This window comes from Canis lupus, chromosome 2 (genome assembly GCF_003254725.2).
Source record: "Canis lupus dingo isolate Sandy chromosome 2, ASM325472v2, whole genome shotgun sequence".
NCBI lineage: Eukaryota > Metazoa > Chordata > Mammalia > Carnivora > Canidae > Canis > Canis lupus.
In genome coordinates this window covers 51,578,830-51,867,187 of record NC_064244.1, presented here as the reverse complement: position 1 = coordinate 51,867,187, position 288,358 = coordinate 51,578,830, and the positions used below count along the sequence as shown (strand labels likewise).

Genomic DNA, 288,358 nt, shown 5'->3' with positions numbered 1-288,358 from the left:
TAGGCCCTCCTTAAGTGGTTGCCTATCAGTGCCAGGTGGGCTGGCACTGACACTATTCCATTTGAGGGTCTGGGGGGGGGTTCAGGTCGATGGGAGACCCCAGGAAGCCCCTCAGACTGACCCCGAGACTCCCTGCTGGGCTACAGAACCCCATCTCCGTGTCCTCCCCGAGGACACGTGGCCCTCCCTCTACTGAGCGTGGATCACTCCAGGGATAAGCAGCATGTTTTAAAAGCTTCATTCCTGTGTCCTAAATGTCTTCGTGAGTTGAAGGAACGTTTAAAAATAAAAGCAGACATTTGTTTCCCAATAGTCACAGTTCAAAATGGCATGTGCAAGTCTCCCTGCGGTCATTTTTGAAATTTAAAAAAGCTTTTCGTGTCGCTTTTAAAACAGAAAAGCCATCTGAATGCGAAGGGAAGCATTTAGCATTCCAAAGCGGAGTGCTGCCCCCCGTGGGGCCCCATCAGACAGCCAGGGCCAGAGTCTGGGAACGTGGCATCTGGTAAATGACCCACTCGCTCTGCTCTGCGGGTGAGGCCTCAGTTCTGGCGGCCACGGCGGGCTGCAGGGAGCAGGAGCGCAGGCACCAGGCCCAGCACGTCCTGCCCTTGGCATCACCGTGGAGGAGGACACGGCTTTGGCACCGGCCGGACGCTCGCTCTCGTTTTGGCTCCACCGCTAATCAGCTGAGGACCCCGATAATTATTTTGAGCCCCCGAACCTCCACTTCTTCGGAGCCAATGGCAGGGACCCTGGTCTGTACTCGGCGATCTTTGTGTGGAATGAGACGCGGGGCCATGGAGCTGCGCCGCGGGGCCGCTTCCACCCGGCCGTCCCCTCCGCGAGCCCAGCCCCGGCCCCTGGGGCCCGTCCTGGCCGCCCCCCCCCCACCCCGGCTCGGACCGTGGCTCCCCATGTGCGACCCCGTCCTCCGCCGTCGTGTGAGGCCGCCCAGACACCCCACAGGGTTCGTGGATCAGCCACTGGGGCCGGTGGGGGCGCCCCTCGCTCCGCCAAGTAGGTGTGACGCTCGCTAGAACCTTCAGGAAAAGGGTCTTACTCCAAAAAAAGGGCTGTGAGGCGGCGAAGTTCAGGCAAAGCAGCGATGAGCTTAAGAACGCCCCTGTGGGGTCATCCTCGGCACCTGCCCCCAGGCGCAGACACGGCCCTCCACGAGCCCTGAGGGCGGCGGGGCAGGCCCGGCGGCCACGTGTCTGCGCCGCGCACCCTGGAGGGCTCCCCCCGACCTCCCTCGCTTTCCGACCTACCTGGGGTCCAAGCCGGGAGAGCACCGGGTACGGCCTGTGGTCGCGGGGATTCCCTGTCTCAGGGCTCCGGCGGTTCTAGTTTCTCTCGGGGTGACGCGGGCGGGCGTCCTCACGGGGTGACGGGGCGGGCGTCCTCTCGGGGTGACGCGGGCGGGCGTCCTCTCGGGGTGACGCGGGCGGGCGTCCTCTCGGGGTGACGGGGCGGACGTCCTCTCGGGGTGACGGGGCGGGCGTCCTCTCGGGGTGACGCGGGCGGGCGTCCTCACGGGGTGACGCGGGCGGGCGTCCTCTCGGGGTGACGGGGCGGGCGTCCTCTCGGGGTGACGGGGCGGGCGTCCTCTCGGGGTGACGGGGCGGGCGTCCTCTCGGGGTGACGGGGCGGGCGTCCTCTCGGGGTGACGCGGGCGGGCGTCCTCTCGGGGTGACGCGGGCGGGCGTCCTCACGGGGTGACGCGGGCGGGCGTCCTCTCGGGGTGACGGGGCGGGCGTCCTCTCGGGGTGACGGGGCGGGCGTCCTCTCGGGGTGACGCGGGCGGGCGTCCTCACGGGGTGACGCGGGCGGGCGTCCTCTCGGGGTGACGGGGCGGGCGTCCTCTCGGGGTGACGGGGCGGGCGTCCTCACGGGGTGACGGGGCGGACGTCCTCTCGGGGTGACGCGGGCGGGCGTCCTCACGGGGTGACGGGGCGGACGTCCTCTCGGGGTGACGGGGCGGGCGTCCTCTCGGGGTGACGGGGCGGACGTCCTCTCGGGGTGACGGGGCGGACGTCCTCTCGGGGTGACGGGGCGGGCGTCCTCTCGGGGTGACGGGGCGGACGTCCTCTCGGGGTGACGCGGGCGGGCACCCCCAGCGCACAGCAGGCAGCAGAGCTCAGAGCAAGCCTCACGGCAAGGCACGTCCTCGGCAGGGGCAGCCGGCGGTTCTTTGGCGGCGGGCACGCAGGAACCCTGAAGAGATCTCGGCCGCGGACAGGGGTGAGCCCGCGATCGGAGAGGGCGACGTGAGACGGCCTGCATCCCTAAGGACACGGAGCCTCTGGGTTCGGGGGAACACTGGGGGCACCGGGGCTCCGGCGGCGCGCGGCTCTCGTGCACCCGAGGCGCGGCCTCTCAGCGAGGGAAGATGTAGCGAGGGAGCCGTAGCAGGCCCAGGCCCAGCCCCCCCCCCCCCCCACGCGGGCGCACACACACGCACACGCAGAATGGGCATTTGAGATGTTCGAAAACACCTGTATTTTGGAGGACCACCCCCTAGACCTCCGGAACTTAAACTCTTTGGCACTTCGTTTTAAAGTCGGCTCATGCCGGGCGTGGAGTCTAACGCGTGACCTGAACTCATGACCCCGAGATCAAGACCTGAGCTGAGACCGAGAGCCGGACCCTTAACCGTCGGAGCCACCCAGGGGCCCCTTGCTTGGCGCTTCTAATCCCAGATGTTTATTTTCTATCCTTTGTAACGACCCGACACCTCAGGGCCTTGGGGACCCGGCGGGGCCGCCCCTCGGGGTGAGCCAGCCCTAGGACCGCCCCCGCCCCCCCTTCCTGCTCTCCGGGGCCCGACTCGGCTTCCCTCCCGCAGCGGCAGCGGCCGCGGCAGCGGCGGGCACAGGCCCGAGAGCCGCCGGGAGCCCGGGGCCTGCGGGGATCCACACCCCAACCCTAAGCCCGCCCGCGCCTCACCCGGCCCCCTCGAGGTCTGGCTCCCCGGCTTTCCGTCTCCCCCGCCACCCGCTTCCTCTCGGGAACCGCAGACGGTAGCTTCCCAGAGGCACGGCCCCCTGATCTGTGAGCCTCCCCGAACCTCCGCAAGGACAGAAGTCCTGGTACGTTTTTAAACCACCCACGTCGGAGGAATTCGGGAATTGGTAAAAGCCTCCGGCTTGCGCCGGATCGGCTGGGGGCGAATCCCGGCCAGCTGGAGCCCACCTTCCTCATCCGGGAAGCCTCCCCGGGTCGGGCCGGGGCCCTTCCCCGACTCCGTCTCCCCGCTAGCCAGCTCGGCGACCCGTTCCCTCGACCCCCGGACGGCCCGGCCGCTCCCGGTGCCCTCAGCGCGACCCCGCCCCCCCCCCCGAGTCCCCGCGGGTGGCCGCCGCCCGTGCGCGCCGTCTGGGAGGCGCCGGCCTCGCTGGCTCCGGGACCCCCTCGGCCCTACCGAGCTCTCGGGCCGGAAGACCTCACGTTTTCGGCAGGACCCCGGGGAAAATACGCCTCTGGGGGCCGCGGCGAGCGGCCGGCGCTTCTGCCGTCACCCCGAAGCCGGGGGTCCCCGGGGCTGCGGCACCAGGATCTGAAGAAACCACGAGGGTCAACGGACGCGAGCGGCGGCTCCTGTGTCTGCAGACGCGGCCCTTGCCTCCCTCGGGCCACCGGGCTACGGTCACCGGAAAGACGAGTATGAGAGACTCCGTAGGCCCCTCCAGAGCCGCCCAAGAGGGGCTGCTGTCGGTTACAGGATCCCCGTGCCCTGTCCCTGCTTGAAGGAGCGAGCGGGGTTGTCTAAAAGCACAGGTTCTGGGGGCGCCTGGGTGGCCCGGCCGGTTTCGGACACCCCGACGCCTGCTTTCTGCCCCCTGAGGTCAGGATCGCCGGCGGTGGGTTCGAGCCCCACATCGGGCTCCACCGCGGTGCGGCATCTGCTTCAGAGTCTCCTCCCTGTCCCTCTGCCCTGTGTACCTGCTCACGCTCTCTCTCTAAAATGAATAAATAAAAAAAAAAAATTTTTTTTTAAAAAGCACAGGCTCTGAAAGCAGATTAAACAGGTTGCCATCCTGACTTTTGCTGTTTGCCCTCCACGTGCACTTAAGTGGCCTGATTTCTTGAATCCTCAGACCCCCTCCCTGCAAAACAAATAAAATAATAATAATAATAATGCCCAGCTCGCTGAGTCGTGGTAGGGGTGAGAGGAGGTCTGCAGACAAATCTCTTAGCACCCGGTCTGGTTCATAGTAAGTGCTCAATAAATAGTATTACCACCTGCCCAGCCTCCTCGGGTCAGTCTTCAGCAAAACTGAAGCCTCTGCTCCCCAGACAAGGTTTTCTGTAACCATTTGTGGGCCTGCTGACGTTAAGGGCTGGGGGTAGAGGCTGACCAGGCACTTCCGTCGGTTGGCAGGGCTGTTACCATGTTTAATGTCAGCGTTCTAATACCACAGGATACGTGATCCTGGTATTTCACATCTTGGGTCAGCACCGGCCATGAATTGTTCTACGGAGGTGTTGGACTCTTGAACTGACTTAATGAGCGTTGTATGGATTCTACACCTTGCCTTGGTGATTATTACCTAAATAACAGTGTACTTAACCATTTCTGTTTTTTATTTTATTTTATTTTATTTTATTTTATTTTTTAGTTCGTTAGTAGGGACACAGCATGGAATTTCTTCACACAGATTCACTCAGAGATTTTGATGGCAAGTGTGAGGGTTGAGGACCTTCCTAGTTTTTGTTTACTTTTTTGTTCTCTGTGGAAACAATCTGCCTACGATGCATGACTTGCACGAGGGCTATAGCTGATAAACCATGCCTCTCATTACCATCCACCTCAGTATAAGATATTCCTTTGCAGCAATCTTCATATATGTCTCTCTGAACCATGGAAATATTAAGAAAAATTAGGTGAAATTCCCTCTGACTTTAAGGAATTCCATATACTATAGGGTTTCAAAGTCTTGGAACATAGATCTTGATTTCCCCAATAATCATAGCAAAAAGTTCTTGAAAGTGTGCTTATTACTTTTTTTTTTTTTTAAGTTCTATTCTTTTCCTGCTTTTTCAGGCCCCTGAAGATCAACAATTTTGCAATCTATGCAGTACTCACTCTGCATACTTTTTGCTGTTGGAAAACACATCCGCTGTTAATTAGTTTGGGACAATGGTCACCTTTAAGCAGTTAAAATCCTCCCCACCAACCCAGGCAAATATAATCCACTGTATGTTTGTGAATAAGGACTCCAGGATCTGGGGAGCAGACACAATCAGGAGGTCAGGGCATCTGCTGAGCCAGGGCTAGGCCCCCACGCTGGGTGGCTGATTGTGTAAGAAAACCAGGAATTAGCATTGCCCCTGTAAGAGAAGGGAAGTGGGCTGGGTCCGCTGGGCAACTGGCTTTGGCCTATAAGGAAGACCTTTGTGTTCAGTGGCCAAGTTACATTCATTAACATGCTTGGAGCTCTAGAAAGGGTGTGTTGGAAGGTACCCTCAGGGCTACTTTACCTGCTGATATGATGGCTTTAGTGAAAACTGGTAGACAAAAGGATACGCAATAGAATTTAAAAACTGTGTCTAAAAAAAAAAAAAAAAAAAAAAAAAACCTGTGTCTAGATGCCCTTGGAAGGAAGAAGTAAATAGTAAATAGCTATAGTTCTCTGAGTGTTTCTGATCATTGAAAAACATTCAAATTCCCAATGATTTAAAAAAAAAAAAGAAGATCACTTCTAGAGAAAAGTTGAGAAACAGTACAATGAACACATCCACTGACTCTTCACCAAGGTTTTGCCATTGTTAACATTTTATGACATCTGAGCTATTTTTTCTTTTTTATTTATATTTAGTATCGAAAGCATGGGAAAGAAGACAGCTGATAAAATACCTCACTGCTGAACGTTTCAGTTTATATATCCTATGATATATAAATATGAACATTCTTTTCTAGCGAGGTACTATTATCCCACCCAGTAAATGAACATTTCTTCTACATTATTTAACGTGCTGTCCACATTTAAATTCCCCCAATCATCCTCAAGGTGGGTTTTATAGCGCTTTTGTTTGCTTTAAATCCAGGATCCAGTCAAGTTATCACACTGTATTTGGTTACGTTTCTTTGGTCTCTTTTAACTTAGAAAATCCCTATTTACTCCTGCCTTTTCTCCTTTTCATGACTCTGACTTTTTTGCAGAGTCCAAGGACTGTCTTGCATGTGTTTCAAATTCTGTATTTATTTGGCCCCTCATTATACTACTTGTAAATGTTTTAAGGAAAAATATTAGTGACATTGTATTTTAATGCTTCACACGAGGATCATAAAACGTCAGCCTGTCCCTCTGCTTGCAACTGCGATAACTTTAAGTCTGGCTTTTGCTAAGCTATCTTAGAGAATATTCTAGGGAGAACTGGCACCAAGACTTTGGCCATTCCCTTTAGCACACGGCCTTCTATGGCTCTCCACTGAGACACACCCATGCTGACAAAGCTGGGGACCAAGTGAGGCCATCAAGGAATGACAAGTAAGGGTAATGCTGGAGAAATCTCCCATTTGGCCTGAACCAATCCATCCAGGAGAAAGCTTGATTGGCATCCTATCAAGAATAGCCCATGTTAGGACCTATCCCCATAATACTGGGTTCCTCCTGTAAAGACAGCAGGTGATGTACTGGCTCCCAGTTCTGGACCTAACTAGGTGGGCGACTGACATGCCCCCTGTAGCACTACTAACATTTGTTTTTGGTCTACTAAAAACATTTATATGTCAATCAACAATTACAGCAACTAGATGACTGGAGGGCAGAGATCAACACTATACACAAAGGCAGGAGTTGACTTTCCATGGGCCACCGAGGCAAACACATAACCCATTCAGTGCCAGTGATGCAAACAAGTCATTCTGTGGATCCCAAAGCTCAGCCTGCATAAACCTTGTCAGAACACTCTAGAAACAGTTCCCATAACTGTTATTCAGGGGGGAAGGCCCAGAGAGTTTTTCTCACTATGTGTAGTGCGTTGAAATGGAATCCAAAAACAGTCTCAAATCGCTTACTCTCATCTTCCTGGCAAAGGGTATACAAAAAAAAAAGATCATTTCATTCTACTGGAAAGAACCCATCAGGATAGATTTGAACAAAGCATTATGAAGGTACACAGAAGACAGGATTTTGCCCCTTCCCCTTGGTTCTACTTGACAAAGGGGGAACGAGCACAGCTGTATGTCTTCCTCCAATTTAGCATTCCCAGTGCTTCCTAAGGGTCTCAGATCTGATTAGGAGGAATCCAAGAGAAACACTAAGTGAGAAAGGGCTGTATTAGCAGATTCACCGAGCGCAAAGGTATTTCCACAGTCCGTAGCGGTATTAGTCTCCTATCGCTGCTATAACATATTATCATCCATTTAGTCTTTTCAAGCAAGATAAATTCTTTCTCGTGCAGGCCAGAATTCTAAAATGCATTTCACTGAGCCAAGGCTAAGTGTCAGCAGAGCTGGTTCATTCTGGAGGCTCTGGGGGAGAATCCATTTCCTTGACTTTTGTCAGCCTTTAGTGGCCACTTCACCTGTCCTCAAAGCTCATCATTCAGGGTGTGCTTCCTTCATTAATTCATCTTCTCCTCTCCTGTAGTCAAATCCCTCTGCTGCCTTCTTATAGGAACACACATGATTATATTAAGACCCACCCAGTTAATTCAAATCATCTTCCCATCTTGAATATTCTCAACTCCTCACATCTGTAAAGCCCCTGTGCCACATACAGTTAGATAACCAGGATCTGGGGATGCGGATGTGGACATCTTCAGGGGCCATTATTCCGCCTACCTCAGTACCTTACAAGTAACATATACACCTTTCACCCATACGTGTTGTTGGGTTCCTCCACAATGTCCATGGTAGCTGATTATGAACTTCATTCTTATATGAGGAAATAGGAACTCAGGTTAAGTGACTTATGTTCAGGAAACCAACAGAACTTAGGTTTCATTCTGTCTTTTCACCCACTGCTCTTTCCTACTAACTCTCAGTGAAAAGGCAGGAAATGTCATGAGATTTAAGGATTTCAAGTAGGCTGGTGTATTGGGCCAGAGAACAGGATCCACATCCTAGACAGAATTCACTATAAAGAATTGTCAACTGGGTACAGACAGTCTTTGCTCTGTGTGGTAATGGGGGCTATAAACATGATTGTGTAAGCTACAGTCATGCAAAAAAGTTTTAATAATCAGAGAAATTTTAATTGTTCTATTAACTTTAGAAAGTTTTGTCAAAATATTAAAAACTTGTGAGTTACAAATGTGTAAGGAAATGAAAAATACGATAAAAGCAACATTTATTTAGCACATTACAAAGCATTGGAAACATGGAGATATAATGTGATTTATATTTTCATAAAAACAAGAATGATTTGAGCAGTACTTGCTTCTTTTTTGCTTTATAATTTACTATGCTGTGCAAACATCTTTTCTGTGCCTTGAACAAATCGTCGTACTCCTTTTTTAAGTTTGGATCAGCTCTCAAGTTTCAATGTCACACAAATACCTTCTCAATGTCTTTAATGTAAAGTGTCTTGCCAGCATCCCTTCCTCTGAGACATCTTCATTCTTTAGGCCAAACCTACCTTTTCTCGTTTGTGTTGGGAAGTTTGTGTCACTGCCTCCCTCCGGCTCCCCACCCACCGTCTCTGAGCCGACAATGATGTCCATGTTCCTCACCGTTAGCTACCTATCTCTTCTGTAACTCCATTTATGTTTCATTTGAATGTCACAACTAGCAACACCATTTTTCATTTCTCTGCTGCATTTTCTTTACTGGTCAGTTCCCTCTTTCAGTGACCTGTTTTTATAAAACATCCTGTGGGTTTATCACTGGGAGACAGGGAGCCAACATCATCACCTACTTTGCTGTTTGCGTGTGTGGCCCAAATAACAGATGCATAGAAACCATCCAGTGGTTTCTGGAAATAAATGACATGATTGGTCACCGATCACAGTGTGCATCTGTTACTTACCTAGTAATCTGTGGACTGAAGAGCTGGGAAGGAGGGGGTGCCTGGGGGACTCCATTGGCTAAACATCTGCCTTGGGCTCAGGTTGTGATCCCGGGGTCCTGGGATGAAGCCGCGCATCTGGCTCCCTGCTCAGTAGGGAGTCTCCTTCTCCCTCTGCCACTCCCTCTGCTCTTGTTCTCTCTCTCTTCTAGTAAATAAAAATCTTAAAAAAAAAAAAGCTAGGAATGCGGTTTGTCCTCATGTACTCACTCACAGTTAATACACGATGGTAACTAAAACTTGACTGTTTCTTAGGGGGCCGATGTCCTCCATGGAGCCGCGGCAGCTGCACCTGACCCCGTGGGCTGTGCAGCCAGGCCAGCCTGTGCTGGGGGGCGCCGGGCGCAGAGTCAGGGTGCGAGGTCCACAGGGAGGCTCCCAGATGCAGGGGTGACAGGCAAGGGGGAATGCCCGGATTGTTCAAGTTTGGAGACTTGGAGGAGGGGCCCGTGGGGACTGGAGTTGGTCCCCAGAAGAGCTGCTGGGGGAGGCCGCTCCAGCTGCTGCTCCTGCCTATGGGAGGGATGCGGCCGAGTCGACAACGAGCAGGGAAGAGCCGCACCGTCCGTCTGTCTGTCGGTCCACCTGCAGCCACAGGAGCGGAGCCGAGGCGCAGGGGGCGCAGAGGGCGCGACCCTGTGAGGTCGGGGGGCCCGCCGCCTCGGGCAGCGGAGAAGGAAGGGGGCAGGGAGCTGAGGCCAGAGCTGTGGGAAGAGCACAGTCCCGGCCTGGGGGCCTGGCCCGCATCCCCCTGCCCCTGCCCCTGGCCCTGACCTCTGCGGAAGCGCCGGCCCCAAGAAGCTGTTCTTGGAGCCAGCGGTGGCAGGTGCAAGCTCCACTGGCCCTGCTACCTGCGGGGGTGGCGGGCAGCGGTCCCGTTTGCAGTCGTGCGTTCAGGAGGGGCAGGAGGGGACAGAACAGAGCCTCTAACCCATGTCCCAGCCACGGTGCCAAGAGGGCCGAGGCATCACCAGGAACCGATCGCGGCCCATTAGGCTAACGGCTGGCGCCCCACCCGCTCCCGGGGAAAGCTGGCAACCTTCTCCCCAGCCCCGACTTCCACTCAGCAATAATAACCTATTTTCCCACAGTCGTTCTCTTTTACCTGGATAAGAAGGTTAAATATTTGGAAAGGACAGACTGTCTTTCAGAGTATTAAAATTCTTGAGCGCTATTCCATATGGCAAACCCGTGAGATCTGCAAACAGGAAAGAGCCTCTGTCGTTTTACATAAATTGTCCCCAGGACTTCCTGCTCCTAGTCCTGTGTCCACTTCTCTCTAGGGAGCTCCCCTCAAAATCTAATCCAGATCGTTCCTTCTCCACACATCAGGGATGAGGGCAGGAAAAGCTAATTCCTGCAAGCCCCTCTCTCTGTTTACTGTTTTGCTCTGGGTGGTTTATCAAGGTCTCTGGGACCAAAGGTCCTGCATGAAGTTGCAAGTGGTCTACTTCAAGTCCGGCTAGCTTATTTGTGTTAGTAAGGGGCTTTAAGGAAGATTGCTAGGGCTTGCTCCTGACCCTACTGGGTTTTTTGTTGGTGGTGGTGTTTTGTTTTGTTTTTTAATATATATGCTGAGCAGAGTCTTTTATTTGGACTTCCCAAGAGTTAGAATGCTATACTCTAATATGTTCATTTAGGTTCAGATTTTTCCCTGTGTATACACATATCTTGAATGACTGATATGTGCTAACTATAAATCCTTTACATTTCTAGAACCTTATTAATCTTCTACAGAATTAAATGAGCCCAGCTCTTAATGAGCGATTATCAGTGGAGACAATATTGGTTCGCAATGGTTCCCTTTGCGAACCATTTTCCGTTAAGAGAGACAAACGTCCACACTCCAAGCAGAAACTACTCCCAGCATCATTAGATCCAAGTGTGAGTGCACCAGTGAGCTAACCTTCTTTTGAGCAGGGAAAAAAGTCAGAGAGGTATCATCCTCTCCAGCCCCAGATTGTACCAAAAGCATCACCTGGTCAAATTCTGAAGATGAGGAGATGACGATGACAATTTTGGAAAGAATAGAAAGAAGTAGTAACATTCTCTCTGCGTTCCCACGGACAAAGAAAGCCACGAAGCCCAACTTTCCCCCAACAATTTAAAACCCACGGCTTTACAATTACTGGACAAAGTGCCTGGGTGTCTGCGGCGAAGTCAGAAATAGAACCCAGGTGCTGGCTCCCGTGCAGGCGCTGCCATCCTCCTGTCGTGGATGACACGGCGTCTGTCCTTGCTGTGTGCTCTCCCCAATGCTGCGGCTGTCACAGCTAGAAGGTGCAGGGTAACCCGCACCGATTCTGCTGGACACGATCCTCTGGACACTGGGAAAGCTCTGTATAGAATGCTGTGGCTCCTGTGTCCCGCGTGTTCCTGGAATCGGGCAGGCGCTTCCTGGTCACCACCAGGGGCATTTTGGCCGATGCTGACGCCCCTGTAATCAGAATAACTGCAGACCAGAACTCATTCTTAAATGGCCAGATAGGGCTTCTCTGGACTCAGATCTGAAGAGAAAGAGGATAACTACCTTCTGGACATCTGGGTCCTGCTGGATGCTGTTGCCGCACAATTTGTTACGTGGAGGCAAAGAACCCAGAGTGAAACAGTCAGCCAAGGGGGGCTTGCAGGAAGAGGTTTCTCACATCCGCTGACAGGCAGGGACAGTTCCAAAAGAGGCCATGGTGGTGGACACTCCATTTTCCATTGTCCATGTCCTTTCCTACTTTTCGCACTAGATTCTGGACGCTGCTTTGTGTCATTTCCATCATGGTAACTCTCTCAAGAGTTCAGAACTTTGATTTTTAGGACAGGTAACAATCAGTGGCAGTTTGGTCTGGTTTTGCACCTGGACAATCTCTTGGGTAGAAGCAGCCAGAGTAAAACCTTGCTCTTTGCCTCCTCTTCAAGACACCCTCAAACAGGCTTTCTTTAGGAAACCCTCCTCCTGTAACCTGACGGCTTTTCCTTTGAATAACCCATCTGAGTTGCTCACTAATTTTGCTATCTATGCAGAGCTGCATCCTGACTTCAGTCTATGGGTCCCACAGGGCAGAAATTATATTTAACATTTCTTTGTGTGCATTTAGCACAGTCCTGGGCCTGCGGAAGATGCCCCAGAAGCTCTTGTTGACAAGTGATGGATTGCTGGCTTCCTTGAAATCCCCATAATTGTATCTCAGCCCCCTTCACCAAGTTCCTGTATTATATTTTTATAGTTCCTTCACATATTTTTAAAATTTATTTACTTAGCATCTGCACTCCACTATAAATGTTTCTCTGCAATTTTGGACATTTATCACTTAGGGTTTTGTAAAGTATGTCCTGAATCTATCTACTGTTCTCCACAATACATAAGCTCCATGAAGGAAAAAAAGGAAAAACAAACAAATAAAAACTACCAAACCTTTTCTTTCTTTATAACACCAAAAATGACCAGGGCTCATGATGCAGCACAAATTCAAAAAATTAGTGAATTACTGGATTATTTTTGAATCATCCTAAAATGTAAACTCTTGACCAATAAGAAGATATGGCACAGCCTGCCCATTGCCATATTCCCCCCTGCCCCCACCCCACTCCATGGATATCTGCTACCCTCTATGGATTACTTAGCTGGGAAAGAGCGCTCAGCTTCTGAGAGTCATCTCTTCCTGGAAAATCCATATGCAGCCATTAAAACACATACACATCTGCACACATGAAGAACATTTACATTACGAAGGACAAACCCTAAAGCTTCTCCTGAGGACTAAAACCTATACAATCTAGAGTGTTCTTTCTAGGTTTCTAAACCATGTAATATCACTGGCATACAGTATGAACACCAATATAAATACATGTATCCACTTTACGGTGTTGGGTTTTTTTTTAATGTTCCTTTATGATCTGACAATGGTGATGTTTTCACAAGTATGCCATTTAAAAATGAGCAGATTCTAGGCAGCCAGATGATTCTCCGAATTTCTGCAAGACACCTGTCAACCATTTCAAACGAAAGGCAATTTTCAAGTTATTTTTCCCCCACTTTGTTTCTTTTGTTTGAAATTTTGTTTTGAAGTATTTTTGCATGTGCATGGGGGCTGGGGAAGATGCCTGCTGAAACGGAATCTAAAATAGAGTTGGGCTATTTTCTCTGGCAAAATTTCGCTTGGGTAAGGTCAGTGAATAGCACCTGCTTTTCTTGAGAATTTGCATGAGCAGCGCAGTTATGGATTTATTCCATACCTAATGTCAACACATTGTCTCAAAAAAATGCCCATAGGGAGGGCCCCTCGTCATTTGTCATCTGGGGTCTGTCCCTCTTCTGACTACTCTGGAAGGCCATCTGGCCGCTTAATAAAACCAGTGTATCTCTTGGGTCTGTTCAGTGATGCCTACAAGCAATTTAGCTTTTATAAAATAGACTTTCCCAGTGCCTGTCCTGACAAGCATACCATGCACTCCACAGAAAACGCCCCTCCGCTACGTTCTTCTTTCCCTGCTCTTCGTCTAGGAGAGTGGATAGAAGGCCTCTCTGTGCGTGTGAACATACACATTTCATGTGTATAGTAATTAACAGTGGGTGGAAGCTACGAGATGGTGTTATTGGTCAAGTGTGTTGAAAGCAGAGTCTGTACTTGGTGTTCTTCTGTTCATAATATGAACAAGGCTTCGGGTGGGGTGGAGGTTGGCCATGGAGCAAGTAACTGGTTCCAAGGACACTACACAAAGCCTAACTGTATGAGCCTCTTCGAACTCCCTGAAGACTCACTTCCTCTGAGGCTGGACTGCAACCTGTCTTCGTGGCCCAACACGAGGCCCATATTTATTCAACAACATTCATCAAATAGTTACTGATCACTCACTGTGTGCTGGACAGCAAGCTGAGCGCATTGAGGAGATAGTAAAAAGAATACAAGTTGTCTGGCCTCAGAGAACTGACATTCTGGTGGGAAATGTGAAAAAACAAAACAACAAATCAATCAATAAATAAGAATAGCAAGCAGTATTGGCACCTCCTCTCCTCTCCCCCTGCCTTCCAATTCCCTTTGGCATTCACCTCTACACACGGAGAGCTATTTCCTGCCAACCCTTGTGACTCTGCCTGAGGGCTTTTTTTTCCTTTTTTTTTTTTTTTTTTTTTCTGGTCAGGAGACCGTGCTTGGCCCACGCACAGTGCTGGAAGGGCCGGACTGTCAAAAGTCTTCAATTATGCCAGACTGGACTCAATGCATAAATACTCTAGCTTCCTTGCCATTCAGGTAGGACAACTCTGGGACATGTTTCATAGGCTGTCAGGAAAAGTTGTGGAAGATCTTGAAATGGACAAAAGAGATAATTGGATGTGTTTTCAAAGGACTGCTAGGTGCGGTCTGGTGACCCTTGAGGCTTTGTCTACCAGGCTGTGTTACTTTAATTGTCTTTGACCAGATAATTCTATCTGCCTGCCCAGCAGAGAGTATGCCAAATTTTCATTTGAACTTCAAATGTCTTATTTAGACAATTCCCTTAATAACTGATAAGTTGGACAAAACCTTGATACATATTCATTTTACATTGTGAGAGGCATGATCCTGCCTTTTGAAAAATTTCCTTCAATACTATCTTCCAGAGTTCCTTAGCACAACTAAGCTCTTGTTGGCTTCCTTCCTTTTCCTGTCTCACTTCTTCATTCCTTATTCCTATTTCCTGGGATTACATCCTAAAGAAAGCTCCTTTTTCTCAAGTTTGCTTGGGGGAAGAAGGGAGGGATCCAAGACAAGTAAATCCTACTCCTTACTTTCCTGAAGCAACAGAACCATCACCTCCCTGCTTTTTCTCTTAGAATACCTACACTGCTCTGTGAACCACTTTGTGTAAAAGAGAGAACATGCTTGTTACTTCAAAGGCTGAGTTAAAGAGACAGAAAAGGTGGGAAGGAAAGGAGGGTATAGCAGGGAGAAGTCAAAACATAGAGGCCCTCATGATGCAATCCCTCCTTAATCTTGTATGAAGTTACTAAAGTCAAAACATGCTTAGATGTGAGTCAATCTTTGACTTTGGAGGGACAGAGCTTTACGTCTGGGGATGGTGCAGGGACAGAATTGAAACTACGGGAATACAGAGAGAAAGATGAAGAAATAAACTTCATTTGGGAGCTGCAAGGCGAGTACAGTGAAAATCTTTAAGAAGAGGAAGGGCCGAACTAACAAAAGTATGGCCCTCTAACTGGTTTGTGTGCATTAGTGTGTCTTCTTCAACACACTTTAAGATGCTAGAACAGGGCTAATTTTACATCTAAGCCTGTCCCTTTTAGAGACGGGGCATGAAGTGATGGCCCCCAGTCCTCAGTGAATTACATCACACAATAAAGATCAAGAGCTAGTGGTATTGATATACCAGACCGATACAGACACACTAAGAGGGAGCCACCATCAATATACAGTCTTTAATCTAACAGGGGGCAACAATTTGATAAGGTATACCCCAAGATTAAAGGTAGAGAAAAAAGGTAGACTGGTTTTGTCATGAGAACCAGGTCACCTTTCAATGATTCACGTGGAGATTCTACAGATTCCAGGATTTTCTAAAAACACTGTGTCAATGTTCCATGGATGGAGATATAAAGTGGGAGGCTGGCAGACGGGAATGTAATAACTGCATTGCAAAGCCAATCTGCCAACAAGAGTGTCTATCTTCCTATTTGTTAAGGCAGGCAGCAGTACCCGTCCAATTTAAGAAATTAACCAATCATCAGTCGAACACAAACAGAGCACACTCAGCATTTACAGACTCTTTGGAATTGAAATTACATCTGCTATACGTCTGGTTTTACTTCAGCTCCTGCTAGTGATATTGATGAATCATTACCAAGTTGGAGTTCCTCCCAAGATTGAACATTGTAGAACCCACACTCTTTTTGCCTTGAAATAAAAGGCTGACTAGAGAAAGACGAAAACCTTTAAAGGAGCTGATCCTTAACACTCCTCTCAGTAGGATCAACCAGCCCCAACAACTGAGGAACATTTTGGCTTAGAAACCTGGGTATTCCTACCATGGGTTGAAAGGTTCAGAACTACCACCTGTAGGGTATACCGTCTCACTAAGGTGTTTTCTTGAGATTCCTTTGAGAATCTGACTGAAGGCATGTTCTACAGATTCACAGATGAGTGATATCAAGCCAAAAGGTCAGGGTTCTCTTTGTCATTTGGGTTGTACTTTATCACAGGTCTATATTTAGCAATCTCAAGAAAACACCTTGGCGAGACTGTATACCACAATTTATGATGACATATGATAGTTTTGGTTTCAAGAGAGCTTCCTTTGTTCTGTCTCAAAATTAAGTGATTGTTTAGAACACACAAGTCGGTAGATCAATCAAAAATTGTAAGACCAGGGAGAAATAAGAATAGTGTTAACCACCATCTCTCCCAGGTCGGAACCTAGCACAAAGTAAGGTCCAATTAATCTTTGCTGAATGGTTGACAAGTGCAGCACGGGATCTGTGACCCCGGGGTCCCGGGCATTCTACCCCAACATACGGTCCTTGTCATGCAGTCCCTCGACTAGCACTCATGGAGGAAATGTTTGGAAAACAGCTGCCAAATAAAGAACCATCCTTCTCAGCAGGGTAAAGAACACTCTTATCCTGCACTGGCCTCTCACTCTGGCCTTCTTTCTAGTCCTTAAATAGCCACACTCTTCTTGCCTCTGGATTCTTGCATGTGCTATTCCCACTGCCTTGAATTTTATCCTACTCCCACTTCAAGATTTGGTTTGAGCGTTGCTCCTTTGGGAGATCCCTGACCTGGTTGACTGAGAAAAATGTCCCCGTGCCATATATCCATAGCACTGAGTGCCTCTCCTTCGGAGCATTTAGCACAGTTGTGACTTTGATGCTTGGGATATGGTTTGATGTATGTCCTTTTCCTACAGTAGCTCCGTTACGGCGGGAAGCATGCCTACTCCCCTTACCACTGCATTGCTGGCACCCAGCACAATGCCCAACACTTCGAAGATACTCAAACACTCATGAAGTAAATGGCTCCATCAGGTTTCCCTTGCCTAGACACTCTTAAAATCTCCCAGACTTAGCCTTCCGAGTTCCACCCCCCCCCTTTTTTTTTGCAACCGTTCACTTCTACAGCCCCTTCCCTTGGGGTTTCTTTCAAAACTTCTTGCTCTAATGTTCTCTGACTTCCTGACTTCCTTGTCTCTACCATGAGCATAATTTCTCCTTCACTCAAGGAAATGGTATTTAGGGCTTATAGCGATTGGCTAGGTTCAAACATCCATCAGGCTTTGAATTTAATTTCTGGATGATTCAGAGCCTTACAAATACCAGCAATTTCTATCCTCTCACCAACCCAGCCCTCTGGTCTGAGATCCGAGTGATGGCCCAAGAAGAATCATCATCCCAGGAAAGTTAGTTTCAAATTCATCCTTTTTTGTATGTTTCTGTGAGTTGCTCCTGAGGCCATTAATGCCTTTCATTTGGTTTTAAGAATCGTAACAAAGAAGGTCACTTACAGTCTTTTTCCTGGGAACTCTGAAGGCCCTTACCTGGCATCGAAGTGAGAAAGTGTCACTTCTATTTAATGATTTAAAATTTAAATTTGCGCCATGGGCAAGAAGAGAAAACCAAAGGGTTGGGTTCATCTAATTCTCTTGATGTGTGCACAAAAGCATAAATGCTGAAAATTGCTGGTCAGAGCCTGGGGTTCTGGGGAAAAGGCAGGGATACAGTCTTCCCATTCATAGGTATACCCGCCCTTTGCAACTTGCCCTAAATTCTACATGTGGATAATCTCACTTCACAAGTGCCTTCTAAATGATTGCTGCTTGGTATCCATAAGCAGCAAAGGGAAGAAAGATCTACCAGAACTTTGTTGCTGCAAGGGCAGGTCTGGCCGACTTGAATTGCTGTGAAGAAAAGCTCCAGGTCCTTCCTAAGCATCAGTACCCAAATCCTCAGACCTTCTGATATCCTCCTTAGGCAATCAGAATGGAATCTCTCATCACACCCATGAGGTTAGGTTCTTATGGGATGGGGGATTATGTAGGGTGAGGGAGAGGAGGAACATGAGGGAGAGGAGGAACATGAGTAGTATATCCATGCAAAAGACCATTCTTCGCTCAGCAGTCCAAGAGTGGAGCTAAGTTATATCAACTTGACTTTGAGACAGCAGGGAAGATGGGAAGACCACAATCTTATGGATTAGCCACCCTCTTTTCACAAAAGGCATAATAAAAAGCAACAGAATTTAGTTGACTACAGTTGGAAAGTTTTTTTCTCCTATTTTAATATCTTCAAGTTCATATTTAACAAGGAATGGTGAAATATTTAATCACTTATTTTTAAGTATTTGATTCGTTTACTCTATTTTTTTAGTAGGTTAAGTTACACAGCTCCATGACAAGGTAGAGGGGAAAAGTCTCCATCCTACCTCTGTTCCCATCTGTCCACTTGTCATTTCTTCTTCAAGATTTCTCTGCCCACTTCCTAAAGACATCATTTAGTTTATCCCTCTACCTGCCATATTGCCTATAAACAGGAAGGGATTTACTACATTTAGGGACACAGTGCATTCCATATGATATAATTTATTTCATATCTCATAGCAAATGGATTGTCCCACCATTCGTAAAGCTAGACTGAGCATCTGTAACATTCTGATCCTTCCATTGCTAGGTTCTCTCCCATGAATAGGGGGCGTTTTGGGGGTACCACACCAATGTCCAGTACCTCATCAAGCATTCACCTGATGATCTCAAACTCAGGACCTTTGGGACATGATGGTGGTTGGAAAACCCATCCTGACAGAAAAGCAATTATTTCTTCTGCCTGAATGAAAAATTTCTTTTGTGGTTGTACCATGATGATTTCCTAAATCTAATTTTCTTCTTGTATATATCAACTGCCATTCTTTTTTTTTTTTTTTTTTTTTAACTGCCATTCTTCTGTAAGGTAGAGCAGTCTCCCCTATCAACTGGAACTATTTGGTAAACTTGAAATACAGTTTCTCCTGGAAAAGCAGGATAAATGCTTTCTCTTTCAATTTACCAGTCCCCTCGGTGGTGACATACAAATATATATATGCCTTTCTTTTGAGCATTCTTATAGACTCATGGATTTCCATAGATTCAATGTCAATTACAAAACACTGTCTTTCTGATGTCTAAGTTGTTGTATCTTTGGCCAGTTGAAGCCTCAACAAGTTAGATTCTGTGTCATTTGATAGAATCGCAATACTCCATGGAAGGTTTTTTGCTCATCACTGTGCCACCACTCCCCCAAACACACACTAAATGAAAAATCAGATATTTCTTAAGGAATCTAGGCTCTTTTGGTGGTGAGGGGAGGGCAAAGATATTAAAAACTAAATTCTGGGCATGAGGAGTGTGTATGTTCACAAGGTAACTTTTTCTAGGCAATTTCTGTGCCAAATAACAAATAACATTTTTAAAAATAATAGTTCACACTGATTTTTCTATTTTTAGCATTATTACTTAACTTCTTTGACTTTATAACTAAAATTTTCTTTCATGCCAGAAAATTTAATTCTAACAATATTAATATAATTCATCATTTGTTTTATATGAAGGACTATAGAAAAAATAATTTCAAAGTAGCAATACCAGTGCTACTAATCTAAAACTCTTGAATGTAGTTTAAAATTTGAGGTATGGAGGTTCCTCAAAAAATGTAAAATAGAATTACCACATGATCCAGTTTTCCCAGAGAAAACAAAAGCATTAATTCAAAAAGATATATGTACACCCTTATGGTTTGTGGCATAGCCAAGATATGGAAACAACCCAAGTGTCTATCCATAGATGAATGGATGAAAAAGACCTCTCTCTCTCTCTCTCTCTCTCACACACACACACACACACAGAATGAATACTACTCAGCCATAGAAAGAATGAGATCTTGCCATTTGCAACAACTTTGATGGAGCTAAGAGGGTATAATGCTAAGTCAGAGAAAGACAAATCCTGTATGATCTCAGTCCTAAATTAAATTCCAGTGAAATTTAAAGGAACAAACAGACATTTTTTAAAAAGATTTTATTTGAGATTGTGTGTGTGTATATGTGTGTGTGTGTGTGTGTGTGTGTGTGTGTGAGAGAGAGAGAGAGAGAGAGAGAGAGAGAGCATTCAAAGACAGAAGAAGAGGGAGAGGCAGATTCCCTACTGATCAGATAGCCCGATGCAAGGCTCAGTCCCAGGATCCTGAGATCATGACCTGAGTGGAAGGCAGACACATAACCAACTGAGCCACCCAGGTGCTCCCAAACAGACTTTTAAGTACAGAAAACAAACCGATAGTTGCCAAAGGGAAGGCAGGTGGTGGGATGAGTGAAACAGATAAAGGAGATCGAAAAAATTATTTGTGTTTTTTGCATACAGAATATATCCCACTAAAAATATACCCTCTATCCCATTTTCCTCTATCACCTATAAGAGTAAATATTTGTTTATACTGCCAAAGAATATAGAATTCACTGGAGAGAGCTGTGTTCCAAAATATTTGAATTAGAGGCAGATACAGATAGAAGTTCTCATCACCCCACTTTCTCACACAAACTGCAGCACTACGTAGCCATTCTGCCCCTTGCATCTTTAACATACTACATCCTGGAGAGATCTCACCACCTTAGTGCAATCTAATCCATTTCATTCGTTCTTTTTTTTAAGATTTCTTTGACTTACTTGAGAGAAAGAGCATGAGCAAAAGAGGGCTGGAGCTGGGGACAGGGAGAAGGATAAGCTGGCTCCCCACTGAGCTTGGTCCTAGGACTCCAGGGTCCTGACCTGAACTGAAGGCAGAGGCTTAACCAACTGAGCCACCCAGGCACCATTTTTTTTTTTTTAATGGCTGTATGTTACTACATTCTGAGAGTATACGATACTTCACACAACCAAATACCCTCCTGAAGTTACTTGTGTGGCTTCCCCCCTTTAGCTATTGCAAACAGTGTCACAGTGAATAATCTCCATCTATCACTTTACAGGTGTGCAGGGGGATCTGTAGGCAGGATTCTCAGCAGTGAGATTTCTGAAGCAAAGAGCAAAGGCATCTGTAATTTTGATAAATTTGATACTAAATCTTCCTCCCTCAAGGTTATTCAGGTTATTTCAATTTTGCATTTCCATCTGCAGTGAATTATAGTGTCTACTTCCCAACTGTCTCACCAACAAAACGTGCTGTTTGGGGGGATTTTCCCTTAAGCTTATAAGTACAAAATGCTATCTTGGTGTTAATTTGCATTTCACTCATTATGAATGAGATGGAGTATCTTTTATTTTTGTTTTGCTTCAGGCCACTCATATCTTCTTTTGTCTGTGTGTTAACTGTTCAAGCCTACTTATTTTTATTTTCATGAGAATTGTTTGCTTTGATTTCTAGATGCTCTTTGTGTGACTAGAGAGATTAGTTATTCCCCCTGTGATAGGAATTGCAAATACTTTTCTGAGTTTTGACTTTGCTTATGGTGTTTGTTTTCATGCTGAATTAAAAAAATAATTTGCGTGGTTAAATGTACAATCTGTGTTTGTCTGTTTTTAGTGATTCTGGATTTCTAATTACTCTTAAAGTTGCATACGTGTACTTCATTAGAAATCTAATACGTATTCATGGAGTTTGATAAAAAGTTACTTCATGTTTAATTTTTTGCCTGGACCTTTATTATCAATATTGCTCCAGAAGTTGTGTGGTGTTTTAAAGAAAATTATGTGTAAAACCGTATAGCTTGGAAGAACAAAGGAATCAGAGAAGAGTGTTGTGGCCCACCAAAGATAATAGAAATAAGGCCAGGTGCCTGTACAGGACGTGGAGGTCATCTGGAGAAGGGACAGAAAAATCGGATAGGAGGGTTAACTCCAAGTTTAATCAAACTCTTCTCCCTTGGGTCCTGCAGCTTCATTTTCTCTTGGTTCCCTCATACTTCTTTTTCTAGTCTGTCCTAGATTTTCTAGACTTTTCACAAATAATTTTACCCAACCCAAAGACTCCCTAAATTGCATCCCTAGTCCAGATTTGTTTTCAGAGATCCAGATCCAGCTCTACTGGTCTTCAGAATGCCCCATCTGTAAGTTCCCGGGTACCTCGAAATTCACACACCAATAAACTCACCTTCCCACCCTTCCCTCTATTTCTTATAGATCTTCTTCCTCAGCTTCAAACTACCACCCTGTGTCCTAGTTGCCCAAGTCACAAGCCTGGGAGACAGCAGAGAGCCTTCACCCTGCTGCCATGCAGTTCTATCACCTCCCCTCTGTTGTTACTCTCAAACCCTCTCTCCTCCTCGTGCACCTCATCTCACTTTATTTCCTCCTCATTCTCCATGCCAATTATGTCATGGCAGTGCCCTTCCTACCCTAACTTCATGGCTTCCCTCTGACCCTGGAGTCAAGACCAGACTTTTTCCACTAATGCCTGGACATCAGTAAATTCCCAGGCATTGAGAAGGTATTTTGTGTCAGCCACTGTTCTGTTTTAAAAGATTTATTTATTTTGAGAGAGAGCGAGTGAATGAGAGCATGTGTATGGGGGGGGGGGGGTCGAGGGAGAGGGAGAGCAAGAATCTCAAGCAGATTCTAGGACCCAGCATAGAGATGGACAAGGGGCTCAATCCCAGGATCCTGTGATCATGAACTGATCTGAAACCAAGAGTGGTATGCTTACTCAAGTGAACCACCCAGCGCCCATCAACCAGTGTTCTAACCTCTGAGAGTTACCACCTATGGTAGCATTTAGCACCCACAACAACCCCATGGCCTACGCACTACCACTATCCCCAGTTGACTTCTGAGGGAACTGAGGAACTCAGCACTGCTCCCTGGGGTGAGCACATGATGGGGTCAGAATAAAACGACAGGCCCACTCTCCCTCCTGATAGCCAGCCATGGCTGACTTCTATGGCTTCATCTGCTGCCACCCTCTCTATCTCCCCACAAGCCCCCTCTCCTTGGCCCTCCTTTCTGAACTGCCCTTCCTCCTTGGAATTCTTCCTCTGTGAATCTCCTCTGATTCCCAGGGAACTCCTCTCCTCATTTTTCTACCCAGGGAGTCCTGCCCCCTGAGTTTACCACCTCACTAGGGAGAGCTGATCTGACCTCTTACAATGAGCCCCTCTCACTCATCCCTACCATTAATACTAAGCTCTCTCTCAGGGCAAGAACTATACCCCAATAAATGTGCTCCACAGTATGTTTACCAAATGACTAAGTGAACAATGCTGGCCATCGTTTCACAGCACTAGGTAGGACTCTGATTCTCTCCTCTCTACTTTCAATACTATAGATAGAATTTTTAAGAACGCTTGGAAAATGCCAATAACTCTAATTCTCAGTCTTATACTAATCTCATTTCACTTTTAAAAAAATATTTTATTTATTTATTCATGAGAGAATGAGAAGAGAGAGAGAGAGGCAGAGACACAGGCAGAGGGAGAAGCTGTCTCCATGCAGGGAGCCTGATAGGGACTCGATCCTGGGTCTCCAGGATCACGCCCTGGGCTGAAGGCGGTGCTACACTGCTGAGCCACCTGGGGCTGCCCTTATTTCACTTTTCCCACAACATTCTCCATCCCTTGGAGAAAATGGAGTCATCTTTTCTCTCCTTTATTCAAATGAAGTACATTTAGTCCAATGACCCCTAGATTTTATCATTTCTGAAAAGATGGTGCTCATCTATTGGTAAGGATAAGAGAAAAAAGCCAAATCCTTCAAGCCTGAGGGCAATTTCTCCTCACAACAAACTCACTTTTTAATATCGTTACTTTATTTACTTTGTGCAGGAGCACCTTTGGACATATTGTTCTGTTTCTTACCCCGCCAAACAAACCAACCTAGTCTCCTTTTTCCCCTTGCCAAGCATTCCTTCAGACTGCCATCATCAAGAACCCAAAACGTTTATTCACTAAGACAAAAAAAAAAAAAAAAAAAAAAAAAAGTTTTCAACTAGTCTGCACAATGTTCCAGTGAGGTCAGCATGGATGGCATCATGCTTGTCATTTTAGCAGCAGGCAGACCCAGCACGGAGACGAGGCGGCTTAGCCCAAGGCCATAGCACAAGTCAGTACCAGAGCTGGAATCAGATGGGAGGAACCCTGGCCCTCAGCCCTGGATTCAGACCCAAGGTCATGTTAACCTAAGAGTTCTTTTTCCTTAGTTTCATGCTCTAATGAAGATAAGAGGTTGGGAAAACAATGCAGCTATTAAAGGAAGGGTCTCTTCCCTTACTGCCAAAGCCAACATGATCGAGAAAGTTGAGTTCATGTACAATGAAAGGAGATGCCTGTGCTCCACTGGTCTGCATTTTATTTTGTTTGATTTTCTTCCCCCAAGTGGTGGAACCAGCCATCTCTGAGGTCACCATAGAATCGACACTTCATGGTTTTGATCCTCCAAGAGCCTGTCCCTCAACAGAAGCCTTTCCGCTTGCCCTTGGGAATGTCTGAATTTGGAGCCTTTATGGGGGGAGTGGGGAGGAATTGGGTCCTGGGCTTCTACCCTCTCTAGAGAAATTATCCTTGGCCACTCCCCAAGCCAATGTCTCACCTAGCAGCTGTTCGCACCTTCTTTCTCAGAGATGAGAGCGGCATCTCTCTGTAGTTGCTCTGGGAACGGGGGCCCCAGCAGCCTGTTGAGGAGGCCAGTGTTCCCAAGAACCATTTCTTGGCAGCGAGCAAAATTTCCATAAAGCTCTTAAATATAATAAAATGTAATTAAAGTGCCACATGGAGTTAGCGCTCTTTGAAGTTTCATAGTTGCATAATAAACCAAGTCATAAACCAAGATTTGAATTGGAGATTGTATTCCTTTTTACAGATTAATTCTCATTAATTATCTACTTGACCCTCCTGTTATAGAGAAGTAAGTACCTGGTGCACCATAATTTGCACTGATAAAAGTTATAAAAGGTGCACTCCCCACTCAACATGGAGCTCTCACACACTTGACACTTTGTAGCCACTGAAAATTAGAACCTGTGTTTACTAATCATAGTCTCACAGCCTCATATATGACTTCAGAAATAGAAGTATATTCTGCCCCTTTGGAGTCTTTTTAAATCACTAATTCAATTTGTATACCAAGTGGTAAGTTGTCTGATGAAAAAGATAGCCCCTTATAAAGCCAATTTCTTGCTAACCTAAAGTACACAGCTCTTAAAGCTATGGATCCAGCCATGAGACGTGATTTGGGAGTTTGTTTTATTTTTTTTCCTCCACTGCCATGGAGAAGTAAGATTTCAGGGCTTCATTTCATCTTGTCATGCAATTTGACAGACCTGCTAATAACCACATGGACAAAGAAGGCTTTTCATCAAAACCAGTGAGAATTTACTAACTCACAGGTTATGTCACAAAGACTGATTACCTGTGACTCACACCCAGTGAAAGCTACTTTCACTGAACTCTGAGTCTCAGTGCTGAAAATTAATTTGCTTTGTGTGCAGGGACATTTATTGTATCCTGCATACCCGTGTGTGTTTTGGCTGTCTGCAAGTAGTTTATATATTCTTTCTTCCTGGGCTGCAGAGACTGAGGTAACTCCAGGGACAGGAGCACCTCAATATAACGAGAAGATTTGCAGAGGCTTATTCAGAAAACCATAAATGAATGATGATGTGAAGAGACAATCTAGGAAAGGTACTGAATTGAGTGGAAATAATATGCTTTTTTAAAAGGACAGAAGATAAACAGGTTTTTAAAAAAGAATTTATTTATTTATTTGAGAGAGAGAGGTCATGAGCAGGGGGGGAAGAGCAGAGGAAGCAGCAGACTCCCCACTGAGCATAGAGCCCCATGCAGTACTCAATCCCAGGACCCTGGTATCATGATCTGAGCCCAAGGTAGATCCTTAACCCACTGAGCCACCCAGATGCCCAAGACAGTCCAATTTTTATGTAGATTCTTCTTGGCTTTGGGAAAATGGCTGGCCTTGAACAGACAGAAGACACAGAAGAGAATCACACAAAAGGAGACTGCATCAGCCACAGGGTTAGCCAACGAGTAATTCAACCCAAACAATATTTTGTTGTGCTCCTATAGCAAAATCCTACTATGCCAGGTCTCAGGAATGAGACACCCTGACCATGCTCTGGGAGCTACATCAAGTTCATCAGACAACTTCGGCATCATAAAGAATAATGGCCACGATCAAGTCATAGAAGAGGAGGTGGTCACTGAAGGCAAAGGTATAAGACGGATTAGAATTCTTTGGGTTATGGAGAACAGAAACCAACCCTAGCAAATTTAATTCTGAAGGCAAAAGCATTATTCTAACACATGATTAGCTCATAGGCCCCTGGGGTAGGCATACAGCCAGGCTCTGAAAGGGATGAAAATCAGAGGCTGGAACCCTGGGAGTCTTATAGATACCTTCTCTCCAACTTTCATTCATTTATGTTTCTCCCTGTTTATCTGCTTGATTTTATACCTGTAGACCAGCTTTCTCACCTTCTAATGTGGTAGAAAATTTGATTCCTCCCCATAAAACTCAGGAGCCAACAGTCTGCAATGTTCTGTCTCCTTTGTCTAGGAGGGAGACCAGCATGACAGAGGCTGGAATCTAAATTCTCTGAGGAGAGATTCTGAATGGCTCAGGTTGAATCAGGTGCCCACTGCTGACAAATCAAGAGCGTCTGAGAGTAGGTGTGGAGTATGGGGTGAGGCCGGAGTGAGGTCATGAACTCACTGCAGAATGTCAACAGTCTTGGAGAAGCAGGAGCAGTTTCCAGAAATCAGGATTAGAGTGAGTTGGTTGGTCAGGCCAAACCCAGGCATCTACTACAGAGAAATCAGATAGATAAGAGGACTTGCTGGGGAAATAAACCAAACAAGAAGAAATGGAGGTCATCTACAGATAGCTATGTTAAAAAAAAAAAAATTCTGGATAGGGCTTGGTAAGATTCATTGGAAGGTGCATCAAGGCAAAGTAGTAACATTTCCGTTTAATATTTCAGTTATTTGTAGAATTTATGTTCTTGCCACAAACAAGTTGATGTCATCAACCAGCAACACAAAGCAACAGAATTGAAGTTGTAGGAGGGTGCTAGAGACTCTATGCTTCATCAGTTTTAGCTGGTGAAACCTGGTTCATCGTACTGGGGGTGGGGGGAGGTTGCAATGGGAAACAAAAGGATGATTTCCATTCCACTCCTACTTTCAGTAACTTCTCAAAATGTCACCAGAGCTACGGCAAAGGAAAGCACTGTGAAGGCAGTTTTGTTGACTGAGAGAATAAGTCTGCTTTCTTCACCTGCCAGTGAGTGCACCTTGGCTGGATCAAGTATTTCATGAGGCTCCACATCTATGTAAATGGTTTCCCACAAAGGGTACCAGCTTACTCTGGGGTAAAGGCCTCCGATGCCAATATTCTCATAAAGACTTGTAAAAATTAGTGATGGAAGAAATTTATGAGGTCATTCCCCCTTGTCTTTGCCAATCAAGGAAGAATTCTCCCCAAAATGTTCCCTGGTGAATTCTGTCTAGTCATTCTTTGAATAGAAATGAAAAGAACATGTTAGGACTTTCTTAGGTGCTAAACAGATCTATGCATAAGGCTGCCTGCTTTTGTATTCTTAAATCCAACCCTTTGCCTGCTTAAATTGAATTTCTTCTTCTTCTTTTTTTTTTTTTTTTTCATTTTTTCACAGTAATTGAATCTGGTTTTGGCCATGAGCATAATATACGAGTGGAGAATGAGGGTGAGGGGGAAGGGAGCTGCTGCAGGGCTGCATACCAGCAGATGATGGAAAATAGCAAGGAAGCAGAGAAGATGCAACTGTCTGTCCCTCTCACAATCTTTAGAGACCTTGGGCAGCTTAACAGCACATGGAGATAATGGAGGGAGCTTCTGGACATGTTTTTGCATCTAACAGGCCTCACACCAGGAGATCTCACCCTGCCGTACTGACTAGAAGCCTGACCGGGATCATGTTATGTCAAGGAACAATGTTTTTAACTCTTTCCTCCAATATACTAGACAGACAGGAATGGGCTTCCCTTTAACTCCTGGCATTCAAAGCTGCTTTTATTTGCTGAACAAATACTGAAGCTGAGACAAGGAAGCTCAGGGGAACACAGTGAGGAAAACATAGCCTGCTTTTTTATATACCCTTGATCACTTTTATAGCCATTTCTGTCAAGAACAGAGCATGACTCCATTCTACTAGCTGTTAGGATTCCACAACCAAAAATTCACTCTTGACTTTCCTAGGAGTGGCAATTGGTGTCTTCTTGTGCATTTGAACTGACATTTTCATTCTTAATCCACACCCTGACACCCTTTCCCCATGTCTTCATTCTCTTGACTCACAAAAATCCAGATTTTTTTTTAATAAGTCACAACAAGAAATAGTTGAGCAAAAGGAGAAAAGATTAGAGCAGGAAACAAACAAAACCAAACCAAAGCCCAGGATTGCAAGCCACTGCTTTCACATCAGATGAACGATCCATTTTGTAGGCAAAACAAACTGTACATGATATTCCAATGTGCACTGACTGTCCCTACATAGTCACTCATCTAGGCCAGAGGAGGCTCCCTGCTTGTTTTGGGTTGTTCACCTGAAAGAAAGCAAAGCAGGTGACCCTCTGCCCAAAGGCTTCTCCAAGGATCAAACTGTGTACACGACTTCTTGATTCCTCTCCAGCCTGGCAGAGAGCTGCTTGCTGGCATTGTGAGGAACTAAAGACTCTTGAGGAAACAGGTGCTTGGCAGCCTTTGCAGATCCCCCTAGTATCCACTGCACTGTTTCAAAAGAGGTGGCTGAGGTACTTCTGAAACTTTTGGGGGGGGCCAGTGATTGTCACAGCCTATAGAGCACAGCCACAAGACTCTCTGATGAGATGGCTATCTGAGACAAAGGCAGCAGAACCATTCTTTATTGTGGTGGTGAAGTCCATTATATACCTACCACAGGAAAATAAAGCCCATGTTCAAACAAATAATCTAAAAGAACAGAGTTAGAGGCAAAATGATAGTCTACCTGCTTCTCCCACTGAAGTAGTCTCCGAGCTAATGGGTAATTATAGAAGCCAGGCCTTCCATTTCCAAATTTGGATAGTAGGAGGCAGATGCAGACAAGGAGAGGCTCTCACGGCAGCAGTTCTGCATACCTGGCCGTAAGGCTGACCTTCAAAAATGCTCAGGGGTCCACGCTGCACTAAAGCCTGTAGGAATCAGTACTGCCAACCCAGTTAGAGTGTTTGAGATGTGGAGGCTGGTATGGGAGTCCCGTTCCTCCCAGGATGGGACCTCATTGCCCCTCTGGTCCTGAACCAGGAAGAGGCAAGGCTCTGGAGGAGAACATGGGATGAAGGAAGGTTGGAAGGGTTAGGGTGGAGAGGAAATAAAGCACCTCTTCTCACTCTGCTTGGGGAACACAGGTCCCCCAAAGCCCAGGGAGCTTAGGGCTTTGTTCACATCTGTATATACTAATGACAGTGAACTTAGCTCCATCTTAGGAGAAGAGCATGGTTGTCAGAGTGCAAGGGAAGAGTAGTCATACCCAAACCATGAGGGGAGTGGGTGAAGCCAGCTGCTTATTAGACTTGATAAATGTCCTGGAGAACTTTCCAATGTCTTTGGTTCAGCGAACCCAAAAACATATGTCACCAAGGAACTTCTTTATTTGCCTTTATTTTAAACCCTTGTGTATTTTTAAGACAACAGAGTCCATATGTTCCTGTTTCATTTACACTTAACTCGTTAAGTGATGTTTGGTGAGTGTCATTTGATGGATGTCCAGAGAGTCTCTGTTACCATTTTATATGAGCATTTTGAAAGGTTTGCATTCAGAATCCAGGAGCCAGCTAAACCAGATCTGAACAGGACCCAGTTTGGCTTGAAATTTAAAATTTTTGAGGCTCTGTTGGATCAGATTCTTGGCAAAAGCCCTTCTCCTGTCCCAGATTCATAGCCAAAAGGCTGCTGTGCAAGCCCAGCCCCGGAAAAAGGGTTAAGGGAAGTGTGTCAGAACACTTAATTGAAACAACAAACCCAAGAAATGTCTCAAACAAATAAAATGCCCAAAGGAAAAATTTCATTTTAAGGTTAGTTCCCACTTGCTCTCGTAAAATGGCAACTAGAAGAGCAACGATCAGATTGAATCAAGATAGAGAAGGCTTGATGATAAACAGCATTTGTTAGGATGTGAAACTCCAGTTTCTTTGCTCAGGGAGATCCCATCAAATGCTTTGCATTTTTCATTAAAGGAACCAAAGAAAAATATAAAGTGTTTGATGGGATGCGTATAAGCAATGAAAAGCAGAGAAGAGTATCATTGACAAGCCAAAGCAATAAATAATTTTTAAACATACAGTATGCCCTGGCTAGAGAGAAGGAAACGGGGACTCATCTGTGATTCACACATGCAGGGAAAGCAAGTGGTCTTTCCTTTCCGATACTCTTCTAGATATGAAAGAGTAAATGGTCAACAAATCAGGCATGCTCTCACAAGCAGCTCACAGTTTAGCGGGGGAGACAGAAAAACTAAATCAGGCACCGTAAGAGGCAATATCTGATTATAAATCATGATGGAGACATTGAAGAAAACAAGAGGATGATATGGGAGTGATGAAGAGGAAAGCTACCTTAGTGTGAGGGGTCTGGGAAGGTCTCTCTGAAGTCAGGAAATTTTAAGAGGATACAGAAGAAAACTGGTATGAAGTAGAAAATGGGCCAATTAGCAGGCAAAGGAAAATGTATGCACAAAAGCCCTGAGCTGGAAGTTGGTCAGAGAAGGCAGCTAGGAGCTGGAGAGGAAGAGCACAACCAGATGATGCTAGGTTTTTCCATCTTTAAAGCTGGTGTATTACATTTTCTGGACTCCTTTCCCCAAGCTATATTATCTGCTTGGCTAGTTGCTCTTACTTTGTTTTGTTTTTCCCCTGAAGCTCTGTACCCTTCCTTTCAAAGCTATCTTCATACTTTTTTTTTTTTTTTCTTGCACCTATTCTAAACACAGCTTTCAGATCTCTTCATCCTCTTAGACAGTGGTTCTCAAAAGCCTGGTGGTCTCTGGACTAGTAGTATCAGCATCACCTGAAACCCACCTGAAAGGGAAAACATGGGGAGGGGTGGTAACAAACATCTGAAAGCTGGGCTGGAGCTCACGGAAAACCTTCTCATTCTCCTAGTGATCACAACGATCTTGCAGAATAACAGCCTCATGCAAGGTTGCTCTGAGATCATGATAAAATGAGACAAAACAAGGTCACTTCATAATTTTATCTAAACACAGACAACAACAAGGTCATCGAGCAGCTCACAAAGGACCAAACACTTCTACTCTTGGCCAAGATGAGTGGCTGCTGCTTCACAACCAATTATAGCTTCTCCTCTTGCTAAAGATAAAATTTATTCTAAGGTCCTGTCATAAAACTTTCTTCATTTTCTGACAACATCCAGTATACACCAAGCTCCTGCTTGCTTAAACTTTCCCTTTCCTTCGAATCACTCAACCAAAGCGCAAATCCTATAGTGGAGTCTTCCTAACACCCTTACACTAAGACATCCAGGGCTCCCCAAGGTCTGTGTTCTCCCTCACTGCAGTGGATGAGAGACCCAGCTTGTTTAACTACGGGTATGTTCCCTGTGGTCTTTGGCTGAAGGGCACTGCCACACGGGCTCCACCTCAGATGTACTGAATCAGCAACGTGTGGGGTGGAGTCCAGCAACCTGTACTTCAAGAGCCCCTTCAAGTGATGATGCTCCAAAGCAGTGGTTCTCAGTCTTGGCTGCCCATGAAGATATGGGTGCCTGAACCTCTCAGATATCCTGAATCAGTTGGCCTGGAAAAGGGTTGAGAAATCTGTACATGTTTAAAACCTGCCCAAATGGATCCCTGGGTGGCGCAGCAGTTTGGTGCCTGCCTTTGGCCCAGGGTGCGATCCTGGAGACCCGGGATCGAATCCCACATCGGGCTCCCGGTGCATGGAGCCTGCTTCTCCCTCTGCCTGTGTCTCTGCCTCTCTCTCTCTCTCTGTGACTATCATAAATAAATAAAAGTTAAAAAAATATTAAAAAAAAAAAACCTGCCCAAATGATTCTGTTATTCAGCCAACATTGAAAACTGGTGTTCCAAAACAGTGATGTTGACAAGAACATCATTCAAGGCGAATGTCTGCACCTGCAAGGCAATCCTATGGGTCATTTAGCCAATTGCTGCAGTTTACAGACAATTGCTGCAGAAGTCACTGCAGTGCGCACCTTGCAATCTCTGACCTGACAGTGTGTCTTTCCTGCCACAGAGGGTGAAGGCTGTCCTAAGGGCCTCTGGTCTAGTGCCTTGGTTTCTCGGTCACACACCAGCAAACTTGGTCATGTGTCGTATCTTCTCTCATACCTAGCTGCCTCCCTTCTTTCTCTGATTGCACAGAACGCTACTCAGCCACACACATGGGATGATACACATGGGGTCTGTATGTACTAACCTGTCCACATCTATCTATCAAGAGGCATGCTATTTTTTTCAGTCTCAAAATAACCATAGCTAACATTTATCTTGCACTTAACTTTGTGCCAGTCATGAGGTTAACAATCCTTACCCCATCCTAATGGGGTATCGTCTGTGTTTCACAGATGAGGAGACCAAGGCAGGAAGAGGTCGTGTAGCTAGTCAAAGTCACACAGCTGGAGAACCGATGGAGCTAGCTTTCCCGTGAAGCTGCTGTGCTCCTGAACCCACACTTCTAGCCACCGGCTCATTTCCTCACTCAGATGGCCACATCTCCTTAGTCTGCTTCTCTCTAGCGTCTCCATAAACTTCTTTGTGTTTTTTGACTCCCCTCCTCAGCATGATGTTCCCAAGCCTTTGTGGGGTAGGGGTGGGAGGTTGAGGGGGGAAGGAAGGAAAAACTACTACCATGCTGAGATGTCTGTCCTCTCAAGAACAAAAAACTCTTTATCTAGGTCCCATCCCCAACCCCCCACCGCCATTCCCCTCCTCAAAGAAATGTCCTTCTCTGTCCACAGCTGTAGAGCAAAAGGAAAGTGGTCTTGCTTAGTATTCAGACAGTATGGCGCACATTCAAACTGCTGACCTGGCACAGAGGGCCCTTTCAGGGCTTGTGAATGTTTTAACTGTTTCCTGCCCCAATTTGTGGGTTATAGTAACATCTTGGAATAATTGTGAATAAAACATCTGCTTATTCGTTCAATATACTTTCTTAAATCCTGTCTATCAGCTTCTGCATTTATATCTTTTCAAATCTACCAGAATTACCAAGGGACTCACTGTCATGTCTGTGAGACTTAGCTCTCCATGAATATCGTAACTTGGAATGAATCCAAGGACTCAAAAAAAAAAAAAAATCCAAGGACTCAGACATAGTGGCCCTTCTGCCACCTAATAATAAGATTCCTTAGAGGCCAGTGGTAAAGATGAAATGAGTTAACTATTTAAATCATGCATAAAAGGGCATGACACATACTATTTTTCCAAATCTAATATTAACTTTAATTTCACATTTAAGTATCTGTGAGATTTGAATGTGTCTTGGCAATGCTGATTGGTGTTAAAATTATAACTGACTTGGGGGGGCATCTTTCAATCTTTTATTAGATACAAAAATGTTAGAAAATTCTCAATAAATGCTATTCATCCTCCTCTTCCTTCTCTTCCTCTCACTCCTACGTTATATCTAAAGATGACCAATCCTTATCTGGCATCGAAGGATAAAAAATACACAGAAAGTCCTTTCTCCAGGTTGGGTGACCAGGCTAGTCCTTTTTCTCATAAGCTTGGAGAATAGTATGCACCGGTCACTCTTAGTCCTGAGAGAGAAGGTAATGCTCATCCATTACCTTCTCTTGTAGGTAGGATTGTACCTATACAATCAATACTGAGAGTCTCCTACAGGCCATGAACTCTGCTCTGTATTAGGGATGTAACCAGCCTTCCAGAAGCACACAGAACAGGACAACAGTGCCAAGAAATAATTAAGAACAAGTGTCCGTACACCATACGTCCTCCCACCTCGGGAGTGTTAACAGCTCATGTACCTCAGAGTAGGACTTGGAACTTCCTGGGCCACCTTAGAAAAGCCAATACAATGCTATGGTAATGAAGACTTTTCAGAGAAAATGAAGAGAATGTTCAAAGTTATACTACAGAGGAAAACTCAACTAAAAAAAACCTAATTAGACCTCTTTAACTTCCTTAAATTATCACTTTAATTGCCAACGTTATTTTCCTCACAAACTTTTTCCCACTGATCTCTCTCCATTCTCTGGCTCCCACCCATTTCCTTCTACAGGATGGATGGACAGCCCCTTCCCAACATACTTTCAGGTCAGCACACACATATGTGCATGCGCATGTGTGTGCACAAGCACACACACATGCCTTCATCCCCCTGTATCTTTTCCTTTTCTCAAAGATCTTTAGCTCTGTTTTGATTCCTTCAAATTATTTACATCCTCACAACCCATCAGCTTTGTCCACCTCCTAACATTCACCTTCTCCAGTACATAAGAGGATTTTAAATAACTTTTCACCTGACACAAGTGTGTCTGCATGTACACACAGGCACATGAGCACACACATGCACTGGAGAGACACAGAGAAAATAGGCAAATAAAGGAAAATATAGTGAGTGCCACTATAATAGGTAGATACAGAATAACACAAGAGCAAAAGCACTCAAGAGCAGCTCCCTATCCTGATCCCAGGAAGGATCAAGCTCTACCAGTTGTTCTCTGTATCTGGGGATGTCCAGGGAAATTTTTAGTTGTCACAGAAAGGGCATGCCGTACACAACTAACATCATCTAGTGAGTAGAGAGATGCTAGGAAACATGCTACAACGCACAGGATAGACTCTACAACAGGGATTCTTCTGGCTTCATATGTCAGTTGTGAAATTGAAAACCCTGAGTTACGCACTTCAGCACAAGTAGCAGGTGGCTGCAGATTTGAAGGAGTACAAATTTCCCAGAAAAAAGAGTGGGGAGAAGAAGATGTTATCAGAAAAAAACTGCACAACGAGATTTTACCAGACCACTTGACAAGAATTTGTGAGAACGCTTTCAAACATTTATAGGAAGTTCATCTCTAAGATGTGGGAAGTCACAAGAAAATGTTGCTCCCACCAAAAAAAAATCAGACAATTGGAAAATCATTATCATTTTAAGCCCACCAGAGGGCTGAGATTGCAAAGCAACCTGATGAACTAAAAATCCAAAAGTGGACATACCCCTCCTAGGAGAGACGGGAACCATGGCTGTTTTTATCTCTGGTCAAACACAGAGAAAAGGAAAAAATAATCATAAATGAGGGAAAGAAAAAAATTGCTGAGTTTCTAAAGAATTTTTGAAGAGTGAAATATGAGAACTTATAATACAATCTGAGAGATTTCTTTTTTCTTTCTTACTTTCTGACACTACAAGTCAGTCCAGTCCAGGTTCATCTGGTATATTTCTCTAAAGATTTGGTTTCTTTTCATTAGAGAGTGGTACCAGAAAATAAGACCTGAGTGCTGATATTTTTTTTCACATTGTCATTTTATTTTCCTTTAATTCTTTAGCTGTATTTATAAATAGCTGTTTGACATCTTGGCTAATGTCAGCATTTGACTGATGTTTTTCCAGAATAAGGTTCATACTTTCCTATCTCTTTGAATGTCTCAATATTTTGTTTTTGAAAGTTACATATTATAGATAACATGTTAAAGCAAACCTGGATTCTGATGTTCCCTGATGAGGATTTTGATTTTTACTCACCTGGGTTTCATTTGTGGAATCTGTCTTTCCAAAGGTGTGCAGTCACTGATATATCTGCTCAGATTTTTTTTTTTTATTCTTTTCATTTTTTCACCTGGCTTGTTAGGGGTTGCTCTGGAGTCTACAGAGTGTCTCTTTTGGTGATTGATCAGCCGGTGATAGGGCAGATATTGTGCTTAGGTGTTTCATCCTGAAGATACCTACCCATTCCTGGTGGATCTTGTGGTGGATTGGGAAGTATACTCAAGGTTCAGCCTTCTGTGAAGTCTGCCCCAGCTTTGACCTTCTGCCAGGACCTGTCAGGTCTCCCCTGCATGTGTTAGGAGTTAGAGATGAATGAAGATGGGATATATAAAGAGCTTATACTTTATGACTGTCTCTAGGATCTTTTTGTTTAACTTATGGCTGGTCCGTCATTCTCACCAACTGAGGCTGCAACCTCGGGCTAGCAGAGCTATGCATTTCTCTTTTTTGTTGTCTACCAAGTTGATGACTTTTATTGACAACACTGCTTAGTATGGGTCTCCTTTATCTGCTCCAAATAATGGAAGCCAACTGAGATTACTGGTTTTCATTGCCCCACTGGGGACTGGCCCCCTCTCACGATATTCTAGTACCAAGGGAGATGGAGCCAGTAGTAGATGAGTACAGCTCCAGGCAAGATGACTAAAGACTTCCATTGTTCTTAAAGCTCTAGCAGTTTTGTGTTTTGTTTTAATGAAAAAACACCATTCAATTTGTCATTTGCGGGCATCCTGGGTGGCTCAGCGGTTTAGCACCACCTTCAGCCCAGGGTGTGATCCTGGAGACCCAGGATCGAGTCCCATGTCGGGCTTCCCTGCATGGAGCCTGTTTCTCCCTCTGCCTGTGTCTCCGCCTCTCTCTCTGTGTCTCTCATTAATAAATAAATAAAATCTTAAAAAAAAAATCTGTCATTTGCCTTTGCTTTGGTCAATTTGTCAGGCATTAAAATGGGTGTCTTTCTGACAATTTGGCCCAGTTTTATGCTTTTGGTGGTGAAGAATATTAGCCTGTCTCTTCACCTCACTACTGCCAGAAGTCTGTCCCCTCTGGTTTCCCAATAATTTTTGTAAGAACACAATTATAGTCTCATTTAGCAGAGGAGCCTTGGAAGACGTGGACTCAGTGAATGCAGTGTCTTATTAATAGCAGACACAGGTGACCTGATTATATCTTACAGTCTGACTGACATGGGCAACAGGAAAAGAGAATGGCTACATGAGAGAGAGGTCTTCTATAATTTTTTTCAGAGTATCTAGTGAGTAGTTTCTCTGTTGTATCCCAGATGAACATCTAACAAGAAGAACCCATTCACCTACCCTGGTTCACTAATAATCCCTAAGTCCCCAATTAATTACTCCTTTTCATAGTTGTGGAAAAGAGCAGCCTCAGTGCGTCTTATATCTGGGTCAAAGAAAAGCCACAGAATGGATAGTGAGGAGCCTGTTCTCTTAATGGGAAAATCCAGTGGTTCCACGAGTTTTGAATTTCATAAGCATGTTCTTGTTTTTTGTTTTGTTTTATAAAATCAGGGTCATTTTTACTTAACGAATTAAGCACATTTTTAAAAACGATACAGGCCATCATCTATCACCATCATTAAAAAAAGATAGCCTGTCTCCTCCAAAATAGGAAGTCTTTGATTTCAATAAAGCTTGTAGTTTTTTCTTATTTTTCCATGTAAGGCAAGATTTTCACCTGCAAATACCTCTCTGAGAGAGGAATAAAAACCTATTTCTGGGTTATACAACCAGAGATCATATTCAAATATACTTGCAGATAACTCCAGTGGAGTCCACCTTGCCTGAAGTTGGCATACGCATTACAGGTTATGTCGCAGACATTAGACATGGGATGTTACAACCAGGCCATTAGTCACAGCTCCCTCTAACATAAAGTTTTGTTTCACTTCCGTCTTATCCTGAGTCCCCTAGAAAACACAGCCTATGGCAAAGCTTACATGCTTACATTATGTAGGCATGATTGATGAAATCACTGGCCATATGATGAATTCAATCTCTAGCCACTCTGGGAATCAGTGAGTAGGGCTGAAAACCCCATCCTCTAACCATGTCAGTTTTTCTGGCAAATGACCCCATTCTAAAGATATTTAGGGACCCAGCTTGAGTCACCTCATTACTGTAAACTCATATGTGGTCCAAATGAGCTCTTTATGAGTAACAAAAGACCCTCTGGTGCACTCAGAAATTCCCAAAGGTCTTTGAAACTGTGCCAAAAGAATAGGAACCCCTGGAGTGAGCATGTGCCTCCTGGAGGACAAAGACCAAATAGAGTTTTTATTATATTACAGCATGGATGAGCACAGAAAACTGGGTCTAGTTCAGCTACCGAATGGGTTTCTGTGGCTCTTGCTTCTTCTTCATGTAACTGGCTTCCAAATAGAAATTTCAAAGGAACTGAGTGGTGAGACCAAGGGCATATGCCTGCCACTGGGCATATGGATTCAAGTATTCAAAAGTAGGGAAATTTCCACAAACAGGGGACATGTTCAAATGTGTCAATTTTCCACTGTACTGTGGATTGGCCCATTAAATTTTTATTAGAGTGCCCCCAAACTGCTTTTTTTTGGAAAAAGATCATTAGACCACAGAATCTTTTCAATGAATCACTTTGCTGTTCCTGCTATAAAAGGGACACGTTCTCTTCTTTGTGATTATTTAACTGTATTCATGTCTTCAAACAGGACTTCAATACAGTTGACTTTTCTTTAGACTCAGAGTTCAAACATAAATTATTTGAGGCAAAAGGTAATGATACCATTAATTTATCTCATCTATATGTGGATTTAGGAAAGAGAAGAATGCAAGCTAAGAAATAATTTGTATTTAACTATGAAGTTCATATTCATTGATAATGTAGTTAGTATCTAACAGATGTCTCTCTCTTACATTAATACCAAATTTCACTGCAATGCTAGCAGATTAAGGATTTTTATTCTCATTTTACAGATGAAAGACTGGAAACTCTGCTATTAAAAAGCTGATCACAAAGATGCTCCATGGAAGAACAATGATTCGAACCCAGGACAGATGACATCAAGGCTGGTGCTCTTTTTAATCTGTTACTTTTTGGAATGTTAAGTAGCTTCTAGATACTCTAGGAATCTAGACAGAGTTTTACAGCTCTGTCTTCTTTTAGGATTTTACAAAATCAAATACTCTCAAGATGGAAATAATCCTCTCAAATGCTCTTCTAGGAAGCTAAAGAAGGATTCCCTTCTTCCAGTGTGGAACAGAGTGATCTCAAATGCCACTTCTGTCCTGACTCGCACTTGATGCACTACTGTGTTTCTTGTTCTTATCAATATTAATAATGGAAACATTTACTAACCTCAGCTATTTTCTAGGCTTTGCACCAAATAGCTCTCATTGAATCTTTCTTTTCTGGTTCATTTTGGCCCTTGCCTGCATGCTACTTTATGGTAGGTTTGCATCATTTGGGAAGTGTGTGTTTCATCTCATTGAAAAGATGGTCCTTGAGTGAGGGGACATAACTTGTTGTCCCCACACTGTTAACCAATAGCTTGCATTGGACCAATATCTCCTTAATAAAGACTCAGACTGTCTAATGAATGACAAGGAGCACTGGCCTCATGTAAGAATTATCTGTTTGTCCCCTTTGCTGTGCAACCTTCTCAACCTGAATATGAAGTCACTTATCAATAATGCAAAAATTATGAGGGTGACTGGTTAAAAAAAAGAGTGCAAACAGGGTCACTTCTGACCTGGAATCAGTAGGTATCCTAGGGCTGTGGCAACAGGGTGACTTGGCACTGTGGACACTTTTTTTTTTTTTTTTTTTTCAGTGTAACTGTTTCTCTCTGCAGGGAACAGAGGGAGGATCACTGTAATACTGAGTCCTTTCTATGAAAACAAATAAATGCAAAGAACTTATAGTAAGAGCACTTTAGCTGTGCTAGTAGTTCCATTTGTGAAAAAAAGATTTAGCAACAGATGTGAGGCCTGGGGGTTGCCAGGGTAAGTTGCTTCACCTTCTTTCTAATACTCTTTAGCACAATATTGTTTCCATCCATTTTGGTTCTTGACTTAGCACATTATCTGATAGCAATCTCTCACTCTTGCAAAGGTCTCAACAACCGAAATAAGCTTTCTTAAAAAGTGAGTGAGAGCTGCTTTCAAGATAATGTCAATCAGTAGTGTCTTGCTTAGAACTGTCCACCTATCATATGTTAAGTAGAAAGAATAATACGGAATTGAAGCAATGGCTGCCATTTGGCTAAGGCCAAAGGATTTGTAGCTAAACACATAGGAAGACACTTGGTAAGGGAGAAGACAGTTTCAGCAGCTCCATGGAAATGTATCTCAGATCCACTTGTCCTACATTCTTTAAACTCTAGATACGTCAACAAGGCAAGACCAATGATTTTCATCAGTAAATGTGAGGATTCAAAAAATGTGCTTGAATGGTTAAGACAGTTCAAGAAGGAAAGAATAGTCATCACAATAAATGATGCTGAGGCAACTAGATACCCACATGCAAAACAATGAAGCTAGACTTCTCCTTAGAAAAAAAAAAAAAAAAGGAATAAAAATGTAGGAGTAAATCTTCATGACTTTGGGTTAGATAAAGACTTTCTACATATGACACTAAAAGCACAGACAAAAAAGAAAAAGAGATAAATTGGACTATCTTAAAATATAAAAGAATTTGTGTTCTAAAGGACACCCTCAAGAAAGTGGAAAGAACCTGGAGAATGGGAGAAATATTTGCAAATCACATAGTTGTTAAGAGATTTGTATCTATACTCTATAAAGAACTATTATAATTCATTAATAAAAACATAATTGAATTTAAAAATGGATGGGGCACTTGGGTGGCTCAGTGGTTGAGCATCTGTCTTTGGCTCAGGGTGTGATCCTGGGGTTCCATATTGAGTCCTGCATCAGGCTCCCCACAGGGAGCCTGAGTCTCTCTCTGCCTGTGTCTCTTGCCTCTGTGTGTCTCTTATGAATAAATCTTTAAAAAAATTTTTAAATGGATAAAAGATCTGAATAAATATCTCTCTGAAGAAGATATAATAAATGGCCTATAAGCACATGAAAAGATACTCAACATTATAAAGGATGTAAACATCAAAACCACAACGAAATACTAATTCACATCCACTGGGATGGTTAGTCAGAAAGACAGATAACAACAGATGTTGGTGAGGATGTGGAGAAACTGGAGCCCTTACACACTGCTAGTGGGAATATAAGATGATGTTGCTATTCTGGAAAACATTGCAGTAATTCCTCAAAACACAGAATTACTTTATAACCCAGAAATTTCTCCTAACCATAAACCCAAGAGAAATGAAAACATGACCACATAAAAATGTGCACACAAATGTTCAAAGCAGCACCGTTCATAATATGCAGAAAGTGGAAAAAACACAGAATGTCCATCAACTGAATGGGTTAATCAAAGATTATACATCTACACCACAGAATATTATTGAACATTACACCTTTAAAATTCTTCAAAAGACAACTGACTATTTAAAGCAAAAACAGTAACAATGTATTGTGGGCTTACACATTATCATTATTAAAACAAATGACAACAATAAGACAAAGTGAAGGGGAAGTAAACAAAAGATAGTGCTGCAAACTTTAATATTATTCATAAAATGGCATAATACTACTTTAAGTTAGACTGTGATAATTAAAGATGCATATTGTAATTCTTAGAGCAAGCAAGCATGTACATTCACACAAAATATATGATGGAAAAAAAAAGAAGAGATAAAGTGGAATAATAAAAAAGAACGGATGCTTAAAAGTAGAAAGAAGGGGGAGGCCAAATCAACCAGATTGGATAAATAAAAAATAAGTAACAGGGATCCCTGGGTGGCGCAGCGGTTTGGCGCCTGCCTTTGGCCCAGGGCGCGATCCTGGAGACCCGGGATCGAATCCCACGTCAGGCTCCTGGTGCATGGAGCCTGCTTCTCCCTCTGCCTGTGTCTCTGCCCTCTCTGTGTGTGTGTGACTATCATAAATAAAAAAAAAAAATAAAAAAATAAGTAACAAAATAGTATACTTAAACACAACCATGTGAATAATCACACTGAGTGTGAATGGATGACTTTTTTTTTTACCAGTAAGAAGAATTTTCAGACTATAAAGCAAGCTCCACTTACCTAAAGTGGAGTACTTTACATTTACAGCAGATGTGCTTGAATTAACAAGACACAGATTGAAAGTAAAAGATTTAAAAAGACATACCATGAAACACTAATCATAAGAAACATTAATGTCAGACAACACAGACTTTAAGGTGAGAAATACCTTTAGAAATAAATACAGACACCAAGAAGACATAGCAACCCTAAATGTGCAGGCACTTAAATAACAAAGCTTCCAATGGATGAAACAAAAAGTGATAAAACTGAAGGGGTGTCCATAACTTTCACTAGGGATTTTTAACATTTCTTAAGCAGTACTTGATAGAACAAGGGGACAAAACAAAAACAAAAACTCACAACATAATAGTATTTTAAAATACTGCACTATCAAATAAATTGACCTGGGGGCACTTGGGTGGCTCTGTGGTTGAGCATCTGCCCTTGGCTCAGGGCGTGATCCCAGGATCCTGGGATGGAGTCCCACATCAGGCTCCTTGTAGGGAGTCTGCTTCTCCCTCTGCCTATGTTTCTGCCTCTCTCTCTGTCTCTCATGAATAAATAAAATATTTAAAAAACCAAATAAATTGACCTGATACTTGCAGAACACTATATTAAACAACTGCATAATATATGCTCCTTTCACAAGCATTTATTATTTTCATGAACATGTATTTCTTTAGAGGTGCTCATGGAACGTTCATGGATTAACAAATTCTTATTAATAAAATAATAATAAATTGTTGAGGATTAAAATTATACAGAGTATGTGCTTTTATCTCAATTAAATTGGAAATTTACAACAAAGTTATCTGAAAAATCTCCAAATACATGAAAACTAAACAACATACTTCTAACCCATAGGTCAAGAGGAAAATTGCAAGGGAAATCATAATGCATGTTGAAATGAATAACAATAAAAACACAAATTCTCAAAATAGATGGCCTGCAATTAACAGTGAGTGCACAGAAACCTATATCAAGAATGTGTATATTAGAAAAGAATATTTAAAATCAACAAACTTAGCTTTCCTTTATTAACAAGGAAGAAAAAGGCAAATTGAAGCCGAAGTAGCAAAAGGGAAAGACTAAAGACAAAAAAAGAGAAGACTTAAGAAGGAGAAAATAAGAATTAACTTTTTAAAAAGATTGATAAAATTGATAAATCCTAGATGGCAGGGTGGGGAGATGACACAGAATATCCCCACACATGATCTATAAATTATACAGATTTAGATAACAATAAAGGGTTTATAAGAAATAAATGCTACAAAAATTGAAGTTTTAGATAAACTAAATTTCAATCAAGAATACATTTCAAAACTTACACAAGTGAAATACACAACTACAGGAAGTAGCAGTAAGAATAAGACACAAAGAGAAAGAAGAAATCTAAACAGCCCATTATCTATTATAGAAACTGAATTTGTAATAAACTTTTCACAAAGAGAAACTTCACACCCAGACAGATTCCATGCTGAATTCTAACAATGATACATATTCTGTTCAGAAAACAGGAAAAGAGGCTATCTCCCAACTGTTACAAGGAGGCTGGCATAATCCATTATTGAAACCAGACAGAGGTATTACATTGGAAAATTACAGGTGTAAAAATGCAAAACAACTTAGCAGCAAATTAAATCTTGTAATAAATGATAGGAATAATGCATCGAGGCCATGAAATGTTTTCTTCAGGAATGCAAATTTGCTTTAACATTCAAAAGTTATTATTCAACAATTTAAAAGAGAAAGAGAATAAAATATGATCTTAATGGATGTAAATTCACTACCTATTTATGTTTTTTTTTTTAAGTCACCAAACTAGATAGTGAAAAAAATTCATTCACAAGTCAATAAAGGAATGTACAAAGAAATTTTCCACTTACCATTGTACCTAATTATAAAAGATTAAAGATTTTCTCAAGATGGAGAAGGTAGAAATAAATTCCCCACTCCCCCTACTATTTTTGATTCACCATTGTGTGTGAGAGAGAATTTAAAGACAACCTACATAAATTGGGAGATATGCTGCATTCGTGTATTGGAAGACTTGAAACCACGAAAGTGGCAATTTATCCTAAATTCATCTAGAGATTATAAAGGCTCCAAAGTTAAATTTCAAGTTTATCCACCATCTTTGCTTAATCTATCTCCTCCAGCTGGTCACATTACAGATTTTTAACACTCAAGCTGGGGTGAGGTGAGGTCAAAATTCTCCCAAGGAAGGCGGCCACTAAAGGCATTCTTACCCAATGTGGTGGTAGTTTTTCCAAAAGTGAACACTTTCCAACGTCTTATGTACCTTTGGTCAGTGCCCTAAAATACTTTTCTTGAGTAATCTTGTCATGTTTTATTCTTTTTCTCTCAGAGAGAAATGAGCTAACACATGCCACCATCACTGGACATAACATTTAAGTATTTTTTTTTAAAGATTTTATTTATCTATTCATGAGAGACACACACAGAGAGAGGCAGAGACACAGGCAGAGGGAGAAGCAGGCTCCACGCAGGGAGCCCTATGTGGGACTCGATCCCCGGTCTCCAGGACCAGGCCCTGGGCCGAAGGTGGCGCTAAAACACTAAGCCACCCGGGCTGCCCAGTTTAAGTGTTTTCAATCATTAATTGAAATTCTACAAGCTGACCCTAAGGATATAATTAAATAATCGGTAAGAAAAATTGTTTTTTTAAGTGAGAAATTTTGTCTAAATATCTAGCAACAGGTTATTTGCTAAATATTTAGTGATGTATCTATAGAAAATTAGCAATAATGTGTAGCCATTAAAAATATACAGATAAAATTAACTGATTTGGCTTCATATTTATAATGATATATTGTGTTTATATCACTAAAAATATAACATATAAATATACCCATTCATGTGTGTATATATCCTAAAGGAAAAGTTTAGAACATGAAACAAATGTTAAAATGTTTTAAATTAAGTAGTCAGAATATGGGTGCATTTCCTGTGTTTTCAGAATAGTTCTCATTGAATATGTATTATTTTATACAAGAAAAAAAGAGTAAATTCATTATGAAAATAAATGACATACACAAGGAATCCTTTTCTCTATGATTCTAGCTCTCAGGTGACTCTTTTCTAGATACTCTTCACTAAACATATATTGGTAAAAATCCCTGTTTCTCCCTGAAATTATGGCATGAAAATATCTACATCATGAATCAACATGGTAAATCATATAAGAATTTTTTAAAATACACTATAAAGAAAGCACAAATGACAGTCACTTAAGTCAATTTCAAACTTTTATGAATCTCAGATTTACGTATCTAGCCCAAATCTGTCACTCAAAATCCAGATCTAATTGATACTAAGTATCTCTAACTACATAGCATCTAAATACCTTGATAACCAAGACTAACTTCATTTCCCCCATAAACTTGTTCTGATTTCCTATTCTTGGAAAATGGTTTTATGACCTACCTAGTTACTCAGTCCAAAAGTCTAGAAGGTTTCTTTTACTCTTTTCATTATTTTTCTTTATAATTGGCCACCAAATCTTATAGATTCCTTTTTTTTTTTTTTAATGATAGGCATGCAGTGAGAGAGAGAGAGAGAGAGAGAGGCAGAGACACAGGCAGAGGGAGAAGCAGGCTCCATGCACCGGGAGCCCGACTTGGGATTCGATCCCGGGTCTCCAGGATCGCACCCTGGGCCAAAGGCAGGCGCCAAACTGCTGTGCCACCCAGGGATCCCTAGATTCCCCTTTTTTAATACCTCTGAATCTAATCTTTTCTCCCCAGTTGCTAAGCTTATTGCCTTATTTCAGAATGTTTTTTTAATATTTTATTTATTTATTCATGAGAAACAGAGAGAGAGAGAGAGAGAGAGAGAGGCAGAGACATAGGCAGAGGGAGAAGCAGGTTCCATGCAGGAAGCCTGATGCGGGACTTGATCCCAGAACTCCAGGATCACGTCCTGGGCTGAAGGCAGGTGCTAAACCACTGAGCCACCCAGGGATCCCTCAGAATGTCTTTATTTCCTAACTGAAATATTCAACAGCCTGCAAGTTGGGCTCACTGACTTCAGTTACCTGTCCTTCAATTAATTTAGTATTTTATTAAAGTATAATTTACTAACACATAGATCTTAAATGCACACACCATAGATGTTTGATTAGTTTTGACAAATGATACACTGAGATTACTTCCACTTCTATCAAGGAAAAAACATTTTGTAACTCTAGAAAGTTCTGTTACACCCCTTTCCAGTAAATTATCTCCCATCAGAAGCAACCACTGATGTTATTTCTATTATAACAGATGAATGTGATATATCCTAGAACTTCACACAAAAGTACCTTTTTGTGTCTGATTTATTTTACTTCACATTATATTTTTATGAGCATCATTTATGATGTTGTGTTCATGAGTAGTTTGTTCTTTTGTTTCAGTACTCCACTAAATGAACATACCTAACATATTTATCCAATCTCCCTTGAATGAACACTCAGTCTAGTTCCAGTTTTTTTTGTTTGTTTGTTTGTTTGTTTTTTGCTGTATGAATGAAGCTGATACAAACATTTTTTAACAAGGCTTTTGGTTGATGTTTTCTTTTTGGGGGTCTGAGAGATGAAAAGCTAGGACTGGAATTGCTGAGTCATATACAAGTTTTCATTTACTTTTTTAAGACTGTCAGCTTTCCAAGGAGGTTGTACGTTTTATATTCCCATTGGCCATGTATAAGAACTCTAGTTACTTCACTACTTCAAAATTTAGGTTAGCCATTCCATTGGAAATGTAGTTTTGGGTGAATAAAGTATTATAAGCACTTTAAATTTATCTCTTCTACTGATCACTTACTATGCCTCCTTGTATTGACTTTTTAAATGGCTGTTATAGAGATTTCATTATGTATCTTAAACTTATCAGAGTCCATCTACAAAAATGTTCAAGTATTCCACAAGAAGCATAAGGCAACTCTCTGCAGTATACTTCCAACTACAATCCACCCATTCTTTGTGTTCTTTGTCATATATTTTATTTCCATATGTTACAAAACGGATATTAAAGAAACTTAATCAATAGTCTTCAAAAAATTAATGGTCTATAATGATATAAAGGACTTTTAAGCATCCTTTTAGATACATTTTGCAACATCTCACTCTTCCTGGTATTCCTCATTTCTTCTTACAGGGCTAGGTTTCTTTTTTTTTATTAATAAATTTATTTTTTATTGGTGTTCAATTTACCAACATACAGAATAACACCCAGTGCTCATCCCATCAAGTGCCCCCCTCAGTGCCCGTCACCCATTCACCCCCCACCCCCCGCCCTCCTCCCCTTCCACCACCCCTAGTTCATTTCCCAGAGTTAGGAGTCTTTATGTTTTGTCTCCCTTTCTGATATTTCCCACATATTTCTTCTCCCTTCCCTTATATTCCCTCTCACTATTATTTATATTCCCCAAATGAATGAGAACATATGTTTGTCCTTCTCCAATTGACTTACTTCACTCAGCATAATACCCTCCAGTTCCATCCACGTTGAAGCAAATGGTGGGTATTTGTCATTTCTAATGGCTGAGGAATATTCCATTGTATACATAAACCACATCTTCTTTATCCATTCATCTTTCGATGGACACCGAGGCTCCTTTCACAGTTTGGCTATTGTGGACATTGCTGCTATAAACATTGGGGTGCAGGTGTCCCGGCATTTCATTGCATCTGTATCTTTGGGGTAAATCCCCAACAGTGCAATTGCTGGGTCATAGGGCAGGTCTATTTTTAACTCTTTGAGGAACCTCCACACAGTTTTCCAGAGTGGCTGCACCAGTTCACATTCTCACCAACAGTGTAAGAGGGTTCCCTTTTCTCTGCATCCTCTCCATTTGTGGTTTCCTGCCTTGTTAATTTTCCCCATTCTCACTGGTGTGAGGTGGTATCTCATTGTGGTTTTGATTTGTATTTCCCTGATGGCAAGTGATGCAGAGCATTTTCTCATGTGCATGTTGGCCATGTCTATGTCTTCCTCTGTGAGATTTCTGTTCATGTCTTTTGCCCATTTCATGATTGGATTGTTTGTTTCTTTGGTGTTGAGTCTCTTCAATAAATGGTGCTGGGAAAATTGGACATCCACATGCAGAAGAATGAAACTAGACCACTCTCTTTCACCATACACAAAGATAAACTCAAAATGGATGAAAGATCTAAATGTGAGACAAGATTCCATCAAAATCCTAGAGGAGAACACAGGCAACACCCTTTTTGAACTCAGCCACAGTAACTTCTTGCAAGATACATCCACAAAGGCAAAAGAAACAAAAGCAAAAATGAACTATTGGGACTTCATCAAGATAAGAAGCTTTTGCACAGCAAAGGATACAGTCAACAAAACTAAAAGACAACTTATAGAATGGGAGAAGATATTTGCAAATGACCTATCAGATAAAGGGCTAGTTTCCAAGATCTATAAAGAACTTATTAAACTCAGGGCTAGGTTTCGATATGGTATCATTTCTTTTCAGGAATTCTAAGCTCTGTTCAATAATATAGTATTGGATTATAGCCCGAAGTAAAAAGTAAGTATCTCCATATACATACAAGTAAATCGTTGAACAAAAAATGGACAAAATAAACAAATCTCTCACATAGAATTTCAAATAATTTATGTAGATACTCTCACCTCAAGGAGGTAGAGGTTAACTCCCCACAATGTAAGTGTGAGATGTGCATAGTCATTTACTTCTAAAGTAGGAAAAGAATATAAAGTTGGAAAAGAATAACTATTCACTGGAGAAACCACATACATTGTCAAAGCCAAGTGATCAAAATTAATATAATCAGTGATTAGTTATGTTAATACTATATACCTTTGATATAAGAATAACAGTTTATGATCCACCTCCAAAAAGCCCATAATTTCACTCAACTATGAGAAAAACATAGGGACAAATTCAAATTAAAGAAAGATCTACAAAATCCCAGTATTCCTTACTGCTGTCAAGGTCAACTAAAACACAAAAAGACAGAGAGTCTATCATGGTCTAGAACGGTCTAAAGTGATGTAAAAAACTTAAGATAATGTGATTTCCTGGATGAGACCTGGAACAGAGAAGTAGAGACTTCAATGAATAATAATGCATCAATATTGGCTCAGTTTTGACAAATCCAATATGCTAACAATAGGGGAAACGGTATGGGGTTGTGGGCACTGTGTATTATCCTTGCAACTTATCTGTAAATGTAACACTGTGCTAAATGAAGAGCTTATTTTGATAAAACAAATGGAGGATCATAAAAGACATATAGAAAGTATAAAAAATGAGAATTCTCAAGGTGAAAAGTATAACTTAGATTAAAATGTATTAGGGAACATAACAGCAGAGTTAATTAAGACTGTAGAAGAATGGATCTGTGAACCTCAATATAGAGCAACAGAAATGATTTAATATGAAGAAAGTAGAGAAAAAAGACTGAAGAAGAGTGAACATAAAAAGAAAAGAAGAGTGAACAGAACATAAGAGACCTGTGAGACATCAAGCATGTACTGACATATGTGTAGAAGGAATCCAAGCTAGAAAAGAGAAATGAAATCAGTGAGAAAAAATATTTCATGAAAAACACTAATCTACAGATCCATGGTCAGTGAAGTCCCGGTAGCATAAACACAAAGAGATTAACACCTAGTCAAACTGCTGAAAGACAAGAAGAAAAAATTAAATGACAGGAGAAAAGTAATTCTTAACATATAAGGAATAACATTATGATCAATAACTCCTCTCATTAGATGCAGGACTGTGGAATGATCTATTTTGAATGAGGAAAGGAAAGAACTATCAACCATGAATTTTATAGCCAACAAAACTATCCTTCAAAAAATGAAGGCAAAATAAAACCCCACTATACTTCTAAATAAACAAAGACTGAGATAATGTATTGTTAGCAGACATGCTTTATAAGAAATTCTAGAGAAACTTCTTTAGGCTGAACGAAAATAATACTGGAGGGTAACTTGAATTCACATGGGAAAAATGGGAGATACTGGAAATGGTAAGTATGTCTTAAAATGTAAAAGACTGCAAAAGCATTTTTTATGACTTAAGAATGTAAAATTATAGAAAGCAAAAATTATGTCACCATATTGTTAAGTTTATAATATATAGAGATGTAATATATATGATAATGATACAAAATGGGAGGTAGAATTACGTTATACTGGGGCAATGCTGTTATACTTTATTGCAATCAAGTCATAATTAACAGAACATAGATTGTGATAAATTACGAAGCACATTTTAACCCCTATAGCAACCACTAAGAAGTAACTTTAAAAACAGATGGTTAAGGGCAGCCTGGGTGGCTCAGCAGTTTAGCGCCACCTTCAGGGCGTGATCCTGGAGACCCAGGACTGAGTCCCACGTCAGGCTCCCTGCATGAAGCCTGCTTCTCCCTCTGCCTGTGTCTCTGCCTCTCTCTCTCTCTCTGTGTCTCTCATGAATAAATAAATAAAATCTTTAAAGAAAAAAAATATGATTAAAAGTTAACAGAGGAATGTAAATGCTACTCTAACAAGTGTTTGTTTAACCCAAAGGAGGAGAGTAAAAGAGCAACAGAGAAACAAGAACATATGACAATATAAAAATATCTAGAAGAATGGCAATGTAAATCCAACTTGATCAATAATTACATTAAATGTGAATAGACTAAATAGTGCTATCAAAAACCACTAATTATCAAGCTGGAGAAAAGTGAGATCCAACTATTTGCTGTCTACATCTTTGATTCAAAGATACAGATAGTTTGAAAGTAAAAGGATGAGAAAATATATATTACGCAAATAGTGACCATGAGGCAGTTGGCGTAGCTATATTACAAAACAGTCCTTAAGATCAGAAACACTACTAGAAAAAAGATATTTTAAAATGATAATAGTGTCAATACATAAGGAAGACATAACAATTATAAATACATACGGATTTAAAAATAGAGCCCTAAAGTACATGAAGAAAAGAGACAATTTAAAGAATAAATGTACATTTAAGCATTATAGTTTGTAATTTCTTTTCAGTAACTGATAGAAAAACTACGCACAAAATTAGTAAGAATATAGAAGATTTGAAGAAGACTATTAATGAGCTTGAGGGACACCTGAGTGGCTTAGTCAGTTAAGGGACTGCTTTTAGCTCAGTTTATGATCTCAGGGTCCCGGATCAAGTCCCACATCAGGCTCTTTTGAGAGCCTGCTTCTCCCTCTCCCTTTGCCTGCCCCTCTCCCTGCTTGTGTGCTCACATGCTCGCTCGCTCTTCCCGCCCCATTCAAATAAGTAAATAAATAAGTAAATATCTCTTAAAAATAAAGACTATTAACAATTTGATTAACTGACATTTAAAGGACACTCTACCCAACAAAAAAATTTATTTTCCTAAAAGGAATGCAAAAAACATGCTTAAATAGACCACATACAAGAATAACCCATATGCTAGGCACTAATGAGTCTTAAATTTAGGAGGGTTGAAATCGTTCCAATTTTAGTATATGTGCTGCCGAAGCAAGCACAGGAGGGTTGAAATCATTCAAAGTCTACTCTAACCATGATAGAATCAGATTAGCTATCAACAACAAAGGAAATTTGGGAGATGTTCCAATATTTGGGAACTAACACATTTCTAAATGACTCATGAGTTAAGGAAAAATTTTAAGCATGAACTGAATGAAATAGAAAAGAAATAGAAAAGGCAACACATATCAGAATTTTGGGATGCAACTAAAGCAGTGCTCAGAGATAAATTATTGTTTTAAATCCCAGAGTAGAAAAAAAAGAATGGTCTCAAATCAATAATCTCAACTTTCACCTTTAGAAACTAGTAAAAGTAGAACAAATTAAACTCATAGCAAGCATAAGGAAAGAAATAATAAAGATCAAAACAGAAATCAGTGAAATAGAAAATAGAAAGCAGTAGAGAAAAATCAATTAAACCAAAAATTGCTTTTTTAAAAACAAAAATCAACAAAATTAACGTTAGCTAGATTTGCCAAAAAAATCATGAGAAGACATAAATTGTCAAAATCAGTAATAAAATAGGAAACTAAAATGCTAAGCTAAAAGAAATCAAAATGAATATAAAGAATTATGAAAAACTTGATCCCAGATTAGACAACCTACATTAAATGAACTTCATAGAAAGATATAATCAAAAGTAAGTCAAGAAGAAATAGAAAATGAAGTAAAAAAAATTGAATGAATAATGAAATATCCTCCCACAGTGAAAAATTTATGTCTAAATGTCTTCATTGGCAAATTTTATTAAGTAATACAACTTAAGGAATAATACAAATCCCCCCTCAGACTTTCAGAAAGAAAGGCTACTACATAGCAGTATCCTCGATGAACATAAGTGTGAAAATCCTTAACAAAATATTAACAAACCAAATCTCAAAACATAAAGAAAGGTTTTATACCATGACTTAATTAGATTTATCTCAACAATACAAATCTGGTTTCATATCTTAAAATCATATAATGTAATATATATTAATAAAGGGGGAAACCACATTATCACTTAAGTGATGCAGAAAAGGCATTTGACTCAAACAAAAACCCATTCATGATTAAAAACTCTCCACAAACTAAAAGGAAACTTCAACTTGAAAAAATACAACTTCTAAAAAAACAATTCCTTACAACTAACATCAGGCTTCATGGTAAAATAATGAATGCTTTCCTTCTAAGATGACAAACAATGCAAGGATGTCTGCTCTTACTACCTCTAATCAACCCTATAATGGAGATTCTAGACAGTGTGAGAGCATTTTAAAAGTAAATGGAGAGATATTTAATGTCAATTTTTAGAGGATTCAGTATTAAGATGGCAATTCTTCCCAAATCTGTAACTTCAAATAAATCCCTACCAAAATTTCTGCAGGTTTTTATTTTATTTTTTTGCAGAAACTGACAAGAAGGTCCTAAAATTTATATGGAAACAAAAAGGACTTAGAGTGGTGAAACAAATTTGAGAACAAAACAAAATGAAAACAAACTTAGATGACTTTTACTTTCTGAATTTGAAAATTTTTATAAAGTTAATTATACCAGTCATGACAGTATAGTATTGGAGTAAGGACAGACGCCTAGATCAAAGGAACACAATTGAAATTTTAGAAATAAAGTTTATTATTTATGGCCAATTGATTTTCACTAAAAGGGTCCAAAGTGATTTAAAAGGCAGTTTTTTCTTTTTTTAAAGATTTTATTTATTTACTTGATTGATTGACTGATTGACTGAGAGAGAACATACAAATGGGGAGAAGGAGAGGGACAAGCAGATTCCACACTGAGCTCAGGGCTCTATGTGGGGCTGAATGAGGTGGGGCTGGGGGCAAGGGTCTCCATCTATGATCTTGAGATTATGACCTGAGCTGAAATCAAGAGTCAAACACTTAACTGACTGAGTCACCCAGGCAATTCAGGATAGTTTTTTCCAATAATGGTTATTAGAGAAGCACTGAATATTCATATGGAAGGTAAGGGAAAGAGAAAAGGAAAGGGAAAAAAGAGCTTAGATCCTTACCTCACATCACACACACAGATTGACTCAAAAGGGATCACAGGCTTCCATGAAAAGCAAAAACTATAAAACTTCAGAAGAAATTATAGGAGAAAAATCTGTTATTGCGAGCACTGATGTAACACCAAAATCAAGATCTTAACGAAAAAAATAATTGGACCTCCTCAAAATTCAAAGCTTCTGCTTTTCAAAAAAACATCACCGAGAAAATGAAAAAAAAAAAACAAGACACACACCTTGAAAGACATAATACACATCATATAGCTGATAAATGACTTGTCTCTAGAATTTAAAAACACTTTCAGTATTATATAATAAGTAGACATTGTGATAATAAGGAAGCCAAAAGATTTAAAGATATTTCACCAAGGGAATATGAATGGGTAAATGGAACATAAAAACATGATCAACATTATTAGTTAGTAGAGAAAGGCAAAAATAAAACTTCAACTAGGGACCCACGTATACACACCAGACTGGATTTAATTTAAAAAAACAAAACTGACAATACCACTTGTTGGAGAGAATATAGAGAAAAAGGAACCCTTCCTTATACATTCCCGATGGGAATATAAATTGCTATTAGCCACTTAATAAAAGGGTGGATAGTTTCTTAGAATTTAAGGTAAATTTATAATATATACCCAGCAATTCCACTCTCTAAGCATCTACCCATGAGAAATAAACATGTGATATACACCCGAAAACCTGCACATAAATGTTTATTAAAGCTTTATTATATAGTAGCTCCAAACTGGAAGCAATTCAAACCAATGAACAAAATATAGAAACAATATAATGCTATTTATTGACAAAAAGAAATGAACTACTGATAACACGATGTAACACTGATGAACTTCAAAATCTTTATGCAAGGTAAAAGCAGCAGACTCAAGACTCATATTGTATTATTCCATTTTAAAGAATGAATAAATGGGGCAGCCTGGGTGGCTCAGCGGTTTAGCACCACCTTCGGCCCCGGGCGTGATCCTGGAGACCCAGGATCGAGTTCCAAGTTGGGCTCCCTGCATGGAGCCTGCTTCTCCCTCTGCCTGGGTCTCTGCCTCTCTCTCTCCCTGTGTCTTCCATGAATAAATAAATAAAATCTTAAAAAAAATGAATAAATGGAGTGAATGAATGAATTTATAGGATAAGCAGGGGCAGAGGGAGAGAGAGGAGTATCTCAAGCAGACACCTGCTGAGCATGGAGCCCTGAGACTGTGACCTGAACCGAAACCAAGAGTCAGATGCTTAATCAAATGAGACACCCATCTATCGAGAAAGAAAGAGTCAGGGGTACCGGGGGCAAGGGATGCAAGCTGGGAGTGATTGGGAAATGGCATGAGGGAACTTTCTGGTTAGTGGAAATGTTCTAAAGCTGGATTGGAGGGTCTGTTGCACAACTCTTTATATGGTTCCTGAGAATTACTGAATTGTGGGGCACCTGGGTGGCTCAGGTGGTTAAGTGTCTGACTCTTGAATTCAGCTCAGGTCTTGATCTCAAGCTCACAAGCCCAAACCTTGTGCTGGGGCTAAAAAAAAAATTATTGAACTGTACATGTGTGATGAGTGAATTTGATGGTAAATAATGCTTTAATAAGAATGTTTTAGAAATGACTGCATGGAAAAAAAAAAAAGAAATGACTGCATGTACTTCTGAGGTACACTGCAATGCAGGCCTCAGAGAGGATGCACAGTGCTTTGCTTCACCCAGCCACACTCTAGACGGAAGCTTCAGAACATTCATGTTCTTTCCATCCAAAAGCCATGCCTAGAATAAAAAGTCTGTGGGTAAGGATGGGAAAAACAGAATGGGAAGAGATATGAGAGGGAGACAAACCATGAGAGACTCTTAACTATGGGAAGGAAACTGCTGCTGGAGGGGAAGGGGTGGGGCATGGGGTATCTGGGTGGCGGCCACTAAGGAGGGCATGTGATGTGATGAGCACTGGGAGTTATACGCAACTAATAAATTACTGAACTCCACCTCTGAAACTAACGAAGCTCTCTGTATGTTGGCTAACTGAATTTAAAATTCAAAAAAATCTCATGTGGGTACATGAGAAGGCAATTCTAGTTTAATAAATGCATTTGAAAACAAATTCATACATTTCTCTAATAGTTCAATCTTTTTACAAACTAAAAGTTTCCTTTTTCTTGTTGAAGAAAGTTTTTTTAAAAAAAAATCAAACTAAAAAGCGTTTGATTTTCTAGCACACTTGAAGAATGAAAAATCTCAGAAGAAAAATGCTTTGGGTGTTTTGTTGCCGTTGTTTTTGATTATGTGTGTATTAAGAAGCTGAAAAAGAGCACATTTTAAAGGTAAGACATTCTTTCACTTCACTTCTCATTTGTACGTCCTTTACTTACTCCAACAACACATCTGTTTATATTTTCTAAACTCGGATTTTTCCAAAGTCTCTGCTTTCATTTTTACTGAATGTTATTTTTTGCTTGGGAACATTCTTACTATTGTATTAGTCAGAATTCTCCAGAGAAACAGAAGCAACAACAGAACAGAGAGGGATGGATTACTTAAGACATTGGGTCACAGGGATCCCTGGGTGGCGCAGCGGTTTGGCGCCTGCCTTTGGCCCAGGGTGCGATCCTGGAGACCCGGGATCGAGTCCCGCATCGGGCTTCCGGGGCATGGAGCCTGCTTCTCCCTCTGCCTGTGTCTCTGCCTCTCTCTCTTTCTCTCTCTGTGACTATCATAAATAAATAAACAACAACAACAAAAAAAAGACATTGGGTCACAGATCGTGAGGGCTGAAAAAGCCCCACAACCTGCCATCCGCAAGCTGGGGACCCGAGAAGGCCAGTGGGCTGATTCCAGTCCGAGTCTGAATGTCTAAGAACCAGGGGAGCTGATGGCGTAAATCTCAGGAAAAGGCTGATGTCTCAGCTCAAGTAAACAGGCAGGCAGGGGTGAATCCTGCTTTCCTTCACCTTTTTGTCTATTGACCTATGAACTGGGTGATGCCCATCCATACTGGGGATGGCGACGCACTCCACTGTCTACTGATTGAAACGCTAACTTCTTCCAGAAACACAGACGCTCGGAAATAATGCCTGGCCAAACATCTGGGCATCCTGTAGTTCAGTCTAGTTGATACACAAAATGAACCATCACAATCATCCTCTGCCTCCCTTCGTTATAAATAAGGACATTAATTCTAACAGGGACTCCCCCCAACTCTCTTTTTAGGATCTGGTTCTTCCTGCTTCTTCCTGCTATTTTCCTTTTCTTGCCATTCTCGTTCTTTGCTTCAGTGTTCTCATCTGTAAAATGATGGATACATCTAAGAATCTTTGAAGTTTGAAAGAGATAAAATACTTAAAGTACACAGCACATTCTTAGCCCTCAATGAAGACTGACTTCCTTTGTGTTTTCAACAAATGTTTATTGAAAGAAGCAATGTCAAGGATCAGCCATTGGTAATAAAATCACTCCATGGAAATAATATTGCACATAAAAATCATTTACATTTTTTAGAGAGACCTAAAAATTAGATTGTATCTAATCTAAAGATTAGATTGTATCATTCTATGGTTCTCAATCTGGTGTCTGTATATTGCCAAGATTAAAAAATATATTGGAAAGCCAGAATAAATGTGGCTCATATTTCAGAAGTGACTATTTTTATGCATATAACCTAAGAGATTTTCAAATTTAGATAAACACAGCAAAGGAAAGAATTAGAATGCTCAAAACTTTCATGACAAGACATAAATCTTCTAAAAAAATTCACAGAGGTATGGGCTTGTGAAAATGAGAGGGTTATAGGGCCTCTGCCCTTTGAGGGACACCTGGGTGGAAAGGCCTAATCATCTCCCATCTAGCTTCAGGATGGTATGTACAAAATGGTACCTGAGAACTAACCTTCCAAGTTTAATATTGTTGCTCTGGAACCATAGCAGACATTAGTTACAGAGAAATGAGTCTACACCGTTCTTATCCCTACCTTGGCTCCCTTTTCAGTGACCATAACACACCTTGACTTCTCTGTCTCCAAAAGTGGGTAAGGAAACCACACTGAGAGTCTCACACAGGAGGTAATGGGGAACTCACTGTTCTTGAATGAGGATTCTAGGTAGTAGGAGAAGGAATTGAGGCAGAGCTCTTGCAAGATTTAGAAGAGGATTCAAATTTTCTGTAAATAAGCTTGGGAAGTCAAGTCTTGAAGAGTGAGGATGGGGGAAGATGAGGCTGCTCAGTGGGTCCTCCACAAATGGCAGTGATGCCTGAGGCCTTCTTCAGCTGCAGGAAGCCACCCACGCCTGACGGATCTACAGCTTCAAGGACAGCCTGCTGACCCTCTGCCATTATAGGTTATGGGGCAAGAAGGGAAAAATTGAGGTAAAACAAAGTTAAGGAGGAAGGAAGAGCTGAAACGCTCCCTAGGGCAAAGGTTCTATGAGCTTTGGAGGCGACGAGTGGCACAGAAGGGAAGTGAGACCCTGCTGAGAGTGGCCATTCTGAGTGATCATCTCTACTGTGCCCCACGTCCCAAAGCTGGGGGCTTCCAGTATATACATAGCAGGAGATGCCCAGTGACAAGACAGAAGCATGTGACAGGTACAAATAAAGAGTAGGGAGCAAAGGTCATGAACTGGAGACCAGGAAGGCCCATCTGTCTCTCAGATGGACTGTGTTTGGCCTGCCCAGTTCTTTATAGACATATTGAGATTTCTGAACTTTATTGAAGAAAAACATCCCCATTTCGTCAAGGTGACAAGCAGCTAGAATAGGCTCTCCAGCTGGCCACGTCTCTCCATTGTTCCCTGTACCTTGCACTCAGAGCTCTCCTCACTCACCTGTTGCAAGGCCTGGATGTGAGAGGCCCACGGGGTTTCAACTCCTGGCAAAGATGGAGCATTCCAGAAGGCTCCAGAGCATTCATCTGTCCACTAGAACGGGTTAGGGAATCTTCCCCCTTGGCACTTTTTAGTCACCTCTCTCATCGGCCATTGTGAGATTCAATGAGATGTTATTTATAAAAGAGATGCTTAGAACCATGTCTGACAGAGCAGTTCCTAGAATAGGAAAATACATATTGAAAAACCTTTTTTGCCCCAATGATTTTTTTTTTTTTTTTTTTACTGATTTGGTCTGGCTAATTCTCACCAGCCAATAATACTTTTATTTTTCTTCTCCTCAGAATCCATTTTACTAAAACTCCATCAAAGCTGCACTTACCAAGTGAGTCAGTGTGAGCCTGGGTGTCCGTGCTGAGCTCTACAGAGTATGGTGTTAGCCTGATGTTACTCCTTAACCTGCTTACTCATGATCCGCTCGCAGAAGAGGGAGCCCGATGTCCAAACTGGACATTAGTGGCTCTCCCCGCCGAGACTAAGATTTAAACACAAGTTAACCATTTTTTAAACAAAGCCGACTGCCCCCCGCACCCCAGATGGCTTTCACAAGGATTCTTTATGGTATACTCAAGGAAGAAATGAAAACCCCTGCCTAAATATGAAACGCTGTCAGAACTGCTTGGTGCAAGCAGGGCCCTGAAAGATGTGAGTCTCACACAGAATCCCCAGGGTCCTGGGACTGAGTCCCGCATCAGACTCCCTCTGCCTGGGTCCCTGCCTCTCTGTGTCTCTCATGAATAAACAAAATCTTTAAAATCAATCAATCAATCAAAGAACCGAACTTTCAGAACCGCAAAGCAGCCTGAATGTTCTGCATTCAGATCCCTCATTTGATCTTTGATGAAATCGAGCCTCAGAAATTATTAGTGATCAACTTGCCTTAACGGTCGTGACAGATATGGGTCAAGGCCTTGGGACTCCTTAACTCCTCACCTTCTGCAGTCCCCCTTTATGAACCACTGCAAGTCATTTGCCAGAATGAAAAAAAAAAAATACAGGCCTGTGAAGATTAAGAAAATTGTCCAAATTTCCCCGTGAATAAGAGATGAATCACTGTGAAGACAAACGTCTACATTCCCCTGTCGGCCTGGATCACTAAATCACGCTTTTGCTTTGAAGCTCTGTTAAAACCTGGACTTTTCCAGACATTTTAAGCCAGAAAGAAACAACTGATCTATCTTGAACAAGGTTTCTCTGGCGAGTGGCACTTTGAACAAATATGCCCAAGTTGTCTCTCTTTAACAGATTTTGCTCCAACCCTGCAAAACAATTTTTTTTTATTTTTTATTTTTTACAATGAGAAGATCAGATCTCTTCTGATGGGATCATATTTTTCCTTCTTTTTCTTTTTTGGCTAGTGAGAATTCCAGCCTTCCATATGCTTGGTTGTACTCAGCAGTGGCAAGGAAACAATAACGTTTGATTTGACTTTTGTTTCTGCTCCCTGTAACTTGAGTTGACGGGTCCAAATTACCTTCATTTCCATAGCGCCTTCCGCCTTTCCGATGACGGGACACCCTTGCTGCCACACCGCACAGCTCCCTGGCTTGCACCCGGGAGGTTCCTCAGGCACAGCAGGCAAAGACAATGGCAGGGTCTTGCGCCTCGGGTAACGAGAACATCCTTCCAGCGCCCCTGCGGGAGGGCCCCTGGTGTGGAGTTACACGTCATGTCTGCAGCACGATGGTGCAAAGTTGTCTTTCTTTCCCTTTTCGTTGCTCTCCCCATCTACCGCACGACAGTCGTCCTCGGTGGTGAACAGGATCTGAATGTTTTCAGCAGGCTATTAGGCTTCAAACTAGAAGCAAATGACTCCTTGACTTTTTTTTTTCTTTCCAGGAAACACGGCCAATATGAAGCCAGGGCCCCACATATGATTCTGACGTCAGAGTTAATAACTCATTAGAGAGGGGACAACTGCTTCAGCTGGCCTGGACCCACAGGGGGTGCAGGGGGCACAGACATATTCTTTTCCCATCACTGGCTTGCAGCGAGCTGGTTACCAAGCCAAAGCCTTTCAGGCAGCAGGTACATGGAGTTCTTTCCCAAATTTATCTCCAGACTGCTCAAACAGCTCAGCAAAGGGTTGGCCTTCTATTGCATTATTATTAATTATTATTATTATTATTATTATTATTATTATTATTATTTTCAGTCTCTTTGTTGAGCCTGCAAGTGATTTTATAAAGACTACCAGCAATTTACATTAATAAGATCCTGGTATTTTCAAGGTTAAAATGAACCCACTACAGAAGTGATTGCTGGTGACTGATGGTGACTTTTGTCAACTCTGGGCAAACCCTTAAATTCTTAAGGCGTTACTAAGCAAAACAGCCTGCTGGTTATGTAAAATGATTTAAAAATAATGGGCCAGAAGAAAGTGACTCAGTTACTGTCAGCTCTTCTCTCCCAGCCCCGTCCCATCTGAGCACTGACCAGTGCTTTCCTTTATTTCTTGGGATAAGATCATGGCACCAGTGAGTGTTTTACTAATCAGTTATGTCAACTGTAGCATTTTTATTTTCTTAATTTTAATAAAACAGTAACATTTTTGAGTCAAAAGATATAATTTCTCTGTGTGCTGAAAGGTGATAAAATTCTGCTTTCTTATTTTTAGTGGCAGGGATTGTACTTCTGAAGAGCTCTGAATAGCAGACATGTTACCACTTTTATTTCATTCCTTATATTTCAAAAACTTTTTTTTCAGGAAAGCAATGTTACAGAGAAGATTCTAGATTTTCTGCTATAGATTATAGATTTTCTACCCTGAAAATGGCATACACTGAAAACAATACATATTTCAGTAGGAAAATACAATGGTAATTTCCTACTTCATTCATAGAACATGTATTAGTTTTGTATTTTCACATTTCTTAGAATGGAATGCATCTTAGTGATATATGCCCCTAACAAAATTTTTTTCCCTGAAAAGTTGATCAGTGATACTCTACATTTGATGGCATCTTGCAAATAAAGGCATGTGATGATTTTAGTACCTTTTATCATACAGCAACATAAAGCACTTTTAGTTCTCATTTGGCGGTGAGGTGTATGTTCTGTTTCTACATGTACCCAAATTCTATGGAAAAACTATGTTGGCCATGTTGTCTTTCACTGCCAAACAACTGGAATTCCCTAGATAGAGAAAGGAATCATGCCAAAGAAAACCCAGGACAGATTTCAGAAAAGGATAAATACAGAAGCAGAAAGCTAACCTCTTTAGGAATGCTTCTGAACGGGAGACCAACTTCTCTCTCTAGCCCCTTGAGCGAGTCACTTAACTTCTCGGACGCTGAGCTCTCATCTGTAAAAGCAGGCCAATAAAGCAACTCTGAAGACCACAAGGGACCTCTTGTGACTTCTTTAAGCTGAAGCTCAAAGGCAAAGAGGCATTGCTGAAAATGTTAACCGTTAATATCGCTCTTTTTAAACCAAATTTTACTGTTTGGCCCAATACTGATGATTGATGTTTCTCCTCAGTTGTCTACTAATATTGCTTCTATTGTCAAGCTACCCAGGGTGCTTGATTCTGATCTCCAATGCCAGAAACTAAAAAAAAAAAAAAAAAGACTGTTTGAAAAGAAGGATAATGGTTCTTTTTAGGACTCTGCCAAGATTCATGAGAATAATGGCGGGTAAAGGCAATTCCAAAAGCAATTTGAAATAATTTAAAGAGATGATATATTGCAAACCCAATACTTCCTTAGAAATCATACAACAAGAATATTTTATTGACCAGAACTAGACATGTCAATATGTGGTCCTGGGGACAACAGGAAGGGAGAGTCTTTTGTGTGGTATCAGTTGTTTTTGATTCTATGTTCTCATATTTAACTAAGTCATGATTTCTGCTTAAGTCTCTGTGAAGCAGACCTTATTACCATGCATATTATGATGTGATTTAACACCTATCAGCACTGCTATTCCTCAGGGGGAAAAAAAAAATGGGGAGTGCTGGGTGTCTATATGGCTAACACATTTCTCTAGCTGCTTATCACATTTCCTATTCTATAGTGTGATTCAAATCCCTGCCTTTTCCTTGGATGATCATAACACCCATTCAAATGAAAAAACGACAATAAAAAAAAAAAAAAGAAAAAACGACAATGGCTCACATGGTATACACAGGTTTCAAGTATTTAACATTCAAATCAGGATTTCCAGAAAAGCAGGAAAAATGCCCTGATGTGTAAGGCCTTCCTCAGTCGTGCTTCTGATGGATGCCTGATGCAGGTTTTTGATATCCCACTGGTCAATAACAGCTTTTCTAAATATCATCTGACATGGGGACTCCTAAGCAGTGGCATTTATAAAACCTGCCAAGTCAGCATCGACAGAAAAGTCCTCAGGCTGCCAGTTCGCTCATCAGTAAACTCATGTGTAGCAACTTTATCTCATGTGTAGCCCCTTCCAGAAAAGGCAGCTGAGTTTCCTTTGCATTTTGATCAAATTGTGCTGTGACAAGAACAGGAGAGAATGTTAATTTTGTTGATGAGAAGCTGGCTCCGAACACAGGAATTCACACCGGGGATTTATAAAAATAAGAACTGTGATGCAGAATGTTACCTTTCCACCACACTGTGTCCCCAGTAAATCTTTCTGTGAGTCTGTTAATGCTCTAGGCCGAAATAAAAAATAGTTTTTTCCTCTTGGGCTCAGTTATACTAACAGGGGATCCATTGTGCCGGGAATGGCTTCTTTCTTTTCCAAGAATCCCACCAGCTGAAAGTAGAGCAACAATGACCTAGAAGACCATCAAGTGCTGCACAGATGCTATGCCCGTAAGAAGTAGCTGAAAATGCCTTTCCTTCAGGAGATTTAGCCACTTCATTGCCATTCTGAAGAACTACAAAGGACTCCGCTACCACACCCTACCCCTCTACGTCTACAGGATTCGATGGCCGTTTCCCTGGTTACCTCTGACGACAGAAAGCGTGGAAGGACACAGAAGATGCGGCAAAGCACGTAAGGCCCTGTCTTCATAAGCAACTGATTCTCATTCTTTCCTTTGGTATTTTCACACATCTCCTTCTACAAACTTGATAATTTCTTTTTAGCTTGGAAAACAAAAATTCTCTGGCTGGCATGAGTGGTCAGGAATGTGGGAATTCATACACTGTGTGCATGTGTGGTTAGTGGTGTGTGTGCCATGTGTACACATCACTGACGGGGGAAGTTGAATCATTTTTGGATACGGTTTGTGGCAAGAGCATCCAATGTGCCAAAGCCAGGTCTTTGAAGTAACTTTCTGTACAACCTGTTATTGAAGCATCTCTTGCCAACTTGAAGTAGAGGAAGTACCCACTGAAAAGAGGAATATTTTCCTTTTCTTGCCATTCAAGCCACACAGAGACATTCTTTCAACTCATCTAAAAAAAAAAAAGGGCCTTCTAAATATTTCTTTATTTTCTTTCCATCTGCTGAGGACATAATGACTTTCGATATGAGTATTTTCTCTCTTAAGTCCTCTTTTACCTCTCATCCCTTCTCAAGTCAGATTTAAGAAGCAGATGTGTAAATGAGAGAAGGTGAATGTGGGCAGGCAGACCTAAGGGAAGGGCCCCCTGCAGGGGCAGGTGGCTGTGTGAGAGGTTAAAGCTTAGAGGGGTGAAGTCCACCCTCTTGCTGGGTTTGAAGCCCAAGTTCAAGCAGAAGCTCTAGTGATGCGAGCATTCCACTTCCTCTCCTCCCACCTGGTGGGTGAAGTGAAGAGAAGGACAGCCCCAGCATCAGCTCTTCCCGCTGGGCTGTCCTGACGCTGCGGCTCATGAAACCACGGGAAGAAGACTTCAGGAGCACAAGCATAAAGGAACTAAAAGCTGTGCCAGTTCCAGGTGTGGACACCGAGGACAGATCTTTACTACCACATCCAAAGGGTGCTGACCCTGCGCTCCAGGGAGAACAAAGAGGAGGTAGTCCGATCAGGCCGTGAGCTAGGTGGTTGTCGGAAGAGAAGAAACAAAAAGACGTCCATTGTTATTTGCTTCCTCGTCAGGTCAAAAAGGTGCTGGCTGGGAAACCTTACCCAGTCCCCACCTGGGGAACTGGCTGTTTCTTGAGCAAAAAGGAAATGCTCTCCCTAAGTATCATATGTAACAATGCTGTCAAGTGACTCCCAAAGGGCTCCTGACAGCTCCCCTCCTTCCTTTCACATCGCATTATCATAACAATATGTTTGTTTTGTTCTGCGTTTTAAACTCCCCAGCCCTGTAACCCCACCCCAAGGAGTTGTCCCTCGGGATTCAGAGAGAGGGGCACTATCAGCTGCAAGACGGGAGCACAGCCCAGGGTCCCCCTGGCCATGGGTTTCCTTCGCCACATCTCTCAGTGTAAGGGGAGCTCACAGCATCTGGATGCAATTTTAGAGGCACCTGCTAATGAGGTGTGTTTCCGTGTTTGCAAAAACCCCCTTCGACACTCCTGACAATGGCCAACAGATCCGCCTACCCCGAATCAGAAAGTGGAAGCCTCTAGGAAATTACACTGAACAGCCTACAGTGGCTCCAAAAAGAGTGGGGCTTCTAGCATCCGGAGCGAGGTCGTTCCCCAACTTGTACACATTTACAAATCACCACGAAAATGATAAGGTCCTCTTTCCAGTAGCACCCCATCCCGGCGGCAGCCTTAGGTGTCCTCGTACTTCCACTCAGGTGCCTGAGAGGCCTTTTGCCTGGGGATTCCTGCTGACAGTAAGAGAGGAGCCCGGCCAACCAAGGCATGCTCCGGAGCGCAGCCAGTATGCAGGTGTCACAGGTGGGGGGAAGGCCAGCTCTCCAGTGAGAAAATCTTGGTAGAGACACAAGTGAGCAGGGAAGAGAGAGAGCGAGCTTGAAAGTGACATGAGCTACTCTCTAGCAAGATCCATTAAGTGAATCTCGTCGGGGGTGATCTAAGGAGAGGATCGAGAAGCCTCCGTGCCAAGTGGGAGCCTCTTTGATGCCAAGAGGATGGATTCTGTTTGAGGGTGATGGGTTTCCGGGAAGGATGGGAAGGAGTCTATCGACTACTTATGATGTCAGGAACTATGCTAGACACTCTACCTTTGTTTTAATACTAACGACTCTGAGAAGTTGACATGGTCATTCCCATTTTAGCGATAAGCAAATGGGAGTTCAGAGAGGCTAAGGAGCTTGACCAACACTAGGTGAATAGCACATTAGTAGTACCAGTAGGGTAGGAGGCTCGGACTCCAGTTCCCAGCAATATACTGAGTCCACCAAACCAGTTCCTCCAGCACTTTTGCTTTGAAGTCCTTCTACAGACAGAGGAGAGAAAGAACTGGAACTCTGGTGGTGGTGGCAGCAGTGGCAGCTGGGTTGGGGGTGGGATCTACAGCTTCTGGTCCTAGAGCATAATGTTGTTTAATCCAATACAATCCAATACAATCCTTTAAAGGTTTTGTATTTTACCTTAAAATGAATAATGGTGTTGCAATTAATCCCATACTCTAATTGTCTTCTATTAAGTTATAATTTCTCTTCCAGCCCTTTAAGTATAATTGGCCATCCTGAAAAGGAAGCATGTTTAGCCTATAGCTTCGAGTCTTTGGGGTACAAATGGCTGGTAAGAATGCACATGCTCTGCTGGTAGATGTGTCCAGGGCTGCTCCCTTCCTGGAGGCTCCAGTCCCGGGTGGATTATCAAGGAGATATGCGTGTTCTGTCAAAGGTGGATGAGAGGTCTCACTGTTAATTTTCTACGTGACTAACGCAACATCACGACTAAGGGCAAGGCTGTGGGATCACACAGGTCTGGGAGGCACACTGCACTTCAGCAACTGCCAGCGGTGTGATCAAAGCATGTCACGTAATGTTTCTAGGCCTCAGTTTCCAAGTCTGTAAAAAAGCCATCTGCATGTTAGGATATAAAGAGGAGCAGGTTCCACAGCTTGTTAGCACTTTTAAGCAGAAGACCTTTTGAGCCTCAGCCTTCAGCCGACTGTCAGTGATTTACAAACCATAATCACTGAGGAACACGTAATTCCAGTGTCAGAAAACCTGAAGACTTGCTTATCGTTGTTTTAAAGCAAATTACCGTATTTTTGTGAGAGGAGGGAGAAAAGGCATTTACATAGTTTGTAATGGAGTGAAATACTTAAAAAAAGGAATGTCTCCTGTGTTTAGTAGAGACAAAGTAAACCAATAAATTATTTTTAAAAATTTGACCTACCTCCTAAAGGGTATTATAAGGATTAACTTAGAGAGTGTGCAGAGAGCATGCTGCTCAGGGACTGGCACACATCAAATATTCATAAATGATGGTTAACGTTATTATCACCCGGGGGCTTTGGACCTGTGCAAATGACCCCTTCAGCAATCTCCTTAGGCCTCATCCCATCCTGCGCTGCCCCAGGAATAGAAGATAATTGGAGCTCCTTCTGGCAAAAGATGATGGACTGATGGGAGCCACTTCCTCTGCAGCAAATAAAAATGTCTGGACTCCCTATTTCCTGCCTGTGGTTTCGCACACCCTTGGGGGAATACTTGTTCCTACTAATGTATTTCCTCCCCTCTCTCGCCGCTCTCTAGGTATGGGGTGATGGGTATATGGTTCTGGCTCCAGCATGAGGTGTTCACCATGGCTTTTCTCCTTAGTACAACGTAGCAACAATCCAACAGCTGACTTCCTTATGCTCACTGCAGATCCTAGGAGCAAATGATAATACATGCTAAGGGAATCTGGATTTTACACAGAGAAAAAGAAAAGCCAATGAGAAAGTACTTTTTTCAAAAAAAAATGAGTCAAACACTGTAACCGCATTTCTAGGCTAACTAGTCATTTGCAATGCATAGAAGTTTAGAATCAGGAAGAGCCTGTCTTCTAGGGTTAACAGAGCCAAGATCCATCAATTGTATCTGATGTTGCTTCCAAGACTGTCACGTCACCAGCCATGATAATGAACAGTCTTCCTGCCCCGGGCTAGATCAGAACATTCCCCAAGTGTATTTGTAACTTCTTGTCTTCATCATCATCATTATTCTCATTATCAAAAAAAAAAAAAACAAAACCCACGAACTTTGCTTTCTGTTTGAAAGAGCACTATAATGGGCAAAATTTGTGAACAGTCAGATCCCTGGCTCAAATGAATTTACAATTTAAAGATAACAGCAAGAGGTGGGCAACACTGAATAAAACCTAGTTCAAATAAGCAATGTTAGAATGACCGTTTAGGAGGAACGGTTCACAAGCTAATCAGACCCTCAGTGGGAAAACAGGTAAGCCAGTGAGTTTTGCGTTTGCTGACCAATTTGATTCACATAACTACCATTTATGTAGAGAAAAGAGGGGCCAAAAAAATCCCTTCCTGATGGAAGTTCATAAAGAGAATTATAGGAGTGACAAAATTGTTTAGTGAGTGGAGCTCCTTATCTTGGATAATGGAGTATTTCCTCTTGGTGGAAATCAGCTGTTCTGCCAAGAGAACCTGAGGGAGTAATTGGGAGGTTTTTACATGTTATGTAAGCAAGTTTATTTTGGGAGCTTGGGGTATGGCGTGCTGCTGCCTTTAACCACATCTGCTCTATTTCCATAATGACCACTTCATTCCTGGGCTGTGTGCAACATGGCCTACATTAGTCTTGGGTCATTAGGAGGCGGTGAGGCTCCCAAATTATCAAGATGTTCCGATGGAGTCGTTGAACTCTGCCCAGAAATCAATATATTGATTTGGTAATTTAAAGACACTACTATTAAACCAATCTATTGCATTTGTTTTCCCATTCTCAACTGCATCTGAAAGGGCCTAACTCTACTCAGTCTTTGAGTAAAAGTCTCCTTTTCACTTTATTCAGTTTAAGTATGGCCCAACATTTCTTAATGAATGCATAATGCAAATTCTGTATGCTGCAAAGTGAAAAGCCTCAATACCTAATGATTGGCTTTGTGTTTGGGAAGGTCACCTAGCTCCTTGGATTTTCTGAGCTCTGCTTGTACATTCTTCACTTCCTTTCTATGGCTCCGCCTACGTTTTTCTAAGTCTATTCCTTCCATCTTCATAACGCGGATGCTTGTCTGCTCTCAGTTCTCCTCTTTTCATCGACCTCATAACTATTCATGTATAATTTTCAAAAAGGTAAAAGTCATGAGTCAGTAGCACATGTAAAACAAACAGATCCCACTCTATTTAACCCATAAGTTAAAGGAGGAACCATAAGATGTTAATGCTGCCCCGAAGAGCACTCAAAAGGTTACCTAGGTCAAATAAACAAAGACACACTGGGGTAATACTCAGGGGTCAGATAAAATACTGGTTAACGTCCAACGGGTCCGTAAACCTGGTCCACACCAGTAGCCTATTCGCTGCAGGTAACAATAACTGGTAGCTCTACCAGAGAAGAACCTCCACATCGGCCTCTGCCACTGGAGAACCACACATCACAAAAAAACTGTAAAAAGTGCAGCTCAGCCTGCTACTGAAAGTACATTCAGTAATACCCTTTCCAAATATTGAGCATTTTTAAAGGTACAATGTAGATTCATAGTACAAAAACCAAAACACTATTAGATTCCTCCTCTCTAGTCGTCTCTTCCCTCTCTCTCATTCCTTGTCGCAGAGCACCAGAAAAAGCTGCCTTGTTTCAGACTCTTTTTTCCCCTCCCATTTACTCTTCAATCCAGTTCCAATTTCTTTTTCATCTGTTGCTCTGCTTACTAGCGACTACTTGTTTCTAGATACAAATAATATTTTTTACTCCTTATCCAACCTTTCAGCAGCTTTTGAACTTTTGACAACACACTCCTTGATACATTTTCTCCTTTTGGCTTCTGAGACCAGTACTCAAGTGACTTTCCCTCCCTTCTGCTTCTTGGGATGCTTCTTCTCTGCCTCCTTTGCAGGCTCATTCTCTACTTAAATGCTGCTGAATGTTGGAATTTCTCTAGGCTGAGTATTAGGCACGCCTCTGTTCTTCAAGACTTTCTTCTCAGACATCATTTGGGTTAATAACCTCAAGTTGTCCCCATTTGCAAGTGAAGCACAAATTTGTAGATCTAGGCTAGATACTTCAGCTCATATATCCATCTGCCTACTTGACATCTCTCTTGAATTCCCAGAGACATCTCAAGTTCATTAGGTACAAACCTGGTCCACGAAAGCTCATCTTCTTCCAGAGTACCTGATCTCAATGAGTGACACCACCAACTAGTCAGTTATGCAAGCAACAACCCAGGAAGCAACATAGGCTTATCACCTTCAACAAGTCCTGTCCTCTTCAGACCCAGGTTAGAGGTCTACCTCCAGGCAGAGCAGCTCTCCCAGGTTCAGTGAAACGGCCTTTGGAACTTACAACAATCCACCAAAGAAGTGTTCAATTCCTAAATGTGCCAATTATGCCCGAGAAGTGCCGGATAATTTACATTTTACTTATAGAGCCTGGAATACACGTCCCAATTCCAAAAAGATGTATATGGGAGTCAGAGTTCCAAGGAAGAAGTATGTCTGTCCAAAGAGGGACTAGAGAGGCATCTAGGGGGTAGACATATTCTTGGCTGGGCTAAGTTAGTGCTGCTTCTTTTGGTACAGAAAGAAGAGATGAGGATCATGTTCTCAAAAGAGCTGAAACAGACTTGCAGAGTTCCTTTATTTTTCCTTATTTTTAAATGACGTTTCCTTTTTTAAAAAATCATGATTATAAAACTAAATATTCACTGTAAACACCCTTTAGAAAGTATTGAAAAATACAACAATGCAAACCAGCCTTAAACTCATCACCCAAATGAAACCACTGTTAACATTTTGTTAGATATTATTTTAAATACTGCTCTATACTTATATACAACTACGTGTAACTAATGTGAGCTTATTTATTAAAAGTAGGTCCAGGGCAGTCCCAGTGGCTCAGCGGTTTAGTGCCGCCTTTGGCCCAGGTGTGATCCTGGCGACCCAGGATCAAGTCCCACATCGGGCTTCCTGCGAGGAGCCTGCTTCTCCCTCTGCCTGTGTCTCTGCCTCTCTCTCTCTCTCTCTCTCTGTCTTTCGTGAATAAATAAAAAATCTTTAAAAAAAAAGTAGGTCCAAACTATACATAATACTGGAGAAGGAATTTCAGTGTCAAATGGAGAATATCCTAATTTTTAGAACTAATCCATTTTCTTAGAGATTCACCTTTCCAAGGTCTAGATTTCAATGCCAATTTATGCATTCTAGACTATCACCTTTCAATGTTCTGTTTTCTGCTTGCCACTCATCTGCTTTCCAGTGTCACTGGTTTCCAGTCAAGAACCACACTAAGTACCTACAACATGGGTTATGACGACAAGGTTCTGCCCAGGAAGAGTTTCCAAAGAAATAACTATTCACAAGGGAACTGAGGGTGGACTTGAGATACAACAGCCACATGCTAACAATAGAACATACTTTCTTATTTTATGTATTCTTTCCCCTCAGTCCTTTACTTTCTGGTAGAGCTAGAAGATTATAGTGAAAGGAAGGGCGGAGGGGAGAGGCAGTGTGTGTATGGGGGGTGCAGAGTATTAGGACTGACATGCATCAAGCGTAACATTTTCTACCTTACTATGAAATTCCATTACGTGAATAGGTGGCATTACACAACATCGGATGATCCAAATTATGTAGCAGAAACTTCATTTCCAAGTGAGAAAAGCATGAGTCTAGGGAGTAATACCACATCTAGTGCCTTCTCATCACATATCCTCTTATATGGTCTCACTGGTGCCTAATAGAAATGATGGCTCCTCTAAACGTAGTTTAAAAATAATTTTATTTTTTAGTTTATTTTTAAAAGATTCTATTTATTTATTCATGAGAGAGAGAGAGAGAGAGAGAGGCAGAGACACAGAGGGAGAAGCAGGCCTGATGCGGAACTCGTTTCCAGGACCCTGGGATCACGACCTGAGCCAAAGGCAGACGCTCAAGCACTGAGTCACCCAGGTGCTCTAAGAATAATTTCAAAATAGTTAAAGAATATATCTACCCCCCAGAATTATTGGATAAACAGCCTGATTGATTTATTTCTGCCTAAGTGGGAAAATGTGTGAGAAAGCAGCCCTTACACTTAAGGATTACTGGTATTGTTACCTATTATTATAATAAGGATTATATGGATTGCCAGTACTTGAGTGTTTAGACTTTCAACTCCTTGTTGGTATTCATGGAACCATGTGCTCCTATGCAAAACGGTGGTGCACTGCAGGAGTGACAGCGTCAAATTTAACTATTTGTAAAACTTCCACAAGGAACTGTGTGTTAGACTGATTTCCTGAAGGTGCAGTATGTCTCCCTAGCCAGAAGGCCAAGGAGAAGAAAGTGAACACACTCGTCACCGGGTCCAGGATAAGCACACTCTGCCCCTGACAAATGCAGCAGAGACTGGTTAGGTACTCATCAAACCTCCCTCCCCTTTCTCCAGGGACACAGCCAGGCTATACTTCCTAGTCTTCCTCGCAGTGAGGTGTGACCTGTGACTGTGTTCTCGCCGTAGACGGTGTTCGAGGCTGACCTCATCACCCTGCCATGCTCTGGCGCTCGCCCTTCCCACTTTGGCTGGATGGAGGCATATGACTCTGAATATGTGTGGCTTAGAAGGGCCACATGAGGAGGGAATTGGTCCTTGAGTCGCTTCTAGAAAGACAATGTCATGAACACCTGCCTTCATCAACCAGAAAAGAACTTCAATCCTCTGAAGCCACTACGATGTGGGGGGCTCAGCAGGTTGGGGTACCTCGGTGTACACAATGATCGAAGTACCTAGCAGGTTCAGCAGCACCTGCCATAAGTAACACAAAGTCATACCTGATGAGGCCAACCTTCTTGTCGGTCTCTAATTTTGCCTCATCTACCACTTCCTCTTATCTCTTCATTAGACAGGTATTTGTTGTTTCCTCTAGCCAGTATGTATTTAAATTCCCTTTACCCTTATAAATTCTTTTGCCTCTGCCCAAGGTGCCTTTCCTCAGCGTATACATTCTGAAAGAAAAAAAATGCTTTCCCCTCCCCCCAAACAACTGAAACATCATTTTGTGTACAGAGAAAAATGGAGTCTCTCATGTCAAGCCCGAGCCTGTGTCAAGCAGTGATGCAAGCATATAAGATACTGGAGCCAGGAGATATCACAGGGACCAAGGTCAGCCAACACCCCAGAACTCACCACAAGCAGAACCAGAGGAGGTCCACTGGGACCCAAAACCGAGTGTAGCCCTTTAAAAAGGGAAGGATTTTGGTAGAAAACTGTCTGACCCCCCCTAGGTAGGACCACTTTAAAAAGGCAACTGCTTCTGAAAGCTCTGCCTGACTGATCTGAGAACCGAGATCCTTCCCTGCTGGAACAAGAAGCAGTAAGTGCCCAGAGTGACCCGGACCAGCCTGAGGCCTTATCTCAACTACTCGTCCAAGGACCAACTTCCAAGTTCATTAACTTCCTGCCCCCTGGTGTTATCTCATTTCTTGTGTGGCTTGTCTTCTGTCCTGCTCTGTGTGCTGTGTAAAGAAGCCAAGTTGCATCACATGGTGAAATGTCACTGAGTTTGGAATCCTGAATCTCCTTTATAATTGTGATTTAACTTTCCTTTATGATTGAATAAAGCTGACGTTGTGGAAAGACACAACTCATGTGCCCACCGTCTTAGTATGCTCATGACAGTCTGTAAAGTCACTCAAAAATCTCCACATTCTCTCTTTGCCTCTCCCTTCGTCCATCCATTTATCCATCCAACCCTTCACTCAGCAAGTATTCACTGAGCATGACAACGTGTCAAGCTCCAAGCAGTGGAAGCTTTAAGATGAAGGATGTGGTCTCCCTCCATAGGGAGCTCAGGGTTCAGTCTGAGAGGAGACCTCTAAGCAGATACTTAAGAGTAGAAGAGGTAAAAGCTTACTTATGGAGCAACACTGGGTACTATAAGAGCAAGAAGATGCCTTGATGGAGGCTTCTCCCTTCCAAAAACATGCTCTCCTGGCTCTGTGCATGACTGTACCCTCCTCTATCACCATCTCGGGTCCTTTCTGAATGTCAGGCTTATTTTCATCATCACTAATTAATGATCACGTCTACTTCACTCACTGGCTTGTGTGTTTTGTTTACAGCCAGTCTCACTCATTAGGAGCTGAGAACCCTGAGGACAGGAAGCAGCCTTTCTTTTTCACTACTGTCCCTCCACAGTTTGCACAGTGACAGATAAGCTATAGATGTTCAGAAAATGCTTGTTGCATGAATGGATACCTCAAGCCAACTTGCCTGGGAATAGGCTGTTTGGAAGAGTTTCCTGAAGGAGCAGACACCTGATCCAAATTATAAAGGGTAGGTAGCAATTTGCCTGGAAAACAGAAAAAGGGAAATTCCAGGCCTAGGGTACTGTTTAAGTGAGAGCACAAACCATGGCCAATGTTTGCGGACGCAAGTGTGATGCTAATGTGGCTAGAGCTAAGTGGGAGGAATGGTGGGTAAGGCTGGAAAAAAAAAAAAAAAAACCCAAAACAAAATACCAGGCACATCACTGCTTCTTCTTTATTCATCCAACAAGCACTTTCTGTAAATTCCAAAAGCATGTGACCCATACAATGCCTATTGCTGTGCTATTTCTAAACCTCTCTGAAACCTTGAAGGGGCAGAGACCGATTCTTAGGTCCCCAGCTCCCAATTTTCTCATCAATATGAACTATAGGCAATTGAGAAAGAAGGGGATTAATTCACAGTATTTTGGGCTATTCTTAGAACAGAGATAGATGATATGTAGCATAAAAATAGAATCACAATATATGCTGACACAGCTGGAGCACTGGGGGAAGAAAAGGACCCGGGCATCCCTTCCCGCTCATGAGGCCAGTAACCAGCGTATTTGGTATCTCCTCTTCCCTCAAAACAAAAGTAACGGAACTAAAGTCGATCAGAGTATCAAATCTAGAACAGACTTAACTGAGCTCCAGCCGAGATCCTGGTGTGCGTAGTGAGGAGGTAAGAAGACATTACCATTAGCAAACACCCTTGAGTGCAGTCATGGCAAGGAAGAAGCCCGAAAGGGCCTGATACTGGCTATCAAGGAAAGCTGAAACCAATGCACGTAATTTACAGCTGAGTCTTTAGGAGGAAGACCAAAGGAAGCTTCATCTGTAACATACGCCTGGAAACGCAAATACCTCATGACTTTAAATGATGTTTCTTTTCCCCTCCTTTGACTATAAGAAAATGCCATCCTCTGCACCCGGTATAAAACACCAAGATGGGAAAAAAAAGTACTCAAAGCTCACCAGCCAGCAATAAGCAGTTAATTTACATGTGTATCCTTCAGATAGTTTTAGGCACACACACACAAGTAGTTTATAATGGGATTCATATAGGTGGTTTGTGGTCTGCCTTTCTACCTTAATGTTTCAGACACTTTTTATAATAATTTTTAACAGTTATTTTTAAAGTTTGCATAGGACAAAGCCCAGTGTATGAATATTCTAGGATTATCTAGAACAGTCGCTGGCACAGAGTAAGAGTCAATAACAATGTGTTGATTGACATAAAAACACATTGTTTTGGCTCTTATTCTATGCCAGGGACTGTTCTAGATAATCAAATATACCATGAGATAAGAGGGAATCCTTGTCATGAAATTCTTCACCTTTCCCTGGAAGAGGAGGAACCAAAAATAAACACATGGATAATTAAGATACATTCAGGTACTGGTGAGTACTACAGAGAAGATAACAGATAATAATGTGCTCAAGAGAGACTGAAGTTAATGCAGTTTCCAAGGATAAGGTAAACTAGTCGAAAATAACCTTTTTTTATATGCCTCAACACACATGCACGATTTAGGAAGAGTCCAGATTTTTTTTTTCCTTGAGGCATGCGTAGCAAAACTAGCAACACAGTCAGGAAAACCCCTAGACACCAAATATAAAAAGCCAGCAATTATTTAGAACAACACGAGTGCTGAATCTCCCTGAGGCCATCCACCACCACGGTGTTGTAACTGCTTCACGAGGTGGAGGTGGAGGAGACAAGGACCGAGGAGCCTTTGCAAGGAAGGGCATGGGAAGCGAGAAGACACAGAACTCAGGGCCTCTGAAGCACCCCCTACCCGGTGAAAGGATGGGGAGGAAACATTCCGCCTACCTTCCAAAGGAGGATTTCTGTCTTGGCTTCAAATCCAGGAGGAAGAGAAAAAAAAAAAAAAATCTGTCCTGAGAATTCCTCGCCACGGCCCTGCCCTTGGGTGGAGCTGAGGTTTAAATGTGTACCACCTGCGCGAGCCGGGAAACCCAAAACCGAGAAACTAAGCCAGGATGGTCGAGGCCCCGGGCACCTGACCAACACCAGAGAAAATCCTCTGCTGGGTCTGAATGGAGGCCCTCCCGAATGCCAGCAGATTTAGGTTGCTCAGAGGACAAAAATACGCTGAAAGACACGTGAGACACAAGCCACCATGAGAGTAAGGTATGTGAAATCCGAGGGACACGTACAGCTGGGAAGGCTCTTAAAAGAAATGGAAAAACACTAGCAAGGATCTGCAAGTCCAACTGCATCTGGGGGCGCTGGGGGAGGAAGCGAGAAATGAAGTCAACCAGGGAAATAAACAGAAAACAAAGATCATACCAGAAAGTGGGTTTTTAAAGAACTAATTAAATAGATAAACCTCACAAGAATCATTGACAAAAAAGAGCGGGTGCAAAGAAAAAGAAGTGAAAGGGGCTCTAAGGCTGACAAGTGGAAATGAAACATGGATTAGCCTTACACCAGTGAATGTGTGCCTGCCAATACATTTGAAAAGTCAGGAAAATGAAGAATTAGCTTGGGGCTCCTGGGTGGCTCAGTCAGACCTCTGCTCTCAGCTCAGGTCCTGACCCTGGGATCCCAGGATTAAGTACCACATCGGGCTCCCTGCTGAGCGAGGTGGGGAGGGGGGGGCTGCCTCTCCCGCTGCCCCTCCCCCCCACACGGGCTCTTGTGTGCATGTTCTCTTAAATCTTTTTTAAAAAAGGAAAATGAATAATTATCTTTTAAAGAAAGACTGTATTTATTTATTCATGAGAGACACCAAGAGAGGCAGAGACACAGGCAGTGGGAGAAGCAGGCTCCATGCAGGGAGCCCGACACAGGACTCGATCCTAGGACCCCAGGGTCACGACCTGAGCTGAAGGCAGAGGCTCAACCGCTGAATCACCAGGTGCCCTGAATAATTATCTTAAAAGCCCAAACTGAAAACTGTTTGTAGAACAGGGACCTGAATAGATCTACGATCATTCCAAATATCGGATCAGTACTTACAAATCTCTTCTCAAACAAACAATGCCCATGTGCATAGGGGTTCCCTCCTCTAGACCAAACCTCTGTGAGGTGCCCAGTCTTAATGGAAACCCGAGTGGTGAGGAGGGAGCTGTGCAGAGAAATGGAGAACATTCAGATGTGAGGAATGTCAAGTGCAAAGTGTCTAAGACACTGAGAGGGAGAGAAAAAAAATGAAAAGGCAGAAATAAACTAAAAGGAGTCATTTCAGATCCCTAAACAGCCGTGACTTACTGAATTGTACTCTGGAAGTGACAGCACACATTAGACACAATATTCCCATTTTATAGAAAAGAGTGAGGTTCACTGAGGTTCCATCACGTGGCCCACAGACACAGAGCTGGTGAATGAGTGGCGGATCCAGTGCTTGAAACCAGTCCTCCAATCTCAATTTTGAGCCATGCTTGCTGTATCTATGGAGGAAGGACTCTAAACCAATGCCACCACTCTCCTCGTGTGGTCCCTGGGCAGCAGCATCCACGAACTTGTTAGAAATGCAGATTATCAAGTTCTTGTCTCCTCCCAGATGCACTGAATCAGGAGCTGTGGGGTGTTTTCAGGAGCCCTCCAGGCGATTCCGAAGCTCCGCCCTTGAGTAACTAGAAAGGTACAAGGTTCTAATAAAACGCCAAGGATTTCAGAGTCAGACAAGCTGGGTTTGAGTCCTTGGGGTGCCACGTCCTAGTATGTGAACTGTATACGTCACCTAAAATTTCTTAGCATCAGCTCTCTTCCCTATAAAGTGGAGATGATTATAAGCACCCACCTTTGGGTTTTTGTGAGGATTAAATGAGGTCACCTCAATATTGGTGCCTGACACAGAGAAAATGCTCACTCTCTATCACTTCTCCATTCTGTACCTTCACTGTCCCCAGAGAGGAGGAGTGGGAAGGATGCCAGGGAAGAGGCAGGGCACGAGGTCCAGGGAAAAGCTGACAGGAGCTGGGCTGGACCAGCGGCATTGGTCAATGACATCAAGGGAGGGTTCCTACGTTGTTTCTCTGGAAGCCTGGCTGGCTCCAGGTGCCTGGCCAGATGTGGGGAAGAACAAAGCAAGGAGTTACAGATGATTCTGGGCCTCAAGTTTGGCTGATGGGGCAAGTGTGATTCCAGGGGGGAAATGAATTCAGGAGAAAACAGGTTTGGGGTTTTTGTAATGTACTAACATAAGGGCATTCTAGAATAAGAGAGTGTGTGTGTGCATGAGAAAGAATGAGAGAAAGAGATTAGAACTGCAATGTCAGTGTGACAACCAGCGCTCTTTGTTCTTTGTAATTAAAATCGCTGCTTCCTCCCTGTGAGACCAGTGTGACAGAGCCGAGTGGTACTTGCCAGCCAGCAGGCCCTGCTGGAAATGCCACATTCCGTTGATACCCCACAATCATGGTCCGTGCTAATGACACAAAGAAATGTCATTCAGGAGACAGAGTATGTGGGAAAGGAATGAAGCCATCACTAATGAATAGGCTAATGGAACCCGATGAGCAGTGAAAATCAATGAGGCAAAAACCACTCGCCTCAAAAAAAGTGAGCGAGGTAAGGATGGAGCAGTGCCAAACCACAGTGTATCTCAAGTCCCTGCTACAGACTCTGCCACCCAGTGAGACACAGTTCACACTGATCGTACACCCTCCCTGGCATGGTCATGAGTCACGGGTCATGGGCACCAGTTCATTCGATTCTTTAATGTTAATAGGACATCCATGCAGGGCGATGTATGGAGCAAGATGCTGGGCATAAGGTTAGGAAAAAGGCCTGGCCCCTGCTCCTAGGGAGCCCTCCATTCCTATCCCAAAGATGAATTCCAGTTTGTTTAGCCTATTACGTGTAAGTTAGATTCTGCAAGTCTCCTCTTCCTCCTCCTCCCTTTAATTAAATCTACCACCCTCAAAAGCAGAAAAAAAAAAAAAGGATGAAATCAGAGAGCGAGACAAACTGTAAGAGAGGAAACACACTGAGGGTCACTGGAGGTGTGGGGGGGGACATGGGGTAACTGGGTGATGGGCGTTAAGGAGCGGGGGGAGGTGATGGAATGAGCATTGGGTGTTCTATGCAACTGATGAATCACTCAATTCTATCCCTGAAACTATTAATACACTATCTGTTAATTGACTTTAAATTAAAAAAAAAACAACTGCCACCCTGAGAACCATCACCAGATCATCATTATCAGTATTATTTGATCACTTAACATCACCCACAAACTACCTCTAACTCTCTTAAGCTGCTTATAAATGCCTATCATGCCAAATCATAATCACTGTGCCTAATTAAGGGACTTTTTTCTGTTATTCCTATCTGCTGTCCAGATAGCACAGACTGTGTCCAGGACAGTTTCCATCACTTTCCTGATACTGGCACACACGTGACATCTGGAGCTCAAGCTGTCTTGAGCATAAGTCTGGAGTTTCCGGTTGGCTGGACTTCATACTGGGCCTGGGAGTGCCTTACAAGGTGCTTAGGCCTGTAGGAATGAGGGCATTGGTGATGACCAGCATCTCCTACCCTGACTTCCCCTCAAGGGAAAAATAAGCCCTTTACAGATAGACCAAAAACTCTGCCACAGATGGATTCTCCTTCAGACATAGATCCTAAAGGATTCTGGGTTAACAGGATCAACCTAGCCTGGCTCAAGTCTTACATTGTGCCATGTGGGATAACATTACAGCAGGTGTGAAGCCTTATATTCCGTCCTGGGCTCTGCCTCCTTGGGTAAATCAGTGCATTCACCTGGGTCCTGGTTTGCTTAGCTGTAAATCTGGCCCCTTAGAAAGCCAGTCGTGGCACAGTAGTGTTTAGGCTTCTCCAGAATTTCATTACGTATTAACTGCTTTAAGAGGGCATGAATTCCTGCTTTGTATTTTCAGGAAGGTGTTTTCCCAGCCAAGGCCATATTCGGCATCACTGGTCCAATCTGCTTGTCTGCACGTGAAGGCTCCAAGGCAGGCTGCACGAGGCTATTGTTCCCTTGCTTAACAGAAGCAGTGTATCAACGTCCTTTGGCAGAGAGGTGGCCTCTGATACAGAAGCCAAGCTGCTCTCACAGTGGCTTTGTTGTGCTCTTCTGGCCACTGCAGGTGCCCTGATTTGTCCCACCTACTCAGACATCCGGCAGCCTGAACCACCTTATCTCTTAGCATCTGCGCCTCCTTGTTTGAAGCACCCCACTTCTCTTGTGGACCAGCGTCCACATACACCCGGACCTCCATGTGCCTGCCCGGATTTCTGACTTCGTTCTTTGACTAATCCATTGACTTAATGGTCCCTGGCCCCTGGTGGCTCCTCACACCTGACCCACATCCCGGAGACTGCACCCATTCTCAAACACCTGGTTATGTCAGGCCTGATACTTTGCCCTGTGTTTATGACTCACCTTCTTCCAACATCCAGATAACACCATGCAGATAGGATTATATGAAATGGTGCTCGACTGGGCTGGAAGAGGTTGTTTACCCAGTTGGATGCTGAAGAGAAGAGATGGCAATGATAATTACTAAAACTGTATTCATTTCTTGCCATTTGCTGTGTTCTAAAAAACCCTGCTGGGATACAGAAGAGGAAAGGGTTTGAATTTGCTCTGCCTTCTGATTAAGAACTTGCTTAAAGGAACTTGCTCCAGTGTAGACCTATGCATAAGGCCTAGCAGCTGCTGCCTTTATTCTATGTGGTGACTTGAGCTAAACGAAATGAATCAGAACTGCACCCTGTACGCAAGGGATATTATTTCTGTCATTTTGGGCTGTCAACAAAATGCCAAGAAAATTACAAAGTAATAGCTACCACTGTGAAGGAGAATGAGAAAGAAAATAAACTTTTCATGCCTAAGGAAAAGCTTTCCATTCCCTCTACTTTTACAGGGCAATCCAAGAGCCTTCTGTGGGTCTTGGCACCAGACATCCCATAAACAATCATTTGCACACACTAGGAATCCAAATGTGTTCTGTTCCTGGGGTCTGCATCCTTTACCTTGAAAGGAACAGAGAAAGAGTTTTAATCAGATTTATTTTATATACAACAATTGCCTCTTTTGTCAGCAAGAAAGAAATCCAGTTAAGTGGATATTCTTATAAAGAGCAGCATAAGCATTTTAAAAATTAAATCACACCTTATAAGGCTTGGCCTTTCTTCCCCTTTCCCACTTCCCCCCAAATCTACCACACAAACCTGGCAATGACCTGCCTTCTCATTGCCTGAAGTTCTGGCAGAAACCTACAGAGAAAGAGAAAAGCTCTTGTCCAGTGACATTCTAAATGTACATTCAATCCCTGCTGAAAATTTTTAAAAAGAAAAGGCCTTAGGTGGGAGTGCAATATTTAACACGTCTCCACGGCTTTTGCTACTTTCCTTCAGCATTGAAATTTGTAGGGTCCATGGATGGCTGGACGGCTCAGCAGTGGAGCGTCTGCCTCTGGCCCAGGGCGTGATCCCAGGGTCCGGGATCGAGTCCCACATCGGGCTCCCTGCGAGGAGCCTGCTTCTCCTTCTGCCTGTGTCTCTCTCTCTTTCAGTCTCCCATGAATAAGTAGATAAAATCTTAAAAAAAAAAAAAATCTGTAGGGTCCACACAGGCATTGAAGGGGGATCCAGGAATTCACAGAAAGTTTGTCTTTCTGTAGCCATGAAGGGTCTACAGACTGGAAAAAGACCAAACCAGGAGCAGAAGGGGAGGCAAGTGAGAAAATATAGAAAACAATTGCAAATTTACTGATTTCATTTCAATTTAGGACCCAAGGCATCCGCAGATGAGGAAGCATACTCAGAGAGTGGTATGGCTCCCCCAGACTGCTGTCTACCTCGGGGGGGGGCCATCACCCAACTGGCCAGTACTTCAGGCCACTCAAGCACATTTGCTTCATTAGGTCCTCAAACAATGAGAAGATTAGACTGTAAGATCCTCTAGGAGAAACAACACTGCTTTACTTTATTTTCGGCATCTGTAAAGGCCCTGTAGAAAAGCCCGGCTCTCCTGATTTCCAGCTCTGGGCTCTTCTTGTTGTGTCAGGTCTACTGGTCAGCACCATGGTCATGTCTGGAGAGAAGCAGGATGACAAGTTGAGTATAAAATATAAATGTTTGTGAAAGGTATGAGGAGAAGCTTGGAGGTTTCAGCAGATGATGGTGAGCATTTTCATGGGTAGATGACAAATGTCTGAACTCTATGGAAAAAATAGGGAATTCTACAGCAGAAAATGTGGATCTGAGTTCTCTTTCACTTCCTGTTATCAAGATTGTGAGTGTATCCCTTACCCTTTCTAAGGTGAGTTTTACTCATCAGTTAAATAAAAATAATACTTCTTTGTCTTCCAGTCTTACCTGGCATTTGAAAAGGTCAAAAAAAAAAAGTGAGAGAGATTTGTAAACAGCGTAGAATGTGAAACAAATCCATTTATTCAGCAAACATTACTTGGCCAAGATGAACTAAGCAGTTGTCAACTCTTAAAAATCAAATAATCATTGGTATGTGTGCCTGTATACAAGGGAAAGCATAACTGGTGAGGTCTGGGGATCAAAGGGAATTGGTAAAGGACACCAGAAAAGTCGTTTTCGCAATAAAATATATCTTTATGCCATGCCAGCTATGTTAAATTCATCTTAGATTTGGTATCACAAGCCAAGTGTAGGAGTTGGGTGGAGGGTTGGGAGGGCTTCTACTGGAAGCAGAGCATTCTATAGAGTATTGGGTAGGCCGTCCCATTAACTCAGATAAAACACTGAGATTGCAGCTCCTATGCTTCTGGTCTATTTTTAAAAATATCTTTTCTCATGATCACTTTCTAGGAAGACTAGTAGGGAGACAAACTGAAGGTGAGATTGAAAAAAATCCCTTGTTTTCCAAGGAAAACAAGATGGCCTGATGGTTTTCATGTATCCATAATTATTCTCAGTTCAACTATGAAATACAGATAAATTTAAGTTGTCTCAGAAATGTGACCACTCTCACAGCAATATACAAGTGTGTAGGGTCATTCCAAACTCCCATCTGTTCACTGACAAGACTGGTCTAATAGGCCCCTCTCTAAACACATCCAAGGAATCCATGGGGACACACTAATTTGTGCCTAAATCAGACTTTGCCATTTCCTTCAAATGCTGGCCAGCCAAACCAGTGCGCTGCAGTCTCTGAAGTTAAAACTCTATTTTTATAACTGTATTACTGTGACAATACTTCCACAGAGCAAAATCAGTGGTGCCCAATGTGCTGAAACTGAAAGATGGTGGCTATGCCTTAGGGCTGGAGTTCTTGCCACTGCTCTCGCAATGTGTGATGGAGACACTCCAGTTCTAAGCTTAGTGTGGTGCTGGGGCAGGGTACCCAGGAGGGATGTTTGGATCCCAATACGTCATGGTGTTTAGTGCTATGCATCTTCAGTGGGCACACCTACCTTTCTTTCAGGTGAGCAAGTACAACATAAGGATGCCTAGGTCAAGATGACTTATGGTGTCCTTTATCATTAACCTGGAACCTTCCCTCTCCTGCAGTGGTGCTCAGGCTCATTTCCGGTTTGGGCTCACATTTTAAAATGTTCTTCCATTGTTAAGGCCACCTCCATCTACCTAACACATCTGATGCCTGACTCCCAACAGTGAACAGGCTTCAATTCCAAGATGCTCCTCAGGCCCCATGTAAACCAGTGGATTAAAACAGAGTTGTGGGAGATGGCTGTTGCCTTTCTCCACTCACCAGGAGGAGGCAAGCCTGCCTCCAGCTTGGCCAACACCCCTGTTAACTATCCTCAAGCCTCTCCAGCTTTCATTTTGTCTCTTGAACGCAGTGAGCTCTTTTTTTGCTTCAGGGACTTTGCACCTGCTTTCCCTCTTCTGAGGGCTCTCTTTCTGTTGACTGCTCTTTTATGGAATTGCAGCTTCAGTGTCACCTCCCCAGAGAGGCATTTTCTCAGTCACTAGCACATGGCCATTTATTTTCTCCATAGCACTTTCACAATCTGCATTTATCTTGTTTATCTACTTGGTTTATGGAAGAGCCATGAAAGCAGGGGCCTCACCTGCTTCCCTGTTGCATCCCTAGGGCCTGGCATAATGAATAGCAGAATAATCAATGGCAACACTTAACTCTGGTGGCGCACTTACTACTCACGGGGTACTGTGCTCAGGGCTTTTATGTGTACTAACCCATTGTTGATCTTAACTACAAGCCTAGGTAGTTGAGTACTCTGATGCACTCCCTTTCTATAATAAAATAAAGGACATCGAGATTAGGTAAGGCAGTGGCTTGTCCAAGAGCAGAGCTACTGGGTACTGGTGGAGGGATGCAAACTTGGGCAATCTGACTCCAGGGTTCAGCCACTGAACAACAACGCAATATGGCCTCCTAAATTACTATAGTTTTTGGTCATTTTGTCCCATTCTGGGGATAAGGCAAAAGAACAGCATCCTCTGCTCATGCTCACACCAAGAACACACTCGGAAGGTGTGTCCACAGGACACTGGTTCTGGTGGGAAACAGACAAAGGCAACTAAATATCTCAGGGGTACCTGCCCTGCCAGACATAAAAACTTAGTATTTTTAAACATATACAATTATGATAATAGCACCCAAAGAGGTATGTGATAATGGAACCAAGCAGGGAGGAGAAAATAGATCCAAGTACTCACAGGAACTTACTATATGGCAACGATGACATTTTAATTCATGGCAAAAGTAACAATGAATACGCTGAAATATCTCGAAGGAAAAAAATGGGATAACTACAACATACAACATATAAAAATCAGATTATGTGTCTAAATTTAAAAAATAAAATAATAAAGGGGTGCCTGAGTGGCTCAGTTAGTTAAGCATCTGACTCTTGATTTCAGCTCAGGTCTTGATCTCAGGGTGGTGAGTTCAAGCCCTGCACTGGCCTCCACACTGGGTGTGGAGTCTACGTAAAAGTAAATAAATAAATAAGCATTAAAATATTACCAGAAAATTTGGGAGATTATACTTATGTAGTGTTGAGTTGGAAACAGCTTTTTAAAAAGATTTTCTTTATTTATCCATGAGAGACACACAGAGAGAGGCAGAGACACAGGCAGAAGGAGAAGCAGGATCCCCAAGGGGAGCTTGATGCAGAACTCGATCCCAAGACCCAGGGATCACACCCTGAGCCAAAGGCAGACGCTCAACCACTGAGCCACCCAGGCATCCCAACCTTTGAAGAGATAAAAATGCTGTTTCAGTAAGAGAAGTCCTTACCTGGACACATAAAATTTTAAAATACCTTGTAGGCAAAGGCAGAAGCAAATGTTAAAATACACTGGGAAATGTCTTTGTTATATGGTTACCTCAAGATCTCTAATAAACAAAAGTATTTGTGAAATAGTATCTTCATTTCCCTAAAATACCAAAAAGTCTCCTAAAATTAAGACCAGCACTCTGTAGATCTGAAGGACAGGTTCCACATAGAGGGAAATGTACCCAACTGACAGACGGGTTCTGACCTTGTTAGCAGTCAGGGAGATGCCAATTGAAGAAGTGAAATACCATTTCCCTCCTGCCACGTGGCCAAAACATTTTAGGGCTGGTGAAGATCTACAAGAGGGGCGATGTTCCTCCACTGCTGAAAGGGACCTTAGGTGGGCTCTGTTGGGTGCTCACAAAGATATCCAGGCCTTTGTTAGAGGAATGAGCAGGAGGGAAGGGTACACCTGAGGAGAGGAGATGAAAGGCAATATAACTAGTAGGCAGATGGAAATATTTTGAAGATAGAAATATGGATTTAATGCTCACTTAGGCAAAGCCTTCAGGCAGAGAACAGAAGGGACTAAAGATGCATCCATGAGAGTCATGAACACGTAATGGACCCACAGAAGAATAACCAGGAAGGAGACTGGCCCACATAATTAATGTTCATCCATTCCAGAGGTCATTTTAATTGATTCTTCACACTTATGGATTATCGAGTTATAGGAAGTAAACCTATCCTGGGAGATGGTCTTCTGTCCCCCCCCCCCTTTCCTCTCTGCGCCTACATGAGCCCTAATCCCTTCATCACCACAGCCCTATGTTAGGACAAGAATGCTGAAGCCACATCCGGCTGTACATCCTGGCTCACCACTTACTAGATACACAACCGGGGGCAATGAGCTGAACCTCCCTGTCTTTCACAGGACTATTAGGAGAAATACATGGGTTAACACATGCAGACCACTTAGTACCCCCAGTAACTATGAGCCAGTAATGTTAGTATTTGTGAGTCTTCATGCTACTAATTTTCAAATACTAAGACATTCGGCTTTATTGAATTTCACAAAAGGCCTTTAAGGTCGGTACTATCAGGATTCCCTTTTACAGAAGAGGAGGCTGGAGCTTAGAAGGGGTTTAAGAACCTGGCCAGACATCCAGTATGGGATGCAGCTGAGATCAGGCCCCATCCATGGACTATTCAGGCCACGCTCTCAGCTTTCCATTGCTCTGCCTCTCCTCACCTTCTGAAGATGCCCATGTTAGCATATACCAAGATTGTGATAAGATCCTATACATTTTTTTTTTCAAAAATTACTCCTATAGGGGTGTCTGAGTGGCTCAGTCGGTTAAGAGTCCGACTCGATTCCAGCTCAGGTCAGGATCATAGGGTCCTGGGATGGAGGCCGGCATCAAGCTCCATGCTCAGTGGGGAGTCTGCTTGAGGATGGTCTCTGCCTCTCCCTCTCCCCCTACTCCGCTCCAAAATAAATAACTACATCTTTTTTTTTAAGTTACCTCTATATTCATTTTGCCTGTAAACAACAACAAAACTCCCACCTACTATTTTCCCCTCTTTCCAGCATGATATCTTACTTCGAGGGAGGATGTCCCATGTCATCAAAGGCATTAAAAGGTGTTTCAGCCCTAGTCTTTAAGAGTTGTGTACATGGGATGCCTGGGTGGCTCAGCATTGAGTGTCTGCCTTCTGCTCAGGTCATGATCCCGGGGTCCTAGGATCAAGTCCCACATTGGGCTCCCCGTAGGGAGCCTGCTTCTCCCTCTGCCTCTGTCTGTGTCCCTCATGAATAAATAAATTACAAAATATATTAAAAAAATACTTGTGTGCATATATTCTCCTAGAACCACTGGGTCACTCACTGGTAGAAGGAAGATGGTCCTGCCTGTGCTCTCTTGCCTGTCCTCCAGTGCACAGAAGGTTGCCAGGGGCTTTTCTCCTCCACGTGACTAAGCCTTCTTTCTCCTCTATGGGTGGTGCCTTTTCTGACACGAAAAATAATTTCTTTTTCTCATTCTAAGGATGTGCATGCTCTGCATGCTGCAGTTCTCTGTGCCTGCCTGGCACACTGACACCATCTCCCTCTTGATGCCTCGGTCTTCCTCCCCACGTGACCGGGCAGCAGCCTGCCCAGACTTCAAAGGGGCTGGGGAAAGATGGGTCGTGCTCTTTTTCTCCTGTGGTGCATGACTGCCTTTCATCGGCAAGCAGTTCCTCCGACGCGGTCTCCTGGGGCCCCGTCGCTGCACTTGCCTGGAGCTGCCCTGGTTACTTGGTCTGGGCTCGTGTACAGCACTAATTCAATTTACAATGCACTTACATAACTGTTCCCAATCTCCAGTTGACCTTGATGTCAAGCAGCGGTCAAGTTGTACCAGCACAGAGAAAGGAGGAGGAATCTCTGGTCGGCCCTTGAGAACATTTTAGCTGGGGTTCTGGAATGGAATGTGGCACAGAAAGGCCAAACCAGACCAGTACATTCTTTGAAAGGGTGAAAAGCAAGGGTTGTTAATTTCTGTGAGATGGATGCTGTTGACTTTCGATCCTTTGTCACTCAGGATTATGTTAAGTGTCCTCTGACCAAAGATAAGGGGGCTGCCTTCTTTCCCATGGATTGCTGTAAGTAAATGAGCCTTCTGGCCTCATGGGAAGTGATCCTAGGAGTGTCCTCAGCTTGGAAACCTCTCAAGGGCAGACTTTCCGTGCATTCTTTTCCAGGGAGTCCTGGTTCTACTCAGTTCTAAATAGTGACAAGAACAGCTTCTGGTCTTAAGAAAGCCAGAAGCCTGAGCGAGTTAGTCAAAATTTCAGAAATTCAGTAGTGTGAAAGCTCTCTGAGAGCAGGGATTATGTCTATTTATTCTCCATTGTATCCTTATGCCATGAAAATTGTCTGGCACAGAGTAGGTGCCGAGAAAATGTTTGCTTTGTGATGCATAACATGACGTATGATATGATTTATGGATAGTGACAACTGATCTTATTCTAGTTAATCTGCCCGAGGCTCTCATACCAGAAGTTTTCAGAACTCCATGTTACATATTTATTCACATACATGTCTGTGTGAATGTAATGTTAGATAAATGTCCTACAAAGGCATACACATGCTGCAACTCTATGTCAGGATTCATGAGCATTCGCTGGTTGCTCATCCATGATCAGTATATTGGCTAGACAGGAAAGTTTTGCCCTAAACAGAGTCCATCCACACCAATCTGACTGTCTGTGCTGGCAGGTCTGGCTTCATCTGTGTGCGATTCGTGCAGACACACAGAGCCCCTTCCTGAGAATGCCTCAGGCTTAGTTCAGTGCTCTGCTGTCACTATCCCGGAATTCTTAATGATAAATTTGAACGGGGAAGGCCCCCCTTCACTTTGCACTGGACCCCACAAGCTATATAGCTGATCCTGTCAAGAGTTTGCAGAGAGGGATCCCTGGGTGGCGCAGCGGTTTGGCGCCTGCCTTTGGCCCAGGGCGTGATCCTGGAGACCCGGGATCGAATCCCACATCAGGCTCCCGGTGCATGGAGCCTGCTTCTCCCTCTGCCTATGTCTCTGCCTCTCTCTCTCTCTCTCTCTGTGACTATCATAAATAAATTTAAAAAAATTAAAAAAAAAAAAAAAAAGAGTTTGCAGAGAGCCAGCGCTGTGACACAGCATGTAATGTCACCTATGTGTGTCAACAGCCCTTGGGGAGAAAAATGGCTCCTCAATGAATGAGCCAACCACGAGGATAATATACATATCAAGAAAGGAAAAATCTACTATTTATGGAATGAGAGATACTAACTGATTAACCTCACTGATAACACACGCATGATCCATACATGCTTTGCAAAAGGTAATCAGGGATATAACCAATAAATTCACTGGTGGTTCTTCTCTGCTATGTATGAACCATGTATTTCTACTCCAGCTATCTACAGCTACCAAAGTTCCACCAGTTTTTCTGGGCCTTATAAATATTCTTAAATCCTCTATACTGCCTATCTAAATATTTTCTTGTAACATAAACCTCTCCACTGCTATCTCTATGGCTTTGTATCACATTTTAGAAATTGATCAAAATCAATTTGGGACTTTAATATATGCTATCTAGTGCTTAAAAAAAAAAAAAAAGAAAGAAGTGTTTTCATATCAGACTATGTCCATAATCTGGCTTCCCAGGAAGCACAGATAGGGCAACATATGTAATGCTAATTTTTCTAAAAACACATAGCCTGGGACTATGCTCATAGAGCTAGTAAGTAAATATCTAATGAATTAAAATAAACTATGTAGCAATTAGGAAATTTCCTGGGTACTGCACATTTACATAGGCATTAATAACTTTTACATATCTTTTTAAAGTAGAAGTTAAACTTTCTATTGAGTTGTTTTGGCTCAAAAAAATTGTTTAAGTTGCCATGATATTAGACAGTAGCCTCCACATGCTGCTTGCATAAAATGAATTCAAGGCTCTCTGTATTTCCAAACTAGAGAGCTGAAAAAATTTTAAGAAACATCAAGCCTTTGAAACAAATGGTGATGGTCTTTGGGTAGATTTAATTTTCCTGAGGTCTCAATTTGAAAGCACACCAACTGCTCAGACCTTGTGTTGCTGAGCCACTTAACATCCACTTGCATCTCATAAAGTTTCCTGTGTTTATAATTACAAAGGATATTTCACGACGGCTTGAATATTTACTTATTAAAATGTCAAGTCACTCAGCACATTGGCTGATCAGAGCAGGCTGATTCTCACGCACATCTTGATGCAAAGCAATGAAACTGTTGCTTTAAGTTGAGCTGGGGCTAGATCCTCACAGCCGGAGAGTTCTTAATTGCTTTATTCTCTAGATAGGGATTTTTCGGAAGTATATTTATTTTGCAGTAGAGAAAAAAGTTTTAAAACTTTGCTTTCACTTCACCCTGAGAATAAGAAATAAGCAGATGGAAAATAACGAGTTTCTTCAATGCTGTCTTGGCGGGAGAAATATTTTTTTTAGACTCCACATTTTTCTACATATTCCAGCAACACCAAAATCCTGCTTTTCATTAGTTTGACTCTCGTTAACTACACTTAAATCCTCACTGGGTAGAGGGGATCACAGATGGGGTGCTATCCTATCATGGTGCCCAGATAGCGAAAACGTTCTCAAACTTTGACATTGATAGAGAAGCTAATGTTTAAATTCGCAACACCACATACTTCTCAATGAAAGGAGTCTTCACATACCCTCCTCTTTTCTAAAGAGGCTCAAATCTTTTGTGTCTTCATTAAAAAACAATAACAAACTCCCCAAACACTAAAAGAATGCAATGAAATAATGACTTACCACATATAAATGGGCTAAGTTAGAATAAACAATCTTTGAAGGGAATCAACCAAAAGGGTTTAAATAGCTATTAATTTACTCATGAAAATAACATAAGCCACATATCCAGGCCGAACAAATTGGGAGGATCACGCTGGCATGAAGTTGGGAGATGGCTAAAAAATACCTACATCTCCAGTCATTCTCTAAAAGGTCTGCTTTTCATATAAATCATTGCTTTGGGGGAGATTCAATCTATCTTTTGCCACAGGCAGATGACTCTCTTAGTTTCAAACTTTCCAAATTCAGTTAACACGAGTGTCTTCTCTCCTGTCGTCCAGCTTTGCCCGATTTTAAAAACACAGCTTCTCCATAAACGTTCATCTACATTCAAAACACACTTTCAAGACATCTACATTCCCACAATAATGAATTATTACAGTCGACTCTTGAACAACACAGGTTTGAGCTGTGCCGGTCCATTTATATGTGGATTTTTTTTTTTTTTATCAATTTGCTGTGGTTCTGAAACTATATTTCCTCTCCCTTATTATTCTCTTAATAACGTTTGCTTTTCTCTACCTTACTTCATCGTAAGAATACAACATGGAATACATATATAAAATATGTGTTAATTGACTGTAGGTGTTATTGAAAATGCTTCTGAAGGTCAACAGTAGGCTATGAGTAGTTAAGTTTTGGGGGGAGTTAAAAGTTTTGGTTGAATAGTGGGTGGGAGTTCATGCCCCTAATCGCCACATCGTGAAAGAGTCAACTATACTTGATTAGGCACTCATTCTAAGAAGGAAGGGGAAAAAACACATGAGGAGCTTGAAGGCATTGGTTAATGCAGGTGATCCACTAGGATGCTAGGATTAAGTGATTCTCAGACCTAAAACCTTGAATGTATCCTTCCTTTCAAGGAAGTTAGAAAGGCTGAAGGGAGTTAGCTAGGAGGGTGTCATGGAGAAGTAGCAGACAGACTCCACAGAGTGCGTAGTGGTACAAATCCAGTATGCAACCCTGACTTCCTGCTAAGCAAGTGTTTCTAACCAACTGTGGAAAGGGCTGCTAACTTATCCTGTGAACTAGTATACATTTTCAGACACTGGTGCCATCATAGATAAATACAAATTGATGCTAACATTCCAAGATTTGGGGACATTAAATTGATTCTTAAAAGACCTTAAGTGAGAGTTCATGAAATTCTCAGGACACAATTTTAATTCATTTTAATTAGAAGGTTCTATCACCTGTTGTGTGGGGTGAAGTGGAGAAGTCAAGACAGTATCAAAAAGCCAAACTTGGGACGCCTGGATGGCTCAGCAGTTGAGTGTCTGCCTTCAGCTCAGGGCGTGATCCCGGACTCCCAGGATTGAGTCCTACATCGGGCTCCCTGCATGGAGCCTGCTTCTCCTTCTGCCTGTATCTCTGCTTATCTCTCTTTCTCTCTCTGTCTCTCATGAATAAATAAATAAAATATTAAAAAAAAAGAAAAGTCAAACTAAAGTAAGTTGAGTTATGACATTAAATAGAATGTAAACTACTTGCCAAGTATTCACTATTTCCAAAACCTTCATCTCTGACTATAATTGTAATGGACTCCCTGGCCCTATGGAGGCTTGGGCAGTCACTTTCGGTCCAACCTGGCCTGAGTCCCAAGAGAGCCCAGGCAACCTAGGGTTTGTTCAAAAATGAAAACCGAGGGGATCCCTGGGTGGCGCAGCGGTTTGGTGCCTGCCTTTGGCCCAGGGCGCGATCCTGGAGGCCTGGGATCGAGTCCCACGTCGGGCTCCCAGCATGGAGCCTGCTTCTCCCTGCTTCTCCCTGTGTCTCTGCCTCTTTCTCTCTCTCTCTCTCTCTGTGACTATCATAAATAAATAAAAATTTAAAAAAAAAGAAAACCAGAGTTAGATTTGTGTTGTCATTGAGATTATTTATAGATCTAAGTGAATACCTACTTATATTCCTATCATACATGCATCATTATAAAAAGAATGAACTCAAGAACAGCCAGATGGAAGAAATGCAGGAGGCAAAGTATGTGGAAAGGGTTGCAGAGCTTCCATGCCATTCTGGGTGTGCCACTCTCCCAGCAACCCACGAGCTCTCCTAACCCCAACCTTCTGGGTTTTTATGAAAGCTTCATTACATAGGCCTGGATGGTTACATTTCTGGCCATTATTTGATTGATTCAACCTTCAACCTTCCTCCTGTCCCCAGAGGTTGAGGGGCAGGCTTTAAAGCTCCAACTTTCTCACCATGGTTAGTTCCCCTATCCATCAGCCCCATCCTTGGGGGCTTCCCAAGTCACCTCTTCAACACAAACTCAAATGTGGTAGAGGGGCTTGTTATGAGTAGTAAGACATTCCTTTCACCTTTATCTCCTGCAGCTATTTCAGGAACCAAGAGACCAAATATTATAAACAAAAGATGCTCCCATTGCTCTTCTTAAAAATTTCCTTCCAGTTTTATTGAGATATCATTGACATATAACATTGTACTAATTTAAGGTGTATGACATAATGATTCAAACTATATATATAGTTTATATATGAGTGTGTGTGTGTGTATACATACATGGTGTAGTGAAGTGATTACTACAATAAATTTCGTTAACACCGATCACGTCATATAGTTACAAACTTTTTCTCTTGTGATGAGAACTTTTAAGATCTACTCTCTTGCCAACTTTCAAAGACACAATAGTGTATTGTTACTAGTTAGGCAAGCCCAAGGGTTTTAGGAGCTTGTACCAGAAATGGGATGAAGACCAAATATACAGTTCTTATTATAAATTATAATACCACAATATTATATTATTATATTATCATGTTATATATTTAATCCTATTTTAGAGAAAAGGCTAGATTTGTTATTCATGCTAAAGAAAATCTCTAAAGACAAACTGATAAAAAGCACAACTGTGTGGGAATAGTTTATAATACTTGTAGAAATATTCGTGCAACTGAATTGGACTGGTAAGTAGAAAGCATCCCAGGGATAATGGTAGAGAGGATGTATAACACCTCTGGGGAAGGGTGGGGAATGGTTATGGCATATGCAGTGTCTAATGAGCTCTGCCTGACTTGAGCAGGGAACTTCTTTCTACTGAGCAAGTGACAAGCCAGGTTACAGAAGGGAGGAGGAGAGGAGGTGTGTTTCACATGATAGTTTCTGAAGGTCAGAATGAAGAGACCACCCCTCTATAATGTTGAGACAATCCTTCCTTCTGCAAGATATTCTTCACATCTTGGCATTATTTCACAGGTTAATTTTAAAATTCTTTCCTGTTGAGATCTATGTTGGCAAGTACTGGCATATCCTGAATGACATCACTTTTAAGGAAAATGAAATTCTTTACAGAGCTCTTATGGGTATTTTCACCCCTAGAATAAGAAAATTGTGATTTATGGTAGAAAAAAAAAAGGAAGGGCTGGGGGGAAAGGACATCTGTGACCTGTATCTCACACCAAGGCAAATCATTTAACTTATGTTTTTAAAAGAAAGAAGGGGATCCCTGGGTGGCTCAGCAGTTTCGCGCCTGCCTTTGGCCCAGGGCACGATCCTGGAGTCCCGGGATCGAGTCCCGCGTTGGGCTCCTGGCATGGAGCCTGCTTCTCCCTCTGCCTGTGTCTCTGCCTCTCTTTCTCTCTCTCTCTCTCTCTCTCTCTCTCTCTCTCATAAATAAATAAATAAACCTTTAAAAAAATAAAAGAAAGAAAAAGAGCTTGGAAGGAATTCTTTAAGATTAGTAAAGCTATTTACAAAGAAAACCAAATAATAAAATTTGATGAAATTACATGTAGTAACTCTGTGCTTAGTAACCAGTTAATCATGGCATCGAAGAAGGTTTATCTGGCACCTGTTTTTTTGAGGTCTAAATAACAGACAAATAGAATATTGGAGAAAAGAGGGCTTGTGAAGGTTTTTTTTTCTTTTTTATAACAAAAGCAGTGATGCACTCAAGGAGATCTTAATTGAATTCATAAAGCCAGGCAATATATTTAAGTGTTTGTTACTGTAAAGCTATGTTAAGTATCAGATCAGCTTTTTTTGAAGCAAAGGTATTAGTATTTAAATAAAAAACAATTTAAAGAGGATCATGGTCCTGCAGTGGAAACCAGGGCTTTTCCTTAATCCAGCTATTTAGTAGATTATAAACCTAATAACCTACTCTGAGAGTAGGTTATGACAATCACCAGACTCACAGGCGCTGCTGAATTTTTACTAGATGTCAATGGCATGTCACAAAGGTGCTATTGGTGGATTGTGGGTAAAATGAATGAACCTGCAAAGATACACATTGTGATACTTAAATCTTCTGAGTCAATTTGCAAAAGCCACCCTCCCGTGCGTGGGAATCTTTAAAAAATGTTTCCTCCTCCTCACACTATCCGACCTCCATTATAAATTTTCTTGAACCGAACTGTCAACTAAAATGTAGACAGTGAAATACCACATCTGGGCTTGAGAGCCCAGCAAACCTAACCTCGAATCTAGACTTTGCCACTTAACAGGCCTCTTTCCTTCCTCTGCAAGAGGCCATGAGGATGCCTCCGGGCAGGGCAGTATTGTCCTTAGAATGAAACATGACAGCAAATTCAACATGACAGCCCTTTGCTTGGAACAGATTAATCTTCACAAATGAGATTTGTCTTCCCTTTCACTTTCCACTCTCCCAACTGATGCCCTTTTGAAAGATTCCAGGGGAACCTTCCTTTCCACTGCCCCTGCTACTGACAGCCACCTGAGCTGCCCTCGGTGCCTCTGCTGCTTCTTTGATTTCTAGGTGGAGAGGGCAGGAGTGAGAGAGCAGAACAGGAGAAATGAGGACTAATCCTGTAGCCTACAGAAGTGGACAGAATGGGGCCTACGCTGATGGAGATGGGTGGGGTCCACCGCTCCCCCTGCACCTCACTTGCTGGTGGGAGGGGCTACTGGCTTAACAGGCAGGAAATAGGCTACACCCGTGTCTTCACTGCCTGCCTCATGGAAGAGGTTATGAGAAGCCATGGACATTCTTCTCTTCTCAGCCATCATGTACATCATATACCTGGACTGAGGTCCAAGGCCTATCTTCCAGAGGCCCCTCTGGTGTGGCCAGGGAGGGTAGACGTGTCCCTTAGTCATGCACGGAGGGCACAGTGCCTAGGGCTGAAAATGCTTTTAGGGGCTATGGAAATGTTTTAATTGCTTTTGAAATGAGAAGGAAAAAAAATGACCTCTGAGGTCAAAAATAATGTGTTAATAGGTACTATTAATATACCAATGCCAACACAGTTATGAAATAGAATTTTTGATTTTTGCCTTTGTTTTGAAAGAAGGGGCCTACAAAGACCAAAGTACCCAAGAGCCCATGAAAGTTACAACGTGGCCTAGCAGTCAAATTTCATTACTCTTTTTCCTGTTGCTGTCCTGGTGGAACCAAGTCTGCAATCCCCATCCTGACAGTCTGCTCAGTAGCACCAACCTCTCCCGTGTGGGAAGGCAGATTAAGAGATAGCACCTTGATTTTAACCTAAGAAATAGTTTCCACTGGATTCTTCCTACATGTCCCTGGTGGCCACAGAGTGTTTGCCCATCATAACAAAGCTGTTTGGCTTTTCTGTTTTAGTTTTTTTTTTTTTCTTAATTTCACCTATCAATTTATTGTGTCCTGTTTATCAATTTAAAGCTGGTAGACAGTAGAGATGTCTTAGGTCTCCATAATCTCCAAAAGATTTCTCCAGCTGGTCATGATCTACTTCATTCCATTTTTTTTTTCTTAGATTTGCCTTCGAAATTACTTGGTCCTACTTTATTTCCATTAGAAAATGAAGATTCGTTTGGAATCTGAAACCTTTCTGATCAACCACGAGTTGTACAAATAAAAGGCGTTGGCTTTAAAAAGGAAGTTCAGTTGTAGCAATACTTCTCCTAGTACTTTCTGGCTCTAGGTCACAGGGATCTGTTGAGGGGCTCTTGTACCACAATTCTAAGGCATTCAACTATAATTTATTGAATGTTTACACAGTTTAAGTTGCTGTGCTTGAGCTCAGAGGTCATAAGACACAGACCCAATCCTTCAGAATGGTGCAGCACAGTATTTGATGACTGTTATGGGTTGAATTCTGTCTCCCCAAAATTCTTATGTTGCGATCCCATCCCCCAGGATTGAATGTGACCTTATTTGGAGGTAGGATTCACTGCAGATGTCATTAGTTAAGATGAAGTCATAAGGGTGGGCCCTAATATGACTATGTCTTTATTATAGGTCCAGTTTGAACAAAGAGACAAGCACACAGGGAAATGCCATGTGAAAATGAAGGCAGAGATTAGGGTGACACATCTGTAATCCAAGCAATGCCCAAGATTGGCAGCAAACCACCAGAAGCTGGGCAAGAGCATGAAATAAATTTTCTCTCACGGTTCTCAGAAGGAACTAACACTGCAATATACCTTGATATTGGACTTCTAGCCTCCAGAACTATGAGACAACAAATTTTTGTTGCTTCAGCCACTCACTGTAGGGCATATTGTTAGGGCAGCTATAGGAAACCAATTGAGTAGCTTTGCACAGTGGCAGTATCATAGCCAATGAGGTTTGTCCAAGGCAGGATTATTGCTAATTGGAAATCAGCTGATTAACTACAATAGAAACAAGTAATCATTCTCAAGCAAACATAAGCTTATAAAAAGACATTTCTTGTACAGAAAGAAATATGTAAAAAGACATCAAAGTGTAAAAGCCTAGTAAGTATTTCCATTCTGAAATGGGAATTGTCTTTTAAAACTTACCAGGGAAAGCTCCATTTTGGTTTTGCTCATCGTTACTGGAAGTAAAGAAAGTCAGATTTTTCTATTAACACTTCACACTGCCTTGCTCTCCAGCCTGGGTGGTGACCATGCGGCTGTCAGCCCTCTTCACACCACTCAGCTGTGGTCAGGGTTGGCCTATGATGCTGGGTTTGGTGTGTGCCTTTCAACAGACTCATTTATTGGCAGATATCCTTCTACCACAGAGAATTCTTGACCAGGTTGTGCCAATTTGCAATAAAAGGATAAACATAAAGGGAACTCTCTGTACTGTTTCATTGTAGAAATAGTCAATATTTGGTACCTAAATGATACATTGTACTCTCCTCTGAATTGCTCTGTGGGAAGCTATTTTAAAATATGATATCTAGGTCCCCAAATAGAACATAATGGCTTCTGATCAACTCTGAAGCTTAAAGGGACTTTGTAGAGCCTTATATAACATCAGAAGTAGACTGGTACATTCCCCACCCCAATACATCAATGATTACAGAATTTAGGGAGTTTATCTTGAGAAGTTTCTGAGAAATAACTTTCTCCTATCTTAAAAAAGGATTTTCAAACATTCTATGGGGATGTCCATCCTATATAGTAATCTACTATCATGTAGGCAGAAAAGAGTAGAGCAGTTAAATAAAAGGGAGGGTCTGAAAATGGGTGAACTATATAGAAACCCAGACCTAGAACCAGTAGCCGAAAAAGCTATTTGTGGCAAAGAGCCAATCTTAGATGAGCCAAAAGACAGTGTTAGAGAACTTATGTTATAAGAGCCAACCAAGGGATAGGTATCAGGATTCATTTATTTACTTACTTATTCATTCATTCATTCATTCATTCATTCATCTGCATGTTTGCTTACTCATTCAACACCACCAAATACATATAAATGTGGTGAACAAATGCACTTGGGCCTTGTCCTATATTGTCCTCACAGGATACGGGAGGAGAGGTAACACAATTAATCCAATATAGTGCAATATGAGAGAGTAGAGGAACTCATATTATCTTAGTTATGGAAATGCCCCCAGATTTGCCCTAGACCTTTAGGAACCAACTCTCTGCCTTCACCAGTTCCACTTCTACCACTTTGGAGTCCATGGGATATAAGTTATACAGAATAGAAATTTTCCAGATACCTGAGACATGATAAAGTGCTTTCTAAACTGCAACATACTCAACTACTAGAATCTTTTCTTTGTGATTCAGAAAGCTAAGACTAGGAAAATAGTGCTTAACAGTGGGTTCAATCCATTTGCTACTGAGTTCTCAATGGGACTTGGTGAGGAAGTGGAAAAAGAAAATAACATTCTTTCATTTAAAATGCTTAGGAAAACTTAGAGTTTAATGTGCATTTTCTCCTAATTTTTTTTCATTCATGACTCATCCCCCTCAGCTAATCTATCAGCAGGTCTTAAAGATTCTCTCATATGAAGCACATTCCAGATTCTAAATATTTCTCCACCTACAGTGCATCCACTCTACCCTAAGATGCCATCATTTTGCATCAAGATTACTGTGGTAGCTGCCTTCACTATTACCATCCCCTTAGTAATGCACCACAGAGTGAACTTTTAAAAACATGCATCATACCGTATCGGCCCCCCAGTTATAATCTTCACATGGCTTCTCATCAAGTTAGAATATTATTACTGGGGCATGCAAAGCTGTACGTGATCTAATCCCAACCTGCCTTTCCAACCTCCTGTTACAAAAGCTTCTCCCCTACTGCACTGTCATTCTGTTTCTCTAATATATACACTATTACCTTAGGGCTTTTCTGTTAGCTGGTCTCTCTTCCCCTCGCTGTCAAATGAACTGCTCTTGTCATTTGGGTCTCAGCTTAGGGGTAACTTCTTCAAGGAGATTTATCTGATCTCTCGATTCCAAAAACATTCACTAGGTTACTGTCCCATCACCACCTTCTACTTCTTTGCATAGCACTTACCACTCGGCTACATTTTTTACTCATTTTTTTACTGCCTTTCCCATAAAAGCCTAATTTCCATGATAGCGGATACCTTTGTCCTGTCTTGATCACTGGATCCCCAGCACCTTGTACATCCCAGGCCTACAGCTGCCATTTGTTAAATGACTAAACAAACATGTTCCTGTTTTACTATTTGCTAAGAGTATTGTGTCAGTTCTTTTCAGGCTGCAAGTAGCATAAGTTATGTTTAAGTTACTTTATTTACTGAGTACATTAAAGGACAATAGGAAAAAACCTTGAGCTGCCCAGCTGGGCCAACAGGGACTAAAGAGTTATTCAGATGTCAGAGCCCCAGTGACCCTATGACTAGCTTCCATCAGCCTTAGCTGATGCTACCCTCTCCATTGCCCAGAGACTTATCTCCTCTGTTTTTAGAGTTACCTGCTACTCTTGATGACTCCTATGAGAGTCCTTCATTTGACCTTCCTGAGTGAGGACCTGATTAGGACACTGCTGTTGATGGAGCTGCTGATTCAAGAGTCTTCACAGGATACTGTCCCACCTCACCTAGGTTAGTGTTCAGCCTCCATGAAAACAGCTGAGACCAGGATGACAGGGATTATGTGGAGAAGGGATCCTCCAAAGAGGGGTGTGAGTGATGAAGGCATTCTGAGCCTTCCCAAAGTGGAAACATTTTTGTCAAGTAACTGTCCTGTCTGCATAATATATTTAAAGTTTTAAAATATATAAACATAAAAATAGACAATGAGACCAGGGACTGGCTAAGTACCCAAAGTATAAGACAAATGTATTCCGAAGATTAATCCTATTTCTGATCATTTCCCCAAAATTTGTCATCAAAATGTGCAAGTTTGAACAATATTTTATTTTTTAATAAAATAAGTTGTTTGCAAAATATCTAACTACCAATCATAAATTGCCCTCATGTAAAAAAGTATGGTCAGCTACAAACTTGAATGTGGATATAGAATTGTAGACTGAAATAAACGTGCTAAATTTTAAGTGTTTTCAGTTTAGGAAAATGGTACATTTGTTTTTAAAGATTTATTTTGATGTAACCTCAGTGGAGAGCAGTTTGGCTCAACATTTCTCAATAAATTAGCATTAGTGAGCAAAACCGTATCTATAAGGATATTCACTGCATAATGATTTGCAGTAGCAAAAGTCTAGAAAAAGCCTAAATTCCTATAAATAAGGGACAGATTAAATTACAGTACACTCTTAGAATGCTCTCCAGCTATTAAAAAAGTCAATCTATGTATGTTGATACTGAAAAAAATCTCCAGGTATATGGTTAAGAAGTGAAAAGCAGGTATAGAAATGTGGATGCCATACATTTTTTTATGTGGAAAAAAGTGTGGCTTCTGAAGAGAAGAAAAGCTGCTTGGGGTGAGAGAGACACTTTCAATCTACAAGTTGTTTAATCATCTGATTTCTTAAAATTCCATTTATGTATCATTTAAAAATTGAAAAAAATAGGACCTCATTTTCATACTAAGCAACAATGCATAGTACTGGCTTTCCACTGAGTTTTAAAGAAATAGGAGAGAAAACTCTGAATATTCAGTATTTCCTACATTGAGAAAAATTTTCCTGTCAGTACCTAAGAATATACTCATTCTCTGCCATTTTGCCTATTCTGCTTATATAATTTACAATAGGAAGGCCATAGAAATAGAATACCCCTAAGTACAGTATAAAGATTAAAACCATTTGCTATATAGGAAAATGCCTACTACCAAAGTGAGTGTCCCCCAAAGAAGAACTAGTGAGACAGGACTCTCATCATGTCATTGGGCTCTCCTGGGCATGCAACACAAATTATATAATTCTCCAATTAATGTAAAGAATGCTGTACAATTTTTTTTCTACCTCAGCTATTACAAAAGAGTAAGTGAGATGCTGGGCTTTATACTGCTTGTACAACCTTCATCCTTTCTTCTCTGCTTTAATACTTGTATTATCTTAAGTGTTATTTAATGAATTAGGACAGAGTAATGAAGAGAAATTCATATTTCCAGTTAGGACAGCATTGCAAATTTACAATTTTAAACACCCCAAATCTTCCATACATCTAACAATGGCAGATTTTTTAAAAGAGGGAAAAAATTTAAAACACATGGGTATGATTTAAAAAATAAGACAGACATTTTCAAACAACAGAAGAGGGACATCCATTAAGTAGTGAAAAGATGAGGTGAATCATCAGTTGAAGTTGAGAGACATTGGTCTGGGGACCTTGGGTGCTCTAGGTCTGGACTGGCAGAGGGCACTGTGGATTTTGATGCTTGGGGGACACTGGAAATTAAAACTGTTTTATGTAAGGCTGAGGGATATAAAACTGAAGCCCAGCTTACCTCCTAAAATCAGAGGCTGGGGTGGATTGGCCTCTCCTGTAAAGGAGACTAAAATAACACTATTTGCTGGCATTATCTTCAGATAAAGCTTCTAGTATGCCATGTGCATGGGGAGACAGGATGGAGAAATGGAGCCTCCATGCCAGCAACTGCACTGAGCTGTTTACCAGCTTAGGGATCGGAGGTACAATTATTTTCAATATTTTCCAGCCTTGTACCCCGGATATCCAAGAGCAGGCCTGAATCTGAATTCTGAGTCTTGAGGAAAAGAGCAGAGTCAACCACAAAACCTATAGTCAGTGCTGGAGGGTTGTCAAAAGGGAAGAAGAAAATATATATGGCTGCTTGAGATGAGCCTGCCGACAGACATTCTATATGTAAGAGGACTGACTACAGATGCCAACAAAGTTAGCAGTTAGGAGATGAGTTTACCTAAGGACAAAGAGACAAAGACAGTATGGCCATCTGAACATGAGCTTAAAATTAGTATACAAAGGATGCTCGAGAAGTGAGAACACCTCTTCCTTAAGATACTAGAGACAGTCAAACAGAGAATTAGTAAATTAAAGCATAGTTCTAAGGAACTGATCCACAGCACAGTACAGAGAGAAAAAATAGATTTAAAAATGTAAAAGTGCTTGAGAGATATAGGGGATACAATATATCCAACGGAGGCCCCAGGAAAAGGGAATAGAGAAAGGATGACAGAAGAACAATACTCAATAGGGAAATGGCAAAAGATATTATCCAGAATTAAAAAAATACTTGCTTTTTCAGATTTAAAGTGTATGCATAAGACTGAGATAAATAAATACAGACCCAAAAATTGACTTGATATTTTATGTCAAGTATAATGAGGAAAAAAAAAAAAGTACCATGTTACCAGATAGAGAAGATAGATGACAATCAGAATAAAAGCAGATTTCTATCAGCAACAATAGATGTTTAGAAGCAATGGGATAGACGGATTCTGGGAAGACTGGATTCAGAAAAATGATAAGTCTCTCTCTCTCCACTCAGACAACAATGGCCCTGATAGAATATGTCTATTCAACTATTTTGGAAACCTGGCCTGTAAAAGGCTTGCCAACTTCCAGGGGAAGTATTCCCACTCTGCAGAAATGTAATGGTACAGCCTCTGTAGAAAAGAGTATAGCAGTTCCTAAACAAATTTACCATATGGTCTAGCAATTCCACTTCTGAGTATGTATTCAAAAAACTGATGGGGCTCCTAGGAGGCTCAGTCAGTTAAGCGCCTGACTCTTGATTTTGGCTCAGGTTATGATCTCAGGGTCGTGAGATCGAGCCCCACATTGGGCCCCATGTTGGGCTCTGCACTCAGTGGGGAGTCTGTTTGAGATTCTTGCCCTCTCACTCTGCCCTTCCCCCCTGCTCATGTGCTTTCTCTCTCTCTCTCTAAAAAAAAATAAATAAAAATGTAAAGAAATAAAGTTTAAAAAAATTGAAAGCAGGGTCTCAAAGAGATATTTATACATCTGTGTTCACAGCAGCATTATTTACAATACTGAAAAAATGGAAATAATCCAGGCATCCCTCAATGGATAAACGCAATGTGATAAATGCATACAGTAGAATATTATTTAGTCTTAAAAAGGAAGGGAAAAAAAAAGGAAGGAAATTCTGATACATGATAAACATGGATGAATCTTGAGGATGTTATACTAAGTGAAATAAGCCAGTCACAAAAAGGGCAAGTACTATGTGATTCCACTTACATGAGATACTTCCAATAGTTAAAATCATAGACACAGAAAGTAGAATGGTGATTGTCAGTGGCTGTGGGAAAGGTGATTGGAAGTTGTTATTTAATGGGTAGAGTTCTAGCATTCTGGAACTGGATGGTGGTGATGGTCACACAACAATTTAAATGTACTTAATACCACCGAACTGTACACTTAAACATGATTAACATACTAAATTTTATGTTAAGTGTATTTTACTACAATAAAAAGTACTGTAAGAGGGGGAGAAAAAGCAATAGGATGATATTTTCAAAGTGCTAATGAAAATATTGCCAATGTAAATTTTATTATCAACAAAAGTCTAAAACATTTGACCCAATATTTGTAAGTGTTGCTGATAAACTACTAATCACAGAAAAAGAAACCCAGGAGACAGACATGAAATGTAAAGAATAAAGACACCGGTGGAAATTCACAAAATATATGAGTGGGACAGACTGCATCTTTCAAGTATGGTCATAGCAACACTTCGGGCCCTTGCTATTGGAGAACCCTGCCACACCTCCACCGAGAGACTGAGTCTATTGTCCCTGCCCTTGAAGCTGAGGAGACTTTGTGGCTGCCTAATGAGCAGGACACAGTGAAAGTGGCAATGTGTGACTTCTGAGGGTAGGTGACAGGGCTTCTGCATGGCTAACCTCTCTCTTGGGGACTTGCCCTGGGAACCCAGCTACCATGTTGTGGGGAAGCCCACACTAGCCTACACGGAGAAGCCACATGGAAAAGAAAACAAAGGGAGAAACTGAGGCCCCCAGCCAACAGCCAGATTTTCAAAGGAGGCTTTAAGCAGTGTGAAACAATGACACGCTGTCTCTAATTTGCCCTGCTCCAATTCCTAACTCATTCCTTCCATGAGCATAATACTGAATTTGGTTCTTTAGGTCACTGAGTTTTAGAACAATCTGTCACAAAGCTATATTGATTGGAACCGTTAGTATAGTTAACTGTTAAAAAAGACTTTAGTAACTACTATTACTACTAATGATAATAAAATCAAGGGTAGTAAGTAGAAGTTGTTTAGTAGACAAGTTTCTTGCTTGATTTGGGAGGAAGGTAAGGATAAATAAAATTCAGACTTTGATGACATTTTATAGTTAAGTGTGTGTACAAAAAAAATTGAAGATAAACATTAAAAAGGAACAGAAATGGAATCTATAGTCTCATCTAATCTAATCCAGCAAAAAGAAAAAGGTGGGGGAGGTAATAATGAAACCTTCATAAATGTCTACAATCAGAGCCAAACAAGGTAACATAACAACAAGCAACTGACTACTTCTCATTGTTTTTCAAGTTCTCAGAATTCTAGTTGACTTAGGCTATGTTAATGTAAAAACCCACGGTGTAGTAGGAATAAGTTCCGTGTCTCAGATTTTCAGACAGTATAAAGTTTGGAAAGTTTTGGTGTTTTCAGTCTTTTTTTTCCCCCCCCAGTTATAAGACCTTTACACTTTTGGAAGAGCATGTACATACAAAGTCTAAGAAAAGAAAAAAAAAAACATGATTTTTATTATACCATGTATTGTGGTATTTTAGTTAGACTGCCACCACAGTGATTGTTAAGGTTGGCTTTTTCAAATCTCCTTACCAGAAGAACATGGAAGAGAATTATTCTAAATAGTTTATTCTGAACCACTCTCACTACGGCAGCGGATTTATTAAGGAAGAGAACAGCATTCGTCTCCTTCGGCTAGGCATGGCTGCTTGTTAACCAACCTCATTTTTATTTAAATAACACAACAATAATGATCATTTGTGACGGTCAGTATTTGGTTCTCTTCATCAACACATGTCGCCAGTTTTTGTGTTTGCCATGTTCCCTTGCCTCTGTCCCTCCCTCTGCGACTCCGTACAGGCCACTGATGAATGCCCGGTGCAGGCTCTAAGCTGGGAAGGGAGACTTAGAAGCTACAGCTTCCCGCCACTGCTAAGCTATGAACTCTATCCCACTCGTCTCATTTCTAGGCCTCTGGGATCCAGGCCCTGGAGCCAAAGATGGCCAGCAGAATGAAGGAAAGCAGAGGAGGCTACCAGACAGCGGCCATGAGGGCTTCCTTTGCTCCTTTATTTACCTGCAAGGTGAGAGAGCTTTCTCCTGTCCCCAAGGAACGTAATGGTGCTTATGGAAATTACCACTTGTTGTGTCTTGGTTCACATGTTGCTTTATATTGATAATTTCACACTAGTGTCTTACCTCTTTAATCAGACTGCGTCCCCAAGGAGAAAGGAATGTTCTCAGAATTCTCTCACAAATGGATTTTCTCTATAAAAGGAAATTGAGTCTGTCCAAGGAACATAGTGACAGAAACACCAAGAAGCGAAAGACCTGGCCTCCCCTGACCCCCTCAGACAGAGTAAGCGCTACTCACTTTAAAGACAGAAAGCTCAGACTTGGAAAGCTCCAGATTCCGTCCCAGCCAGCCTGTCATACCCACCAAGCTGTCGTGAGACAGTGTCTGCGGTCCCTGCTGGCAATAAAATGCCGGAACAATGACATGGTGCCTTTACCGTCTACAGACAATAATGAGTGCAGAGAGCAGTTTCGTGCCATAGGCACACTTGTGACCTTGATCCTCGGGTGGACTCCTTCGGTGCTGTATTTTTTTCTTTTATACATAAAGGCACCATTCCACCCCACCTACAGCTCTCTTTCCCCTTGACACAGTCCCAAATATGGGCCCTAAGAGATGGCCTCTTGCTTGCCATTATAGTAAGAGTTGCTCATTTAGTTATTTAACATGACATGCCATTCCTCTTTTTCCTACATTAACGATTCAATAATCCTAGGGACACTCACCCAAAGGTGAAAGGCACCAGTCTTCTTCCTCCTCAGAGCATTCCCTCCCTATTTTATCATCTTCCCAGCAGAGTGTAAGGATCTTTGGAGAACATGAGCAATCAGTTGTCAACTCCTTTCTAAGTATAAAGAATGTCAAAATTCCCAAGTCCTCTTCTCTGGGTAGGTTGGACTTTGTTTTCCCATTAGAAGAGACCCGGAGGCTCATTGATCTGGACATATATTTTTCTCCCTCTCAACTGTTTCTTTTAAAGGCTTGTGAAGTTAGGCTTGACATTTATTGCCTACCAGACTAGAAAGACAGGAGGCAAGTGACAGCAAGAACAGCTGAACGGAACTGTGGATTCTGACGGACAAAGGGCTGTAGTGTGTGAGAGAGACAGAGATCTTTGTGCTGGTGGGGAGCATGTGACCAGCTGCCCCAGTTCGGCCAGAGCAGTTCCATTCGTTAGTCTACTTTTCTGGATTTTCTTCAAGATTCTGATTGAACCTGCCCTTTACTACACCCCTGCCCACCTCCCAGCCAAAGTCATTAGAAGGGAGGAGAAAAAGAGGGACCCCTATGAACGGCCATATGGCTTCCTTCATCCTCTATACCCTTCCTTCTGTTTTCTAAAATACAGTCTCCAAATATTTTAATCATGGATTTAATCAGTAAAACATATGGCCCCATTTATGAATTGTATCACATGTGCTATTTATGATGATGATTTGTGCTAATAAATCTTATAAAATACACAAAAATAAATTGTAAGAGTGACACAAAAGGAATGTAATAGAATTTTTCTTAATATTTCACCCTCTGTACCCTAAAACATCATTTGTGCCTGCCTGGGGTGTCTTCATCCTATTTGGGAGGCCACTGGCTAAAAGACAGTTACAGGCTGACCAAAGAAAAGTGTAGATGATGTGAGAAGCTGAGTCCTTCTTCTGACATCATTTGGGGATGTCACAACTCAGGCAGCTCCCCTGTGTTTCTGGACATTTCTGGAAAGATCATGCAAAAAAGTATAGGCAAGTATGCAACCAGTACCCAAACCCAGGGTTCTGGAGACCTGAAATATAGTTCCAGCCCTTTTGATTAGGCAGCTCTGCAAAAAATTCATTTAAACTCTGAGTTTAATGTCACTGGTAAATATGGTAGCTTTTCTGCCCATTTCTCCTTGTTGTAAATACCAAACGAGGTAACAGATTTGGAATTTCCTGCCTATTTCTCCTAATTATTATATTATCAAATAAGACAATGGATTTGCAAAGTTAACATGGACTCCCTTCCTCTCGGCACTCCCCTACCATAGAAAGGATCATTGGTGAAAATCCAAGTTTTTACAGTTTAGTGAACAGTTTTCTAACTATTCCTCTCAAGGTACTAAAAACATAAAAGGTAAGAAGTAGAAAAAAATTTTGGAGTTGAAAGAACCTAAAACATGATCTTGGCTGATGTTCTTATTTTGTGGATGGAGATACTGATGCTTAGAGGGCTAAGTGAGTTTCCCAGGATGACACAGCTGGCGAAAAGCCTCACTGGAACCTAGGCTTCATGTTTTAGAATAGATGCTGCCTTAAGGGCATCACAGACCATCACAGTTCTCTAGTACATCACTTATTCTTCTGTTTCTCTCAGTAGCAAATCAGGTCCTGATGAAATCCCATCTATATCTGTTGTCCATCACCAAAGATTTCCTCCTTTTTCAGACCCTTGAATCTCACAAGTCAGTCCCAGCCCCCAAACTGTCTCCAACTTTTTCTTTTTTTTAAAGATTTTACTTATTTATTCATGAGAGACAGAGAGAGAGAGAGAGAGAGAGAGAGAGAGGCAGAGACACAGGCAGAGGGAGAAGCAGGCTCCATGCAAGGGGCCCGACGTGGGACTCGATCCCAGGTCTCTGGGATCATGCCCTGGACTGAAGGCAGCGCTAAACTGCTGAGCCACCCGGGCTGCCCATCTTTCCTACTTTTATTCGACTCCTATTCTAATTGCCATGTGAGCTACCAGTGGTAATTTCTTATCAGGAAAGGATTGTCAGTTAGGTGCCCAGAGGTAGCAAAGTTCACAGTCATGGAGTTGTATGTCCCTTTCAAAGCACTGGCAACTCTTGTGTGTGTCACTTAAGGTGAAATAACTGACTCATGGAGGGTAAAAATAAGAAGGTAAAAATAACCTTCTTACAGAAGCCTCACACCAGAAGAAGACATGGATACTTTTGAGAAGGGAATTTAGAGACGAGTGGCAGAGACCATGGGGCAGGGGCTGGTTAAATGGATATATATTCCTTCTGGACTCTGTTTCACGGCTCAGGTTTGTTTCCATAGCCAGGAAGGCCTCTCCTCATTTCTCTTCTCTCCTGCCTCTCCTTTGGCTCCAGCCCGCCGTTCCCCATTTCCAACCTACCCATCCTCAAGCAATCTCTGATTTAATGTGAAATCCTGCTTATATTACATGTTCAGTGGTCTTGCTTTCCCGCACCCAGGTTTTTGTGGGTATTTAATGGAAAAATAGTTCTCTATGAGTAATATATATGAAATCTCAGGGTCCACGTTTCTAATGGGGTAAAGATAAGTTAGTGAATTTATCTAATAACATGCTTAAAAATGAAGCCTCAATCCACATTGTTACTATACGATAAAGCACTCAGAGATCCAAGGTGAAGACCTGGCAAGATATTTTTGTGATTTCCATTCATTTTTGGCTTTGGTCTCATAAAATATTCACTTGGTGTCTAACAGGATCGGAACGCAAATAACCAGATCACCAGAGCAACTTTTGAGAGCAAAGAAAAATGTATATATACTGTGTTACCAATTTGTCTTTTAGGAATTATGTGTTTAAGTGTTCATCCCACACTGGTTTGTGTATGGAAGAAAGTCCAGCATTTTCTCATTTGCTTCCCCTCCACCTGACTGTTGTTTTATAGTATGTTTGACACCAAAGCACCCAGCAAAGACCCTAGAACAAAGCATTTCATAAATGTTACTAAGTTTAACTGACTGGTGTTCAGACCCAGGAAAAGCTCAGATAAAAATATGAAATGTTGTGAGAGTTTTTTATCTAAATGTTAACATTAAATGCAATATGAGCTCAAACTTAAAAAAATAAATTGAAAATGATGAGTTAGAGGAGGGGGTAAAAGAAAGCAGACAGCAGACTCAGAGCTTGCCCAAAACATCTCAAAAAGTCAAACAGATGAAAGGCCCATGTTTCCTGGAATGTGTCAAAATACTCCTAAGGCAAGAAGTCTGCTAAATAATCACCAAAAGAAGGAGGATGGTGAGCAGAAATGATGGAGGAGGATGAGGGGTAGGTCAGGAGGTACCTGGAGCAGCCTAGAATTGTCCCGCCCATCATCTCCACAAGTGGGCTCCCAGTCGGCGGTGGGGGGGGCATCTAGGACAGACTCTTGCCATGCTCAGACCACTGGAGTCCATGGCATGAGAGGCAGAAGGAAGGAGGGACTCCTTGCTTCTTCACCTCTCACTCCTCTACCCATACCAGAAACTCAAAATATCTGAGGGCAAGGAAACAATCCTTCTGACTGCTAAGCTCTGATGTAGCGTTCGATGCAGTTCCAACACTTCCACTGGTCTTTGTCAGGGAAGCTTTCTGCTCTGAAGCCACTCATGTCCTTAAGTATATACATGTGAGTGCACATGTATGTGTGTGATGTGTGTGCACATGCATTGGTATGGAGGTAATGAGCTTTAATCTTAGGTTACATTCATCACACGAAGAATTCTTACTTTCTGGGGTGTAATGAGGATCACATTGGAGCAAATTTTTTTTCTTTTTTTCAGTACAAAGAGTAATTGGTGAAATTTTCTAATCATTTATCTGGACCTAAAGTGAAACTAGCAACTGACTGACCAAGCTGACAAACAACAGCAGAAACCTTCTCTAAGGTCTGAAACTTACCTTCAAGGCAACTTTCAAATTACAAAAATCTTTCCCAATACAATTAATGTTTTAAAATGGGCAGAAATTTATTTTACAGGACACTTACTACACCCTTCCTCCCTGTCTTGATCAAATGCTTTTCTATTCTATTTCACCATCTCATGACCTCTTCTCCATCCTCTAAAGATCCTCTGGAGCCTGACTGAGCCAGTTTGAGAGCTCCATTAACTAGAGCTACCAGGTGAGATCTCAAAGGCTCAGGTGATTTGCAAACTTACATAAATATCTTCCAGAAATATTCAGTTACCTAAAGTTCATGTACAGCATGCAGAAGACTGGGATGAGAGGAAGGATAAAAAGTCTACCACTACTCTGCCCCACACAGGAGTCACGGGTGGCCACGAGCATAAAACACAGTGTGCAACTATAAAATTTTAAATAGGTTTAGAATAACTTGGGGGACACCTGGGTGGCTCAGTGATTGAGCGCCTGCCTTCGGCCCAGGTCGTGATCCTGGAGTCCCGGGATCGAGTCCCACATCGGGCTCCCTGCATGGAGCTTGCTTCTCCCTCTGCCTGTCACTTCCTCTCTCTGTGTGTCTCTCATGAATAAATAAATAAAATCTTTAAAAAAATAATAATTCCTTGGGTACACGAATGTACTTTTTCAAATTTAATTTCATGACAGCTAATACAGATCACAGGTTTCTGATGAAAACTTAGTATCTAAACTGAAATGTGCTCTAAGTGGAAAACACATACCAGAAACAGAACATTTTGTATAAAAAAATCAGCCTTATTAATAAATACTTGTACTGATTAAATGTGGAAATCATGATAATATTTTGGATATATTGGGTTAAATAAAACACTTAAAATTAATTATCTCTTTCTTTTTACTTTTTTATTGTGACCACCAGAAAATTTAGGATTATGTATTATGGCTTACATTGTATTTTCATTCCATAGTGCTAGTCCAAAGGGCAGCTTGACTTAAATCCAGCTACTGTAGTTCATCCACCTGCCTAATCACACCTCTGGCAATAAAACTTAGTATTTCTTTGTCAAGCATAATTTTTATGCTTCAAACAGAATTACTTAAATCTTCAAAGGAAAACTGAAGTTGTGAAGGAAGAGAAGGCCAAAGGGACAAAAGGTTATCGCTAGTGAACTTCCTCTGTAAACAAGCAAATGCAACCGATTTTTACTATAGTGTCAGAAATTTGTGAGTTCTAATTCTTGAGCGAGATATAATAGATAGATATAGATGTAGATAGTGACAGAACAACAGAAAGATTTAAAGAAATGGAAGTTACAACAAAGAGGATAGGAAACTGCATTCTGACCAATTTTCCATAATACCATAACGGAAAAGTCCAAAATGGGAGAGGTTTTTTTTTAAGATTATTTATTATTTGAGAGATAGAGAGAATCCTCAAGCAGACTCCCCACTGAGTGTGGAGCCTGCTATGGGGCTCAATGCTACCACCTTGAGATTATGACTTGAACCAAAACCAAGAGCTGGCCACTTACCCGAATGAGACACCCTGGCATCCTGGGAGAGGAATATTTTAAATTCTCATAGTTCTGTCAATGGAACTTAGGACTTACAGGACATTACATTACATTACGTTTCTAACGACATGGTGACTAAAGGACATCAAGGGGTGGATGTGGGAGAGCAGGGGTTCATGGGGAGAACAGCACTCGAAGTATTTCCAAATCAGAGATTCATCTCTGCATATTTTTACTTTGTTTTTTCTTTTTAGAAAGCTTAGCAAACTTCTAGGATAAGCTGCTTCTGTGACTTAAAAATCCTCTCCTTGAAATCTTTAACACTAGCTTGCAAATCACTATCAGAGATAATTTCCATGAACGGTACCTGTGTGCTTTGCACTCCCACTGCCTCTTACATGGCAAATGTACCTCCAAACACATTCATTTATATACCTAATCCAACTGATAGCTCCACTATCTACCCTGCCAGGGTGTGGAAACCCGAGTTACTTTCAACGTATCCTTCCTTCTTACCTCTCCAACACCTAGTCAATTAATCACCATGTCAACAATTTCTCAATTTCACCCTCTATCTCCAGGCCCACTCATCATCTCTACACTGGACTGCATAACTCATCTCCTGGAAGTATTACTCAGTATTACTCCCCTGGAAGCCATATGTCAAGACATTTAAAAAATTATCTAACATTTACATCTGACCACATCGTTCACTACTTCAATACATTCAAAAACTATATACCACGCAGAGAATTCAGGTTATTTTGCCTGGCCTGCAAGGTCCTCAGCGCCTGGCACTTTCCTACCAATCTCTTCAACTTTACCACCTGTTGCTTCTTGACTCACACTTTATGCTTAAATAATATCAACTATTTATGATTCTCTGCAGGCCCTATGCTATTTTATGACTTTCTGCCCTGGCTTAAACTATACTCATTCCTCTATCTGGAACACCTTTCCCATTTCTTTTAATATTGCTTATCCCTCAAGACCTGATTTAGTCATAATCTCTGACATGAAATCTTCCCTGAACTTTCAGGCTGAGCTGTGGCACTCTCTTCTCTGGGCTCCCACACCACAGGGGGCAGATTTCTAGTTCAGCACTTAACATGCTGTGCTGAAACTATTAACATTACCTGCTATGTGTCTGCCTTCTCCTGCTAGACTCTAAGATCCGCTGAAGCAGGGGTAAACTAACTAACTTTTGTTAGTCCCACTGCTAATACCAGCTGGCTTTTGGTAAATATTTGTTGGAGTGAATGGAACAAGAGGAAGTATCTAAAGGATTGGGGTCGGAGGCCTCTACTCCTGTAAAGTCAGAGCTTAGACTCTTGGTGGCCTCACTGCAGGGCAGGGGACTACAATTGTAGGAAAACAATAACAAGGTGGAAGAATGAGAGAGAAGTAGCCACAAGCTGTTGACATGAAAAACAAAATTCTTGAGGGAGGACTTTACATAATCAGTGAGCACATGGGGAGGGCCATGCTGGCAGCCTCTACGCTGTGCTCTTTTGCTTCTACTATCCACCAGGAAGCATGTGGCCTTACTGTAACACTGCCCATCTCTGGACCTTTCATTCTACCCCTAAAAATTGTTTTATTAGACTCTACCTGCATGAAAAAATTGGGGCTTCAGGGGGTATAATTTTCCAAAGTCCAAACAAATCTGATTGTGTTCATTATTAAAACAAGATATGGTAGATTTAAGAGCCAGCCCTTAGGAAACCAACACACTGACTCTCAGTATGAGGAACAGATGTAGCTGAGAGCAATATCCAAATGACTTACCCAATGACCATTTCAAGGAAGTTTTCTGATGACTTTCCCAGTTGGCAACCAATGCTTAGTGGGCCAGAGTGTGACAGCTGTCCATTTCCTTCCCGGGAAGATCAGTGGGACCTGGAAGACAAATCGGCAGTCTTAATTGCTGGCTCAGCACCAGAGGCTTTGAGGGGATGAGTGGCTAATGGCGATGCTGGCTTTCTTTTATGTTTTGTTACGGTTTCTCCAGGCTGGGTGTACTTGAAGTGTCTAGGGATTCTAACGTTTCACCTCCCACTTTGATGAGGTACCATCATCATCACAAATGGGTACCAGCAGCCTCTTCGTCCATGTTTGTATTCGGCTTTACTGCAGTGGCAAACCAGTCACCCTAAACAGAGCTGATCTTGTGGCTTGAGATTTTCCAAGCCAGATGTGCAGATGAATGTGCAGATTAACAACAGGAAAGCATATTTGAAAAGCTTTCAAGTCCACTTGAACTTTTGTAGGTCTCCCATGCACTCTCTGAGACCAAGGCTTAGGAAAGGTTCTGTGCTCTCGGATCACAGTGGCCTGGAGATCCTGCAAACAGGCAGGTATTTCCACATCATGACATTGAGACAACAGTACCCTGCGGATTGAGCAGAGCGGCCTCTCCCTCCTCTTCCCACACTTCTGCACAGAGGAATTGACCCCAGGAAAGTACAGTGTGATCTGGGACAGCAGGAAGAGGTAGGCAGAGTAGCAGTGACAAGAGAAAGAGCAGCAAGGTCAAGACTAATGGCAGAGTAGTAGAAGGGAGGTGACGGTCTGGGAAGAGAGGCAAGTCTGAGAACCCTGCATTATGCTGTCAAATGCTAAACTAAGTGAATCTTACTCCCTTTTAGACTGTGGGAAAGGGTGATTATGATTGAGACTGGTTTCCCACATCATTCTCTACTGATCATAACTCTCCAAATGTCAAGCAGATGAGAGATTACATCAGATATAAGACATGCAGTTGAGCCCAGCTAGAAAGGGCACAATAAAGGTTAAATAATAAGTGTTGCCCATTTACAGCCACATACAATCAGAAGTGAAGCTGTCCTCATACACATTTTCTTTATACCATTCCACGCATTGTGAAAGGCTTCCCAGCAAAGTCTTATGCCATCAGGTATTTGTTCCTGTATGTGACATCCCAAGTCTGAATGGCTAAAGTACACCCCTGTGTGCCAAATGCCTACTGCATGAAGGGACCAGCTGTTGGTCCTGGCCAGCTGCTGACCCAGACGGGTTCTGCACAGAAAACAAACACCTTGTATGGAATATGCTGTAGCCTCTACTGATGCCCGAATGAACTGGGGTTGGCAAGACCTCTCAAGGAAAATCTCAGCTGCTAAATTTCCTTCTGTCCAAACAAAGAACTCCTCCTACTTAGTCAACAGAGGTAGTACAGACAATGTCTTGGCCCCTGTAGCCATCCTCACACACTGGTTCATCTCTGTGACTACTCTGTGGTGAGGTCAGTCTGACCTTGTCACTTACCAACTTCTCCCTTTGCTTACCCACTCTAGCTATGCCAGCCTTCTAGATGTTCCTTCCTCAGCTGTGGGCCTTTGCACTTGTACTTCTACCTCAAGGCTCTCCCCTAGTCTTTCCAGGGCTAGCTCCCTGGGTTGACTTTTTGCTTGAATATCACAACCTTAGAAAGGCTTTCCTGACAAGGTCATCAAACAACTCTTCCTATCCACTCCCTTCCCTCCCTACATGTTCTATTTATTACCCTACCCTAAATTTTCTGCAAGCAGTTTTAACAACCTTACAGTTATATGAATCCTTGTTTGGTTATTTTGATGGTGCTGTCTGTGTCTGCAACTAAAATGTAAGATCTGCATCGGTAAGGGCTTTTTATCTCTACTGATTTCTAGTGCTGAGACAGTGCTTGATATGTGGTAGGGCAGCAATATATACTGGTTGACTGAATGAGTGAATGATGTGAAAAAAATGTACAGTTTACTGGCTTACTTCACATCATCCCATTAGACAGAGGGGGAGATGTGACTCAAACCAGGTCTTTGGACTTCAGATTCCATGCTATTTCCTGTACACAAGGTTGCCTCTATTGCAAAACTTGCATTTGGTTTCAATGTTTACTCAAGGGGGAAATAAACTAATCTAGACAGGAATCCTAAGGCCACTGTCACTGCTCTCAAGATTTTAACTATTTTCATGATATATTATTAGGCATTTTATTTTTAACCCTCTCAAAGCTGAAAGCAGCACCTTCCCTAAGAAAGGGCAAAGGCAGACACCTAAAAAAAAATCATTTCTGTAGGAGTGGGAGCTGCTAACCCTCAATAAATTTGGAGTGTTTCCAATGGGCTTCAAATAATGAGTGATAATAAGCTTTCCCAGAGGGCAGAAGGCTCACCATCTCAACTTCAAGTGAACAGATTCAAGCCCTGAGTATAGTGTGTTGCTCAAATGGTCACCTCAGGTATGGATAATAGTGACTTTCTTGACTCCCCAGGTCCCTGATAGAAAAGATCTCTCTCCTTGAGATTTGTGGTACTTGCTTTCTTCTTCTTATATGGTCCTCATCTCAAGGTCCACAGACATGAAAGACTATATCAATTCTAAAGACTTCATTATGTGCTTATTAATATGCATCAAACATTTATATTATCATTATTTATTATTAAGGTTTTTTTCAGATATAGAAGTGATATATGCTCATTCTATGAAATCTGGAAAATAAAACTCCTAAATAAGAGAATTATTTGTCATCTCACCTAACTTTACAGATGAACTACAGAATCATTTAATCAAGCCCAAAAATGAAAAATTCTATTGGAAATGTATTTTAGATTTCTTTTTATATTTCATTAAACTTGCACATTGACTTGTGAAGAATTAATATTTTTATAATATTCAGACTTTAATTCTGTAAGCATGATATACATTTCCATTTGTTTATTTTAGAAATATATCTGTGTATATATACATATGCAAAAATATCTCAATGTCACATACATTATTTGTAATATATGTACTATATGTACACACATTCTAGGTACAGATGCAGATATGATCAAATATATGCAGGACTTCTATGAAGAAACATGCAAAACTTCGCTGTGGTATATAACAAAAAGATGTATGTAGGTGAAAAACATATTTTGAGTAACATGGATCATTTTGTACATCATTTTATAATGTTTTTGAATTGAAAAATCATTTTTTAGGGACACCTGGGTGGCTCAGTGGTTGAGCATCTGCCTTTGGCTCAGGTTGTGATCCCGGGATTGACTCCCGCATTGGGCTCCTTGCATGGAGTCTGCTTCTCCCTCTGCCTGTGTCTCTGCCTCTCTCTCTCTCTCTCTCTCTCTCTCTCTCTGTGTGTCTCTAATGAATAAATAAATAAAATCTTTAAAAATTTCATTTTTTAGATAGCTTTACTACATCTCATCACATGATTGCTGCACACCTGCTGAACAGTTGTCCTACTGTTAGCTATTTAAGTAGTTTGCAGTTTCCAAAGTTTTACACTAAGCAATGGTGAAATGAACATCATTACACACAGGTCATTGTCTGTGGCACTGAGAATTTCCTCCTGATTTCCAGGAATGAGATTATGACATTGAAATAGATGAGCTTCTTAAAGAACCTTGAGATACAGTACCAGATGCTTTTCCATGCAGGTTGAACTAACTTACATGCCTTTGGTATCTTGATTTGATTTACCATTGTTCTCTTTTAATATCTGCTAATTTGTAGACAAATGTGGTATTCTAACTTATTTTAGTTCACATTTGAGTGATAAGGTTGACATTTGGGAAAACAGTTCAGCAATATTACTTGTGCTTTGATAAAGTTCCTCTGTTTGGGTCCTGGAACATGATTCTTAAAGCTCCTATGTTCAGTTCTAGGGAGACAGTAAGCCATGTGCCGAGAAATATTTAACAAGTAGTTTTACGAGGGGGCTACATTTGTAGCATATGCTGATTGCTGTGGTATCAATATTCTCATCAAGCTACCACCAAGACAAGGGTACAAAGAGAGCTGGAAGAGGCACATACAGTAGACTCCAGTGGGTGGGCATGAGCTGGTGCCAGCATACCATTGATGAAGTGTACAGCTTTATGGTTAAGTTATGGGTTTGAAGTTGGTCAGACTTGGATTTCCAGTCTTGCTACTTACTGGCTTTGAGATCTTGGGCATGCATCATATACAGTTGTTTTAAAGATTTAATAAGATAATGAAAGTATTGAGCACAGTTCTTGACCTAGAGTAGTAACTAAATAAGAGTGTTATCATTCTTTTTCATATAGTACGAGGACTGCTTATTTTTTCTTTTGTGAATTGTCTGTTCCTATTCTTTGACTATTTATCTTTCAGGGTATTGCTGTTTTTCTTTTTGAAGCATGAGCACTTTACATATTGAAGGCATTAATCATTAAGAATATTTTTGGCTTTTAAAAAACAGTCTGCTTCCTAATTATATATATACTTTTAGACACTTAGAAGTTAAAAATAGGTCTTTGGATATATTCGTGATTTCTTCTACCTGTACGCATGCCTAGAAAACACATCACATTGTCAGACATGATAAACATATTTTTAAAAGCTCCCTTCTAGTTATTTCTTCTCTGATCTCATGTTGTGCATCTAACTGCTTAAATTGCTTAGAATTTATTTTGGTGAGAACTAATTTTTATATGTATAACCTACTAGCTACAAGGTTTGGGTTCAGTATTGTGAAGTTATCTACCTCAGTTTCCTCATTAGTCCATCAGAAATGCTAATATTATCTTACTTCATAAATGTGTTAAGAGAACCATTCTGAATAGTAATGTGTAAAGCCCAGAGAGCACATGCCTGTTACACTGTGAGTGTGAAACAGGGTTAGCTATCATCAGCATCATTCTCATTACTATTATCATCGTTAGAGCTTCACAATTATGTATCTTATCCTTCCCTTACTGATTACTTTTTTTTTTTTTTTTTTTAAAGAAGATGATTTCTTGGCAAAGGAAAACAGCACAAATAAAACACCACGACTAGAGCAAACTCTGACAAATGTCTTCCGGGGGCAAGCCCAGCTTCTTTTTTTTTTTTTTTTAAGCCCAGCTTCTATGACCATAAACACATGTGTGCAGGTCACTGGGGAATGCAGTTGTTTCCCTTTGCCCAAAGCTATTAGAGAGACAGCCTTGAAACTGCTGACTTTCACCCTGAGGTTCTGTAGAGACAGAGGTGCTATGGAATGCTGGTGTAAACCTAAACTAGGTCTTTGACCTGTTTGTCATGAAAACTCTGTTGTGAGCGATTCAGTTCTACAAAGAGCAAACAGTCCTGGAGGGCCACAACACTTGTCCTTTCCAGAAAGAGAACTTCTTGAGGGAAATTTGTTCTGGTATAGAGACACCATTTATTGCCTTACAGACACCTAAGCATTGATGGTCAGGGCCAGGACAGGTTGAGCTGTGATTTCAAGGGCCCATGGAAAGATTTCTTCCCCTTCCATAAAATTTCCATCTGCAAAGTAGAAACAAAAGCATGAGGTCCTATGCTTCAGTATAAGCACTGGAGAGGCACTCAGTCAGTTTTTGCTGTAAATGAATGAACACTTGTCTGATTGTTACACTGAGATGTGCATGGCTGATTTAAGATTTTGGCTGAAAGTAGGAGGACTAACAATGCTCCCCACTGCATTCTTCAAGAAGTTGGAGGCATGGACATCAGTTAAGATTAAGGGAAAGGGACAGAACAGTAAACAAGGAATAGCAAGAAAGTATGGCTCTGTTTAGGCAGTTGTATTTTATCCTTCAAATAATTTCCTGATTCTGTGTTCCATCACAACATGACAAAAGCCATCATGTGAAAGAGATTTTGCACTTTCTACTATACAATTCTGAGCAACAAACCAAATTCATTGGCCATAACCTTTGAAAATTGCCTTAACATTTCATTTCCCTTCCTTTGGCCCTTTAGTCAAATGGGTATCAATGGGTTGCTCCTCCTCCAGGGAAGGTTTTCTAGGTGCATTTGTTTTATCCTTGAGTTAGTGAACACTTTGGAAAAGCCTAGGAACCAGCAATTAGCACTTACTAGGTATTTATCCAAAGGATACAAACACAGTGAGTCAAAGGGGCACATACCCCTTGGAATGTTTGTAGCATCATTATCAACAATAGCCAAACTATGGAAAGAGCCTAAATGTTCATCAACTGATGAATGGAGAAAGAAGATGTGGTATATACCTAGAATGGAATATTACTCAGCCATCAGAAGAATAAATCTTGGGATGCCCGGGTGGTTCAGTGGTTGAGCATCTGCCCTTGGCTGAGGGCATGATGCTGGAGTCCCAGGATCAAGTCCCACATCGGGCTCCCCACAGGGAGCCTGCTTCTCCCTCTGCCTATGTCTTTGCTTCTCTCTCTCTGTGACTCTCATGAATAAATAAGTAAAATCTTAAAAAAAAAACCCCAAAATCTTGCCATTTGCAATAATATGGATGGATCTAGAGAGTATAATGCTATGCAAAATAAGCTAGTCAGAGAAAGACAAATATCATATTATTTCACTTATATGTGAAATTTAAGAAATAAAAAAAAAGAACAAAGGAAATAAAAAGACAAACCAAAAAACAGACTCTTAACTATAGAGAACAGATAATTATCAGAAAGGAGGTGGGTGGGAGGATGGATAAAATAGGTGAGGGGGGGATTAAAGAGTACACTTATCCTGATGAGCACTGAGTAATATATGGAATTGAAGAATCACTATATTGTACACCTGAAACTAATATAACACTGTATATTAACCATAGTGGAAATAAAATAAAATTTAAAAAGAATATACTATTAACTAATATTTGACAAAGAAGCCAACAATCCTCTTTCAATGGAGAAAAGAAATTCTCTTAAAAGAAAGAGAGATAAATCTAACTTTGGTGAGAGAGCTGCTTATTGTGACAATAATAATAAAACTGCAATTCTCAAATCCATTTGATTAATGTGAGAAGTTTAAACTTTATCTGTAGCTATAGAGTTAAGATGAAGAGTAGATTAGATAATTACCCACTGGGTTTAACTGGTATAGAATATGGACTATTAACTCTCAAGAATTTTTTTCAACAGCAGTGATTTTTAACTGAATTATCTAGAAAATTGGGATCCCCGGGTGGCTCAGCCATTTAGCACCTCTCTTCAAGCCCAGGGTGTGATCCTGGAGACCCAGGATCAAGTCCCACGTCGGGCTCCCTGCATGGAGCCTGCTTCTCCCTCTGCCTGTGTCTCTGCCTCTCTCTCTCTATGTCTCTCATGAATAAATAAATAAATAAAACCTTTAAAAAAATTACCTAGAAAATTACTTCAACTCTCTAATAACTATTCCTGGCTATAAATAATCTTAATTCTATTTTTCAGCTTATTACTTCATAAAATATTCATATTCTTTAAACTCTTGTGCTTATGCTTTATGATATTTAAATAATAATATGTTAGTAATAATTATTGAAATCACATTTTTCCTCCATACATGTTTTAATTAAAAACATAAGAAAAATAAATTAATATAAAAATGAGTAGTTGTTTATGCAAATGAGCCATATGTTTTTCTACTCATGAATAGATCAAATCTATGTTTATATCAACAAATGTGCCAATTTTAATTTTCTCAGGTACATTAATTACATAAACATCTCTGAGAGTGGGGTGTAAAAGATGTGAATAGATGATGGTATTGAATGTATTTTTTTCTTATTTTTACTTTTAATTGACATAAAAACTCATAACACTTTACCATTTTAGCATTTCTAATTGTACAGAAGTGGTAAATATATTCACATCTTTGTACACCCAATTTCCAGAAATTTTTAGCTTGCAAAACTGAAATATACTCATTAATTAACAACTTGACAATTTCCCCTCCCTCCAGCCCTTGGAAACTACTATAGTGTTCTCTTTCTATGAATCTGACTATTCTAGGTACTCTGTACAAGAGGAATTATACAGTATTTGCCTTACTGTAATTGGCTTATTCCACTTAGCATAATGTCCTCAAGGTTTTTCTATGTTATAGCAGGTGCCAAAATTTTCTTACTTTTTAATGCTGAATAATATTCCATTGTAAATATATGTCACATTTTGTTTAGCCACTTATCCGTCAATGGACACTTGAGGTGCTTCTACCTCTTTGCTACAGTGAATAGTGCTGCTAAGAATACAGGTGGACACATTTATCTTCAAGATCCTGCTTTCAATTCCTGTTGATATATGCAGAAGCAGAATTACTGAATCATGTGGTAATTCAGCTTTTAGTTTATTTAGGAACCACTGTACTGTTTGTTTTCCATAGCAGCTGTACCATTTTATAATCCTATCAGTCCTGCACAGGGTTCTAATTTCCCCACATCCTCACCAATGCTTGCTATTTTCTTTTTTTTTTTTAATTTGTTTTTGTTTGTTTTTATACATAAAAGACAATAAGTATGAGGTGGTATGTCATGGTGGTTTTGACTTGCATTTCTCTAACAATTAGTCATAAGTGTCTTTTCATGTGTTTAGTGGACATAAGTCTTCGCAGCAATGTCTATTTACTCCTTTAATCATTTTCTAATCAGGTCATTCTGTTATTATTGTTGTTGTTGAGTTGAGGAGTTTCTAGAATCTGGATATTAACTCCTTATCAGTTATATTATTTGCAACTATTTTCCTGGTCTTTAGGTTGACTTTTTGCTGTTGACTGTGTCCTCCGATGTACAGAAGGTTTTAATTTTAATATAGTCCAATTTGTCCTTTTTTTTCTTTTGTTGCTTGTGCTTTTGATGTCATATCCAAGAAATTCTTGCCAAGTCCAGTGTTATGAAGCTTTTACCTTATGTTTTCTCCTAAGAATTTTTTGTTTTAGGTCTTACATTTAGGTCTTTGATCCATTTTGAGTTAATTTTTGTATATGGTATAAGATAAGGGTTCAACTTCATTCTTTTGCACATGGATATCCAATTTCCCTAAAGCTTTATTAAAGAGACTATTCTTATCCATTCAATGGTCTTACCACTCTTGTTAAACAAACATCATGTGACCAGGTGGATGGGGGTTTACTTCTGAACTTTCTATTCTAGTCCATTGGTCTATATGTCGGTCTTTATGCTAGTACAACACTGTTTAGATTCCTGCAGCTTTGTATTAAGTTTGAAACTAGCAAATATGAGAGCTCCAATGTTGTTATTTTTTTAAGATTGTTTTCGTAATGCTTTTCTTTTTAGCTTCGATTTCTCATTCTTTTATTTTTTTTTTAGTTTTATTTATTTATTCATGAGAGACCCAGGCAGAGGGAGAAGCAGGCTCCCTGCAGGGAGCCCGATGCGGGACTCGATCCCGGGACCCGATCCCGGGACCCCGGGGTCATGCCCTGAGCCAAAGGCAGCGTTAAACCGCTGAGCCACCCGGGCTGCCTTCTTTTATTTTTTCATTCCTTAAATACATTTTTCTCTAATTATGGCACTTTTTCTTATATAGTTTGTATGTCCTGCATCCTTCACATCTGGGAGACAGATGGAACAAGACAGCCTAATTGAGTGACCCAAAAGTAGTTGTGTAAACTGGGCAAGTCCTAACACCGTGTGCTGGAATAAATCTCTAAATCCCTTCCAGGAAAGGAAGTGTGAGGCTGGAATCCAGACGTGAAGCAGGAGTTACAGACCGGTGTTCTCATCCTGCTGCAGTACTCATTAGCCATCTAATTTTGAGCAAGCCACTTGACTCTTTTGGCATCTGTTTTCTCAAGAATCAAAAGGAAGGGGTTGGTTTTTAAGCTTTAGAATTCTATCATTCTTCTGGTAGACCGGAGATGTTACGTGGGGACAGAATCTTAGCTAAGGGAATTCAAACCCTCCACAGCTGGGCAGTCTACTTTTTGTCCTCTCTTCTTTTCTTTTTTTCTTTATACTTCCTGACTCTCAGTTGCTTTCCTTCCTGGAAAATTCTTTTTCTTTCATTTTGCCACTATTGTTTCTAGATTTTTACCTTTTAAAATATTCAGTCTAGGGGGATCCCTGGGTGGCTCGGCGGTTTGGCGCCTGCTTTTGGCCCAAGGCGCTATCCTGGAGTCCTGGGATCGAGTCCCGCGTCGGGCTCCCGGCATGGAGCCTGCTTCTCCCTCTGCCTGTGTCTCTGCCTTTCTCTGTCTCTCTATGTCTATCATGAATAAATAAATAAAATCTTTAAAAAAATAAAATAGAATATTCAGTCTATTCTCAGAAGGGGGAAAAGTGCCATTCATTGTTCTAAGCCTCAGGCATTTAAAGACCATACCACACTCTGTCCCTTCTTAGAGAAAGTTCAGTTAATCAGAGAGCTAATATCCAAACTGGTCGAGTTGCAAACATCTATGTAAGATGATGTCAGAACTGGGCAGATCCACAGCTCTGTCCTCCACTCTCTGTCTGAAATCTCCCATTGCAGTGATGCAGAGTACTGAAAGGTGGGACATTCAAGCCTCCTTATTTATTCCTTCAGAATATTAACTATTCCTTTCCATCTCTTTTGTCCCTTCTGGGATACTCGATAGAGTCTTCCTAACTTGAGTAACACTCCTAGGCTCAAGCTGGTCTCTCTTGCTTCATCTTCTCCCTCACCTACCTTGCATTTCAGACCAGGCTAATTTTCATGAAAGTGTACTTATAGTTGTCATCTGCTCAAAAATCTACAATGGTGTCCTGTTATCTTTGGCATTAAGTTCTTCTATTTGGCCTTCCAGACTACTCATCATCTGATAGTACCTTTATTTCCCAGGGTTCCCCAGAAGGATTCCTTCACAGCTCACTTTCTTTCATGTATCCTACTAGTATTTCCAACTCTTCAATCTTTGCCTGTGCTGTTTTTCATCATTTATAAGAACTTCTCTCCTAACGTCTGTTTACCCAGCAAGTTTGGTCACACCTACATAAAGCTTTCTTCAACTTCTCTAGTCAATACTTAATTTCTTATTGCCAATATAATCCACACCATAAGTTTAACACTTAAATGTTCTATATATTTGTCTTTTGTTTCCCTGGATAGATTGTAAATTCTTTTAGGAATGTGGAGTAACGTTTTCAAATTTATAATACTATATGCAAATGAAAGATTTCATAATTATTTAAAGAACCAAAAGAGTTACTATGGTTCACTGACCTATGTATTCAAGTCCCTGGAAATAATTCAGCACACAGAACTATCCTAAGTCATATGCAGCAGGCCATTGCTCTAAAAGATGAATCCTAGTGTCGATGGGAGCATTGGGTCTACTCTAGTGAATTCCAAATTGAGCTATTTATCTTCTCTGTACCTGAAAGTCTAGCAGGTATATGTATTACTTTTTTTAGGAAATTATTTAAATGAATCTTTCTGATCAATGCATCCAAGAACAGCACAGTATCTTTCAAAATGATGACAACGTACAAAGTAAAAGAACACACAGCGAAGCCAAAGCAAGAAGAAATATCTCAGATTGTCAATGAGATGAAACAGCTTTACAGGCAGATTCCCCAAACAGCAAGCCTCCAAAACCCTTGCAGATAAAAATTAAGATATTTGAGAAGTTACAAAGCAAGAAAGAACACTGCGTCATTTTCCAAGCTGAGTTTCAGTTCCTCCTCTAAATAGTTCACAATACATATTCAATTATTTTCATATAAATAATACCTTTAATGCTGCCTTTTAAAAAGGGGTAACATCTCCAGTAACCTCATAAATATGCTGACAGTTCATAGCTCTGTTAGTTTTGTACCCCCTCTATCCTCCTATTTTACCTTCCTGCAATTCTCCTAAGTCTTGCTCATTTGCTCAAAGATACGAAAGCCTATCTGAGTGGAATAATCAAAAGGAAAAAGGCCACTGGTTCACTCAACACCTTCCTCTAATTCAGCTATGTAATTAACAGGTAATTTATATATCTATGAGAAAGACTCCTAATGGTGTTCAAACTTTTGAATAAGCATGAGTGAAATACAATGCCAGGATTTTCAGGAAAAATATGAACTTACATAAATTTCAGTAAAACAAGTTAACTCTAAGGTTGGAAAGAAGAAGTGACTGTTTGGTGAAACTTCTCTTTTGCCTTTGCTGGCAGAGGCTAAGGGGCCAAGATTATTTGCAACAAATATGCTTGATTCTGAATGTCTGCATGGAAGCATTGTTTTCTCTGAAATCTGGAGAAAGGGCTGTGATCTCCCAGTTACTGTAGAAAAAGGAGCCATGTGTTATGTCGCAGATGGTCAATTTCCTCTGGTCACATTCACTCTTTGTACATTGGAAAGGCAAAGAGAAGTGTGAAATGGTATGACAGAAGAATGCTCTTTACTTAAGCATAGTGGATTATTTATTTTTAAAAGGTCAGATAGGAAAGGGTGTCATGCATTGTAGAGTAAGTAATACATATGAAAATTAAAGCCATGAACCTCTGCAGGGGGCTCAGTATTGAAAAGTCATCCAGAGTCCTACAGTAAATGCTCTGCTAGTTGGTGTTCTCTGGTTAAAAATATGTTGCAGTTAAGTCTTCGTTATGATCTCTATATCAAACTTAGATTGTAAATATCCAAGCATTAGGGTCATGTAAAGCAGTGAAGAAACACCAAGCCTCTGAACTCAGACAAGCGGATTCTTAATCCTGGCTACAACTCTTACCAGATTTGTGATATTAAGTTATCTACTCTCTCTGAGCCTTAATTTTTATATCTGGAAAATGAAGGTAACCTTGATTAAATACGATGTTAGGACTTCCATTCTTCCACTTCAGAATGCCCTTTTGGGGACAAGGTTTTCCCTCTGGCCTCACACAAATAAAGAAGTAGACAACATATATGAAGAAGCATTAGTTTCCAAGACCCTGCATATTAGATAACCAAGGACAGTAATCCTGGGATAGGAGAAACAAAGGAAGTGAGACTTGTTGCTCCAGATTACTACCTTGAGAAAGTTTCCTGATCCCTGAGCAGAAAGGAAAAATCAGGTATGGCCCAGGAGAATCCCTGATTTGAAGAGACAGAGCTGAGTTTCTAGGGACACCAATGCACCTAGAGTGCATAAGACACACTGGGGAGAAGAAAGTCTCACATAGAAAGCAAACTCCAGAAAATGGCACTGTGTCCACCTTCAAATTCAGCAGAGCATTAATCAGTGCACATGTGTGGTAAAAGTACTCGAGACTGGGAAAAGAATCACCCACAAGGATTAGAAGGAATAGAACCCTCAGCTCACATACAGTCAGGAAGTCACTATTCTCAACAGCTAGAGAGGAAATCTTTGTAAGCCACATGGAACTGGGGAAGTAGTAACAAGGGTCTTGCATCCGTAGTAGAGAATAATTAGCTCTAAACTAAACATGGCTCTGGAGCTACACAACAAATCTCAGAGACAGACCTGAAAAGATCAAAAGGTTTCCAAATAGCTCACTATAGCCCAGAATAAAACACAAGAATATTTATAAAAATATGAAAATATCCAACACCTACATGAAGGTAAAGGTAAAACTTCACAATCTTTAACATCCAGTAAGAAATCACCAGGTATGAAAAAAAAGAAGGAAAATATGAAAAGAAAAATCAATCACAACTTGTCCCTAACTGACACAATGTTAGAACTACAAACAAGGACTTTCCAACACTTATTGTAACTGTATTCCACACGTTCAAAACACTAAGTTAGGAATGGAAATATAAAAAGGACCCAGATCAAATTTTTGAAGATGAAAATGAAAATGTCCAAAATGAAAAAATGAGCTGGATAGTATAAACTCCAGCTTAGACACAGCAGGAGAAAAGAAGAGTGGACTTGAGGATACAGCAATGGATACTGTTCAAAATTAAACACAAAATATTAAAGACAATAAATATTAATATTTAATATTAAATATTAAAGACAAAATATCGAAAAAAGTGAAAAGAACACCAGTCACCTGTGGAACAATTTAAGTGTCCTAACATATGCATAACTGAAAATCCTGAAATAGAGGGGTGATAGAAAGATATTTAAAGATATAATGGTAGAATTTCCCCCCCAGATTTGATAAAAAATAAAAACTATGAACCCATAGATCTAAGAAGCTACACAAAATCCAGTGTACACACACACACACACACACACACACACACAAAGGCAAAAAAGACTACAGGAAGGCACACTGTAATAAAATTGCTCAAAAAATGATAAAGAGAAAATCTTAAAAATAGAGAAAATGGATGTGCTACATACAGAGAAATAAAGACAAGAAACACAATAGATTTTTTTAAAACAAGAAATAATGTAAAAAGATAGCGGCCAACATGTCAAAGAAAAAAGTGTCAAGCTAAAACTCTGTGCTTCAGGAAAATACCTTTTAAACAAACATAAAGCCAGAAATGACTTTTTTCAACCATATAGAGCTGAAAGACTTCATCACCAGCAAAAATACACTACAAGAAATATGGAAGGAAAACAACAACAACAACAAAAGAAAAAACAAAAAAAAGCAAAAAAAAAAAAAAAAAAGAAATATGGAAGGAAATTCACCAGGCAGAAGGAAAATGACAGCACCTGGAAATACATATCTACACAAATGAATGAAGAGTGCCAGAATGGGAGCAACATGAGTAAGTATGTAAGATTATTTACTGGTGATTTAAATAATTTGAATGGTTAACTGTTGAGACAAAAATCAGTAATGCAGTATTTATTGGGTTTATAATAGATAAAGGATATTAAAACACACCAATACTACCAAGGCTAACTAGGGAGAGTTTTAAGTATAGTGTGGTAGCCTTCTTAAAATATGTATGAGGTAGCACAATATCACTTAAAGGTAGATCATGATAAGTTAACAATGTACAGTATATACCCAAAAGCAGCCACTAAATTAACAAAATAAAGAAGTAGAACTAATAAGCCAACAGAGATAAAATGGAATCATAAAAAATCCTCAGTTGAGCCAAAAAAAGGGATAGGGGATGACAAAAGAGGAAAAGGAGAACAAAGAATGAGTGGAATAAATGTAAAACAAATAACATGGTGACAATTATACTTAACGTCAGTCAACACATTCAATGGAGATGCTTTTAACATCCTAATTATAAGGCAGTAATTGTCAGATTGGACCAAAAAGTAAGAACCAAATATTTTCAGGCTTTCTTTCAAGCTGGTTTTAAAATTCATATGAAAATGTAAGGGGCCTACTATGATAGTCAAAACAATTCTGAAAGAGATGAAAAAGAGAATAATACTACCTGATTTTCAGATTTATCATAAAGCTTCATTAATCAAGGGGCACCTGAGTGGCTCAGTCAGTTGAGGGACTGAATCTTGGTTTTGGCTTAGGTCATGATCTCAGGGTCATGAGATCGACCTCATATGGGGTTCTGGGCTCAGCAGGGAGTCTGCTGGAGATTCTCCCTTTCCAGCTCCTTCTACCTCTCCCCCAGTTTGTGCTCACTCTCTCTCTCTCTCCCTCTTTCTCTTAAAATAAATAAACCTTTTTAAAAAAAGACAAACTTCATTAGCCAAGACAGGGTGGCAAAGACAAACAAAGGCAAATTTAATGTAACAGCAGAGAATCCAGAAATAGACCCACACATACATATATAACTTACTTTTTTGTTGTTTTTTTATTTAGAGAGAGAGAGAGAGAGATAGTGCAAGAGGTTGGGGAGCTCAGAGGGAGAGAGAGAATCCCTAGCAGGCTCCATGCCCAGCACAGAGCCAGATGCAGGGCTCAATCCCACGGCCCTGAGATCATGACCTGAGCCAAAATCAAGAGTCTATCCAACTGAGCCACCCATGTCCCCCATGGATAATTACTTTGCATCAAAGATATAAAGGTAATTCAATGGAGAAAAGATATCTTTTCAACAAGTGGTGCTGGAAAAACTGCATATCCATATGCAATGAATGAAATTTGAATCATATCTTGTTTCATATAAAAATATTAACTCAAAGGACGCCTGGGTAGCTCAGTGGTTGAGCATCTGCCTTCAGCTCAGGGCGTGATCCTGGAATCCCAGGATCGAGTCCCACATCGGGCTCCCTGCATGGAGCCTGCTTCTCCCTCTGCCTGTGTCTCTGCCTCTCTCTCTGTGTCTCTCATGAATAAATAAAATCTTTAAAAAACATATTAACTCAAAATCAATCACAGACTAAAATAAAATCAAATAATAATAAAGATATCACATAGACCAAAACATAGGAGGAAATCTCTGTGACCTTGAGTTGGTCAAAGACTGTTTAGCTGTGACACCAGAAGTGTGATCTATAATATTAAAAGTTGATAAATTAGACTTTAGGAAATGTATAGATTTGAGTTTTTTTATACTCTCCAAAAAATAAAAATAAGAGATAGAATGGAAGAAAATATTTCAAATCATGTATCTGATAAAGGATTTATATCTAGATTATATCAAGAACTCTCAAAATTCAGTAATAAGAGAACAAATTATCTAGTTTTGTAAAAATTGATAAAAAAAAATCTGAACAGATACCACACTAGAGAAGATACACAGATGGCAAGTAAGCACACAAAAACATGTTCAGCATCATCCGTCGTAAGAAAAGTGCAAATTAAAATCACAATGAGATACTACTACACACCTGTTAGAATGGCTAAAACACCATACCAAGAGTTGGTGAGAAATTCAGGAAGCTAGGAGCTCTCAGGCAGTGCTATTTGGAATGTAAAATGGTACAACCATTTGAAAATACAGTTTGAAATTTTCTTAAAAAGTTAAACATGTATCATTTTACCCCTAGAAGTTAGAAGATAAATGAAAGCCTAAATCATACAAAGACTTAGATGTATTCATAGCCCCAGACTGGAGAGAAAAAGATGAAAAGGAGAATAATCTACCTGATTTTCAGGTATCAAATAACTGGCAATGTACTGATTGGGTGAAATACTACATCAAAGTCCTGGAAAGAGGTAGTGCTGGTTTGGAGGAGGAGCTCCGTCTGAGAATCAGGAGTCTTGAGGTGTAACTCAGATAACAACTTCACCACCTCTCTGGACCTCAGTTTCTTTATCTGTTCAATTAAGCAGAAGCATTTATTTTTACTCTCAAGAGTTTTGAATTCCCTCACTCAAAAAAAAATTAAAGAAAACGAGGCAGAGACATTATTAAAAGGATGATGGAGTCTCTTCAATTTCTGTTACTCTTCCATAGGTTAGTCTGGAGAATCTGTGCCTGCTGTGGATAAGATATGACCAGAAAAGGACTCTTAAGTCAAACAGGGAATAAGGACCCTGAGGCCTATTCCTGACATCTAAACTACAGAACTCAAGATGTAAGCCACAAGTGTAATTCTCTAGTTTTTTGGCAACTCCAGTAGAGATCTGTAGCCAAAAGTTTTGTGGATATTTGCTTTTCTTTTTCTCCTCCACGTACTCCTCCCACAACTTTCAAAATTATTTCTACATTTTACAGCATTAAGGAACAAAATTATAGAAGTACACAAAAGTTTATCTGCTCTTTAGTCTATGTAATCCCAAGGACACTTGTATGGGACAAAATCTACAGAAGACAAATCCTCAAGGCCACAGGAAGCCAGCTATATAGTCACAATTTCTTAATTGCACCACTGGACTAGAATCAAATCAACCTTGACATGGTTTTGGGAGCAGAAGTGGCCATCCAGAAAGTTATATTCCCAGAGAAAAATTTACAGGTTGGCTAAAATTTGGAGCAGTGTCAGGGTCTTTAAGATATATAAAGAAGTGGGGCGCCTGGGTGACTATGTGGTTGAGCATTTGCCTTTGGCTCAAGGCGTGAACCCGGGGGTCCTGGGATCTAGTCCCTCATCGGGCTCCCCGCATGGAGCCTGCTTCTACCTCTGCCTATCTATGTCTCTGCCTTTCTGTGTCTCTCATGAATAAATAAAGAAAATATTTTTTAAGAAAACGATATATAAAGGGCAGCCCCAGTGGCTCAGTGGTTTAGCTCCGCCTTCGGCCCGTGGCGTGACCCTGGGGTGCCGGGATCAAGTCCCACACCGGGCTCCCCATGTGGAGCCTGCTTCTCCCTCTTCCTGTGTCTCTGCCTCTCTCATGTGTGTCTCTCATGTGTAAATAAATAAAATCGTTAAAAAAAAAAAGAAAAGGATATATAAAGAAGTATTTACATCTAGGAGATTTTGTTTTTTAATGCAAGGGTTAACATGAGTAATTTTAGCTAAGAAAGTGGGTTACTTTTAGGAATTTCATTTAAATTGAGTGTACATATACTTAACTATGTATAAACGCATATGGTCATGGGAATAAGCACTATTCTGGTTTAGCTCAGGCCTTTTCCCTCTGAAATCTTCTGTGGTCTTATGTGAAATGTCTTCACACTGAGGAAATTCTATGTTGTCCATTTGCTATAAAAAAAAAAAGTCCTTTAACATGGACATAATCCCTTGCAAACATTCAGATTTATAATCACACCCACGCATAGCGGGGTCTTTTCTGACAGCTTGCAAATATCCTTGTTCCCTTTTGCATGCAGTCTTCACAATTACAAAGCTGAAATTTCTTTGGCCTTTCTGCTCATGTTTACATAGCTCAGCTTTTCAAAGGGTTTTTAAAAATTCTTTAGGCACACCTAAGAAAAATATGCATTTCTTTTCACTACCTGGCTAAAGGCCAAGGTTTTTTAATCCCCATTTACCAAGAAAACAGGGCTCTCAAGTGTGCTTTGTATCAGCAAACTAAAGGTGCTCTTAATACAGATTCATTTTTCTACCTCAAAAAGCCCCTATCATCTTCCCATTCTCTCCTGCTTGTGTGGCACACAGTCATTTATTAGCCACAGAAAGAGCTATTCCCTTATCCTTATTCTATTGATGTATCTCTGGCTCCTATCTGGTGTCTTCTAGAATGTACACAGTGGAAACCTTACCCCCAAACCCTCAGTCTTTCTAAGCCATAGAGGGGCATATTAAATAAACAAAGATTTCCTACTTTTCAGGGACGGTTTGTTCCTATAAAAACACTTTACTTAATGTCTGACTTTGAATTCCCCAGAGGCAGACCCTGAGTTGAGGATTTGTATGCAGGTGATCTATTAAAGAGATGCAAGAGGAAATTCTAAGGGGGTGCAGGAAGCAGAGTAGGGAAGGAGGAGGAGACCAACAATGTCTCCTGGTTGCTTCAATCCTGTAAAGGAGCATGTTTTTCTCCTATGGGGTCAGGGGGCTGGGCCATTGGCTAAGGATGGTTGAGGCAGATGGAAAACCCCAGGCACTTCCAGATCTCTGAATATCCCAACAATAAGACTCCAGATGTCCCATGGGAGCCTCATGAAAAAAGTCAAAAATTGTATTGGAAACAAAAGCACACAGAAGTCAGGGAGGGACACAGAAACTCTACGAGGATTCTAGGTGATCTGACCAGAGCACCATCAGGGTCCAGCACCAGCTCTGTGCTGGGTACTGTCCTCAATGTAGGAACATGGGAAGTGGACCCGTTGCCCATGCCAGCTATGTTTAAAATACGGTTGAAAAAGAAAAGATGACTCTTTAGCCAAAAATCACACAAATGAATAGGACACAATAAACTGTGAAGTGCTTTGAAAAAAAGTTAGAAGAATGTTTATTAGAGGCTCATGACTTAGTCTTGGGTTTAACAAATGCTTTAAAAAAAAAAGGATTTTATTTATTTATTCATGAGAGACACAGAGAGAGGCAGAGACAGGCAGGGGGAAAAGCAGGCTCCATGCAGGGAGCCCGATGCAGGACTTGATCCCAAGACCCTGGGATCACGACCTGAGCCAAAGGCATACGCTCAACCACTGAGCCAACCAGGTGCCCCTTAACAAATGATTTTTTAAGGAAACAACCCAAAATGTAGCAATCTGGATTCCTGGCTATATGAAGAATATCTATCCTGTCACTATTAGTGTTTCAGTATTTTTGCTAGGCAAGTATAATCTGTATTCTTTCAGGTGCCCTGAAGTAATTCTCAAAGTCAAGACAGGACCCTCTGAAAAAGCCTTTAAATAGTGAATCGGTGGAAAAAAGATAATATGAGAGTGTTTAGGTGAACAAGAGAACAGTCTACAGTCCAAGCTTCTAAAGGCACCACAACATAACATAAAGAGCCTGAATGAGAAAGTCTTTCTGTCTGTCTGTCTGTCTGTCTCTCTCTCTCACACACACACACACACACACACACACACACACACAATATCAATGGGCAGCTTTTGACAGCAAGGATGATTTTCTGACTAGGGATAATGACAGGAATTTCCACATGGTGAGACCACATGACCCGCCAGGCATCAGGCAAGGTGCTCTATATTCACTATCTGGTGTTGTCCTAACAAATGGCCCATGAGTGAGGTAGTATCTTTATCCCCACTTTGAAGAAAGGAACTAAGATGAGAGAAGTTAGGATATATGTCAAGGGTGCACAGATGCAAAGCAGCGAATGGAAGAGATCACAATATTAAGTCTTAACCAATTTGCTAACTAGCTGGAAAAGCAGCGCCTGCTTGTTGGGAAACTCACACTGGAAAGAGAAGTAGAAACCACGGCAGCTTAACTGCAGCAGGGCACTAGCTAATTATCCACTTGAACCAGAAGAATAAGCCCTTCTCCAAACAATGTGGTTTGCACACAGCAGCGAGCTGGAGCCCCTGCTACATCGACATACTCCCTGTTGCCTTGTAGTCAAGCGTAATGTGAAACTCTGTGTAGCCACAATCACATCGTAACTTAGACTTGATTAGTACCAACATTTGCATCAGGGACTGTACAGAATCAATGCCTTAGGTTCCACAGGGGCCACCAGACCTCGGCAACCAGAGTCACCGCCAGCAAGAGAGCATCTTCTCCCGCAGCACAAGGCCTGCCTTATGAGGTTTCCCATCACGTTCTTCTATCACCCATAAATTACACCGGCTGATAGACTGGCTCTGTCCTCTCTCGTGTGGCAACTCAGAGAGATTGATAGTGACTGCCTGGGACGCTGTTGCAGAGAAATCAGAGGCTGTATGCAGGCTCAGCAGGAAGGAGCCAAGATTCACTGGTGAATCTCCCGCTGGATGCTAGAGGCGGGAGAGCCACGTGGGAGAAGCAGTGTTTCCCAAGCCTACCTGATACAGGAAGCATAGAGGACTTGCTAAAAAGCCAGATTACCAGGTTTGGGGCATAGCCTCACAACTGGCAGGATAGGTGCCTTGGAAATAGCATTTTTAACAACTGCCCCAGGTGATTCTTATGATTCAGTAAGTTTGGGAAACACTAGGATCACCACTCCTACACTTCTAGGCTTTATGGATCCAATTTTCAAAATTTTCATAGTTAAACCTTATTTGAATTTACCAGCCCTCCACAGCTGTATGTACTTTGCACACGTGTGTATGTGTGTGTGTGTGTGCATGTATGTGGGTGCCGGGGCAGGCATATGTGACAAGGATGGGTTTTTCTACTACTCAGCTAACCCGAGAAGTAGTTGAGATCTCCCCTTCTGTAAGTGCCACTACTCCTGCAGGGTTCCAGAACTCACACCTTTCTTTGAGTGTGACAGGAAAGTAAAAGCATGCTGAGTAGTTCACAGAGGCTCAGCAAATTCTCACCTGAGAGGCACACCCTTCAGTTGTAGGATTGTGGCAGGACGCACACTAGGAGCTGCCAATGCAGTGCCCTTTGTCACCATGAGGAGAGCAGCCACCTCCCTGCAGAACCAACAGGTGTTCCCAGCCCACAAGCCAGGGGTGCCCCAGCAACCAGCTCAGCTGCCATGTGGTCCCTGCCTCTGCTGGTAGTTACTGACGTTCTCTTTTTGTTAAGTTTCCTTTCTACTTGACTCCCTCCCACTAGTTCCAACTGATTTCTTTCAAAGTACAATGTCATGACTCTCTTTCTCTTTTCAGCCCACGTACACTTCCTCTATATCCTATGATTTTCCTTCTCTCTGCTTCTGTGTGTTTGGGTGTGTGTGGTGTACATGTCAGAAGCTCCTACTGCCACTCTGCTCAAGGCCTTTTGTTTCTGATTTTCCTGGCCTGCAAGGAATGAAAAAGAAAGCAACAATAAATATTTACTGTTTATTTTCTTCTCTTCCTACCCTAATAATTACAGGTTTTCTGTAGACAGAACAGCCATACCTGGCTCTACTTGACGTTATGATCAAGAAATGCAGGAAAATAGGGCAGCCCCCATGGTGCAGCAGTTTAGCACTGCCTGCAGCTTGGGGTGTGATCCTGGAGACCTGGGATTGAGTCCCATGTCAGGCTCCCTGCATGGAGCCTGCTTCTCCCTCTACCTGTGTCTCTGCCTCTCTCTCTGTCTCTCTATGAATAAATAAATAAAATCTTTTTTTAAAAATGCAGGAAAAGAAGAAATAGATCATTTATTTGGCCAATTAAGTATTTCATGGTCTTATCTTGCTATTTTTGTCACTAGAATGTAAGATCCTTGAGGACAGAAACTCTGTTATTTAAGGTGATAAATTCAGCACTGGATGTATGGGAAGCATGTGTTAATCCACCTTTGTGGAATTAACACTAAATGACCACATTTCCAGTCTTGACTTCTCTGCAGGTGCCATTTTGGTTGTCATACCTTCCCTCGTTTTTCAAGATACAGCTCAAGTCTGCCCTCCTTCAAGAAGGCCTTCCCCAGCTTTGCTCTCACTTCTTTGGCACTCTCATCTGTATCTCACAACATCTCCTTGCTTGTTGTTTCTATGATTTTTAGTTTATTTGCTTAAGGCAAATGATGTTTTCAACAACTTTACAACAAATACTGTAGTGAATGTCTTTCAAGTTGTTTCTTAGAAATCCCTCAAAGCAGACTGATGGGAACACTCCAGAGTCTAATTCAAGAAAAGTAAGTTGTGTCAAAACAATGCTCTCTGGGTATACAATTCTTTGACTCTTTGACTTGTCATTATTCTCTTATTTTTAATGTGTGTCATATTTCCTCCTCACTTCCTCCATGAACAAAGGATTATGTGTTTTCCTTTACAGAGATGAGCGTGGCTCAAGGCACGTAGTAAATTCCCACTGATTACTTGATTGATTTTAAAGACACTAGGGTTATTTCAGAGACTCTAATGTTCTTTCCATGGACAACTCTGTGGCAAATGTGTCCTTCCTAATTCACAGGAGGACCCTCCTGGTCTTGTGTTGTGTTTTCAATATTCTGTGGACAATAAAAGAAGATGCGTAGGACTGTAAACACATGTGCTCTTCCATCCTCCATCAGGACATAAATGATAATTAAAGTCCATGAAAATGATTAATTAAACCTTAAGGGGGTGTTTTTATTTCTTCTGAAATGCTACTTTTGACTAAAAGAAAATTAAAATTTGAGAACACTTTGGCTCTTGAATGTTCTTTTTCCTTTTCAAAGCTTTGTCTCAGTTCAGAGCTGCCTTTGTAATTTTTTGCCAGCGAGTGAAGGAAAGAGGATATTTTTGCCACAGCATTTGTCTCCACTTCAGCTATGAAAACATAAATGTTCTGAAGGCGCTGGCAGTACAACGCCAAGAGAAGGTGACTTTTCTCACACAACCAGTCTTTAATACTGAAAAAAATAACGCACTGCTATTGTTGGGATTTTATACTAAAACTCCAGTAAACTGTAGCATCTTTGAATGAAAGGAAGCAAAAGATAATGTTAGAAAAATAAAGGAGAGCATCCTTAAACAGTGAAGCCTGTACTAATGACAGAACAAGGCCTCGATTCTTTACCTCAAGATGCAGCGGTGCTGGCTGGGAATGAAACGATGAGATTTAGTAAAACACGAAGCCAGAGCACAACTTTTTTTTTTTTCCCACCACAAACCCCTCACCTCAGCATTTTATATTCTCGAACGCTCATGTTCTTCCCTGGAAAAGCAAACATATGTATGTTGTAAGTGGTTTCTCTACAATTATAAAGCAATTTGAGTTGCTGAGCAGGAATCTAATTGAGGATGTTTAGATGTATTTCGGCAAAGATTATAAAAAAGGACTCCTGGACATTTTAAGGGCAGTAGCTTTTAAGCATGAGTATTTTCTCAATTTTCAGAGAGTTTCTTTTAAATTGTTTTACAAGAATAATATAGTTCTTGGCTTAAAAATAGTTTACAGGGAAGGATCATTTTGTAAAAATGTTCTAGGCTGAAAAACTTCATACGTTTGGTGAACATGTTACCTCAACTGAGATGAATTTTACAAGTATTTTCATTTTCCTGAGATGCTGACAATTTCTAGGTGACTAAACACTGGAGGGGAGTGCACGGGGCTAGAAGGAAAGCATCGTTCATGACAATATGTTCTTCACATTGGGACTGACCTTTTCATTCTTTTGCATACTGGGGACTTCAGCCAGATTTTAATTGGAGAGTATTTTTTTACATCTTTCACTCATCAGCCAACTGACAGAAATAATCCAGGGACACTAGCAAAAAAGGGGGGGAGGGGCATGGTTATCTTTTGGTCAATCCGCATAAAGTGAAAAAATGAGAAAAAGGAGCCAATAACAGACTACAGGCCTTGTACACTACAGTTAAAGAAAGCCCTATTTAGACTAAAGATTAAACAGAAAATACAGATAATATGCTGCAAAAAAAGGGTTCCTTGTCCCCCCCTCCCCTGGGGGGGGGGGAAATCACTGCAATGATTTTTCTGATTAATACTAAGAGATATATCTGAAGGGGACAAAAGAGGAAAAAATATACCATTATACTGATCCAAAACAAAGTCAATACCTAGTTTCTTGGGAAAAATAGATTCTAGTTCCTTCATTTTACCATAGACTGAGAAAAAAAAAAAAAAGTAGGGTAGACTGGAAAAAAGAAAAACACTTAAAAGAAGGTTTCTGCAATGAAAATAAGCACTGAACAGGGACAGACCATAGGGACAAGATGCTGACACCATCAGTGTTAAATGATAGTAAATAAGAAATAGGTCTAGCAGCCCTTGGGTGGCTCAGTTAGTTAAGTGTGCAACTCTTGACTTCGTCTCAGGTCATGATCTCAGAGTTGTGAGAAGGAGCCTGGGCATGGAGCCTGCTTAAGATTCTCTCTTTCCTTTTCCCTCTGTTCCTCCCTACTTCTCTTAAAAAAAAAAAAAAAAAAAAAAAGTCTAATGGGCACTGACTCTAAAAAGATATTTCATAATGGTGTCTTGTTCCGGGGATCCCTGGGTGGCGCAGCGGTTTGGCGCCTGCCTTTGGCCCAGGGCGCGATCCTGGAGACCCGGGATCGAATCCCACATCGGGCTCCCGGTGCATGGAGCCTGCTTCTCCCTCTGCCTGTGTCTCTGCCTCTCTCTCTCTCACTGTGTGCCTATCATAAATAAATAAAAAAAATAAAAAAAATGTTTTAATGGTGTCTTGTTCCTTATCTCTTTTTTTGTTTGATATCTACCTTTGTGTATTTCTTTCAACAGTGGAGAAGCGTCATCAATTTGGATGGTGTATGAGTTTGCTTACAAGCTTAGCTTCTGTAACAAAGATCCAAAACTACCAATGGCTTATAGAGGATGGAGTGAATTTCTCTTTCATATAATAGTCTATACAGTGGTGATGGCGTCAGGGGCCGTACTCCTGATTTTTTGTTCTGCCAACCTCAACCTCCAGCTTCCATTTGTGTTCTAAACAAAAGCTACTCTGATTCCTGCCTTCATCTGAGAACAGTCCTGTTGCTTTGTTTAAGGGCAAGTTTCAAAATTTTTACTATCACTCTGGTTCACAGTCACTTGGCTGGAACTCAGTTAGTTGTGTGACCACACCCAGCTAGTAAAAGCTAGAAGTGAGGTTTCTGGACTGGAAGCAATGTACGCCTATTAGAACTTCATGGGTCTCTTATTTTTCATGACCAATTTGCTTATGGTCCTTTAGCATTTCACCTGGCTTTCAAGACTCTTACTATTTTCGGGACAAAATGTACTTCCAGGCCCTACTTTATATACCTTCATCAGAGTTGAGGGTTCTTCCCATCTGTCTATGTATCAATCATCAACAGCAAGTACTTTATACTGATGGTATTATTTGCTCATGCTTGGCAGTTGCTCCCTGATGGGTGGATGCCTGGGACATTAAGCTAAACTTTTATTTCATTTTGCTTGCTGTAACAATTACAATAATATGCAAGTCCTACTAAATTGAGACTCTAAATTGCCCTTTAGAGTCTCCAGTTGTTGGATTTGCTGTTTGAGCATGTGTGTGTGAAAGAAGTTTTATTTTATTCAGAGATGGAGGATGGGCTTGATGGCGTGGGGCATAGGCTTGGTAATTTGAAGGAAGAACTAGAAGAGTTGACAAAATTTTCTAAATTTTTGAAGACATCACAGAGAAAACAACCAAAATAACCATCACAGAGAAAATGCTGGGGCTGTGTTTTAAGAAGAGAAAGCTAGGGGGTGAAGCATATTGTTTTCTAAAGGCATCTGTATATTCTGAAAAGAACCTGAGCTGAGCATTCATCAAACTCGCAGATTTGTTTCCTTTGTGATAATTCATCAAGCTATGAGGTCAGAATTTTTGTAATTTCAATAAGTGTTATACTTACATTTTAAAAAAATTACATATATTTGAAATAAAACAAATGAAAGAGATTACATAGAAAATAATAAAACACCTATGAATCCAAGATTAAAAGGATTCTATCACTTAAAAAATTATGTATATTTCTTTCCATATTTATAAGAAATGAAATGTTTTGGATATAGCCAGAGCTCTATCCCATCTGTGTTCTTCCCATCTATAGTGAAAACACCATATACTGAAGTTGGTACACCATTTTTATGCATGGATTGTACTTTTACTATATCATTCATATATATATATATATATATGCACACACACTATAGTAATATATATAATAAAATATATAGTAGATATACATAAAGTACTATATATACAGTAAAATTTCATAAAGAATCTAATCTAGTATTTTGGGTCTTAGATTTCATATAGAATTCTACTATGTATCTTTTGCAATTTGCTTTTATCACTCCATATTATGTTTGAGACTTATCCATGTTGAAATGTATAGATCAAATTTATTCATTTAGACTGTCATATTTACATAACTTCAGTGTGCGAATAAGCCATTCCTTTATTGATGGGCAAGTAGATGGCTTCCACACATTTGCTATTAAAAACAATACTGCAGTGAACATCACTGTACATACATCTTTGTTCTCACGTTTGAGAACGCTCCTATAGCCGACATCTAGAAAGGGAAAGACAGGACACTGGGGCACACACATCTCTGATCTGACCATATATGGTCAAACTACTCTCCATATGGTTGGCATAAGTAGACTCCCAGAATCAATATGGAAGAGTCCCTGTTTTCCCACCTTCTTGCCAGTACTTGATACTATTAGGATAGTTATTATTTTGTATTTTGGGGGAGTTTAAAATGGTACTTTGATGTTGTTTTAATTTGTTTTCCTGATTACTGGTGAGGCTGAAATGTTTTCCTTATGTTTGCTGGCCATTATTTTTTTCTCTGTGAATTGCCATGATAAAATTGACCCTTTTTTTTTTCTATTTGGTTGATTGCGTTTTTCTTACTCATTTAAGGAGATTTAAAGATGTATGCTATGGGCACCTGGTAGCTCATTCAGTTGAGTATCTGACTCTGGGTTTTGGCTGGGATCATGATCTTGGAGATATGAGATCGAGCTCCGAGTCTGGCTCTGTGCTAGGCAGGGAGTCTGCTTGAGGATTCCCTCTCTCCCTCTCCGTCTGCCCCTCCCCTCACCAGAGGGCTGTCTGTCTGTTTCTCTCTAAAATAAATAAATCTTTAAAAAAAAGTATTCCAGAACTTTACTTTTTGTCTGATACATGAGTTGTAAGTATCTTCCCCGGTGTGAGAAGTTTTTTGACATGAAAAAGATTTTATTAGTAGTATAAGTTTTTATTATTGATGACATTATAGTCAAATTTGTCATTGTTTACATTATTATTTGTGTTTTTTTTTCTATCTTAATTAAAAAGAAATTTTTTATTCCAGTGACATTACTTTTTCTTCTCATACTTTTAAACTCCTGCTCTTCAAATTTGAGTCTTTAGTTCACCCAGAGTTGTTTGTATGTGGTAGGAGGTACTGCTGCAACATGCATTCCACGATGCCAGCAGCAGATTTCAGCCTTTCCTCAGGTGACTGAAGTGCCATTGCCATCTCTGCTCCATGCCTGGCTCAAACACACGTGTCCTTTCAGAATGTACACTGAGCTCATTTCTAGATGAAGAGACCTTCTAACAAGGACATTTAAGGACTTCCTTTAATGTTTCAGGTGGTGAAGCTGTGTTGGCAACACATTCTCTCAGCTTTTGCTTATAAGAAAATGTCTTTTTTGTTTTTATTTCTGAAAGACAATTTCACTAGAGATAGAATTGTTAGATATAGCCTATTGTTAGATAGGCTAACAGGGATTTTGTTGAGTTTTTTTCCCCCCTTTTAGTGCTTAAAAATATTCTGTTACCTTATTATGGCTACGTTGTTTCTAATAAGATATTAGCAAGGTTTTGTTTTATTTTAAAGATTTTATTCATGAGAGAACACAGAAAATAGGGAGACACAGAGAGACACAGAGAGAAGCAGAGACACAGGCAGAGGGAGAAGCAGGCTCCCTGCAGGGAGCCTGACATGGGACTCGATCCCAGAACCCCGGGATCATAGCCTGAGCCAAAGGCAGATGCTCAACCAATGAGCCACCCAGGTGCCCCATTAGCAGGTTTTTAAAGGTTATTTTTCCCTTAATAGTTTTCTCTGGCTGCCTTTAAGATGTTTCTATTTATCTTCAGCCATTTGATTATGACATGCTTAGGTGTGGCTCTCTTTGTGTTTATTCTCCTAGGAGGATTTAAAGCCTTTTTCTTTTAAAGATTTTTAAAATGATTTTATTTATTTATTTGAGAGACAGAGAGAGTAGGGAGAGAGGCAGAGGGCGAGGGAGAAGCAGACACCCTGCTGAGCAGGGAGCCAGACATGGCCCTGATCCCAGTACCCTGGACTCATGACTTGAGCCGATGGCAGATGTATAACCGATGGAGCCACCCAGATGCCCCAAGTTTTTAAAAACTTTTAAAAATACAGGTTTATGATCACCATCAAATTTGGAAAATTTTTAGTCATTATTTTTTCAAATGTCTTTTTTCTGTCCTAATCTCTCTCTCCTTTCCTTCTGGGTTTCCAGTGATACATATATTTGCTTCCTGTACCACAGGTCACTGAGACTCTATTTGTTATTTTCACTTTTTTTCTCTATGGGTCTAAACTTGGATAGTTTCTATTGACCTGTTTTCAGATTCACTAGTATTTTCTTTTGCAGTTCTCAATCTACTTCTTTTTTTCAATCTACTCCTTTAAATTTAAATTCAATTAGCCAGCATACAGAACATGATTAGTTTCAAATGTAGAGTTCAGTAATTCATCAGTTGCATATAACACTCAGTGCTCATCGCATCGCATGCCCTCCTTAGTGCCCATCACCCAATTACCCTATACCCCCATCCCTTTAAGTAACCCTCAGTTTCTTTTTCCTAGTTAAGAGTCTCTCGTGGTTTGTCTCCCTTTCTGATTTCTTCCCATTCAGTTTTCCTTCCCTTATGATCCTATACACTCTTTCTTATATACCTCATAAGAGTAAACCATATGATAACTGTCTTTCTCCAAATGATTTATTTCACTCAGCATAATACCCTCCAGTTTCATCCACATTGATGTAAATGGTAAGATTTCATCCTTTCTAATATTCTATTGTGTGTGTATGTGTATATATGTGTGTGTATATATATATATATATATACACATACACATACACACACATAAATATACCATATCTTCTTTAGCCATTCATCTGTCAATGGACATCTTGGCTCTTTCCATAGTTTGGCTATTGTGGACATTGCTGCTATAAATACTGGGGTGCAGGTGCCCCTTCGGATCACTACATTTGTATCTTTGGGGAAAATACTTAGTAGTGCAATTGCTGGGTCATAGGGTAGCTCTATTTTTAGCTTCTTGAGGAAACTCTATTTTCCAGAATGGCTGTACCAGCTTGCATTCCCTTGATCCCAAAACCAGACAGAAGACACCCACCAAAAAGGAGAATTACAGATCAATATCCTTAATGAATATGGATGCCAAAATTCTTACCAAGATACTAGCCAATAGGATCAAATAGTGCATTAAAAGCATCATTTGCCACAATCAAGTGGGATTTATTCCTGGGCTACAAGGGTGGTTCAAAATCCACAAATCAATCAACTTGGTATATCATAGTAGCAAAAGGGAGGACAAGAAACATATGATCCTCTCAATTGATGCAAAAAAAGCATCTGACATAGTAGAGCATTCTTTCTTATTTAAAACTCTTCACAGTGGAGGGATAGAGGGAACATACCTCAATATCATAAAAGCCATATTACAAAAAGCCCACAGTGAATATAATTCCCAATGGGGAATAACTGAGAGCCTTTCCCCTAAGGTCAGGAACACAACAAGGATGCCCACTCTCACCACTGTTGTTCAATATGGTACTAGAAGTCCTAGCCTTGGGCAGCCCGGGTGGCTCAGCAGTTTAGCGCCTGCCTTCAGCCCAGCATGGTGGGATCCTGGAGACCCGGGATCAAGTCCCACATCGGGCTCCCTGCATGGAGCCTGCTTCTCCCTCTGCCTGTGTTTCTGCCTCTCTCTCTCTCTCTCTCTCTCTCTCTCTGTGTGTCTCTCATGAATAAATAAATAAAATCTTTAAAAAAAAAAAAAAGAAGAAGTCCTAGCCTCAGCAATCAGACAACAGAAATAAAAGGAATTCAAATTGGCAAAGAAGTCAAACTCTCATTCTTCGCAGATGACATGATGCTTTATGTGGAGAATCCAAAAGACTCCACCCCAAAATTGCTAGAACTCATTAAGGAATTTAGCAAAGTGGCAGGATATGAAAATCAACACACAGAAATCAGTTGCATTTCTATACACTAACAACGAGACAGAAAAAAGAGAAATTAAGGAATCAATACCATTTGCAATTGCACCAAAAACCTTAAAACACCTAGGAATAAACCTATCAAAAAATGTAAAGGATCTGTACTCTAAACACCTAATCTACTTTTAAACCAACACAGATATTTTTTTAACTGTTTGATATTGTATTATTTTAGTTTTAGAATTAGTGTGTAGTTTTGTTTTTGTTTTTTTTGTAGTTTCTCTTTTTCTGCTGAGCTTGTCCACCCATGTTCTCATTCTGGCCAGCTTTCCTATAATCCGTTGAATATATTTCCTTTTTCAGTGTTTTAATATCTTTCTGTGCTAATTTCAACATCTGCCTCATGTCTTTTTTTATTGACTGTTTCCTCTCCTACTTTGGGTCATGCTTTCCCGTTGCTTTATATATCTAGTCATTTTTATGGTGTGCACAACTTAATGGATACTATATTGTTGACAGTTTGGCCTATATTGTCTTCATTTAAGGAGGGTGGAATATTATGGTAGATCAGCTTTATCCTATAGAAACTTCCTCGTAGACATTTTAGGATGAGTCTATAATAATGCTCGCTATGGAGGCAAGGTGGCTCCGTTGTTCAGATTTGGTATTTCTGGGGTTTCTTTCACTTGAGTGGCTGAGTTGTTCCTAAGGCTCTCCACCCCGTCCTGCCAAAGCTCCATTGTTCCCCATTACCGTGTCACTCTTGGAATCCCTGTTTTGGTGACAGTCTGCCAGAAGCTGTTCTCTGCCAGGCATCCCAGAGTCTTGCTTTGTACATGCACAGCTGAATGTTTGGCTAAAGAGTTCAGGTAACTAACACTTCTAGAGATTTCTGGGCCTCTTTCTCTGCACAACTCTCTCCTCCTGGGACCTTGCTTACACAAATCCCAACTGTCTGTATGTGTCCAAATTCCAAAATCTGGATCCTCCTTGCAGGCCTACCAACTACTGCTCCCTGATGGGTCCCTACTCTCTGATATTGCATTTGGAAAGGGTCCTCAGGCAGAGAACTGGGCAAATGTGAAGCTCACCTCATCCTCTCATTTCATTCCTTCACTTGAGAATCAGAGGCCTGTGTTGCCTGTGCCCAAGAGAAGAGCTTCTTTATATACTTTGACAGGTATTTACAGTGGGGAAGTGAGTGATTCTCATTGTTCCATTACACCCAGAATTAAGGGTGTCTACTCATGAATTTTTTAGTCTTATATTTGAATTTCTGCCCCTTCTCTTATTTCCACCATTATAATTTGTGCCATCTTACCTTTTTTGTTGGACAGTATAATTAGTACAATTTTTCGAGTATGAGTTATTTGTTTTTTCTACATTCATAGAAATTAGTCATTTAAAAAAATCTGTTGAGTTGTATGCTTGGCTAATTAATTTTCAGTATGTTTCTATTTTCTTGTATGTCCATTCAGGATTATGAATTTCCCTCTAAGTTCCACTGTTCCTTGTCCCAAAGTTTTGATGTATAATATTTCCACTATCTGTTCTAAATATTTTTAATTGTATTTCTTTTCCTGTTGCAGTAAATAAAATTCATCATTTTAACCATTTCAAAGGTGCAAGTCACCCTTAAGTTAATTCAGAACTATCAACATTATCCATTTCAAGAACTTCCATCCCAGATACAAACTCTGTACCTATTAAACAATAGTGCCCATCCCCTCCCCCTACCTTGTAACTTCTATTCCATTTACTGTCCCTATGATTTGCCTTTAGTTGTAATTTTAAGTTCTCTGCTCTGTGAATTAATAAATATATATATGTGTATGTATGTATATATGTATGTATTCTTTAATTTACAGTCATATAGGGTTTCTTCTTATATTTTTGGTATCACCCTCTCATTTTATTGCTATGGTAGATTTTTTTCAGTGACCTATCAATATTCCTTAGATGCTATTATTTCATTGTGCTCCAAGTAACTTTTGATTGCAATTAGCTGCTTTGAGCCAGAGAGCTTTTCTGAAACCAAAGAAGACTGTTCTGTCCACATACAGGCAGCTTGGAAGTGCTGGGGGAATTACCAGTAACAACCCCTGGCCAATGACTGTTAGGGGTTTGTGCCTAAACACCCCAGCGCCATTACCTTCTGGATGGGATAATTTTGAGACACACTTACCTCATTTACCAGAGTTTCTCTGTGGGCTTAATCTCCAGCTATCCACTCTGGTTCTTCCTCACCCCCTGCTTAGTGTTCATGGCCTCAAGAGAAATAAATCAACTCCAATCAATTCTGGTCTTAACATGTGCTGCTAGGGAATTTGAACCAAGCCCACTGCATTGTGATTAGAAAAGGTATGCTATATAATACCAGTTTTTCAATATTTGTGAAAATTGTTTTATGTCCTAGCATACAAGAAAATTTTATAAATGTTCTATGTGAGCATAAAATGTTTATTCTCTAATTACTGGCACAGCTATCTCTCAGTTTTTATTGCATAAAGATTTATCTTGTGGTTGAGACAGAATAGAATTTTATTTGAATGTGAACTCAATTCTTCAGTGAAATATATTGTAATCCATATATAATGGAGATTTGTAAGTTTTTTCTTGAAATTCTATAAATTTTAACTTTACATACCTGGAGTCTATACTACTAGGTACAGATTTGGAAAAGTTATATATTCTTTATTAATTGGCAAATTCTCCTTATTTTTCTCTCCGTTTAACTACTCAAAGGTGTAAGTTGTCCCTTATACCATTCCAGAGAAAACTCGTGTTCCAGGTGAGCATGGCAGCTTAATTCGCTGTCTGACTTTGCTGAAAAGAGGCGGCCAGTGCAACACCACACTGCATTGGTTTCCTTTCTATTATTCTTGCCACACTCTTTTAGAAAAACAAATATTTTTTGTTAGAACAATCTAAATTTACAGAAAAATTAATAATACACAGAGAGCCCCAAATACCCCATTCCAGTTGCCCTTACTGTTAATACCTTATATGACTATGATAAATTTGTTACAATTAATGACCCAATACTAAGACTCTATTACTAACTGAAAGTTGATATTTTATTCAGATTTCTAATCCCTTTTTCTGTTCCAGGATCAGCATCATTGATCATTTTACTTTTCACTTTTGCCTATTTCAGAATGTGATATAATTGAAATCAGACAGTGTGTAGCCTTTTCACACTGGCTTCTTTCATTTTGCAATATGCTTTTAAGGCTCCTTCTGCATGTCTTTTCATGGCTTCATTTCTTTTTATTGCTGAATAATATTCCATTATATAGATATACCACCACAGTTATCCATTCACCAATTGAAGGACATCTTTGTTACTTCTAGTTTGGGGGGGCGGATTATGAATAAAGTTACCATGAACTTTATTTCTGTGAAGGTTGTGTATGGACTTAACTTTCAAATTAGTTGGATAAATACTGAGGAGCACAATAGCTGGATTGTCCAATAAATCTATTTTTACCCTTGTAAGAATCTGCCAGCCTATCTTCCAATTTGTTGTCCATTTGGTATTTCTACTAGCAATAAATGAGAGTTCTTGTTGCTCTGTACCCTCTCTAGCAGTTAGTACTGTCGGTGTTTTTTAAAATATTATTTTAGTTTTCTTATAGGTGTGCATTAGTTTCTATTATTTCTTCAATTTGCAATTCCTTACTGGCAGGTAATAATGAGCCCCTTTATATATGTCTATCTGTATATCTCCTTTAATGAGGTATCTATTCAAATATCTTAATTGGAGATTTAGGTTTTTAATTTGGACTATTTTCTTACTATTGAGCTTTAAGAATTTTTTGTATATTTTGGACACAAGTCTATAATACTTAATTTTATGTCAATTTGATTGAGCTATGGCATGCCAAGATATTTGGCCAAACATATTTGAGTATATCTGTGAGTGTGTTTTTGGATGAGCTTAACATTTGAAGTGGTAGATCTAGTAAAGCAGACTGACTGCTCACCGTAATGTGGGTGGACTTCAAGCAGTCAGTTGAAAACTTATCTAGAACAAAAATCCATCCCGCCAGGAGACTCTCTACCTGTTTTCCAGGTGGGACATCAGTCTTCTACCTTCAGATTCAAACTTGGACTGGAACTTAAACCATTGGCTCTCCTGTTTCTCAGGCCTTTGACTCAGACTGGAACCAAAAAAAGCAGTCCTGGGTCTCCAGCTTGCTGCCTGAAGATCCTGACTTCTCTCAACTTCTCAGCCTTTATAATGAGCCAACTCTCCTTATAATTGACTATATATATATATACACACACACACACATATATATAATTGACTTTATATATATATTTATATATATAATTTACATATATATATAAATACACATATGTGTGTGTATATATAAATATATATGTGTATATATATAAAGTCAATTATATATATACTATATATACAATTACTATATATAGTACAATTACTATATATAGTACAATTACTATATACTATATATAGACTAGTACAATAATAGTACAATTACTATGACTATATATATATATATATATATACACATATATACATATAGTCTTTATAGTTTTTCATGTTATACTGAGCTCCATGACCCATTTTTTTTCCCCCATGACCCATTTTGAATTAACTGTTGGGGAAGGTATAAGGTCTGTATATCGGTTTTTTCTCATGCAAATGGACATCCAGTTGTTGACATTCAGCATCATTTCTGAGAAGACTATCCTTTCCCCACCAGACTGCCTTTTCTCCTGGGTCAAAGATCAGTTGGTTGTATTTGTGTGTGCCTTTATTCTGTGTTATGCATCTGTTTTTCTGTTATTTACCAACACCATGTTGCCTTGATTACCGTAACTTTACAGCAAATTTTGAAATCAGGTATCATGAGTCCTCCTATTTTGTTGTTTTTCATCAGTGTTTTACTTCCTTTTTCCCCTCTCGTTCTCCTGCTCTATCCTGGCACTCAGCAAATAAAGGGTTGGCACTGGAATTTTTGCCTGGCATTTTGCTTTCTGAAAGACCAGGGTTATAAAAATGAACATTTATGCTCCATCCCTCAAATTCATTTGTTGAAACCCTAACCCCCAGCATAGCTGTATTTGGAAACAGAGCCTCTAAAGAAGTAACTAAGGTTAAGTGAGGTCACAAAACTGGGACCTTGATCTGGTAGGATTAGTGTTCTTATAAGAAGAGAACAGAGAACTCTGTCTCTGTTTCTATCTTTTCCTCCCTCTGTATCTGTGTATACTCTGAGGAAAAGCCATGTGAGGACATAGTAGGAAGGCAAACATCTACAAGCCAGGATAGGAGGTCTCACCAAAACCAACCCTGACAGCTTCTCAATCTTGGACTTCTAGCAATTTCTGTTGTTTCCGCCACCCAGCCTGGTATTTTGCTATGGCGGCCCAAACAGACTAAGATACACAGAATAAGACAATGTAGAACTTTTGTAAATATCAAATAGCTGGATTTTGTTTTCATAATCCAATCTGGTAATCCTTGTCTTTCAACTGATGAGGTTAGTTCATTTAAAGTTAGTCTATTCCTGACAGTTTTCATTTTTGTCACTTTATTTTATGATTTCTCTCTCACATATTTTTCGGGTTTTTCTCCCCTCCCCCTCCCAAAACAAGCATTGGAATGATTGGTTTCCATAATTCTTCCTTTTGTTTCATTAGTTAGGCAATTGGTACATTTAATCTTTATGGCTTAATGGTTTATCCATTTATTTTAAAAATGCATGCCTGTCTGAATAAAGTCCAAAGTAAATCAAAAATTTTACCACATTTCCAAATGTTACCAGTTTAGAAACTGGGAAAGTTTAGAAACTAACTATGATTACCCATTCCTTTCTTAAAGGTCATTTTTCTCAAAATTTTAGTACAACTTGATTTTTATGAACACATTCTTCATGATTGTTTTCATTTTTTATATTGTTAACATGTGTTTAGGTTTACCCTATGTTTGCCAATTGTTTTGCCCACTATTGCTTTTGGAAATCCTCCTCTTCCTTCTGGGTTCCATTTTCTTCTTTCTGAGGTAAATCCTTGAATAATTGCTTTAGCGAGAATACATGGGTGGTAGCGCCTCTGTGTCTTCTTGTGTGTCTAAAATTGTCCTTATTATACTTCCACCCGTGATTGATAGTTTTACTTTATAATTCTAGGTTGACAGTTACTTTTTCTCAGCAACATGAAGATATTATTCAACTGTATCCTGGTCTCTACTGAAGATATCATTCAACTGTACCCTGGCCTCTACTGTTGCTATGACAAGTCTATTGTCAGTAGTTTTTTCTTTATTTCACTTGAAACATTTTATTGTTGGACCTAAAGAGCCATGTTTTTCATCATTTATAAAATTCTCAGCCATCATCTTGTTACTATTTGACTCTTCATCATTTTTTTTTCTTTTTCCTCTTAAACTTTCAGCAGACATATATTAGACCTTCTCATTAACTCCCTCATGACACTGAATCTCTTTCATATTTTTAATTTCTTTAACTTTCTCATTTAGAGTTTACTTAATTTCCTCAGACCTATGTTCTGGTTCAATATTTCTACTTCAGCTGTTTCTAATATGTTCCACCAAGCTGTTTGTTTATTGCTTAACTTTAGAAGTTCTGTTTCATTTGTTTTAATCCTTTTTGGTTGTTGTTTGTTGTATATTTTTGTAGTTGATTCTTTTTAACTTGATTATTTTAACACAATGATTTTATATCCTTTGTTAAAATATGCTATAATATAAAAGACTGATCTTCTTATGTGACCTCTTATGTCTTTAGTTCTTCCCCCATTCTAGATTATTTACTCGTGAAAGCTCAGTGTGAGAGGCATTTAAACAATGGGAGTCATGGAGTACATATGCCATGGAATGATGTTGTCTTCAAGTGTAGGCAGTGCCCCAGAATTATCATCAGTACATCATTGATGCAGGAGCATGATGATATTAATTTCTTAGTCTGGCAATTCCTACATCTTGAGGACTTCAAGGTACATAAATTTAAAGCCCACATTTGTGCATGGAAGATCCAAAGTATAACTTTTGGAATTCAGGCAGAGATAGACAAACTTCCCTGTTGCCTTCCTGTGTCACTGGTCACAGCTTTTTCAGTGCTGTATTTTACTGAGGCATAGAACTTCAAGGTTTCCAGCCCTGCCATCACAGGCTTGCAGACTTTATTCTGTTACTCTGAGAATATTCAAGTTAAAGCTCTTAGGTACTTAACCAGAAATACACTAATTCTGATCTCCCACACACTCCCACCCAGGATTAACCAACCAAGGGAACCTCACCTATGCCTCCTGGGATTACGTCCTACTCTCCAGATTACCCTCCATGTGGGCATTTTGCTTACTACCCCTGGTATCTCATCCATGCCTTTTGAACAATGTTATATTTTATGTGCTTGAGGAAGAGGTTCAGGTAATTGAAGTCACATCACTTATGGAACACATAGCACTGAAACTCAAGTTTTAGAACTACAGAGAAACCACATCCCAGTTTGGGGGCTCAGATTAAGATGTGGAATACATTAATTATATTTTATGTTCACTGGCTGTATCATACACTAATTTGAACTCACTGCTTTTTGCCCTAAGAATGTGAGATAAAATGGAGTTTCACAGCTTTACAAATCTCTTTTCAAGAAGCAGAAGTAGTATTGAGACATAAAGGAAGATACTTGCAAGAAAAGACTCATCTTGAGTGGATAACACATGGGTGAAATATCGGTCCCTTTCTTAGTTTATAAGAATTTTTAAGGGAGGCAAAGTGATGTATTTATCTCATAATCTGTGATGGAGAGCATCAAACTTGCTGCATAGCAGATGCTAAGTAACTGTGGAAAGAATAAAGGAAGGAGAGGGTGAAGAGAGGAGAAAGAAAGAAAAAAGAGAAGGAAGGAAGGAAGAGAAGGAAATAGGGAGGGTAGGAGGAGGCATCTCCTACCCATCACTATAATACCTACAGAGAAAAAGAAAACTTAATCCACGTCCAGAAACTGGGTGTTTGTAGGTTAAATACAGGTGTCCTTAAGAATGACTTCGTATTCTTCAATTCCAAGTCTTGCAGAGACCATTAATATGATTAAAGATTTTAGCTCCTTGCAGCAGAGATACATAAGACTCTCTTAAGCTACATGTCTGAACTAGAAGAATGTGTGTCTTCAGTAGAGTATGATACTTCACAGTCTCAATAGTGTTGAGGAGCATGCCACCAGGTCAGCAAATCTGAATATCTGATAAGTCAAATATTTCTGAGCTGCACCTGTGTTTTGAGAGTTGTATGTCTCCCTTTCTTAATGACCTAAACTTTCTTTTCATCCTGATAGATTTCTTACAAATTTCCACATCCTTTCTTTTGGCCAAAACTAAATTTCAGCAACAGGTAAGATGGTAGAAAGCTCTTGTTCTTTTCCTGTTGTAGCAAAGACCATAAACTGTATAAATGTTTCTCTTCAAAAGGGAGGAGGTTTTATGACTGAATTGTATCTTCAAAAAACCTCTTTCCAGCTCAGGGGGACAGTATTCTTTGTTTGGACAGGGCAGTTTAGCCACATCCAAATGAAATAACGAGTGTGAAAGCATTCTGAAAGTCAAATAGCCTTTAGAGTCATTACAGTATTAATGTGGTTGGTATTACACTCTATGCTGGGAAATGGTTTGATGATGGGCAGGCATAGAGAGAAGCAGAGGCAGAAGCTAGTGTGACATATAAGGGTAGTAACCAACTTTGTTCCAACTGCTTCCTCTTTGTCTTAGCTCAGTCTGCTATCACAAAATGCCATAGACTGTATGGCTTATAAACAACAAGTCATTTCTCATAGTTCTGGAGGCTGAGAAGTCTAAACTCATCCAGCAGATTTGACATTGGTGAGAGTCCATTTCCTGGTTCAACACCATCTTCATGACCTGTTCTCACATGGCAAAAAGGGGCAGGAAGCTTACTGGCACTATTCTCATTCACAAGGACTCTGCCCTCATGACCTAAATCTTCTCAAAGGCTCCACCTACAAACACCATCATACTGAAGATAGGGTTTTAACAAATACATTTTGGGAAGACACAGACATTTAGTCTATTACACTGCCAAACATGCAAACCAATGCCCCAGAGTTTCATTGTGGGTGACCAGCAACAGCAGAAAGAAAGAAGAATGCACTGTGCTCTGAGAGGACCCCCAACAAGGAAAAATTGGAGCCACTGACTTGAGAGCACTTGGTTCTCAATCTCTTTCATTCCTTTTGGGAGGAGAGGGTGGGAGGAGTAGGGCCATCTGGTCATAGGATTTCAGTTGCTCTTGATGTCACTTCCTGCCTTGGCATATTTGACTAGAAGAATGAGTTTGTATAAAAGAACATGCTATTTCCCTCATTCCTTCATTTCATCTTTCCTACTCACCTTTCCATTAAATGTTTTTAACATAATTTTTAAAACAGCTTTATTGTCTCCCCATCAAGGTAGCACTGTTTCTTTAAGTGTGATCCATAAACCTTTGGTGATGCCAGGGAATACAGTCAATTCCCTAGTTCAGAAGCTAAATAATTGATAATATACTAGTAATACCATACCACAGAATGTGTACAAGTTTTTATAGTTGCTAGCATACATTTTGCTTCACATTTGACTAAGATTGCAGATGTATAGAATTTGAATCATTTCTCAGCATATATGGAAAATATATGAAGAAGAAGTGATCAACATATTATTATGCCAATATCAAAAAGGGATGCTATCACAAGAGGACATTTTAGGTGAGTTAACAAATAGTTAAAAATGACTCATGAGGAGCTGTAGCAACATTTTTCTATACATGTCTCCTGAGGCAAGGGAAACAAAATCAAAAATAAACTGTTGGGATTATATCAAAACAAGAAAACTGCACAGCAAAGGAAACATCAATAAAACTAAATAGCAACCTACGGAATAGGAGAAGATATATGCAAATGACATATCTGATAAAGGGTTAGTATCCAAAATATATAAAGAACTGATACAACTCAACACCTAAAAAATGAATAATCCAATTTTAAAATAGGCAGAAGACATGAACAGATATTTCCCCAGAGAAGACATAGAGATGGCCAACAGACACATGAAAAGATGCTCAACATCACTCATCATCAGGGAAATGTAAATCAAAATTACAATGAGATATCATCTCACACCTGTCAGAGTGGCTAAAATCAACAACATAAGAAACAAGTGTTAGCGAGGATGTAGGGAAAAAGCAACCCTTGTGCACTGTTGGTGGGAATGCAAACTTGTGCAGCCACTGTGCAACACAGTATGGAGGTTCCTGCAAAAAAGTTAAAAATAGAATGACCCTATGATGCAGCATTGCACTGCTGGGTATTTAGCCACAAATTATGGAAACACGAATTCAAAAGGATACATACACCCCAATGTTTACAGCAGCATTATCTACAATAGACAAATGATGGAAACAACCCAACTGTCTATCAACTGATGAATGGGTAAGGAAGATGTGATATATATGGCAGTGAAATATTATTCAGCAATAAAAAATAATGAAATCTTGCCATTTACAACAACATGGATGGAGCTAAAGAGTGTAATGCTATGAGAAATAAGTGAAAGAAAGACAAATGCCAGATTATTTCACTCATATGTAAAATTTAAGAAACAAAATAAATGAGCAAAGAGAAAAAGAGATAGAGACAAACCAGGAAACAGACCCTTAATTATAGAGAACTGATGGGCACCAGAGGGGAGAAGGGCCGGGGGGGGGGCGGGAATGGGTGAAATAGGTGGTGGGGATTAAGGCAGCACTTCTCTTAATGAGCACTGGGTGATGTGTGGAACTGTCAAATCATTGTATTGAACACCTGAAACTAAAATAACACTGCATGTTAAGTGGGATTAAAATAAAAACTGAATTTAAAAATAAAATAATAAAATAAAAAATAAACACATACATCTTAAAAAAAATTATTCACAAGGCAGGTGTACTGGGATCAGGGTCAAAGGCACCACTGCACGGACTATAACGGAGCTTGCTAGAACTCCACTGCTCGCAAAGTGAACGAGTGGCAGAGTATTTCCTCATTATGATCTAACACTGAAGGAAATGAGGAAACGTGGTTTTATTATGTTCTGGCCTATGAGCATATGTCTTTTATTGTTCAATGAACAGAAAAAAAAGTAAGCAGTAAGTATTAAAACTTTTCTTTTTTCCATACGGGACACTTACTATGACATTTACTATAACCATTCCAACTCAGTATCCTGTGACAGCATTCTTTAGGGTCGAGAGGATAGCCTGTGAGCACAGAGTTTTAAACTTATAACCTACTGTACTACATAAATCCACAAACCTTTAAAAGCTCTAGGCTCAATTTAATAGATACCTTGTGACCGAACAGGGTCAGACCCCCATGAAGCCTATGCCCCCTTAATGAAGCACAGTGTCATATGTCTACCAAAATGAACAGAAGCAGTGAAGGAAGCAGTGACTGGAATGAAAAGAACGTGATAACAGGTCCTTTTATATCTTACACTAGAAAAATCTACACCAAACTTCTATGGACAGCAATACCTCTAACTGCTGATTGTAACTCTTCTTTCTAATACTTGGTGCAGGAAGTCACACGAGGGCCCTATTGGGAGAGACACTAGGAGATGGAAAGCAAATGTCATGTTAATCTTAAAAAAAACAACTTCTCTATTATTTTGCACTTACAATTCAATATATACTCACAGAATTAAATGGTCTGTTATTTACTTGAAGCTTGTTATGGGTTGAATTGTGCTCTCCCTCAAACTCCTATGTGGAAATCCTCATTCCCAGGATCTAAGAATAGCATCTTATTTGGAAACAGGGTCATGACAGATAGAATTAGTTACATTAAGACAGATCATACTGGAGAAGGGTGGCTCCTAATCCAATATGACTGATGTCCTTATAAAAAGGGGAAATTTGGATAACAGGCATACAAACTGGGAGGATGTCATGTGAAGATGAAGGCAGCGCTTCCACAAGCCAAAGAATGCCAAAGAGCCAGCAAACCACCAGAAGCTAGGAGAGAGGACTGGAACAGATCCTCCTTCCCAGCCCTCAGAGAAAAACCACCCTTGCCAACACAATGATCTCAGACTTTGAAGCCTCCAAGAACTGGGAGACAAACTTCTGTTGTTGAAGCCACCCAGTTTGTGGTACCTTCTTACAGCATCCCTAGCAAACTAACACAAAGCTTGAGCAGGCATCAATTATATTTTCCATCTTGCATTAATAAAAGTGTAGCCATGACTGGCCCACACTTCAGAATTTTGCCAGCACACACCCTCACCTCATCAGAATCACCACAGGGAGAAAGAAAAAACAAGCCAAGGTGTGTGTGTGCAAACACATGCTCACTCTCCTGAAGAAACGGAGGGCACGCTTCTTAATTGAAGCAGGTTTCCAAAGAGGCTAAAGAAAGGAAATCGCATTTAAAATAAACATTTACCCCCGTTGCTAAGTAAATGCCTCACAATATTACCATAGGATCAGACAGGAAAATGAAGCCAGAATTAGGCAGTAGAGTCAAACGCTGTCTATTCAGGATCTAATGATAGACAAAGAGAAATAGTTGCATTTTGTATGATAATTGGTTGGGGATGTGCAGCAGGCATTTGAAAACCATGTCAGGACATTTTTGCATATCAGAAAACAATCTCATTAACACACTTCACGAGACACTTGCCTAGTCAAAGAATTTTAATTATCCCTGAGGCCTGGGACAAGTAGTACGATACAAACCACTTAGGTGATAGAAAAAATAAATCTTTGTATTGCCATCAGCAGTGCCGATCTCATAATTTCATCTTCATTAATATTTCATCACTGTTTTACTGGGATAATTACTACTTTGTACTATGAGTAAAGAGATGTGCTTATGGAAATATGAGATCTGAGCAGTATATTTCTTCCATTCGACCAGCGGAGTGGAATCTACTGAAAACAGGAATGGAGAAAGACAGGGTATGAAAGAGAAATACTGATTTCTTGTGGTTTTCAAATTTGTACAAAACCCAAAAGATTAAAAAAAAAAAAAAAAAGCAGCCCAAACAATAGTTAACCTCCCCAGACTTGGTCTAGTGTTTTGGCTTCATGCCATTTGCACTGAACGGGACATTAGGCTCCATCCACACAGCTGACAGTATTTTTGGAATTGCTGCTCCTGTTCTGACCCCAGATTCTTGACCTGCCCCATCTGCACCCCTGCACATACAGGGCTCTGGACTCTTTCTGAGCAATTCGGACAGGACAGAGCAGCAGAGGGTATCCACCCAACCAGACCTTAACCAGCCATACTTCCAAAACCTGTCAGAACTAACGTAAGGGTGATTCATGGGGCTCCTATTCCTTCACTCAACCTGTTTCAGAGCACTGCTCTGTCATTTTAATAGGCAGACCTGCAAGCAACGAGTCCTCTGTCATGATGGGGTGAGGAGTGTAACAGCTCGCCTGGGATCTGATTGGCAGAATGACCTCAAGACTTGATACCAGTTCTTAGAAATGCTTACAGAAGCCCGTGTTGTGCACCTCAGTATAAAATACCCTGCGTGAAGCCACGACCCACTCCGCCAGAGAGCCGGGAGACACTGAGCTACTCCAGTTTCGCCAGGAAAGGCAGTCTTTCTCTTCACTCCAAACACTAGAGGCATAACATCTAAATGGAAATAAGAGATGTAGATGAAATCTGAAGAGCTGAGGGCTCTCTCTAAAATTAGAATGGCTTGTCTTTCTAAGGGAACTCAGAATCTCCTTGGGGAGTTTGAAACAATGACAACATAGATTTATCTTCCACCCTTTTTGGGAGATCTACATTCAGTGCACTTCGAAAGATCTCAAAGAAACCTGTAAGCCTACATGGTGCCTCACAGTTTTAGGTCTAGATTTCTAGAGTCTTTTCTGTTTTTCCTTCCTTTTCCTTCTTTCCTGTGGTCTTGCAAAATTGCCTCTGCATGATACAAACAGCTTAACACCTTCTGCCTTCAAGCTCGGTAAGTTTACAGGCAAGGAGAGATCCAAGGACTCACCTCGTCGCCATATTGTATCTTGGTTTGTTGGACTTGGAAACTGAAGGGAGCATTTTCATGTTCATACATCCCACAGACACAGTGAGAGAGAAAGAAACAGTGTAATTAAATAAGGACTCACTAAGAAGGACACAATCACAGAGAAATGGCAAAATCAGCTTAATAAAGAAGTAGAGCTATGTTCATTGCATCTCCCAACGTAGGTGGCAGATAAAATGGGCTGATGCGTGCAAGTTAAGCTCTGAAATTCCTGAAATCTCATTCCCAATTAAAGTACAGATTTTCTGGGTGATTCTCTGATTGGTTCAGCTCGACTAGAAGTGGAGAAAAAGGGAAATGTCATTTCTGCTCTCGTGTTTTTCCTCTTTACGAGTCTCAGTGATGACTAGCACATGAATGAGAGCAAGGGTTTGGGCCAAATGCAGAAAAATCTGGAAGCTGTCTTGTTGCCACCTATGTCTAGTTTTTAAATTATTTCACTCACTGGGCAAGATTTGACAATGAGTGTTCAGAAAGCCTACCCTTTTCCATACCAGCTGTGTCAGTAGCTCCCACAATCACCATCTCCTTGAATGATGTTATTGAGTCATTCTTCTGCTGCATCAGCAAAAATTTATTAAACACATATTACATGCCAGATATCATTCTAGATCCTGGGTGACAGCTGTGAAACATCTGACAAATGTCCCTACCTTCACAGACTTCACTGGTAGTGAAAGGAGACAGACATTAGACAAGTAAGTGGATGCTGTAGGCTGTCCGATGGTTCAAAGTGCTAAACAAAAAAACAGCAGGAAGAGGGATGGGCTAGTGGGGGGTGACTATTACCCTTCGAGTGGGATGTAGAGGCAAGAATGGCTGAGAAGGAAATATTTGAGCCAAGGTCTAAAGGAGTGGGGAGAACGAGACATGGGTATTTGTGGGAAAAGTATTCCAGGCGGAGGGAATCATAAACACACGGTCCTGAACGTGCACCAGACATAATTCTTGTCAGAGCATGCCATCTTCCTTGTTCTACCAAAATAAATATCACACAGAATAAAACTCCACTCGAATAAGAGTAGCTAGCAACACGTGAGTCCTGCCCGGAGACCTCAGTTTATCACGCTCGGCAACAATATGATGGTATAAAATGCCTTGGGATTTTGGTTCCTGTGCCACATCCATTTTAGGTAGCTTTCTGTTTCTATTTTATACTGGTGTTACAGAAACACTCTGTTGTTGGAAAGATGCAAACAATACAGAAGCTTATCCAGTGAAATGTGCAAGTTCCCTGTCCAATTTCCCCTGTTTTACTTCCCATCCACGTACTGATCTCCTCACCCCAGAAGAAAATACTGTTGATTGTTCGGCAAACACCCGTAAGTCCTTTCTCTGTGTATTTACATAGGTATATGTACACATGAAAACAGTTTTTTCATGAATGGGACTTAACAATGTGTGGAAGATACAATTGTGTTACTACAGAAAAATATCTATCTCATTCTTTAATGACAGTGAGTTGTTCATTATATACATTTACTATGAATTATTTAAACTTCTCATTGATGTACTTAAAGATTTTTTTGATTAATATTCTGTACTCAACTTATGGAGAACATATGGGTTTTTCTAGGACAGACATCCAAAATTTGGAGAAGGATATAGGAGGGTTTAAACAAATTTTTTTTGGTAACATGTTATTTGAGATTTAATTCATACACTATACAATCCACTCATTTAAAATGTACAATCCAGGGATGCCTGGGGGGCTCAGTGATTGAGAGCCTGCCTTTGGCCCAGGTCATGATCCTGGGGTCCAGGGATCAAATCCCAGTCGTGATCCTGGGGTCCAGGAATCAGGCTCCCTGTGAGGAGCCTGCTTCTCCCTCTGCCTGTGTCTCTGCCTCTCTTCTGTGTCTCTCTCATGAATAAATAAATAAAATGTTTTTTAAAAATAAAAACAAGGGGATCCCTGGGTGACGCAGCTGTTTGGCACCTGCCTTTGGCCCAGGGCGCAATCCTGGAGACCTGGGATCGAATCCCACGTTGGGCTCCCGGTGCATGGAGCCTGCTTCTCCCTCTGCCTGTGTCTCTGCCTCTCTCTCTCTCTCTCTGTGACTATTATAAATAAATTAAAAAAAAAACAACAAAAATAAAAACAAAAAAATAAAGTGCACAATCCAGTGCAGTCATTAGCACAATCAATTTTAGAACATTTTCAACACCCTAAAAATGAATCTCATACCTTTAGCTATCACTCCTTAGTCCTCCCATCCTTTTCAGATGTAGGGAGCCGTTAATCTACTTCTGTTTTTTTTCTGAAATTGACTATTCTGGACACTTCATATAAATGGAATTATACAATTTGTGGTCTTTTGTATCTGAAGTTTTCACTTGGCACGATGTTTTCAAAGTCTATCCACATCACTGCATGCATCAGTACTTCATTTTTTTTACGGATTGACAGTATTCCCTTGTATGGATATACTAGAGTATATTTATCCATTCATCATTTGATGGATATTTGGGGTGTAATTTGAGTTCTCTAAGTATGCTGCTTTTCTTGGTCAGCCCAGATATGTCAGCTTCATTGATCTTTTCAAAGAACCACCTTTTTATTTTGTTGTTGACTTTCACTATTGCTTATATATTCTCTATTTCACTGATTTCCATTCCAATTCTTATTTCCTTCCATCTATTTGTTTTAGGTATACCTTGCTCTTCTTTTTTCAGTGTCTTAAGGTGGATGTTTAGGTTACTGATTCGAGATATTTCTTCTTTTTTGATATAGGTCTTTACAGCTAAAAATCTTCCCATAAGTACTTCTTTAGCTGCATCCCATAAATTTTTGTGTCGTAGGTCTTTATTTTCATTCATCTCAATGTATTTTCTACTAATCTTTGTGATTCTTCATTGAGTTCATTACTTATTTAGGAGTGTGCTGTTTAACTTCCACATCTTTATGGATTTCCCAAGTTCTTCTCTGTGTTTTTATTTCTAATTTTATTCTATTATAGTGGGGAGGGGCATACTTTGTATGATTTCAATCCTTTTAATTTTTTTGAGGCTTTGTATGTGGTTTTTAGAAACATTTTTCATTGATATTGTCAAACAGCCTTCCCAAAGAAGTACATAACTTCTCATTATATGATTATTCAAAATATCCAAAGGTTTTAATAGAAAACCAAAGTAAAAATAAAATATCTTTTATAATTCCCTTTCTGAATTTAGTTGGTTTATCATTAAAATGAGCTGAAATTATGGTATGCTTGTGGACATCACAGAATAATAATTAGAGCTCTGATTTATGTAACACTATGATCTGTGTATGTGTTACTTATTTAAAATACAGTAAGTATAATCTTCACTTAAAAATAGGTATTAATATTTCCATCTTGCAAAGGAGAAAATGGAGTCAGATTACTTAAGTAACCTGTCCACAATCACATAAAAAATGAGGAAGAATTGAAATTAAGGTCCCAAATTATTTCTGCCATCATACTCTTTTCCTAAGGGCAAGGACAAATGGTCACTTGGGAGACCATGCTTTTCCTCACTTTTCCTTACTTCTCTAATAGCCAAGGATTCATCCAGACTCATGTTCCAGCTATTCTTGGCAGCCAGAAACTTCCATTTTCCATTTCTACTTCTACCTTTTTCCTATTCCAGAGGCCAACTGAATCTTCTATTCAGACAAGATGTCTACTGCCTCCTTCCAAGGGAATTTAATAATAGGTAAAAGGGATTCCAGAGCTTATTATACTTATTGCACTGTTATTTTCATAATTCCAAATTAGTCCTTTCTTTTCTTTTGATTTGTCAAGTACTGCAGAGCAATTCTGATTGTATTGCTTTTATTTTCTCCATGAATCCATCAGTTTGGGATAGAGTTATATTAATGAAAAATAACATTATAAGGAAGTTAGTATGTTTAAAGATGATAAGCAGAATCAGAGTAAACTAGGTGCTGTGTTTTACAAAATCTTTGGAAAGTATTTTTCTTTCTTTTAAAAAGGTGCTTTGATTCATCTTATTCAGCAATATTTAAATGTAAAAAAGAAAATACAAAACACATTGAATAATTGGACTGTGAATTGCCATGAGGGCAGTGACTATTTTCTTTCTTCAATATACAGTACATGACTGAAAATGCTGTAGGTATTGAATATGACTTTGCCTGATAGATTAATAAGCAGTAAATTTATTTCTGAAAAGAATGTTTTTACTCTGCACTTCTAAACTTGTACTCCTTACGATCCCTCCAAAAGAGTTTATGTAACCCACAAATGCTCATTGTGTGCATATTAGGTGCCTATTAGGTGCCAGGCACCTAATGTGAGGTGAGGAAATGCAGTCACAGAAGTGACCTGGCAGACACAGGCCCTGATTTTACAGATCATTAAACAAATAGTTAAACAATCATTAAACAAATAGTCACTGAGATAATTAGATAAAAATGTGATATGTGATTCAATGGAAAGTGCTAGAATATCACATAATAGGGGATCCTCACCTAGCTCGTGAAAGGTTTCCCTGATGAGATGGCATCTAAGCAAACCCTTGAAATAAAGGCCTGCTATGCCAATGTGTCCCCTTAGGCCTGCACAATGGATTTTCTGCTTTAAAATACTGAATTGTTCATGCCTTTACATAGGGCATGCATCTTCAGTTATGTAACATATCCACTGTGTGGTTCTGACTAGTACCTGGCCTGAGTAAAATTTATGTTATCTGCCTGGCCCCTGCAGGTCTCTGAATATGTGTTTTGATATAGAACTCTGAATATTTAGAAGGAGGAGAAAGAGGAGGAGGAGGAGGAAAGAGCTCAATCTGTGGTAGATAAATGCATTCTAATCTTTGTCTAGTACATACTAATTTCCTACATGTGTATGTGAAAGAACATACCCGTATTACTGAGGTACTTTATTATTTTGAAACTACTAGGGTCATCTGCATGGCTCCGTCAGTTAAACATCCAACTTTGGATTTTTGGCTCAGGTCATGATCTCAGGATCATGAGATCGAGCGGAGTCAGGCTCTGTGCTGAGGGTGGTGCCTGCTTAAGATTCTCTCTCTCCCTCTCCCTCTGCTCCTCTCCCACCACTCATTCTCTCAAAAGAAAGAAAAAGAAAGAAAGAAAGAGAGAGAGAGAGAGAGAGAGAGAGAGAGAAGAAAGAAAGAAAGAAAGAAAGAAGAAAGAAAGAAAGAAGAAAGAAAGAAAGAAAAAGAAAGAAAGAAAGAAAGAAAATTATTAGAAAGAAAATATTAGATATGGCTTAGTAAGTTCATTTTGTTTGATGAGACAATAACGGTCTATAATGTATAGTTTAAAAAACAAACAAAACAGAGAACTCAGAGGAAAGAAGAAACTAAATGCTCAGTTTTTCATTGTGCACTAAAACTTACTCTTCGCAAAGAATAGAGACATCTTTCTTCCCATCCCACCTCCCAAACTCTGAAGTCAAAATTCCTGTAATTATTGTTCTTACAGCCAACTCTCTGTATGACTGACTACTTTGACCTTCAGAAAGCATAGGAACTGACAAGCAATGACTAGACAAATGACCCTACTCAACTGCACAGAACTTTCCAGAGGCCCTTCTGATTGGATTTCCAGCATTCCCGCCTTCATATTGAAAGGCCAAGTTTAGAAGAAGGTATAATAAGGAAAATAAAAGACCAGGTAGGAGGGCAAGAATCACAAAATGAGACTTGGTTGGGGCTTTGGGAGTTCATTCTATAGCAGCTAAAAGGTTAAGTATTAAAGTTCTTTCTTTCTTTTTTTTTTTTTTTTTTGAAGGTAAGTATTAAAGTTCTAAAGTGAGATCTGGATCATCCCAAGCTTCCCCAGCAGATGGAGAAGAGAAAAGGACATGTACGGTGATACAAGTAAGGGGGGGGTCTAAAGTCCAGAGACACAGTTTGTGACAAGGTATCAGCCCAAAGATGTCTATCAGGGTCACTTTAGGCAATGCCAGTGCAAACATCAGCATGTGACCCTGCCTCTCTGGGAAAGGCCATAATGATCACGTCCACTAAGAGTATTTGGAAATCTTTTTTATGCATCTGCCTTCTCAACAGCACCCCCCCCCACACACACACACACATACACACATCCTAACCATCGCCTGTTACTGCATTTTTTATAGGATTCATAAATCTGGTCTAACAACGAGGCATCATTCAACATACTCTACCCCTAATAAAAATGCAAAAGAATACTATTTGGAAGGGATACTCTGCGGGCAGATTTAGACAAACAAAAAAACTTAAAAACCCTTGTGGAAAAAATTACAGTAGGTTACAAGAGTAGAGGAAGCCAGGGTAATTTGGAAACAATGTATATTCCTCTGGAACAGACTTAACCAATTGAAGACGCTTGACTTTGTTAGTAGTAATTGCAACAGATTTCCATAACGAAGTAGGTGAAAAGCTCCCATGCTTGGAATTTTATCCAGAATTGTTGTAACATGTTGCCTTTACTGGTATTCTAGACTCACAACACAAGAGTTCCTCCAGGACAATAGGGACACTTGTTTGGAATTCAGGATTGCTGAAGCTAATTTAGGACACCTTCCAAAGGGGTCAGTTACTGCAATATCAGAGGGATCTTGCTATCCTTCACCTTACCCATACCACAGTAACATTAGCCTCTAACAAAAAATAGTTTCTATCACTTTATGCTTAGTTGTTCATAGGTATATACACACTCATTATTCTCAGAGCTTCCCCTGCAAGCATGCATGAGGTCCTAACTTGACCTATTTATATGGCTAGAGCAATCTGTTAGGTTGGGTTCTTTGGCAGCCCTCCTTGGTTTTTTGGAGATAAGTCCATCTGTTTTTGCTACCGTGTTGTTTTTAACATTAGTAGGACTTGGAAAGGAGCTCAAAATTCAGTCTAGGTGTCATACTTATGTATATCCAAAGACCCATACCCTTTCTGTGGCCTTGTTATAACCCTTCTGTAGGAGATATGCTTTGCTGGGTATGGCTTGAGAGTTCTCTATCATTTTTCTTATTTATTTATTTATTTATTTATTTATTTATTTATTTATTTATTTATTTATGATAGTCACAGAGAGAGAGAGAGAGAGGCAGAGACACAGGCAGAGGGAGAAGCAGGCTCCATGCACCAGGAGCCCGACGTAGGATTCGATCCTGGGTCTCCAGAATCGTGCCCTGGGCCAAAGGCAGGTGCCAAACCGCTGCGCCACCTAGGGATCCCCTCTATCATTTTTCTCAGGCAGTTTCTTGCCTCATAGGTCAGAAAAGTTGAAAACCAGCTAGATGTGTAAAACCAAGTCTGTTAGCTTCTATTTGTTCTTGTAGTTGTCCCACACTGAAGGACATTAGCAAGATGGCATTGTTAACAGATTAATTCTTGTACCCAAGAGCCTAATGGCTTAGCTGCTTGCCAGGATAGCTTGCACGTTCTGCAGTGATGTATACTGACTGGAGCAAGGCAAAATGCTGTCCAGCTGGGACCGACAGGGCCCCCACTCCTGGAGAGTAAACATACTTGCTGGGTTTTTGTTGGAAAAGCTGTTTGAGAATTCTTCAAGCAAAGGATAGAGGGTCATGATGAGTTGCAGGCATAATGCCAAATGGGTTCCCACATCCTACCTCATAATTCCCATTGCTGGTTACAGATGAGTGTTTGTGGGGATAGAAGCAGTGATACAAAGTGTGGCTGCTTGGGTTATTCCTCCTTTCAAGCTCATTGTGTGCATAAAGTGAGAGAAAACCTTATGTAAACCTCAGACTTTGGATCCAACAACCACACAGGTATTCAGAAACAAGGATGGCCTGCACCTGAAACCACAGCCTTACTGCACGAGCTTCTCATTCATCTCTCTCACCTTCTCAGCCCTTGAAGGAAAACATCACACAGAGAGCAGCAGCTAGAGGAAACGTGCATACTCCCGTGCCTTGTGACAAACAGAGTTGTAACACCTAGGGTCTGAGACTGAACCCTAAGCTAAGTCCAGCATGCCCACCTTACTGAGCTTCCATCTGTCCAAGCCACTCAATCTCTGGGCACTTCCATGACTCTAAGCTATTGTTTAGATCCTCCTCGCTGACCTCCTTCAGCCACTCTTGCTCATTCCACTGCAGTACTACTCTTTGTATGCTTACTGGTGACCTATAACTTCACTCTTCCTCCAGCCCTATGCACAGAACATCAGAATGTGAAATTCATGGGATCTGGGATGAAGCAGACCTAGATTTGGTGTTTTGCCTATTTGCCATGGCAGCCTGAGCAAGTGCTTAACTTCTCATCCATACAATCGCTGCAGAATGGCTAGAAGAATTAGCTTACCCTTCATTCACCAAACATCCCTTAAACAGCCTAAAGAGGGAACACAAGAAATCACAGTCATGTAAGACACATGTGATAAAAAGGACGAATGTTTATGATGGTGAATATGATAATAGGGACAAAGTAATATTAAACATGGTCTGCCCTGGGTCCCACACCTTCAGCCACTTCATTCTGAGCTCGATAAATACTAACCCAATGATTTGCTTCTGTGACATCTGCTGCACCTCTAATTGCTAGTACATTCTTGACATGATTCTTGTAAAGTCCTTGGGCTGTAGTCCTGTCTTTCTCTGGAGAATGTAATCATCTGTGAGAATGTGAAAGCCTCCACAAGCCTTAGGTATCAAATTGCTGTCACTAAAACAGTTCCTGTCCTGAGGTGATGCTGGATGGCACCCTGAGCAATCTCCACCTGCCATATGGTGTGGCAAATATCATGAGGTCATTGCTTCCTTCGTTCCAGGCCATCTCACCAGGAACCTGATGCCACCTCTGTAAAACACAACACCTATGGCTTAACTGTGCTCAGACCTTCAAAAGCAGCTACTGTGAATGTGCTAACCTCGCGGATTCTCTGAAGTCTCCATTATCTCAAAGACCGTGGATTTCCCAAGTTCATCCTCCTAAGTACAGCTCACTAGTCTTACGTTCATTGTGCTGATTTTGACTTCTAGTTCCTGGAATTGCCTCTAAGATAGTAAGAGTGTTCCTAGTACAACTGCCAAGTAACTATCTCCTCAGTGTTATCTGTGGTTAATAAGCCTCATCTAATAATATCACTATTTGAAGAAGTCTATTTATAATTATTTATGAGTGTTTGTTTATCTTAACTACTGAGAGAGAAATACTAATTGTGGTGGTGTTGTTTCTTTTCTTATTGTACAGCTTATTTATGTCATTAAGCAACAGCTTCCACGCAACATGGGTATCTAGAAGGCACTATCTTTCTTTAGCTTATTATATTGTCTAATTTTTTCACCACATGAATGGCTAATTGGTCAAATTAGTTGCTTTATATAAGGGCCCTTGTATAGTAAGATTTTCATTTAGTTTCTTTTTCTTGATCACATCTTTAGGGTTCAGTAAGCAACAATATAATGTATCCTTAACTTCTTGTAACTTTCATTTATTATAAACTGCCTCCTTAGCCACTGTGATACTGTTTCCAAGGGTTGCACATTCAAGTCCCTAAACAGAGTGGCAAGAGCATACAGAAGGCTGAGAAGAAATGATGAGTCCATGTGCCACATGGGCAAGCCTAGTGTTGCTAAGGCTTCTGATTTTTTAGAAATTGATAAAACAAAAAAAAAGAAAAAAGAAATTGATAAAACAGACACTAGAGACAAAAAAAAGAAAGAAAGAAAGATAAGAAAAGAAAAAAGAAAAAAGAAAAAAGAAAAAAGAAAAAAAGAAAATCAATGAACCAGACTCAATTTATGGAATGACAGTTTACAATCCCTAATTCACAGTCTTAGATGAGTGTTCTAATATTCTTTACATAATGAAGGCCAATGTACTTTGATAATGAGATCTATGCTGTTACAGACTGGGGACGTGTCATTATGCACAGAATAGTAGTTATTTTCATTTTATAGCTTCAAACATAGTTTAGTTTTTAAAGTGTCACTGTCTTTCTGTCATGCCTGAAGCATATATAGGAGTGTGTGTGCGTGCATGTGAGTGCAAGTGCACCTGTGTGTGTATGCATGCATGAATGATCTTCAGTTCTCAAAGTATTTTCTTATTAGCATAATGTGTATGTATCTGTAGGGCTTTAATTATTTCTACATTCAATTAAGGTCTCAGGGGCTTTTCTTATTAAAGCCATGGAGATCATATAATCTGATTCTTCTCTTAAATCCTCCAGGCTTTGGCTAAAGAAATATCTAACATTTTGGTTGACAGATGCACAGGACTGTTGCTGAATACTTGATAGTAGTCTCTCCCTATGGTTGGCATATCATGTTCCCCTGGCTTTTGTAGAGTGTTAAAATGTTACAAGAATCTACATTCTCCATTTTCTTAATCATTTGTTTCCTTATAGTTTCTTGATGTGCTCTTTTTTTAAAATTTAATTTTAGTTTTATTTAAATTCAATTAACCAACATACAGTCCATCATTAGTTTCAGATGTAATTGTGCTCTTATTTTTTTGTGTCTACCCTAGGAAAAAAGAAACGATGCCCATGATGAACTAGCCCCAATCTTTGTGGTTTGTAATGTGCTAGAGAAACTGAGAGCATCTTAATAGACTCACACTGAAGTAAATGGTCATAGAGGGGGGAGAATTGAAGGGGAAAGCAAAAGTGAAGGAAAAAGAAGACTCCATTCTGTATAGAAAGTTTATGTTATCTTTGGCAGATATAATTGGAACTTCTGCCTGGAGAACAACTGTACACTTACCTCTCCCCCAAAAAAGCCATGGTAGCCTTTACCCTCACAGGCTGTAGATAGTTTATTTAATGTTTCAAAAACATACTTCCTTTTTCAAAAGTCTGGGTTAATTCTTAGATAAATCAAAGAAATCTGATCTCTCTCTGAGCAAAGATTTTGCTTATATTGCCCAGCGGGGTATTTTCCTGTTCCATTAAATTTCAGGTTCTTTATCTTTGGCTTATTTTTTCAATTGATTTGCCAGTTTTAAAATTCAACAGAGGACAAAAATCGCTGTGGCATTCATTGGGATCTTGATACTTGGATGATGATATGATGGATCCTGTCCTCGACCCACTCAAATGCCCCCTTCAGGCACTTGGTACTCATTTCCTCAACTGCTACAATTGCTGACTGCTAATGGCTCACAGCTGGGTCTCAGGTCAGTACCTGTGGACAAAGGAAGCTGACATCCAATGACTAGTTCTGGTGGCCTCCTTGCCTGAATTTGGGAAATCTCTGAAGCACCATCACAGCGCCAAAGATGCCATTGAGACCCGCTAAGGCCTCTGTTCCAACCACACAGTGCTTCAGTTTCTCCTTTTCACAGCACTGCTTCTCTCTTTCCTCTGCAAATTTCCAGCATACAAATCTCAACCTCAGAGGCTATTTTCTGGGGAATTGATAATAAATAAAATATTAAAAATTAAAAAAAAAAGATAAAGGAGAGTTGATACCAACAGTAGTTCTAGCTAGGAAGAAGACTCTAAATTGGAATTTTTGAACTAGGTATCTGCCAGCTAGCTTGGCAATGAGAACCCCATCAACTAGTGGTAGGTAGAGTACTAACAGCCCCTGGGGTATGTTGCACTGGAGCGATTATTAATTACATCAGTGGAGAGGTGGAATGGGACATGAGCTAAAAAAGAATGCACTTGTTGGTGGAATATTTGAGGATAGTATGAGAAGTATGGGAAAAGTAGTCATCAGAAAGAGTATGAAACTAGATGGCTGCTCTGGTCCTATTGGTGTACTGGACAGAGACAGCAAAATCCTGAGGGAGACAGATCCTCAATGCAAGACAAAATATAAATGTTAGAAGGTTTTATTGGCAGCATAGAAAGACACTCCTCTTGCAACAGAACGGCAGAAAAATTCGAGAACCAGGCCCAGTACTTACTTAGAAGAGTAACAGAGCTCAAGAAAAGGAATTCTTAACTACCATCAGTCTGAGGATCCCTGGGTGGCACAGCAGTTTAGCGCCTGCCTTTGGCCCAGGGCGCGATCCTGGAGACCTGGGATCGAATCCCACGTCGGGCTCCCGGTGCATGGAGCCTGCTTCTCCCTCTGCCTATGTCTCTGCCTCTCTCTCTCTCTCTCTCTCTCTGTGACTATCATAAATAAATAAAAATAAAAAAAAACTCCCATCAGTCTGCTTCAAAAGATCAATTTCTAAACTTGAGCCTGTATCTTAGATTCAAACTCAATGATAGAAAGAGAAGTCCATGCTCTAGTAAGAAAAGACCTGCAGCACCATTGCAAGAATGTACAGGAATGTGTCTTCCAATCAGAAGGGAACAATATCCTCTTCATTGGGTAACTATTAGGGGGGAAAGGGGCATAACTAAATGTTTTGAGGACTCTTTGGCAAAGGTTCTGTGTGAACACTGATGGCCAAGGAATTAAAGCATCATCATAGCCCTTGTTTGAGTTGTGATGTCTGAGTTCCAGGTAATAAATGGAGTCATATCCCATGTCTGGTTCATAAAGGGTCCAGTTAGTGGCCATTTCTCCATTCAGTAATTTATATTTTGGATGATCATGCTTAGTAGTTAGCAGAAACCCTAGACTGACTGATTCCTTGGCTTATGGTGAAACAGCTATTATAACAGGGAAGGTAAAGTAGAAATTGATGAAACTTCCCTTTACTCTATTCAAGAGAATAAATCCAAAAGATGTTTGCATCACTGAGCAGAATCTAAGTGGTTAGTGTTACCCTTAGATATCTAGTGTGTAGGTCAGCATCTTATCCCTGTTTAATTCACCAGTGTGGCCACTAGAAAAAGCAGGTGGATTCTAGTGGATGAGAATGGACTTCCATTAACTCAACCAAGCATTAGCCTCAATTGTACAGGCTACATTATATTTAGTATTTCTACTCAAATGGATCAACATGGCCTGAGGAACATAATCGGGCAGATGCATTCTTTTTCATCCCTATCAAGAAGGAGGATCAGAAGCAATTCCCTCTCAAGCAGTAAGGACAATATTTAAGGTCTTGCCTCAGGGTTCTGTCAATTGTTCAGCCCTATGCCATAATGCAGCATGAAGGGACAGTCCATGGAATAGCACAATGGCATTGGATTTGAGAGCCATTGTAAAACACTTTTGCTCCTGAATATGGGTGATAAACTCTAAGAAGATTTGAGTTTCCTCATCAGTGAAGTTTTTAAAAGTTCAGAGGTCCAGGGCATGCTTAGATATTCCTCTAAAGCAAAGGACAGATTATTCCATTTTATCCCTTCATGCCACTAAGATGGAAGCAGAGGTTCTAGAGGCAGCATATTTCATGCCTGAGAATATTGCTCTAACCCATTTACTGAGTAACACAAGGCTGAGAGGCTTAGGTGCAACCCAAAGTAGCAAATACAAGCCATGGTATAATCAGTCCTGTAAAATAAAATCTACACAGGCGCTTGGGTGGCTCAAGGGTTGAGCGTCTGCTTTTGGCTCCAGTTGTGATCCCCTGGGTCCTGGAATCGAGTCCTGAATCAGGCTCCCTGCTCAGTGGGGAGCCTGCTTCTCCCTCTATGTCTCTGCCTCTCTCTCTTGTGTCTCTCATGAATGAGTAAATAAAACCTTTTAAAAAAAATCTACAGATATGATGGTACTAGAGACATCTGCAGCAAAAGAATACATTCAGTGGTGGTTATAGTCATCCCTTATAAGAAAATCACAATGTAGACTGCTATGATTCTGGAGCAAGGTCATGCCATCCGAAGTCTGGAACCATATATACCATTCCAAATACAGCTCTTATTATGCTATGAGGCCCCAGAAAGGACTGAGCTTCTGATCTGGGCCATGAGAGACCATGAAGCCACAGCTGTCCATTATAGCTGGGTTCTGTCTGCTAGGCTATAGGTCATAAAGTCACAAGAGTGCCCATCTTAAGTTGGAAGTGGCACATCCAGGATCAGAAATGAACAAGGCCAGAGACCCAAGTAAGCTGCACAGTCAAGCAGCCCATGGTATATAATGAATATACCATGTCATTAAACACTATTTCCTTGGCATCTCTCCTTCAGCTCACATCTAAGACCACATGGGAGTCCTTCAGACCAGATGAAGCAGAGAAAGAAAAACAGGTTATTCATTCATAGCTGAGTCAGTTTGGAATGTAGGCACCCATTGAAATGGACTCTACCACAGTATCACTCAGGGATGGTCTAGGAAAAGGGCGGTGAAGAATAATCCTGGTAATGGGTGGAATTTGGGGCAATGCATCTAGCCATTGACTTTGTAGAAAGAGAAACAGTTGAGGAAGAAAGAGATGTGGATTCTCTATTCTGTTCCACTGATCTATGTGTCTGTTTTTGTGCCAGTACCACACTGTCTTGATGACCACAGCTTTGTAGTACAACCTGAAATCTGGCATTGTGATGCCCCCAGATATGGTTTTCTTTTTTAAAATTCCCCTGGCTATTCGGGGTCTTTTCTGATTCCACACAAATCTTAAAATAATTTGTTCTAACTCTCTGAAGAAAGTCCATGGTATTTTGATAGGGATTGCATTAAACGTGTATATTGCCCTGGGTAACATTGACATTTTCATAATATTAATTCTGCCAATCTATGAGCATGGAATATTTTTCCATCTCTTTGTGTCTTCCTCAATTTCTTTCAGAAGTGTTCTGTAGTTTTTAGGGTATAGATCCTTTACCTCTTTGGTTAGGTTTATTCCTAGGTATCTTATGCTTTTGGGTGCAATTGTAAATGGGATTGACTCTTTAATTTCTCTTTCTTCAGTCTCATTGTTAGTGTATAGAAATGCCACTGATTTCTGGGCATTGATTTTGTATCCTGCCACGCTACCGAATTGCTGTATGAGTTCTAGCAATCTTGGGGTGGAGACTTTTGGGTTTTCTATGTAGAGTATCATGTCATCGGCGAAGAGGGAGAGTTTGACTTCCTCTTCGCCGATGACATGATACATCCAGAAGTGGACCCTGAACTTTATGGGCAACTAATATTCGATAAAGGAGGAAAGACTATCCATTGGAAGAAAGACAGTCTCTTCAATAAATGGTGCTGGGAAAACTGGACATCCACATGCAGAAGAATGAAACTAGACCACTCTCTTTCACCATACACAAAGATAAACTCAAAATGGATGAAAGATCTAAATGTGAGACAAGATTCCATCAAAATCCTAGAGAAGAACACAGGCAACACCCTTTTTGAACTCGGCCATAGTAACTTCTTGCAAGATACATCCACGAAGGCAAAAGAAACAAAAGCAAAAATGAACTATTGGGACTTCATCAAGATAAGAAGCTTTTGCACAGCAAAGGATACAGTCAACAAAACTCAAAGACAACCTACAGAATGGGAGAAGATATTTGCAAATGACATATCAGATAAAGGGCTAGTTTCCAAGATCTATAAAGAACTTATTAAACTCAACACCAAAGAAACAAACAATCCAATCATGAAATGGGCAAAAGACATGAACAGAAATCTCACAGAGGAAGACACAGACATGGCCAACATGCATATGAGAAAATGCTCTGCAGCACTTGCCATCAGGGAAATACAAATCAAAACCACAATGAGATACCACCTCACACCAGTGAGAATGGGGAAAATTAACAAGGCAGGAAACAACAAATGTTGGAGAGGATGCGGAGAAAAGGGAACCCTCATACACTGTTGGTGGGAATGTGAACTGGTGCAGCCACTCTGGAAAACTCTGTGGAGGTTCCTCAAACAGTTAAAAATAGACCTGCCCTACGACCCAGCAATTGCACTGTTGGGGATTTACCCCAAAGATACAAATGCAATGAAACGCCGGGACACCTGCACCCCGATGTTTATAGCAGCAATGGCCACGATAGCCAAACTGTGGAAGGAGCCTCGGTGTCCAACGAAAGATGAATGGATAAAGAAGATGTGGTTTATGTATACAATGGAATATTACTCAGCTATTAGAAATGACAAATACCCACCATTTGCTTCAACGTGGATGGAACTGGAGGGTCTTATGCTGAGTGAAGTAAGTCAGTCGGAGAAGGACAAACATTATATGTTCTCATTCATTTGGGGAATATAAATAATAGTGAAAGGGAATATAAAGCAAGGGAGAAGAAATGTGTGGGAAATATCAGAAAGGGAGACAGAACGTAAAGACTGCTAACTCTGGGAAACGAACTAGGGGTGGTAGAAGGGGAGGAGGGCGGGGGGTGGGAGTGAATGGGTGACGGGCACTGGGGGTTATTCTGTATGTTAGTAAATTGAACACCAATAAAAAATAAATTAAAAAAAAAAGAGATGTGGATTATTGGGCAGTGGTGAGTGGTTTCGCTGGTTGTTCAGAGATCTAGAAGGAATACTGAAATATAAAGAAGAAGGTGTGAGAAAACAGAATGGGGATGGGTCCCCAAGAATAGGCACAAAGGATGGAGACCTTTGCTTTGCCTGCTAACACTCCCGAGAGCAGCCACTCAGAAGGGAGCCTGTCGAGATTCTAGGCAGAGAATAAGTGCCCAGCAAAGACATATTAATTGGGAAATAACTGAAATGGTCCTTGTCCCCAGCAAACTGCAATGAGTAAAACTGTTTGAGCTATACAAAGAAGTGAAACCCTCCCCACAAAATTCACAAAAGAAGAATTAAAAAGGGACAATGAAACTTTCTCACTAGTAATCAAAAAATGCAATTAAAACACAAATGAGATACTGCTTTTCCTTAGCAAAAGAATGCAGATACAAAAATAGAAGTTTTACATATATAATGTAAGAACATATTATATAGTATAAACTTTTGTATATTGGCAGACAATGAATTTGCTGAAAGTAAATTTTTTTTCATATTTGCACTGGAAAATAATTACGGAGAGTTCTCATCTTATTTAAATTAAAAGTTCTTTTTAGATTAAGTTCTGGGGAACTAAGGTACAATGTGATGATTATAGTTAGTAAGACTGTATCATACAATTGAAAGTTGCTAAGAGAGTAGGTAGTTGTTCTCACTTCAAAAAAGAAATGGTAGTTATGTGACATGATGGGGGTGTCAGCTAACACTATTTTGGTAAGCATTTTCCCATATTTAAGTGTATAACACTAACAAGCTGTACACTTTAAACTTACACAGTGTTATATATCAATTATGATGTCAAAAGGGTTGAAAAATAAAAAAAAAATGAGTCTTCTTTTTAGTAAGGACTTCCTCTCATGAATTGTTGTAAAGCTATTCGTCACGTGCTGCCCATCACTGGACTAAAAATCTATCATCATGGCCGGCAACCAAATATTTAATATTTATCTGAAAGAATTCATCATGATATATGCGTTTCATGAAATGTGAGTTTTCAATTTCCAGAATTCTATTTTCGAATGGTCAGGTCTTCACCCACAGAGCCTCTCATCTCTCAGGCCATGCACAAGGCTGCGGATCTTGCTGAGGAGATGAGTGGGACTCCTTTCCCAACCTCCAGGAACCAAAAGAAATAGGCCCTGTTGTGTGCAGCTCAGGAAGGAACAGCAACTTCTCAGGCAGGCACATCTCAGCAAGTCCAACTGTACCAGGACCTTTCAGGTCAGCTCTCCAGATACTACTCCTGACACACAAGTCACCCATGAATTATTCAATACTTCATACTAAAAGATTTTCCATTTTTACATGCTAACAAAAATAATGTTGGAAGCTAAATTTAAGATCCTATATTATTGTTCACCTTGTGTCAGGCAGCTTTTATTTAAGGCCTACAGGTGTCCACTCATTTAGGAAAATGAGGTTGTATTAATTTATGGGAACATGTCCTGAAACAGGATTGTCCTAGAAACTGCTACCAAAACATCAAAGGAATTAATATTTAATAAGACCTAACATTTATTAAGTACATACCCAATTCCAGATATTGTTCTAAGTACTTTGCCTATGTTAATTAATTTATCTGAGAAAATTTTACAGTTGAGGAAAATAAGCCTCACCCAAAAGATAACTGACTTAACCAACCAAGGTCACACTGCTAAAAATGGCCAGACCAGAATCTGAATCCAGGTGAGAAGGTTCTGAGACTATATTCTTAACTACCAAGCTATTTGATAAAGTTAAAGAAAAAAAAAAAAAACTGAATATGGGAGAACTGGTGGCAATTTTTCTGATTAAAAATTGGTCTAGTAAATATAGAGTTGGAAATTTATGATGCGTTTAAAGAAATAAAATCACAATCACAATTTTGTTATTTCAAGAACAAAAAGGTTTCTAAGTCAGGTGAGCTCTGGGTAGGATTGTGGGTTAGACACCAAGTGGCTGAATTGTGGCTGCCAGCGATTTGCGTCTTCTAATGTGTACCAAGCCAACACATTAAGCCTCATTACCTCAGTTATACTGAATTACATTTTGTAATTTAATGAAATGTGAAGTTAGACCATGCAGTGCAGTCATCAGCTCGTGCTGATGTGTTTTCTGGCAACAGATCAATTGGAAAGACTCAATTCTCAATCTTCCCTACTGATGGAGGTGATCAGACCATGACCTTGCCACATTTTGGCCCAAGTGCCAAATGTTTCTTTCGTTGTATCTTTTCTCAAAGTGGTTATTTACAATACAAATTATATTTTATACACAAATTATAATTTTATTGTTATCTTCTATCATTATTTCTCTTTTCCTTTTGATAAGAAGGCCATATGTAAAGAGACTGTTGGAAAAATGTGGCCCACCCAAGATATTGAAGACTAATACAAGGCAGAGTCCTGTTTAGAAGGATGACTTCAGTGTCAACATAGTAGGAAGAGCTAAGTGTCCTTGTGTGTTTTTTGGAAAGATCCTGGTACTTTGGTAACTAGATCCCATTAGAAGAGCTGCAAGGAGAATCTGCTTCAGGCCTCTTCAGGCTTGACTTTTTTATTATTATTATTATTTTTTGATAGCAATAGATAGATGATAGATAGATAGATAGATAGATAGATAGATAGATAGATAGATAGATAAAAAGATGTAGAGGTAGAGAGAGAGAGAATCCCAAGCAGACCCCTCACTGAGCACGGAGGCAACATAGGGCTTGATCTCACAACCCTGAGACACATGAGCTCAATGGATATCAACATTCAGGAGCTTAACTGACTGAAGCACTCAGGCACCCCTACTCTTTGTTTTTACTGTAGCAAGAGGAGGTTATTACAGTGAGGTTTCAGAGCACACAGGTAGAATGGATGCTCTAAATGTTCCTCTGAAAGTAAAATAAAGGCAGGATGTCAGAGGAGAGGAGGAAAGAGAAATGGCTTTTGTCCTAGAGTCTCCATTTTCTTTCGGGTCAATTACTACATAAATAAAGAAAAAGAATCAAGAGGTTTCCCTGACAGCAGTTCACAAAATGTGGTCCTTTGGGTATAACATCAGTAACACCTGGGAATTTGTCAGAAAAGTAAATTCTTGGGTCTACTAAAGTCTGTGTGTGTGTGTGGGGGGGGGGGGGAGTGGTTGTCTCAGCAATTCGTGGTTTAACAAGACTTCCAAGTAATTCTGATGTATAGTTAAGTATGAGGACCACTGGCTCAGACTTACTCCTAAGATTCTCCCATCTGTTGATCATTAATAGTCAACAATTAGTATTTGCAGGAGTAAACAACTAAATATTAGCCCAAACACATAGAAGTAGGGGATACAGTCATTATGAGTTGTCTTCTGATCCACGGAGATGTGTCAAGTCCTCAGTTTAGGTCCAATTTGGTATCCCAAGTCAGGTTATCATATCCAGGATTGAAAGGAAATAAGAGCCAACATCCCCTTGGTTGTAAATGTCATTTAAGAAAGAAGCATCCTTGTAGATTATATTTGTACTCTTGTCCTATTATTTACTTAAAACATACTCCTAAAAGTGGATTTTTCAGAGACTCAAAACCATGAATATTTAAAAATGTAATCTATTTTAAAGAGATCCTCCAGAACACTGTAACGACCTGTACCCTTAACCCACAGGGGCAACATCACTACATGGTTCCATCTTTCCACCTTGTCCCAACTGGCATTTTTTATGCGGCACTTTAAATGTGTTTCCCTCTGGTTACATAATGATGAAATAATCTGTCAGATGGATTAACTTGTATTTCTTCTTTGAAGGGTTTTTCTTCATTCTTTTTTATTGTCTCATTTAGCCTCTTAGAAAATGCTAAACGGTACTGATAGATTTCCTGTTACATTCCAGGGACAAATTCCAGGCTGACATGACACACATGCACATAAACACACTCAGCACACTTGCAGGCACACACTGCATCCCATTAACCAGAGAGCTTCTAGTATTTTTTATCTACCTTCATAAAAGTAATGGTACTAGATATTTTTTTCTTTAACTTTTTCATCTGATTTGGATATCAAGGTTATACTCCCCTGACAACATGAGGTAGGCATTTTTTCCCCTCTAATTTTTTATTGCCTTAACAAGTTTTTTTTTATAATATACAGATTATCTGTTTCTTAAAATTTAGTAAAAATTGCCTAAAAATCTGCTTGGGCGGGGAAGGGGAGGGGGTGTTTGGTGGGAAAATTATTTTTGGTATAATTTCACACTCTTTGATAGTTATCAAGGTACTGAGCTATTTATTTGAGTCATTTGATAATTCATGTTTTCTAGAAGAATATTTCATAAGTAGTGACTCAAAAATATAGAAGAAACCTGATTAATCAATTATGTTATAGAGAAATTAAAAAGCTATTGAGGTCTCTACAACTTAATCAGGTCTGACTTTTTAAAAATAATCTTTTTATTTTGAGATAACTTTAGACTTACACAACAGTCACAGAAATCATACAAAGTATTCATAGGCCTTTTATTATCTCCTCCTAGTGTTATTGTTTTATATAGCCACAGAAACTTATAAAAACAAAAAAAACTAACATTGTTGCAACGCTATTAACTAAACTATAGATTTCATTTGGATTTCACCAGTTTTTTCACTAAGATCCAATTCAGGATTCTGATCATGGCACTTAGTTGTCATGTTTCTTTCAATTTGTGGCAGTTCCTTGGTCTCTCCTTATCTTTTATGAACTTGATACTTTTGCGGAATACTGATCAGGTGTCTACTAGAATGTCCCTTCGTGTGGGTTTGTCTGATATTTTCTCAGGATTGGATTAAACTTATGCTTCCTGGGAAGAACACCAGAGAGATCTTCCCTTCACAATGTATCATATCAGGGTTTAAAGAATATTGATGTATCTTACAAGTGATGATGTTAACTGGGATCATTTGATTAAGGTATTATCTGCCAAGTTTCTTCACTGTATTCTGGGAATGGATGATACTTTGAAGTTATATAATGTCCTGTCTCTCTTAAACTTTTAGTCAATAATTTTAGTAATTATTTGTGGATCTTGCCTGCAGCAATTATTATGGTATCCTATGGCATTTTCTATCTTGCTCGTGGCTTCTACATTTATTAATCGGATTTCTTCTGTAAGAAGACTAATCCTTTCTTCATTCTTATTTACTCATTCAGCTATTTATTTATATCATCATGAACTCATAGGTATTTATCTTTCCCTAACTCTGAAATCAACCGTGTCTCCAAGTAGCCGAGGTTATGATTTTTTTTAGAGAGTGGTATTTTGGAACCAAGATCTGGACTGTGGATGTTTTAATCTTATTTTATAATCTGTGTCTTTTAAAGAGTAAATTTAATTCATCCATGTTTTATGGTGAAGAATAATATACTCAGAATAATTTCTATCACCTTTTTTATGTTTCTGTTTACTATGCATTTTATTTCATTTTTCCCATCTTTCCTACCTTCTATTAACTTGATGAAATGTTCTTTATTCTTTTTTTTTTCTTCTGCTGACTTTGAAGCTGTGGAGTGTATTAGATATTTAGTTAGTATTAAATTTTTAATGTAAATACTTGTCTAAATTTTTTTCTAGCAACATCCAGCATTATTCAGTATTTCTAGCCTCCTTCTAAACCAGTCATCCCTTTCACAGCATCAATGCATAGACTCATCCACATGAGTGCCTTTATTTTTACTTCAGTGTTTAAAAAACTATTTAGGGATCCCTGGGTGGCGCAGCGGTTTGGTGCCTGCCTTTGGCCCAGGGTGCGATCCTGGAGACCCGGGATCAAATCCCACATCAGGCTCGCGGTGCATGGAGCCTGCTTCTCCCTCTGCCTATGTCTCTGCCTCTCTCTCTTTCTCTCTCTGTGACTATCATAAATAAATAAAAATTTTAAAAAAATTAAAAAAAAATAAAAAACTATTTAAGTAAACATAGCATACATGTAGGATTTGGTCTATTTTCACAAAATGAGTAACTAAGCACACTTTATATCATAAAGGACAAGAAACAAACTCTCACTCTGGAATCACATCCTTCCCCTGAACCCCACCAGGGGTTAACCATTACTTGACATCTGGCAGCACAAAATTGTTTTGACTTACTTCATACTTTTATATAAACTGAATCATACAGCTTTTACTTTTATTTCCAGCTTCCTTCATGTAATATTATTTTTGTGAGATTAATCTGTATTTTCTGCACAGAGTAAACAGTTCAGTCTCATTGCTATGTACTGTTTGGTTGGGAGTATATCACTTATTTATACAGGCCACCATTAGTAGGCATTTGAGATCCGGCATCCATCGCTTTTTAGAAGGATGAACACTGTTTCAGTATCTGTCTGAAGCAGAATTATGCCATCACGCGGGCTGAGGGGCAGCCACCTGATGTATAAACCGGTGCTGTTATAAATAAGCATTGACATGGAGGAAAATGAATCAATGCCTGCATTTTGTTATGATTTCTAATGCTCCTCAGCCTTATTGGCCCACCTGCAGGAAGGATGGGACTTTAGGAATTGTGTTTCCATTAAGCAACTGTTGTAACTCTTCAGCTTAGGAACATTTGGAAAGTTCTCCTTGTCTTTGGAATGTTGGCCACAGCTCCATTTTTCCCTGCACTTGGTAAGAAATGTGAACTGCCAACTAAGTCAGTTTTTTACAATCCATGTGTTTTCTGAGGAGTGGCAACATCCACCCTACCTGCTGGGGATCAGAAACCATGAGACTGGTATTCAAAGAGAACCCTAGGAGATTTCCCTTTTTAGGAAAACAAATCTCTCAGTGGGATAGTTTCAGAAGAAGCAGAATGAGCAAACTTCCTCAATGAAGAGGAAGAATACATATGGCCAGGACACGTCCAAGGTGACTGCGTAGAAGACTCCAGAGTAAGATACTCCTTCTCCTCTTACTAAAAGCCCATTGACAAGGAAGATGAGAGGACAGTTCTGGCAAGGTTTCTACAAGAGCACGTGAAATGCTGAAATACCAGACCCAAGGAGAACTGCCAAACCCTTGAGAAAACCACAACCACAGGGACTCCTAAAGCTTTCAGCAGGGCCAAAAGAGGGGATATGGGGTGGAGGGAGAGTATTAAATCCACCCACCTGGTTAAATAAGCTATTCATCTTATGGCCTTGTGCTTTATAACTCTCATCTTACTACTTGAGAATCAAAGAGGGATCCAGATAGGGACCCGGTTAGAACCGAAGAGAAGAAAAATCCAATTGTTTATCTTTTTTGAGTAAGCAGTGAAACAACTGCAAGGCAAAGACTACATACTTGACATCTTGGATCAACAAGGGAGCCATGCCAAGTGTCAGATTAAATATTCCACAGCTGAGGTGTTTGCATAACTTTTCAGTGGCTACCATCTAAAGAAAGAAAAACAGTGGTGGGGCCTTTAAAAAAAAAATGATTCCCTTAACTTGACATGCTCACAGTGTACTGCCAGCAATTGCTCTCAACTTGGAAGGCAAGGCCATGCATATCTTGTCCCCAGGGTGTGTGTGCCAGCTGGAAAGCGTGGCCCTGGATTTCCATTTGCTCCAGAATGCAAAGACCCACTGTGCGCCCCAAAGGCCCTAGCGGCACTGCTGTATTGTTTAACCATGTCTGCTTTGGCTAAGAAGCAAATCATTTTAAAAAGGAATTTCCTGATTCTTGAAGTGTCTGTTGTGTTTCAGTAATGAGTTTGCAATCGCTGAGTGCGTTTTCAGTTTGGGTTGGCTCCATGGGTCTGCTGAGGAAACTGGAGACAGGTCTCTTATTGCAACAAAATAATAAGTCTGAACAAATCAACTTTATTGTCATTGGCTCTGGTGTGGTTTGGATTAATTTTAGCTTTATATTTCTAAAGGATTACTCAATAGGTAAGCTTCTTCAATCAGGTTTATATGAGGGAAAGGAGAGAACTGACATACCCCAAGCACCTACTAAGTGTCGGGTGTTTTCATCGTATCCCAATGACTTTTCCTAACAACCTGGGGAAGTGATTGGTACTCTATTCACTCTACTGATGAGGAAATGGAGCTGCTGAGAGGGTTATTCCATTGCCAGAGGTCATGTAGTAAAGAGCATAACTGTGAAGTCCAATGGCTTGGTTTCTTTCTTTTTTCTTTTTAAAAAGATTTTATTTAAAATTATTCCTGAGGGATCCCTGGGTGGCGCAGCGGTTTAGCGCCTGCCTTTGGCCCAGGGCACCATCCTGGAGACCCGGGATCGAGTCCCACGTCGGGCTCCCAGGTGCATGGAGCCTGCTTCTCCCTCTCCCTGTGTCTCTGCCTCTCTCTCTCTCTCTCTCTCTCTCTCTCTCTCTCTCTGTGTGTGTGTGTGACTATCATAAATTAAAAAAATAAAAATAAATAAAATTATTCCTGAGAGACACAGAGAGACAGGCAGAGACACAGGCAGAGGGGGAGAAGCAGGCTCCCCGCAAGGAGCCCAGTGTGGGACTCATCCTAGGACCCTGGGATCACACTTGGTTTCATCTTAGATCTGCCATTTACTCTCGAGACCTCAGGCAAGTCACTTCACCTTTCTGCTCCAACTTCCCCATCTGGAACCTAGGAATAATCATCAGAATACTCCATCCAGGATTAAATAGTGTAACATGTGGAAAGTGATGAGTACAGTAACTGGTCAATAAATTCAGCCAGGGTTAAGTGATACTTGCAGATATTTCAGCCTAGGACAGCTCCTTTCCAAATGCCACTCACCACCCTGCCAGTCAGCGCCTCTCTCTTCCATAGGGAAGGTTGAAGTCAACACGGGTATTCAAGAGACTCAAAGGAGAAGGCCATTTAATATCCTGATTTTCAAATTATTTTCCCTAGGGAGGCAAACAAGGGCTGTAGCTCTGGCTCAGCTTCTACAAAAGAAGCTTCTTGGGATGAGAGGCCAGAAAGAAAGGAGACCTGATGGGAGATACGGAGGTTGGAGGGCTCTTTGATCTCATTGTTCAGGCCAGTGACTTGGAGGCAGAATTTAACAATGAAAAATGAACATGTGACGTGTATTCTCAGGACTGCTGACATCTGCTCCACTCACATAGCAAGATGGGGTGGAGCTCGTGATGCTGGTGTCAATCATGGTGCCCATCAGCATGGCGCTCCAACCCCACCTGATGCTTCCTATGTACTGGGCTCTGTACTGGCACCTGTGGTCCAGAGGAGTAAGATGTGGTCGCTGTCCTTGCGGAACCCCAGACAAGTGATCCAATGAGCCCACTAATCACAGAGACCTTACTTTCTACTGAGGCTGTGAAACTCTAGCTCCTCTTGAATTCATTCTATAAGAAGACTTGTATACTTCTTAGTTGTCACATACCTATGAACTCTGGATGCTGTACGAAGCAGCTTAGCCACTTTTCTTTAATAATCCTCAAAATCAACAATTAGGAGGGAGGCCCATAATGCAGCCAAGTTAGTTAATCATGTGGAACTTACCCCAGTTTTGTAAGGATTTCTTGGGCAGCAGTAACCACCCCTGGGGACCTGAAATCAGGAGACTTGAACATGAGCTCTGCCCCTGTCACTGAATAGGCTGCACAATTTTAGCCATAATCACTCAAACTATCTGAGTCATATTTTTGTGTCTATAAAACGGGGAAGATGAATAATGTTGAGGCCACAGGTTTACTACCCAAGAGTAAATAGATTAATGTCTTTGAAAGCATTTTTATGCAGTAATGACTTGGTAAATATTTATTCTTGTTACTTCCCTTCATACTTTCACTTCCATTTATTTTGGATAAATTTTGCATCATATGACTTTTAGATTGTGTTTCTTGCTTTATATTATGATGTCTGTGAATATTTTAATAAAGAGAAGGTAAAAATGAATAGCATCAGTGAGCCATTTTTCAATACCACATCCATGAGGGACAATGGGTAAAGAAAAAAAATGCTGTTTTGTTTATTATTATTATTATCATCATCATCATCATTATATATTTTTTAGAGAGACAGTGAGAGGACTGGTGGGAAGGGACAGAGAGAATCTCAAGCAGACTCCCCAATTGAGCATGGAGCCCAACATGGGGCATGATCTCATCACCCTGAGAAAACGTCCTGAGCTGAAACCAAGAGTCCAACGCTTAACTGACTGAGCTACCCAGGTGCCTCTATTTCTTTTTTAAATCGTTATTGTGATTATTTACCTTATGTAGGGTATTGTGCTAAATACTGTATGTATGTTTCTAAAATCTCAGAACATTCTTATTCTCACAATGAACTCATTAAATATGGTTCCTTCCATTTTACAAACAGGGAAACTATGGTTCTGAAAGCCTAGGCAAGATTCTCAAAATCAAAAATCTAGTAAGTAGTTGAACTGGGATGTGAACTTCTGTCTGACTCCAAAGTATAGGTTTCAACACAACTGATTCTATGTCTGAGGATGATAATAACTAGAAAATCTGAAATGGCAAAGGGAAGACTAATAACAATGTCCATTTATTATGTTTATAGGGAAGTGAAGTGAGATAGGGCTTTGAGGCTTGGATAATTACTATAAATATGTATCTATGGACAGAAAGTTGTGAGATATGATCTAAACAAACGAGTAGAAAGCATAAAATACAGGTGACCCTTGAACAACACAGGCATTAGAGATGGCACTCCCCTGTATGGTTGAAAATCTGAGTAAAATTTCTGACTGTCCCAGAAAGTGACAACTAACAGTCTGAGTGAAATTTGCTGCCCCAAATCTAGAAGGGCATTTGGCACACAGTAGATGCTTAATACATAGTTGTTAAATGAATGAATAAATGAAGAATGGACAAATAAGGCTCTTTTTGTTTTTTCACCTTTACATCTCTCTAAGTCCTAACATAGCACTTGTAATTTGCTTATTGACTGAAAGTTCACAGCGATTTTATATACAATGTCTTATTTGTGACCTAACAATGCTTTAAAATAGATTGGTATTCTTATTTCCATCTGTCTTAGTCAACTTGGGCTGCTATAACAAAATATCTCAGATTCAGTATCTTAAACAAGAAACATTTTTTCCTCACAGTACTGGAGACTAGGAAGTCCAGGGGCAAGGTACCAGCCAGTTTGGTTCATCGTAAAAGCTTCCTCTCCTGGCTTGCAGACAACCACCTTTTCACTGGGCCTTACTTGGTAGACAGAAGGAGACAGCTCTCGTCCCCTTCTCTTCTTATAAGGATACTAACCTCATTTGTGAGGGCTGCACCCCCATGACTTCATCTAAACCAATCACCACCCAAAGGCTCCTGATACCATCACATTGGGGTTGGGACTTCAACATATGAATTTAGGCAAGAGAGACACCAACTTTTGGTCCATAATACAACCTACAGAACGAAATCATAATACAAGCAAATGTAATGATTTTTCCAAGGTCATTGATAAAGGATAAATCAGATTTGAAGCCCAATTCTTTTTCCATAAGTCTAGGACTCTCTCCTTTAAGGACCACTGTATTTCCTTGTGTTAGAACCCATAAATAACTACTGAACTGGGAATAAATAGAATACTGAAGCACAGCTCCCTCCCCTTGGAGGTTTAGAATAGGCAAGAATCTTCAGGAACACAAAAAAACCCAGTTACATAAAGCTATTTTTTGACTTTGAGGTTTTGGTTTTCTTTTTTGTTTTTTAAATTTTTATTATTTTTAAAATTAAATATGGTCTCCAAAGTTTATTTTGTGATAGGCAATCTGTCCTCACACTGCTATCTCCTTCCTCCCCACCCCCCACTTTAAGTGGAAAAAATGGAGACTCTGTGAGGTAGAGTAATTTCAATAGGCCACGTAACAGTAAGATGAGAGAGACAGGATTTGAATCCAGGAGAGGATGCCTCCCCTTTCTACCTACAAGGGAGCCTAGTTCTTAATATGGCCATTGAGAAAGCACTGTGTGCCCTTCTCTTTGGTCTGCCTGCTCTAGCAAGCAGGGGTCAGTATAGTGTTCTCTTCTCCCATAGAAGTGGACAAGATACAAGTCTCTGAAAGTTTAAATCCTTGGTCATTCATTCTTCTTCCTTAAGTATGTGTGCATACAAATATCTATATATAGATTTATAGATGTATTCTAAGTACATACATACATATGTATATGTGTCTGAAAAGTCCTTAAAGCCCATATAATTTTTCTGAATTTGATGAGCTCTTTAACCTCCAAATATTTCTGTAATCTGTCATTAAGCCTCAGAAATCCTGGAACCCTCATATAAAGTTAACCCAGATTCCAAACTTAATGATATTTATCCACCACTAATCTCTGTATCTATTTTTAACAGAAATATCTTATCTGTTTTCCAGACAGAACATGTCTGTATAACAAGCCACTGCAGCAAATTCTTCATCCTTGTAGATCAGAATATAAGACCTAGATCTTAACCCAGAGACTGATTTACCTTTGATTTTTTACGGTGGACTAGCAAGGGGAAGGAAGGACTGTGTAACTTAGACATTATGGAGACTAATTCACACGCAATGCTACATTTAAATTCGTGTGTCTGTCAATGTGTGATTATGTCACCTAATTTGTAATTCCATTCTCTGTTCTACCCAAGCTCAGCCAAAGCAAAATGGATCAAAACAAACAAAAAATTAAGAATTTGCTTCATTTGATGACAGTTATAAATGTGGAGCATTCTTCCAATTTACATGATGAGCTGCTTTTCCCTGGTACCCACTATACATGAAAAACTTGTGTGTCTCTGGTGTGACCTAAGTCAAGAACCTACAGAGGAGCCACCTCGGAAGGCTTCAACTAATGACACAAATAATGCCAGAATGCTTTGGAACGGTCCATTGGAAGTGGACCCGTCTTTTAATGTTGACTTGAGAACAAAGAAGAAATGCAAGACAGACAAAACCAAGATGCCCACCCTACTTTCTGCATCTATAGTACGAAGGATTTGGACTGATTACGAGAATGCTAAGGATCATTTAAGCTGCAATATTCGCTGATGATCTGATTTTCCCCTACATAATATGCTTCTCTGCCAAACCCAATGGTATTTTCACAGAAACCCAAACTACTTTACATGAGAAGGCTGCTTAATAGAATTTCCCTGTGAATAAAATAAAAAAGCTTTTTTGAGGCCCAAAATGGATTTATAGCATATCAGTCCTGGAATAGTTTTCTTTTTCCCTTTGATTTCTTATCCTAGACTCATGAGCCACAGAGTACAACACACAGGCAGTTAGCTGTTTATGCTTCTAATGAACTTCAGAAGTTGTCAAGGTCTGTGCTAGAACAATGAAGAGACTACAGGTATGTCACATTTCTAGAAAATTTGGAGTTACTGAGAAATAATTTTTTCAAACTTTAAGATGTTCCAGAGCAGCTTGTTATTTAAAGTACTGACATGGCAGGGGATCCCTTCCTATAGCCAATAGCCTTCTGTCAGCTTTTCTATTTGGCAAGTTGAAACTTTCATAAGCTGTGTTTATTTAAAGTGATTACACCTGAGGATAAATAGAGAGCATTAAACTCAGGAAAGGGACAAAATCTCTGGTGAACCGGTGGTGGCTTGCATTTGGTGCCCAATGTCAATGCCATGGGGCCTCCTCATTATCAGTGCATTTAGAAGTTAAGCATCTTGAAGATGATGTTTCTTAAAAAGCACATATTTAGGGACACCTCAGTGACTCAGTGGTTGAGCATCTGCCTTCAGCTCAGGTTGTGATCCCTGGTCCTGGGATCGAGTCCCACATCAGGTTCCCTGCAGGGAGCCTGCTTCTCCCTCTGCCTATGTCTCTGCCTCTCTCTCTGTGTCTCTCATGAATAAATAAAATATATTTTTTTAAAAAAGCACAGATTTATTACACCCATCTGTCAAGGCTATCATCAGAGTGCTATCATCAGAACACCTAAGCAAGTTTAATAAAAAAAAAAAAATTAATGAAGAGTCTTCACAATATTCCTTCTTGAATATAAATAAAAATACAGTATGGAAAATGTCAGCTAAAATAAAAGATGGTCACAAAAAATTGAGATGCAGGCATATGCTCAGAATACAGTTGACTCATGAACAACAGGGGAGTTGGGGTGCCAATCCCCAGCACAACCGAAAATCTGCAGGTAACTTTTGACTCTCTGAAAACTTTACTACAGGAAGCCTTATTGATAACATAGTCAACTGACACATATTTTGCATGTTATATATATTATGTTCTTATGATAAAGTAAGATAGAGAAGAACTATTATTAAGAACATCATAGGGGGGGTAATCCCTGGGTGGCTGAGCGGTTTAGTGCCTGCCTTCGGCCCGGGGCGCAATCCTGGAGTCCCGGGATCAAGTCCCACATCAGGCTCCCGGCATGGAGCCTGCTTCTCCCTCTGCCTGTGTCTCTGCCTCTCTCTCTCTCTCTCTGTCTATCGTAAATAAATAAATAAATCTTTAAAAAAAAAAAAAAGAACATCATAAGGGAGGGAAATACATTTACAGTACTGTTTTTGGAAAAAAAAAAAGTCTACCTATTCATCAACTCACACAGTTTAAACTTGTGTTGTTCAAGGGTCAACTGTATTTTCTGAAATGGAGACACACAGAGGCCTTTTTCTCTTCTTCACTGGCAATTGTAATTCTAAGCCCTCATTTAACTAAGAAGGGTCTGTCTGAAACGAGTGGCTCTGAATAAGAAAATAATTTGAGGATGCCCCCAAAAAAGTCATCTCGTAACGCCACTGAATCTGATAAACTTTTAAACTCCAACTTTTCCCAAGGGACACTGTGTAAAAGATTTGTATTTAAATCCCCAGTTTCCACAGCTTCAAGAGGATCTGTTGGCAGTGTAGAGTTATCATCAGCATGACTTTTCACTTTTCACTTGATCTGATGTGGCTGGTGTTTTCTGAGCCAGTGCAGAACCACGGTCTTATAGACCAAATGTGTCCATATGCGTATGTGTTGAAGCCTACTCCCCGGGTGTGCTGGTATTAGGAGGGAGAGTCTATAAGAGATGATCTGGTCCTGTGGGTGGAGCCCTCAGGAATAGGATTAGTGTTTTCCTAAAAGAGATCCCAGCCCCTTCTTCCATGTGAGGACAGAGTGAGGGGACAGTGATTTGTGAAGCAGGAATCAGACCACACCAAACAGCGAATCTGCTGGAGCCTTGATGTCCAACCTCCAGCCCCCAGAACTGTGAGAAATAAATGTTTCTTGAAGCCACTGAGTCTCCTGTAGTATTTTGTGACAGGGCCCAAACAGATGCAGCCACACAGTAGGCCCTAATACTGCCTAACTGTGCTGATAAGAAGCAATCCAATAAACTTTCCCTACCTTTTTAGGAAGGCTAGCTTTTTACCCTCAGCTCATGGAAATGCCTTTGTCATCTGCTGTTTGGTTTCTCTGAAGCTATTTATAGCTCAGGTTATGTCCTCCTCCAGGCTACTTCTTTTTTCTAATTTCATAAACTGAGTATCATGTCCCAACTTGTTCTAATTGCTCCCTCCACCATTCTGCATGTGAGGGATACTTTAAAGTGGTTAAAGAAAAAATTTCACGCATCTGCCTAACATTCAATGAACAGCTATATGCAAACCATCTATATGCAACAACAACAACAAAAAAAAACTACTTTGGAGGATCCAAAGTTGAATCAGACTCAGACCCAACTCTCATGTAGTTTCAACTTACAGGCAAGATCTAAAACAAAACCAAACCAAATCAGGACAGAAGAAAGTGTTAGATGTCAGTAGCATGGCAAGTTCTAAGGGAAAATGACATTTAGTCTTTCTAGGGAGGTCAGAAGAGTCTTGTGGAAGTCATTTTTTGGTTGAGCCTTAAAGAAGTCTTTAAAAAAAAAAATGATTTAAAAAAATCTTATAAGAAAGAAGTCCCTTATAAGGGCTTTTTAAAATCTTATAAGAAACAGTCTATTTCCTATTTCTGATGTCACAGTCCCAGCAAGTGGTTTTCTACCAAATTTAATGGAAGTTACACACAATGTTTTGTGCATGGGAGGAGGAAGAAAGAGAAGTAACCACAAAATTCAAAAATACAAAAACAAAAACAAAATACTGGGTAACTTTTAGCATCTGTTCCACTCCCACATTAATGAAATTCACCTGGGAATTCTGAGCAGAAGGAGAAACAGACCACAAGAGCGGGTTGGGGGGTGGGGGGGTGGGATAAAGAAGGGCATCCTGGTGAATGAAATGTCATGGCGGGAGAAAAAAGCCACAGGGTGCCCAAGGACAGACCTCACTCCCCTTCCCCAAATCCGGAGGACACTATGCTGGGAAGCTGAGGCTCTGCTCAGTTGTGTCCCCAAAATATCGCTGCCTGCTGCAGCACCCAGGGGAAGAGAGGAGAGGGCAGTGGGGAGGGAGCAGACTAGGGTGGGGGGCAGGCCTAAGGGAAGGAGATGCTTAACTGAGCAGATGGCAAAGGGTGAAGGAGCTATATTTGGAGAGACGTACAGTGCTGAGGAGCTCTTAAACTGAAAAACAAATGTCCTAAACTTCATTATTTTTTAAAAAAGGAAGATGTCCTTGCCATCCCTATCCTACACCCAACCTGTTAATAATTTAGTCCCTTTTTCTTTTCTTTTCCTCCTCCTTTTCTTTTTTCTTTTCTTTTCTTTTCTTTTCTTTTCTTTTCTTTTCTTTTCTTTTCTTTTCTTTCTTTTCTTTCCCTTTCTCTCTTTTCTCTCTCTCTTTCTTTCTTTCTTTCTTTCTTTCTTCTTTCTTTCTCTCTTTCTCTCTCTCTCTCTCTCTTTCTCCTTCTCCTTCTCTTTCTTCTTCTTCTTGCATTTTATTAATACTTTGCTCCTGCTTGAGAGAGGTCAGGGATCTCATTGGACTGAGATTGGGCATGGATGGGCCTGTACTCAGAATTTCTACTGACCCCAGACCCACCAAGCAAGTAATGTGAGTGCCATTCTGAAGGCTGGTTTGCCATTATCCTGCATGCAGAAACCCAGGTCTAGGACCCCAATGCTGTGTATAGCCTGGGACTTCTCCTCATGGGAACTATTTCAGTGTCTGGCTGGGCTTCTTGGATGGAGTGCTAAAGGCCACTTCTAACTCTGTGACCTCCTAGAGATCTGGGTACAAAAACACAGAAGGCATGCCTTTCCTTAGCACAGTGAAGGAGTCAGGACCACTAAGGCCCCCAAGCTTGCAAGGGGCTGCATCTGCTGAATTTTGAGGGAGGTTATTGGGATGGCCAAGTGTGCCCTCTTCTGTGACGTTAAAGTCTTTTGGGAAGTTCCTCTGTCTCCACTGGAGCCACAGAAAGGAAATGGCACCTGTTTCCATAACCCATTACAGGTTTGTGTGACATCAAATCAGGCTCCACTGAAAACATGTTGGTTCCCATGGCATCCACGAAGGGCATATGGTTGGAGTGAGAAGTGTCTAGGTCATTCCCACTAGACTGAGGGTTGGCATTAGAACATAAAACTTGAGGATTTGGGGGTAATTAATGCCCATTCCTGGCATGCTATTCATTGATGGCAAGCTAGGTATAAGAGTTGGAGGGTAGTTGTCATCTGAGTCAACTGCAGTCTTGATCATATGATGGTATCAGGTAGAAATGGGCGCTGCAAACTTGGATATTCAAGACATTACGATGGAGAGCAGGTTTGAGAAAGGAAAAGCTCTGGAGACAAGCTGTACTAGAGAGAAGACATCTGGATATTCACAGAAGCAGAACCACAAGCAAAGCAGCAGCAAATGCTAAGATGGGGTTATTTAATGAAAGTACCAACATCTGAGCCTATGATCAGGCCCACCATATACAATGGAATCTGGGAGAGACTGAGGTTCCCCAATGGCAAGTTCAGCATTGATGATGGACTGCACATGGAGGGAGGTTTCAGAGAAACACAGAAGTAGAATGTACATGGTGGCTGGCCACAGATTTATTCATGGGCTTCTGCCTCAGCTATGTCAAAATAGAGGAGCCGTGTGGAAGCTAATGGGGTTTCTAGAAGAATTGAGAAATAGCAGTGACTATGACAAAGCTGGCCAGTAGTCTTTTGGTGGGTCTGACTGGCTCTTTGAGATTTTTCAAAATGACTATTGTCTCCTGGACCTTGAGACACAGGAGGGAATGGCCTGAGGCCCAGGCCTTCCTACTGCTGAGGATGCTCACCAGATGGCAGGGAAACCATCCTCTGCTAAGCAGGCAGCATCTTGGAGCCACCTGAGTGTAATTCATCATCTCTCCAGGGCACACCAAGCCTCTCATCTTTTAAGGTATCATCTGAGAGTTGGATCCTGTGTTGACATTTAAATTGACATCTCCCTTCATGACATTAAGGACTATCCCAAACTCAAATCCCAACCAGCGCCCATCTGCGGGGCATTGGTTTTAGAAAGTCATCCTGGTAAAACTTAGGGGGAAAATGGAAATGTTCATTCAGAGCCTGGGATCATCCTGGTCATCTCCATGCTGGGCTTGATGCTTGCCATGCTTACCCCAAGGACAAGGCCTGGGCATTTCTTTGCCAACTGCTGTTGAAACCTCTCTGCGGACAACATTTGGGGATTCTGCAAGTGCTTCCCTCAGTCAAGACCACTGAAGATGGCTTGGCCAGGTGAGAAGTTTCAATCACCTGGGATCTTTGATGTATCGTCTGGCCCAATGACTGCAGAAAGACCAGGTCTAGATGCACAACTGTGGACATCTGTCCCTTCCATTTTTTAGCTTACCATTTCTGCAAATCCAAGAAGGCCTATCTGCCCCCTCTGACATGTTGGGGTTGAAGACAATGACCTGAGGGGCACAGAATGTGGCATATTATTATCAGAAGATGGTTCTTCTTGCCCAGGTACCTAGCTTTCATTAGGAGTCATCTGCTATCAGAGGAGAGCCCCCTGGATCAATCTGCTAGTCGGTGTTAATAACCCTTCATATCCTGGAGGGAGTACTGTGGTACAACCATGTGTCCCTTATTCCTCTACTACTCTTTATAAAAACACCTCCTGTAATTTCAGCCAAATATTTGCTCAGAAACTGTATGATCTGGGTGGTTCGGTCCTATGGGCCCAGACTGGGAATTCATGGAAGGTAGATCCACTCCATCTGGAGAAAAAGATGCAGGTCTGCATCCTATAAGGAAGGACAAGCAGAACCCCATCTCTGTCCAGGGCTCAAATCCCTTACCCAGACTTTGGTATGGAGCCATCATGACCTATTGAAAAAAGTTATAGTTCCTTTGGAGTTCCATGAATACCCCAGCATTCTGCATTGCTTGTGCTATAATACTTTCTCATTAGGTAAAAGCATATGCCAGATAGTTCTGAGGGTTTGAAAGGGGTGCTACTGATGTTCTAGCTGTTCATAAAACAGTCCATCTGGATTTTCTCCAAGGTTGGGGGTATCTCCACCTCACATTAGTGGAGGAGCTGCACGAGGGGAGGAAGATAATGGAGATTTTCCAAAGAGCTATTACCCCAGTAGGAAACAGAGGAAACCACTTGGTTTGGGGGCATCAAATTTATTTGTCCTGATGCCACGTAGGAGCAGTGGAGTAGAGCTAGCCAGGCTACCTACAGAAGGAATCAGTTTGTTTTCTACCCTAGGTCTGTCCTAGGCCAGGGGACACAGGGGAACAGCAGGTCTGGTGCTGGTGCCAGAACGCTAAGTTGGAGCAATTGGTATTCAGAGAGGAATTATGGCCCTGGTGAGCTGGAAGTGGGGGCTGTTGTAGGAGAGGTTCTGAATCATTCCAAAGGCAGTATCTGTGTGTTCAGAGGTGCTTTGGTCTCTGTCTTGCAGCTCAGGATGTCATGGATTTGAAAAGGAATGGCGGTTTCAACTTGAGCCTCAGTGCAACTTCTGCAGCCTGAAAACACATGCACCATTTGGGCTAACATTTTCTGAGCAGGTTTGGGATTTGGACAAGTCTGGCTGTGGGAAAGTCTGGAAGACCTGTGGGTAATGGAATTTGATAGGGTCATCAATGTGCAGTATGCTAAGAATCCTGGGACTTCCTGTGGTCAGCAGAAGAATTACTTCCCATAGTCCCAGGAGCTCTCTGACCAAAGGAGTAGGTGAAGATATCTTGCTTCTTTGGCACCATTTCCAGCTCCATTCTTCAGGCCCATGATCTCATCTGACCCAAGGAATGCCTGAGGAGTACAGCCCACCTTCTTGGGAGTCATAAGGAGAAGAGGGAAGGAGACTGAGATGAACTGGCTAGTCTCCATGTTTAGTCTGCCTAGAAAATTTAGGAACCATATGGGGGTTTGCAGAAGGGGACCTCACTGCAGGAGGAAGGCTCATGACCTCTTACTCTAACTTGGGTTTTGACTCATTTTCATGATGAGGAGTTTCTCCCTTTAGGGTTACTGGAATTGACTGAACTCCTGAGCCAGCAGTTACAAACAGAACAGACTCTGAGTTCTTCTTCTCAGACGGCTATGGAAACAGCTGTGTGACAGTGACCTGATGCTTTCTGGGTATGTCCCCTCACGTGGGCTGCCTGAAGGCCCTGCTATTCTTTGTTCTTCTGTGCACTGAAGTTGGTCATGCAGCTTCACCATTCTTTAGGTGAGTCTCCTGCTGCCAGAGGAGAACCTCGTATCTTGAGGTCACAACAATACAGAGAGAACTTACTGATCTCTGGAGCTCAGGGGTCCAGGGACCATCTCAAAGGCAATCCTTACCTTTCAGGATATTTGATTTATTCTTTTTCTACATTGGGACTACAGAAGAACTTTCCAAGATCATCTCTACCTCTCAAACAGAAATGAATTTCTAGGCAAAATCTGGCTGACATCAGCTAGTTCCATGTTGTTTCTGGAGGTGGAATCAGGGCAGAGAAAAGTGGGCTGGCTTTGGTCCAGGACCTAGCCAGCTGCTAGGCTGGGAAGCTCCTTCTCTTCTAGCCCCTGAAGCCCTTAAAGTGTCTTAACCACTATAAGGGACAATGAAGCATACAAGAAACAAAGTTAGGGGTGTCTGGGTGGCTCAGTTGGTTCAGCATCTGATTCTCAGTTTCAGCTCAGGTCATGATCTCAGGGTAATGAGATTGAGCCCTGCATCAGTTTCCCTGTTCAGCAAGGAGTCTGCTTAAGATTCTCTCTCTCTCTAGAGAACATGAAAGACTCCTAACTCTGGGAAACGAACTAGGGGTGGTGGAAGGGGAGGTGGGCGGGGGGTGGGGGTGACTGGGTGACGGGCACTGAGGTGGGCACTTGACGGGATGAGCACTGGGTGCTATTCTATATGTTGGCAAATTGAACACCAATAAAAAATAAATTTATAATAAAAAAAGAAAATGCATCTTAGAATAAATAAGGTATATTGCACAGCTAATACTGAAGCATTCTGAAGTAAGTTATAGGCAACATAAAACATTGCGTATGTACAATAAAAACTGTACATATGTACAAAAAAAAACTCTGCCGTGCCCCCCCCCTTATATGAACTCTCACATGCTTGCTTTCTCTCTCTTTCAAATAAATAGATAAACCTTTAAATAAAAAGAAATGAGCTTTGAGAGGGAAGTTGGGACAATATTTAGGAAAGTCTCACATGCTAGATTAGAAATTTGCAGTGTTTTGGTAGGGAGTGAGGAACTAACAAAGGCTACTACTGCATGAGAGTGATATTATCATGACTTGGCTTCAGAATGATTCACTCTCTCACTATTGTTTAGAGGAAAAAGAGTCAAGATGCTTTTGGAAACAAGCAAGAGAAAACCAACCAAGATGGCTTCACTGACAGAGATTTATTATCTAACAGGAAGTCCATAGCTATAAAGAGAGATTTGACTGTCTTACGAAGTGATAGTGATATTTGAAACCAAGGGATTGGCCAAGGGTGTCAAGAGAGAACACAAAACAATAACCAAAAAATGACCAATAACAGAAGTTCAGAGACTGCCAAAGAGGAAAGCTAAGAGGCAGAAAAAAAAATTAAGTCCTTATTATCCAATTTTTTGCCACCTCTATTTTAACACAAGAACTCACCTCTATCCCCTAAATTTTCAAATGAAAGTGATTCCATACAACACTCAGTCTCTCGGGAATATTACATTCTCATTTCAGAAAGCCACTTTATCCAAGCCTCAATGATAACTAAGGGTCCTTCCTCCATAGAGAAAACTTCCAATCCATTTCTAAATAATCTTATTTACTGTTACCAAAAGTAATTAGAACATTCATCCCTAGTGGCCACTTGTCACATTATAAGATGCTTCCACATGTATATAAGGAATTTCTTTTGAAATTCATAAAGAAACTTAGTAGCCCACAGATCAGTGCCCCACTGAAAACAGGAAAGGGGCTGTTCTGAAAGGTGTTACAGTTGTCTGCAGCCAGGCCGGGCACTCATCAGGAGTTTCAGATATGAATGCCCAAGTCAGGGACACCTCTTCACGTACCTTGGCAGAGCATCCCCTAAGATGTGATCATGAACATTAGAATAAAAGGACACAGATTTGATATTACAAAATGAAAAAACTAGTTGCCCTCTTTCACATTTTTTTCCTTCTTTTTTTAGAGAGAGAGAGAAGTGATGGGGGGAGAGGGGGAGAGAAACTTAAGCAGGCTCCACCCCCAGTGAACTACAGCCTGACTCAGGGATCGATCTCACAACACTGAGATCATGACCTAAGCCAAAATCACGAGTCAGACACTTAACCAACTGAGTCACCCAGGTTCCCCATGCCCCCTTTGACTTTTGACCTAGCCCAGTTAGGACACCACCTCTGTCATTCTTCTGAGCCAACCTCCAGACAAGGCAGGGATCACTCAGTGCTCTGCCACCTGTTTCCTCACCAACAGACCAGAATGGCTCAGTCACAGAAAATGGACACTAACAATTCTGGGGGAAACCAAAGGGAGTGATGAACCTCTGTAGACAACAAAGTAAATGTTAGGCAGCCAGCTCTTGCCAAATGATTCTGCAGGCCACACCTAAGTACTTAACTCCTAGCCCTTGGGCAGATGTGCTTTTGCCATAGGAAAGAAGAAAAACTATCTAACTTGAATCCAAAAGAGCTATATTCTGTAACATTATATCAGAGGTTTTAATTTAAGAAGGCCAATAGTGTAATTTTTAAATTAATCCCTCAGATACTATACATTTCTTGAGCAGATCTGAATGAATGAAAGAATAGGTAAACATGCATAGACATATAGCTATAGACAGTTAATGTTTATTAGGTAACTAGTGAACCTGGATAGGCTGAGCAGCAATCTTTAGGAGTGTAAAGGACAGCTGCTAATTAACAACCTAAAATGCTCCATTCTCTTCGGGAACAATGTGTCCATGGACATTTGCCTCACAGAGTTAGCTGGGAGAAATTCCATGATGGCTCTTCCAATCATGTCTTTAAACGGTGGAGTTATGCTTACAATGCAATCCATTAAATAATTAGTTCTCAGCATCTTGTGAATTTAGGACTTATTCCCAAAATGATTTAGTACAGTTTCCTCTAAAGTTCATGCTAACATAAGAAATAATTAGGCTCAGAAGGGTTTTACTTAAAACCTCGTGCCTCTACTTATCTAAAATGACAGTGTTAATTAGGATTCTCATAAATTTCCCTGCCACACTTAACTCTGAGGACCACACCTCAGAAAGGTGCTAGAAACCCAGTGAGGCAGAAGCCACTCTGTCTGCAATTCCCTGAGATATATAATTCACTTGGAGACACGAGGCTTTTGTATGGCAATATAGTCAAAAGTGGTTTTTGCCTTGACCACATATCTAAGTCAATCTACAAGAAGCTAAAAAAAAAAAAAAAAAAAAAAAAAAATTGGTCTAAGCAGAGCTACAGCAAATGTTCTCTATGGACTGGGTGAGATAGCCCGTGAATTATTAAGATATGTATAAATGTTGGGAGTAAACATTTAGAAACTATTAGAAACATTTAGAAACTATTACAGAATCTGATGGAGTAATTTTTATCTATTAAATTTAATATTTTTTAAATGGGACTTATATTTTATGTGCCCTGTTTTTCTGTTTCATTATTATAGTTCATCTTCTAATAGTTGATTTTTCTTTCTGCTTATAGATCATATTTCCTACTTCTTTGCATACCTGATAATTTTTTAATTGGATTGTGGAGAATATGAATTTCCATTGCCGGGTGCTGGATTTAGCCATATTCCTTTACACAGCAGTCAGCTTTGCTCTGAAATGAATATACATTACCACAGATCGGTTTGATCTTCTCAATGTGTTCTTTTGGGCTGCCTCCAAACAGGAATCCCCTTGTTTGTTTCCCTTCTCTGAAAGGATCATACTCCTAAAGGGACTTTTTTCCAATATCAAAAACCATTGTTTCATATATTTTGTTGGTTTCCTAATCATTGAAGGTGGAAGGGTAATCGATACTTCTTACTTCATTATGGCTAGAAAGAGATGCCCTCGGACTTAACATCCTTCATCTTGGATATCCAGCTATTCACAGATAGGAATTTTACTGTATTTTACAAAAGTATAAATTTGTAATGGAAGTGAAGTTAAAAAACAAAGCAAAGCAAAATGACAGCCAAAAAAAGCCCTAAGCAACTCAATTTAGAAATAGCAAATGACTCAAATAGACATTTCACCAAAGAAGATACCCAAAATGGCCAATGACCGCATGAAAAGATGCTCAAAGTCACTAATCATTAGAACAAGGCAAATCAAAACCACAATAAGATACTCATCTCATACTCAATGGAAGGGCTACTATCAAAAACAATGCTAACAACATGCCCCCCCAGAAAATCACACATCTTGTCAAGGGCAAAATTGGAACCTCCATCAATAATGGGAATGTAAAATAGTATAGACTCTATAGAAAGCAGTGGTTCTTCAAACAATTAGAAACTGAATTAGTACATGATCCAACAATTTCACTGGATCCAGAGAGTAGAAAGCAGAGACTCAAACAGATATTTGTACACCCATATTTGAAGCAGTATTATTCACAAAAGCCAAAAAGTAGAAGCAACACAAGTAAGTATCCATAAGTGAATGAATGGGTGAAAAAATGTGGTATATTTTATACGATGGACGATGGAATGTTATTGAGCTTTAAGACGAAGAAAATTCTGGCATATGCCACAGCTTGAAGGAACCTTGAAGACATCATGCTAAGTGAAATAAGCCAATGACAAAGGACAAATACTGTATGATCGCACTTAAATGAGGCATCAGCAGAGTCAAACTGAGTCACAAAGTAGAACTGTGGTTGCCAGGGGCTCGGAGAAGAGGAGAATGGAGAATTATGTTTAACAGATACAGAGTTTCGGTTTGGGAAGATGCAAAATGTTCTAGAGATGGACAGTAATGATAGTAGTTGCACAACAATGTCCTTGAATGTACAGTTGAATGTATTTAATGACCCTGAACTATACAAATGGCAAGAGGGTAAATTTCATATTATGTGCATTTTATCACAAAAGAGAATACTTCAAAGCAAAATAAAATAAAAAGCAACTGGGTCTTCTCCCAGATAGCCTAAGAATCACGGATCTACAGAGGCTGAAGGTAGGAAAAGGCCTAGAGAGGGAGTCTGAAGAGCTTCCTAGCCAGGTCAAAGATGACAATCGATAGCCTTTCATGCCACGCAGGGACCACCCAGTCAGGGAACCAGGAAGGTCTACATATGTCAGATCTATAGAACCTACCGTGATGGTTATTTTTCTTATCATCTGTTTTATCATCTACTTAATTAGCAGTGAAATCTTTAACAATAGTGTATGTGGTGGGCTTCATGCACAATGAGGAAAGTAGGATCTGGAAAGCTGTATTGTCTTCTGTAGTGAGTCTGGGGGACAGACCTCAAGAAGTTGGGGTGGTAGCAGCTGCTCTGAAGAGAAACAAAAGCAATTAAGCCTCTGTGTTCTGAAGGGAGAAGAACAACAATACTGGCCCAAGATGTATTGTTAATCCTAAAAAGAGCATGTTATTAATAATATGTATAACATGCCCTTATTCTTACATATTAGGAAAATAAATATGTATCTTATAGTAGGAAACTAAACCTCTATTTCTGTGTATACATGTGTGTGAAAATTTGCTGGAAGGATATAAACAGAAATGTGAACACCGATTCTATCTGTATAATCAGATCATGGATTTTTTTTTTTTTTTTAACTCTCTCTCTGCAAGCTTTTTTCATCTGTTGTCTTTACAGTGGGTAGGGAAAGCTCTTTTACCGTGAGGAGCAAGAAAGTGATTTTTATTCAGAAATTAGAGAAGGACTGAAGGGAGATGTTATGTGGCCCAGATTTGAGGTACCTTTAATTTTGTTTTGGGAGATTTATGCATAAATTAGTTTACATTTTATTATTTCTCATTCCATTTTTGTTTTTAACATTAGAGATCTAACCAGCAGTTTATGCATTAAGGTAATAATGCTTACCATTTTATGTGCTAGAAATGCATTTCATTCATCTAGGTCAGATCAGATTAGAGTAATTAAGGTCACTGGACTTTGTCATTTAACAAATCCTTAAATCCAACTCTAATCTCATTCATTACTGCCACAAAAAAAGGGGTTAATTGCTAACATACAGTGTTTCATATCCATCCAGACACAAGTGTTATAATATTAAATGTTATTAATGTATTGCTTTGTATCTTTAGACAAGGGCTGATATATTCACTACTCTAAGAATTACAGATTTATGAGTTCTGAAGAGGTTATCCCTGGGGTAACTCATTATCCCTAGCCCAAGCACGGAATGTTCTGTGACAGGAGAAGGTCTAAGATGAAACTACCCAATTAATCAAGATGGGGCATGTATGTGGTGCTTCTGCAATATGAATACATGCTGTCAACTCCAACTCCTGAATTGTCACCACGTAGTCTTGTGGCTGAGGCAATGCTCCAGCTAGCACAGGCTGGCCCCTGATGCTGACTGGTGGATCCTGCTCGCCTGTTGCCACATCAGACTCCTGTTCAGTTGCCTCACTGCAGCTCTGGCTCAGCTGGAAAGGACTAGAATGTTGCTTTAGGATTCTCCTGCACCAAACCTAACACTGCTTGCTTTAAAAAGGAGGCAAATAAACTGATTGAGTGTTAATTTCCTCCTCCCTCACTCCCTCCCTGCTTTGGGGAGGGAGTGTCTCCCTCTGTCTACGTCTCTGTGTCTCTCTTTTCCTTTTTCCAATTCTGACAAAGGTGCGAAGGAGGAGTAAAAGTTCCTAAAAGGCAGTCTCGAAAGATCAGCCTCCAAATGTTCTTACCTCAACGTTTGGAATCCTCTGCAGCCACTAAAAATGATGTCGTAAAAACATTGGGGGGGGGGGTGAGTCCAATTGTGTAAACCAAAATGCTGGAGAGAGTCTCCATCTATTGTAAAAGATGATAAGGAGTAAAAGACCTAATGTCAACATTAGAGGGGGAGAGGAAAGCTTTGTTGGGTTTTGTTTGTTTGTTTGGTGCCCATATACTTTCCTCCATTTCACAAATATTGTAAAGTAGAAATGTATCACTTTCTAAAAAATAAAGACTCCCACCAAATTTTTCTTTTAGAGTTATCGTCTAGACCAGTGATAGAGCGAATTCTACTTCTTGCTATTCAAAAGCAACAGCCATTTCCCTGTAAATCTTCTTTATCCTGCCATGTTGGGATGAGGCTTAAACAGAAATTGTGGGAACATGCCACCTTTTTCTCAAACTAAATTCTTACATATACCTTAACCTTCTTTATTACAAAATCAGAAAACCTATCCGGAAGCAGGGAAGGGCACTGTCTAATCAGTTCTGTTTTTTCTCAAAAGTCTACAGGGAGATTTAACAGAGGCTGCCTGGGGCCAAGGGGTCACTTCCTTTGGGAATGCTTTCCTCTATCCATGCCCTGACACCAGGAAGGAAAACAAACAAACAAACAACAATTGGCATTCATACTGTGCTCCGAGCTTTAAAAGTACTTTCACACATAGTAAGAAGGATGCAGAGAGAAAACTCTTTTCCTGAACAGTCTGATACCCTCCTGACAGACACGTCCTCTCTCACCCCAATACCTTGTAACTGGGGTCTTGGGTGGCAGCACAGGGACTCACAGTGGCCCAGGATGAGGAAGCTGACTCTTAGAGCTGATGTCACAACAGCCTTGCTCTAATCACTTTACATATGGCCTGTAGCCCTCCAGGGACCCTGGGAGGAAGGGATTATCTGTCTCAGGGGTCAGCAAACTACAGCCCCTGGGCCAAATCTGGCCTGGAGTTTGTGACTGAGAATAAAATTGCATTGGAACACAGCTACATGCATTTGTTTGTGGTCAATGGCTGCCTTCCTGCTACAATTGCAGCACTGAGTAGTAGCTGCAATTTTCCTACAATGAGACATTTTTCCTACAATGCTGAAACTATTTACTATTTGGCCTTTTACCAAAAATATTTGTTGGTCCTGATTTACATGACACCTGTGCAGAAGGCTCAGGGCCACTCCGCTACTGACTGGCGGGGCCAACACGGAAGCATGTATCTATCTTACTTGGAGCCACGTTCTTCATTTCTCCAAACCAGGACTTCAGGAGTACTACCCTAGCTTCCTCTGCAGCGTACCATGCAAGTGGCACCTTACGAGCTGAGATAGAGGAGATATTAAAAAACAGTGCTATTATTTTTAAGACCCATTAAGAAACATAGTAACAGTGGAGTTCCTTAAGTCAAAGAACACTTCAATGTAAGTTAACTTTTGTTTTTCAACTTTTAACTCTAAAATGAAAATTATAAGCCAGGAAATTAAAAAAAAAAAAAAAACTAGTGGAATTTCACACGCAAAATTGCCATGAGGTTTCACTGTATAATTTTCACATGAAAACTGACCCTAAAATCATGTGTTCCTTTAGTGCAATATGGTACCATCTGTATGGACTTGCTAGCTTCTTCCCAGCCTGGATATGAAGGGGTAGGGAAACGTGTACCTAAAGTCGAAGTCTAGCGTGTCTTTTGTTTTAAATCTCAGTTCCTTTTTCAAAACTCCTTTACTACTTCCCTAACCACACAATTATCTGGAGGTTGAACTTTGCAAAGACTCTGTAGGGACTTGATGGAAGAAACTGCTAACTCTTACTTGTTCACGCTACCTCACCCACTGGTGACACAAAGGTACAAGGCATTTAAGAACCAAGACCAGAGAAGGGTGTTAGGCTGGCTCCATTCCCACCAGCAGCAGCAAATGCAGGAAAGGTAACATCTCCCCAAGATCTCATATGTTTTGGACAGGATCTAGCAGTTTAGTGGTGGAAAAGTAAGGAAAACCTAGAGGACTGCCCTTGGCATGTCCTGAGAAGGATCTGGTTCATCTTGCTTCTTCCTGAGAGTCCCCAAGGAAGATGTCTTGACTTGGTGAAAAGGCAATTCCTCTAACGTTAACAAGAATGCCTGGAGATTCAGCAGTCTTCTGGAAGAAGCTAGCACGAGCAGAATGAATATAGGGGGTGTAAAGTGATATCCTAACCATGAAAAAAAGAAAGAAGGAAGATTAAAACCAGGGGGTGGAAATAAGAATACTGAAATAACGTGAAGCTTATAAAATCTTAAATGAGTTTTCTGGGGGAGCTACTATCCTACAAGGGAAGTAAGAGCCTCCGTTGCCATTCTAACTATACATTAAGAAGAGTCAGTAAGAGAATGGAAGTTGCTTCAAATCCAACACTTGGTATAGTTAGTCTTTTTAATTTTAGTCATTCTCATAGGTGTGTACTGGTATTTTCTTGGGTTTTCAATTTACATTTCCCGAGTAGCGAATGCTGCTGAATCTCTTCTTACTATTTTTTCCTCCATTTGCCCTCTGTATACCTTCTTTGGCTAAGGGTCTGTTCACTGTTCAAATCTGTTGCCCACTGTTTAGCTAAGTCTTTTGTTTTCTTATTACTGAGTTCTGTGAGTGCTTTAAGTGCTTTAAGTATTCTGCATAGAAGCCCTTTATCAGATATAGGTTTGCATGTATTTTCTCCCAGTGTGTGATTTGGTTTTCATTCTTTTAACAGTGTCTTTCAAGAGCATAAGTTCTTTACTTTAATGAAATCCCATTTACCAGTTTATTCTTTTAAGGATTGAGTTTTGGTGTCACAGTTAAGAAATCTCTGACTAACTCAGTCTCAAGTGTTTCTACTTGTGTTTTGTTTTAGAAGTTTTATAATTTTAGGTTTTGTGGTTAAGTCTGTGATCCATTTTGGGTTTCTGTTTGTATAGTGTGTGAGTTGTGGACTGAATTTATCTCTTGTATATGGATATCCAGTTTTTGAAAAGGCTACTCTTTACACTAAGTTGCCATTATACTTTGTCAAAAATCAAGTGTCCACTTATATGGTGGGCCTATTTCCATGCTATCCTGTCTCATTGATCTGCATTGCCAATCTTTGTGTCAATAACTCAGGGTTTTGGTTACTTTAAGTCTTAAAATGTGATTGTGTTAGTTTCCCAACTTTTTTCTTTTTTGTCAAAGTTGTTTTGTCTATGTTAAGTTCTTTGCATTTACATGTAAGTTTTTTTAATATAGGTGACACACAATGCTACATTAGCTTCACGTATAACATAGTGATTTGACAGCTTTATGTTACCCTATGCTCGCCACAAGTACAGGCACCATCTGTTACCATATAAGGCTACTACCATACCGACTATATTCTCTATGCTGTACCTTTCATCCCCACGACTCATTCTATAACTGGAAGCCTGTATCTCTCACTCTCCTTCACCCATTTTTCCTATCCCATTTCCTTCCCCTCTGGCAATCATCAGATTGTTCTCTGTATTTATAGGTCTGACTCTGCTTTTCATTTGTTTGCTTATACATTTGTTTTGTTTTGTTTTGTTTTAGATTCCACATATAAGTGAAATCATATGGTATTTGTCTTTCTCTGACTTACTTCACTAAGCATGAGATACTCTAGGTCCATCCACATGTCATAAATGGCAAGATCTCATCATTTTTTATGGCCAATAGTGAAATATATATACATTGCATATACATATGTATATACATATACATATTAAGAAGATGTGAGATACATGTACATTTATCTATTGATAGACACTTGGGTTACTTCCATAACTTGGCTATTGCAAATAATGCTGCCATAAACATAGGGATGTATATATCTTTTCAAATTAGTGTTTTTGTTTCCTTTGAGTAAATACTCAGAAGTGGAATTACTGGGTCATATGGCATTTCTATTTTTAACTTTTTGAGGAACCACCATACCTCTTCATAGTGGCTATGCCAATTTATCTTCCCATCAACAGTACACCAGGGTTCTCTTTTCTCCACATCCTCACCAATGCTTGTTATTTCTTGTCTTTTTTATTCCAGCCATTCTGACAGGTGTAAGGTAGTATTTAATTGTGGTTTTGATTTGCATTTCCCTAATGTTAAGTGATATTGAGCCCCTTTTCATGTGTCAATTGGCTATCTGTATGTCTTCCTTAGAAAAATGTCCATTCAGGTCCTCTGATCATTTTTAAGTCAGATTATTTGGAGGTTTTTTTTTTGTTTTGTTTTGTTTTGGTGTAGTTTTGTATAAGTTCTTTATATATTCTGGATATCAACCAGATATATCATTTGTAAATACCTTCTCCCATTCATTAGGTTGCCTTTTCACTTTGTTAATGGTTTCCTTTATAGTGCAAGAGCTTTTCATTTTGGTGTAATCCCAGTAGCTTACTCTTGCTTTTGTTTCTCTTGCCTAAGGAGACATCTATAAAAATGTTGCTATGGCCAGTGTCAAAGAAATTACTGCCTATGTTCTCTTCTAGGAGTTTTATGGTTTTAGGTCTCACATTTAGGTGTTTAATTCATTTTGAATTTATTTTTGTGTATGGTGTATGAAAGTGGTCCAGTTTCATTGTTTTGCATGTGGCTGTCCAGTTTTCCCAACACCATTCATTAAAGAGACTGTACTTTTCCCACTGTATATTCTTGCCTCCTTTGACATAAATTAATTGACAGTAAAGTGTGGGTTTATTCCTAGGCTTTCTTTTTTGTATATGTGAGTTTTAGAATTAGCTTGCTAACTACTGAGATTTTGACCGGATTATATTGATAATCCGGAAACAACTGTTATCTTAACAATACTGAGTAGTTTACTCATGAATGTAATGTATCTCTCCATCTACCTAAGTGTTCTTTATTTCCACTCAGCATAGTGTTTGTAGTTTTCAGTGCGCAGCTCTTTCTGATTTTTTGTTAGATTTATCCCCAAGCGTTTCATTTTTTGATGCTATTTATTGAAATGTTTTACTTAAATTTCTGATTGTTTCTTGCTAGTATATAGAAATAGAATGGAATGCTTTATATTGATCTTGTATCCTACAGCCTTTTTTTTTTTAAGATTTTATTTATTTATTCATGAGAGACATGGAGGGAGAGAGAGAGAGAGAGAGAGGCAGAGACACAGGCAGAGGGAGAAGCAGGCTCCATGCAGGGAGCCCGACACGGGACTCGATCCCAGGTCTTCAGGATCACACCCTGGGCCAAAGGCGGCACTAGACCGCTAATCCACCCGGGCTGCCCAATCCTACAGCCTTTCTAAACTTGTTAGTCCTAGCAGCTTTTATTTCTGTTTGGTTTCTATGTGATTTTCTAGATAGTTTCTCATATTGTCTGTGAATATTGACAGCTTTCCTTGTTCCTTTTTAATCTGGATTACTTTTATTCATTCATTCATGCATGCATGCATTCATTCATTGATTTCTGGTCTTACTGCACTGCTTAGAATCTCCAGTAAAATGCGGATGGAATGATGAACAGACATCCTTGATGTTTTCCTGATCTTATTCCTATAGATGATTTTTAAAAGCATTTTTTAAAGTAGAAAGAATAAAAATTCAAGAAGCAGGTTAATATTATTCAAGTAAAGAATTAAGAGGGAAAAAAAAGATGAGGTCAAGGGAAGAACCAGCAGATGGGGGGTTGGGTTTAAGTATATTCTGTGGACAGGTCAGGCAGTGTTCCAGTCTTGGGAGAATTGGATCTAGGTAAACAGCATTTGTAATTTCCATAGTTAGACATCAGCGCAGGCAAGCTGAAGGAGAGATGACCCCAACCTGACATCCTATAGTGATCAGGGATTTGTCCCTTCAATATACTTTGCATCATAATGGGGGAAAATACACTTTAATACTCATGATAACAATTTATTTAGCAGCCAGTAGACTGCAAACATACCTCAAATGAAAGATCCTTCATTACAATCTCTAGGTTGCTAGGACCTGACCCAACTTGAGGACATGATTAACAAGTAAAAGCACACCTTTATAAAATGACTCAAAAGAAAGCAAACTAATCCAAGCTCCCAAAGCAGCATGAACTTATTTCTTGGTCAACAAAGCTTAATTATTGATTGGCTCTTCCCAGTATTTTCTATGATAGTACTCCATGAAAAACAAGTTGAGCTTAAAATAATTCTGCTTGCAACTGAGTAATAACTGTCCTCAAAATATAGGCAAAGCCTCATGTTCTTTGCTGGGATTTTGCTGTATACATCACTTTGTATTACGATTCGTGAATTCAAACATCATCAGTTTACATTCATGTATTCAAGTAAGCCTGATCACAAAAAGAGCACTCAACCAGGAGTCAGGAGGTTTGTATTTTAAGTTCTTTATATATATATATATATATATATATATATATATATATATATATATACACACACACACACACACACCAAAGACAGAGAGGCACACATGAAGGATGAGGAAGAACACGAGAGTCTCTGGAGTCAGAAGAGAGAGAATGACTTTAAGAAGGGGTCACAGCTATTCAGAAGAGTCACAGAAGTGATAAATGAGAGTAGAACAGAGCCAGGGAACCTGGGCTCTGCAGTAGGAGAGATCTAGGTTTCCAACCTGGCTCAAGTACTTCCTTGTTGGGTTCAGTTAAGTTCTTCAATTCTCTTGCATTTGCTTCTCATTCTTTAGGCTGGGATTATGGCAACATCTGCCATAATGTCTGATGACATTATGACTGAGATGACATCATTTAGACATATTTTTTATTCCAGGAATATTTATGAAGAATTTGCACATTTGCATGGCATCGTTTAAGTCACACAAAACCCCTGTGTGGCAGACACTGCAATAATTGAGCACTCACTACGTGCCAGCATTGTTCCAGGCAGCTAGGATATATGAGTGATCAAAACAGAGGAAAACCCTCTGCGGTTAGGGTGCTTACAGTCTGCTGGGGTGACAGATTGTGAACATAACAAATGAATAAATGGTACAGTATGATTAAAAGTGCAAAGTATTCAAGAGAAAAGAAATAAAGCAAGTAAGGTGTTGGAGGGGTTGGGAGTGCTGGAGAGGCTCAGTTATCATAATACATGGGATGGTCAGGGCAGGCCTCATTGAGAAGGTAACATGCGAGAAAAGATGGAGTGGGAGAATAAGGCAGTCAGCTATGGAGGGAGAGCATTTTAGGCAAAGGCAACAGCAGGGCAAAGCCCTGAGACCGTGGCATGTCTGCGATATTTAAAGAATAAGGGCGGGGAAGGCCTGTACAAGATGAGGTTATGAGCCAGGTCATTAGAGCTCTGGGGGGCCTGATGAGGATGTGAGGTTTTACTCTGAATGAAACAGGAAGCCATTGCAAAGTCAGGCATAGAGGAGTAACTTGATCCAATTTATGTTTGAAAGGCTACTCTGGCTGTGAATCAACGTTAGAATCACAAGGGTGCCAACTGGGGGACTAGTAGGGTAAAACAGGAGAGGTGATGTTCCCTCAGATGCACAGTAGTGACAGGAGAAGTGAGGAAAAGTGTTTTGAAGAGAGAAGACCAAGGAAGAATTGGATGTAGGGTGAGAGAGAGAGTGAAGAATCAGGGTGACTCAGATTTTCAGCCTGAGTAATGGGAAGGCTGGGCTTGCCATCAATGAGACAGAACATAGACTTTAGGGCCGGATCAGGAGTTCAACTTGAGGTATGTTACATTTGAAGCATCTATTAGCCATGAATATACATTTTTGTGATGCTCAAGTAAAATAAATTCTGTAATTTGGACATCTATATAAGGAAGAAACAGATGGGGTAGGTTGTTCAGAGAGAATCTGCCTGCAGGGAATTCACCTTCAGGCCAGAAAATGTGAGATCACTACTTTAATCTTGTCTATTAACCTGCTTTCTCTTTCTACTGTCACTGTTTACACTCCAAAGCTTACACTCCAAAGCATTTAAAAGTTATATGAAGTTACAGGACTCCCAAATTTTCTTTCTACTTTCCCTGTTACATTTCATCTTAAATGTTTATTCTGACCTTACTTTCAAATATGAGAGATGCAACAGTGAAGTTTGGCTGTCATCTGGCTATTGACAATGGGAATCCTGGACCACTACCAGCTTACTGCCCACCCCCCCCCCCCCCACACACACACACACCTCAAGCCATCACTACAAATACCATCACAGTGTTGCCTTATACCTGGACCGAACCAGGCACAATACGAAAACACCATTTTGTTTCTTCTACCCTCTCCCCATACCTCATTGTTTTTAAATACTCCCCATGCCTCCTCTTGCCATACCCTCTACCTATGCTATGCTGGGTCTATTCTGGGACCTGTCCCACTGAGCCATCTTGTTGAGACACCTACCATGGGCTAGGCTCTAGAAATTCACTGCAGGTGCTCGTCAAGAAGGAAGCACCGCACAGCATATTAGATGAAGCAAACCCATTCTATCAGCCACAAAAGTTGTCTGAAAAGGTAACCAATTGCCTGGAGTTTCCTGACTACTACTAAGGACTTCAAATCTGGGCAAGGGGAAGTAGTAATGGTGATATTTATGGAGGTTTCCCACAGCAGTGCTGATGACAAATGCTGCTGTGTCTCGTTCTCTTGGAGGTAGCAGATGTTTGCATTTGTGATTCATACCATCAAGAATCAAGGAGATGCCTTTCTGTCTCTCTGTTCTCATGTCCTTTTCCTGTAAACCATTTCTCTGAAGGGTAGACGGGAGCTACCCAGGGGAGCTATAATGCCACTGCTTTATTTCCCCTCCACTGTGCACTTGTTTAAATATACCAAGTCGCCTCAAAAGCCAATTTCTGACTTTCAGCTTACAAAAAAAAAAAAAAAAAGTTTTGATGTTGTTCATAAGATATATGGACTAAAGAAAGTGATAAAAGTCATAATAAAGTTTATCCTGAGATTCAGAAGAATGAGGAAATATAATTCCCAGCTTAAAAGCCAGACTGTTCTTTTGAAATCTAGTCAGGGGTGGAGGAAAGCATCGATACTTTGCTTTAGTGCCTGAGTACTTAGAAGAGATATATTGGGCTCTATAATTTAACTGCCAAATCCGACATTCATATCCATCTGGACATTTTTAAAAGGATCCTTGAGCCAGTGAGAATTGGCAGTTGGCTGTATAATCACACCTGCATATGGCACAGGAGGTTTTTAATGGGCAACAGTCAGAGCAAGAAAGCACTGCATGATAAGCATTCACTGAGAACCCACACTTAAACATGTTCGCACGTGTGAGTAATTATATTTTAGAGCTCTCTGTTAACAAGACTTTGTTCTTTCTTTCCTACAAATCAAATTAGTTGGGGACGTAGTTCATTTTGAAATTGTTTGGAAAATGTTTTGGTCTTCTAAATTTCCTTTGTACCAAACTTTTGCAAAGTTAAAAGGCAAACCACAAACCTCCACAACCAGTGAAAGAAAAATGCATAAAACCGACAATAAATTAAACATGATAAACACACAGAGAGTAGGAAGGAGAGTGTAAATAAAGATTGTGTCTCTAAGTATGTCAACCTCCATGTGGGATTTAGGTTCGACTCACTGTAGATGAGGATAATCTTTAATGATTACATATCTGCAAAACCTGGCTGCACAAAGATCATATTTGTCTTGGTCCATTTTAGGCTGCCAGGTCTCTCCTCCTGTCTCTCTTGTAAATGAGAGTCTAAGTACACATATCCCAGCACCATCTGGGAGTGAAGCTGATGTATTCTGGGACTACTCTTTGAGATGATTTTCAAAGAAAGATCAAAGGTAATGGGGAAGGAAGCCTCCTTATTGGGAGGGCCCAAGTAGGAAAGTGTCATGACCCACCTACTCTGGTAAACACAGACCCGTTTGGGAAAGGCAATGAGATAATCTACAAAAAAAAAAAAAAAAGCACTTGAGACAGTCATGTTAAGGATGGCTCATTGACCCTGGCTACTATGCTTCTTTAGAATAAAAGTCACTGTGTGAAAGTCCCATAAAGAATGGCCATTCATCCCTATGTAAGAGATTCCATCTAAACAGCTTTTGGAGAATGGTTTAAAACTTCCAATCACCAACCCAGGAGGAAACATCTAAAAAACACTCAGAAAATTCTAAATTATATCTAAAATGCAGGGTAGGGGCCTATCGGCAACTTCTATCATGTAGATGCAGGGAATCTGTGGCCACTTTGGTCATGCTGGGCATTTCCTCTTCCACATCCTCCCCCATTCCTGCTTTCTATCTTCCCATCTGTTCCCTGGCGGGACCATCAGTTTCTGTCACCAAAAGCAATTATAACCCTTTGTGTAGAAAATACTCTTGAAAAATGAGAGATGCCTAATATAAAAACATGAACAACAACAACAACAAAAACAACGTAGTCATCACAAACATCATTTGAAAATAAAATTGTGTTGCTTATTAAACTTGGTTCTCTTTCTTTGGTAGATATAAAGCAGATCTATGAATTTATAGGATCAAACTCATGTTTGCTTTTGACTCCTGAAATAAGTGAAAAAAAATCATTTCATATTTCTTAGCCAGGCAGTAAGGGAATCACTCTTGCCTTTCCAAATGGAAAGGGTTTTTAAAACTTGAATGGGGCAAGTGTCAGTATACAAAATTTTATAATTGTCACAAATATGACTTGAACACTCAAGCTGGGGAGGGATGTATACTGGTGGGAAGGGTAGGGATAATATTTAGAAAGAGAGCTGTTCTTAACTAGGATCATAAGTTTGGATTGCAGAGTAGTTTTCTTATGACTAATTTTTGTCTCTGATGGACAAAAATCTAATTTTTAAATGGAAAGAAAAGGGCTCATATTACACAAAACAGCTCAATTCAGGCACAATCAATGATAATTTCAGACCATATATAGATGGATCTGTGAGAATTCACTTGCAGATAATGAAACCACTCTAGCTGTTTTAAGTGGTAAAGGATTTAAAAGGAATTAAATGGTTACAAAACGGGTAGAAGGGCTCTAAGCTAACTTTTGCATAGATGATTTGTGGACTAACACTGAAAAAGCTGCTCAGCAGGACAACTATTTCCCATCATCACCAGGTACCCAGGAAATCAGGGAGTTTCTGTTCGCACTGCAGGATCTAAATCTACTGCACCTATGCCCAGTAAAATGGATCCCTCACCTCTTGATGTCTGGGAAACTAGGCATGAGCAGTGGGGTGCCTTAACTGCTTCCACAGGAAAACCATAACTGCATAGTAACACAGAGTCAGACTCTGCTTCACGTATGCCTTCCAAATGATACTCAGATACAAATTACTTGGCGGAAGTGGGTCATTTGAAAACATAAAATAGTTGAGAAATATAGTATCCCAGTCTCTAAAGTGACATAAGGCTGTGGTTCTCAAACCTTGCTGTAAACAAGAACTATGTGGGGGAGCTTTAAGAATCCAAATGTCCAGGCTACACCTCATATCAAGTCAATTTAAATCTCTGGGGCTTCATATTTTGTACAACACAGATGGCCAGGGGTTTATGATTCAGGAGGTCTGAAATGGGGCCCAAGATCTGATTTTCTAAGGAGTTCTTGGGTGATGATACTGAAGCTGCTATTCTGGAGCCCACAGCACCACTGACACCACTGGGGGAGCTGATCGCTGCATCTGTAACAGATGGCCACCACGTGGAGTTCCAAATGAATTCAAAGAGTTTATATGCCATTTGATAGAGAAGAATTCAGAGGAGCAAGTGAAATGCAATCACTTACACCAAATCCAGTTACCTTTATCTGTCTTCCTTCTATACGTGGAATTAGCTGGGGAGACCTCTCAGGAACATGTAGCTGGATGGCAGACACGAGGACAAAAAAAGAGAATTATCGGCATTATAGATCTCAGTAAACAGATGAGGCTGCTTATCTCCACATTTTCCTTTTTGAAATCAGGGGAAAATATCTAAATGTTAGATGTATGGCAGAGGTAAACGATCGATGGCTCATGTGGTTCCCATGGAAGAGGTTTCAAGTAACATCCAGCTTACTGCTAGTTCACCAGACACTTAGCAAATGGGGAGGATTGTGTCTTTACAGCATTGTACTCTGGGGGTTGAATTTCATCTCTGGAGGGATGTTTCATCAGTCAACAGCTTTTAAAAAGTCTTATCATAAGCTAAGGCAATAATGGCAAAATCCAATTCTGGATTTAAATGAAATGCAACAATCTCTATTATTAAAGAAGGATAGAACCCTGTATGAGAATTCGACTAGTAGTTTCTGACTTTTTTTCTTGAGTTTCAACTCAAAATGAATCACAATATGATGACCTGCCCCCACCAGTTCAAAGCATTTTTTTGGATACTAGTAGAGAATCTATCAAAACTACTGAAATACAAAGCCTAAACTTTGGGATTGCAAAGCTATATATGACAGTGAGCTATTTTTATTCATTTTTTCACTTCTGACATCAAATAAGAGGGTTTTCTTTTTTTCCCTCACAGCAAACGATTCTCTGATTCTCCAAACACCAACTGGGTGTCCAACAACTCGGTTAAATTCTAACACCAGCTACCCAGAGTTAGCACAGATCCTCCATGTAAAGAGCTGAGTCCCACAAGACTGTCCCCATACTGCATATCCCAAGACTTCCATATTTTAGACCAAATGGTGATAAATTGGGATTTCCCACAACCTTTTTCCTCAGATTCAATAATTCACTACAGTGCTTTACAGAACTCAGGAACACACTTTGCTATATTTACAAGTTTGTTTGTTTGTTTGTTTTATAAAGGGTGCAACTCAGTAAGAGCCAAATGGAAGAGATTTATATGGCAAGGCATGGAGGAGGACGGTATGCAGCACTTCTACAGTCTCTTCAGGTATGCCATCTTCCAGCACACCAATGTCTTCACCAAGCCCGAAGCTCCCCAGATCTCAACATTAAAGGTTTTTTTTTTTTTAATTTTTATTTATTTATGATAGTCACACAGAGAGAGAGAGAGAGAGGCAGAGACACAGGCAGAGGGAGAAGCAGGCTCCATGCACCGGGAGCCCGACGTGGGATTTGATCCCGGGTCTCCAGGATCGCGCCCTGGGCCAAAGGCAGGCGCCAAACCGTTGCACCACCCAGGGATCCCCATTAAAGGTTTTTTAAAAAGATTTCCTTACATAGGCATGATTGGTTAAATTATTGGCCATTGGTGACTAACTCAATTTGCAGGTTCCTGAGAACAAAAGATGCTCCCATCACCCTTATCACTTAGGAAATTTCAAGGGTTTTAGAAGTTCTATGCCAGAAACTGGGGACAAAGGTCAAATATCTTACTACACTATCACAAGGACCTTGAAAGTCCTGCAACCTAGTTGTGGAGGTAGGACATGGGACATCATATAATTAACAATACAACAAAGTATCATCTTTTGAGTATTACAGACTGTTACAGGCATTCAGAAAAGAGAGTTTACCCAGGGCAAGAATAGCCTGGACCAACCCAACCTCCAAGGTGGATGTGGAGGTTACTGTATGTACTCCATGTCAGGAAAGGCAGACACACAAAAAGAAAACCCCTGAAGCTTTGTTTAGTTTGGTTTGGTTTGGTTTGGTTTGGTTTGGTTTGGTTTGGTTTGATAGGAGGAACAGTGGGGGAAAAGAGAGAGTGAACTTAGGAATGGGAGGTAGGGGGAGAACTTGATAAATAGTAGATGATTGACTTTGGGAGGTATTGGCTTGCCTTCCCAGTCACAGTGAAGACTCACCTGTAACCCCCTAGAGGAATCCCAGCCTACAATTTGGCCCCAATTTAGAGATAACACAGAAATGAGCGTACTGGAGAAGGCAGCAGGCAGAAAAACGTTGCAAGGGCATTTCAACACACCACACTCTGTGTGGGATGTGAGGGAGCCCAAGAAATCCTTGTGTTTTCCATAAGGACATGCAGACATTGTAAGAAAAACCATAGAATGGCAAAGGTTCAGGGAAGAATGGAAGATGCCTCTGTGGGCAGGAAATCTGCGATGGCTCCAAGACCTTGAGTATTGAAAGAACACTTTGAAAAGCCAAATGGGCCAGTCATGCCTCAGCAGGAAGCCATCCAAAGGGTAAACCAGTCTGGCCACTCTTGCTGCAGAGGCCAGCAAAAATCTGAAGGTCACAGCAAAAGTTTTGTTAAGTCAGATAATTTCAAGAAGGTAAGAGAAAAATACAGGTGTCTTCTGTTATTCTAAGAGAAAATACAATTGGGTATTTGGATATAGGATTCATCCAAATAAAAGTGAAAACTGAAGTCATACTAATGAATGACATCTTAGAAGGGTGGAATAATAGGAGCCAATCATATAGGAAGAAGGAATGTGGCTGTAAAAGATGGAGGGTGCACTATGGCAAGTGTTTATTTCTCTGTCTTGCTGTAGAAAGGGAGGCTCAAAGGCAGGGACAGCATTTCTGATTTATAAAGATGTTGTTGAAAGAGATTTCTAATGCTACCCAAAACCTGTTGCCAATTCACTATTCACACATCAGATGCTGAGAGCTGTGTTATCGACACCATGTGGCAAGAGAATTCAGTTTAAAAAAATTCTGAATTTTGCCTGTGTATCATCTATTAACAATTATTAAAGAGAGGCAGCAGAGCAGCTTCAGATGCAGATGAATGTCCACACTATGAGCAAGGAAGAGAGCTTTATGAAAAAGTGAGCAGTCAACGATGCTGAATCCAGTGAAGCCTGAAGTCTAAGCTAAGGCCTCATATGGGACAGAGGTAAAGGAATCCAGAATGATGAACAGGAAGGGGGAAGAACAGAGGGAAGAAGATGTTTATATTCAGAGGAGAGATTCTGCAATAAAAAAGAAAGATGGGGGGCAGCCCGGGTGGCTCAGTGGTTTTAGCGCAGCCTTCAGCCCAGAGCCTGATCCTGGAGACCTGGGGTCGAGTCCCACATCGGGCTCCCTGCTTGGAGCCTGCTTCTACCTCTGCCTGTGTCTCTGCCTCTGTCTCTCTCTCTGTCTCTCATGAATAAATAAATAAAATCTTAAAAAGAAAAGAAAGATGGTATGTATTTGAAAAGTTTTGGAGATGAGTTTTTGAATAATCCATCATTTACTATCTTTTTTTTGTGGATTCCTACTAAGTTAGGAAAACCTGCTCCATATCTATAGACAAAGAGGAAAGGAAGAACTGTAGGAGAAAATGATGAAGAATGCGAGAGAAAGAGGAGTATGCACAGAGCAGTGGAGCCCTGGGGGAGAAGTAAGGGCTCCTAAGTTGGGCAAGGGTGCGGGGCATCTCCTCCTCTAAAAGACCAGAATTAGGGGACAGCATGAAGAGGTCCCGATCCAGATCAAGAACTGTAGGCAGGGTAAGAAAGTGGTCATTGCTCATAGGATGGTTTCTCAACCTCAACACTGCGAACATGTTGGGCTAGATGATTCTTTGTTATGGGTGGCTGTGGGGTATTTGGCAGCATCCCTGACCCCTACCTGCTGGATGCCAGTAGCAGGTGTGACAATCAAAAGGTCTCCAGATATTACCAAACATCTTCTGAGGAAGATGTGAAAAATCACCCTTGGTGGACAAGCACCAGGTTTTAGAGAGACAGGGAGGTGCCAAAGGGAGCAAGAGGCTCTCATGGCCCAAAGGCTTCAAACCTCCAAGAGAGGAGTCCACATGGGAGAGAGAGGACACTGGTATAATGTGCATGTGCAGGACAGTGGTATAAACACTGGGGCATGGGCTACAAAGATGGAGAAGGGGTTAAGCCCCACTAAAGCAACCTCTCTCCCTCTTCAGTGGTCTCAAAGCAGTTAAGGTCATATGGCCTGGTTAGAACAATTTTCTGCCTTTCTGGAGAGGTGGGCCATGAATCTTATAAAATTCCCGTAACTGTTACATATGCTGTGGTAGGTGAGCTGTAGAGGTGACACATCCCTGCTCTTGTAAAATCACGTAATCTACTTGTTAGGTTCAAAAGCCTTGTGGGGAGTTCACAGTAAATTACTGCAGCTGCTGACTTTTAAAACTGCACATGAAAAGGCTACGAGGGCACACCCTGCCTGCCACACAGTGGGTCCACAGAGCCTCTTCAAAATCCAAGGGCTACCTGTCACATGCCATGGGATGGGGAGTGTGGTCACCAGGCCCAGGGGGCAAGTGTACTTAGTCACCATGTTCTCAAGGAAGTTCCGCGGCATAGAGATGGGAAAAGTAAAAAACCTGGGGATTCTAGAAACCCTGGCTTCTGAATTACACTGGTAAGAATAATAATTTTGCCATTTATAAGTGTAAGCTCAGGGAAGCAGACTGTTTTGTGGCAAGGAGCAGTCTCCCTCAAATCCCTCCTCATCTCTAGTCCCAGTTGCCATAACATGATTGGTGGCAGTGAGTACTAGGTACAATTTTTCTTCACATAGTAGGCACCTTCAATAGCAAAGCTACAGATAGTTTCCCCACCTCAGTAACACATAGAATAGGATTAGAAATCTTCCCCTGGCCCTGGACACAGCCATCCACTATACTGCTGTCTAGTTGCTCATCAAGTCAATGGCACCAGATGGGGACATATACTGAGAAAGTGAAGGAGAAGAGCCAAATAACCCCTCTCTCAGTGATTCTGGGTCAAGAGAAGTTTGTTGTATACTTTTATGGAGGAAAATATCTCCAAGAAAAGAAAGAGCTCCAAGGGGAAAATACCTCTTCCTTTTACCAAGCTTATCTGAACTGCCACTCAAAAAGAGAATTTGTATTTCTAGAATCCTCATCTCTTTATTTCCCCTCACAACATGGAAATAACCTCTTCTGATGAAATGAGAACAAGTGCTCCAGGGCAAGTAACACTGGATGAACTCACTCACTCACTCACTCACTCACTCACTCATTTGAACTATACTGACTGAGCGTCTGGCAGCGTGTTCAGCTCTGTGGAAAAATAACGAACGTTCCTGCAGTCCTGGGTGGTGATGGGAAAGTGTGGTGCTGACCATCACTCAGCTTTGGAAGGGAGTTAGTCTCTAGGCTTCTCTTTTCTATAAAGCAAAGGGCAAAGACTCCCCATCTTAAAGCCCATTCTATCTTAAAACCCACTAAGGGTGAGTCAGCCTATAGCAGTACCAAACATTTGGTCTATGCTATGAGCTGAATTGTATCCTACCCCACTATTTCCTCATCTACCCACTCTACCACCACCCTGTCCCCATCACAGCACACAAACATTGTGCTTTAGTCCTAACTCCCAGTACACGAGAATGTGACCATATTGGGAAACAGGGTCCATTGTTAGGGAGGATCCTCCAACATGACTGGTGTCCTTATAAAAAGAAGAGTTTGGGACACAGACAAGTACAGACAGAAGCTTATGTGAAGACTGGGGAAGATGGTTATCGAAAAGCCAGGGAGAGAGACCTCAGAAGGAACTAATCCTGCCTATACCTTGGCCTCTCAGACTCCTCTAACTGTGGTAGAATACATTCTTATTGTTTAAGCCACCGGGTCTGTGGTATTTTGTTATGACAGCCCCAGCAAACTAACACAGGCTATATTAAGATCACTCAGAAACACTTACTTAAAGATACACAGGCCTGGTCCTAACCCACCAAACTGAACGAGAGTGTCCACGTGTTAGGGCCCTGGTTATATACAAACTTTGAAAGTGGGCTAGTGATACATGTGATGTCACCAAAGTCTAAACCACTGGTCTACAAAATTGGTGAAGCATCAGTCTGCTCACCATATTGATAGCCTTAATCTTTTCAGATGCAGTATTTACTTTCATGGAGACCTTTACTGAATCATCACCTCCTATTGGATGTGTGTGAAGCCCAGAAATGAAGAGACTAGCCTTCTACTGACATCACCTGTCACAAGCCTTTCGACCTCTTCAAATCTCAGTAAGCTTCCTTCTGAACAAGGCAGGAAAATAGTACACTGCCTGCTTCATGGGGATATTTTGAAATTTAATTACTAAATGCTTGTTAGCACTCTCCAGGAAGCCTTTTGATGAAGCAAATTCTCTGACTACAAAGTATTGTTTAATATGGAGGTCTAGCCTGGAGGCACTGCCTTCTCCAGCAAGGCCTAGCTCCTTTTTTATGCAAATTAAGCACCACTGTAATCCACCTGGCAAATTACTGTGCTATCAGCAAGGTTTAGTCAGGGGCTCTGTGGGTATCCTTGCTACTTCCTCCCATTCCTCTTTACTTCTCACCTCTTTCAGTGTGTTCCTGTCAAAAAATCCCACAGGTATAATCTCATGTTAATGACCTTCTTGACACCTGTGTGTTGCTATATTCTGGTGGGGTAGAACTGTGTTGTCTTAAACATTAGTGCGACTGAACTAATTGGCTTTATCACTGCCATACCCACTGTCATCTTCTTGGCATAGAGCCCCGAGGTAAGGTACCTGGAGGTTTGGCTGTATGGAGTTGAAGGAGGTACAGAAAGTTAGATAGCCTAGAAGCCACAATTAATGTGAAAACACCGAGTCATCTAGAAGCCCAAGGAGAGGCCCAGACTGAGAGAGGTAGTAGGAAGTTGGAAAGCAAATGGTGGCAGTTCAGCCAAAAGACCTCCTTATCCTTGAAGTTTTTCACATTTTGCATTGATGGTCTTAAAAAAGAGAAGGTAAGTGTCAGAGATAGGCTTAAATCAGAGCTTTCCAATAAAGATGCAGGAAGTGGCTTACCGGTATGCAAAAAATGCCGAGATACTATATTCTCTTCAACAGGTGGAACAGTCTTCTGGCCTGGGAGCACCTTTCCCCAGGCCTGTCCCCTCTAACAGCTGGAAGCCTATTGAAGGAGGGGCTACAAATGCTCTCCAGTTTAAACGATGTGTAGAAAAATATTATTTTTTCATGTGTTCCACGGTGAAAAAAATTTAGATACAACTGGACTAATGACCTTCCGTAGCCTGCTCTGTTTTCACTGCTTCCTCTCTCACCCTTCAGGTTAATCTCTAACAGGATCAACCTGGATATTGTAGAAAATACCTTGCCTTGGTTCAAATCCTTCCAAAACTTCCCATTATTCTTAGGATAAATCCCCTAATATGGACCAAAAACCTTCATGATCCTCCTCTACGTATATATTAGCCCACATAACTCACCATCTCCCACTTCATTCAAGCTGAACTGTTTTCAGTTTTTCCAATAAGTCATGAAGATTCTCAATTCCAGGTTTTTTACACATGATACTCCCTCTGTCTGGAACATGGCTACCCACTCCCAACACACACACACACACACACACACTCACACACACACAGAGGTAATTCCTAGTTGTTACAAGGGAAAGAGTCCTATCTATTTTGCTCACCATTAGCATCCAATGCCTATTACTGCTTGTTGGATGAGTAGATGGGTGAAGGGAAGAGTTTCTTTCATACTGGGAAGTCAACAGCTTTGTTCCTCTTTAACTTTTTTGTTTTAGTTTCTGTTCACTTTGTTTTTAATTCTACATCAACACTGAAAATGACTTTCTCCTCAGTGAATCTCCTCAATTATCTCTGGCCACATTATAGACAATAACTTAAGCAAAATCAAGGTTCTGTTAGCAAAGAAGAAGGCTGGGAGGGAAATGTTGGATAAGAAACTACTAGTGTGGGGACGCCTGGGTGGCTCAGCACTCAGGGCATGATCCCGAAGTCCTGGGATTGAGTCCCATATCAGGCTTCCTGCATGGAACCTGCTTCTCCCTCCGCCTGTGTCTCTGCATCTGTCTCTGCCTCTCTCTCTCTCTCTGAATAAAAAATAAAATCTTAAAAAAAAAACAAAACTACTAGTGTGTTCTACAGCATTCAAGAGAGGGAATGGAGATAAATGGAGGAAGTCATAAGGAAGGAGTACAATTCAACAAATATTGTATTCCTGTTATATAATGGGCACAGCACTAAGTACTAGGGATAAGGTGGCATATAAGACAAATGGTCTCTCTCTCCAGACACTTTGGACTCTGGTTGGGAATCCATACACTCAGAGAAGTAATTTTATTTTGATGAGGATACTAAGAAGAAAAGCAGAGCTGCCATGGACAACTAGAGTGAGTCCATTTAACTTAATCCAGTGGATAAATCAACACTTCATTGAGGAAGGGACCCCTAAGCTGAGATTTGGAGAACAGCTGGGGGTTGTACAAGCAAAGTGTGAAGAAAAAGGTTATATGCCAAAGGCCCAGCTTCTAGAGAAAGAATGGCAGGCTCCAAAGGCTGACAGGGTATCTGTGTGATGGGAGTGTAGACAGTGAGGGATGTGCCCTCAAGTGAGTGTGGAGAAACAGGCAGTCCATGTCACCCAGAGCCTTGTAGACCATGTTATAGATTTGGAGCTTTATCCCAAGGGCAAATGAAAACAAGTACTTTATACCAAGGAGTGACGTGATTAGACTTGTATTTTATAAAAGTCACCTTGCCCACAGAGAATGTTGGAGAAGGACACATATGAATGTAGGAATTCATGCAGAAGGTCCCTATGAACCATCAGATGCTGGTGCCTGAACTAAGGTGGCAGCAGTGCGACTAAAGGACAGTATATGGACTGAAGAGACCCTTAGTGAACAGAAGCAACAGAGCTTCAGGATTTAACTAGTTAGGGGAGAAGGAAAAAGACGACTTTGAGGCTTCTTGCTAAAAAAAAACAGGTGCAATGTGCTGTCATTTACTACAATAGGGGAAAAGTGGGGAGTGTGGTAGGTTTAGGGAGTAAATAGTGAGCTCAGTACTCCATACTTGGGTATGAGGTGACAGAAATATCCATACTGAAAGAGTCCTAGTATTTGCCACACCGTCTTTCTCACAGTGTGGTTACAGAGCCAGAAAATTTACCATTATCTGGGAACTTGTTATAAATGCACACTTTCAGACTGTTCCCCAGACTTACTGAAATGGAAACTCTGGGGTGGGGCCCTGCTCTAGAGCCCAGTCTCCTTATACTGAAAACTCACTATCTCACACTGTTTTTCATAAAGAGCAGGATTCAGTGAGATATCATGGAAAGAACACCTGGAATTCCGAAGATATGGGTTCGAGTCACAAGGCTTCTAGGTGATTCTGATTTACTCCCAAAGTTGAGACTCAGGGGACTACAGCCAATCTATGAAGAATAGAAATAAAAAAGGGTTGAAGGCAAGAAAGAAAACGGACAAAGAATCTATCAGACCTATGCTACCCTGGGTGGGAAATTATCCCACTTTCTCCTACTTTGCTCACCAAACTGGATTGATCATTTTAATTTAACACTTCTATCTGACCTATTTTGCATCCTAGCAATGGTTCTTTCTTTCAACAGGCCTCCTTTCCTCCAATTTCTCTTCTGCCAATTTCAGATGGCTGCTACACACTTCTTAAAACTACATCTTTAACTACATCTTTAAACTACAGCTCTGACCATAACTGTCCTCAGGTTAACAAGCTTCAGAAGCCACAGGGCCCCACTTGACAAATCCCAAGCTCTTTGGTTGGCACTTGAGGCTGTCAGCACTCCAGACCTGGTGGGACCACTCATCCACCTGCCTTTACCCCCTACTCATACCCTGTGCTTCAGCCCAACTGAAATGGCCATCATTCCCAGAACATGCGTGGTGCATGCCCACTTTTATGATGTTCCTTTTGTTCTTTCTCTTCCATCTATACTCTACCTTTACCTGTTGATATCCCACCTATAGCTCAGAAACTTCAGTGACACTCTCAGGCACCAATGTGCTGGGACTGGCTTACACATCTCTTCCCAACCGAGCATTCAGTAACTTCACGCTGGTAGCTTGATATCAGCCATGAAGGGAGTATTTACAACACAGAAATTGGCAAACATTACAAATCAGATTTTCCTCACCCAGAGATCTACTTATTAAATATTTACTCATACACCACTGCCAAGAAGAGATGAGCCTGTCTTCCTATTATCCTCTATAGCAAAGACAGACAAACTATGTGACAAATGTGAACTGCTGTCTGTTTTTATATATTATGTATCACTGGCACACAGCCACACCTGTTCACAGACACATTGTCTACAACTTCTTTCCCACCAAAACGGGAGTAGCTGCAACAGAGACTCTATGGCATACAAAGTCTAATATATTATCTGGACCTTTACAGAAAGTTTCCCAGCCCCACTCTCTAGGACAATATCATGTATTCACTACCTATGACACACTGGTTTATTTTTTTTTAAGATTTTATTTATTTATTCATGAAAGACACACAGAGAGAGGCAGAGACATAGGCAGAGGGAGGAGAAGCAGGCTCCCCGTAGGGAGCCTGATGCGGGATTCGATCCCAGGACCCCAGGATCACAGCCTGAGCCGAAGGCAGAGGCCACCCAGGTGTCCCTATCACACACTGCTTTGAATGAATACTAGAATGCAGTGAGACATCATGGAAATAAAACGTAGAATATGAAGATGTAGCTCAAGCCTCTACTTGCCAGCACTATACATCTTGGTCAATTTACCTAACCTTGCTGAACTGGACTTTCCTCATGCAAAAATGAACGGCCTACCTGAGAGCAATGTTCTAAAATCAAACATAGGGCAGCCCGGGTGGTGCAGCGGTTTAGCACCGCCTTCAGCCCAGGGTGTGATCCTGGAGACCTGGGATTGAGTCCTGTATCGGGCTCCCTGCATGGAGCCTGCTTCTCCCTCTGCCTGGGTCTCTGCCCCCCCCCCTCTCTGTGTGTGTCTCTCATGAATAAATAAATTAAATCTTTAAAAAAATAATAAAAAAATAAAATAAAATAAAATATACATGAAGACACCTTGTAAATTATGAAGCATTATGCAAATAAGAGATAATACAGTTGTAACCTATGTGTAGATCTTCTTTGGCCACCAGACTCTCTCGGGACAGGCTCCACAGCTCCTTCGTGTTTGCCTCCCTCACAGTCTCCATCTTGCACACAGGCTGTATTCATTGTGTTACTGTGGGATGGAGGCTGAATGGCAGGGATTCGCTTTTTCAAGCTCTAACAGCTCAACTGGTTTCTCAGCAATGACCCCAAGGTTAGCCTAACAAAAAAACCCTAGAAGGGATCCTATGGCCTTCTTGCTTCCCTGACTGCCCTATTCTCCACTTTGTCCTTGCTGCTGCTGTTCTTCCTATCTGAACCTCATTCCCTCTGAGATCCACCCTGTGCCCATTAAATGCAGATGTCAACTGTGTGTTCTGAGGAGCCTTAACTCCTTGGGATATAAACATGAGATGGCTTTATTTTTTCAAGCAGCAGTCCACCAAATTTGCTTTGTGGAGTCTTTTCACCCACTAGTTTGTGGTTCCTTTTAGGGTAGCTTTTACAGGTTTTATCGTTTTCCTATCATTTTCAGCATTAGCGTCTGTCAGTCTCCTCTGAGTCTATTATTTTGTTTCCTCATCATTTTCCACACCCAGGGGAATATTAGCAGATAGCAGGTGACGAATAAATATTCACACAATGAAGGAATGGCTTTGGTATATTAACATTCAGTCCTCTCTTAAAACTTCAGTGTCAGACTCACTGCAGAGTGCATTCTTCTGCCCTGCTAGCACTGGCCGGGCCTGTCTAGGGGAGGAGGAACACCCTATGCTGTCCACACACCTCTTCTCCCTCCCACCCCCATCCCCAGCTCTTTCCCTTGGGTGTAGAGGCCCGGAGAAGAAAATGGAGAGGCAGTTTTTCTTAGGGGATTGCTCTGGGAAGGCCATCTTCTCATGGGTGGGTAGCTGCGGGCTCTCCTCCAGCACTGACCAATTACAGCATAGCCTTCACGTGGTCTCCGTCCAGGGGCTACTGCCTATTTCCTGAGCTAAGCACCTATGTTCCTCAAGGAAAACAGCTAGCGTCTCCTCGATGCATGGTTTCTGCTGAGAAGATTTAGCTGTGACTTAACCTTCCTCCTCAACCCCTCCTTCAGCTACCTCCTTAGTGGTCCACCACCCACTGGTGATCCATTCCTGCCTTTCTGCTGCCCACTTTGGTGGGACACCAGCATACTGTCCTTTGTTCATGCACCCAGTCTAAAAACAGTTCACACATTCTTGCCACACTGGGTGGCTGGAGTACAGGCTGCTTGGTCTTTGCCTCTTCTCTTGGCCCCAAAGTCATTCTCCAGTTCTCTTCACTTCTGTTAGGAAGTTGCCTAAAAGGATAATGAAAAGGCAGTGCTCCCAACTGAACTGGTGAGTCCTCCAGTGACCATTCTACATTGGCTTCAGGGAAGCTGAAGCTCCCACTGTAGTATCACAGCGTGAACATAAAAGAGCTTTTCTCCAAAAATACCAGGCTTCCTAAATGTGACCATCCTGTCCTCTTGCCATAATGACCAGGTGCGGGGAGGGAAGAGTAGCTGAATTCATAGAGCTGATTTGGGGGCCCCTTGATAAGCTTTTTAAACTGGGACGACATCTGTCAATGCTGGCAGCCCTCCAGGCTTCATAAATTGCCTTCTTGGTGATTTTGGTATCTACTTTTCGCCTGCTATAGCCACAATTGTGGGAACATGAGAAAATGCATTTCCACAGCCTGTTGCAATTAAACAGTGATACCTTTTAAATTCTTCAAAATGTAAAAGCCAAAGTAGTTACTGATGATAGAGGAGAAAGTAGTAGGATTGAGGGCTAGGAGATCCCAGGAGAAGCCACCGATCCACCTTCCTAAGAGCACCTTTTGCACAACCATGAAATAAGACTGTTTTTAAAGCCCTAAGGTTCTCCCAGGATTGTACTTCGAAGCTCATTTACTGTTGGACACCAAGGCCTAAACTTTTGTACCAAGGAGTCAGAATCTAGGAAGACAGTGGGAAAAGCAATGCATGGGCAGCAGATAAAAAACAAGGCAAGGACAACTGAGATGAGTGTGGATAAGCAGAGCACCTGACTTCCTGTGGAGAAAAACTGCATAGAGTCCGCAACGTGAGTCTGAGTAACCCAGCATCTTAGTAAACTGAAGTACAGTGACCATTTAAAACTTAATTAGAACTACTTGAAATTCTTTAGATTTGAGAAATTGTCATTTTTAATTGTCTTTCCTATCTTCCTTCCAAATACAGACATCTTGAACAATGCTTAATTGCTGTTTTCTGATGGAATATTTCTTTCTCACAAAAAGCCTCTGCCATGGAAATCAGTGAATAATCTGTAAGTGCTCTCAAGTAATAAAAAGGGATGGGAAGTGGAAAAGTAATTGCATGTCTTGCACCTGCCTCCTGAAAATCATTAGCAGCTTATGGTACTCCGAAATCCTCTTTGAGGATGTTAAAACAATCACACAATTGTTCGGTCTCATCCTGTGTTTTATGATTCCAGCACTTAAGTGGCACAGACACAGAGAAAGGTTTGAGATACATAGCCTGTTTTCAGACACAGAAGAGAACTTTGCATGCCATTAATTCTGAATTCTCGCTACTTCTCAAAAGCACCTGTTTTTGCTTCAAGGGGCCATACCGCCTCGAAACCAGCAAATTAAGCAATGCACCGTAATGCATAAAGCAAAAAGAAATCTGAAAACTGATACTTTTAAAGTAATTTCACAAGCAGAAATCTTTCTTCAATGGTTTCTTCATTGCTATAATTCATTTAGTGGAAATACTCCATATCCTTACACAGAAATGCCAAACAGAGAGGTTCCAGGACGCAAAATCAGCATCTTTCTCCCTTCTATACCCCACCCTATTGACGTTCCTCAAATATCGTGCGAGGGACACTATCCCTGACTCCATCAGCGGCTCTTCTTTTTTTGAGCTGGGTTGATAGGGCTTTGCGGGTGCCTCACCCCATTTATTCCCCGCCTCCAGTCATCTCGTAGAGTTTTCCTGGCCGGTCCTACTTTTCCTACTTATGTTCCTCAAGCTATTTTTGTTTATGGCTGTTTGTAAATGTCTCTAAAAGAGGACATGGCAAGCACTGTCATCATCTATTGAGCTCACAGTACGTGGGGCTGTGCTACATCATCAACGCTTTACTACAACAGTCCAGAAAAGAATTTTACCCCATTTTATAGAGGGAAGCTGAGGCTCAGAGAGATTGTAAGCTGGCCAAAGACCTATCTCTCTAAGCGGTTTTGTCTCAACAGCAATGGTAAAAGTAACTTGTGCCCCACTAAGAGTTCTTTTTTTTTTTTTTTGAAGATTTATTTATTTATGATAGACATAGAGAGAGAGAGGCAGAGACACAGGAGGAGGGAGAAGCAGACTCCATGCCAGAAGCCCGACGCGGGACTCGATCCCAGGACTCCAGGATCACGCCCTGGGCCAAATGCAGGCGCCAAACCGCTGAGCCACCCAGGAATCCCCCGCGCTAAGAGTTCTGAGGACAAATATGTGAGGGTTGAGACTAGATTATTCAAGAGTTCAAGTAAATCCAGCCGGTTCATTGGGAGGTAGTGTAAACCCCGACCTCCAGGTGCTAAAGGATAAACAGCAGGTACACCAAGACATCCTCCCACCCTCGGGAATATTCCTTTCACCTACCAGAGAAAACTACAGCGGGAAAAGGAAAATCAGGTACAAAAGGTATGATGAGACAGTATATTCGCAAAATGCCAAACCGTATGGCAGACAAAACTGTTAAGGAGGGCGAGAGCCAGGGCTATGATTTCAGGAAGGAGGAGGGAACAGACAGGCCTGTGAAACTCTGTGATTTCAACCAGGGGAGAAGAGAGCAAAGGGGTTTTCAGACCAAAGCCAACCCAGTTGCTGCTTACCCTAACCCTGGCCTTTCCCAAACCTGTGCAGAGGAGAAACCTTCCCCTACTTTCACGTCATGCTTGGGAACACAGAGCTCCCCGCGTGTGACCCGAGGGGCCGCCCCAGGCTGCCCCCGGACAGAGCAGCTCACGGCCCAGGCCCCTTAGGCGGCTGCTCATGGCGCTCAGATCAAGTTAGCTGGATACTCCGTGTGACACTGCTAGCAGCTACCTGCAGGCCCCGACCTGCCTCTCACAGTCAAAACAGAAAACAGGTGTCCATCGGGCTGCTTACCTAGGCACCCCCCCCACACACACCCACACACAACCCAGCACCGGTGGTCACCTTTCCAGCAGACAAACGGTTCTCTGGCAACCACACTCTTGTCACTGTTCTTGACTCTCAAGCAGGCTCTTTTAGTCAGCTGCTTTTGAATAATGCTTTCAAACATTCTGGTACAGTACATTTATGAACTATTCTAGAATTCTCTAACCTTAATATATAAAATATATATATATATATGACTGTTCCACCTTATACAAATATATTTTATATATATATTCTGTTCTGCCCTAAATATTATATATATATGTATTATATATAATACTGTATTATACATAATAATGTTATATATAATAACATATATATATATTAGAATTACAATCTTATTTTAAAATGTTCAGCTTAGTTCTGGTATCACCATTAATCTCTCTTGTCTCTTTGTTTTGCTATTTACAGATAAAGAAACTGCAGCTCATAGAGATTAAGAATCTTGCCGAAGTCACAAATATAAAAGCATCGGTCCTACGAAATGAGTTTAGGACTGAGGGAAGCCTAAGCTCCTGTTGGTTCTACTGGACAGAACTGCTTCCAAAAATATGGCCTGAAGTAAAGTTGATCTGTGATACATGATTCAGGTAGTCTCTCATTCTTGGTCATTCTCTGTTCCTGTTTCTCTCTGTTTGGATAAGATTTATTGAACTGTAAGTTACATACACTAAATCTGAATTATATTAAGGGTACAGTCCTATGGGTTTGACAAATCTGTACAGTCGTATAACTAATACCGCAATCAGAATGTAGAATTTACCATCATCCAAGTCCCTACCCCTTTTTAGTTAATACCCTCCTCCTCCAACCCATGAACCTTGGGACTGAATTTCTAATACTATAGTTTTGTCTGTTCCAGAATGCCATATAAATGGAATCATAAAGTATACAGCATTCTAAAAATTTGAGAAACCCATACACTATAAACCTTACTCCCTAAAAGTATACAGTTCTGTGCTGTTTAGCACATTTGCAAGGTCATATCACAACTATCTTATTCCAGAATATTTCTATCGATCAAAAACAAACAAACAAACAAACAAACAAACAAACAAAAAAACCTCATGCCCATTAGCATTCACTGTCCATTCCTCCCTTCCTCCCAGGCCTAAGGAACCACTAATCTACTTTTTATCACTATGGAATGGATTTGTGTATTCTGGACATTTCTTAAAAACTGAATCATACAATACGTGGCCTTTTGTGTCTTGCTCCTTTCACTTAGCATGTTTCCAGGGTTCATCCATGTTGTAGCATATTTTAGTACTTTTATTTCACCAATAACACTCCTTTGCATGGATATACAACATTTTGTATATTCACTCATCAGTTGATGAACATTTGGACCGTTTCTACTTTTGGCTACTATAAATACTGTTGAACAGGAACATTCAAGTAAAAATTTTTTTTAAAGATTTTACTCATCTGGGATCCCTGGGTGGCGCAGCGGTTTAGCGCCTGCCTTTGGCCCAGGGCGCGATCCTGGAGACCCGGGATCGAATCCCAAGTCGGGCTCCCGGTGCATGGAGCCTGCTTCTCCCTCTGCCTATGTCTCTGCCTCTCTCTCTCTCTCTCTCTATGTGACTATCATAAATAAATAATAAAAAAAATTTAAAAAAAAGATTTTACTCATTTATTCATGAGAGACACCAAGAGAGAGAGGCAGAGACACAGGCAGAGGGAGAAGCAGGCTCCATGCAGGGAGCCTGATGTGGGACTGGATCCCAGGACTCCAGGATCACGCTTCTGGGCCGAAGGCAGGCGCTAAACTGCTGAGCCACCCAGGGATCCAAGTAAAAAATTTTACATAAATGTATGTTTTCGATTAGTTTGGGTATATATCTACAAGTGGACTTTCTGGTTCATACGGTGAATTCTATGTTAACCTTCCTGAGCAACTGCCAAAATATTTTACAAAGTGCTGTATTATTCATTTACAATTCAATTGGATTGTCTGCTTTACAGCCTTTTATCTGACTTCTTTCATGCTCTGGAATGCTCTGGCAATTCCATGTTGTTGCAACCCCGCTTCTTGTTGGATAGCGTTCCCCTGTATGGATATACCGTAATTTGTTTATCCATTCGCTAGGTGATGACCATTCTGGTTGTTTCTAGTTTGTGGCAATTAGGAATAAAGCTACTTTAAACACTCTCGTACAAATTTTTGTTTAGACATATTTTTATTTATACAGAATATTATCGCATCATATAGTAGTATATGTTGATCTTTGTAAGAAACAAATTGGTTTTCAAAGTAGTTGTCCCATTTTGCACTCACACCAGCAATGTATGACTATAAAATAATTCATGTCTTGATAGTTCCTTGTCAACATTCGGTATTTTTAGTCTTTATAATTTTAGCCATTCTGGTGCATATATAAAAGTATCTCCTTGTGGTTTTAAATTCCATATGTAATCTGCAATGTCTAATGATATCTACCCTTTTTCTTTTAAAAAAAAAATTCTGTGGGGGATTTTTTTATTTGTTGCTTTAAATTAAGAGAATATTTTAAAAAAAGCACTTTTACGTCTGCAGAAAAATTTGGAAGGAACAGTTTCCATATACCCCCTTACAATTCCCATCATCCTAATTTCTCCTATTCTTGATATCTTGCATTAATGTACCAACATCGATACATTAGTATTAACTAAAGTCCGTATTATGTTAGGGTTCAATCTTTGTGTTGTATAATCTAGGGGAGGTTTGAGAAATGTATAATGACATATCCATCACACAGTATCATACAGAATAGTTTCCCTGCCCCTCAAATCCCCATGTTGTACCTACTCATCCCTCTTCAACTCCTCCCTAAAACCATGACAAAGACTTTTTTCTGTCTCCATAGTTTTGATTTCTCCAAAATGTTATGTCGTTAAAGATACAGAGTATGTAGACTTTTAAGATTGGTTTCTTTCATTTAGCAATATTCATTTAAGCTTCTTCCATCTGTTTTTATGGATTGGTTTGATAGCTCATGGCTTTTTATTGCTAAGCAATAGTCCATGTATAGATGAACCAGTTTATCTATCAACTTTTTAAAAAAGATTTTATTTATTTATTCATGACAGAGAGAGAATGGCAGAGACACAGGCAGAGGGAGAAGCAGGCTACATGCAGGGAGCCTGATGCGGGACTCGATCCCGAGTCCTCAGGATTACACCCCAAGCTGAAGGGGGTGCGCTAAACCACTGAGCCACCCAGGGATGCCTTATCTATCACCTTAAAGGACTGCTTGGTTACTACTGAAGTTTGACAATTATTAACAAAACTGCTATAAACATTTGTTTACAGGTTTTTATGTGGACATAAAACTATAAGTCATCTGGGTAAATACCAAGGAGCATACAGGGTAGACTGCATGGTAAGAATATACTAGTTTTGTAAGAAAATGCTATAGTATCTTCCAAAATATCTGTATCATATTCCATTCCTACCAGCAGTGAACGAACATTCCTATTGCCTAACATCCTCACTGGCATTTGGTGTTCCCAGTGTTTTGGATTTTAGCCACTTTAATATGTTTACAGTGGTATCTCACTGTTATTTTAATGTAAAATTCCCTATTAATATCTGATGTTGAGCATCTTTTCATATGCTTGTTGGTCATCTGTTTAACTTCACTGAGGTGTCTGTTCATATCTTTTTCTCATATTTTAAAAATTTTATTTATTCATGAGAGACACAGAGAATGAGAGAGAGAGAGAGAGAGAGGCAGAGACACAGGCAGAGGGAGAATAAGCAGGCTCTATGCAAGGAGCCCAATGCGGGACTCAATCCTGGGAATCCAGAATCAGGCTCTGAGTCAAAGGCAGACACTCAACCATTGAGCCACCCAGGCATCCCTCTTTTCCTCATTTTTAATTGAGTTATGCTATTGTTGAGCTTTAAGCTTTCTTTGTAGATGTTGGATACCAGTCCTTTATCAAATAAAGAATATGTGTTTTGCAAAGATTTTCTCTTAGTTTGTGGCTTTTTTATTCATTTTTAAAAATATTCCAGTATAATTAAAATTAACACACAGTACATATCAACTTCATATACATTACTCAGTGCTCATCACAATAAGTGTGCTTTTAATCCCTTTCACCTATTTCATCCATCCTCCCACCAACTTCCCCTCTGGTAACCACCGGTTTGTTCTCTATAGTTAAGAGTCTAGTTTTTAGTTTGTCTCATTTTAACTTTGTTTTCTTAAATTCTATATATGAGTGAGATCATGTGGTATTTGTCTCACTTGGCATTATATCTTCTATATTCATTCATTTTGTTGCAAATGGCAAGATTTCATTCTCTATTATGGCTGAGTAATATTCCATTGCATATCAAAATCTATATCTCACATCTTCTTTATACACTTATCTATTTTTTTAAAGATTTTATTTATTTATTCATGAGAAACACAGAGAGGAAAGAGAGAGAGGCAGAGACACAGGCAGAGGGAGAAGCAGGCTCCTTCAGGGAGCCCGACGTGGGACTCGATCCCGGGTCTCCAGAATCACACCCTGGGCTGAAGGCGGCACTAACCACTGAAACACCCGGGCTGCCCTCCATTTATCTATTAATGGACACTTGGATTGCTTCCATAATTTGGCTATTGTAAATTATGTGCAATAAACATAGAAGTGCATATTTCTTTTCAAATTAGTTTTTTCATATTCTTTAGGTAAATCCCCAGTAGTGAAATTACTGGATCATACAGTAATTCCATTTTTAATTTTTTGAGGAACCTCCACACTGTTTTCCACAGTGGCTGCACCAGTTTGCATTCTCACTGATAAGGCAAAAGGGTTCCTTTTTCTCCACCTCCTCACCATCCTCATCAACACTTGTTTGTTTGTTTTTTTCATTTAAAATGTTTCTTTTAATTCCAGTTGGTTAACATACAGTGTTATGTTAGCTTCAGATGTACAACATAGTGATTCAATACTTCCATACGTCACCCAGTGCTCATCACAAGTGCTCATTCTTAATCCCCATCAGCTACCTATTCTACTCACCCTCCCCAACTTTCTGCCCTCTGGCAACCAGCAGTTTGTTATCTATAGTGAAGAGTCTGTTTCTTGATTTCTCTCTTCCCTTTCCTTTTCTCGTTTGTTTTAAATTCCATACATGAGTGAAATCATATGGTATTTGTCTTTCTCTGACTGACATCTTTCCCTTAACATTATACTCTCTAGCTCCATCCATGTCATGGAAAATGGCAAGATTTCACCTTTTTATGGCTGAATAGTATTCCACTGTATACATATACCACATCTTCTTTATCCATTCATCGGTCGATGGACATGAGCCGCTTCCACATCTTGGCTGTTGTAAATAATGCTGCTATAAACAGGGGTGTGTGTATCTCTCTGAATATGTGTTTTTGTATTCTTTGAGTAAATACCCAGTAGTGTGATTACTGGGTCATAGAATAGTTCTATTTTTAACTTTCTGAGAAACATCCATATTGTTTTCCACAGTAGCTGCACCAGTTTGCACTCTTAAGACAGGAATCAACAGTGCACAACATCCTCTTTCTCCACATCCTCACCAATACCTATTGTTTCTTGTGTTGACTGTAGTCTTCCAGGTGTGACATGACAGCTCATTGTGGCTTTGGTTTGAATTTCCTTGGCAATTACTGATATTGAGTATCTTTTCACATGTTCAATGGCCATCTAGATGTCTTCTTTGGAGAAATGTCTATGTCTTCTAACCATTTCTTAGCCAGATTACTTGTTTTTTTGGGTATTGAGTTTTAGAAGTTCTTGTATATTTTGGATACTGATCCTTTACAGGGTAAGTCATTTTCAAATATGTTCTCCCATTCCATAGGTTGCCTTTTAGTTTTTTGATTGTTTCCTTCACTGTGCAGAAGGTGTTTATTTTGAGGTGGTCCTAATAGTTTATTTTTGCTTTTGCTTTCCTTGCTTTAGGAGACATATCTAGAAAAATGTTGCTATACTCAATATGAGAGAAATTACTGCCTGTGTTCTAGGATTTTTATAGTTTCAGATCTCACATTAAGGTCTTTAATCCGTTTGAGTTTATTTTGTGTTTAGCATATGAAAGTGGTTTACTTTCATTCTTTTGCACATAGCTGTCCAGTTTTCCCAACACCATTTGTTCAGGAGACTTTTTCCCATTGCATATTCTTGCCTCCTTTGTTGAAGACTGGGTTTATTTCTGGGCTCTCTATTCTATTCTTGAATAGTACATCTGAAATCTGAGATTGTGATACCTCCAGTTTTGTTCTTCTTTTTCAAGGTTGCTTTGGCTATTTGAGGTCTTTTGTGATTCATACACATTTTAGAATTCTTCGTTCTAGTTGTGAAAAATGCTGTTGGTATTTTGATGGGGATTGCATTAAATCTGCAGATTGCTTTGGGTAGTATGGACATTTCAACAATGTTTGTTCTTCCAACCAATGAGAATGGAATTACTTTTCCATTTCTTTGTGTCATCTTCAATTTCTATCAACAACATTTTATACTTTTCAGGGTACAGGTCTTTTACCACCTTGGTTAAGTTACTTCCAAGGTTTTCATTGTTTTTGGTGCAATTGTAAATGGGACTTTTAAAATTCCTTTCTAATTCATTATTAGTATATATATAATTGCAGTGGATTTCTGTATGTTTATTTGGTATCCTATGACTTTACTGAATTCTAGTAGTTTTATGGTAGAGTTTTTTCTTTATGGTAGAGTCTTTAGGGTTGCTATATATATCATCACATCATCTGCAAGAGTGAAATTTTTACTTTTTTCTTACCATGTGCATTTTATTTCTTAATCAGATTGGTGTGGCTAGGACTTCCAGTATTATTTTTCATAATACCCTTCTTATAATCCTTTGTACTTATGTGATGTCAGCTGTTATTTCTCCTCTTTAACTTCTGATTTTGTTTGAGTCCTCTTTTTTTTTCTAGGAGTCTGGCCAAAAGGTTATCAATTTTGTTATTCTTTTTAAAGAAAAGCTCTTGGTTTCATTAGGTTTCATCTGTTCTATTAGGATCTTATTTTAGTTGCTATTTTATTTCTTGTGACTTGTCTTTTCATTCTTTCATTAATAATGTCTTCACAGAGCAAAAATTTTGAATTTTAATGGTGTCATTTTCAATTTTTCTTTCATGTGTTGTGCATTTGGTGTTGTGACTAAAAAGTCATCATTAAACCCAAGGTCACCTGGATTTCCTACTATGTTATCTTCTAAGAATTTTACATTTTATAGTTTTCCATTTTACATTTAAGTCTATAATAAATTCCGTGTTAATTTTTGTGAAAAGTATAAAGTCTATGTTTAGATTCATTTTTTTGCCAGTTTTTCCCACACCATTAGTTGAAAACACTACCCTCCCCCTCCACTGAACTGCTTTTGTTTTTCTGTTAAAGATCAGTTGATTTTACACAGGTCTATTTCTGGATTCATCATTGATGTATTTGTCTATTCTTTTACCAATACCAAATTGTCTCGATTTCTGTAAGCTTTAAAGTAAGTCTTGAAGTCAAGTAATGTCTTCAGATTCTTTTCCTCCTTTAATATTGTTGGATCTTTTGCCTTTACATATAAAGTTTAGAATCAGTTTGATGAAATTATCAAAATAAATTTCTTAGATTTTGATGAGATTTGATTGAATTTACTGATAAACTTGGAAAGAAATGACATCTTGATAATACTGAATCTTTCTATTCATGTACATGGAATACCTCTCCCTTTATTCAAATCTTCTTTGATTTCTTCATCAGTTTTACATTTTCTCACTTAGATCATGTATATATTTTGTTAAATTTATATCCAAGTATTTAATTTTTATTGTTGTTAATATAAATGGTATATTTTTAATTTCAGATTCCCACTGTTATTGCTGTTCTATAAGAAAGCAACTAACTTTTAAATATTAACCTTACACCCTACAACCTTGCTATAATTATTAGTTTTGAAAGAATTTTTTTTCCTGATTATTTGGGATTTTCTATATAGATAATCATCATCTGCAAAGATGATTTTATTTCTTCTTTCTCTATCTGTATATCTTTTATTCCTTTTCTTGTCTTACTGTCTTACCTAGAGCTTCTAGTGTGATGTTGACTAAGAGTGACCAAAGCAAAATCTTTGCCTTGCTCCTGATCAGAGCAGAAAGCCTCTAGTTTTTGCACTTTAGGTATGTTTTAGGTTTTTTGTAGATGGTGTTTATCAGGCTGCAGAAATTCCTTATTTCTAGTTTACTGAGAGTTGTGTGTGTGTACATTTTAATCATGAATGGGTAGTGAATTTTATCAAATGCTTTTTCTGCATCTACTGATATTATTGTTAATATGATTTTTTCTTTAGCTTATTGATATGATGGACTACATTAAATGCTTTTTGGATTTTTGAACTAGCATTGCAAATCTAGAATAAATGCTAGTTGGACATGGTTTATAATTATTTCCACACCATGTTGAATTTGGTTTGCCAACACTTTGTTGAGGATTATGATATGTATGTTCATGAGAGATATCATGTGTTATTTTCCTTTCTTGTAATGTCTTTGGTTTAGATATCAGATTAATGCTGGCCTCATAGAATAAGTCAGGAAGTGTCTCCTCTGCTTCCATTTTCTGGGAAAGACTGTAGAGAAATGGGAGTAATTTCTTTCTTAAAATGCTAGATTTCACTAGTGAACCCATCTGAAGTAGCTACTTTCTGTATTGGAAAGTTGCTGATTACTGATTTAATTTCTTGAATATAGGTCTAGTCAAATGATTTATTTCTTCCCATTCAATTTTTTTAAATGTTATATTTTAAGAAACTGATCTATTTCATCTAGATTATCAAATCTGTAAGCATAGAGTCATTCATTATTTTCTTTTATCTTTTAATGTCTATGGAATCATCAGTAATTTGTGATATTAAATCTTTTTAACTTTACTAACCTCTTTCACTTATGATATTAGTAATCTGTGTCTTCTCTTTCTTTTTTTCTTAGTTATCTTGGCTATAGACTTAAAAATTTTATCAATCTTTTCAAAGAACCAACTTTGGCTTTGTTGATTTTCTCCATTAACTTCCTGTTTTCAATTTCACTGATTTCTCCTCAAATATATGTTTTCTTTTGCTCATGCTAAATTTAATTCGCTTTTTTCCTAATTTCCTATTACAGAAGCTTAGATTATCAATTTCACATTTTCTTCTTTTGTAATATACATGCATTCAACACTGTACATTTTCCTCTAAGCACTTTCACTGCATTCCACAAATTTTAATAAATTGTATTTGAAATTTCATTTAGATCAAAATATTTTTTAATTTCCCTTGAGACTTCTTTTTGATTCATGTGTTATTTAGAAGTATTCTGTGTAATCTCTAAATATTTTGGGATTTTCCAGCTATCTTTCTGTTAGTGACTGGTAATTCAACTCCATTGTGGCCTGAGGGAATGGTATGATTCCTATTATTTTATGTATGTATGTATTTTATGTATGTATGATTCCTATTATTTTAAATTTGCTACAGTATGTTTTGTGACACAGAATGTGGTTTATTTTGGTGAATGTTCCATGTGTGCTTGAGAAAGCAGAGTACACAAAGATGGAAGCATATACACTTCTAGATGTGGCAGTAGCAAGTGCATGAAAGTACTCTAATTTTTAAAATAATTTTACTGAACCATGATATACATGTAGTAAAGGTCCCAAGTATTAAATGTATAGGTCAATAAACTTTTCCAAACTTTTACTCATGTAACCACTATCCAGATCATGAAATGGAACATTACTAAGAATTCACTGGCAATTACATTAAACTCACTAACAGAGCTTCTTCAAAATGGTGGAGCATAATATATGTTCAGGAAAGGATCTTACAAGAGGAAAGTTGGTGGAATTAACTATAGCCCCATTACTGCACTTGCTCACAATGGTGAGAAACGATATGCTCACAATGGTGATAAATGAGTTCATCATCTTCATCCTCTACAACAGAATCTCAATACTCTTCCCTTTCAGCTAGTGAATCTGTGAGCCCAACTGATTAGCTTGATGGGAGTAACCTCAAACTTCATCCCCATGGCTCACTCGTTACCATGCTTGTCAGTCCCTTAGTGTAATTTTTCACTTACAGGTAAATCTGAGCATGGGATATCCATGAGATGACTCACTAGATCTCCTCAGTTGCAAAATGGAGCCTCAGTTGCAAATGGAGCCTTTATGTAACAGCAAAATAAATCTCCTCTTGATGATCAGCATCAATTACTCCTGCCAATATGGTAGCTCTTTTCTTTATGATCAAAATGAGAAACTCCAAATTACCCAAGTTATAATGAGGGAGGGGGATTTTGCCAGTCAGTATCTGCAGTTTTATGTTGCGTATGATTCTTTTGTGAAAAAACAGCCCTTCTTGGATATAAGACCTCTAGATCTATGCTTTCTAATTTGGAAGACACTAGCCGCATGTGGATATTTAATTTTAAAGTAAGTTAAAATTCAATACCTCAGTCATACTAGCTATATTTCATCTGAACTACAGTCACATGTAGTTACTAGTTACTAGCATGTAGTTACTAGCATATTGGAAAATACAAAACATTTTCATCATTGCAGGAAATTCTATCAGAGAATACTAGTCTAGACTCATATATTTAACTAATTGGAGACACAATAATAAAATGGCTATTGACATATATTTTACCCTATATTTTATGTATACAAATATGTATCTTGACAGTACTTCAATCTCACATGTCATCCCGAATTGGGACACTTCAGTTGTGCTTTCAAGAAGGCAATTCTAATGCTCTCTCAGGCTGACCATTTGTGCACTATGTAATATGTGGTAGGATAGGTGGATCATATGGTCATGTGCCCTTTGGCATATCTCCACTATAAAATAATTCTCCTGATTTGAGGCAATGTCAATAAATCAGAAATTCAAAGTGCTAGCTTAAGTACCAGAGGCAGTAAAGACAACCTCGTAACTGGAAATCAGGTATCCTGACTAGGACAATTCATGGCTTTTACCAGGATAGAAGGGGTCTCATACAATCAACTTGTTTTTAAGTAGCTGGTTAATCTCCTTGAGGTATGGAGCCATATCATAGGCTCAGAATATCTCAGCCGTCTACAGGCTGGACATGCATCAACAATAACCAGATTAGGGATGCCTGGGTGGCTCAGCGGTTGAGCGTCTGCCTTCAGCCCAGGGCGTGATCCTGGAGTCCCGGGATCGAGTCCCACATCGGGCTCCCTGTGTGGAGCCTGCTTCTCCCTCTGCCTGTGTCTCTCCCTCTTTCTCTCTGTGTCTCTCATGAATAAATAAATAAAATATTTTAAAAGAAACAATAAAAAATATATATATATAAAAAAAAATAAAATAAAAAAAAATAAAAGAAACGATAACCAGATTACTCTTGGTGCAAGGGGGTCCTTGCTGTTAGGTGCATGTGTAACCCTCATTTCTTTCCCATAGATACTTCTTTCATAGGCTCATTACATGTATTCTAAGATAATGGACTACAAGGGCTAACTGCAATCCAGTGGTTCAAAACACAGTGGGTCCCAAAAACAAAGTATTGGCTCAGCTTGTTTGTCACCACACGCTGCCTTTAATCTTTTTCACAACAACCTACTTCTATATGATGGGCAGGAGACATGGCTATCAACTGCACCCAAGTTGCACACTTTATAACCACGACTGCCTGACGGGAGCTGACCTCTGATCACTCTCATGTTGGAGAAATCCTGATGAAATCTCTGGTTTATCAGTTCCAGACAGGTGCCCTATGGCAGGTAATTTAACCTCTCCAGTCTAAGGATCTGATGTTAAAATATAGGAGCTTCTTCTGAACCACCAGGTAGAATATAAAGAAGATGCATATTTGAAATGAAAATCCTGAGATTAATAAAAATCAGGTAGGTGTTCATCATCTCCAATAAGTGGAAAAAAGAAAATAATTTTGCTTCTTTCCCTTTAAAAAAAAACAATATCTTGAACATAAAAAATCAGCAACTTTTGGATAGTGTATTATTATTCTGCCTTCACTTTATTAAGAATTTCATGTTTTCATAAACTGCTTTTAATACAAGAATTAAAATACTTTCATTTCTTTTTTATATTTTTAGGCAGCAAAGTCACTGGCTCTTCATACAGCCAGCAATTGCAGCAGTTACAGTCTTTTGACAGCAGGATCAGGGTGAGGTAGATCGACTTGAACATTTTTGTTAAAAATAAAAAACCATACAAACCAGGCCCATCCTTTCCAACATGCAGGAATATAAATAGCTGATGTACTTTACTATTCATAAAACCAAACAAAAGCCAAAAAGATGTTGTCTAAAAGGTGATTAGAATTTTGTGTTTATGGGATCAAGATGTGGCCACCCTCTGGCTTTGGGTCCATCTGATTTGGTCTGTTTATAAATAGAATTCCAAAGTGAATGAACCCACTTCCTGTTAGTCTCTCTCAATCTCATTTTTTTTTCCCTCTCAAGTATGAATTTGATGTCTTGCCCTGTTTGAAAGGAGAAAATGCTGTTTATCATTTATCAAAATCTAAACAGCTGTAATCCAACAATGTTCGCTCAATTTTAATAGCAAGTAAATAATTGTGAGCAATGACTGTATTATGGAAACATGTGGACCTCAGGTTCAAATTCAATGAATTTCACTTCCAGTTCAGTTTCACAAGGTTTTAGATTTTCTTAGACTCCCATTAGATTTCCCAACTTTGCTAGATTTGTATGGATGTATATTCTGTAGAAATAGCCTCTTGCCCTCAATCCATAGAGCTAAGTGTGCTTGGACTTGAAGATTCTTTTTTTCTCTTGAAAGTTGAAAGTAATTTGAGAGCATGAGTGAGTGATTTGAAAATGTGTTGGCCTTAAAACTATAGACCAATGAAAGTTATCATTATGTCTTCCAGATTGGTATAAAATGGACAGAAAAAAAAAGTGCATTTCTTAATACTTCCACCATGTCACTCATCCTTAACCCACAGTAAAGCTTAAACCACAGACAAGCTTAACTCCTTAACCAGCCATTTGAATGTACTTCTACTTTGGATAAAGCTCTGGTCACTTAAGTGTTTCATAGAATCAAGGTGATTAAGGCTACCAGTTAACAATATTTTATTATGAACCCACCATGTACCACTTCCAATCTACATCCTTCAAAAAGCAAAGGTGGTCTGCCTTTAGAAACCTGAAGGGTGTTTGTAGTTAAGTTAAATGGTGAGACAGCTTGAACTATATAATGGTCTTTTAGAGTCAAGCTAACATTCAACTCTACTGAAAGACTAATTTGAAAATTGAAGTTCTATTTTTCTGTTGAAGCATATGTAAATACAACGTTAATCTAGAGAGACACTTATGCTAACATAAAATATGCTGTGAATAAATACATCTCTCAGTTACGAGTATTCTAATCAAGGGCTTTTCTAAGGTTGACTAGGACAGCTCTATAACAATTCCTAGGTTATTACTAATTTCTTATTATTTCCCTAGGACACTCCCCATGGCAGCTATTGTAAATCTTCTTTGGTTTTCTTTTTTTTTTTTTTCCTTTGGTTTTCTTAATGCCCAATTCTGTTACTATGCCTCTACTCTCAGCAGACCAGAAGGAAGTAAAACTTTCTATTTTAGCTTATTAGTTGTTAGACTATGAGAAGTTATACCTCAAGATAGTGAGCTTCAAGTTGGGACACATTAAATGCATGATCATTGCCCATGGGTTCATGCATCCCATGCAAGTACTCCTGATTATAGCAATGGTAGACTAACAGGCTTACCTTTCTGACTGAGGTATCTAGAAAATTGGACCAGCTTTCAAACACTGGACAATAGACCATACAGGACTATGATGCCACGGAGGAAGGAAACAGAAAGTGAGTTCTATGAATGTCCCCCATCACAACCTTGAGAATATTTGTCGACCACAGAACAGGAGGAGGAACGCAATTAGAGCCTAGTGGTTCCCTGTGTTAAGTAAACAGCGTTTAGAATTTAATAGGTGGTTAGAATTTACAAGGTAAAATACCAGAGAGGAAAGAGTTACATAGAGAGAGAAAGAGCTGCAGAGATCTGTAGAGGGCAAAATTCAAGTCTTTACCTGAATTGGGGGGAATATGCATGTAGAGAAACTATGGAGGCTAAGGGAAAATCAGCAGCAAGAGGTAGATGAAACAATGCCTGGAATTTACACGCAAAAAAATGGGAGTAGTTTGTTTCTCCAACATCCAGAGACTAAAGACTTCCTAACACAGCGTCCTCATCAAAGTATTGCCTCAGTAGTGAGGGATAAGTGAAGGCTGTTCTGGACCACCCTGATGAAGCTCAAAACCAGGGATTAAACTGGTTCCAGGTAACGTAATTTCATATCAGAACAAATCCCCATATTTTTAACAGAATACAAAAATTTTAAAAAGAGAGAAAATTAAAATATAGTGCCTAACAATGTAAAATTACAACTATTATAAATACTTTACATGTTCGGGAAGGTAGAAGAGAGTATGAGTCTAATAGGAAGAGAAATATTAGTTATAAAAAAAGCCAAATCAAACTCCTGGAGATGAAAAATACAGTATCTGAGGTGAAAAACTCACTGAATGAGATTGAGAGATTAGACTTTCCAGAAGAAAGATTACCAAAGAAGATATAACAATAGAAACAACCCAAAATATAATACGGAGAGAAAAAATGTTAACAGCACATCAGTGAGCTGTGAGGACATCAAATGGCTTCCCCAGAAGTAGGGACAGGCAGAAAAAGTATCTGAAAAAACAATGGCTGCTAATTTTCCAAATTTGATGTAATCTGTAGACCAGAGATCCAAGAGCAGCAAATTCCCAACAGAAGGAATATTAAGAAAAGGACATCCATGTGCTTCAGTTGCTGAAAAACTGCTACGAAGGAAATCTTAAAAGCAGCCAGAGGAAAATGAGCTCCATTACAGAATAACAAAAATAAAGGCAGATTTCTAGCAAGAAACAGTGCAGACCAGAAGACAGAAGAGCTACATTTTTAAAAAGAAGAAGTCTTAAAGTAAAAGCCTTTTGTCTTAAGTCTTTCTGTCTTTAAGGCAGCAGGAGAATGTAATGTCTGCAACACAAATTGCCAACCTGTCACCATGAGGCAACAGCTTGGGGATCAAGGGGGAAAAAAATCACTCTAAGGACAGCAAAAGACAAAGATAGATACAGCTTGGTCTGATCCATTTTTGAGTTGTCAAATCATTCTTGAAACCCCTTCACTCTGGGTTATGTATTAAGTAACTAAGAAACATACTTATATTTTAAGCCACAGGTCATCAAGTTTCTATTATATGCGACCAAATAAAGACTATGGGCTTTGTGTTTCTGCACTAAGAGGATAAAAGTCATTTAGCATAAATTCCCCGGCCTGCCCCTATTCTCTGCCTCTGTCATGACTCCCTAGTAGATAACTGTGACTCTACCCTTAGAGGAGAAAATATCACTCTCATACCAATACAAAAATCACCATTTGGGCTCTGTGTCTCTTTCCTCCCCTGTTTCCTCCAGGAACTTACATTCTCTAGCATTTTCAACTGCTCTCATCCCATTGCTCTTATTACTCTTTCCTCTTTGCTTAACTCAGCTGGCTTCTCACCCAGTAGAATTTATCTTTTTCTCTTTGACACCTCAAATTGTTCAATGCTTGTTGTTCTATATCCGTATGTACCCATCAACTTGTCTCCCTGAAGTATTCTATTTCTTCCCTTTATTCTAATTCCTCATAAAAACCTCTCAAACTGGCTTGCCATCTTTTTCCTGTATATGCATTCTTCTTGACTTCTACAATATACAACTTCTCAATTGAAAACTCTTCAACTTCGACTTTCATGACATTACACGATTCTGAAGTCTCTGATTACTTTTCACTGTTGTCAAGAACAGAAACACTGTGCTATTCCCTAGCTAGAGCTATTCTCCAACCTTCAGTTTCTGGCATTCTGCTCCTTCTCCTTTCCTCTAAAAAACTCACCTCTCAAGGTTGTAATCATTATAGAAATTCAGGTCATTTCCAAATCTCTAGCTCTAGCCCCCTAATCTCTCACAAATTCTCACTGTCCTATCTCCAAGTACATTTTAGACAATCATTAGTCTAATCAACATATCTAAAAGCAATTCATCCTTATCTCCAACCCAGTTGTCACTTCAGTATTTTTTTCTACACCTGTTGCAGGTACTCTTACACCAGTCACCAAACTCGAAAGTTAAATCTCTCTTCAACTATTCTTTCTCTATTCTTTATTTTAAAGCACTGATTACATTATGGTCACATATAGTTGTGGAAAATGACACCCTACATCAGATCTTTATCATCTTCCACCTTACAAAAGTGGAATAACTTCAGTTTTCCTACCTTCAAATTCCTCTCCCTCCAATGAATTTACACCTGTACTACACCACAAGCATATTGCTAAAGCATTCTTTTCACCAGATCACACTTAAAATGGCTTCCCATTACTTGTTGGATTTTCAACTCCAAAAGCAGCATTTAAGGAGTTAAAACCTCACACAGGAGGAAGTCTTTAGAACTCTACTATGGCAGTGGTCTAAAATTATTAAGTATTTTGTGTACAATACTTGCAGACACCCAAGATTTAGTTACAGTTAATTACAGGTTTGACTGGACTGTTAGCCATGGTTAATAAAAGTAGAACTTTATTTTCTCAACTCTGTGTATTCAAGAAACAGGGTTTCTTGATTCCTAGAAAGTATATTATTAACAGAATTGACATTAGTAACAAACCTCCAAGTAACCTTCCTTCCTTTGCAGAACTTTAACTATTAAATCAAGCTCTATACACTGGAACCACATGGATATTTCAAAGCCCATATTCAGTCACAGCTCATCTTTTACCACTTCCAGTTCTGTTTTGATGCCCTACTTCTTCCTAATGCATTAAGTGTAAAATCCAATTTTTCCTTATTTTCAGTTACTGTATTTTCTCATAGACCATATAAACTGTTAAAAATTAGTAAAGAATGCTTTTCATTGTGCACCTATAGAAAGATTTGGGCTTAATCAACAAAATATTAACCCAAGCTTAGTTATGTCAGTTGTACTCTGAAATGATGAGAAATATGTCAATGTATTGAACATAAATATATACACAAAGTATGTATTTTTTACTACTTTGGACCGAGGTTCCAGCCTTTGACTAGACCACATCAAGAAGACAGGCTCCCTATGTTCCACCAGCAAGGTTGGAGAGAACTGCTCCAACATTTTCTAAACCAGGAAAATGTTCAGGGCCTCTGATCCTGGAGTTCATCCTGATTTTATTCACTTAGTTAATATTTTCCAAACTATTCTTTTGCATTTTATAAAAAAGTAACAATTTTATAATAGTAACACAATTTCACCTCTAAGATTGTTTCTTTCTTTTTTTTTTTTTTTCCTAAGGTTGTTTCTAAGCTTGGGAATTAGTTTACAGGAGATGGTAACAGACTTTATTTTAAGGATAGGCCATTTAGAATAATGGGAACAATGGATTGGGAGCTCAAAGTCCTGTGTCTTCCTCAGGGCTCTGTAAGTAACCAATATTTCGATGGAGGCCACTATTCTTCAAAGTGCACAGAGTCATTTGTGATGTTTGTTCAAATATAGATTATGGGATTCCACTTCTAGATATTTATTGTTAGTAGCTCTAGCATGGGGACCACAGATCTGCATATTAAGCAAATTCCCCAGAAACTGTTCTTCTGACTACACTTTAAGAATCACTACCTTAGGCAAGCTAACTCCTCTGGGCTTCAATTTCTACATCCATAAAATGAGGGAGCTGGATTAGATAAGAATTTCACATATTGTTAGCTCTTAATATTTTATGACTCAATTAACGTGTTTCCTATTTCTGGGAATAAAGTCTTGATCAGTCAACATACATAGCACTCAAGTGACTTAAAATCTCTTCCTTCATTAGTGTATTGCCTAAAAGAATATTTTTCTATTGCTATACATATTGCTACCTTTTTTGTATCCTTATTACTCATGGTAATCTCACATGTCTACTCCCAACAGCTGCCCATCACAGAACTTGTCAGCAAGGAAGAGGCAACAGAAAACCATCACACATAGCTATCAAGGACACTTGGGTGGCTCAGTGGTTGAGTACTTGCCTTCAGCTCAGGGCATGATCCTGGAGTCCCAGGATCGAGTCCCACATCAGGCTCCCTGCATAGAGTCTGCTTCTCCCTCTGCCTATATCTGTGCCTCTCTGTGTGTGTGTGTCTCTCATGAATAAATAAAATAAAAAAGATCTTTAAACAAACAAACAAACAAACATAGCTATCATCACCCACTAATATCCCAAATTGATAGTCATCCAGTATGTGCTGTTTACTTCCTTTACGGGGAAAGTACTATCTTGAAATATGGAAATGTCTTCCTTCTCTCAAATAAAAATCCTTCTCATTGGAGGATTAACCATATATCCTAGTTTTGATCTATGATTCTATATGGAATAGTGTAACTCCTCCCTCATGTGATAACCACTTGAATACAGTCTTTGTTCCATACTTAGTTTCATGTCTTCTTATACACTATTGATGCTTAGCTGCCTTTCAGTGGATGTCTCCTAAAATGAGGGCCTGTCATCTGAGCAGTGTCATTTATACTAGGACTATGTAATGCCCAGGGAAGGGGGTCACATTTAAAACTTGTATCACAGAAAAAGGGAGTATCTTCCTAATATATTATTCCAGAGTAAGGTTATGTGTTTACTGAAATCCATATATTGACCTGTTTCCTTTCTGGAACAGGCCTAGAAAAAGCTTGTATTACTCCTGAGGTTGTGCAGGTAGATCACTATTGCCTTCACCACCTCTTCACACCAAAAAGGTCAATGCAGCTGCTGTTGCAGATTTTTCTTACTATTCATGGGAATTCCCCAACACAGCCTTACCCCATGTCCAATAGTCCATAGCCCTTATTTCCTTCCCAGGGGCTTCCCTATTGCCAATGAGATAATACAGGCTGTTGGATTTAGTTAGTGGCTTGTTTTTTTCTTTTGTCAAGAGGATATAGTGCTTAACTAAGGAATTTTTTTCTTTTTTCCCCCATCACCATGGCCACCACCCACCAGACAGCTGAAGATGAATATTATCTTTAGGGGAAAAAGAAAAATTAAGAGCTGAGATATTAACATAAACAGTGGAAGACATAAGGCAATGGAACAGCAGTTTCAAGGTGAAAGAGGGAAAAAAAAGGCAGGTATTATGTATCTAGCAAGAAATTCTTTAAAAATAAGAGTTAAATACAGATATTTTCAGACAAGATGAGAATATCTGTTGCTAGCAGAACCATACTAGAAGAAATACTTTGTTCAGATTGAAAGAAAATTATTACACATGGAAGCATGGGATTACAGAAAGAGACAAACAGAACAGAGTAAATGGATAGGTAAATATGCAATGAAATTTTTTACTTTGCAAAAAGACTGTTTTAAAGCAAAAATAATAATGTTTTATGGGATTTAAGGTACATGTGAAAGTTGATTATATGAGAACAATAGCAAAGAAGTGCGGACAGAGCTGAAAGCTTTGTCCATTATTTGTGAGATGGCAAAATTTTAATTCCAGGTTTTATTAAGTTAAAGATGCATACTTTAATGCAAAGCATAAACAATACTAGGGTATATAAAATTGTGTTAATAATAAAAAGATGACAAAACATAAAATATTTTGAATACTTGAATAACCAAAAATAAGATATGACAGAGTGGCAAAGCAACCAAAAATGACTGGAAAAACAGGAAACAGAACAGTCAGCTTGAACTTAACCAGACTAGCAATTACATTAAATGGAAAACTAACAAAGAAACCTAAATACTCCAATTAAAAGATGGAAGTTATAAGAAGAGATTTTTTTTTTTTTTAAACACTGTGACTCAGTATGGGCTATCTTCAAAAGACACCTTCAATATAAGGACACAGACAGAAGAAAGGTAGAAGGATGGAAAAAGTTAAGCCACATAGGCACTGGCATTAAAGAGAAAGATATCACAGTGATTAAAGGATCAATTTTATAGGAAGATGTGACAAGTCTAAATGTATACACGACTCATGTACTAATTTAAAATATATGATGCAAAACTGACAGAACTAAAAGGATAGAGACTGATCCACAATCGTAATTAGGGAATTGCACATACATATCTCAGCCAGAGATAAAACAAGTTATTTAAAACAGCTAATGTAAAAGATTTGAAAAATTGTGTTAACGAACTTGACCCAATATTTATATAACAACTAACAAGTGGAGAATACACATACTTTTCAAATATACATGAAATAACAATACAAACCATACAGTGTGCATTTTTTTAAAGATTAATTCTTTTTCTTAAAAGATTAATTGATTTATTTGAGAGAGTGAGTACATGAGTGGAGAGAGGGATAGAGGGAGAGAATCTCTTTTTTTTTTACAAGTAGAAAATTATTTTATTTTATTTTATTTTAATAATAAATTTATTTTTTATTGGTGTTCAATTTGCCAACATACAGAATAACACCCAGTGCTCATCCTGTCAAGTGCCCCCCTCATTGCCCGTCACCCATTCACCCCCACCCCCTGCCCTCCTCCCCTTCTACCACCCCTAGTTCGTTTCCCAGAAATAGGAGAGAATCTCAAGCAGACTCCCTGCTGAGTTGCAGAGCCCCACCACAGGGTGTGATCCCACAACCCATGAGATCATGAACTGAGCCAAAACCAAGAGTTGGAGGTTGACTAGACTGAGCCACCCAGGCACCCAAACTAATTTTTAGTAGCTTGCAAAGGACTGACTCATTCAGAGTATGTCCTCTAACCACAATGATAATTAGCTAGAACTCAGTAACAAAAAGTTAACTAGGAAGTCCCCAATGTTTGGAGATTAACAACATAAATCTAAATAGCCCATGGGTCACAGAAGAAATCAAAACAGGCATGAGAAAATATTTTGAATTAGAAATAATGAAAATACAACATATCAGAGGCACCTGGGTGGCTCAGTTGGTCGGGTGTCTGCCTTCAGCTCAGGTCATGGTCTCAGGGTCTTGGGATCCAGGCCCCTGTAGGGCTCTCTGCTCAGTGGGGAGTCTGCTTCTCCCTCTCCCTCTGGGCTTTCTCTCTCTCTCACTCAAATAAATAAATACAATTTAAAAAAATACAACATATCAGAAGCTATGAGATGATGTTAAAGTAGCCCCTAGAGGAAAATGGACTGACTTTAATGCTTATATTAAAAAATAGTTCTTTCATCCATTTTGAGTTTATCTTTGTGTATGGTGAAAGAGAGTGGTCTAGTTTCATTCTTCTGCATGTGTATGTCCAATTTTCCCAGCACCATTTATTGAAGAGACTGTCTTTCTTCCAATGGATAGTCTTTCCTCCTTTATCGAATATTAGTTGACCATAAAGTTCAGGGTCCACTTCTGGGTTCTCTATTCTGTTCCACTGATCTATGTGTCTGTTTTTGTGCCAGTACCACACTGTCTTGATGACCACAGCTTTGTAGTACAACCTGAAATCTGGCATTGTGATGCCCCCAGATATGGTTTTCTTTTTTAAAATTCCCCTGGCTATTCGGGGTCTTTTCTGATTCCACACAAATCTTAAAATAATTTGTTCTAACTCTCTGAAGAAAGTCCATGGTATTTTGATAGGGATTGCATTAAACGTGTATATTGCCCTGGGTAACATTGACATTTTCATAATATTAATTCTGCCAATCTATGAGCATGGAATATTTTTCCATCTCTTTGTGTCTTCCTCAATTTCTTTCAGAAGTGTTCTAGTAGTTTTTAGGGTATAGATCCTTTACCTCTTTGGTTAGGTTTATTCCTAGGTATCTTATGCTTTTGGGTGCAATTGTAAATGGGATTGACTCTTTAATTTCTCTTTCTTCAGTCTCATTGTTAGTGTATAGAAATGCCACTGATTTCTGGGCATTGATTTTGTATCCTGCCACGCTACCGAATTGCTGTATGAGTTCTAGCAATCTTGGGGTGGAGACTTTTGGGTTTTCTATGTAGAGTATCATGTCATCGGCGAAGAGGGAGAGTTTGACTTCTTCTTTGCCAATTTGAATGCCTTTAATGTCTTTTTGTTGTCTGATTGCTGAGGCTAGGACTTCCAGTACTATGTTGAATAGCAGTGTGAGAGTGGACATCCCTGTCTTGTTCCTGATCTTAGGGGAAAGGCTCCCAGTGCTTCCCCATTGAGAATGATATTTGCTGTGGGCTTTTCATAGATGGCTTTTAAGATGTCGAGGAATGTTCCCTCTATCCCTACACTCTGAAGAGTTTTGATCAGGAATGGATGCTGTATTTTGTCAAATGCTTTCTCTGCATCCAATGAGAGGATCATATGGTTCTTGGTTTTTCTCTTGCTGATATGATGAATTACATTGATTGTTTTACGGGTGTTGAACCAGCCTTGTGTCCCAGGGATAAATCCTACTTGGTCATGGTGAATAATTTTCTTAATGTACTGTTGGATCCTATTGGCCAGTATCTTGTTGAGAATTTTTGCATCCATGTTCATCAGGGATATTGGCCTGTAATTCTCCTTTTTGGTGGGGTCTTTGTCTGGTTTTGGAATTAAGGTGATGCTGACCTCATAGAATGAATTTGGAAGTACTCCATCTCTTTCTATCTTTCCAAACAGCTTTAGGAGAATAGGTATGGTTTCTTCTTTAAACCTTTGATAAAATTCCCCTGGGAAGCCATCTGGCCCTGGACTCTTGTGTCTTGGGAGGTTTTTGATGACTGCTTCAATTTCCTCCCTGGTTATTGGCCTGTTCAGGTTTTCTATTTCTTCCTGTTCCAGTTTTGGTAGTTTGTGGCTTTCCAGGAATGCGTCCATTTCTTCTAGAAAGATCTAAATGTGAGACAAGATTCCATCAAAATCCTAGAGAAGAACACAGGCAACACCCTTTTTGAACTCGGCCACAGTAACTTCTTGCAAGATACATCCACGAAGGCAAAAGAAACAAAAGCAAAAATGAACTATTGGGACTTCATCAAGATAAGAAGCTTTTGCACAGCAAAGGATACAGTCAACAAAACTAAAAGACAACCTACAGAATGGGAGAAGATATTTGCAAATGACCTATCAGATAAAGGGCTAGTTTCCAAGATCTATAAAGAACTTATTAAACTCAACACCAAAGAAACAAGCAATCCAATCATGAAATGGGCAAAAGACATGAAGAGAAATCTCACAGAGGAAGACATAGACATGGCCAACATGCATATGAGAAAATGCTCTGCAGCACTTGCCATCAGGGAAATACAAATCAAAACCACAATGAGATACCACCTCACACCAGTGAGAATGGGGCAAATTAACAAGGCAGGAAACAACAAATGTTGGAGAGGATGCAGAGAAAAGGGAACCCTCTTACAGTGTTGGTGGGAATGTGAACTGGTGCAGCCACTCTGGAAAACTCTGTGGAGGTTCCTCAAAGAGTTAAAAATAGACCTGCCCTACGACCCAGCAATTGCACTGTTGGGGATTTACCCCAAAGATACAGATGCAATGAAATGCCGGGACACCTGCACCCCGATGTTTATAGCAGCAATGGCCACGATAGCCAAACTGTGGAAGGAGCCTTGGTGTCCAACGAAAGATGAATGGATAAAGAAGATGTGGTCTATGTATACAATGGAATATCACTCAGCTATTAGAAATGACAAATACCCACCATTTGCTTCAACATGGATGGAACTGGAGGGTATTATGCTGAGTGAAGTAAGTCAGTCGGAGAAGGACAAACATTATATGTTCTCATTCATTTGGGGAATATAAATAATAGTGAAAGGGAATATAAGGGAAGGGAGAAGAAATGTGTGGGAAATATCAGAAAGGGAGACAGAACGTAAAGACTGCTAACTCTGGGAAACGAACTAGGGGTGGTAGAAGGGGAGGAGGGCGGGGGGTGGGATTGAATGGGTGACGGGCACTGGGGGTTATTCTGTATGTTAGTAAATTGAACACCAATAAAAAATAAATAAAAAAAAATAAAAAAAAATAGTAATGGTTCAAAAGCAATAATCTAAGAGACCTTCTCAAGTGTCTAGTAAAAGAAAAAAAAAGTATCCTCAAGGGACGAAGAAAGGAAACAAGTGAAACCAGAAGTGTGGCACTCCAATCACCCATCAATAACAATTAGGATAGACTGCCCCAGCTATCAGCAGATAGCCTCTGGTGGTCCAGCGCCTTCAGGGTTTGCCTCAATTACACAGAACCTCCTCACCCAAGGGCATGCCCTTCTTGGGCAGCCCATATCCAGTGACTGATTGAGGTGGAGATATGAAGCCCCAGACATCTGAGCCCAAAGCAAGACATTCCTGATAGCCTATCTACCCATAACGCTCCCTGTAGGGTTATCTGAGCTTTTTCAGGATAGATCAGTCAGACTTCTGACCAGTGAGCTTTCAGCCTTCTCCCTGCCATAGGAATTAATCTCTAGTAAGTCCACTGCATGGCAAACTCTGTCAGAGTGTCTACTTTGAGAGACAAATTTGCAGAAATCCATGGAAAAGAAAATGGACCCAAAATACAGAAAATTAACAAAACTAAAATTTAATTATTTGAAACATTAATAACATTAATAAATACCTAGCGAGACTCATTAAGGCAAAAAGAGCAAACAAAAATATTCAACAAAAATTTTTTGTTTGATACAACACAGTTGATACAGAACACTTGTATTACCATGAGAATTCCTCATTTTGTTCTTTTATAGCCCCAACCAGCTCTCTGTCCTCATTCCATTCCTTCCAACCCTAATCCCTGGAAATCACTATTCTACATCCTAGAATTTTACCTTTTTAAGGATATATATAAATGAAATTTTATAGTATGGTTTTTATTACTGGAGTTTCTCATTCAACACTGTTCCCTGGAGATCGATCTAAGTTGTATGTATCAATAATTCATTCCTTTTTATTGCTGAGTAGTATTTGATGGTATGGATATACCGTATTTAACCATTTACCCATTGAAGGTCATCTGGCTTGTTTCCAGTTTTAAGCTGTTAGGAAGATGGCCCCTATGAATATTTATGTACCAATTTTTAAAAACATGTATCTAACCTTTTCTGAGATAAATGTTCAAGTGCAACTGCTAGGTTATATGGTAGTTGCATGGTACAATAGGCTAGAATGTGTCTCCTTGAAATTCAAATTTGGAGCCCTAATCCCCAGTACCTCAGAATGTGAGGTAATTGTAGTTGGAAATAGGGCTTTAAAGAGGTAACTAAGGTAAATGAAGTCATACAGGTGGGCCTTAATCCAGTAAGACGAGGGTCATCCTAAGAAGCAAAGAGTGAGATACAGACAACATGAACAAGGGGCAACAATGTGAGGGCACATCGAGAAGGTAGCCAACTGCAAGCCAAGGACAGAGGCCTCAAAAGGTGATCTTGGATTTCCAGCCTCCAGAGCTATGAGAAAATAAATTTCTGTACTTAAGCCACTTGGTCTTTGCTACTTTGTTATCGTGCCCCAAGGAAATCAAGGCACATGCCTGGTTTTTATAAGAAACTGCCAAATTGTATTCCAGAGCTGCTGCATATTCCCATCATTAATGTGTGGTGATCAGTTTCTCTGAACTCACTCCAACATTTGATATTGCCATTAGTCTTTATTTTAGCCATTGTGACTGATACGTGGTATCTCATTTCATTGTTGTTTTAATTTGCATTTCCCAAATGGCTAATTACAGTGAACATCATTTCATGTGCTTATTTTCCACCCTCTTCATAAAACATGTCTTAATGTCTTTTTCCCATGTGCTAATTAGATTTTTTGCTTGCCTTTACAGTTAAATTTTGTTATATAGCCTAGACATTGATCCTTTTTTGGGTATGTGGTTGGAAAGTATTTTCTTCTTGTTTATAGATTGTCTTTTCATTCTCTTAACAGGGTCTTTTTGCAGGGTAAATTTTTTTTTTATTTTATTGAGCTCCAATTTATCAAATTTTCCTCTTACAGGTCTTACTTACTTCCTTACTTACAGGTCTTACTAGTGTCAGTTTGAGGGTTCCTCTTACTCTTAGGTCCTAAAGACTTTTCTCCTATATTTTTTTCTAAAAGTTTTATAGTTTTATTTTACTTTTAACTTTAGTTAATTTTTATATGAAGTATGAAGTTTAGGTCAAGATTCAGTTATTTAAAAGGCTATCCTTGGGCAGCCCCCGTAGCTCAGTGGTTTAGTGCTGCCTTCGGCCCAGGGTGTGATCCTGGAGACCCTGTATTGAGTCCCGTGTCGGGCTCCCTGTATGGAGCTTGCTTCTCCCTCTGCCTGTGTCTCTGCCAATCTCTCTCTCTCTCTCCCCCTCTCCCTCTCTCATAAATAAATAAAATCTTTAAAAAAATAAAAAAATAAAAGGCATCCTTCCTTCAATGAATTGTATTATCAGACTCTAAACAGGGTATGTGAGTCAAAAAGGCTAAGGATAATTGTCTGACATAAGAGCCTTTATGAAGATTCCTAGATCTTATTACAGCAAAGCAAGCATGCTGTGGGTCTCTTTCGTGTTCTGCCTTCAAACAGTGTACGTAAGCCCTCTTCTTCCTTCCCTAGCTGAAGATATAAAAGAGAAATGAGCATAAGACCTAGAATTTTCTTCAGTGGTGTTTATAGGGGACAGTCTTATTCTGCTCTGATTTATGGTTATGGTTGTGAGTGATTGATGCTTATTTGACTTGTATCCCTGGGTTAAACCTCTAGCTTACGTGAACCCAAGGAACCAGCCCAATGATTTAAGACTTGCCAATTCCAAACACATATTTGGCATTCAGTCCCCTCTCTGCTGTACTTAGCAGACTCTCCTAATCTAGATTCCCACCCTCCCTTGGCCACTGTGCACTTGCTTCATCCACACCCTTTTGTGAAATTACGAGTACTTCCACTGTTGGTCTTCCTTTCCCTGGAAATGGTATTATTAGGTCACTTGGCAGAAGGAGGGGAAGAGAGCTGAATATTTGATAGTAGAATACAGAGGAGTCATTAGTTCTGAATATCAAATATTTCTTCTCATTCTGGACAAATGAATTACACCACTCCACCCCTCTGGAGTTTAGAAAACCATGTGGCTTGCATTGGCTAATAACATATAAGCTGAAATAATGTGTTCTGTTCCTGGTTGAAGTCTTTTTTTTTTAATTTTTATTTATTTATGATAGTCACAGAGAGAGAGAGAGAGAGAGAGGCAGAGACATAGGCAGAGGGAGAAGCAGGCTCCATGTACCTGGTTGAAGTCTTTAAGAACTCTAGTGCTTCACCATCGGCTCCCTGTATAAATTAGTGAGGGTTCACATTGTAGAGCCTTCATCAGCCTACTAACCTAAGCAAAAACAATATTAAACAGAGTCCTGGCAACCCAAAAGAACATGTAGCATAAGTGACAAATAAACGCTATTGTTTTAAACCACTAAATTTGTTTATATTTTACCATAACTCCATCCGTCTTTATCAATATAATCCCAATGGCATTATATGCATTTACTTAGTTGTAACAATAAAGTTAAGTGGAAATCCAAATTTAAATTGATCTTTATATGTCTATAAGGATATTTATAGAAAAAAATACTAATTGAAAAAAAAATTATGGTCACACCATGTTCTTAAATTAGTTCTACAAACACAGTTTCTAGATGCAGATCAGTGACAGCCTTCCATGGGCTAAGACAGAAGCACACCAAAACTCATTCTGGGCACTGAGTCAATACTTGATATTTTTTTAATAAATGTAATCTCCAAGAGTGAAGTGAAATGAAGCAAAATGATGACCAGAAATAACTAAGTAGTATTTCAACTGTCTGACAGCAGTGTAGGAACAAATAGTTTAACAAAACTTTATACCCATCGAGCAAGATGCTGGATGGATAAAAGAAAAATCGCAACCCGTTACACTCTAATCTTGGATAAAGCAGATATTCAGGAGATTATGAAAGGAGAAATGTGCTCTGTGTTCTAAGGGACCACAAAGGAGGGGTAAATGTCATGGTATCCAAGTTTATACATCATGGCAAATAATCATTTTCAGCTCAAAATCTCATCAGAAAGTTATGCTCTTGATTAACCAGAGCAAAATTTAATCCAGAACACATACAGGCAGAACCCAGGAGAAGCAAGCCAGAGAACACAGTGTACTCAGATGAAAGAGCCAGAGAAGTGCAGAGCCCCGCAGCAAAGACAAGAAGCCACATCTCACTAGGAAGTAATTAGAGACAAGAATTTCACAGAGCTCATGGAAAGCAGTTAAAGCTCCCTAGCAATGAAACTGATGATGCCTGAACCTGCTTAAGGTGAACTCTGAGCAAGTGTGTAGGCAAAGACAGATTCTCCGTAACTTCAAGGACCTCAAAGAAGAAAACTGTGTTGGGTTCACACAGGACAATCAGCAAATGGTGGTCCTGCAAGGCAGACTGGTCTGTACACCCAGGCTGGGAATGTAATCAAGACCATTTTTTTTAAGAAACCTCAAACTGGGGCTTTCAGTGATTCTTTGGTGAGGACGGAATGTATATTAATAGCAGTGTACACTAGTAATCAATAGCCATGTGACTGTGTATATATACATTTAAACTGTGAATTATTCTGAAAAGTTATGCTCACATTTACAGCCACATCTATGGTTTTCATGAGAGTGTGAGTTTATTCATTGTCAACTAAACCTACTTCTGTCTTTATAAAATCCTGACCTAAAGAACTGTTTTAGGAAAAGAGAAAGGCAGTTTGTGTTGAACTGCCACAAATATTATCCAGAGGGGTCAAAATGAGTTACAAAGTACGCCATATGAAATGGCATCTTGACAGGGCTGTTCCAGTGTACTATACTCACATCCTTTTATGATGGATGATGAAGGAAAACTGGTAAAAGGAAAAGAAAGGATTAGGGGGAGGGGAACAAAAATCTATAAAAATCAAACCATAACATCTCCTTCCACATCATCACATGTCAAATCATATTTTTCTTTCCTTTCTCCAAAACATGCACTTTAAGCAGGTCTATGTGCTCTGACCTGAAATTCTATGTCTAAGAGTCTAACCCTAGGAAATGACTGAAGATGTCCATGGAGATTTATAAGCAAAATGCATTCATTACAGAATTAATAATATTGAGGTGATAACAAATTTTTTAAAGCTTGTAACTATTAATAAGAAATGCAACTGATTTTTTCCAAATTGGGAAGAAAATATATATACAAAATCTGAGTAGTGATTCCAAATTCTAAGAAATGCAAAACTATGATCAACCCAGCTCATATGCCAATGAAAACCCTCTAACCATTGACTAACTGCTCACAGAACTCAAAGTGTTGAAACAATCGTCATCCTAGATCTCAGGGAGTACATTTTGGATCTCCTAGGAGTACAGCAAATATGAATGAAAGAATGGTACCAAGAACAAATTGTTTTAGGTTTAATGGACTTAAAATAGAGAGGAGCAATGTAAGATGAAGATGGGAGAGTACTCAGAAAAAAAATAGAAATACACCTCAACAACAAATTAGGTGTACTTTGGTTTTTGTGGGTATGTGTGTACGCGTTGTGTATGTGAGATATTTTTCCTGAAACTTAAAGGTAAAATTAATGAATTGACAATCAATCAAATGTTAACAAATAGTCCTGCTAAATCTAAAGTATCTTCTTTGGCAATAATTCTCACTGGCCTCTATGTAGTAAAAAGTAATAACAAACAGCGTTTTTCTCCATTAAAAGATGGTGACAGCTAAAGTCGAAATGCCCAACAAACTGTGAGAAACTTTATGAATCCTCCTCAGTCATCCCCAAATAATAATGGTGACCAAGCCAAGCCAGCTGCCTGCAACCCTCACCAGCCTCAGAGCTCCTAATGTCAAGCCCAGGTCCCACTAACAAGAGTGTTTTCACTTCTGTTTATACCATACCCTTCCTATCCACTGCTCCAATCCTCCCTGCCTACCCCCTTCCTTGGCACTAATGAAGATCTACTCCGTATGTATTTATTACCACATTTTAGTGACCAGCCATATTTTGAAACAACCTGAAGTACTCATGAATAGAGATGAAAAGGAAAAATGGATAAACAGATGAGACAGATGAATATGGACAGGTGCAAGGCAGCCTGACTGCAAACACACAAAAATTCAATTTCTCCTCCCAAGGAGTTTATAATCTGGCAGGAACCAGATGTGCAAATCAGTATAATACACAACTGCTTCAATACAGAGATTCACAAAGTCTACTGGCACAGGGGGGAAAGGAGCACCCAAGTCCACCAGGGGAAGATGGAAGAGGCTTTCCAGAAGCATTTGAGATTGAACTGAAAGAAGACATAGGAATTTTTGGAGCAGGGCTGGGAGGAGGCATTCCAACCAGAACAACTACATGTGGAAAGGCAATGATGAGGATCTATGAATCTGGAATTGCTGAGAGGAGGGCTGGGGGAAGAGAGGTGGGAGATGAAGCCTGAGAGGTTCATCAGCAGTGGCCACTTCAGGAGCGACCAAGAAGAAAAAGTCATGATGGCAGAACATGCTATGGAAAGGAAAAAAAAAAAAAATCAACTAAAAGATACTCGGTGTGGTCATAAAGGTAATGCATGCTTCACCTTTTTTCTTTTCAGAGTCTGTTTTGTTATTCATATTTATATATTTTAAATTTAGTTTTAATGTGTTCTAAGTCATGGCTAGATAAAATGAGCCTGTATGATGAGTAGTGTATAAGTAACAACGCAAATAACACCCATTCACCTGGTTTCAGGAACTGGAATGTCACTATCATCTGTAAAGCCCCTCCCAGGCCTATTGTAAGGCTGTCAGGGACCCCACAGACATACCCCAAGACTTCCAAAGTGAGCCTGTCAGATCACCAGTCCTGTGGGATCCTGCGGTAAGGGGGAGCCATGAAATATACTTGGGAAAAACTAGCACACTGGCCCATCAATGCCTTACAATAGGCTGCCTGGCCTTGCTGAACCTGGGTCTCTCCAACTGGTTGGACCACACTTTCCTCTCTCCTTTACTTTTCTTTTTACTTACCCATTATTTATCCCACAGAGTCACATTCTGAGGAACTCACCTACTGCATCTTGCACTAAGGAATGTCTGTTGCCAACCTCATTGCCTCAGGTGAGCTTTCCCAGAAGGGCCCAAGTTCTGCTTCAGGCATACAGGTAAGCAGCCTTCTCTGCCAAGGAGTGGATTCATTTCCTTACTTCACTGCAGAGGATTCAGAATATCAATTACTGCGACACATGACAAGTCAATGATACCTGTTAGAAGACCTGTTGCAAAGCCTCTCCTACTTGGCTGTAGCGGGATAAAAATGTCAACGTCTTATTCCCCTCCCCCTTCCTCAAAATAGCGCCCCAAACTCTATGCCAATGGTTGTGCTTTTTCAGGCAACAAATGCACACTTTTCACTTTGTATCATGCATTGTATCACTCATAATTCAACTGATCTTTAAGAATATCAATGTTTATAGGTGAAGTAAAATCCCTTTTCCCTAACTCCTTTCTGAAGGCCAATTCTTTCATTCATTGCTATTCATTAAACAAATACTTATTTAGCACCTACTATAGGCCAGACACTACTCCAAGGCTGTGGATGTGGCTGTGAACAAAAGAAGCCAAGATACCTCCACTCTAGGCTTATGTTCCAGGAGGGACACAACTGATAGATTAATCAAATGAAAAAGCAAAACAGAAAAACAAATGTAAACTTATTATTATCATGTGCACATATACACCAAAATATAAAGATGGTAAGTGGTGGTAAGTGTCACAGTATAGATAGATAGAGTGAGCAGGAAAAGGTGATAGGGAATAAGATGAGGGATGAAATTATTGTAAATAAGCAGTCAGGGAAGGTGTCAGACAAGTTGTGTAAAAGAACCAGAAGTTTTCTTTCTCTCTGGACCATCTCATCCTATGTGTGCTTCCCTAAACTCCTGTGGCAGAGGAATGCCGGGAAAATAAAATAAAATAAAATAAATAAATAAATAAATAAATAAATAAATAAATAAATAAAAATAAAAATAAAAAATATATATAGCCTTGCACCAGTGGCTGCCTTTCCCATCCCGCTGTGTAGGTCCCAGTTGCAGAGACTATGGAGAGTCACCTATCTCAAGTTAGCAGACACTCGGGTGAATGAGTAACTTGGGATCACAGTGATGAGCCCACTTTCTTTTCTCCAGAGTGCACAGATATGGGACACCTGCCCTGAGGACACAGGACAGGACAAGATCTGGGTGTCCTGCATATGTTTACAGGAGATTCAGGATTTTCACCTTAAATAATATTGTTACTGCCTTTTATTTTTCCCTAATCGTGACTCTGTCCAGGAGGAAGTCTCTGTTCCACGATAGTGGCAAACACTCCTCTAACCCTGCTAGTTTTCTTTTTTGCACAGGAAGAGAACAGAACTGAGGTCAGACTTTAGACAATAGTGGTATGTAGCCAGAATTCAATGACATTAATTATTTTCATGGTATTTAATTTTGCCTAAAATAAACTGATTCAAGCAAAAGTGAGTCTACTTAAAGCAAATATTCAGTAAGTGGCAGTACAAGTGAGTTTAGATGTTGTAAAAACTGTGAAGTTAGAGCACTATAACTGAAGTTAGGAAGACACTGTCCTTGGTTCATAAGAGCTAAAAGCAAATCTGTTGAACTCCCTCTTCCTCTCGGATTCACATACCATTAGACAGTGCATTGCTCAAAAAGCCAGAGTTACCGGTGATTTTTATCACTGCAAAATGTATGGAAATCTCTTAGCCTGTGTCTAAATACTTTCTTAATGATATGAGTATTCTATCAATAACCAGTATGTGATTTCAGTTCTCTTTGAATCTGCAAGCTACCCTTGATCCCTTGAAAAGTTTTTTTTTTTTAATTTAAGATTTTATTTACTTAATCTTGAGAGACACAGAGAGAGAGGCAGAGGGAGAAGCAGGCTCCCTGCAGAGAGCCTAATGTGAGACTCAACCCCGGGATCCCAGGATCCCAAGATCATGACCTTAGCACCGCTGAGCCACCCAGGTACCCCCCCTTGGAAAGATTCTTGATGTGAGTTTGGAGAAAAACAAGCAGCAATCATGAATACACCATCTCTGACTGAAGAACTAACAACTGTTTCAAGGATTCCTTATGACATCAATTACTGGAGGGCAAACAGCCTCCCTGGTGACAAGAGAGGGTAACTGAAATTTTTTGTTCAACTAAATGACCAGAATTATTTTTTAAAATCCTGGTATCTGTCATTAAGTACCCTAGAAGGAGTTGAAAATTCAACCCAAAGCAAAGATATTTTAACTGGGTCAACTTTGCCAACTGAGCCAATTTCTGTTAAGTATCCATCCATCCCTCATGTCTCATGTTCACACAGGAGATACAAAAGGAGCTGATGCTGCAATAGTGTTAAAAATAAAATATCTCCCCCTAAGTTTAAGCATATTCAAAAGTAACACTCCTGTAACACCTAAACCTTTCTATCCACTCCTTCTCCTTCCCTGCCAACCTGTCTGCAGATAGACGGTTTGGAAAGCCTGGAAAAAATATTTTTTAGCACAAATCATCATTATAAATCAGTCAACACATTAAGAAGACAAATTTTTATTCCTCCTCTTTTCCTCTCCCCCTCTTTCTCCTTTTCCTCTTTCAAACACACACACAAACACACACACACATGCACACGTGCACGCATATACACACATACACCACCTATCCAGAATGTGAATCCACGTGTGGATTTTATCCTTCAAAGTTCTCAGGTTTTGATATCTTAAAACTTTGGATTATTTCTATCCAAGAAACCAGTAAATCTAAACAACCCCTTGACTGTTTTTCGATTCTTAATCACTTAATTCCTTGAAAAATAATTTAAAATTCAGCTTTCTGTACTCTTCCTATCCTCTAAAAGTAGCTTGCTTACACTTGTTGGTTGCTATTAAAGTCATTTCAACATAGCTCATTCCTGAGACTGGCTTTCTACATAACAGATTGAGAAAAAACTAGACAAACTGGTTGAGTGTATGAATCATATATTCTCAATGAAGCCATGGTGGGTTAAATATCCTATGCAAGTACAGTAAATCCACTGAAGGAGTGGGTGCTATAATGATATCTGAGAGGCAGGCAAAGAGTTACTCCACTGATCTCTGTGTCCTCTGCCTTCTGCTCACAACAAGGCCAAACGGTACAAAATGATACACAAAGCCAGTGGTGCCACTGTACCAAAGCCAATGAGACTACATGAGTTCACACTGTCTTTCTGTTGCTGGAGTCTACATGGGCTGGAGCTAGCTTACTTTTAATTTAAAAAATTTTCTGTGTGTGTTCTGGCAACTTCAGCTCAGCTCCAAAACATAATCCAAACACAAAAACTATAGTTTTCAGCCTGGCTCCACATGGAGTGTCTACAAAGGCCTACAGTGCACCTTGGATGACTTTCAAGTTTTTCAAAACCATCTGGAGTCTTTTAAAGTTGTCATTATTTAAAGAACCTGCAGAGAGGGGAGAAAGCAATTTGGGTCTCAGGAGAAAAAGAAGAAATAAGATTTAAGGTAGTCAACAAATGTGGAAAAATCCAGGTATTGTCCCCCTCCAAGTGCTCCGGACATTATCCACCTTCTTCCTACTGCTTTAGCTGCCCTCTCCTAGGTGGTTCATCCTCTATGGATACAACCTGCCTTGAAGTAGAAAGAAGTGGCCTGCTTTTGTCTTTTCTTTGAAAGACCTTGGATCTTCTCATTCTCCATAATTCTATCTTGTTATTTAAATCTACACAACAGCTGCTTCTCCTTTACTTTTCTCCTACTGTCATGGGTATCTATTGCCAAACCTTGCTCTGAATTTGCAATCAGGTGATTTTTATTCTTCTAAGTCTCTGTTGCCAAATTCTGGCACAACCATACTTTATTAATGGTAACTTCTCTGTTTCTCATTTCTGATACATTTATGTTTTTGAGCCCTTCCCTAAAAGATCTCCCTCTGCTTCTGTGACCTCTACTTCCCACTTCTACAAAGCTCTTGACTAGAATATAACCATTACTTTCCTTCTGTCACACTCTTCGGCACCCACCTACCACATTTATTATTTCTCACTCTCTGCATCTCATCTGCTTTGGTCATAGATTTCTTCATGACCAGCTTAGGTTATGATTTCCTGTTTTGCTCTCTTTAGCCTTAACCAACTTGCTTCTCTGTCCCAATCTTACTACTTGAAGTAATTTCAAAGATCCACATTAGCAAAATGAAAAAAAATTTAAGACATAAGACTTTAACTGAATTTCCCTTGAAAAGCACAAAATAGAAGCACAATTCACAGTTGACCCAACTTGACCCAACAATGTTCCTCAGTGAACTCCAATAAGAGTGATTTATTATCCATGCATCTATTCAAAAACATACCCTGTCAGTATCATGAAAACCCCCTAAGTATTGTTCAGGAGTAAAAAGGTACATTCAGTTCACATTCTTCCTATTAGATAACGTGGTCTTAATCAGCAGAGGCTAAAAATAGAGATTTCTTGTTCCTGGAAATGATTGACTCCAATTTCTCTTTCCAATGAATTTGAAATGAGAAGTTGAAGGGTCTTTGCCTCCTGGGAACATCCAAAAGAAAATTAAAAACACATTTCTTTTACCAGTATTCTATAAACATAAGGTTGATGAGTACATTTAAGCTTTGAAAAACTTTTCCTATGCAATGTATAACCCAGAGAAATACATCATTCCTGCTCTAGAATTGAATATTTTATGAGTCTTGAACTCTTACAGAAAGAAAATCAGTCCTAAGCCTATGAAATGCAATCTTCCAAAATATAGTTTTACTACTAAAGACTAATTTTATCTTTTTTATCTTGAGAGTTACTTGAAGTATTTAAACATCTATCTATCTATCTATCTATCTATCTATCTATCTATCTATCTATTATCTATCTATGCAATGGTTTTCCTTTCCCCCCAATTACTGAGATGGTTGATCTGGTCACTAGATTATATTGATGATCCAAACATAGTCATCTGCATGAGTAAATCAACTGCAAACAATTTACAATGTTATGTTTCTTAGTCCTCAATTGATTCAGATCATGTGTCATCCTTCTCTGTTTGGACATAAAGTTAAGAAAACTGAAGTTTTGAATATGTCTAAGTTGTGTAGAGACCGGAGTTCAGGGTATTAAAAGTCATTTCAGTTAATCTGGAATGGTGATACCTGAAGATGAAGAAAGCTCAGTAAACACTGATTACACTCACTCCCTGCCATCCCAGGCCTAAACAAATCACCCAGAACGAACACCAACCAAATCCTGTTTTTACTTAATGATTACTCCATGCAATTGTGACTATACAGAATTTGATTCCAGCATTTCAGAGCACTAAAAGTTCTAACTGAGCATTCCAAACCCAAATATAGGTTACAGTTTACTCTTTCATACACAATTTCCTTAAGGAAAAAAGTGCATTGTCACTGCTATCAAAGCTGAAAAACAATAAATACCTCTGATCACAAAGTTTAGCAATTTTCTCTAAGAATGAGGAGCCACATTTCATATACTGTTATACTTATATATCACTGGATCATTTTTCTCCTGATAGCTAATCTAATCTACTTCTTGGCAAGTAATTCAGATCAACAAAAAAATTGATTTAAATCTTCTGGGCTTCTTAGGGCTAGACTGTTGTTCAATTTTAAGTCTCTTTTAGGAAATCAATTTGTACTCTTCTATCAATTAACAGCATTTGTTCATAGACTCAAAATACAAATTGAGTTTTAAATGTCTCTGAATATAATAGTGAGAGTAATAAATGAATTATGTTTACTTGTAGAAAAAAAAAGAGGAAATAAAGAGAAAAGTTATCCAATATGCTATTAAGAATTAAGAGTAAAGCAGAGCACTGCTGGTACAAAGAACTGAATCTTACCTGTCTTCTCCACTACACTAAGTGCCAGAAAACCACATGATTTGAACAGTGAAAAGATGATGCCTTTGGCTGGTTTTTCAAGGACAAAAGAGGTAATACTAGGTTGTTAAATATACAGGCACCTTTCTCACAATACTGCTATGCAAATGTCAACATCTTCAAATAAATGGCAGGCCACTAAAAAGCTAATAATTAAGTCTCAGTTTTTTGGCTAGAAATAAAAAAAAAAGGTGACACACATCTAACACATAAAAATCATTGTGATTCAACTATAGGAATGAAAATGGCTATGTGTAGAAATAATTCAGTTGCAAATATCTAAGAAAATCAGAACTTTTTAAATCTAGAATGGTCTTTAAGAGATGAAATATGAACTGAGAATATAAAATTTAGAATCCCCATATTCAGGTAATGATTTTTTTTTTTTTTTTTTTTAGTAAATTAGTCTGCTGTCAAAGAATGAGTCAATAATAGATATATAAAAGTTTGAAGGGCTATCCAATTCAACCTTTGAAATAATGCATTCATTTGAACCCTGCAGTGGAAAACACTCTGGACTCTCTCATTCAAAAAAGTATTTAGGATAGAATACATATAGTATATTGAGTCAAGTGAAACAAAATGTATAGTAAAAAGCACCAGAAGAAGTATATTAAAAGTAAAAAAATGGGGGCACCTGGGTGGCTCAGTGGTTGAGCGTCTACCTTTGACTCATGATCCCAGGGTCCTGGGATGGAGTCCACATCAGACTCCCTGCAAGGAGCCTACTTCTCCCTCTGCATTTATCTCTGCCACTCTCTCTGCGTCTCTCATGAATAAATAAATAAAATCTTAAAAAAAAAAAAAGTAAAAAAAATGTATGCCTTTTTAGTGGGAGGATGACCAGTGAAATTTTCCTACATTTCTATGTTTTTAGTATTTTTTTCCCTAGATTGAGCATTTATAACTTTTATAATCACAAAAGAAAAGAGGATGGGAGCCTAAGTTACTCATTTATATACCAAACATTTGGGGAGCACCGTCCTTGACAAAAGAAATACAGAGTATTTCTCAATTAAATCCCAGAACTACTTACATCCGAGTCTCCTAGAAATGTTTTATCTAGAAATCATGAATTTCTAGACACCTTATCCTCTTGAGTGGGAGTCAGAAAGCTGCATATCTGGTAAGCCCCTCAAGGGATTCTTCTGAACACTTGAATAAGAAACTCTGCTACCGAGACCTATTGGAGGAACCTCTACACCTGACTGATGTGTGTGGCTTCCCTAAATTGAGACTTAGAGAAAAAGTGATTTGATAGGTAGAAAAAAAAAGAGACAAGAAAAGGAGATCAGGATGACACTAACATCCAAACATTCTAGATCAACATTTCTCAATTCTAACAGTCCCGTTATAATCATCTGAAACTCTGTTCCTCAAGGATGCCAAGCACTGCTATCAGTTGGGAGTTTGTTCAAAATGCAGATCTTCAAGTGAAGGCCTTGGATCTACTGAATTCGAATCTGCATTTTAATAAAATTTTAGGATAATCTGCATCCCTATTAAATTTAAAGAAACATGTTTGAGAAGCAGCCTAGCTCAGGCCTTCTAAAATGGATGTTTCATTAATTGACCCTCAGGTAGCATTTCTCATCTGTCTTAACTCCTAAATTTGAATATGTGTTGAGAAGAGTTTGAATTTCTTTGCTTTGAATAATGCTTGAATTCACCACAATTGTACCACTTAATTACATAAAGAGTAAATGAAAGTACCCTTTCCACAAGGGAATTATTGTTGATAATTTGGTATAAAGTATTCTCGATCTTTCCCCTGAATTTATGGAACTATCTCTCAATTCCTTTCTGTACTGGGTCAACTGCACACACTATTCCCCATTTCTGAAAGGGACTTCTCTCACTATTCACTTGAACTCCAACTCATTCTTCAGGTCTCATATTAAAAAGTCATTTCCTCAGGGCACCTGGGTGGCTCAGTTGGTTAAGTGTCTGCCTTCAGCTCAGGTCACGTTACAGGGTCTGGGGATCAAGCCCTGCTTTGGGCTCCCTGTACAGCAAGGAACCTGCTTCTCCCTCTTCTTCTGCCTGCTGCCCTCCTTGCTTATGCTCTCCCCCTCTCCGCCAAATGAATAAAAATCTTTAAAAAGAAAAAAAAAAGTCATTTCCTCAAAAAATTTTTGATTTTTTTCCAAAATAGTTGTTTTTCTGGTACTTGCTTTTTAAAGAGTATTTTATTTTTCTGTCTCATCAACAATTTTGTAATTTCCTATAGTAATTATGACCAAAGGTGGGACATATTTTTAATGACCCTTAGATACACAATACAGGAAAACAATCATCAATACTTCATATAGTATTGAAACTTAGCCTAAGCACTACCATACATAGAGATTTGTTACATAACTGAAAAAGAATGAATTTCATCTCAGTTTGGGGACCATGGTATCAAATCCTAAGATTTTGAATTCACCATCATAAATGATAAAAATCATTTATAACTCAATTTCTTTGGTAATTAAAAAAAGTCCTTATAAAATCCTCTTTCCTTCTGTGTAAAGCTATTCTTTAGAGTCATGAATCTTTTATCTGCATAATTTTAGAACTCCTTTTGTGAACGTTTATTGTATTCATCATCCAACAAAAGTGTTGGTGTCTAACATTGCCAATGAATACAATACTCTGTAGCTTAAAAATCTTTGGTTATTATCATAGTACTGTTTACCTTGAATCACAGGACCTATACTAAATGTTTACTGCTGGATTTATGTTTGCCTTATCTCTTCCCTATGTATTTTTTAAATTATAAAATTGAATCAAATTATTTTTTTTTGTAGTGAAAGTAGAGTTTATTAAAGATACAAAGAGAGAGTGAGAGATACAGAAAGGGGATGAACATGAGTCTCATCTTTGCTTGGGGTCTGGGGTCTTTATTGGTGATTGTGGTCTGGTGCACACGTCCTCCAAGGCATCCAAGAACTGGTCAGGGCCAGGACAGAGTCCAGGTAATTTCTCATCTAATAGAAAGTGAGCTTATAATTTTATGACTTGATAGCCAATTCCCAATGTGAGATGAAATTCATTCTTTTATTTTCAGTTATGCAACAAAGCTCTATGTAATCAAATTAATTTTTAATCATCTTACACCCATTTACAAAGAACATGCAAGTCAAGCATACCAAGTATTTCCTCCTGGGCAGAGTTTTAAATATATGAATGTAAACTATGTCAAATCTTAAAATTTCTATAAAAATGGGTTGTTACAAAATCAGCCAAGTGCTGAGATGATTACTGAAACCATTCCCTCGTGAATACTTTATCATTTTTATTCTGCTTTCTCATTTTTCCACAACCTTTAAATGCTTGATTTTAAAATGTTCCTCTTCTCTCCCTCATTTTTAAGTTTTTGTAGAGTCTCAGAATAGTTTCTCTTACATGCTTTTGGCATGCAGACTTTAAAGCTTATTCAGTTTCACTTTTTTATACACATGAAGCAAATAACCAGTTAATATTATGGTCAGAACTCACTTCTGGCAGGGACTGATTATGACTGGACACGGGGGACACTTTCTCTCAGACATTCAATCTCCACCTCAAAAGCCTATGCAGGAGGAGGCAGTTATGAGAAAAAAGAAATGCTTATATGCACTTACGCATATAGAATTATATTAGACAAACCACAAATTCTGGTATTAAAAACCATGGGTGCTAGCGGGTACGTTAAATAAATTAGTTAATTCTCTGCGTAAGAGACATCCTTCAAGATAAATGTGATAAACCAACTTTGTTATTTTCATCATTCAGTCTATCTCTTTTTATTTTGTTTGGATTTTGGCTCCATAATCAAAGACTGAATTAAGAACAGTAGTTCAGTACAGTGGTGTTCCATGGTGTGTGGCAACTTCTCATTAACTGCTCCCAATGTCCCTGCCCTTGTGAAGCTTGCATTCTAATCAGTCTGTCAATATGATAAGCAATCAAATACACAAAAATGTATCTGTTAGTGGTAAGTGCTGTATTTTCAGCATGTTTTATCCTCAAATCAATATAAAAATATACCCCTGAGTTTCTTGTAGTAATTTCTATGTAAATCTTTGTTTACACTAGCATGTCAAATGCCTAATTCTAATTGTTAGCATGTGCCTAATATAACTCTACTCTTCCTTTTTTTTCCAAATCTTTTTGTTACATTCTGAGAGTCTGTGTTATATTTCAGCAGTGTTAATTCCATTTGTAGTTATTATTACAAATGGTATTTGGAGTTAATTAAGTCTTAAGTGTACAGGTTTTTTTTTAAGTACTGATTCATTTGGGGGTAAACTGAACATTTAAGGAACATTAAAGTAGCCTAAAAGAGAGATTACAAATTAAGAAATAGGATATAGAAGACCCAAGGGAAAAGCATTTGATCAAGAGATGAAAGATGATTAATAAACTCAAAAGGCTACAGAAAAATCAAGTAAAGCAATGACTGACTCTGACAGTTGCTAAGTCAACAATCGCCTTATATTTTCAGCAAGCTGAAATAAAAATAGGAGGTAGAATCAATTGTAAATAATGCATTTGATCCTTTTTAGAGATCTTTCTCTCTTTTCTTTCACTTCATAGTTGCACTTTATTTCTTTTTCCCTCTACCTGTCTCTGCCTATACACATGCGCGCGCATACGCGCGCACACACACCCACACCCACAATTACAAACAGTGGTATGAAGAGGAACCTGGGCATACAACAGTTACTGATTCTCACTAAACATCTATGGCTATACTGATCATCTGAGCTGATTCTTTAGAACAGAATTCCCTGCCTCATCACTCATTCAAACAGAAAAACCAATCTCTGCACTTACGCACCTATGCTGTTGTTCCAGCAACTCTTAGGAGCTGATTTTCCAAACTCAGATGTGATAATTTCAGTTTTTATATACTGCACCCCAGGACTTTGTCATATGTTTAGAGCCATGGACTCCTCTTTGTTCTCACTTGCTTCTTTGCTAATTCACGGCTACAGAAATATAGGAGAGACTTTTCTTAAACAGACATTTGGTGTGAGTCTTTGACCAGCGCCAAAAACGAAATTAAATTCCACTGACTACAGAGTGAAGAAACAGGTCAGTAACTTCTTTACTAAGTGGTTCCCTCTTTTTAATTGTTTTGACTATTTCTGAAGGAATAGCAACTTTTACTACTTGGAAATTGCATTAATATCTAATACTGCCCTGCCGATCTACAGTCCTGTGGCCAAGCTAAGTTTGTATGGTGGAAGCAACATGGGTGAGGGTCTAGAGATTTAAATTCAGTCCAAATTGTGCCTCTTTCTAGTTGAGCAGACTTCAGCACACCACTCCATTCTCTGAACTTTGGCTTCTTAACTTCTCAATTATAAAACAGAAATAGCACCTTCAGAATAGTTATTTGGTTAACTGAGATAGTGTGCTATACCTGTTCACTGTAAATATATAAAGGAATATATCATTAGGAGAAGGAATATAGCTTTACAGAGCTAGAACCAATCAGATCTGTATTCAAATTCCCACCTTACCATTGATGAACTATATGAACCTAAAAAAAAAAAGTGAACGTCTGTGAACCTCAGTTCTCTCAAATGTGTAAGACAGAAAAGAATACTAGCCAGCTTACTATTTGTTATGAGGATCCATAATCATGTATGTAAAATATTTAATGCCCAGTATAGAAGATGCTCAATAAATATTATATATTATTAACTTCATTATTGCTACAATTGAGAATATCCAAAAGTTTTTGAGTGAGAAAAACCATTTGTATAAAGAAATATTTTTGTCTACAAGCTAGATGAAAAATGAGAGGAGTAAAAACAAGATGAGATATTTTAGGGACAGAAAGCATCCACATCCAGTCTAATGTCCTGGCTCATTTTCTAGAACATTTCATTTAATTCAGCCTTCCTGAATTTTTTACCAGACTCCTCATAGCTCTTTGGAAGGAGCAAGGTTATTATGTAACCAGGACGGGAACTGTCACAAATCTTAATAATTCCAAGGACCCCTAAGGCCCTTTCTCCTCTTGTTTTTGTTTTTGTTTCAGTTATATGCAAATCATGGGAGATGTGGACTTCATTTATATTTAGGTCAGTTGTTATTTTGCTTTGGCATTTTTCTTACTATAAACCTAGATATAATAAAATCCCCAAATGAAGCTATTTTATAGTCCTATTATATTCCCAGAAATCACTCTTCTTTACTGATAGGTCATTTGGTATATCCCAACCACCTAAATTGGTTTTGGAAGACAGAAGTATAAAGAGTAGATGTTCAAAGTACTTGGAGTGAATTGCAATACAACAGCCATGGAAAACTCACTTTTATTCAGCGTGCCTAAAACTCACCCTTAATTTCAATCCACAGCATCTGCTCCTATCAGACCATTTCAAGTCAAGCCACTCCTCTAGGTCCTTTCAAACACCTTATCTCTAAAATGCACAAAACAGATCAAATCATCTCTATTCATAATTCTAAATTTATAGTCATGTGTTTGCTTCTAAATATTGGCCTTGATCTCTCATTCCAAATTAAATTAACTTTCAAAAGCAAATCTAAATCAGAGATAACCATATGCTCTCATCTCAGTAACAGGCACATAAAGCTATTTCTAGATATTATTTTATTATGTAATTATCAGTGATTCCATTTTTAGGGTTTGTCTTGTACTATACTGACCACAGGAAAATCTAGGTTAGAATGCATGACATCATATACAACTCCTGGACAAATTATATCAGTAACACCTGCATATCATATATAAAAACACCAGGACAGAAGCCAGAAAAAGGCCTTGGAGCACAGCCAAACTCCAATCTTGGAGGCCACATCTAGCACAAGTGAAGCAGCACTTAACTGACTTCACATGTGATAGATGGGCTCCCCAGGGCACTACCATATCAGTCATTGTCACTGTTATGTAGAGGTGCCTCTTGGCATGACTATGGGGGTTAGGTGGAAGGAGAAACTCCCAAGTCACTGAAAAACTATTAGTAACTCTGTTTATTAAACTGGTTTATTTTCTTCATTTGTAATGTCAAACCAAATATCACAGCTGCTTCTGTAAAGACATGAGAAAAGCCTCTATCAAGCAGAGGGAATAAACATATAGGAGCCTTTTGTGAAAAGGCAAAATATGAATAGACAGTCAAGACTAAGAGGACAAAAAAAAAATGCAGGCAGGAGGACAAGCAGCACTCAGAAAGAGGCGTACTTATTTGAAGAAATGACAGCCTTGGAGGTGATTACCTGGCTAAGAGTCTAATAAGAAATGCCACTCTCAGACAGCCCAAAGATTTATCCAGCTCAGTATTTTGTCTTACACAGTGGCCCTAAGCAATTTTTTTCTGGAAGGATTTGACTTCTGTCACTGCCAGCAAACTTAATTTTTAAAAAAGAAGGAAAAGTAAGTGCATATCTAGACCTCCCTATTCCTTTATAATGTGTGTAGTAATTCTAGAAATTTCTAATGGATCTCACAGGGAGTTGTAGCTGGAGGGATGGTTCTTTACTACCTGTACCACAGTTCCAGTTTGAAAGGAGAATCTGTCCTAGAAAGTACAGCTTCTCAATATTTTAGCTGATAGGTCAGAAAACAGACTATGGAACATATTATTCACAGGAATAAAAACAAAGTAGAACCTAAAGTGTCTTCCATTTATCATTACCAGAGAATATCAGGAACCATCAGCCTAATTCTTTTTAAAATATTCGTAATTTTTATCATCTCCCTTGTGTTATTTTGATTTCCCTCAGACTCTTTCCCAATATAAATCTAAAAAGACATAGGGGAAGTTCTTGATCAATTTTTGGTTGAAAAGTCTATAATCAGAAAGATAAGAATGTTGAAGTTTCAAAAGCTGCTTCTGTCTGAAAATCAAGCATTTAACCCTGCTTCCAGGTACACCACAAAGATAGAGTTCAGAGACCCAGGCTCTGTCCTGAGTGGCAAGACTTGTAAGATAAAGTCCCTCCTGATGTGGAGTCCCCAGGACCTACTGCCTCAGGGTTAAAAACCCAGACTTGACCCACCTTTTCTCAACCCTGGTGGACTATGGAAAGGGCTGTCTTGACAACATGTGCAACTGAAGAAAAGGACAAGAAGAGGGAAAGAAGCTGTCTCTGAAGGGCTGTGGTTTGAAGACAACCCTAGCATGACTGGACCTAGGGTATGACATTAAAGGTATTCAGAAACCTTGAAATTGGTTTGAGGCCACCAGGTGTCTCACAAATGCAAAAGCAAATTCTAACCAAATTCACTCAAAAAAAAAAAAAAAAGAAATTAAAAAAATAATCAGTTGTAAATATCTCCTCGAAGAAAATCTTATGCCTACATGTTTTCATTAAAGAATGCTATCAATGCTATTCAAAGGGGAAACAATTCCAATTTTACCCCAACTCTTCCGAAGAGTGACATAATACTGATAACAAAACCAGATAAGCACAATGTGATACAGAAAGTTGGCAAGCCAATCTTCTTCATGAATATAAATGCACAAAATTAAATAGATACATACAGATAAAGCAAGTGAAATCTAGTAAAATTTAAGAAGAAAAATAATACCTCAATATTAAGCTGGCTCTTTTTTTAAATCCAGGAGTGCGAAATCTGTCTAACATTTAAAAAAAATCAAACAATATAAATTATGCATAAATAAAGAGGGAAAATTATATTATCATCTCACTAAATGAAAATATTTGATACAGTTCAAAGTCCATTTATAATAAAAACTTCGAGTAAACTAGGAACAAAAGAAACATGAAGGATTTTTTTTTTTTTTTTTTTTTTTTTTTTACTCTAGTAATGCTATATAATAAAAACTGCAGTCTGGTGGCTTACAACAATGATTATAAGTCAGTACGTAGATTATGGATGGCTCTGCTCTAATGGGCTCAGCAATGCTTGGTGGACTTAACCAAGCCTATTTGTTTATATCATATTCACTGATAACCCAATGGTCAAAGAAAGGTCACATGGCCAAGTCTAACATCAAGAGAAAAGGAGGGGCAGCCCCAGTGGTGCAGGGGTTTAGCTGCAGCCCAGGGCGTGATCCTGGAGACTCCGGATCGAGTCCCACGTCGGGCTCCCTGCATGGAGCCCGCTTCTCCCTCTGCCTGTGTCTCTGCCTCTCTCTCTCTCTCTGTGTCTCTATGAATAAATAAAGTCTTTAAAAAAAAAAGAGAGAGAGAAAAGGAAATATACTTCATCAACAATGGGAAGTAATGAGCACGTACATGGCAGCACATGTTAACTATATGATTCTAACACAGGGATGGAGTAAACAATTAGAAACAATGATCCAGTATGTTACAGAGGGAAATTTTCTTAATCTGAGAAAGAATAGCTATAGAAAGTCTAGCCTATGTCACCTATAATGGTGAAAAGCTGGAAGTTTTCCTTTTGGTCTTAGGAATATGATAAAGTTTCCTGCTATCTTCACGTCTCTGCAACTTTGATCTTATTTTGTGACTTAAGAAATTTCAGAAGAATAAAGGAATTTTAAGAAAAACCGTCACTATTTGCAGATAATAGGATTAAGCATATAGAAAATCCAACAGCATGTACATGTCAACCTTAAAGTTAACAGATTTACCAAGATCAGTGTACAAAAAATTCAATGTACAAAAGTTAATTGTTTTTATTTATAAGAAAACATAATTTTTAAAAAGAATTCATTTATGATAGTATAAAAAAATCAAGAACCAAGATGTAAATCTTGTTAAAGGTCTGTAAGACCTCCAGATAAAAAATTATAAAACTGTACTTGGAAATATTAACACTTAAATGAACAAGATACCTACCATGTTCATAATATGGAAGATTCTGAAAAGATGTCAGTTCTCCCCAAATTGATTTGTAGGTGTGATGCAATCCCAGTAAAAATCCTAATGAGCTTATACATGTGTGTTTCCTTTTTCTTTTTTTGGTGTGTGTGTGTTTCCTTTTTCAACTTGATGAGTTACTTTTAAAATTTGGAAATACATATAATATGAAAATGCCAAGAATAAAAATGATACTCCTGAATAAAAAAGAACAATATAGGAGGACCTATTTTACTGGATACTGAAAACATTTTAAAGTTATACCAATAAAGACATTGAGGTATCTGTAGGGAAAATAACAGATAATAGAATAAGATAAAGAGCCCATAAAAAGACTCATGAAATATATGTATGCTCGCTGTATAAGAGAGATGGCACCAAAGATCAGTGAGAAGAGATAAGCTTCATAATAAATGGTTCTAGAACAGGTGTCTGTAAGCAAAATTAGTGAACTTGAACACGTACCTCATGCCATATACAAAGATCAATTCCAACTGGAAAAAAAGAGCTAAATATAAAAAGCAAACCTATAAAACTTTTAGAAGTTATAAGAGAATTATTTTTCAACTTTGGGATACATACAAACTCTTTTTATATAGAATCTTTATTCAGATATAAATGACATACCACAAAACTCTTTCTTCTAAAGTGTACAAGTCAGTGACCTTTAGTATATTCACAGAGTAGTGCAACCATCACCATGATCCAATTTTAAAATACTTTCAAACCTTCACCCAAAAATTCCCTTCACCCATTAGCCATCACCTTACTCTCTCCTCCTCTCAGGTCCTGGAAGCCACTAATTTACATTCTGCTTCTGTGATCTGATTCCTCTGGACATCTCATTTAGAAGGATTCCTAAAATATTTGGTCTTTTGTGACTGTCTTCTGTAACACAGCAAATGTTTTCAAGGTTCATCCACACTATAAAAATCATGTGTCAGTAATTCATTCTTTGTTATAACTGAATAATAGTTCACTGTATGGATATACAACTTTTGTTTATTCGTTCATTAGTGGATGGAGATTTGGGTTGTTTCTACATTGGCTGCTACGAATAATACTTAAATGAACATTCATACAGAACTTTTTGTATGTAAATGTTTTCATTTTTCTTATGTCTTCATTACCTATAAGTAGAATGGTTGTGTTATTTGATATCATTATGTTTAACACTGGGAAGAACTGCCAAACTATTTTCCATAGTGGCTATACCACTTTACAATCCCACCAGCAATATATGAGAGTTTCAGTTTTTCCATAAATCTGTCAACACTTGTTATCGTCCATCTTTTTTTTAGCCATCTTAGGGATTGTGAAGTGGTATATCATCGTGGTATTTGTTTGAAGTAGGCTCCATGCCCAGTGTGGGGCTCAGTCTAGAGCTTGAATTCACAACCCTGGGATCAGGACCCGAGTTGAGATCAAGAGTTGAATGCTTGGTTACTTATGTATCTTCTATGGACAAATGTCATATTTAAATCCTTTGCTCATATTTTTAATGTTTTTCTTTTTTTACTGTTGACTTGTAAGGGCCTTTATGTATTCTGGATACAAGTTTCTTACCAAATATATAATTTGCAAATGTTTTCTCACATTCTGTGGGACTGTCTTTCCATTTTCACGATGGTGTCCTTTGAAACAGAAGTTTTTTTAAATTTTGATGAAATATAATATCCATTTTTTACTTTGTCACATGTGCTGTTGGTGTTATATTTAAGAAACCATTGTATAACCAACATGAGGTCACAAGGATTAACCCTCACATTTTCTTCTGAGAGTTTTATAGTTCTGGCACTTACACTTAGAACTGTGCTCTACTTTGAGCTCATTTTTATGTATAGTGTGAGGCAGAAGTTCAAATTCATCCTTTTGAATGTCAATATCCAGTTTTCCACCACCACTTGTTGAAAAGACTGTCCTTTTCCTTTAATTGTTCTTGGCATCCCTGCTGAAAATCAACTGATAATAAATGTAAAGATTTATTTCTGTACTCTCAATTCTATTCCAGTGATCTGTATGTCTATTCTTATGGTACTGTATTGACTACTACAACTTTGTAATAAGTTTTGAAAATATGAAGTGTCAGACCTCTAACCATGTTTTGTTTCAAGACTGCTTGGCTCTTCTGAGTTCCTTGCAATTACACACCAATTTTAAGACAAGCTTGTCAGTTATTGCTAAATATGCGACTTAGATTTTGATAGGGATTGTACTGAATATGTAGTTAATTTTAAAAAGTATTGCCATCCTAACTATATTAAGTCTTTTGATCCATGCACATGTAATGTCTTTCCATTATGTAGGTCTTAATTTCTTTTAATATAGTTTTCAAGTAATACGTTGTACTTTTCTTTTGTTAAACCTAGTTCTAAGATTGATTGATCGATTGATTGATTGATTTTGGTCCTGTAGTGAGTAGACTTGTTTTCGTAATTTCATGTTCTTTGGTAGTGGTAGGGAAAAAAAAATCATTGCACTTCTTTTTCTTGCCTAATTTCCCTGACAAGAACCTCCACTACAATGTTGAGTAGAAGTGGCAAAAACAGACATTCTTGTCATGTTCCTGGTCTTAGGGAGAAAGCATTCAGTTTTTCACCATTCAAGATGATGTTAGCCATGCAGATGCCCTGCATTCCTAGTTGGTTGAAGAACTACAGAAAATTCTTAACATAGACACACATTTTAGTAGAGTAATCAGTTTGACCATATTAAAATTAAAACTTCTGTTCACTGAAAGATATCATACAGAAATAAAAATATAGAATTTGAAATATTTGACACATGTATTAACCAAAACATAGCTATTTTCCAGAATATATAAGGAATTTCTATAACTCAATTAGAAAAGCATAGACAATTCAGCAGAAAAATAAACAAATGACCAGGCATTTCTCAAAAGAAGAAACCCAAATTGCCATTAACCAATGAAAATATGCTGAACATCAGAAAAATAAAAAAGTCATGAGAAGATACCACTACTTACCCAGCAGATTGGAAAAGAATAAAAGTGTGACAGTGCTTAACATAGGCAAAGAAAGAAGCATCAGGAGCTATTTTATCAACAGCAGTGTAAACTGTTTTGGTAACTTTAGAAAACTGTTTGTCATTATCTGGTAAAACTGAAGTATGTAAACACTATGATGCAGTAATTCCACACTTAAACCTTAAAGATGTTTGCTTATGAATAGGAAGATTCACATTTAAAAATGCTCATGGCAATATTGCTCATAATTACCAACTCTTTGGAAGAACCTACATGTCCACCCTTAGTAGAATAGATATATAAAATGTTTTATGTTCTTACAATGGGATACATTAAAAAGACATGAATTAAAAATAAATAAATAAATAAAATAAAAGGACATGAATTAATTATAGATATGTAGATAAACTTACAAATGTGTGTGTAGGTAAAGCAAGTCATAAAGGAGTAATTAATTTTTCTATTTCTGAACAGTTCAAGAGGAGGCAGTAATGATCTAATTTTTAAGAATGCATATATAGGTGGCAAAAAAAAAATGTAAAGAAAGAAAAAAGTACTAGGAAAGTGAGGGCCATAGTTACCTTAAGATCCCATAAGTTATTTTATTGGTGACATAGTGAAGATAGAGAGGTACAGGATGCAAGTGAAATCTGTGGTTCCAGTAATGCTCTGTTTCATGACTTGATGGAGTTGTATGTGTATCTGCTTTACAGACAAATGTTTCTATGCACCTACAACCTTACACAATCTTCTGTGTATCACATTTTATAATAAAAAGGTTTAAGCCAATGAACACACTGTTTCACCCCAATTAACTTACCTACCTTTGACTTAGCAAAGGCCTCTTATCAGAGAGAGATGTTTACAAATGGGAATCTGACACTGAAATTTCACAGGGAAAACAGGTCTAACCTAAGTCCACTGTTTGAGATGGAGGATGAGAGGCCTCGGTCAGTTTACACAAATATCGTCCTTAACACATCCCATCACCCCAGACCAGTAACATCTTCATAAAATCCTACAACTTCAGGGCATGAATAGTTTGGAAGGCAATATTAAAGACTGCTGAGGCAGGAAAAAACCTCAGATTTCATTTAACTTCAGCTCTTCATTTTATAGAGGGCTTTATGACATACCCAAGTTCATCCAGCCAATAAACGGTAGAGTTGACTTAAAAGCCAGTTTGGTTTTTAGTGGAGTATTTTTACAGCTTAGTTTTTCAGTGAAGTAGTATTGAAAATCACTCATCTGCAGTTTCTACTGTCTTTCAGAATTTTTCTTAGGCCAGCTAGTTCTATTAGCAATAAACCAATTTTATGCATATATATATGCATATGTATATATATGTGTGTATTAATAAGTTACATATATACTATATATCACATATACATAAAAATATATATTATAATGCATATTTATGTATATATATATCCAAAAAAAATAAGGCCACTGTATAAAATTAAAATCAGTTGACTACTTTAACCTCAATGAGTAAAGCAAGCAAGAGGAAGCATTTATTATAGGGTGTGTGAAAATCAGCTGTTTCTTCATTACTGAAGAAACTGAGACAAAATTGGTTGAACAGAGCAACATGAAAGATTTAAAACATCTATCAGAAGAATTTCCTCATATCATGAGCATTAAATGTAAAAGAAAAATGTATCACCTCCTTAAGGGAAAGATTCTAAAATTCTTTTCTCTGATGGTTTGTAAAACAGAATAGATTACTTTGGGACTTTCATAGTAACTAGAAGGACCAAACACTTTCTTTGGTGGCATGTTATGCAGAACAATCTAAGAAGCAGGTTGCCACGGGGGTGTGGCCCCACGGCCAGCCTTGCCCTGTTTCCTGTTTTGTGTGGCAACAAGGAGGTTCACTGTCCACACCTGCCTTCAAGAAGGAACATGCCAGTCAGCTATCAACAGCACCAAGGTCATGCTCTTCCCTGGCAGTATCTAGCCAAATCTCAGCACAACAGAGATACCGAGGCAGCATTTCTTGACCATGTGGGATGCCTCTGTGGGTAACCTATGTGCCACATTGGCCTGGCCAAGACTCTCCAGAGCCACACTGCAGTCTGAAGCCCTTCCTCCCTAAATCTCCCTCCCTCTCTTCTATCTTTCATCATGATCTAAAGGTTTTCACTGCTTACTCTTGCTGCTTCTTCATTCCATCTTTCATTAGCCTTGCCCCTATCACATCTCTGGGACTTTGAATTTCATGTGGGTATCCCCAAAGACCCAAATGACCAAGAAGGGCAGAGAGACTCTGATCACAGCACTCTGTGTTCTTTCCTTTCCTAAGGACATCACAGCACACTGTTACAGAAAAGAAGAATGTTACTGTACTTCATCATAGCACATGCAGTTTAGATAGAAAGGGAAAAGGGACAGTATCTTAAAAGTACTAGTCTAAGAAAACTTAGCACGCCCACAAAATGGTTCTTTCATAGAAAAATTCTGCAAGAGCTCTGTTCCCTCTACCTCATTTATAACTTCTCCCTTCTTTATGAGATTTAGAGAAAAGGGGGGAATAAGAAGGGCAGGGGACTGGAAATGTGTCTTTTACTCTTTATCAGAGGTTGGGAGAAAGAAGCAATAGGTAGGGTGAGAGGTCTCCCAGAGAGGGCTGCTGAAGATCTTATCAGCTTTTCCTCCTCCTGACTTTCTGGCCCTGGCAAGCCCAGGGCATCCAGGCACTGCTTGTCTAATTCCATCAGTATATTTTATCTTCCTGAGATACCCTTTTTTCCTAGAGAAAAGTCAGAGAGATCCCATTGCTGGGGTAATCAAGACTCACTGATGCTCACTCTTCTGAGAGATGGGACTATACTCTTTTTCATCTTAAATGTTGTCCTGGAGAGTGGTTACCTGGGAGCTGAACTCACTTTGTGCAGAGCTTCCTCTTAAGCATGTTTCTGGCTCCCAGTCTTTCAGTGTGTTTTGTCTGTTTTCATTGCCTCCTCGCTATCCCTGTCCCATGTGCTTGTCCCTCTGGTCTGTTTTGGTAGCTTTAATAGGGGTCACACCCCACTGCGTGGGATGGTGGTGACAGTTTGATTTAAAATTTGATAAATGGCTGTGTGCTTACCTTGATAGTCATTAGATTTGGATAAGCACTGGTAGATCATCTCAACTGACAAGGTTCAAGTCATCTTCCACCTCTTCCAACTCTGGCTCCATTGAACTTATGCTATCTTACACATGGACAGGTGATTTCTTGCCCTACTCATTTGCCTCTCACTACTTTCTGACTTTTAATTTTCACTTCTATGCATTAAAGAACCCCTGAGAGTTAAGGTTTATGACCGTAGGAGCTGTGAGTTTGATTTTGAATGTCCATGGCCTAACTCACCCAAAGCTACTCTTACATCTACCTGTGGACATCTTGAAGTCAGAAGTAGCCTCAACTGTGGCTTTTTCTCTGGCATCTCTGGAATTGATAAAAAAGGAGCCATTGAAAAAAACAATGCAACAGTTATATCTCATTTTGCCTGGGAAATACAGGATTCTTCAATGCTCTGAATTTAGGAACTCCCTAGACCTCTTTCCTCCAACACACCACACGTGTACAAACATACACATGCATACATGCACACACTATCTTAGGACCCCTTCTCTATTCCCAAAGTTCTCCACACCTGTGCGACTCTTATATCTTCTCTCTCTACCTAGGTGAACTCTAACCACTTTTAGAGTGATTATTAAAGTCTTTTGTCTCATGCATTTTTGTACCACAGGCACCTATCTCAACAGCAAAATCATGGTAAGGGCAATTCTAGGAGAAAGGAAGAGAGGAAGGAACTAAATGGATCTAGGGCATATTTAAGCTTAAAATCTAACTAAACAAGTAAACACGCACAAGGAATCTGATGTTTCTAAACCTTAGTTTTCTCATCTGTTAAAGGGGAATATAACAATGTCTTTAGAATATTTATTTTCTACTATATATACTTCTAGATAAAATCTAAAATTAGAATTGTTCTTAAATCAGAAAACAATTTGTTTTCAGTCCAAACAGGCTAACCTTTCTACATTTTTCAAAGTAAATATTATATATCAATTTGTGTTAAAAGCAATCATAGTTCTATTTTAAAGGCTCCTGCTGTGAGATTCATGTTCTACAATGAAATTTCATTTACCTCTCACCCTTACACCTTCAGCGCTCTTTTTTCAGCTGAAGATTTTTATTTATATAATAAATGCGTGCATTTATGCTCACCATGACAGTCTGAGTCTTTTCATCTATTCGTTTGGGTTGACTTGAAATACATCTAGATAATTTGTGGATGAAGTAATTGCACTGACACTATAAAGTAAAATCTCCCCGAAAGAGACTGTTCAGACTTGTGCATGTGACCTATTTGCTGAATTCTCCTGGAAGGCTTTATGCCAGGAAGAACAATTTTTTCTCCCTACAGATGAAATCAAATATATATTGCCAACACACAGACACACTGAGCCACCATCCAGGAGGTTGACTCACTTGAATTTATAGTTATGATAAAGTCATTTGGAAAAACAAACTCAAGCTGTTAACCAGTGAGGACTAATCCCAGATTCAAAATCCAGTCCGTGAATGGGGCCACACAACCGTGGCCGTGAACATTTGGTCACGTGAATATCTCCCTGAAGGCTCTGGATGACAAGCCTGATGGAGAGGAAGGGGGACTACTGGGCTGAAAACACTGCTCACCAAATGTGCTGACTAAAGAGAACAAGCAATTCCGTCTGGGACCCAGAGACTCTGGCAGCTTCTTGGGGTAGCTTCTGTCTTTGGTGGCAAAACAAAGTTTGGGCTTTTTTTTTTTTTCATTGTTTTTTTGCAGGGAGATGAGTACAATCATTTTTTAACATTGGCTCCTTTGTGTTACAGACAGTCTGTTAGCACACATTTTCAGATTTACTTTAGAAAAGAAATGAAATCGAAGTGTGGATGCATGTTAATTACCCAAAAACATGGTGCACCAGATGGCCACCAAGGTCTGCTTCAGTCTAGTAGGTAAATAATGCTTCCCAATCCCTTTGTCCCTCTGAAAACTAAATTTTGAATTATTTTCCTTCCTATTACTATTAATGCAAGAAGTAACCAAGGGCAAAAGAAAGCCACATTTATGAGTGGACTATAGAGGGTGAGGGCACAAATTTTTTTCCCTTTTGCTAAATTATGCAGAATTATTGGATCCAGAGAAAGTCAAGAAAAATGCTTATAATACCTCAAAGCATAGAATCGGGCCTTCAGTCAAAGCACAAACACTAGAGAAAACGAGCTTGTTTTTCAAAGCATGCATAATGTTTCAGACTTTGTCTACCTTATTAATATAGGTGTAATGATTCTGATGTAAAGATCCCCCTCACTAAGCTAATGAACCCTCTTGCATTACCTATGGGAGATTTTTAAATTAATTAGGTCAGTATCTACAGTCACAGTCCATTCTAAGCAAAACAAAACTCACACTTGTAAAATGCCTTTCTGCTGAGTTGGGTATACACAATAAGTTCTGCAATGGCATTTCAAATACTACATTTCATCTTTGTGCTCCATGATTGAAAGCATTAACTTCCATTATATGTCTGTAACTTAAGGGGCAGGGCAGTACATTTGAGATACTGGACTTTGGTCCCTCCTTCTCTTGTGGTCTCCTTCCGTCTTTTCTCACCATGTAGGTACCTGGCTATGCATACAGAGCTACAAATGATGAATGTGACAAGCGTGGGAACAGAAATAATCTGCAATAGAACTTAGTATAGACCAAATAGCTGGCAGAAGCTTGGGCAGAAGTTATGTTCTGACTCTAGGGAAAGAGTCCCACATCTTGGCATGCATGCAATTAGGGGAGACATTAAGACGAGACCATATACCCATGACCTCCCGGTGGGACTAGTGATGATGGATGATAAGGGCCAAGTTATAGCACATACATTACAGCCACTTCCTGCAAAATCAAGAAGAAATGCCCCCTCCAGAATAAGCTTTGGCATCATGTATGATTCCTACACTTATATAAAAACTTCAGGAAAAGGGGTGGGGAGAAGGGGAAGGCAGATCTTCAAGTTGATGGAGGTTATTTCTACCCTTCCTGGCAGAATAAGATCTCAAAAATAAAAATCAGATTGAGCTTGAAAAAAATAAATAATTCATTTTGCATAAGTGAGTTTGCTGACTGAGAGTCATGCCTGTAACTTTTATAAAGACAATCTTGAAGTTTGGAAGACAATGATTAAGGAAAACATAAAGACATTTTCCAAATGAACTTGGGACAGATGAAGATGAGCAGATCCACAATTCTACTGAAGGAATTCTCATGTTTAAGGATGTGAGGGTGGCAGGACTATTATCTCCAATTCAGATTTTAAAAAGTAGTGTTGAGAGAAGTAAACGACCTGCTTCAGATTCAGAACGGGGCCAGTAGGAAGTTAAGGTGCCAAACAGTCCAACAACCTTGGTGCTCTCACTCGGTGCAGAACTGATACAAAGGAGGAGGGGTGATAAAACCACCCTACTCTTATTTCCTCACCCCCCTTGGCACAGAATCCAAGCACGATTAAGAGTTACGACCCTTGCTTTCTCCAGAATGCCATCTGAAACTATAAATTAATCATGACCCATTTACTTCTTTCATTTCCCGCTCTCTCCATGGTGTGATTATGGCTAACTACTTTATTTCCCAATAAAACTAGCATTTTTCAGGGCCTTAATGGAAAATGCTATGTATGCAATGAAAAGCAGGGCATATAATTAAACCCATCTCTCCCTTTGGAAAGTTTCCACTTATCTGAAATGAAGTAGTTTTCATACATACATAGTATAAAAAAGACTAATCTCCCTTTTTTAAAAAATATTTTATTTATTTATTTTAGAGTGTGCATGAGTGGGGAGACAGGCAGAGGGTGAGAGAATCTCAAGCAGACTCTTCAATGAACGCAAAGCTGGATGCAGAGCTTAATCTACAACCCTGAAATTATGACCTGAGCTGAAATCAAGCATCAGACACTAGACCAACTAAGCCACCGAGGCTCCGCAAGACTCATCTCTTTTTTATGAGGTCAGACAATCATCACTTTCTCCAAATATAAAATAAAAAGTGTCAGTTTTTATAAAAAATAAAATTGGGATGAGGGATAGGTGTCTACAGAATCATAATTTAAGAAAATGAAATCATTCTTCTTGAAAAGTTAAAGGTTATATGGCTGGTCAGAACTCTGATTGAACAGAATGAAATTTCCTTTCTTTGTACTTTGTTTTCCTCTTTGACATCAGTGTTATTTTTTCATTTTATATAAATTGCCTAAGTTTTAAGTAGTACCTCCCTGAAGACGGAGAATCTCATAAGAAATAATGGATTCAAATCTTCTAAGTGACCAGCTGACTGGCTTTGCTTCCAGGAAAGAAGCCAAGATTTGATTTAAAATAAAGAATCAGATAGTTTACCAACAAAGATAATTGCCTGATTATCCAAAGAGCCTGTTCAAGCACACTCTGAGGTTCTCCACACCTACAGCTTGCAACATGCCGTATTACTTGTGTACTCTTCCAAATGTAAGCACACCTTGCCCACATGGTCAGTTTTCCACTGCTTTATGGTCTATCCCATTCTAAGGTTCCTTCACTGACTCATTCACCTCTACTTGATCTTTAGCCACTGAATTTCTCAGAGTTCAATCCTTGACCCCCTTTACTCAACATTCTCTCTTCAGATGATTTCCAGAACTCCCATGGCTTTCATTACTGTCAGCACAGCCAGGACTACTAAAGGTATACCTCTAAACCAGACTTCTCTCTGACCTCTAGGTCCCTATGGCTATAGACATCTAACACTCATAGACTGTTCACCAAATGTTATGCCAAGTACTGACGTGCATATTTTTAGTCTTTTATACATTGTTGTATTTTACTATTTGCTTTGTTTCTAAGTGTACATATAACATATATATTCTTATAAAACTTTCTTTCCTTTGCCACCTCATCTCACAGCCATATCCCTAAGTATCTACTGTTATTGTGATGCATATTCTCACTTAATCTTCACAACAACTTGGTGGAGGGTAGTGTCACTGTTATCTCCATTTTACAGATGAAGAAAGTGATGCATAAGAAGATTTAAAAATGTGCCCAAGGTCTCTTGGACAGTAAGTGACAGAAGAGAGATTACAAATTCAGGTTTGTGTCATTCAGCACCTCCACTTTTTCATTTTTATTTTGCTGTTTCACCTGGGTGTCCCTCAGAGGGCATCCCACCTTTAACTGTTTAAACCTGAACTCATGGTTTTCCTGCCTCATATCCAGTCACCAACCCCGGTCCTTCTCTTGGGTCTTAATGTCAGCGAATGACACAACCAAATACCCACGTGTTCACTGAGATAACTTGGGGTTATATCCTTATCATCCTTTCCTCCTTCTTAATTCACATCTAATTGGTCACCAAACCTTGCTGATGTGGTTTTTAATTTCTCTCAGATCTGCGAGATTCTCTCCATCATCACGTCTGCTTCCAGACTTAACCACCTTCCAAATCAACCTGCATGCAATTGTCAAATGGACCTTTGAAGGACGCTCACATTGGAGCATGTCCCTCATTTCTTTAAAGTCTTCTGTTTTCCCATTGCTCTTAGAATCAAGTGAAATATTAGTATGGCTTCCAAGGCTCTCTTCAGTCCAACCCCTGCCCACATTCCTGCCTCCTGTTCTAGGTCTTTATACTCCAGGCACACTGGTCTTCTCGTAGTTCCTCTAACAAGTCACTCCCCTTTAAACCACAGAGCCTTCACAGATGCTCTTCCCTCTACTGAGAGTTCTTTCCCCCTCCTCCTTAACCCACAGTACTCTGTTCAGTATGGAAGCCTCGAGTTGCCCAGGAGAGCTTTGCTGCCCCCTTATCTGTTTCTCATTCCACTCTTCTATGTTCTCATACCACTTGTTACTTTGCATCTATTACTTCCATCACTAATCAATCCACTAGTTTATACTTGTTTTCCCTACTAGACAATGAGCTCCAGGAGGGTGAGAACAGTGTCTCTCTCACTCAATCCTGTGCTTGGAACACAGAAGACTCATAGCAACTCATGAAATGAAACTTGGTACAACCCTCAGAGAGTAGCCTACTTAATTGGCTCTCAAGTCTCTGTTCCTGGAAAACTGGGTTGGTGGCACAAGCTTAGACTCACATTACCTCTTTCAGGCAAGTTGGATTCAATGCCAGCAGGGTGACTTCTGTTAAGAGTATTCAGAGACAGTTTAAATAGTTCAAGGAGTTAAGAATGTTCTCCAGTGGAAATCCCTAGGGAGCAGTACTAGGGCACTTTAAATCTTGGCCTTCTCTCCTCTCTCTCCTCTCAACCCAAGAGTCATCAGAGGATGTCTAAACATTACAAAGCAAGATTACTGGAAAATCTTTTGCAAACTCTCTTCTCTGTATATTTCCAAACAGTACTACTTTAATTGATTCAAGTTTGTGGGACTGGATTCTAATTTCAAGACAACTCCCCAAACAATTCACCACAGAACAGAACATTAGAATTATGGTAGGTATAATTAAAATGCCATTGCATTCTAATATTGTCTCTTTCTCCATTGCTCCCACCCACAATTGGTTTTTCATACCAACAAAGAAACAGCTGTATGATCAGCAGGCTTCCATCTGTGAGCTTCCATCTGTGGTCTCTTTCGCACTTGCACCAAGCAGATCTGGAAAAGCAAAACACATTCTATTCTTGATTTTACTCTTTTCCATTATTTCACATGTGTAAAAAAAAAAAAAATAGCTGAAGGATCCTTTGGGGATTTCCTTAACATTGGCACTTCCAAAAAGTTCAATGTTAATTAATGACATTCTTTTGGTCTTTCTAATTAATGTTATTGTCAAGAGAAGAGAAGTAGTTAAGGAGGGATGAAGGACAGAAGGACAAGCCTTATCCCATTACCCTGTGATGAACTGCCAATGTTCACGGAAATGGCATTATTATGATTATGCCTCATTCAACATAGAAAATCTGAAAAAATAAAAGTGATAAGGCACCTAGTACTTCAGAGCAGTTGTCAACTCCTTTATTCCCAATCCTTCCTTCATTCTCCATCATCAGACAATCACCAAATATTCATCAAGCAGGTTCACTTGTCACTTGTCATCTCAGCAGACTTTAAAGCCTACAGGACAGGAAATCTTCATGTTCTCTGATCACTTGGTTTATGCTTTTAACAGCTTTCTAGATGTTTCCTCTTTGAGGCACTTTTTCAGGGCACTGCTACCACACACTCCATATTTGTTAACATGCTTTTAATGAATCAACTCGCAATGAATCAGCTGGCAATCTCCAACACATTCTTCAGCACTGTGAGTTGAGTACCTCTTCAGAATGTTCCCTGATTTTTCCAGGAAGAAGTAAGTACTTAAATAGCCATTTTATTTTTCTTTTATTGTTGCATATTCATATCAATTATACCCCTGGTTACAATGCTGTAACTTTTATTTATATGTCTAGATCCTTAATTCATGGATTCTAAAGTTTCCTGCCTTTGCTATACCTCTGGAGTCTAAAATATGAATGAATGAATAAATGAATGAATGAGAGAATGTATAAAATACATTTCTTGATTGTTATTAATTTCTCAATGGTACAGCAAAATGAACGA

The 288,358-nt window shown here is 40.0% G+C and overlaps 1 protein-coding gene, 2 long non-coding RNA genes and 1 pseudogene across 5 annotated transcripts; 2 read left to right on the top strand and 2 right to left on the bottom strand.

Moving 5' to 3' along the window:
- Nucleotides 1-1,533: 1,533 nt before the first annotated feature.
- Nucleotides 1,534-3,306, bottom strand: LOC125753329 (uncharacterized). Its single transcript, XM_049099324.1, has 2 exons — nucleotides 3,196-3,306; nucleotides 1,534-2,288 (listed from the first exon to the last, which is right to left on the bottom strand). Exon 2 carries the CDS (start codon nucleotides 2,284-2,286, stop codon nucleotides 1,534-1,536), a length of 753 nt encoding a protein of 250 aa, XP_048955281.1. The 5' UTR covers nucleotides 2,287-2,288; nucleotides 3,196-3,306.
- A 22,109-nt stretch (nucleotides 3,307-25,415) lies between these two features.
- LOC112660433 (uncharacterized) lies at nucleotides 25,416-28,281 on the top strand. The gene is made up of 3 exons (XR_003136928.3): nucleotides 25,416-25,636; nucleotides 26,039-26,184; nucleotides 27,646-28,281. It is a non-coding gene; the product is annotated as an uncharacterized LOC112660433 (long non-coding RNA).
- Nucleotides 28,282-54,117: 25,836 nt separating this feature from the next.
- On the bottom strand, nucleotides 54,118-288,154 carry LOC112660044 (uncharacterized). 3 transcript variants are annotated; one of them, XR_007406837.1, is made up of 9 exons: nucleotides 287,745-287,932; nucleotides 287,330-287,413; nucleotides 222,036-222,126; nucleotides 212,839-212,898; nucleotides 112,875-112,985; nucleotides 61,506-61,594; nucleotides 58,613-58,765; nucleotides 58,231-58,449; nucleotides 54,118-56,694 (listed from the first exon to the last, which is right to left on the bottom strand). It is a non-coding gene; the product is annotated as an uncharacterized LOC112660044 (long non-coding RNA). The 3 variants fall into 3 exon arrangements; XR_007406840.1 differs by lacking the exon at nucleotides 222,036-222,126; XR_007406836.1 differs by lacking the exons at nucleotides 212,839-212,898; nucleotides 222,036-222,126 and having other exon boundaries at nucleotides 287,745-288,154.
- On the top strand, nucleotides 96,571-96,691 carry LOC112660703 (U4 spliceosomal RNA; annotated as a pseudogene).
- Nucleotides 288,155-288,358: the final 204 nt, after the last annotated feature.

What these genes read in the sequence shown, in the direction of transcription:
- LOC125753329 (XM_049099324.1), bottom strand. Translation starts at nt 2,286, where the DNA reads ATGCAGGCCGTCTCACGTCGCCCTCTCCGATCGCGGGCTCACCCCTGT.